Below are 221,596 nucleotides of genomic sequence, written 5' to 3'. Positions count from 1 at the left end.
TTTTATTATGTGCAAAAGATGCCCCATTCTCTGATACTCCCACTATACCTTCTTGTCTTAAGTCACTTTATAGGTAGCAGCTTTTATTACAGCCGAGGCCTATACTTTTTTCCGCGTGCTCCTCTGTGCTGGCCACCGGCCGCCTGCTCCCCCGGGCATCAATGCTAAAAATAATTTAGTACACACAAAACTAGTCACGAGTGCACAAACATAATTTCGGCTGTCTTAAAGGGGCGTCACTCTTCAATATGCTACACCAGGGTGCTAAAGTCATATGTACTATTAAGGAACATTGTTCCACAATAATATATGCGTTTTAAAACATACAATACATAAAATGTTTACTGATGTCTACATGTAGACAAGCAACAGAACTAAGACCAGAATGCTTGTAGAAACAACTTAATCTTTGTTATATAATGTGATATAGTACTCACAAGGATAAAAGCAGCTTAAAGCTTTTCTGTAACAAACAAAAAAGGACCAGAGAGCAGGTGCAGTATCATAGACACACTTGTTCCTTTTTGATCATTCCATAAGAAAGGCACCATCTCCCACACTCCTCCTAAAGTGGCTCTTTATCTGTGAGTCACAAATTACCTATAATACACAGCCAGCATGTGAAACATTTCTTTTCGTTCTCACAATACAAAATGACAAGAACAAATCTACAGTGGGTCTTCCAAGTATTTTGCATCCCATTACAATGTCCTTTTGTTGGTAAACAAAACAACTATAGCAAGAGTATCATAGGTCCCAAGTTTAGGCATTGGTTCACACTCCCCAACTCTATCCTAAGGTTCAGATATTCAGTGTGTTTTTGCCCTACTGCAATGTCCTGGTAAGAAGACAGAGATCTCTGCTTCGCTGCACTGATAACCCCTGACCATCAAGTAGGAAAATGTGGGAGCTCCATGCAGAGGTCAGGGGTTATCAGTGCACCAGCAATAAATCAGAGATCTTCTTGTCTTCGGAACATTGGGTGACTTATACACTGTAGTGTATAAGGGGTTAAGCAGAAGGTAGTCTGCTCCTGCACCTATGTATTAAACCTTAATGGCTCCTAATGGGCCCTTATAGTTAAAAACAGTGGACTGACAGAGCAAGCAGCCATTGGCTCTCTGCTCTGCCAGTAACTTTTGTAGCTGTAGGCAGGATTCTCCCACAGGCCACAAGAGATTTTAATTTTTGGCCACATAACAGAGCCTATATATTATATATTATATATTATAAATATATGCGCAGTACTTTATGTTGTGCGCAGTGCTTTTTGCTATGGGACCCCGTGAATCCTAGCTATGCCTCTGATTCAATATATTTGTCAGGAATGTGCCTTTGCGCTCCTTAGTTCGGGTTGTGTGGCGCAGAGGGCACTGAACCTGCTCTGAACAAGGTTCTGTTTTTATCTTTTCAGCCACATCCGCTTTGCCTCTCAGACTCTGGCAATGCAAGAGTTAAGGCCCTATTCCACGGAACGATTATCGTTCGTATTCGGCCGATATCGGCCGCTACGGACGATAATCGTCCCGTGGAATAGAGTGCAACGATCAGCCGACATCGTTCATGACCGCTGATCGTTGCAGTCGCTTGTTTTTCAACATGTTGAAAAACAAGCGACTGATATAGCAGCGATCTGCTGCCGTCGCTCCGTTGAATAGGAGCGTCGCCAGCAGATGCTGCTATATCTTATGGGCTGACCGGACGATCTAGCGATCCCCCGGGCAGCCCCCCCGCAGCTCCCCGCCGCCCCTCCCGCACTCACCCGCTCGCTGCAGCCGCGCTGAATAGCAGCGGCAGCGAGCGGGGAACGAGGAGCAAACGAGCGCTGAGAACGCTCGTTTGCTCCTCTGACGACCAGTGGAATTGGGGCATTAGGGCCCTATTTCACGTGCCGAGCAGGGCCCGATCAACAACGTAAACGAGCACCGATCTGCTAGATTGCCGCTCGTTTACTTGGCCTATTCCACAGCCCAATGATCATTGAGCGAGGGCTGCAGGGACATCGTTACCGCTGTCCTTGCAGCCCTTGCAGCATACGTTACCTGTCATGTCTTCTCCTCCGCTCTGTCTTCCTCCCCGGGTCTCGCGCGCTCTAGCTTCAGAATGGCCTGTCAGCTGACAGGCCACTCAGCCAATCACAGGCCGCGGCGGTCCCGGCCTGTGATTGGCTGAGCGCTCCGTCAGCTGACAGGCCACTCTGAAGCTAGAGCGCGCGGGACCCGGGGAGGAACACAGAGCGGAGGAGAAGCCCTGCAGGTAATGTATTGTGCTTCTCAAATCGTCGCGCACCGCTATTCCACCGTAGCGATGCGCGGTGGGGGAACAATGATTTTAGGTCTGGCCCTAAATGAACAATCAGCCGATGACATGATCATCGGCTGATCGTTCTCTCTATTCCACCGAACAATAATCGGCCGTATCGGGCTGATTCGGTCGATTATCGTTCCTGTGGGATAGGGCCCTTACTCTGCTAGCTTGATTCCTGCAGCTGAGTAGTGAGGTGATTCCCTTGACTAGCAAGTGTCTTTACCAGTTAGGGTCTTTGTGGATCTAAGCGCTAGTCCAATGGGGATCTGGACCGGGCCCCTGGTCCTCATAAGTGGTCAGCATGGCCAGCAGTTAGTCACTGAATGTTAGAGCAATCTAGGCTAAGCGTACCCTCTGATATCTGCTGTGTGTATCTCTGACCCTTGCCTGTTCCCTCTTTGTCCTGTTTGCCGCCTGCCCTGACTTACAGCCTGTTTTCGTTTTCCCGACTTGTCTGCCGATTTTGTACTTTTGCTACCCGCCATTACCGACCCAAATTGTTGACCTTGGACTTATTGTGTCTGTTTGTCGCTGTTCTTTGTTTCACCCTATTTAATAGGGACTGTGTCAGGACTGGCAGGCGTAGACAAGACACTAGACAGTGGGCCCTGAATCTGACCCCACCCACTGTCACCTGCCTACTTGCCTCGGTCGACCCTAGGCGGTCGCGGACAACCACGAATACAATCCCTATGCTGAATACGTGCAAAACATAAAACGCAGACAGACAGACAAACACAATGCGGGAAGGTCAACTAGCCGAGTCAGAAAACGAACGAGCAACGCAGTACCAAATCAGGAAGAAGCGGGTAGTCAGAGGGCAGGCAAAAGGTCAGAATCCAGGTAAGACAAAATAGAAGAATAGAGCAGAATACAGGGAACTGGGGAGCTGGGATCAGAACAACTAATAACCAGCAGGGAAATGAGGAGCTGACTGCTTTTTATCCAGGATCAGAGCTTAGGTCCAGCAGCTGATTGGAGCAGCCCTGATCCCAGCACCAAGCTCAGCTGAACAGACCTAGCAGTGCAGTAACCCCTGCACTGCCAGAAGTCTAACAGGCAAGGCAGGTGTGGCTGAAAAGTAAAACACAGTTCAGACACAATTCATATGCAAACACAGACAGAAATTCAGCGCTTCCTCGGCCGCCCGGCACAGACCGAGGAGGGCAAAGTCACATTCCTAACAGTACCCCCCCTCTTATGAGGGGCCTCCGGACCCTCTTTCAAAGGACTCGGCTTAGAGGGATTGCGACCCTGGAACTGGCGTATGAGACGAGGAGCATGAATATCTTTGCTCGCCACCCAAGTTCGCTCTTCTGGGCCGAACTCCTTCCAATGGATGAGGTATTGGACAGAGTTCTGCACCCGACGAGAGTCCAGAATCTTTTCCACTTCAAACTCAAGATCCCCCTGAATGACCAGAGGGGCAGAGGGAGTAGATGGCAACACCGGAGTAACATACATCTTTAATAAAGATTTGTGAAACACATTATGAATGCGCATGGTTCTTGGCAGTTATAACCTGAAACAAACAGGGTTAATGATTTCAGTAATGGCATATGGACCAATATATTTAGGTGCTTGCTTTCCGGACGGAACCCTAAGCTTCAAGTTTTTGGTGGAAAGCCACACTTTGTCACCCACACAATACTCTGGGCCAGATATGCGTCTTTTGTTGGCTTGTCTTTTAGAAGATTCTTGGGCTTTAACCAAGCTCTCAAGAGCTTGAGCCCACACTGTGCACAGTCTACTATAGGTCTTTTCAGCTGACGGGTTAACAGATTCAGAAGCATGCGCAGATGAATACCTTGGATGAAAACCATAATTACAGAAAAACGGCGACATTTTTGAGGGCAAATTCCGCCAAGGACAAATACTCCTTCCATTTGTCCTGGGCACCAGAAACAAAGCATCTGAGAAATTGTTCCAATGACTGGTTCACTCTTTCAGTCTGCCCATTGCTCTGAGGGTGAAAGGCAGATGAAAATGATAGTAAAGTGCCCAATCGACCACAGAACTCCCTCCAGAACTTAGACACAAACTGCACCCCTCTATCAGACACAATGTTCTCTGGCACCCCATGTAGCCGTAGAATATGATTGATAAACAAAGATGCTAAAGTACGTGCATTAGGGAGTTTCTTAAGGGGAATGAGATGGCACATTTTGGAGAATCTATCAACAACAACCCAGATGACAGTCTTTCCTTTTGATGGCGGCAAGTCAGTGATGAAGTCCATTGAAAGGTGGGTCCAAGGTCTCTCAGGTAAAGGTAGAGGATGTAGAAGACCTTCGGGTAATCTGCAAGGGACCTTGGACCTGGCACAGACCTCGCAGGCCTCAACAAACAGTTTAACATCTCTGGCCCAAGTAGGCCACCAATAACAACGTGAGAGCAAATACTTTGTGCCAGCAATGCCCGGGTGACCTGCTAATACAGAACAATGGGTCTCTTCAAGAACCCCGAGTCTAAGATTAGGAGGTACAAAGAGTTTCCCATCTGGAGTATTCCTGGGTGCTAGGGACTGAGTTTACCACCTGAGCTGCAAGTTCAGGTTGGAGAGTGGCAATGACCACTCCTGGTGTTAAAATAGTCTCAGGTTCTTCCCTGGGGGCACTGCTGACATCAAAGCTGTGAGACAGGGCATCTGCTCGGACATTTTTAGAACCAGGACGAAAGGTAATCTCAAAATTAAACCGAGCAAAGAATAATGCCCACCTGGCTTGCCAGGGGGTAAGGCGTTTAGCCTTGTCCAGGTATAATAGGTTCTTATGGTCAGTTAAAACCTTAATCTTCAAGAAACCTTCAAGAAAATGTCTCCATTCATCAAAGGCCCACTTAATGGCCAGTAGTTCTCTGTTGCCGATGTCATAATTACACTCTGTTTTAGAGAATTTTCTTGAAAAGTAGGCTACAGGGATTAAGTTAGTCAGTGTCACAGGACCCTGTGAGAGAACTGCTCCAACCCCTACCTCCGAAGCATCCACCTCAATGATAAATGGTTGCTCAGGATCAGGCTGAATAAGGATTGGAGCTTCAGAGAAACACCTCTTCAACTGTCCAAATGCCTGTACGGCTTCGGGGGTCCAGTTCACCAGATCTGCCCCTTTTCTGGTCAAATCAGTTAATGGTTTAGCAATGACAGAGAACCCCTTAATAAATTTTCTATAGTAATTGGCAAACCCCCAAAACCGTTGCAGGGCCTTGAGGTTAGTTGGGCGTTCCCATTTCTCAATAGCGGTCACTTTAAGGGGGTCCATACCAAAAGAGTTAGGGGTGATAATATAACCAAGAAAAGAGACTTTCTGGATCCCGAACTGGCACTTGGACAATTTAGCGTAGAGGTGATTCTGTCGGAGTAACTCCAATACCTTACGGACATGACAAACATGAGAGGACCAATCTGGTGAAAAAATTAAGATGTCGTCCAGGTATACTACCAGGGACTGACCAAGATATTTACGAAAGACATCATTTACAAAGTGCTGAAAAACTGCCGGCGCATTACTTAACCCAAAGGGCATGACTAGGTATTCAAAATGCCCTTCAGGGGTATTGAAGGCAGTTTTCCATTCATCCCCTTCTCTTATTCGAATCAGATTGTAGGCCCCACGAAGATCAATCTTGGAGAACCACTGAGCACCCACAATCTGATTAAACAGATCCGGAATAAGAGGAAGGGGGTGCTGGTTCTTAATGGTGATCTTATTAAGTTCACGGTAATCTATGCAGGGTCTAAGTCCACCATCTTTCTTCCCCACAAAAAAGAAACCAGCACCTAATGGAGAGCAAGAGGGACGAATATGACCTTTGCGAAGACTATCCTGGATGTATTCTCGCATGGCCTCCCTTTGGGGTCTGGAAAAATTAAAAATTCTCCCCTTAGGATACTTGGACCCCGGAATCAAATCAATAGCACAATCATACGGACGGTGCGGTGGCAGAACTTCCACAGATTTCTCATCAAAAACATCGGCAAAGTCAGCTACAAACTCAGGAATCTCTCCCTCCATAGCAGAGCAGTCTGTGACATTTAATGCAATACAGTGAGAAGAACACTTAGAACCCCATTTAATCAACTCCTTAGTGGACCAATCAAATACAGGATTATGTTGTTCCAACCAGGGCAAACCCAAAATTATGTCAGAAGACAAGTTATCCATGACCAGAAAATCAAGAATCTCCTTGTGTACTGACCCAACCTGCATAGAAGGAGTAATGTAACTGACTTTACCCTGGGCCAGGGGTGTAAAATCAGCACCAGTAATAGTCAGACATCTAAGCTGAAGCGGGCATATTCCCAGAGCTGACCAGAATGCAGAGTTAATGAAGTTGGCCGAGGCCCCCGAATCCACATGAGCGTAACCAGAAACAGATTTGTCTCCCAAAAACAAAGAAATAGGCAACATTAATTTGTTTTTCTTTTCAAGAGGTACCTGGGCACCTGAGTGACCCCCTCGATCGTCACTCAGGCGCTGGAGTTTTTCCGGAGGTGGTTCTGGTCTGGAGGTACATTCCCTCACCCGGTGTCCGGCCTGTCCACAGTACAAGCAGAGATTATGTTGTAGGCGGTAAGCCCGTCTAATCTTGGCATCCGCAACCCCGAGTTGCATGGATTCATCTTGCAATCGGGGAACAGAAGGACTTAACTTAGGAGTAGAAACCGTAGAGGACAGGGTTTTAGAAGATTCAGGGGTGTCTTTCTCTCTGCGTCTGTCTCTGAGTCGTCTGTCCACCCGTATGGCTAATGTCATGGTCCCCTCTAAAGTATCAGGGGTAGGGTACACTATCAATAGATCTTTAAGCTGATCCGACAACCCTATCCGGAACTGGCAACGCAGAGCTGGATCGTTCCAGCCGGATAGTACACACCACTGCCAGAACTCAGCACAATATTCTTCTACAGGTCTCTTACCCTGTCTCAGAGAAGTAAGCTGATGCTCTGCTACTGCAGCCTGGTCTGGGTCATCATATAATAGCCCTAGGGCAGCAAAAAATTGATTCACGGAGGTCAACTCCATGGATCCAGGGGACAATGCCCACTCCTGAGGAGGACCCTGCAAGAGGGACATAATAATGCCCACCCTTTGGTCCTTGCCTCCAGAGGAGCAGGGGCGCAAATGAAAAAACAACTTGCACCCCTCTCTACATGTTCAGAAACTCCTCCTGTCTCCCTTAAACTTTTCAGGGAGCTGCACAGGAGGTTCTAGAGGTAGAGGGGTGGTCATGGTCACCTGTCGCGGTGCAGTCTCTTGCTCCTGGATGCGCTCAGCAAGGTTCTGAACCAGCGTGTTCAGACCTTGCATCTGGTTAACCAGAGCCTTCATGGCTTTTTTAAGGCTGGTTATTCTGTCAGGACTGGCAGGCGTAGACAAGACACTAGACAGTGGGCCCTGAATCTGACCCCACCCACTGTCACCTGCCTACTTGCCTCGGTCGACCCTAGGCGGTCGCGGACAACCACGAAGACAATCCCTATGCTGAATACGTGCAAAACATAAAACGCAGACAGACAGACAAACACAATGCGGAAAGGTCAACTAGCCGAGTCAGAAAACGAACGAGAAACGCAGTACCAAATCAGGAAGAAGCGGGTAGTCAGGGGGCAGGCAAAAGGTCAGAATCCAGGTAAGACAAAATAGAAGAATAGAGCAGAATACAGGGAACTGGGGAGCTGGGATCAGAACAACTAATAACCAGCAGGGAAATGAGGAGCTGACTGCTTTTTATCCAGGATCAGAGCTTAGGTCCAGCAGCTGATTGGAGCAGCCCTGATCCCAGCACCAAGCTCAGCTGAACAGACCTAGCAGTGCAGTAACCCCTGCACTGCCAGAAGTCTAATAGGCAAGGCAGGTGTGGCTGAAAAGTAAAACACAGTTCAGACACAATTCATATGCAAACACAGACAGAAATTCAGTGCTTCCTCGGCCGCCCGGCACAGACCAAGGAGCGCAAAGTCACATTCCTAACAGACTGTCAACGTGGTTGTCCGCAGTGGGCGGTGTCAGCTTAGGGCTCACTGTCCGTGTCTTGTCAGACTGCCTTTTACCTTTCCCATTGCTGACAGTATTACAATATGATATATTGCATATTATAATGCAGAGTTCTAGTAGGTATTAACCAAGACTACCCTTACTGTATGCCAAGAGGATAATCTGTTCCTTATCTGGGATAGGGAATAGCTGGGCAAGTACTCTCCTGTTATTTTTTTGGTTTGGTTTGTTTTTTTGTTTATTTTTTTATGGGTTGGGGGTGTCTTCATGCCATTTGCCCCCGTGGTAAAGCTGACATGTTATCTATGTTCTTCAAGTCCGAATGAATACAACAATAGGCAATTTATATAACTTTAATGTTATTTTACTGCATTAAAAATATTAAAACCTAAAAAAATGTAAGCTAAATTTATTATGATGCTTTATAAAGCTTTAATATTTTGGTCTATGGGGCTATTTAAGATGTAATTTTTTATTTATCTTGCTTGCATATATACAACTTTTCGATTCCTTTTCATTCAATTTCTTTTCATGTAATGTGACCAAAAATCTGCTATTTTGCTCTTTGGTGGGGTTTTGCTCTGATGTTGTTTACCGTGTAGGATCAGGTATGTGATAATTTAACAGTTTGGGAAATTCCGCATAGGACGATAGTTTGTACTGGTGATTTAAACATTTAATATATGAAGGAACTTCCTATTTATCAGAGAAACTTTTTTTTTTTTGTTTTTTGGGTTGGTGGCCACTGACTGGCACGGTGTGGACTTAGTGTAGGGACCCATGTGTATCAGATACCTGCACGATGGTACATGGGGCAGTATGGCTTGATCAATTCATACACAAAATTCTGATGTGTTTTCTATTTAGCCTAGGGGCAGTAGTATCAGCCATAGGTGTGAGGTGCAGCGCTCTTTTTCTTCCGTGAACCGCAATTTTTTTTTTTTTGTGATTGCTCATAGGGATCAATACAGTACTTATGTACTGCATTGATCAATGTTTTCTCTACTTGAGTGTTTTAGGCTGCTACAGACAGCCTGAAAAAATTTCTGTGCCAGGAGTCAAAGTATGATGGATAAGCTTGCTGTGATGGCATCAAAGCAAGCCGATCCCGCCACCAGACCACTGAAGGCTTTTCCTGATTCATGAGCATCTCAGCAGTGAAACGCCAACACATCAAAAGCTCATTTAAAGCAAAAGGAACAATACATGCCATGAGCTCATAGACCAAAAAAAAAATGCCATGCATACTGTATATTGGCATTCCAGCATTAGAAAAATATACACACAATCATGTACCCATATGTACACAATGATAACACACCAGAGTAATGCAACAGAGGAACAATAGATATTTCGGAGATACAACAAGTAATGATGGAGAGCCGTAAAAAATCTTTTAGAATGAGCAGCACCCATTAAGCAACCAATCACTGCTCAGGTTTCATTTTACCAGAGCTTGTTAAATGGGTTATCCAGCACTTCAAAAACATGACTACAGTCTCCAGTTGAGATGTGGTTTGCAATTAAGCTCCACTTTCTTCAATGGAACTGAGTTTCAAACCCCACCCAATCTGGAGACAAGAGTGGTACAAAAGTGGCCATGTTTTTGTAGCTCTGGTTAACCCCATTAAGATACGAAAGCTGACCTCTGATTGGTTACTATGGGCATATTACACCAGTTTTTGTTTCACTCAAATTGATAATTGGGCCATTGTTTTGTTGACAGACCAAAATTTTTGTTTAATTGAGAAGCATTATATATGCAGAATGGAAAAAGGAAAACACTGCATTCCAGCATGAAGACCTCATGTAATCTGTAAAACATGGCAATGGGGGTACCATGGTTTACCAGAAACATTTAGGTGCAGTTATTGCACTGAAAACAATATTAGAAATATAAAATCTTGAATAATTTTCCTCAATAAATAAACAACCAAGTTTAATATTATTAATCTAATATTTTGAACTATTTATGCACAAATATAGAAACTACTGAAGGGTTCACAAACTTTCAAGCACTTCTGTACAGTCAAGTTTTGAGAAGGATACAAATATAAATTTTTGCAAAGTTTACTGCTTCAGTTTTTAAAATGGCAATTTGCATATACTCCAGAATGTTATAAAGAGTGATCAGCTTAACAGCAATTACTTGCAAAGTCAATATTTGCCTAGAAAATGAACTTTTTCCCCCTAAAACACAGTTCAACATCATTGCAGCCCTGCCTTAAAAGGACCAGCTAACATTGTTTCAGTGATTGCTCCATTAATGCAGGTGTGGGTGTTGATGAGGACAGGGCTGGAGATGAATCTGTCATGATTAAGTACGAATGACACCACTGGACACTTTAAAAGGAGGCTGGTGCTTGGCATCATTGTTTCTCTTCTGCTAACCATGGTTATCTCTAAAGAAACACATGCAGTCATTATTGCACTACACAAAAATGGCATAACAGGGAAGAGTATCGCAGCTAGAAAGATTGCACCTCAGTCAACAATCTATCCCATCATCAAGAACTTAAAGGAGAGAGGTTCCATTGTTGCCAAAAAGGCTCCGGGGCGTCCAAGAAAGACCAGCAAGTGCCAGGATCGTCTCTTAAAAGTGTTTCAGCTGCGGGATCGGGCTACCAGCAGTGCAGAGCTTGCTCAGGAATGGCAGCAGGCAGGTGTGAGTGCATCTGCACGCACTTTGAGGCAGAGACTCTTGGAGCAAGGCCTGGTCTCAAGGAGGGCAGCAAAGAAGCCACTTCTCTTAAGAAAAAACATCAGGGACAGACTGATATTCTGCAAAAGGTACAGGGAGTGGACTGCTGAGGACTGGGGTAAAGTAATTTTCTCTGATGAATCCCCTTTCCGATTGTTTGGGACATCTGGAAAACAGCTTATTCGGAGAAGACGAGGTGAGCGCTACCACCAGTCTTGTCTCATGCCAACTGTAAAGCATCCTGAAAACATTCATGTGTGGGGTTGCTTCTCAGCTAAGGGAATCGTCTCTCTCACAGTCTTGCCTAAAAACACAGCCATGAATAAAGAATGGTACCAGAATGTCCTCCAAGAGAAACTTCTCCCAACCGTCCAAGAGCAGTTTGGCAATCAACAATGCCATTTCCAGCATGATGGAGCACCTTGCCATAAAGCTAAGGTGATAACTAAATGTCTCAGGGAACAAAACATAGAGATTTTGGGTCCATGGACTGGAAACTCCCCAGATCTTAAAGGCGTTATCCAGCGCTACAAAAACATGGCCACTTTTCCCCCTACTGATGTCTCCAGTTCAGGTGTGGTTTGCAATTAAGCTCCATTTACTTTGGGTGGGGTTTGGAAATTCGGTTCCATTAAACTGGAGACAACAGTAGGGGGAAAGTGGCCATGTTTTTGTTGCGCTGGATAACGCCTTGAATCCCATTGAGAACTTGTGGTCAATCATCAAGAGACGGGAGGACAAAAAAAAAATAAAAAATTCTGGCAAAATACAAGCATTGATTGTGCAATAATGGACTGCTATCAGTCAGGATTTGGTCCAGAAGTTGATTAAGAGCATGCCAGGGAGAATTGCAGAGGTCCTGAAGAAGAAGGGTCAGCACTGCAAATATTGACTTGCTGCATTAACTCATTCTAACTGTCAATATAAGCTTTTGTTACTCATAATATGACTGCAATTATATTTCTGTATGTGATAAAAACATCTGACAAACACACATAAAAACCAGAGGGCAGCAGATCATGTGAAAATATAATATTTGTGTCATTCTCAAAACTTTTGGCCATTACTGTAGACCCCTTAGTATTTTGGTTCCATATCAGCTGCAATGCTTGCTACCTTGGTAGTTATGCCTATAAATTGGAGAAAGCGCACCATTTTTATTACAGGCACCACATGGAGTTTGCCCAGTTAGTGGGTCACTTTAAGTTTTAAATCAGTTACTCAGAATGTGCCAAATGTTGTTTTAATAGATTAAAATTCCACAAGCAAAAAGCGAAAAATCGAGGGTGGGATTGTGCTTCCGAATAATTTGTTATATGACCCACAGTTGGAGTCTCACAGTTTTTGTGTGGGCATAGTGATGCACAATTAGCAGTGCACAACATTAACTTCCATCCCACTGAACTGCTGTTACCAGGTCATTAACCATGTTAGATACCGAACAGGAATTACTAAGTAAATTCAGCTTTGCTTTTTTTCCCTAGTAAATGCAAATAGAAAATCACACAACAGCTAATGCACGCTGCTATTTAAGCTATAATTTAACCTAACAACCGAAAAAGTAACAGCAATTGGAGAGAATCAATTAATACAAGATTAGAGAGTTGCCTAAAATGTTTACAATACAAACATCATACCCGTATCTTTTGATGTTAGAGGAGGAGGTGGGGAAATCATCTTTTTCTACATAAAGACAAATTGTGTTATTTTAAAAATTAGAGATGAGCGAAACTACAGTAAGTGTGGGTTCAGGAAACTCGGAACGCACAACATTTGACTCCTGGTGGCTGGAAAAGATGGATACAGCCATAGGGCTTCCTGGAAAACATGAATAAATCTATATACTGAAAAAGATGGATACAGATCTAGAGCTGCATTCATCTTCTCCAGGAAACCACCGGGAGTCAAATGTCAAGCGCTCCGGGTTTTGTGAACCCGAACTTATTGTAGTTTCACTCATCTCTACTTAAAATACTCAACATAACAATAAAGTTTGTATTATTATGTACAAAAGACTTCTGTGTGGAAAAGGAATAATTTGAATATGTTAAAAAAATTGCAAGAAAATCCTCCCATGCACCATATTTTCCATTTTATGTCCCTGATAAGAGGCACCCAGGTTTTAAAAAGAGGGAAAATAGGGGGGAAATATTTTGAACCAAAAAGTGGGCATATTGTCGGCATTATTTCGGTAAAGGTCGTTTTACTTTTTAGGGTGTTATCTTTTACATTTTTACAGTAACAGTGGCAACAATGCGGTAGGCTAACAGGAGCAACAATTAGATACTGTAACAGGGGCAACAATTAGGTACACTAACTGGTGACAGGTCCCTGCCTAGTTGACGAGACCCGTCACCAGTTGCTGACCACAGTTTAACTCACATACATGTAGGTGGTGTTACTCTAAAGTGCAGCAACTGCATGTACATGTATGTTAAATTGCACTATTAGTTACTATATGTAAGGTTGTAAATACTTAACATGCCTTTAAAACCCCCCATTGGTGGTCATTGGCTTTCTGACTGCTTAACCCCCCTCCCATCACTGTACCTTTAAAACAGTTGGTTTCTGGCCTTTTGACAACCAGACCCAACACCAACCCGTTTTGTTACTTTTCACAAACGTTGTTCAACTATTTACATACAGAATTCCAAACAGAAAAAAGTCACAGCGCCTGCACAGATATACACCAGTGAAAAATGGAGTGGAATGGAGTGGAAGCGGGACTAGTATGGTGGATCAGGGGGTCGTGGTGCTGCTCACAATAACCACAGTTAATGTCATTACAACTTGAATGAGAGAAAAGGAGCGCACTCACCCCGTAAAATCAAATACTTCTTTATTCTTTCATCAAAGATTAAAAGCCATCCATGTAAACATCGGGTGGTAGGAACGCCAGAGCACTTGAATCACTGAAGATGTGACAGCTGCTTCGCGCCTTACTGGCGCTTCTATCAGATGTCGCTACCCCATGCACGTACACAGGTGTATTATAATCGAGCGACGTAGATGGGGGGCGTTACACAAGCAATTAAAAACAACATGTGACTTAACCCTGTGTTACAGAAACATACTGAAGTCTATTCTATCGTTCAGACCACTTGCTCCCTGCGCATTAGTGGCCAATATTAAACGTGCTTCTTTTTGTAGAAGTATCTTGTTTACATCATGCCCAGGAGTTCCAATATCTTTTCTAGACCCATTAACTTGATTTGTTTTATGTCGTTGTTATGTACGTCTTTCATGTGTTTGATGAAACGAGTCGCTCCTATGCCTGTGCGGAGTGATCGTATATGCTCACCGCAGGTTCAGTGAGCATATACGATCAATCCGCACAGGCACACAGGCGTACTGCAACCAAAGGACAGTACGCCTATGGGGCGGGAGGCAGCGCAGTGGGGATCGGGACCTCCTAACCTCCCCGGAACAGACCGGATCCGGGCGGTTTGGAGGTCTGACCAGGGGTCCGGACAGCTGGCCTCCGCGGTCCGTGTTGGGACTGCGGTCCGCCAGTTGAGGACCCCTGCTATAGAGTATTACTTGAAAACGTGTTTTCTTAGGGCCCTTTCACACTGAGCAAAACAGTAAGAAATTGCATATCCATAATTCCAAGTGAAGCAGGAATAGTCTTTAAGCCTCCACACATATTTATGACTCACTTTAGTATTAGTATTTAGTATTTAGTATTTAATATTAGTATTTAGAATTAGTATCCCTTTTGGTCCCATGACAACAGGCCTCTCAATAGCCAGCCGACATTCTGTTCTATACTGATGAGGGGCAATAACCCCGAAACAGCTGTCTGCAGATGGCTATTCTTTCATTATGGAGAGACTTTTGGCTTAGCATATATCCCTAGTTATGTTTTATCAATCCTTCTTGGAGTGAAACACTGACTTGAAGGGAAAGTCATTTTCTCAAAATGGTGTGAGACAGCAGCTTTGCATATCTTTTCTTTATTTACTTGTATAATTAAGGTTTAGGGACACATTAATAGTGACAACCCCTTTGGGGGTAGTGTTTACTTGCGTGTAGTCAGATGCTTTATTTAACAGATAACATATAGCACCAAACAAGTGAATTTAATGCAATGCTGCCTGCTGTGTCCCGACCTCGACAGATAAAAAGGTTGGGAAACTTGTCAAAAGTTATTAATCAGATCGGGTCAGGGCAGGTTTTACTACTTAACAGAAGATAAAGCCAGGGAGAGATAGCAGCAGTCCGTTCCACTCCCTATGGGGCAGCTGTAAACCTCAAAAGTTCCCATAGACTTCTATAGGGAAATTTGACAAACTGCTCTGCTTGTGGATCATCTTTCCCTGGCAGCATCTTTCCCCACTCTGACCTGCTCTGATTAATAACTTTTGACGTGTCAGATGACATGACTGCAGTGTCCTGCCCCAGTATGACATGTTGCAGGACCAGAAGCTGCAAGAGGCGGGTCTGTGAGCAGGGACACTGCACTGCAGGGGCACGGGATACAGGTAAGTATGGATTTTTTATTATGTTCCCCCCACCCCCTGCCAGCTCAGGATTTTTAGGTTCGGCTGGAGTTCTTCTTTAAGTACATGTTAAAATACCCTGACAATTGGCCGCCACTCATGGGCTACTGCTGTGTGCTTGCTCTCCAGGCAAAAATTTGCCAGCCAGTCCCATAGCGCTATATATACAAGTCACACCACTGCTTTTAGAGTGGTGGTCAGTAACCTACTAGACAACTAGCTGTCAACAATAGGAAAGGAAAGGTTTGCTAAATAAATGTATATGCAAAAATATTTAGCTTTATGTTCCCTGCAAGTTTAACTACATTAGTTTAGTCACCTACTGCTTTAGCTGGAAAACCAGACCTTGTTGCATTGCAGTTGCGTTGCGCTGTGTTTGTCCACATGCAGTAAACATTTCTGTAAATACAACCTAATTGCTAAAAAGCAATTTATAGATTGTAAGCCCTCGCGGGCAGGGTCCTCTTCCCCATGTACCAGTCTGCCATTTGCCTTCATGTAATGTGTTTTGATCTTGTATTGTTTCTGCTCGTTACCCCCTATCTATTGTATAGCGCTCTGGAATTAAGGGCACTCTATAAATTAATAATAATAAATAAAAAAGCAAAAAGTGGCAGAAGAATTTACTGCATGTGGCCAACAGCAACATAACTTCAATACAACCAGATTGTGTGTTTTCAAAAAAGTCTTCAGAAAAGTCTTCAAAACTCTTCTGAATTGTTTGAAACTAATTAGTCATCTACTTCTGTGCATTTTCATCTGCTTATGTCTTCTCACTAAAGGAATGGTCTCCAACTAGAATTTACACCACTTAATCATGCAATACATTCTAAAGTGCTGATCAATTTGTTTTGTTTTATGTTTGGCATTGGAAGCAGTGATCTCCAGGAGGAAGGAATTAAGACTGTATTCATTGCATGTCACTTTGTGTTTTATTTAAGGACGGCTTCTTGATAAATTGGAAGTGTGATACCTGGGACTTACAGAAATAAATTATATTCTCTACTTTGTTACTGTTGCCTAAATGCTTAGCTTAATTTCCAGGATATATTTTGTTTTAGCTAAACTCTCATGCCCTCTAGTGGAGAATATCTATATTTTTGTAGAAATAATTGGCTGTTTTTTTTTTAACTTTAGTTATCAATCAAGTATTCTAAAATGTTTAGTTGTATTAAGGAATAAGCACAAAAGTAGATATTGTATAACGCTAGTTATAAAATATAGACTTTTTTTAGTGTAGGTTCACTTCTGCTAAAGTTTGTCAAAAAATATTTTTAATGCTTTTTAAAAGTGCTTGTCTTTAAAAAAAACTTTTGACAAGTGATTAGGCATATCAAACGTTATTGATCACTTTGGGTCTCACTGATGAGACCCCCTGTAATCAGGAGAAATAGCAGAGGAGAGATCGTGGCAGCAGGGCCATCCACCCCCCAGCCACTCACTAATTCTAATGCTGTGGTCAATACCTTTTGACATGCCTGATGACATCAAAAGTTATTTTTGATGACAAGTACTCTTTAAAGCACATCTGTCAGCAGCTTTTTAATAGGTATTGTAGGCAATGTACAATAGGGCTTCTTAGCCTGAATCCGTGGATGTCCTAATGACTGGAGGCCCTGTTCCTATTTGCCTTTACAACTATGATTTCTTTCTGCAACATACATCTATATATAGACGAGGGCTGTTAGCGTTTCATGCTGTCGGTGGTTTAGGTAGCATGGTGCTAATGACCAGTTCCCTTTACATGTTCTCACTGCAAAAATTTTGTGCAGTAGAAAATCATTTTTTTATTATCACTTATGCCTTTACATAGATCCTTTACATTGCACAAGCTTGGAGCTGGCATAGACTTCCGTATAGACCGCGTGCAGGCATAAATTGGGATAAATACAGTGCAAGCCAAAGCCACTACCCCTCTGCATGCAGCCATGCTCTCCAGCCCACCCCTCTCCGCTTCCTTGGTGTGAGCAGTGCAAATAGCAAAAAAGTTTTGAAATTCTTTAAGCTATTGGCTAATCCCATGATTTTGACATGTAAAAAGATCCTAGCACATCAGCCAAACATTGCTCTATGTAATAGGGGGTGTGCAGCCACACGAGTAATCCATCCCTGCCCACACAATAGAGGAGCTGTGTAACAGGCTACCTAAACATCAGTCTGTGTAAAAGGTACCCATCTGGGACCTTTAAAGGGTACTCCGGGCTGGGGTTATTTTTAGTGTATGGCCGGGAAGGGGATGGATATAGAGGCCGGCGGTCACTTACCTCCCCAATACCAGCGCCAGGCCCTGGATCGCGCCGCCCCGTTCTCCCGTCCCACTGCCGCTTCCTGGTCTGAGCTGCGGCTTGAGATGTGACGTTTCAAGGCAGCTCAGCCATTCAGCGGCCGAGGCAGGACCCGCTACGACCGCTGAATGGCTGAGGTGCCTTGAGAAGTCATGTCCCAGGAAAGAGCGAGTTAGATTCATTTTCAGAAGTTTTTGGGCGAACTACTTGACAATAATCAATTATGTATAACTGTTGTGCAGATATCTAGTTGCCAAGAGAGTTGAGTGAACTTCAAGCATTCTCAAATTCATCCAAACCTAAAGCTGAAGTTGGATAAGGCGGCCTAGAAAACATGGATATAGCCTAAGGCTTTGGACAAACTCAAACATGCTCAAAGTTCGCTCATTTCTAGTGGCCAATGTGATAATGTTTTATGTTACATTTTGATAATTCCCATGCACTTAGAATAATTCACCATACTTACTACTACTATGACCTTTGTGTGGCAGTGCATATATACATGACTCAGTCATGTGTATGGAACCTAAAGATGACCATATACTCTGATATACATTCACTAGTGGAACTATTACTCTAAAATCCTCTATCCACTATATTTACAAGGGTATTTGCAATGCATGAACAAAGCTTGAAGGGGGAATACTTCCATATGAAGTGTAATGAACTGTATGCATCTGTTTGAAATTGGAGGTCTATGGAGGTACAGTAAGGTTCCATAAACTTGTATGGGTGCCCAAATACAGTTACAAACAACTAAACTGTTTCACCTAATAAATATAATATGTCGGTTTACACACGCCATAACATAAACAATATGATACCGTGATATAGATATAACCATTGTAACAGGTGGAAAGTGCTGTCATCTGCAAACTCATTGTAGTGCTGTGACTGCAGAAGATCCTATGGATGGTTCATGGAAAGCAGCGTGAGCCAATTGCTTGATATATATATACCTTCCTTAGATCAGCTAGCACAAGGGTCTGAAAACACTACCATGGTGTTGTGTAAGCCTGCAGTATCTCTACATAGCTGATAATTACTTCAGAAGGAAGTGAGAACAACAACTTAACACGGCCCTGATAAGTGTAACCATCTTAGTATAAGCATGAGGAATGGGCTCGCATCGAACTGAACAGAAAGATATAAGGAGCCTATCACCCGTTATCTAGGAGGAATATGGGGCACGGTAAGACCACGTCAACATTTTAGTGTTGCACAGATCCCTCCTTCTTAATGCTCTAATTTATTCAAAAGCCCCAAAGATTTCTAATACAGGTGAAATCCCTGGAGAGAAGACTTGGGATAATGGCCTACAAGGACTTTTCAAAGTGAATATGGCAGCCACATGGGTTAAAGAGGGGGTCTTATTCAAGCCCCCCGGCCCAGTGAAAAGAGTGCACCAAACTTAGGGTCCTATTACATGGAGTGTTTTTTAACGATTAACGACTAACAATAAACGATCGTAAACAAGATTGCTTATCGTTAACCTGAAATCGTTCACCATATTACTAAGAACGATAATCGGTAGTTACGATCGTTATTACGATTGTTACTATGATCGTTTACTGTATTTGATCCCAGTAAAACAATGAACAATGTGCAAATACACTGAACAATTAGTGGACAAATGCAGAACTATATCTAAATCAACGATCAACGACACATGAACGATTTTTCAATTGTTGCCTGGAATTAAACAGGACGATTATCGTTTGAATTCAAACGATATAAAGATTTTTCGCCCATGTAATAGGGCCCTTAGAGCAGAGGATACAGGACAATAGGGTTAAAACATCAGACTGTCCATCTGAATTTTCAAGAGTTTAGTGTCCAGTTCATGGCAATAAAACAGTGCTAACCAATTCTATGGACATGAGTACTTTAAGAATAAAAGCCTTGTCAGTACCTTTAAAAAAAAAAAAAAAAACTCTATAGTTCCGTTAGCCGGCAACTCTGTAAAATTTTTGTTTAAATCAAGTGGTACCAGAAAGTTATACATATTTTTAAATTGTTTCTATTCTAAAAACTAAAGCTGTCCAGTACTTATCAGCTACTGTATATCCTGCAAAAAGTGGTGTTTTCTTTCTGACACAGTGCTCTCTGCTGCCATCTCTGTCCATGTCAGGAACTGCTCAAAACAGTTGGTGTTTGGGCGTGTCTTTAATTGAAAAGTCCTCAGCCCTTTATTAATGCAAAAGGATTTATCAAGCATGACGTATCAAAGTAGTAAATACCAGGTAAAAATAGAAGTCACATAATGCAGTAATGCATGTCAGACACTCAGCTGACTACAGTAAATCTGAGCCAATGGAGCAGTGCAATTTTAAAAACATAAAACTATATCTATTTTTGGATAGGGTAGAATGTGAGCGGACAATTAGGTCAGCACTTCAAAGTTGTTGTTTTTTAAATTAAGTTTTTGTCTGATCAGGAAATTGCCGTAGTCATGGCTCCTTTCACTGGAACTTCTTGGTACCTAACTGCCGCTTTAAAGTTCCAAGTTGTCAGCTGTAATAATGAGTATGAATTGTATGTTATCCTGGATGCGATAAGGGGTAGGGGGGTAAGGGGATAGTTTAGAGACATACCCTTTTTTTTTTGGAATAGACTAAGGTCAAATCATAAAAATTTGCCTAACCAGTTATGCCTTTCTTGTGCTACTGTATTTGATCATTTGAACATGCTGTATAACTTATGTCCCATTGTTTTGTAAAAAAAAAAAAAAATTGGGGGGAGAAAAAAAAACATGAAACTGATACACCTGTATACATTTCTGGTTAGGATATGCCTTAAAACAAATGACATTTGTGCAGAACATCCTATTTATATAGCACCTTCAGTGCTTTCTCTAACATTTGCAACAGATTTTCTGTGTATGAAACTGTCATTTTTTTTTTATGAAACAGTCTACCATAACTTTTTATTCCATCAGTGTAGCTGTGTGACTTACCGTTTTCGGATATAAGCATAATTTTTCTATCTTTTTTTTATTTAATATGTGAAATTTGGAAATGAAATGGGTTATTGGGCTGGGAAGAGAAGATTCCACCTGTAAGGCAGTCCAGAGTTTGGGTCGTCAAATGGGAGTCATTACAGTAGGTGCCAGATGTGAGGGCTGCTTAAGAAAGTTGTGTTTACTTCAGAATCCTAAGTGTAAAGAAAAAAAAGGTATAGCAACAACCTCAATGGGATATCTGGTTCCATTTTGTCTGTTTTATGCTTGGCATAGGAAAGTAAACACCTTTTAAGACTGTCTCGCTTATGGTATGGAGAAATGTTCATTTCCAGAAGTTGGGCAGTAGATATTTTTGGGGGGGCAGCTAGGTAAGGCTGGGTTCACACTACATTTTTGCAATCTGTTGACGGATGAAAAAATGAATGGAAAAACATACGCATTTTTGTTTTGATTAGTTTTTCCATTAATTTCAATTACCAAAAAAAATGGATCAAAACGGATCCAAAAAATGAGGTCGGCTACTTTTTTGTGTACGTTAAAAAAAAAACGGATCCGTTTTGAATGATTTTTTTCTTTAAATGGAAGTCATTGGAAAAACAGATGCACACAAATGCATACATTTTCCCATCCGTTTTTTACAAAGAAAAACTAAGCTATGACGTATACTTAGCGACCAGGTAGCCTAAGATTTTTTTTTGTTCTGTTGATATGAACAGTTTTACCTGTATGAAAGTCAGATATAATTGTCTACTTCTTGGTGTGGAGAGCCAATCTAACCCAGGAGACAGAGATCCTCTGAGCTACTTTCCCCTGAAAACATACATTTTATCAATGTTAGGTGTGAACTGACCCTTAGTCACTAATAACCATGCTGTGTTGTAGGGACAATATTTATTTCACAACTTGAGGTCTTGATTTCACTTTGTAAAGTCATTACTGTCTGTAAAATCATTTATCACCATCGGTATGGATCATCACAGACTCTACAGCTAAAGGTGTCTGACAATCCAAGGCTCAATGGGATAGTTGAAGTAGAATAAACAGACCCTGAATGGACTTGACGTAAAAAGTCCCTGTCTATAGTCTTGATAACCTGGTGAGATTCCCACTGACACCAAGATTACTTGTATTGACCTGGAAAGTTGAAAGATATATGTAAGCTAATCTGAAACAACTCAGCAAGACACAGACTACTTACTCACTGACCTGAAATAATTGCAGTTTCAAGCCTTGGCAGGCTAATTAGAGAGAGACAGAGCCTTCCCCACATAGCTCTGGGGCAGGTAGAAACCTATGCTATATTGCTTTTAGAAGAACATAGCACGAAAGGGACTGGACTCCACTGAACCGGATGACACTTTAAAAGTAATATTCCAGTCTAAATATGGAATCCAATGGCATTTTGTATGCCGATTGTTACTTTAAACATAAAACCGCTGTATAGTACATCCTGTAAAGAAAAGAAAATACAGTTTTATTGAATATATCATAAAAAAAACACGTAAAGCAGTAAGAAACGCCGTCATAAATGTGGTCACAAGTGTGCTGCGCTTTGTATATACTTGTCTAGGAGTTGTGGTGTTATCCTGGGGGGGATGATTTACACATCTGGTATTGTGCATACTTACATTGATTTTTACGGAGATACATATTTAGTCCCATCCACCACATATACCCATTTACTTTTGCCATATTGATTTATCACCTGCCTATTTGGGCCAACATTTACTAATTATTGTAGCACTGGGCCAATAGCACATCATAGCTAGTATAGATTCCAATTAGTGAGATAGTTAGCCCAGTAGTGTACAGGGAGTTTGTAGGAGATAGGGTTAGGTTCCAGTGCGGGGCTGCCATTATTGGGGCGCTCACTCCGCCTAGGGCAGGATAGTTATAGGGTGGGAGTGAGGGTTTTCTAGGATTCATATACTATCCCACACATTACCTGTCTTGCCCACTCTTTATCATCCAGTTGCCCTGTGGAGTATATATTGCCCTTCATCACAGTCTCCATATCTATTACTACATCACATATAGCCAGTACACAACAACCACGAGGGAACTCCGAGAATAGGAATACCGTCTAGGGCCGAGCTGTATGAAATGTGGTGTAGATGTGAGTTATACAGGAGTTGCCATTCACCAATGGCTTGTCATTGGGACACAGTGGAGTCCACTGTCTTTTCACTGTGACACAATGGCACAGTGGACTCCATTGGCTTATCATTTGGACATGGTGGATTGACATTGTTTATTTATAGTTTTTTGGACTAGTGTTTTCTAACGAATGTCAGTAATTTTATGAGAATACATTACAAGTTATCTTTTAATTTGAATTCTGTGATATTAAATTAGGAAATGCAATTACCTTGCTTTATACCTTACCTTACCATTGCTTTATAACATACAGACATTTTTGTGAAGTACAGAGCCATGTAATGCTTTTAATAAAGAAGTTGTCCAGAGACTATTTTTTTTATAAGCAAATGTATTCAGACAGGTCTAAAAAAAAAAAAAAACTAAGAAATCTATATGTACTTTTTCCAATTCCTTGCGCCATCATTCTGATGATGTTTCCTGGTGTCAGACAAGAAAGTGCCCACCCATGTAATCAATGGCCACAGCAAGCACCTCCTTGCTGACTGAGCAGAGGGACCAGACACTGTTAGCATGGTGGTGGCAGAGAATTGGAAGAGCGAGCACATTTTTTTTCAGCTCTGCCTAAGCATATTTGCCTTAAAAAATAGTGTGGTGACCCAGGGGTGCTAAGTATTGTTTGCAAGGGCTGTTGTTGCAAAAATTAACTACCCTTGTCTCCACCAGCTACTTATAGGCTAAGGCTGGGCTAGTTTCCTATTGAAGGAGTGCAGCCTGAGTTAACTCGGTACCTCATAGGTTGGAACCTTCTAGACCGAGCCTCTGACTAAGGAGGTGGGATTCTGCTGACAATCACCCTCTCACACACTGTTATACAATAAACAGGTTAACCCCTTATAGGAATTTCAGTGTGCTGGCTGTGGAGGAAATAGCAGTTGGCGAAATCTTGTGGCCGAAAAGTAACACTACATTTTACATAGAGGAGCAAAGGAGAACCCAGCAGATACACTGTACATTTAGAAATGACTGACATACTTGCACAGAAACAATGGCACATTGGGTAATGGAAAACTACATATGGACAAACCCTTTAAGGTGAAGCACCACCTTATATTGACAGTGACCCTATTCAATACATGTAAAATATTTAGTCACAGAAGCGTTAGAGGAGAAACACTGGAGGCAATGGTAAGTGGTGGCACTGTTATAAGACAATGGCTTTCTAAGGATAATTAAGATTTGCAGACACAGTAACAGGTGTTGTATGCTGCAGCCAGCTTAGGGGAGCCTGACATGGAGAAAAATTTTGTGGCATACAGATCCTTGACCTAAGTTTAAACTCCAGAGTCTAGTGGTGTGTTGCATTGTGATGTGAAGTTATGTCCTGATTTTATCTGCATTGAAATAAAAGATTAAAATTTTACTGAAAGTGCTGGATCAATTGTTTTTCTTGGATGATTACACAGCGTATTGACTGAATGTGGATCCGGGCATCAAAGTGAATCAATGGGCGAGCTGGATATTTCTCTTGATTTAGGAAAATCCTGTGGCATTGAGAACCTTAAACCAAGTTTAGACTCTGCACTGTAGTGGAAAAACTAGAAGGGGGATGGGGTTGCATGGTGACAGATGCTGACCTTATCTGGCACTGTACATTAATAAAAGACTGTATGGAGACAATAACAAATTTACATTCATACTAATAAGGTAATATGCAAAATTATTATTTTTGCACTTTTTTTTAGTAATACTTATAAAAAAACAACTCTATAAAATATCTATAAAATCTAGGGTTAGTGCACTACATGATGACATGTTTTTGCATGTTTTGCACATAGTGGTATTATTGGGCTGTGCACGAGGGTATTATTTGACCATTGTATGTTGGTATTATCTAAGCAGATGTAGCTCTGTTACATTTGTATTAAGGTACGCAATAGTCTCACATACCAGTCTTTAAATAAGCACAATCATTGAATTTTTCATTAAAAAAATATATATCTCTGAGGTAATGCAAGTGTGTTTTAGAGGAGATAAAACTTGCTTTAGTAAGTAGAAGAGTGTTGGAAATTATGTGAATATATGTTATAACAGTGATGGGTCGAACAACCTATTATATTTTTCTTAGAGAGAAAAAAACATTAAAGTTTACATCAATGCAAATTTTCAGTGCAAAATTCCAGTTCTTACTCCATTCCAAACTAGTGCCTAACTACCACAGATGAACTTCTGTTTCAATAAAGGAAGCATTATATAACAATGAGGTCGATAGGCTTGTCAAAGTATATTTGTCACCAACATGTGGGGCATAATCAGTATTAGTATATGAGGATCATTTGTCAGCAGCATAAACAGGAACTACAGTAATACCTTGGTTCCCGAACACCTCGGTGTTAGAACAATTCGGTATTTGAACTAAATTTCCCCCTGAAGTTCTGTTCGTTACTCGAACATTGCTCAGTATCCGAGCGAAATCAGGGGGGATAGCTGTCAACTAAACTATTGTTCAGCTGACAGCTAGAGGTGTTCGGGAACAGGAGAGGTAAAAAAGTGGAAAGGGCGCCATAGGGTGATAACGTGAACAACAGATTGTAGGTCGAACAAGCTGATAATAAAACTGCTCACCTGATTGTGTTGTGCTAAGAACACAACACCTGTATGCACTATCAGTGAGGAGAGAGGTAGTAGCCGTAGCAGCCAGGCTCCAAGGGTAGATGCCGAGATCCCAAGCCAGGAGATCAGGGAATGGAGAATGGTAGATGAAGTGTCGGATCCTCGGGGTAGGCGGGGACCACAGGAGCCAGAATGACGGCGCTTCACGGCTTCAGGTTTAATGAAGTAAAACAATGAATTTTAATGGTCTCATAAACAACGCATTTCGAGGCATAAATTGCCCCTTTGTCAAGTAGGAGAGACATAGTGTATCATAGGCAGAGGGTCCTTTATATATATGCCAAAGTATCTGTTTGGCAGGAAATTGTAAAAAAGGTGCCGCCCCCTGGGGTCAGAGGTGACTGAAACAGATCAAATCACATGCTAACAATATACACTTGAATACAACATGATTACATTTGTTAAAAGTATAAAAGACTCTTATGTGCATACAATCACGATTTCTATTATTTAAAATAAAATAAAATAAAAGTGACATCACAGAGGTCCGTATCACATGTTCATTTTTTTGGTGGTGATTTTGAATAAACTTTATTGTGTGCACTTTTTTCTTTGTTGGTAGAGACATAACTTTATTTATAAGACAAATTATAAAAATTACTTGATCAGATTTTTTTTTGTTTTTTTTTTCTTTTTTATAGTGGTTTTGAATAAACTTTATTGTGTGCACTTTTTATTTGTTTGTAGTGGCATAACTTTATAAAAACATCATATGTACAAACCAATTCTCCAGTAAAATCACTAAAGAAAAATTTCCTATAAAACATCACTTAACTTGTGCAACAGATTTTGTAGTATACTTACCTGCCCCTGTGGACTTCAGTATATAGGGAGAACTATAATGCCCCTGAGAACAAGAATCAATAAACATCGTCATAATGTAAACACAGGGTTTATGAAACATAGCGTACTAAGACACGCTTCCATACACCACAGCAATGACTTCTCTGGCTTCAAAATCTGCCCAATTGATCATATACCCGCAGATGCTTCGAATCGATTCTAAAAATTAAAGAGATGCGAGATGTTTTGGATCTTTAAACTGGATACATTGTCTCCTAATGGCCTGAATGAAGCTTTCGAAATCAACCTTTAATATATTCTCTCAGCCATAATATCCTTTCACCTTCCACCACCTTCCACCCATCCATAATAAAGTTTTAACTCAGTCCTATCCAGCTCATTTAGCCTATTTAGCTTAATCTATGGTTACCCATTATCATAGGCACACATGTACCTCATGTATATGTATATTAATTAGACATGTTTTAATCCCCATTCCTTATGTCATTTTTTTTTTTATAAAGTTATGCCACTACAAACAAATAAAAAAGTGCACACAATAAAGTTTATTCAACCCCCCCCCCCAAAAAAAAGAGAAAAAAAAAAGAATGATCATGTCATTTTTATCATTTGTTTTATAAATAAAGTTATGCCCCTACAAACAAAGAAAAAAGTGCACACAATAAAGTTTATTCAAAATCACCACCAAAAAAATGAACATGTGATACGGACCTCTGTGATGTCACTTTTATTTTATTTTATTTTAAATAATAGAAATCGTGATTGTATGCACATAAGAGTCTTTTATACTTTTATACTTTGGCATATATATAAAGGACCCTCTGCCTATGATACACTATGTCTCTCCTACTTGACAAAGGGGCAATTTATGCCTCGAAATGCGTTGTTTATGAGACCATTAAAATTCATCGTTTTACTTCATTAAACCTGAAGCCGTGAAGCGCCGTCATTCTGGCTCCTGTGGTCCCTGCCTACCCCGAGGATCCGACACTTCATCTACCGGGAACAGGAGAGGGGATTCATACTGATGGGAATCCCAGCTCTGTCTTCCCTGCAACAGAGATAGAGGCAGGAGAAGGCGGCTGTATAAACTTGCCTTGCTGCTCCTGCTTCTCTCAGCTGTGGGGAACACCCTGTAAAGAAGCGGGGATTCCACTCATTATGATGGGCACAGCCACCCGTTCCTGCCTCTCTCTCTGTTGCGGGGAACACAGAACAGGGATTCTCCACTCTTTGCAGTAAGTGGTAGTGCAAGATGCACCACTACTTACAGCTAGTTATTCCGCTCTGTGGGTAGGATACTCTGCATCTGACCCATGAAGGGCCAAAACCCATTAATGAAATTTACAATGTTCCCTATGGGGAACAGCCTTCCAGATCCGATTATGTTCGAGAACTGAGGTACCACTTGTAGGTACTTTATAGAATGGCCTGGGAAGTTAGGTCTATGAGTTTGCTTAACTTGTAAGGTTAGTGGACAATCTTGTTAGCAGTAGGATGGAATAGGTAAATAGTTGAAGTTGTAGTAGAGTCCTTTTGAATTGAGGCCAAATATGCCCAACCATTTGCTAGCTTTTTGGGAAGAAACACTCGAAATGAACAGTACTGGGCCTAATAGCATCAGTAGCGAGAAATAGCCCACTGAGCCCTTAATTGGTAACTGCTCCTTTGGCCTATAATCACGCCATGTAACAGTGTTAGCAATCAGTCCAGGAGTGGGAAAACAATTATCAGCTGATCACATCTTTTGTGCAGGCGGTAAAATTAATCATTATCGGCCTTACATGCTTTAGCCTTAGCATGCTTGAGTTTGATTGCTGTATCCATCTTTTCCCAGTCTCACTAGGGCTACATCCAACTTCTTCAGCCACCGATATTCAAATGCCGAACACTCAGACTCAAACATGCTCCATGCTCCACTAACATGCTCATTCTTTGGATGATCATAATCAATACAGTTTGTTCACTGACCTCAATGAAGCACATTATTATATTTAAAATAGGACCATATTTTTAACCTCAAAATTATGGTTGTGTTTTACCTTTTTTTACTGTGCCGTATGCTTCTATACCCTTGTTGAACCATTTAAAGTCAAGAAAAAGCCAATCAAACTTGATTGCTTAAAATACATCAGTCTGCAGGGAAGCCAGCATGTGGCATGAGAGACCCTAACCCCATACTACAAGTACCTGTGCAATGATTGACAGATGGCATGTCATGGTGCCTCAACTATCTGAGGCTCTTGAGGTACTATTACATCAAATTTAATCCCAAACACATGCAACAGTATAAATATACAGCCACATATGTGTGCAGTATACCTTTTTTGTTTTCTTTTTACAACACATACACTAAACCTAGTTGTCAAACATGGTCACAATTATTTGGAAACAGTTCTCAAGTCAACATTTTCAGTTTTATAACTAAACTTTTTCTTTATTCTCAAGCAGTGTAATTTGTAAATAACTTAATGAAGAGCCCTCTAATGTATAACAGGTTCAGTGGTGGACACTGGGGGCGAGGCACCCCCTCTTAGCTCCCAGGTATTGTGAAACATATGTTTATGGGTTTGAGTGATGGTCAAAGTCATAAATGAAAATTGCAAACAAATGTGCCTAAAAATACCATACATATATAAATAATGTATGCATTCACATTAGCTTCCCCAATGCAGCACCCTAACTCTATTATAGCATGCCCCAAATAAGTGGAGTCCAACTCTGACCTGTACCTTGAATTCTGGAAATGTCCTGAATACTGTTTATTTCTGCAAAACATCAGCACTTTTTTCAAAACTTCTCTTACTGCCCTTGTAGGGTCATCTAATGTGTATGGGGAAACAGATGGAAATGGGGAAGATGTGTTACACTGAATCCCCCCATAGCATATGTAATAATTTTAAGTACGTAAAAATGTCTCTTTAAAGTGTCATTTTCATTATTAAAAAAAAAACATTAGAGAGACATGTGAAAAGTTTTGATTGTCCAGGTCCAAGTGTTAAAACCCTTACCGATCATTACAAAGAGAGGAGAGGTCCATACTGCAGCATGGTCCACTCCCTGCTTTGGGTCAGTGAAAAGAGTCAGGCTCATAGGTTTTCATTATGAGTCTGACTCATCACATGACACAGAGCTGGGAGAGGATTGGGCTGAGCATGGACTTCTCCTGGCTTGTTCTCATGATCAAGCATAAAGCGGGGATCCAATTAACATTGCAGAAGGAACTCACAGGGTGCAAGGTAGGTAATTATGAGGGGGCGATGTAGGTTAATATGTGTTATTTTTTATTTTCAGTACATTAGCAGCAAAAATCTGTAATACCCCTTCAAGTTCCATTGTGTAGGCAGACATCACAATGTATCCACCATGCTTGACTAAAAGGAAATGACATTGTGAGTATTTTTAAAGTAGTAAGTTATTTCAATAGGTATTTCCATCACAGACATTTATGACATATCTATGTGTCTACCTCTGGGACCCTTACCGATCTCTACAACAGAGGTCCTACAATCCCATCTGTCTAGTATGGTGGCCACCATTTACTACATACAGAGGAAGAATAAGTGGAGAGGAGGTCACACGTGTATTATATCATTCTAATATATTTGTAAAAAAAAATAAATAAAAAAAACATTATGATGACAGATGTTAAAATTGCTTCTTAACCTATAGTTCTGCAGAGAGTTGCATTTGTATGACAGCTTTCAGACACCGTCTATACAAAGCCAAAATCAACATCTGCTTAACACTTTTATGGCACATTCACAGCTGGATTTTGGGCAGACTCCAATCTAATGTCTCACCATTACGGTAACATGAAATATATGAGTCCAAGGCTCATCAGTTCTGAAAAATAGAGACAGATATAATATCATCAGGATACATCTTTTCATTTCCAGCTCAAGGGAAGCGACTTGTCCTCTGGTTATACATCTTCATTGTAAGGCACTCATCTCCTTAGTCTCTGTTATGAGGAAGACATTACACCATCTGTGCTTAGCCAGCCTTTTTTTCTCACAAATTTGCAGCATTTGTGTCAATAAACAGAACTAACATTGATGCATAGCACGGTTCTTCTCCTTTACATTAATGCGGATTTCAATGCTAAATTATTTTCCGGTTAAATATTTCCTGTAGTATAGATTGCTGATCCAGTGCATAAAAGGGTTAATCTGAGTAATAAAAACATTGTTCCAATCTAGTTAGATTTTTTTCTGCTTCATTACATTAGCTCCCTGCTCCCTCCTTCTGAGACCTAGAATGAGAACACACACTCCCTCACAGCCTCTCTGCTTTTAGCTATAATTTGCACATAATGGAACAGCCAGAGGGGGGTTTGATCAATGACCTCTGTCTCCGAGATGCTGTTCCAAGGGAAACACATCTGCCAACATAAAGTATTGGAGCAATCATAGCTCAGTGAGCGTCGTAATAAGCAACTGTTACACTGGAACCATCAGTCATGTTCAGTTACAGACCTGAAAGGATATGACACCTCAGGGAGCAATGTCCTTCCATAAATTTGGGCAGCAATGAAGAATGATTTGCAATCAAGTAATAAAAGACCAAAAAAGGTCCACCATGCATACTAACATTCAAGTCAGCTGACAAAGGAAATAAGGAGGCAAAAAAAAAAAAATCTTGGCATTGTTTGCTCGTTATGTAAACTACAGCTGTCCAAGCAATTAAGATATGATTTTGTTCTCTTGTAAAAATTTGCTAACAGAGCTTCCACTTGTGAAAGTGACATTCTTCTTCTATCCGTAAAGTGCATTTCATTAAGGTAATGCAATTTCATCTTGCTTAATGGTAGCAATTGCTTAACCTTATGGCGAGAATACATAAACACCATAAAATGAATGTCACTCGGAGCATTATGGGAATTGATCTGCATGAGGCTGGTGTGGTAGAAAAACAAAGAGCGTGATTACAAACCACAAAGCTCTTCTGCCATCAAACTTAGAGTCGCGCTCCCACTATTTGTCTGCGGAATAAATACACTACGGAGAAGGGGTTTAGTATATCAATGGCTGATCCGAATGATAAAGTGGGTAATTAATGAACTGTTTTTGTTCTGAAGATTGTACTGAAAAAATAGTGGGCCTATCTAATAACAACCATATTTTCCGGCGAATAAGACGACTTTTTAACCCCAAAAAATCTGTCCCCACTGTATGCAGCGACCGATATAAGAAAAAAGAATTCAACTGACCTGTCTCCCCGCATGTTCTCGGTGCAGGCAGTGTGATGCAGAGACACTGTCTGCCCCGGAGGTCGCCAAAGCTCTCCCAGGCAGGCAAGCGTCTCATCAGAGAAGCTCGGAGACACTTCGGGGACTTCCGGCGCCTCTGCCATTCTCCCAAGGTTGTCCCGGCACCCGAGCATCTCCGAGCTTCTTCGATGAGACGCTCGACTGTCCAGAAGAGCTTTGGGGACCTTTGGCAAAGGCAGTGTCTCTACATCACGCTGCCTGCGTAGGGAACATGAGGGGTGACACGCAGCTGCTGGGAGAAGTTGCCAGGAATGGGTGACAGGTGAGTTCATTGGGGTTTTTTCCAGTAGGGGAATTCTGGTGGTGGGGGGTTCCTGCCTCCCGCTTCAGTTACCCCTGACTGACTGAAGCAGGGCTCCAGCTGGTAAACCCTGCTGTGGTCAGGCAGAGGTTAAAAGTTTCCGCCGAATAATATGAACCCCTAAAAATCTCCTTAAAAGTCAGGGGTCATTCTATATGCCCAGTCATCTTATACGCCGGAAAATACGGTAAAATAATGTTGGCATTAAAAGAACTGATCCAATGTGTACAACTAGTGTTTGCTTTGTTAGCACTCTCTGGAATAAAATGACTTTTGAATAGATTTTAATAAAGAGAGAAATAAACATGCAAGGCCATCTCTATATTAACTCCCTCCTTGGATGCAGCAGCCTACTGCCATCTCACCTGGTGAAGCAAGGATCACAAAGTCCACATTATCCAAACAGGGGGGTGTTCCAAAGGTAGGATTTGCATTTATCAGATATTTATTGTTATCCTAGGGATATGTGCAGTGAGGCCTAGGGAGAGTTTGTTTTGGTGGTCTCCCTGCCGGGTCAGCTGCTGTGGTGGTGTGGTAGCTGAGTGGGTCTAGGGTCACTTGGACACTTGTCACAGTAGCGGTGTAGTGGAGTGGTGTAGGACCCACCCCAGACAGTCTGGCACCTGACTAGAACAAAATATAAATTAGCCCACGTGTACAGATAAGCCAGAGTCCAGTGCTTCAGTAAAATAGAATAGTTTACTTTGAATAACTGTAGTGCAATACAAAAGGATACTGGTGGCAACAATACAGTCCAGTGCAATATAGTAGTTACAACCTAGTAATAACTCAGGTGCTTGTAGTTGAGGTAGAGGCCAAGTGCTTGTAGTAAGAAAATGCTTTGCAGTCAAGAGAGAAGAGTTGCCAGGGGTGCCCTGCCCAATGTAAAAGTCTACTCTGCCGGAACAGTGGAGGTGTGTGGAAGAAAATAGAGAATACTCGTACTCACAGATGACTTCTACTCTTGACCACCTTATGCCCCCTAGTTGCAAGAGTACCTTTATTCCACTGGGGTTAGTTTCTATGACTCTGAAGGTAACTACCCTGTACGGTTTAGGGAGGTTCTTAGCATGTGCAAGGTGATCCCTGTTAGGCTTCTTTCCCCTTGTGAAGAGTTTAGCACTGCATAGCAGTTCTAGTGCTCATAGATACTGAGGTTTGCTTAGCTGTGCTCCTGTTAGAGGACCTGGCTAAAGCCAGGCCTTGGTTTGGCTTCTGCAAAGACTTGTTCTTTTGCTCTCTCCAACACTGAAACTGAAACTAGACAGACTACCTGCTCCCACCAGCAACTAAATCCTAACTACAGTGATCAATCCAACCTTGTCTGTGAGAGGTGGGGCTGCAAGTGTGCAGAAAAAAGAGCGAAGGAGATAGGCTAGAGAAAGGAGAGAAAGCACCTGCACCTGTGAGTGGTCACAAAAACAACACATGACACATAACGGTAAACCCGAAAGACTTCAGTTGTGCATACAGCTGTGCATAGAACAGGTTACACAGAAACGGAGTAGTCACACCTAGTGGGAAAAGCGTTAGTTACAGCAGAAACCTTATCCTACTTGTGTAAGCCCGAAAAAAAGTTACTTTACTCAGGTGCAACAGAACTTAGAGGGCCCGTACCGGGTCACTACATATCCCTATTGCATAGGGCTAACCCCTTGGACCCACTAATCCCAGAAAAAGGGATACTGGGCCAGAAGGAAGAAAACCAGTGTCATGATAACTTGGAGGGATATAGTCTGGTCTAGACTTTTTTACACCCCCAAATATAGAGTTTATCCCCCAGGTATACTGTGACCTGGGCCAGGGGCGTAACTAGAAAAAGCTAGGCCCCATGGCAAACTTCTGATTAGGGCCCCCACCTTTCTGACTGACCACTAAACTGTCAAGTCTAGTCATAACTGCAAGCACTTTCAGTAGTGCTTGCAGTTAAAGGGACATTTGCCAAACCCTGCTGGGCCACCTTGTGCTGCAAATGATGACAGCTTAGGGGGCCCAGTGTACTGCAGGAATGGGCAGTGGGGCCCCTGATGTGGTGGGCCCCATAGCAGCTGCTATGGCTGATACAGCGGTAGTTACGCCCCTTGCCTGGGCTAAACTATACCCAGGTTTATAGTCTGGCCTAGGGTACCCCCCTGTGTGTGAAATTATATGCCCTGGGGTATACTGTGGCCTTTCCGCAACAGAAATGGAAAGTGAATTCATCAGGTAACTAGACCAGCTTCGTACAGGTGAGAGACCCCTAGAGAGGCAGAGAGCCACGGTCATATCCTTTGATAAAGACAGAGGCCTAAGAGGCTTTAGAGTTATTTAAGACTCCTATACGGGCGAACACATCCAAGTTTTGCCACTAGAAGTCGCTACTGTATGTAACTGTACTTGTATATTGCACAGCTTTAGTAACTGGGGTTATTGTTTGTTGTAATCTGCTCACCAATGTGAGCCCTCTTTTTTCTTCACCTATCTCTGTGTTCCTTTTTCTTTGCACTTTCTTCTTCACCACACACAGGGGACATTACACCTCCTGTAGGAAGTACACACCCACACTTAGTGAGTCTTACCTAGGTCTTGGTTGAGAGAGGACGCAAGATAGGACGGTCCCTGCTGTAGTCCAGCTGGGCCTTGGCTTTGCCAGGTCCTCACACCTAGTCGGTGTCCAGTGTAGTCTAGCCGGTGGTAGTGGATAGACGCACATGAGAGACGAGACACCAGTTTCTTGAAAGCAGCACTTCTACTCACTATGCAGTGTTAAGCCACTAAAGGAGAGGAAAAGTCAGAGATCACCCCAACCCAGGCCGTGAACATCTTTAACAGTGCAGGACAGTATCTTGAAAACAAAAAGAAATTATCCGGATAGAGCAAAATTGCTAGAAGCCTACGTACTCCATCCCGCAGCACTGGTGTAACCAGGTAAACTTGGCCACTCTGCTCAACTCAGGAAAAAAGGTCTGGGGCTTGTGTCACCCTAATAGGACGGGTCATCTGACACTGCAGGGCAACAGGTGGTATGGCAAGAGCTAAGGTTGAAACACGGGCACAAGTATTCACTTCACGAGTACTCACAAGTATTTTACTACTAAAGTTCTGGCAGAGCACATTACTACTTGGGTTGGGATTCTCACGACCTACTCCTGTCTACTACTCTGAACCTGCAGTACAAACTTCTCTCTAGAACTCTGGACTCTCAGTACAAACTCCTCTCTACTACTCGCTCTTCTACCCTTTTCACAGTAAAGAAGATTTAATTATGGTAACAGGACTAAGTGATTATTGTTCCGGTACCTACACAGTAGATACCACATCCTTGGGTCATCTCAACCCTTTCTGTGGGTGGTGGTTCCAATAGTCCGGGTAGGTCATAACTCCACTCAAGACCATCGTGATAAGTACCCAAGGGACCCCCTCACAACCCAGCTTCTCTAAAATAAAAGCAGGTGTGCTTCCATACCTGTGTGCCCCTTTGGCACTGGCGTCACAACAGTACAATTACAGGCTGAGCTATATTCCGACCAACCACCACAGTAGTGGCGTCACACACCACCATCTGGCAAGTGACCAGTCAAACGCCCACGGGGGTGCACTCCACATGTGTTACAGGGTCCCTCATCTGGCATATGCCGTTTGAAACACTATTCTCTGTCTATATGGTAGGCGGCCATAGAGTCCAGTCATAGGGTCCACCTTTTGTAAGTGTCATCGCAATATGTCGTAATATAAAGTGCAGGATTTGGCAGTTGTGGAGGGACAGGATGATGGCTAGGAGGAGTATATGGGTGCCTAGGGCGCCAAAAGGAGAGAGGGGGGAAGATTGGGGAGGAAATGTTCAACAGTGGACAGATGGGAGGAATGGGGCACAATGTTTCTGCCCCTGCAGCAGAACACATGACTGGTCCACATCGTTCCCAACCACAGACATGATCTAGGAGTTTTATGTTCCACAGCTCTAAAACGCATTTGTCATCCTCAGTACAAGAGGAATATATATATATATATATATATAAATATGCGATCATAGCCCATAATGTTTTTCCTTTTCGCATTGTTATGTTTCTTTGGCATCACAGCCTATTTTATAGCGCCTGACTCCTACCACAAATTACAGTACAAGTGAGCAATTGTTATGGATGGCCTATAGCAAGCACTTGGAACTTGTCTGTTACTATCAATATAAATGATTGACTTCTGTCTGCCAAGTAGCTTTATCTCTGGATTCTCTTTAAGAAAACATTTTGGTTCCCCTTGCCAAAACCAAATTGATTCTGTTTCCAAGCATATTTAAATTGACTTCTTAGCATTACATAGCAGTAAACATGTGTCTCATTCATGCCTCCTAAAGTGCTTATAATGAAATTAACTAGCACATAGAAAAGGAGATGCTGCACTCCTCCGCACCAGAGCAGGATGCTGACAGTAACTGAACCCAGTTCAATTAGGATCCCGTCACCTTATCTAATGACTGTGATATATAAAGAGTACGTACAGGTAAGGAGATTGTACAGGAGTAATGGTTGTACCGAGAGCCGTTTGGTCATAACTCAACAACATAAGAACCTTGCATATAAATCTGGTGTAATCCCATCTGCCTCAACTTTTGGCTTTTAATTCCACAGATATACAGACATTTATTCTACAACACAAATATTAAAAGATTCAGCTTCTCTCTAAATAAAATCTTTCCTAGACTAAAAATAAATCAATCTCTATAAACCCACACATGTCCAAAAATACCATAATATATAGATATATAGTATATAGATTTATATAGATTTACTGTCAACACGAATCTCTAATCAGCCAAACATATGGCAGCAAGTCAAAGCATTAAAGGGGTATTCTCATCGGGGGAATTTTATCCACTATCCATAGGATAACAAACTGATCGCTGGGGGTTCGATGGCCTAGACACCCACAATCCTGAAAAAAGATTCTATAGCCCCAAAGTTATTGGAGCAATCGGTGTGCCTGCACAGCCATGGCGTCTGGCGCCCCATTCATTCTATATGGATTCGCTGAAAGCTACTTGTATGGACTTCTGATGCTGACAATGTGGCTTGAACTATAACTAGTTTTAAATCCACAAGGGTGATGCTAGAACACTATCTATCTAAGAAATTGACTTTATTTATTTTTTTGCCTGTTTTCTATATGAAATATAATGCTAGACATTTAGCCACTAGGTGTCCTATTTATTGGAAAACTGCAGCTAAGACTCTGTAGACAGTATAATATGCTACATTGCAGTTACATCCAGTGATTCACGGGGAGGGGGCATCTGTTTGGAGTAGTTCTCTTTCCTCAGAGTAGACAAGAGGGTTGGAAGGAGAAGAGTTGGGCGGGCAGGTAACTCCCCCCTTTAGGTAGATGCCCTCAGTAGGTAATCTCCCCATTAGGTAGAAGTCCCCAGTATGGGAATACCCTCTCAATTAGGTAGATGCCCCTAAAAAGTAGAACACCACCATTAAGTAGATAGCCTCAGTGAGGAGGTAATCCCTTCAATAAGTAGGTAACCCTCCTCCCCCAAAAGGTAGATGTTCCAAATTGATACAGTAGGTACAGTAGGTAATCCCCTAATTAGGCATCCCTGCAGCCAGGTCTTCTTCTTACTCCCCCTGCACTCTCAGGCCAGTCTCCTGGAGGTGCAGGCGGTGTGCAATAAAATAATGCCATTGCACATGGTCCAGAGCAGAATTCATGAGATACTCAACAGTAAATGAGCAGGAAGTCCCGTAGATTACATAGAGGAGCAGGGATTTCAAGACTATACAATCATGGTATTAGAGGTGATTCATACCTTGTATGCATTGCCATTCACTTTATATTTTTGTGCTCCTAAGAATTCTGTACCTCCCGTATAGGGGAGGAGGGCCAATGCAGTACCCCCATCCATCAGCTGGGATGATGTACCCTGTAGGATTGCACATAACTCACACCCCCAAGGCCAGCCCTGCCTGACAGTGTTTAGCAATTCTCAGCCTGCGTTTTTTCATGTTTCACCCACTTTCACCCACAGTCTGCTTTTCAACCCTCGGACATGTCCCAAGCTGACCCTACGTATGGGTGTGACCATAACACAGGCTAGCTAGAAGTAACAGGAATTTCACATTGCCCCTTTAAATGTTGCTTTTGATGCACTAGCGCACATGTACATCTTGTGGCTGCGTTCACACTACGTATATTTCAGTCAGTATATGTATATTTCAGTCAGTATATCTCAGTCAGTATTGCAACCAAAACCAGGAGTGGATTAAAAACACAGAAAGGATCTGTTCACACAATGTTGAAATTGAGTGGATGGCCGCCATTTAATGGCAAATATTTGCTGTTATTTTAGAACAACGGCTGTTATATTGAAATAATGGCAGTTATTTACTGTTATATGGCCGCCATCCACTCAATTTCACCATTGTGTGAGCAGATCCTTTCTGTGTTTTTAATCCACTCCTGGTTTTGGTTGCAATACTGAAAATATTGCAACCAACTGAAATATTGCAACTGACTGAAATATACTGACTGAAACATACGTAGTGTGAACGCAACCTGTTACTAAAGTAGAGGTAGATTTTACACAGTAAAGTTTAGCTTACACTTTGCTGATGAGGATCTACACAGATTGGCTTTACTGTGGTGCAATATTTGTACTCTTTACTTGTGAAATCTATTCTGTCACTTGGAAGGATGCAGGAAAGATTATTATAGGAAGATACTGTAACTTGTTTAGCTTTGTCCCTGTTAGAGGACCTGGCCAAAGCCAGGCCCTGGCTTGGCTTCTGCAGAGACTCGTTTTTTTTTTCTCTTCAACTCTGAAATAGAAACTAGACTAACTCCTCCCACCTGCAGGGATCTATCTAACCCTGTCTGTGATTGGTGGGGCTGTGTGTGTGTAAAAAAGAGAGTGGAGGAGAAAGGCTAGAAAAAGGATTGAAAGCACCTGCACCTGTTAGTGTTCAAAAGGCAACATATGACACATAACAGTTAACCCCTGGAAGACTTCAGCCATGCATAGAATAAGTTACACAGAAACACAGTAGTGACACCTAGTGGGAAAAACGCTAGTTACAGCGGACACCTCATCCCATCCCAACAGGACTTAGGGGCCTGTACCAGGTCACTACAATCGTGAGTGCCCGCACCAGAGCATAGGCATCCTGCTAGGTTGCTGGAGCTGCCCTTCTAGGTTGCTGGAGCTGCCTCTACCCTTAAAGACACCTTTACAGTTGAAAGAGGCAGTAAGTGGTGGTTAAAATCTTGACATTTCCCTCTTGCATATTTCCCAGCCCTTGTTGACACAATGAATACAGAAGCTGGTGAATAATAAAGTGAATAATAAACCAAGAGAGATAAACTCCAATGCTATTTTGTTTCATTACTAAAAATTACAAATTAGGTTACTTGAATTTATAAACCATGGTTATAAATCTGGGTATAACCCTCATAGCTACTGTAAAACAGAGTTTACAGGATAAAGACAGGATAAAGCCTGATTTATGTATTTACGCCTTTAGATGGTCAATTTCGCACAAGACAGCACAAGACCACACAGCAATTAGACAGAAAGATTAAAGGGACCGATAGGCAACCACAAGGAATTTCAATTACAGCAAAATCTACGTGACCCATGCCTTCTGAATGATTCAAGCAAGAAATATTGACCTAGAGAAAGGAAAAAACTAAATTAATCTTGATCAAGTGAATATTAAAATACCCAAGTCTCTCCTAATAAAGGCACCAACTTGACAATAAATCAGTAAAACAACCAATCCAACCAGTCACCATCGTATAGTGATTTAAATCTGAATAAAACAAGTGCAGAGTTAACTGCAAAGCAGATACGTCCAAATGGACACTATTGATCTGGTGGTTACACAGTTGTTAAAGATGTTTTCATGGAGGGAAATTTATTTAAAAGTGTTTTAAAAATAAAAAAAATTGTTCCTGATCCCAACCATTGCTATTCCGACAGTGCTCACTGCTTCCTGGTGATGTGCTGACACTTAGCAAAGGCCAGCTCAGCAAACCACTAGCTACAGTGCTTACCCAGTAATAAATCCTTTGCTAATAGATTTTATTATGGTCCGTAATGGAGTCCAGTCTTGAGTCTTGGGTATGACTGAGTTCAGTGTCGGACTGGCCCACTAGAGGACCGGAGGATCCTCTGGTTGGCCCCCAGCTTTAAAACCTGCACTAACACTGACTTACATGTCTTTTCTCACTGGTTTTTCATTGATAGACCGCCAGGATCATTTCCTCAGGTGGGCCCCAGATACCCCAGTCCAACACTGTCCACCACACTTCCCTTAAACCATTATCCCAACACCCACTCTGCCCCTTCATTCCCTCCTCTTACCACAATATTAAACAACACCAGTTTAGCCTTGGAGTAAATGGCCATAACAGCCTTTTATTAAAAAGCTTCATTACATCTAAATATCAAATAAATAACATGTCAACAATACTGGAAAAACACTTTCAAGTAATCTAAGAACCAGGGAGGTCTGGCAGGGCGCCATTCGGGCAGTACCAAATACCAAACTAATATCCCCCCTAGTCGCTGACTCAGGAGCTGACAATATGTCAGATGGTACTGCAAATTCACCACACTGTTCCCTGGGACCTATCCCTGTGGGAACAACACATAACTTAACACTTTTCCACCTCCAGATAAAATTGTAAAGTGGAGGGAGCCACCTCTCCGATGGGTCCCCTTCTACCAGGCCCATTTCAAGTACCCTGCAAGACCTCCCTACGCAGGCTGTCATGACAAAGAGAACAAAAAAAAAAACCTTACCAAATTACCTTCACAATTGAACATTGCTACAATGGGGGGGGAGGGGGCGGTCGTACTGCCGCTGGACCAGTGGGCGATCCGAGTGCTCCTTCTTCTTCTATTGGACCTAAACTCCTCCCTGGTAAGTGACCTGCACCAATCACCTTATTCCTTTCAAACTTTTCCTCTCTAACTGGCCTTAACCCCTTAATATTCCTGCTTATGCCCCCCCCCCCCACACACACACACACACACACACATCTTCACGCTATCTTGGCCTACATTCCCAACTGAACCCAGTCATGCTGGGCCTCCGCTATACTGCGCTCGCTCTGTGCCCTTCCTATCTTGGCCTACAGCACCAAACCATTTGACTGAGACTGTATCAGAGCAAAGGATTTGTACAAGTTCTGTGCTTTACATTATAATATTCCAGGTCCGTTCTTTATTTAAACTGTACTGTCTTAGTATTAGTGCTTCACAAGATGTTTTCCTATTTTTGCATATTATGCAGGTAGATTTCTGTGGGTATTTGATGTGCCATACTGGTTCACATTTTACTTGACCTACTAAGCAGAAAACTGTCATTGAAACTTACTCTGAGAGTAAAGTACATCATCATCTGTCTGAGCTACATAGTTAAGTCACACTACCTTTGTGTCAGACAGTAAACCTGTCTAAGCCATCTGGTGCAGCTTCAACATCTTTCATAAAGAGACAACTGAAATTACTCAGCAAATGCTAGAGTACAGAAAGTGACAGAAGACAAAAAAAAATACCTTCAAAGAGAATAGAGCTTTACTGAAAAATAATCACTAAAAATATTACATGTCAGACGTCAGGGAATTAAATGTAATCGTGCTCTTTCCTTCTTTCAAGATGAATATGGAAATATGTATATTTATGAGATAATGGTAGATGGAAGTGATTGATTAAGACTTTGTGTATTTGACAGACAGGGACAAAAGGCAAATGGGCAATTGATCGAAGTTCATAAGTGATATGCGTTGGATAGTGTCAGCTTTTTTTTATCATTTGTAATGAACTTGGAAGAGAGACCCTAATATTGTAATCAATAAAATATTTGTAGTTACTTCCACTGATGTAGCCTCAAAATTATATCAATGTAGTAGTTAAAGAGAACCAATCATGGATGAATTTTTTTTTTCTATTCCTTAATTTAATTCGTATTTTTTTATTAACATTTGTAAATATAATTAATTTTCTGGCCCCTTTTTTCATTTATTCGCGTTTTTCTTCACTGTCACGTACCGACTCTCTTGAAAAGACAGAAAGCTTCCGGCATGCAGAGCAGCGGGAAGGGCTCCCATGAGCCTTTGCCCGCCGCTCTGTCCATACACAGTGATCTCGCGCTATACAGCAAGAGATCGCTGTGTATGTCTAAGGGCCCAAAAACACGGGATGATTATCATGCGAAAAATTGTTACGTCGTTCGAATTTAAACGATAATCGTTGTGTGTAGTTGCAGGCAAAAATTGAAAAATCGTTCGTATGTCGTTGATCGTTGAATTAGATCTGAACCTAAAATTATCGTTAATCGTTCGCTAATCGTTCGCTGTAATTCCACATTTGTTCGCTTAAGCTCCACATTTGTTCACTAATCGTTCAGTGTAATTGCACATGGTTCATTGCTTTTCTGGGATCAGATGGAATACATGATCATAGTAACGATCGTAATTAACGACCATCATTCTGTGTAGTATGGTAAACGATTTCAGGTTGCGATTTTTTATTGGTAGTCGTTAATTGTTAAAAATTGCTTCATGTAATAGGACCCTAACTGTCCTAACTGACTCTATTAGTTTGTTCATGAAGATACAGACTGCCATACAGACTGCCTTTGCATCTGCCATCTTGATGACGTCACTTCGACGTCGCGTTCCAGCGGTGAGTTCCAGCGTCGAAATGGAAGTGATATCATCAAGATCGCGACCGGCCTTACTGCACCGCTACAGAGGATTAGATAATGTATAAGATACAGACTGCAAAGGCACTCTGTATCTTCATAAACCGACTTCATTTTGCGTGGAATGCAAGTGACGTCATCAAGATGGCGGTGCCCGTTCATACTACGCCTTTAACAACAATTGGGGGGGGGGATTTATCAAACTGGTGTAAAGTAGAACTGGCCCAGTTGCCCCTAGCAACCAATCAGATTCCACCTTTCATTTTTTGAAGACTCTGTGAGGAAAGAAAAGTGAAAACTGATTGCTAGGGGAAACTGGGCCAGTTCTACTTTACACCAGTTTGATAAATCTCCCCACTGTTTCTATATGCCAGTCTGTGGCCACGCATAATGCTGGAATCACACATGGCAGGTTTTTTTTGTTTGTTTTTAACTGTCACTGTACTTATTGTGCCAAAGCCTGAAGTGGATTCAGATGTGATGGAAAATATAAACGGAGGACTTATACTTCTCTTTTGTCGGATCCACTTCTGGTTTTGGCACAAAGACTGCAGTGGTGGTTATCCCAAAAAAAACGGCCATGTGTGAAACCAGCATAAAGCCTGACTTGCTTCTAGTAATTGCTGTGTATAAAAGTGTCAATATAAAATGGCTAGTGATCAGCCAATGAGCAAGAAAAGACTAGTTTGTCAGCTGTTGGCATCCTATGTGTATCCAATAGAATCATAGTTATATAAATTGGGCATTTGCAGCCAACAGTGACATAGGTAAGGGCAGCACGAACAATACAGGAATGGTTTGTGCAGTCCAGCTACACAATTACTCCAGAAATGAGCGCCAATAGGGATATCTAAAGAAAACAGAGAAAAATAGCTGCCACACCAATTGTCCATTTTATTGAAACACATACAACTGAAATAGTTTCATGCATTTCAATATGCGGGTGTGGGTAATGGTGCACCACACATCTAATGCTACAACTTCTCTTTCTGCCTTATAGACAGAAGAAACTGCATGTGTAAGCAATACAAACCTGGATGTTTACATAATAATTCAACTCCATATCATGTGCTAAGAGCAAAACATCCAAGTCAGCAGACTTTGACTGATCAAAACTTTTGACCTCTCTTTTTTAAAGTGACAGTCGCACAATTCTTGCATCACATAGCACATGATGCACTACATCCAATACTATACTAAACATAACTGGTGCATAATAGCATACATGAGGTCCTTACAATTTACATAATATTTGAGAATGTGTCTTAGCCTGGTTGTTCGTTTTCACTTGTGGCACTAGATGGTATTTGCCTGACAGCTCAACCAGAGATGGTATTGCCGTGACGCCAGTGCTTGTCCAGCACACAGGTGTGATGTTGGTACCTGCTTTGTGTTTGTGGCTGGTTGTAATCCCCAAATGGTCGGTGACCTGTCAGGTTGCACTTGGTCCCTTGGGCTCTTGTCAGGGTAGTCCTGAGAGGGAGCTGACCAGCCCGGACCATTGGTGCCACCACCCACAGAAAGGGGAACTGCAGATTGTGTTAAGTGGGCAGGGCACCGCAGCATTAGCGCCACTTAGCCCCGCCCACAAGACCACAGTTGGCCCCGCCCCCTAGCCGCCCATTGGACCAGGCTGGCTGAAAGGTCTAGACCCCACCCCCCCCCTTTACGTCGGCCAACCAATGGGCGTCAAGGGGACAGGGCCAACGCTGTGGGTGGGGCTAAGTGGCGCTAATGCCACAAGGCCATGCCCACTTAATACAAACTGCAGTTGATAAAAGGACACTTTTTACTTGAACAAACACCATGACGTATGATATAAAATAAGGTATGAAAAACGAAACTGAAATTTTTTTTAAAACTATTGTATTGCCCCTCAAAAGTTATACAAATCACCAATATACACTTATTATGGGAAATGCTTATAAAGTGCTTTTTTCCTTGCTGGAGAGGATGATTGCAGAAGGATGCTCAGTGTTCCTTCAGTGCCCTGTGTCCCTCAGTGTCCCCCTGCCATCATCCTCTCCAGCAGCCACAGCCCGCACAGCTCTGGGAGTCGCGTTGTAATATCACCATTTTATTCAGGAAGTGAAGCCTTGATGCAGTAGTAAGTGCAGGAAAAAAGCACTTTATAAGCTTTCCTATAATAAGTGTATATTGGGGATTTGTATAACTTTTGGGGGACAATACAATACTTTAATAAAAAAAATTGCCCGACTTTAGGTAGAGTAGAGGAGAAGAGATTGTCGAAGGGGCCCCGAGCCAGTGTAGCAATGTACTCTGCCGGAACTTTTGAAAAGACTTTGTAGTGAGACGTTTACTTGTACCTGTGTTTAGACTATGTCTTACCACCTTGTGCCCTACAGTGTCGAGTGACCCGCCCTAATAGGGTGATACAAGCCAGAGTCATGGTTGTCTGCACTGCGAGATAGGATACATAGACCTTCCTTGGTAGCTTTGTCCTATCCAGGCTAGTTCCTCTTGTGTTTCAGGATACTGCCCTGCATTTTTGAGACTGGTTCTTGGCATGGGTTATGGTGTTCCTGGACTCTTCTAACTTAAAGTGCTTAGCACTCCATAATAGATCTAATGGAAGTAGTGGTAGAAGAACTAGTTGCTCTCTAGCTGCATCTGAACACACTTGTGTCTTAGACTAGACTCTTCTGTCCCCGACAAGGGCCCTGGCTTGGCTACAGTGGGCACACTTGCTCTGTGTGTCTTTTTCCCACGAGAATCTGGATAAGACTGAACTGCACTGCCCCCACCAAGTAACTAACTTTCTACAGGGGCTTCTGTATGCCTCACTGTGTGTGGTGGGGATGAGTGTGTGCATACGAAAGAAGAAAGATAATAGGTCAGAAGTGGAGAGCACCTCCCACTGGTTCCTAAGAGCACATGCTACATAGAAAACATTAACCCAGGACCTTCAACTGTGCAACTCCTAGAAATACACATACATATAAAAGACACTGACATCTAGTGGTGAAACTGCAAAGTACCCTTCATCACAACTTAACCTGAAGTAAGGAGCTTTTTGGGAGTTGTGAAGGAGAGATAAAAACAACTTTGGCGGGACACCACATCTGCATCTTTACAATACACTTTACCCTATTGCCCTCAATGAAATAAGTACCACTTAACACATGTATCATTGAGTACACACAGCTCCTTAGAATATAATTTTTTGGGGTACCTCCTATTTTTCGGTTCAAATGCATGAATTGTATAATATGACAATCTTATGCCGCAAAGTTCTAAGTCTTTCACAAACAGGTAGACCTATACATTAAAAAAACAATAATACCCAAGGGCCTGGCAGCTGAGATTACCCACGGGCCCTCACGCAGACGATGTGGCACAGAAGTATACCAAGACCCCCAACCGCAGCTGTTAATGGAACAGATTACTATCCACCTCACTGACAGCCTTGATGCTGAGCCTGTTAATTGACATAAAGTGAGTGAAGCATGTAGCCCTGCCCAGGAGTCCATGGTAAGCTCAGTTTTCCTGTTTGCAGACAATACATATAAAGAATACTAATACACTGTAAATACACTGCAACCAGGAAGAAACAAGATTTTAGTCTAATATGAGAGCAAAGGTTATAACGGTATACTGCACATTGTGCTAAGTAGGCTTTATTGACTATATGTTAAAAATACATGAAGAACTTTGTAAGAAAGGTGCAATTCATGTATAAATAGAAATGGCAATGTTCCCATTCACTTAATGTAATTGAATGAAGAAAAAAAAAAACATTGATTCATCAGAAATCCCCACTAGGTGCTGGGAGCATTAGAGGAGCATAACAGGATTTTCATCTATAAAGAAACATATTGAATATTTAAAGCACAACCCATCCTTTACGGCTTCACTTGTCTACTTTTGTTTACACGCCTTTGCCATTCTTCTTTGTGAATTGAATGCTAAACCCTCTCTGGGGAGGCATTACACTGCTCACAGAATGCCTCGGCAGATGGGGCTTTCTCTTACAACAGAAGGCTGTGATTACACCTGAACTCTTCAAGAACCTAAAGTTGAGCAAAAAAACAAGATGAAGTCTTCAGAACTTCAACTTAATGTTTTATTCTTTATGGCAGGGAGAAAGTAATTTTTTATGAAACTACAAAAAAAACCCATCTCGGGGTCTTCAACCGAGATACCAATGTGATGATATAACGGCATATCGCAAATGGTATAACACTATAACAATCATACAATAACGTCATACTTGACATTTTGCATCCTTGAAATTCATGGAAAATTACATCACATACACATAATAAAATAAAAAATAGAAAAAACAGTAAATCCTTTAACCCCTTAGCGACCCATGACGTATCTGATACGTTATGGTGCCGCTCGGGGTGTTCAGAGCGGGGTCCCGCTCTGAACGGCGCTGATCCCGGCTGACACGTGCAGCCGGGCAGTGCCTTTAAAAAATTCCAAAGTGCAAAATTGCGCATTTTTGGTCGCATCAAATCCAGAAAAAATGTAATAAAAAACGATCAAAAAGTCGTATATGCGCAATCAAGGTACCGATAGAAAGAACACATCATGGCGCAAAAACTGACACCTGACACAGCCCCATAGACCAAAGGATAAAAGCGCTATAAGCCTGGGAATGGAGCAATTTTAAGGAACGTATATTTGTTAACAATGGTTTGAATTTTTTACAGGCCATCAGATACAATATAAGTTATACATGTTATATATCATAGTAATCGTAACGACTTGAGGAACATGCATAACAAGTCAGTTTTACCATAGGACGGACGGCGTAAATGCAAAACTCCCCGAAATCAAAACAAATTCGTTTTTTTTTCAATTTGACAGCGCAGATGATTTTTTTCCGGTTTCGCAGCATATGTTATGGAAAAATAATGCCTGTCATTGCAAAGTACAATTGGTTTCGCAAAAAATAAGTGCTCATATACGTCTCTAGGTGAAAAAATGCAAGTGCTATGGACTTTTAAACTTAAAATGGAATAAGCAAAAGCGCAAAAACGAAAATATTGACCTTAATTGACCTTAAGGGGTTAAACAGTTTTCAAAGACGAGGCGGAAAGTTGGGTTTACTGTAGATTTGTCACTGACCGATCTTTGTATCTGACTGCCGGAGGTCTCTTACCTTCCTCCTGGCAGTCAGATCAGCGATTACTGTCTGCAATGATCGAGATTATACTGATAAGTGTTATGCTATGGCATAGCTATGATCAGTGTAAGAAATCCAATGTAAAAATGTCCCTAAGGGGACATAAAAAGTGTAAAAAAAAAAAAAGTTTAAAAAAAAACACCATAGCCCCTCCCCCAATAAAAGTTTAAATCACCCCACTTTCCCAATTTATAAATAAAACACATTAAGAAATAAAGAAATAAATAAACATATAGGGGGAGATTTATCAAACGGTGTAAAATTTAGACTGGTGCAAACTGCCCACACCAACCAATCACAGCTCAGCTTTCCTTTCAGCACTGCCTAAAGCTGAGCTGTGATTGGTTGCTGTGGGTAGTTTGCACCAGTCTAAAATTTACACCCTTTGATAAATCTCCCCCATAATATACTGTAGCGTGTATAAATCGTCCAATATAATAAAATAAATCAAGAGTTTTCCCGCATGGTGAGCGGCTTGAACAAAAAGCGGTAAAAAAAAATAAACAGGATTGATTATTTTTATTTTTATTAAACAATCAATAAAAATTGATCAATACATCTCATCTACACAAATATGGTATTAATAAAAAATAGAGATCATGGCGCAAAAAAAGCCGCATACGTGAAAAAATAGAAACGCTATAAGAGTCAAAAAAGGGCCATTGTAATCACAGCTATTTGCAAAAAAAAAAAAGTTTCACTGTTAATAAAAATAGTAAAACATTGCAAAAGCTATATAAACAGCATATCGCTGTATTCAGACTGACCTATAGAATAAAGATAAAATGTCAGTTTTACTGTAAAAAGCATCATGTTAACAGGGACCCCCCCCACACACACACACACACACACACACACTTTGCAGAATTGTATTTTTTCCCCAATTTCACCTTATAAATGATATTTTTGGGGTTCTATCATGGTATGGGAGACCAAAAGGCACCTTTACAAAGCACACCTGTTCCTGAAAATAAACAAGCCCTTACACGGTTCAGTAGCTGGAAAAATAAAAGAGTTATGGCTCTTAGAAGACAAGAAAGAGAAAATAAAAATGCTAAATTGAAAATTTTCTGGTCCTTAAGGCCATTTTGGGCTCCGTTCTTAAGAGGTTAAGAACTGTACATTATATTCACTGGGCATCAGCTGTCTAGTCACATGACCACAACATGCACTTCCATCTCTCCACGCCTGATGTCAGATAAGGCATGGGGGGGATGCCTGGATGACCCCTTCAGTTCTATCATCATATACTAGGTAATTAATAAAACAGAACAATATCAGGGTACGTACTGTTAAAATTCAGCATGAAGAAGGAAAAGGAAAGCCACGCTCTGCTTACTGAGCAACTTAAAATATTCAATATCTTAATTCAAGACAACCATTACATTTCCATTACATTTTTAGATGTCTCAAAGAACTATGAAGCTTTCCTCAAGTAGAATTAGTATCCCTTTGGTCCCATGACAGTAGGCCTCTCACTAGCCAGTTAGTACCCTACTCTGTACTGGCGAGGGGCAATAACCCCAAAAGCTGTTTGCAAATGGGTATTCTTTTCTTTTGTAGAGATTTTTGGCTTGGGATATATCCCTAGTCAATGCTCTAAGACTCCTGGTTGGAGTAAAATAATAGGCAATACCCGCAGCACATTCCACAAAGCGATAATAGTAAAGTTCTTCACTGAGGAGTATTTGTTGTAGCATGTGACCGCTAAGGTCTGTAATTCGCCAAAGCACCAAGTGTAAGTGATGCCCCCAGGACACTTACATTGGGTGCCCACAGTTTTTTATGTCCCTTTCAATCCATACCCCCTGGCAATTATTTTCCCGAGGACTACCTGGTAAACATGGACAGCCTTTGGCTGTATCCATGTTTTCTGGGCAGTCTTCGGGGTGCATCAAACTACTTCAGGCAGCGTGATTCCAATGCCGATCATTTCGATTTGTGTGAATCTGAACTTTCGTCAAGTTTGCTCATCTCTAACACATATCATTGATTGGCAAACATGGGTACGTACGTTTTATTCAAGCTGACTGATTTATCAAAATTGGGGATAGATAGGAACGTGCTATAATCCAGAGACGGAATCTCATTATAAGTAAAGTGTGTGATTTATCACTTGTGGGAACACAGACTCTGATGAGACAGATACCGTCCTAACCTATTGACTCATTAAATATATAGTATGTGGTTACTCATTTTGTGATCACATTTTTCTGTAAATAGCTTTTTAGAACTGGAAGCATGCTAAGAGTCAGCAATGAATAATTGGCATTCTGCATCCCATTTATCTCTGTATCTCAGCAGATTCACACTGTGCTCATTATTTTGTTTTCGTGATTTTTTTTTTTACATTCTGTATTTTACACACACACATAGAAGGCTACAATGCCTGGTAAATGTATGTGTACTTAAAACCAGTATAGGCAATAACTATTCAGGATGGAAGCAAGGCGAGCTTCACCGTAATTGAGTAAAACAATCATTATGTTCAGTATAATGCCTTATTCAAAGAGTGCTTCTGACAGGGTCACCTATAAAATTACCATTATGCTACTATCATAAAGAAGTAGACAGAATCTTCAGTTCATATACTGCTGTTCCACCCACGTTCAGTACAATACATTAAACACAATCAATGTTACCTATCAGAATATTACAAAGTATCACAAGTAAAAGAGTATTGGAAACGCAAAAAAAAAATAATGATTCCATGAGAATAATAATTATAACAATGCTTAAACTCCTCGGCACTTTACAATTGGGGTACATAAACAGACATGATAGATAGATAGGAGATAGATAGATAGATAGATAGATAGATAGATAGATAGATAGATAGATAGATAGATAGATAGAGTAGCCCTTCTGAACATCACCCAACATTGGAGATACTGTCACCCAGTCATCTAACCCTCTCAATGTAATTAACTTAAAGGGAATCTCTTAGGTCCCTTCCAGGTACAGAGCTGCAGACACAGGCAGATAGGTGACATGGAGATAAAAACACATGATGCCTTTGTCTTTGTTGATGGCTATTTGCTGAGTTATAAAATTGTGGGTTTTTTGGAAGCTGAAGTGCCACAGAAGTGATGCTGAGCCACAGCATGCATGCCTCCTCCCTCCCAAAATCTTCCTGTCTTGAGTGATTGATGTACAGGGCTGATTATAACAACTTTAATCATAGATAATACATTTTTAAACACATATCTCACAAACATATAATTTCATTGATGACAAATACACAACATCCTCATAAAACAAAAAAAAACCCAGACAAAATATAACAATGGTGGACCAATCGAGTAGCAGCAAAACGGACCACAAATATTCACAGTGAATAACATTGCTAATCCATAAACTGTTATAGAGGTTAGTTGAAGACAATGTACACACAATGGTTTTTCCAAAAGGCTGGTGAAAAAATAAAAACTGCATGTGAACAACTGAAAAATAACGTCAGCTGTTTGCAAAAGACGACCAAAAAATTATTGTCATGATCATTATTTTGATGTGCGAACAGACAACGTCCATTATTTTATACACTGTGTGCATTGGACGTCTGTCATTCCACTGACTTCAATGCATTGCATTCATGTGCTCATGAATATCCAGAACTACTGAGCACACACATAATGGAGAGGACTAGTGTGCGGTGCTCAGAGTATATCTTCTGATAAGCTGCACACTCTGTCACTAGTTTATTTTACCCTTAGATAGAGAAGCATGCAACTACTGACAGAGTCTCTTTAAAACCTGCTGATAGGCAGAGAAATATAATACAAAGCTGAAGCACATAGGAAATTGTATGATCCTAAATGTTCAGTCAAAGGAGTGGTGTCACAAAGCAAAGAAGGTATAATCAGACGTCGACCACAGAAATATATGTAAAGGAAAACAAATGTGCTGTTTTTAGTTAAGAAGCTTACATCCCTGTACCAATTTTCCAATTTACCAATAATAATTTACCAATTACTTCCTGGTTTCCTCCTTAAACTGTTACTCTGCTGTTGCCATGCAACAGTGCAGACACTTTCCCACAATCCCTCTTGCTTGCATGTGAAGTGAAAATCAACTGCCAGTACTAATAGGACAGGTCATGTGACTGCAATTGAACTGAGGATGAGTGACCGAAGCTAGTTTATGCCTGGCAGGCCGTTACCATGGGCATCAGATTATAAAACAAAACAGCTCATGGGGATTGGTGAGTCTATATATCTCAAACTGTACGTTTTAATAAATGCTCGTTGATTTAAAATACAGTGGTACCTCGGTTTAAGAGTAACTTGGATTGAGAGCGTTTTGCAAGAAGAGCTCATAGTTTTTCAAAATTGTAACCTGGTTTAAGAGCATTTCTTTGGTTTGAGAGCTCCCTGTAGTGGGTGGGAGGGGGAGTGGGGGAGGGGTATGGTCTGCACAGCGTGGTCTACAGCACTGTACTCTGACCCAGGAAATCTATCTTACCTGCTATACTCTGCTTACATATGCTCTGCTCATACCTTCATGCTGCTCGCAGTCTCTGTCAGCGCATGTATTTCCCATCCTCTCCATTCCTTCTATAATGTGCCTGCACTTACACTCAGCCATTGACACTGCTGTATAGAAAGGTTTCTGTCTCTGTCCTCCTGTACAGCTCTGTGATTCTCACTTCCTGATTGGTCCATGCTGAACACACACCCCTTCCCCATTGCTGTCATGTGACCACACAGACCTCTGACAGCAGCCCTGCTTCTCTATTCTAGCCTGTCTTACTACGCTATTGCTTTATGGGGATCTGCGGCTCCATCCTGTATCTACAAACTGCTGCAGTTTTTTAAGGTTTATCCACTTACTATACAATGTAATAAAGATATTTTGTGATATATCAGTGTTTGACTATTTTCTGGATATCACAAGTTTTTTACTTCCTATCTCTCCCTCTCTCTACCTCCCTGTAAATATCTACTTGTTTGCCTATCTATCTATGTGCTTTCCCTCCCTAACTAGCACGGAGCTCCTCTCTCTCTGCAGTCTAGACACACAATGAGAAAGAGCATGGACGCTCAGGCACTTCCTGTTCCTGTAGTGACGTCACACACCTTGATATTCACATAATAAAAGGATAAAAGGGATTATAGGAGTAATAATTCCTTATATCCTCTTCCATTCTGTGAAAACAATACAGTTTTGCGACGCCGTTGCGGTTTTAACGAACTTCGTCACAAACTCTTTGAAAGTTCGTAACGGTTCGGTTCGCTCATCCCTATTTAGAACCAATTGTCAGCATGTCAATGATTTCTCATGGGAAATTTTGCTTTGGTTTCAAAGTGATTTGGATTACAAGCACAGTCCTGGAATGGATTATGCTGGTAATCCAAGGCACCACTGTATATGTTTCACTTAATATAATGCATCAGTATAGACCTAGTTTTTTTCGTGACACCACCCTTTAAGTTCTAATACCCTACTGACATTTCAACACTTCAACTCGAGGGGTTAAAGTTTAAATCACCTATGGTTCCTACATTAAATTTGTTACCCAAAGTTGACAAAAGTTTTGTGAAACCCCAGGCAGGCAGATAGTCTCAAGCAGAGATGGTCTATATAATCCAGTCTGTACATTTTTTGTATTTTTACTTTAAACCATGGCACAGATTTGCCAACCTATCTGAGACAAAAAAAAAATATGAACAGTGGAGCATTTTGTGTTTTTTATTTGTAATGTTGTGGGTGTGTTGTGTCACAGTTTTTGTCATGTATTGCTCTTAAGTCTAGTGAAGTGTAAGCTTTCTTTACTGGGATTGTAGCATCCAAAGTAATCATTTTTGTATTTTAGGGCTATTAGAGATGAGCGGACTATGGTAACTTTTGGGGGGTTCCTGTGTCTACGTAATGTACTATATGGTAAAAGCGACATGATACCATTAGGTCAGTCCGAACACAACCATATGCAGGTTTACACAGATTCTCTAATGTTATATATATTTTTTAATGAAATCCTTTTTCTTTGCAATTAATTATTAATAAAATGGTCCTATTGTGACGCTTATAACAGTCTTATTTTTTCACCTACAGGGCTGTATGGGGTGTCATTTTTTCCGCCATGATCTCTAGTTTTTATTAATGTATAGAACAAGAAAGTCCTGCAGCACTCCTCAAATGTATGATAGAGATGGGTGCCAGGCGGTCAGCACAAGGAACCAACAGTGCTTGGAGTATATAAAAGTAGAAAACCGCAGCACTCCAAGTAAAGTAAAAAAAATATGATGTTTATTCCACCCAAAACTTACAACGTTTCGCTCCCTCACTGAGAGCTTTTTCAAGCAGTGTCCCTTTTTTAATATATAATATAACAAAAAAATTGGTAACCCTAGTGCTTTTTTCACTCTTTTAGTTTACGCCGTTTGCCACTCACGATGACAATTGTTATATTTTAATAGATCAGACAATTATGCACGCTATGGTATATTATATGTTTATTTATTTTTATATGTTTTATTTAAATAATGGGAAAGGGGGGTGATTTTAACTTTTATTGGGGAGGGGCTTTGGGGTATTTATAAAAACTTTGTAACTTTTTTTATACACATTTTAAGTCCCCCTGGCGGACTTTTACATACACTTATTACATTACATACACGGTTCAATGCTATGCATTGATCAGTGTAATAGGCGTCCTGCTCAATGAGCAGAAAGCTGATCGGACTGCACAGAGGAAGGTGAGAGACCTCCGGCGGTCCGATACAGCGATCGGAACCCCCGAAGTCACACTGTGGGGTCCCGATCGGTAAGTGACAGGGGACTGCCCCTGTCACACTTAAACGCCGAGGTCGCACCACAATCACATCGTTTAAGGGGTTAATGACACGCTGCAGCGCGATCGCTGCAGCCTGTCATTAATGGTGAGGGCCGGGCTGCTCACTGCAGCCGGCCCACACCTACTAAGAAGCTTCATAGCTCATGACGTATCGGTACGCCCAGGGTCGTCTAGGGGTTAAAGACTGATTGAGACAAGGAAAGGTTTTTTATAGGTTTTTTTTTTTTTTTTTTTTTCATTTTTGCACTCCACTCACAGCTCACATACATACATTTATGCATACATTGCAATTTCAAGTAATTCTTTTTATTCTTTGAAGTAATTCTGTGTATTGTTGTAGTGCTTAGACACTTGCTTCACTGTGTGAACTGACAGGTCTTTCTGCGGCCGGAATTAACTGAATTCTGTCCGCAGAAAACTGACCTGTCAGTTTTTTCTGGCGCCGCATGGGTTCCCGGCCGGAGCACAAACGATGTGTGTACGCTCCGGCCGTGATCCCATAAAAGATAAGCTATGTTCCACAGCGTAAAACTATGGCCGTAGTTCTGCGGCGAGAACTACGGCAGTAGTTTTCCGTAGTGTGAACATAGCCTCAATATGTATTCATTCTTCAAGCATAATATTTATAATGTCATCCATGCTGCAATGGGTTAGCAGGTCAGATAAATCCCCTATAGCGCCCAGGACGGTGAGGAGGAAGCTACATCTCTTACCTTTCTCTTCGGCGCCATTCCCACACTGTTAGTCGTGCAATCTTCGGCCGGGAGCAGTGTTAGGAGCACTGACCCGCCGCCACAGTGTCATTCATCCCGTCCGTTCCATAATCACTGAGTCTTCTAACCTGCTGTTAGTCTCCCTTTAAATGGTTATGGATATAGAATACTGCTTATGATACCTTTTTTGACTGCATTTATTTTTTACATACAGATTTCTTTTTTGTTGGTTAAATGTTGTTACATTAATAGGTGATAAGTAAAATTTAGGACACATTTTTGTCAGACAAAGTGAGTAAAATTCATAATGGAAGAAGTTTGTATGTTCTCGCCGTGTTTGCATCGGGTTCCCCTGGGTACTCATACACTCCAAAAATATACAGATAGGTACATTTGGAATATAGTAAATCCCAATGGGGGCAGGGACCGCCTTGAACAATGACAAGCTATGTCAAGTGCTGCAGAATAAATTGGCACTATATAAATAAAGGAATTACTATCATTACTATTAGTAGTAGTAGTATTATACTAATTAACACTGTTTTTGTTCCCTTGTTTTTTTTAACTGCTCATGTTTAAATTTGATAAAAACACCAATATTTCTCATTAGCTTTAATTCTGTGACAATGGCCTAAGCTAGTTTTGGATTTATTGAGATGTAACATGAATTTTTGTCTCGTGTCTGTGCTTTATTATAAAAAATAAAAATCAACATTTCACTACAAACATGCAACTGTTATAAAATTTGATGAAAAAATGATTTTTTTTCTTGGATTTACGACTAAACAGCAAATCAGTGTCACAAATCAGCCGCCCAGTATAGTCTCCCATCATGTTCTCATTATACTGTCCTTGGTAACAGCTTTCAAAGTTCATTATATCCCGGTGAAAGCGCTCGCCTTGCTCCTCTGAATAAGCTCCCATGTACTCTTTGAATTTATCAAGATGGATATCAAGGATATGGACTTTAAGGGACATCCTGCAGCCCATTGCAGCATAGTTCTTAGTCTGAACCAGGTGTGCAGCCTTAGTTTTCAGCTGTGTGATTGCCGAGGAAGCCATGAACCACTGTGACAAAACTGTTCCAAGCCGCCTTCTGCTTCCTATTTAGCTTCTTGGGAGCTTGCACTCCATGATCTTCTTGTTGTGTGGTCCGACAAAGACACCAGCTCTGACCTTTTCTTCAGACCGCTTAGGGAAAAGATCTTGAAGGTACTTGAGAGCTGCTGCGGAAAAGAAACGAGTCCAGCTCCCGGCAAGGTGGAATCAAGTGCGTTGTTTATTGTATCTCCGTCACCGTACACACGTGCGGCATGCCCCCAACTGAAGCCTACGCGTTTCGGCTGCTACACCGCAGCCTTAATCATGGCTATCCTCCACTAAGTTAGATCACAATAAATAGTTACCAGCCGGCGGGGGGGCAGGGCAGTGGACCGCCCACCTCTCTGACTGCATCTGCATCACCGCACAGCTGCGAACTAAATAAGTGTGATCAGCTTGTGGAGACAAAAGACTAGTGATTCATAATAACAAAATACATCATAAAACACAGATCACACTAGTGTATGTGTAATATATACACCTTTGCCCCAAATGACATATATGCTCAACATATGAGCACAAGACCATACTTATGCTAGGGGTGAGACAGGAATTCACACTGGTATAGCAGTGCTGAAAGCTAAACAGCTGAGCAGGTAAACAGGAATCCACACTGGAAAAGCAGTGCTGAAAGCTAAACAGCTGAGCAGATAGAGAGCTGCTGACTCAGTATCTAGAGCCATGACAAATTGTTTCATGACCCATAACCTGTGTAGCGGCTGCATCAGCACCCTGTGTGGGTCCACAAGTGGTTCCCACTTTACATTGTTCTTTCCCACAGAGAACACTGTCTGCTGAGGCCAGTCCTGCCTATGATAGTGTGCCTGAGTGTCCCAGCTGTCCCAAAGGAAGGAATGCAAGGATACCTTGCAAAACCCCTTGGAGGCCCATCAAGAATGACACCTTTTTAAAATCTCCAAAATCTACTAGTTGTACTCTTTGTACTTAAAGGCACCTGGCAGCATCTTGAAACTGGTATATTCTTCTTCCAGGTGCATCAAAAAATCCTTATGCTGACCAGAAAAGATTCAGTTTATGTGGAATAATAACCTTTTTCCATTCATTTTAGGCACAAACAATTAGGAAAAAACACTTAACACCTGGGAAAATTTTTTGTAAAATTGTTACGTAGTGGGGGGTTGATAAATTGTTGTTGTGTGGATTTGATGAAATTGTTTAATGTGTTTTACTGTATTTTTGGAAATGTAAAATAAAAATTTAAAGGAAAAAATAAATTGTTACATAGTGTTGTTGTTGTTATTACTATTATTAATTAAATGACTGCGATAACTTGAAAGAAATTAAACAAAACATTTACCATAATAGAGGAGATTTCAGACAACTGCCAGAGCAAAGTAAGATGCTGCAGAGTCTGTATCACAGGCCCAATAAGCAGCTCTCACCACTATGATTGTCAGTGCATAGAACGAGGCTCCACAAATGACACCAAAATGACACACAAATGATATGGTTTACAAATTATCAGCACATATACTTATATACAAAACTATTAAATGGCAAATATAACACCTGAATATGCCTGCCCGTTCACATGCATAATAGGTGGAGTACAGAATGAGGCATATGGTTGGACTCTCGTGTTCCACATGGTTTAAATTTAAAGAGTGATTTGGCTTATATATTAGATGGGAATATACTTAAAGGGAACCTGTCACCCCCGTGCCGGGGTGACAGGCTCCCGACCCCCCGTTAGAGCCCCATATACTTACCTAATCCCGCCAGGTCCCGCTTCTGGAGGTGGTCGGGTGACGGAGATCTCAGCCGCTGCAGCCCGGCGCGCGCGCTGAGAGATGAGTCCAACACCCATAGAGAATGACAGGAGAGTCCAGCGCTCCGTCATTCTCTATGAGCGTTGGACTCATCTCTCAGCGCGCGCGCCGGGCTGCAGCGGCTGAGATCTCCGTCACCCGACCACCTCCAGAAGCGGGACCCGGCGGGATTAGGTAAGTATATGGGGCTGTAACGGGGGTCGGGAGCCTGTCACCCCGGCACGGGGGGTGACAGGTTCCCTTTAAAGTGTAACTGTCGTCATAACTTTCAAAATCTAAATCAACTGTAGGCGTGATATAAAACAAGTTTGCAATTTACATTCATTATTTTTGTTGTTGTTATCATGCTGTAAAACAAAGCTGAACTTAACAGAAATTCAGGTCCAGTCCCCTGAAGGCAGATTTTCTGACTTGTGCTCATTGTAAAAAAACAGACTAAACACAGGAATTCCGGCCAGTACAGAGAGTCACGGCTAAATGTGTCCATCAATCACATGACTGCCTTTTCTCTGTGACACAGGACTTCCTGTCAGAAAACTGGAAGTGCTGTGTCTTCCATTATAACAAAAAAAAAAATTATGTAAATTGCAAACTTGCTTTATATCACATCTGCTCTTGATTTAGAGTTTGAAAGTTAAAACGACAGGTATATTTTAAGTTTACTCTGTTATACTGTGCTATGTAATGGATCATGGATATACATGCTGCTCTACCATTCCATGAGTGGGAGGTTTTTTTTCCTTAAGGCCCTATTCCACGGAACGAATGTCGTTCATGTTGGCTGATCGTTGCAGTTGCTTGTTTTTCAATATGTTGAAAAACAAGCGACTGATCCCGCCGCCCCTCCCGCACTCACCCGCTCGCTGCAGCCGCGCTGAATAGCTCCTCTTAACGACCAGTGGAATAGGGGCATTACTCCGTCTACTATGTGTGTGAACTGCTGGGCATATTCAGGTGTTACGACTAACACCTGCCCCACAGGCTGGGAGGCCCAGGGAATAGAGCTCCCTTAGGGACCTGTCTAAAACTTCACTTTTATTTAATTACTTTAAAATGTTTGCTGTGAAATTTACCAAAAATATATTGTTACTGATTATGTATATAATATATCTGAAGCACTAAGGGTAGCAATTTAAAAAAAATAACATAGCCCCTCCAACACATTTCACTGCGTAACGCAGCATCTTCAGGAAGCATAGCTATATTCAGGTGTTCACATTTGGCATTTAATTGTTTTGTATATAAATATGTGTACTGATAATTTGTATACCAAGACTAACGAGCCATGCTCCAAAACGAGTTGGAATTTGGGCATCGATGAACATGTTTTACTTTATTTTATTTCCATTGGAGTAGGAGGCTTCCGTTCGATCCTTTGTTATCCTGCACACCGGGAATCGATATGGCCTTGCCTACCATGCTTCAGAGGAGTGCTGCTACTACCATACAAGAAAGTGGTGAGCTAATACAATATTTTGCTTGTTCACCCAAAACACATTGGCAAGAAACAGGATTTCAGAAAAAAAAGGACCCCATATACTAGAGTTAATTCTTAGGCAGTATAAACTTAAGACTAGACAGTGTAAGACTATGTTCACACATTTTTCAGCTCCGTTTTTAATGACGTCCGTCATTTAGCTGTCTTGCCGCCTGTCAGTGTAATGACGGCTGTTGGTACATTATTCTAGTTTGAGATTACTAATTGCCCTTTGGGTGTGTCTTTAATTGAAAAGTCCATTGAATTTAATAGTTAAAACGGAGAAAGGACAGTGAAAAAATGGAAAACTGTGCGTACAACTAAAAAATAACGTCCGCTGTTTGCAATAGACGTCCAAAAATAATTGTCATAATCATTATTTTGATGTCCGCACAAATAACATTCATCATTTTATACACTGTGTGCATTGGACGCCCGTCATTCCATTGACTTTAATGCACTGAATTGCAGTCATTTAAATTGCGGCAATAACGGACGTCTTTTTAAATAAAAAAAAAGTGTTCGCCTCTTCTCTTTTTATGACGTTTTGTGAACATAGCCTTAGAACGCACCACATTTATCACAGTGTGTCATATGCTGTTTGATAAACCATTTTTTGGACACTTTAGGAATCTGTGTATTTACCTGTGTACCTTCATAAGATCAGATGACAGAGGACCCTGCAACATGACAATGACCCCAATAATACCAGTGAGCCGACCAATGGCTGAAAAAAGAAATAGGGAGTTCTTGCATGTCCAGTTCTTGAAAATAAAACTTGAATTTATATCCCATTGAGATAGTGTTGGATGATCGGAGACAAAAACATTCTCCAAGGAGGAGTAGGAAGGATTCTCCTAGTCAGTGTGATGGTGTACAGCATAAAAGAACTTGGTTAACCAGTAACATGTCTGTGATTATATTATTATAGTTTTGTTGATGTCACTTCTGTTTCAATAATTTTTATTAAAGATTTTGCATAAGTTTAAACATAATATGCATATAATGTAGCAAAATACAACAGGTTAATGCAGGTATAATAGTAAAATTGTAGGCTATACAATAAAGCAAATATAAGAGCAAAATTATAAGCAAAGCAAGCTGACACAGTAGCAGCAAAACATAATAAGATGCTATGTAGATGCATTAGAGTGCTGTGTAGTTGCATTAGAAAAGCTGGAATGAAACGTGCAAGTCGCAGAAGCCTAACCTAGACATAGAAAAAGATAAACATGAGCTAAGAGAGGAGTGAAGTAATATGTTGCTAATACCAGTTGAGATGTAAACGCATTAATATTGTGTATAAAGCTAGTTATCCGACACTATAGTAGTTGCAACAAGATAGAAGCATAAACCAATACACAAGAAGTATCATTCCTCATACTATTAGGCAATAATAAACAGATAAGCAAATGTGTGTGGCACGAAGAACAAAGCGCTGCAAAAGGTCCGGTGTAATGGGATCATCGTAGCAGCGCACCAGGAGGGGAGATAGTCCAGTTTAAGCTGAAGGGAACAACTGTTGAGAAATATAGTCAAAGTTCCTCCATAAGAGATCCGTCACACGAGCCAAGTCGCAGTCCTCTGTAACCCTGAGGTCTTCAGTACGAGGCATTGTCTCTGTGAGAGGACGTTGCTGTGACTTCCTCAGTACAGTGGGTTAAGTTGAAGTCCTTTAAAAATTGGAGGCCAGCAGCCACATCTGGTATCAAGGTAGAGCCGGAGTCATGCTGAACCACGAGGCCACCCGACTTTCCCCATCTATATGGTATCCCACGCTCCCTCAAGGGGGCGGTTACCGGTGAAAATTGCCTCCGTGTAGCCAAAGTGAGAGCAGAAAGATCTGGAAAAACCGAGACATGAGCGTATTTATGAGATGTCGCAATTTGTTTTCTGGTAGTCGCTAAGAATTGATTCTTAACATGAAGGTGACATAGTCTTACAACAACATCCCTTGGAGCCTCCGGAGAAATGTAATCAGGCTTAGAAACACGATGCGCCCAGTCAATAAGTATGTCGCCTTTCTTGATAGATGGTACCATATGTTCAACAAATCCTTTTGTAAAATCGGACAGTTCAGAGGGCGAGATTGATTCAGGGACGCCCTTAAGTTTGATATTGTGCTCTCTAGTACGATTGTCAACTGCAGCTAAAGTCCGTTTGAGAGTAGCGATTTCAGATTCCAGCAGGTTATGAGAAATCAGCAATGAATTATGCTCGATTATAACGGAGGATAACAGAGTCCGAGATTGTTAAAATAGCACGGTCCAGATCTGCTCTGATAGAGTCCCGGAGGGCCAGGAACAGCTGTCTCAATGGAGGCTTAATAGAGGGGTCCGATTCACCAAACATGTCATCCAAAGGGTCATGTACCGCTGATGCAGGAGACCCTCTTATGGAGGGCATTGTAGGCATTGTTATCTGTTGATCAGTGGCTTGAAAATCAGCGTTGGGTGAGGAGGGTAATGAAGGATAGGAAGATGCATCCACAACCCCCGAGAAAAGCGCTGGCAAGCATAAGTCAGACAATGATTTATGGCAATTATCATCTCCAAGCGGTGAAAAGGGAGGCATCGGGAAGGGTACGGCATATGGTGACAAAGAAGATTGCTGCCGCTGCTGCTGTTGTGCCGACAAACCTGAGTCCGTCGAAGCACCATTGCTACCAGTACCCCTCCGCTTTCGATTCCTCCTCTTTGGACGAAAAGGGGTTGCCTGCTCACCCGAGATGTGTCTCTGATGACAGGATGGTACCTCGGGTGTCGGAAGAGCATGGCCCGTTGCTTCATCATCTAAGAAGAGTCGGTGTTGCAGCTTGCTCAAGTGAGAGCCGGCGCCATCTTGATGTGATCTGGCCGGCGGCAGGGACGAGAAAATTCTCCGTTTGGCAGCTGCTGTAGCCTTCCTCGAGGTGGTCATCTCTGCCCGTGAAGATCACGGGAGATCGGGTGTCCCCCGGAGTGAAAATAAAGTCCAAATTCGCTATAAAATCGCTGTTAGGTTGCCCGGTGTACAGGAGCTCTGGCGGTGTGCGTCTGGTCCCTTCAGCAGCAAACCACGCCCCTGTTGATGTCACTTCTGTCTTCATATACTGTTTGAATGAAGATCAAAACAGTAGGGGAGACATTTTTCTCATCATAGATATGTAGTGTCTAGTAATTGTTATATAGTCTCTGACTCAAAGATTCAGGTTTCCCTTCAGAATAGATGCCTAGGGAAAAAAAAATAAAAAAAAAATATATATATATATATTTATTTATTTATTTATTTTTTATTTTTTTTTCCCTCCCCTTTTTAGGGTCTGTAGTACAGTCACAAGACCAAGTTTTAACTGGCCATAGGAACTCAAATATTATTCTGCCAATCTCGTTACTACTTAATAGGCTTTAATGATTTCATAATATTTACTAGTCACGGATGTATAAAATATAACCTAATAATGGTAACTATTTTTTCCAATCTAGAAATACCAGGGAAAATATTACGAGATACAACACTAACATCACCTATGTAGAAGACTTAAATTTAGACTTCACAAAACCCAGCAGTTCATCTTATTCTTCCTTTCAGAAGCAGTGTTTTTCACAATGATTATTTAAGGGATAAGGAAGAGCATAAGGATGAGTGATAAATGACTTACATAGGCTGAATTCAGACAACCTTATATGTGCCCCAGTTCATATCATCTATGCATGGTTTTGAATACTTATAAAGTATTAGCAGCTGAGAGAGACATGGAGGTTAGAAGTGTCAGGCTCTGAATTGTTTAGTAATATTCATTCCAGAGGACCCAAGATATTAGATGCTAGGAAAGCTAATAGGAAAAAAAGGAACCATCAATTGTATGTAAACAAAGAGGCAATTGGTATAATGCTACTGTCTTTTATGTAGTTATTGTTGTTACTTGTTTTATGCTAATACCATTTTGGTAAAATTATGGGGGACACCCAAGAGTTTTCTAGGATTTCTAAGGTGGAGATTTATCAAACATGGTGTAAAATGAAACTGGCTCAGTTGCCCCCAGCAACCAATCAGATTCCACTTTTCATTTACCAAAGAGTCTGTGAGGAATGAAAGGTGGAATCTGATTGGTTGCTAGGGGCAACTGAGCCAGTTTCACTTTACACCATGTTTGATAAATCTCCCCCTATATGTCTATATGTAAAAATATATATATATATATATATATATATATATATATATATATATATATATATTAATAATAATAAAAAATAAATAAAATCCTGACATAGTCCATAGGTTGTGGTATAATATCTTAGTCCCAAACACATTAGCAGAGTTTACCGGCATTACCAGACACAGCCCATGGACAGGAGGATTGCAGACATAATTTTATTACTTTGGTCAGCCCTTTAATCCCCAGAAGTAAGGTCAGTAAGATGAACTCGTCACTTCTGAGACTAGAGATTGGTTTCTGCAGGACCATGTTGGGACTGGAAAAAACAAGGTTTTCTGTCACACTATGTCTACATAATATCACCACAACAAAGCCATCTCGAGACATGCAAAATGGCCATGGTGGAGGGGGGGGGGGGGGTATTAGTACAGCATAAGCCATTCTAAGATGCATATCAATTCTTGATGATCTCCATTCTTTGCAATCCCTGAGATCCTTGGCAAACCTCTAGATTACCTGGGCACCTGGTTTAAAAACTCTGCTTGGTAAGTTTGCTCCTCTTTTGGCATTAGACAACACTTTTAGCAAGTACAGCCACCCTGTACTACTTTCTGCTCTTAACCTCCTGAAACTTGGCCTCCTTACAGCTAAAACTGAGCACGTGTAAGTCAATTACACTGTCTGCATGAGGTCTACTGCTCCCAAAGATACTGTACCTGAATGGCACTATTTGGACATCCACTGTTAAGTTTTATCAAGCTCTTTGCTCTCTTACTGACTACATTCAGCAATAAAGCAGATCATTTGGAAGAACCAGGCTAGAAGCAGAAAAAGTGGCTTATTTTACTAGGTACAATCTATGGCAAATGGAACAAGGATTAATTTATTGCCGTCACAAGGCTCATGGCGGTCTAATGGCAGCTTTACACCTGCAGTATGCCCGCGTTAATAGAGACAAAGAAGATCTATTAATACTTACATGACTGCAACCCTATAAGCAAGATATAATGGGAGGCAGGTATGATGGCCATGATGTCAGTAAATAATAGCCCGGCCCTGGCATCAACCATTAGGGCTACACATGTGAGACCGGCTTTGGCCTTCATAACTGTTTCCTCTGTATTAGTTTCTTTCTGCTTTGTGTACTTCAATCCAACCTGAACCAGAATGGATTTCTCCCAGGATTTAGCTGCTTCAGAACCATAGACTCCTCTTCCGACCTGCAGGCAAATGAAGCCATCCAAATATTTGCTTATCTTGTCATCTGTTCTCATCAGACCTTGCAATTCCTGTCATGCCCCACATGTCAGTTTAAAGCATAACGTCATTAATACCTCCAGTCCTCTAATGGATGCTTCACACATGAATGCATTAATGAAATGTGTTATTGTTTCCCTTCACAGGACATTAACAATCTCACTCACGCTGAGCCCCTGCAAACCCTGCAGTGCAGCTAGAAACCGCTAGCTATCAAATGAACCCTCAGTTCCGCCTCAGTAAATTTAAGTTCAAGTTTATCACTGAATTGTCATTCATGTGAGGAGAAGATACAAGCCTCAGAGGCCTTTTGGGCCCAGCTTCAATTACCATAAAGAGGAACGAGAGGCAATCGCTGCGGGGAAAAAAACACCATGCTATAAACGAATTCCTGTCAAGATAAAAGAAGAGAGATTTCCGCGTCAATGTAATGATTTGTTTTTTTGTTTTTTTTTCCTTGTTGCCTCCTGACTTACAGCCTGAATTGCGAGGTCTCTATTGGTTTTCGCTCACAGTTTGCAAGCATGGGTGGCCTCATTTCCTGACGGTGGACACACAGGTTAAATGGGGCTTACATGTTGCCGCAGGGCCTGTGATTATATCACTTCTCAAAAATCAAAAGGTAACTAGTCACGACGTATTTTGGAAATTGTTTTTAGCCAAAAAGGAGAGAATAGAGGACGGCCTATGACTGAGTTTAGGGATGTTAGTTTCGCTTACACGTCTTGTTAAGAACTTTGATTTAATACAGCAGTTGCAGATGGAATTAATTTACTCAGTCGTTTAGAAATTAATAAAATTAGATAAACCAGTCAGAATGTGCAGGCATGATTACTTGCTAAAATGCATCTGATTAGATGTTTTCTTAGTCATACTCCATAGCACCAGAGATGAGGGCTAGAAAGCCAAATGCCTCTCTGTCAGTTCACTTAAACCGACGTCTGTGTGTTGTTCGAAGTTAACTGCGCCTCATCCCCCAAGAGTGATCCGTGAGAAATGAAGCATTGCCTCCTTAAAAAAAAATAAAGTTATTCTAAAAAATATTCCTATTAATTATCTTGAAGAACACAGTCGTAAGGAGCATTTCAAATACTTTGTACATGTACATTGATACTACTTCTTTACAGAGGGAGGTAAAGATTGCAGCACTAACTATAATGATTACAATGAAAGCAAATGTACCATTAGTACCATTTTGCACATGAATAGAACGGCGCCTGCGCGGGAAAGCCAGTGCCGCCGTCTCTTTTTTGAACAGCGACCCGGTTCCCGTGCATGGCTCCGGTTTATTACCGGCACCGGCCAGGGCTGGAGGACTCGAGACGGGCAGGCACACCCCCAGTAGGAGGAAACCCCTGCCCCTCTGTGATGTAGCTCCATTAGAATAAAAATGTACCCCATCACTGGCTTCCCACGCCGGCGCTGTTCTATTCATGTGCAAAACTTAAAGCAAATGTATTGATGGTACATTAACTTTAAACTGAATAAAAAGCCATGGTCACATATGCAGATCTCGTAGGGCTACTGCCATTTCACATCTTAACACATTTCTTCATGGCTCTCTTTGGGGGAGTGATATGTATGAACTCTATTGTATGGTTGTATGGTGAATGCTGAGCACCACCAAGGGACTGCTTGTAGAATATGGACTGGGACATTGCAAAGGGACAATTGAAATGCAGTGCATGAATGAGCAGTGCCAACATGATCTGTTGTGCTACACAATGAATGTAACATGTACATGGAGGCCTACCGATGTACTCCACTAACAAAAGGTACCTTCAGTGAGCAACATAAACAGCAAAAAAAAGTCGAATCAGGATCAGAATATGCCACCAGGATTTTCTCCCATCTTTATCTTGTACTGTCAAAGCTGAGGCAAAAGATACAAGAGAGGTAGAGGCGTATCGCCCTATCTCTTTGTTGAATACCAACTTCAAGATATTGGCTAAATGGTTAGCTACAAGACTGGAAGCCCATATTACAACCTTAGTGGGGGAGACTCAAAATGGGTTCATCCCAGGTAGAGCAACATTTAATAATATTAAGAGTCTTCTGTAATATGCAAGTTGGTCCAGGGGAGGGACTCCGCTCGATCCTGTAATTGAACGCATCTAAGGCCTTTGACAGGGTCGAGGGGACTTTCCTCTTCCAGACCTTGTAAAGATTTGGTCTAGGTGAAAACTTTATCAAGTGGATTAGAACTCTTACACCCGGCCAATAGCTAGAGTCAACGTTAATGGGGGTGTTGACCAAGTCTTTTGGCTTGAGGAGTGATACGAGGCAGGGGTGCCCCCTGTCACCATTGCTGTTTGCGCTCTTTGTAGAGCCACTTGCTTTTGCTCTAAATAGAAGAAATCTGGTCTGGTGGAGACCAGACAAGACTTCTTCTCTCTACTAGACAAAGAGACCTAATGGCCTGAGGAAGGTCCTGGTAGCATTAAATGGTCTCTATAAAAGGATTTATGGTCTTACTATCTATACTTATATACAATTCTGATTGGAATTATACTTTATATTTAAAATAAATACTGTATTGCTCTACTTCAACTGTAAACAAATATCTTAATGGTGGTCAGTGGTCATTAGCATTTATTTATGGCTATTGCCTAAGATGTGCATAGGTGGTGATTGTATGGATTGGAGCTTGTAGGAGAAGGTTATGGCTATATTGTAGTTCTCTGAATGATTCATTTCAAATTTAAAGGACCGGAAGCCAATTTAGCATAGACTGAATAATATCTGAATGTAAATCTACACCATATATCACACTACAATAACACATTTATAATATTACTAGAGCTTCACCAACATAATAAATGATTACATTAATATGCCAATTCACTGCCATAAAAAAACTTTCTCTATAAATTTAAACAATTTATATGTAAAAAAAAATAATTGTTTCAAGCAAAAAGTTTCCTGACAATTTCATTTATAAATATTTAAGTACCTAGAATAGACTGCAATATTTTGACTGTATCGTATCAGGAAATCAGTGAGGCGCAAGGGCTGTATAATCAGTGAAGCAGAAGGCCATGCTATTACATGGATAAATGCTCTGGAGTTACTGAAGCAACACAAAACAATCATATGAACATGACTTTCTAAAGCAGACTTTAAAAAACTAATTCTTTCAGAAGGACCATAAAGCAGACAAAAACATTAAGGACACTGCACTTCCCTTATCAAATCTGAACATACATGCCGCACGTATACAGTATCACGCATGAAAGCTTATTCCATAATATGGCGAAAATAACATAAATGAGCCGTTTCCTAGCAACAAATGAAATAGACGATATAGGCTTGATGCAAATGAGGCGAATGAACATAAATATCTGATTGGCTGTCACATGTATGAGCAGATTTTAATTTACGTTGAAAATGGGACCAGTATAAACTAATAACCAGTTCATCCAAGTCCCATAGACAGAATATCATGATATAATCCGGGAACAGTGTGCATTACACACATGGACATGTAATGGAGGGGATTACGGTCTTGTCATTAACAAGAAGATCCATTTAGAAGCGCACATAAGTAAATCATTCCCAAAGGAAAGTGTCAATTACGGAGGAAGATGCATATAATTACCATCCGCTGTGTAATCATTTATTTACAATTAGGATCATAGCTCACAATCTCTTGTCAGTAATAAACAAGAATCCGCTGCATCAGCAGATTAAAAAATAATTCATTATAACATATATTTAATTGGTTGATCATCCGTCTCTTCTTGGTCACTATGTCTGGAGACAGTAAAGTAATAAACCAAACCGAATGTCCAGAAGACAGGACGGTCTTCACTTGACCAAAGCTAAGCACCAGTCCCTGCAGCCAGGATGTTCTATTATCTGCATTACAAGACTCATAACATTACATGAAACTGCAAATACTGTAAAACCTTTAAGACAACTGCACAAATTTGCTCAAAGAATGCTTTTTTTATGGGGGTAGTCTTATTATTCCTAGTTCCCAGAAAGGCTCATCTCATTCCCGGACCCCCAGCACTGCTTCTCATCTTATTCTTTGTCTCCAGCATGGCTCCTCTATCATACCTAGTCTTCAGCATGTCTATTCTCTCTATCTATTTCTGGTGCCCAACATCGTCCCATCTCATTTTTGTGCTTTGCATGACTTTCCACTCATTTCTAGTCACATGCATGGATCTCCATCTAATTTCTTGTGACCATCATGGATCCTCCTACTAGTTCTCATTATGGATTCACATCTACTTTCTGATCCTATGCATGGCTTCCCTCTCCTTCCTGGTCTCCAGTATGCCCCCCCCCATCATTGCTGATCTCAAGCATGGCTATCCCCAGTGCAGCCAGACACTGGCTGCATCCAACCCTTCATCCAACTCACCCCCCCCATCTGCCTCTTTTCCTATGCTGGAAATGCTCCTGCTCTCTCTGCACCAATCATATGGGAACAATACTGAAGCCACCTTTTCTGATGGCCCTTGCAATTCTCCTTCTTATTGCCATAATGTGGATTAGAACAGTAGTTGAATAGAGCTAAACACTGTACAGAACTGTGTATCAATCCTACTTCTATAGAACACAACTGATGGTCTCAAATACATTATGGCATGATTAGGCACATTGTAATAATAATAATATCATAATTATTATTTATTTATGTGGCACCAACTGATTCCGCAGCACTTTACGTAGCTTTTTGCCAATTTGGTCTTTGTGCTCCTTTGGGCTCACAATCTACATTCACCTATCTATGTTTTTTTTGGTGTGGAAGGAACCCATGCAAATGACTGAGCCACCGTGCTAACAGTATGTTCATACATGTTGGCGTTTCATTGCGTTAACACAAAGAAGGACAGCTGGATGTCAATTAAATGGTTAACTAATGAGGTAGCTATGGCTGCTGACTGGCTGAGCGGGTTTGGAATGTCACGTCATAAGTCCCCAATCTAGACCAGGAACCAGAGTACAGTACATGGCAGCAGACCCCTGCGCTGGAGCCAGGGAGGTAAATGCATGTTGCTTTGGTCACCCACCAATTATTTTTTTTTTTTTTAAGTTCATGTCCAGACTTCTTCTTTAACTGGAAACCATTACAGGTGGCTACCTCACAAAGCAGATTCAAAGAACAAGTGTGCACACCTGTCATCAATGCAAAGGGAGCTACTTTGAAGAATATACAATATGTCCTTTTTTGTCTACTATCTAACTCTACATGTGTTCCTTATAGTTTTCATGTCTTCAATAAAAAAATATATATATATATATATATATATAAAGAAGAAACAATGGCATGCAATTGTGTGCCCAAATGTTTGATTTTTGTCAGTTTTTCCTATCTAGTAATGTACTACATTAAAGCGACTCTGTACCCACAATCTGTCCCGTTCACCCCCTCCCCACCCCACCCCCCCCCCACCCCCAAGCCGCTTGTACCTTCGGATAGCTGCTTTTAATCCAAGATCTGTCCTAGGGTCGATTTGGCAGGTGATGCAGTTATTGTCCTAAAAAACTACTTTTAAACTTGCAGCCCTGTGTCAAATTGGTGTGGCCTAGAGTGTGTGCGCCCAAGCCTTGCATCGCCTCTCCATCCCTCCTCCTCACCCTCCTTCTCATTAGGAATTCCCCAGGACTTTTCCTATTCATCACCTGTGTGAACACTGCACATATGTAGGATTGTTAAGGCACCTGTGCAGTGTTCAGACAGGTGACGAATAGGAAAAATCCTGCCCAGGGGCATCCCTAATCATAGGGAGGGTGGGGAGGAGGAACGGAGAGGTGGTGCAAGGCTTGGTCACAGACGCTCTAGGCCCCGCCAATTTGACACAGTGCTGCAAGTTTAAAAGTAGTTTTTTAGGACAATAATTGCATCACCTGCCGAACAGACCCCAGGATTAAAAGCAGCTATCCAAAGGTACAAGCGGTTTGGGAGGGGGGGTAGATTGTGGGTACAGAGTCACTTTAAAGTCTACAGAGAAATGTGTGCACAAACAGCAGTTTTTCCATAGACTTCAAAGTGTACCTGTCATCACAGTAAACTCCTGACATGTTACAGCCACATGTTTGAGGTCTATATTGGTGGGGGTTCAGATGCTGAGACCCCCGCTGATCACTAGAATGAAGGGACAGATGTGCTGAGCCGTGCGTGCTCTGTCCCTTCATCTCTGCTATCACTGCTAAAGTAGCATTAGACAGAATTATAATGGAGCCTATGGAACTTCCAGTAGACGCAACTGCCGGAAGCTCCTTAGGCTCCATTATAATTCCATCCATGGCTACTTTAGCAGTGAGAGTGTGGATAAAGGGACGAGCATAAGCTGCAAAGTGCTTCCGTCTCTTTGTTCTAGTGATCGGCATGGGTCTCAGCCCCGGAGCCCTCGGATACAAACCTCTGACATGTGGCTGTAACATGTCAGAGGTTTGTTGTAATGATAGGTACACTTTAATGTAGTCCATTATTAGTGAAGAACTACTATTTTTCCTCCCTTTTTTATGGTTGTATTTTGTTTTAAAGTATTTTTGAGCTCTTATTTGTGAAAGCAAGAATAGCAACAAGATATCACATATAGCACTTTCTGGCTCCATGCTTATTTAATGCTCCATTTATTATTATTCTTTTGTATGGGGTAGATCATATATCCCCAATCAACACTATGCAGCATAGCATTATCACTATATTATAATTGTAACAACATAGATATAACATTTTTGCTGAATCCTAGGAAAATTCTGGGCACAATTTATTATGACAAATACAGTATTCTGACATAAAAAAAAGGTTTGCACAAAGAATTTTGACTTTTCGGTACTTTTAGGCTATGTTCCCACTATGGGATTTTAGCGTGAAAAGACAGCTATCGATAATGATCATGAACATTATTTGAGGCCGTCATTATCGATAAGACGGATTATTGTGCTAAAATCCTGTAATGGGAACATAGCCTTACCTGGCACCTGCCACTTTAAAGTGGGCTTGGCATATCAGGGAGTTGGCTTGGCCTTCCAAAACAAAGCATATTTACTAGATAGTTTACCAGAAATTTACTTAAAGGGGGTTATCCAGCATTAGAAAAACACAGCCACTTTCTTCCAGAGACAGCACCACTCTTGTCTCCAGTTTGGGAGGGGTTTTGCAAATCAGTTTTATTGAAGTGAAGGGAGCTTAATTGCAAACCACACCTGAACTGGAGAAAAGAGTGGTGCTGTCTCTGGAAGAAAGTGCCCATGTTTTTCTAACCCCTTTAAATGTTATCAGAAATCTAGCTTAGTGCTTGGTGCCAATTTTCTGTTTTCCATGCTAAGGCTAGGTTCACACTGCGTTTTCAGCATCCGTTTAACTGATTTGCAAAAAACGGATGCAATTGTGTGCATCCGTTTTTCCATTGACTTCCATTATAAAAAAAAAAAAAACGGATCAAAACAGATGCGTTTTTTTTTTTACGCACAATAAAGTACTGTTGACACTACTTTTTTGACCGTTAAAAAAAAACGGATCCGTTAAACGGATTGCAAAAACGCAGTGTGAACCCACCCTTACCCTGGCATTCACAAAAATGTAGTCACCTATGTTCCAGCACCACCACCACTCTAGTGTCACCGGCCGTAAGTGTCCTAAAGATGTTCCATACATTGTGCATGTTATATTGCAGCCAATCACTGGTCTCAGGAGTCACATGCAATACATACAGGAAGACACTGCTGAGGCCAATGACAGACTGCGGTGTCATGTGTTCAGTGTACTGAGACATCATGGCAGCAATAGAGCAGGGTACACAAGAGCAGTAAAGGTACAGGAACATAGACTTAAACAAACCTAGTGAGGTAGATATAAGTGACAGCTGGGGAGGGACGCCCCCTTGCCCAACTGTATCTTGGGATCACAGCAGCTCTCAGGATTGAGACACTGTGCAATCAGTAACTTTTCAGGTATTTGAGGACATGTCAAAAGTTGGTGCAATATTAGAAAAAAAAATTAGATTAGATAGTATTAGAAAACCCCTTTAATATTTGCCAGGTCAGCACTTTTTGCTCAAACCCAGCAACTTAAACCCTCACTGGATACACTTTCATGCCTCATATATTATAAAAATAGTTTACTCTGACATATTGCTTCTTTATAGCATTGTAACAGTTCTAATATATTTTAACGTTGGGATTTCATTTACTGTCTATGCTGTCTTTCAGATTTTATCCAGAGTATATTTAATCAGCACATCTTCCTGATTGATTTGACAATGCTTCGTACACTTTATGTTCTGTCAGACAGTCACATTATAGCAGTAGAGAATAACAGGAAGAAAGCCACTTTATTTAGACATTGCTGCCCCCTGGTGTTTGTACGTGGCCTCACAGTCTATTGCCATAATATAGGGAAGTTCACTGTGACCAATTCTAAAAATAAAGATATAGTATATCAAAGTTGGTGTTGTTTTCATGTTGGGTGTTTAGCATCTGAAAAAAAAGTGTTCAGGTAATTAGATCAAATATCATCCATCCCCATGAAGAGTGAACACATTCACCCGCCATATCGTACCGCTGTGCCTCTTTACGTGCTCAAGGTCAGATGTGATTTGCAGCTTGAATGACAATGACACAAAATCATTTCCAATTGATTTGTACACAGGACAAACACTGCACAGGATGTGACCTATACTTAGGGAAAGAAAAAAAATTTTTCTCTGTAATCTGATCTAGATGTAGAAATGTAAAAAAAAGCAAACCTGGGAAAACGAATGATGAGAAGGGTAGAGGAATTTCCAGATAATTATACAGCAAGGAGACTGAAAGGTTAAAAAAAAACAAGTGAGAGACGGATTTAATAGAGTTACCATTTAAAATGCATTACCCTCACAGGCGAGTGTCCTTAGCTGCCAAACTGGCTGTTTGATTATTTCTGCTTCCATTGTGTTATTAATGGCCAGGAGTCCACTCATAAATAACAATCTGAAGCCACCTGGGCTGCGCCGCTCTCATCAGCCACAGTAAATGTGCAAACACAACCTTGTTAAAACTCAGATGGGAAAGTGAGGCACAGGATTGGAAGCAAATAGCCCTTAACCGACCATGATAAAGTGATGTTATCAGAGTATGCAATTTGAAAAATAACATGAAAAATGAGGGCCAATCCAAACTTGCTTGTTAAGGACTCCATATTCTCCAGGCAGCCTGAATAAACTATTTACTCTTGTATGGGGGTAAAAAAAACTAGCAATGCAATTTATGGACTCTACTTATTTATTCTGATTTTGCTGAAGTGTATGGTATATATCATAGATATACATTTTGTTTTCCAATTAAGAAATTTAACAGGTATTACTAGTAGATGCGATAGTGGGACGCAAGAAAGGGCAAATATAGAAGTGTCAGGTTTGCTAGACGGTTCTCACCATAGAGAGCTCGCCGCTTGCTAATATTGCATGGATATTGGCACAGTCGATCACTCCTGTCATGATCTGCTTTGATGGACATATAGCGGACTGTGACATTGTGATCATTTATCTCTATGAGGAGATCTATTATCTAGCTACAGGGATAAAAGTGGTCCTATGCCATCCATATTTTATACAGCTGACACAGATCTTCAATCTTACACACAAATAAATGATGTCTGCTCTGATTTCTGGTTCCATTCTGGGCCTAAGCAACCTCTCATAGAAAAGACCTTGTCTTCCTTCATACATTTATGTATCTGTAGTGGGTAGTCTATTACCCACATGGGTTGCTGAATTTTATGCAACTAAGTAATATGTGATGTGCATCCAACAGCTGACTGAAGCAAAGGGCTGCATGGACATTGCCAACAATGTCTGCGCAGCTCTGCCCGCATGACTATGAAGCTAATAAACTCTTTAAGCAAGCACTGATCTATCAAGCCCTCTAATTGGGCCTTAGAGTACAACTCCGGCCAAAAGTATTTTTTAATATGTTATTACAAATTCTTAATGTATATTAATTATGGGAAATACACATATATGGCTATTTCCCTTAATTTAGTAGATCATGGAGTGTTGAAATTCTTATATGTAGAAGTCTATGGACTGTACTGAAGTATATAGAAGAGTATGTAATGTAAAGTAAAAACTGCACCTTATTAATGGACTATGTGTATGGAATAATTTAGGGAGCAAGGGCACTTGCTCCCGAAATGGAGGGCAACAAGCAGAGATGCCAGTGCATCTAACTACCTCCCCCCTCCCTCCCACCTTGGTGCTGTGGGACAGATAGACAGTACTACTACTCCCATAATCTGCTCATAGTATGAGCAGATGATGGAGGAGTAGTACTAGGGAGATCCCCAGCAGCAAGCCCCCCCCCCCCAGCCGACAGTGTCCTTGCTCCCCAAATTATTCCATACACATAGTCAATTAATAAAGGGTTGTTTTTACATTACATTACATACTCTTCTATATACTTCAATACAGTCCATAGACTTCTACATATACTGCGCCCCCTGCTGGACACTCCATAGGAATTACACCTGATTCGTGACGTCACAGTTTTTGAGAGAATTTCAACACTCCATGATCTACTAAATTAAGGGAAATAGCATTATATGTGCATTTCCCATAATTAATGTACATTAGGAATTTGTCTAACTTTCCATAAGTAATAACATATTAAAAAATACTTTTAGCCGAACTTCTCCTTTAAGAAAATTGTCTTCATTCTCATTCTTTTAAGCTGGAAACGTAATAGTGGTTAGAGTCTTCTAACTTACTGTTAGTTTCCCCTTAAAAAAACATTTTGCCATATTCTAACAAATTAAATATAAGGAGCTGGTCAGTAATCTTATACAACTTCTGTTTTGCTATGTCATCAGGACAGCCAAGTCTATACTGTATGTTGTTATCAGGAGGATATATGGCAAGTACAGAGTGGCAAAATAGGGCTATATGATGGAAATCCAAGTCTATAAAATGGCACTGCCTATGGAGTAAAGGAAAAATCATGTTCTGCATTTTCATTCATGTTTAATTTTCCATCTGTCGTGGCAGTGGACCATACCAAAATCTCACATTTTACAACACATTCTACAACACACCTGCTCAGAATGAAATATTAAAAAGACAATAGAACTACATTCTTGGCATGGAATTTTTTAATAAATTATGAATAAAAGCAAAAGTGTAATTTAGGACAAATACAGGACATTCACATAGTACCTAAGAGGTGGTTTTCAGAAAACCAAAAATGCATACAAAGTCACATTTATAAATAAATGTACAAAAACAGACCAATAACAATGCATTCTAAAAATCTTCAATATGCAGACAGAACAACGCATGTTTACTGGTGACGGGGCGGTTGCGTTATAATCTTCTCTATAGTTATTCATATTGGAATCTGTACATGTACTGATGCATAAATAACAATATATCAGTTGCCAAGTGCAATGTGCATTACAGGAGGAAGCAATTGGGAACAATAGACAGGCCGCATAGTGTCACTTATGTACAATCCTTTGTCCAAAACAACTTATAAAAAGTAGCATTGTATGATTGGAAAGGGGCTTGTTAGAAAAGTTTAGACATTACAGCAGTTTTTCATTTGTGTTGGCTTTTTGGTAATGGCTCCCGAAAGATTAGTCACAGATCCTCGGTCATCTTCATTATCGCTGCGCTTTCTCACTTCCCTAAACAAGTAAAGACAATAGAAAATAAATCTCAATGTAAACAGTGATTTCCTGCTTTGCACACAGTCCCCAATGGTCAGAGCACAACAGTGGCCTTGCTCAACACAGTCCGCACATTATTTCAAATCAAGTTCACACAGACAGCATCATGAGTGATGTTATTGCTTTATATGTGGTGTGAACAATAATCTAGTGTCCATATTTTGGTTCATTGAAGATCCTGATCTATTCTTTACACACTGTGGAAATATACATACCGTGCAAGATGAAGGACGGCCTCCACGATATTTGATCCCTCTTTGGCACTAGTTTCACAGAACAAAGCCCCATATGTCTATACGAGAAAACGAAAGGTTAATTTGCTTTATGAATCCTAAATTACAATTCAATGTATGAAGGAGAACTGTAGTTATATCTTGTGTGTTGTATCTCAAAAAGGGTTTCCCATCAGAATGGAGCAGCAGTCGCAAGTAAGCACGGCTGCTCCATTCACTGGCTAGACCTGGCAGACCACTGTGGGTTCCTGCTTAATGATGGGAAAATGTATTAAAGTGTACCTGTCATTATAAAAAAAACTTTTGACATGTCTCAGAGACATGTCACAAGTTTTGATCAGTCCCAGTCTGAGTGCTCAGATCTGTACCGATCGGCAGATAGAACGGGGAGAGGACCACAGCTGCAGCGTATCCTCTCCCTGCTCTCAGTTAAAAAAAAAAAAAAAGTCCAACTCTTTTTTAATTCATAGCAGAGAGGACTGCAGTGCGTCCTCTCCCCGTTCTATCTCCCGATCAGTTCAAATCTGAGCACTCCTGCACCTTGTCTGTGACATGTCAAAAGTTTTTTTATAAAGACAGGTACACTTTAAGGCTGGGTTCACACTATGTATAGTTGAGGCTGTATTTGGTCCTCATGTCAGGTCCTCATAGCAACCAAAACCAGGAGTGGATTGAAAACACAGAAAGGCTCTGTCCACACAATGTTGAAATTGAGTGGATGGCCGCCATATAACGGTAAATAACTGCCATTATTTTAATACAACAGCCGTTGTTTTAAAATAACAGCACATATTTGCCATTAAATGACGGCCATCCACTCAATTACAACATTATGTGAACAGAGCCTTTCTGTGTTTTCAATCCACTCCTTGTTTTGGTTGCTATACAGCCTCAGACATACAGCCTCAAATATACGAAGTGTGAACATAGCCTTACAGTATCAATGACTTTAAGAGTATAAAAAAAAAACGCTTGAACCCTGACCAGTTTCTTGTACAGAGATGACCATGCAAAGCAGACCGATATGAACATGATTGGTTGCATTAGTTGAATGTCAGATGGACCTTATATCTTCATCAGGTTTGCCCAGCCATCTATGTGTGGTCACCAAACCTACATCAGGTAAGGAAGGATCAGGCATTTGAGTTTCAATATCCTTTTTTTCGGTGGGAGATAGACCATTGTTTAAAGGTTTCTGGCAGCAGCTTATTTCCTACTCCTGAAGGAAAACACATCCACCCCAGCCTAGTGTGCATGTGTATGGGGGGCATACAAAGGGATGGCTGTGACCTTAAGTATATGGGCAACTTAGTTGTTTTTTTAAAAGCTTTCCATGACAACACTAAATGTGAAAAGTATTAGAACAGGAACTGTCAGAAGATCACCAAGCTACTACAACCTGAGAATTTGGGCCTCAACTTTAAAAGGGACTCTGTCACCTCCAAACACCCGCTAAACTTAAGTTATCAATAGATTATACATAAGTAGAGTATACAACGCTGATTCTATATGTACAGTTTTTATCTTTCTATGTTCTTGCATTGCTTTGGTATAAGCCCACAAATGAAGGCGTGTAAGTAGTCCTCTCCATTGTATTCTTGAGCTAAGTAGTCCTCTCTATGAATCAACATGCCCAGTTTGTAGACAGCGAAGAAATACAAGGGAGTAGAAAGCTACAAATTACAGATTTGGAATCGGCATCCTTTATCCTACTTACAGATGGCTTTAGTTTAGGGTTTTGAGGAGGGTGGGTTGGAGGTGAGAGTCCCTTTAAGCAATGATTGGTCTTTTAGCATTTACTCAAAATACCAGAAACAACGTCCCATATTTGCATGGATTTCAGTTACTACCTCTTCCATGACGTTGTACAGGCTGTGGTTAAAACCCCTTCTTTTATGTATGTTACTAAACTGTAATTTATAATAACATACAGATCATAGTAATAAAATAAATTATAAACCTAAAGATGCAAAAGGGATGTTTTCACCACAACTACTATAAAAGAAAGTGGGAAAATATTCCTATATCATTATACACATCTTTGCATAAACCCAATTCTTTGGTTTTATCAATAGCCTTTGCAGTATTACATTTGAAATGATCACAGAATAGCTTTTTTGCTTTTGACACTTGCCATGGATAACTTCTCTCCATAACTGGTTGGTACACATTTATGACCTTGTTCTGAGAGTGTTTGTCGGAGATCAGCTTTATTTCCCACCATCATAATAGGTATACTGTCATTTGTAGAATCCTGCAAATGAAATGACAATTTAAAGATCTTTCAGAGCTATAATGGAAAGTACATTCACTATGTGTTTAGGTCTATTTACATTTATGGAAGAGCTAATCAGTTTCTATACTTTTAATGTGACGGTGCCTAAATGCCTTCAACCCCATTTGGCTGGCAGTAATCTCTCCTGTACTCCCCAAATACATGAACTTGTGTCATTGCTCAATGTTCATGTGTTCCATATGGGGAGGTTTAAGCTGCCGCCAGTTCTGGCACAGACTTATCCCTCCAAAAACATTGATCATTCTTGTTATTCTTTTAGGCTTAAGGGAAATCTGCTTTTTTACTCCTGCATACCGTAAATACTGTATATAAAGTGTATGGAGGCCTTAAGTATACTGTATGTACTTTACGTAAGTTACACACAGTATACTTAAAGCTTCCATACACTTTATAATAAAGTCAGCTGATGTGTGTATGGGGGTCTCCTAACTTTCCACTGATAGCTGATGTTGTGGGGTCGTGTATTTGGGTTTTAAACCCAAACATTTTGAAATGAGGGGGGGAAAGGTAATAAAAATTTTCATTTTTCATATTCATTTCATTAAAGGATGGGGTGAATTTACCTCAATCATATCTATCCATTCTCTCACATTTAGGAAGCTCTTCTCACAAGTCACATCATAGAGAAGCAAAACTCCATCTGCTCTTCTGAAGTAAGACTTTGCAATGCTCCTAAATCTGAAACAAAGTTAGTGAAATTTTTTTAAACCTTATAAATCTATAATTTTTTACATATAAACTCGTCAATCACAAAATAATACAGCAGTACTATATATCAGTGCTGGGTGATACGGACAAAAATAAAAATCTCATTTTTTTAAAGGGAATCTATCATGGGCATCATCATTAATTAACTGCTAAAAACTAGCATTCTAATCTGTATGCTCATTAGTTTGTTAGGTGCGCTGAGGATGTGGCTTAAGTCACCGAACACTGTCCATCCCACCCACACCTGTACTCTAACATCACTCTCAGGCCATAGCGAATTCTCGCGCAGGCACAGTACCTCATCTTGAACACAAGTACTGTGTTTGCGCAAGATTTCATTCTGTCCTGAGAGTGATGTCAGAGCACAGGAGCGGCACAGGGCACAGGCTACAGGACCTGATGGATGGGATCGACAGGAATGACGCCATGCCCCAGAGCGCCTAACAGACTAATTAGCATATTTATTAAAATGCTAATTTCTACTAAATGCCAGCTTGGACAGCTTCAAGAGATGTAGCACTGTGTTCATTGTCATGTCTCCTATTAGTCAATACTACCAGTTTATTAATGATGATGCCTGCGATAAACTCCTTTCAAGACAATTTTTTATTTTAATCTTTTTTAACAAGGTAAACAAATTCCCTAAACTTTTGTGTGCATAAAGGAATTGTACGCACAGTAATTTCTTAATATATACTGATTATGAGAGATATCATATCATAAGAAATGGCCATAAGGCAATGGGGCTCAAACATCATAATTTGGTGTTCAATAAATTCCCAGTATATAGGTAGTGTGACTGCAATGTACACATATATAAATGGGTCACTCATTAGCTATTGGGGTGAGCTGGACACTCCAAGTTAGTGTATTGTAACAGTCTATTGTAAATGCTGCCCCGGATCACTGCAAAAAACAGTTTAACTGCTGCCCCAGGTGAGCGCTTAAGGCCCTATTCCACCAACAGATCTGACGACAGATTACCTGTCAAAGATTTGAAGCCAAACCCAGGAAAGACTATAAACAGAGAACAGGTCATAATAAACAGAGAACAGGTCATAAAGGAAAGACTGGATTTCTCCTTTTTTCAAATCCACTCCTGGGTTTGGCTTCAAATCTTTGGCAGATAATCTGTCGTCAGATCTGTTGGTGAAATAGGGCCTTTAGTCTATTGTAAATCATGGCTTTGGTTAGTACACAGTCTAGTGTAAATGATGCCCCAGGTCCGTGCATAATCTACAGCAAAGGGTCCAGACCCTGGGGGAGCACACTTAAGGCCCTATTCCACCAACAGATCTGACGACAGATTATCTGCCAAAGATATGAAGCCAAATCCAGGAGTGGATTTGAAAAGAGGAGAAATCCAGTCTTTTCTTTATGACCTGTTCTCTGATTATAGTCTGTTCCTGGGTTTGGCTTCAAATCTTTGGCAGATAATCTGTCGTCAGATCTGTTGGTGGAATAGGGCCTTTAGACAGATAGTGGGGAGAGAAGTGCTCAGCCACACATTTCTCTCCCCACACGTTCTAGCAAACAGTCGGACACACGGACCCTGACCAGGGGTCAACCCTTTTGAAATGTTTCCAGGACATGTCAAGAGTTTCTCAAAACAGGTACACATTAATTGCTATAGCTTTAGTATAAAAGCGTAGGAGCTGAAATACATGCTTCTCAATTACCAGTCTTATTTTTATCTTTTCATGATTACTTTTACAGTTGCAAAATAGGATTATTATGGCTACATTCACAAATTCAGTAGTTTTTCAGGACCATACTGTATATGATGTCTGCAAGTCATCTACAAACCTTTCTCTGTAATGCATCCATAATCCATATTTTTCGTGATAGGTAATGGAATGGAAATGGTTTAATGGAGTGGAAATGGTTTAAAAACTTATTACCCAACCGTATTTTTGACAGATTTACAGATGTTATGGATGTTTTTTGCAAAAATTATGGCTCAGATTACAGATGCTCCCTTTGGCTTGTTTGGGACAATCTGTGTTGCAATTGCTTACTAGAGCTTGTCAGTATTTTTTGCAGCAGCAATTTTTGCAATGGCAATCTGCAATTACAGACAAAACTACGTAATGTGTGAATGTAGCCTAAGTCTTCTTCAAACTTCTGTTTTCGGGTTCGACAGGTACCCTATTGAAGTCAATGGAGACCCGAATTCTTAGACCATAAAAAAGGCTATAAAATGGTGGCACAGTTCGAATGTGTCTGTGCACCCGAACACATGGATTTGGGCACTATATATATATATATATATATATATATATATATATATATATATATATATATATATATATATATACACACATATATACACACACATATATATATATATATGTGTGTGGTTTTATCAATTAAATAATTAGATGTTTTATAACTGTGTTTGTGAGAGTCTTCACATTCTCCCCCAATGAGAACATGATGCTGAGCTACACTTGCCCAAAGTACAGGGGGCTAAGGGCTTGGCTGGAGTGTTGGTCATCCTTAGTGTATAAATGCATGACACTCAGGGGACTATCAAAGCTGATGCACACAAGCAGAGGGGGGGCCATTTTGGTGGAACAGTAGAAGAAGATGGTGTGTACGGTCATCTCTCCCAGGTGCCCAGAAGAACGGGCGGGGACCTCCCTTGGAATAGCTAAGTATATTGTACTGTATTTGACTTAGCTTTGTATTTGTATCTTCTGTATCTGACTTAGCTTTGTATCTTATATTTGTATTATATTTTTCTCGCTTTTATCACTTCAGTAAACTTTATTCACTTCTTATTGTGTGTGGACATATTTATTCCCGCATCTTAGAACCTACTATAAAACAGGCACGGACCCAAATTTTACAGTCTGGATCACAATTTTTAATATATTTCTATTAAAAAATAAGAATTTCTCTCTATTTCGCTACAAAATAAATGTCGTGGATTAGTTAACCCCTAGACGACCCAGGACGTAGAGTTACGTCTTGGAAGTCTGTCCCTCAAAGGGATTTCAAATGTGTAAAAAAAAAAGTTAAAAACACTATTACACTACCCCAAAACCCCTCCCCCAATAAAAGTTGAAATCACCCCCCTTTCCCATTATATAAATAAAACATATAAAAATAAATAAACATTTAATATACCGTAGCGTGCGTAATTGTCCGATCTATTAAAGTATAACAAGCGTCATTGCGAACGCCGTACACGAAAATAGGGGAAAAAGTGCGCGGATTACCGATTTTATGTTACATTATATATATATAAAAAATCATAAAAAGTGATCAAAACGTCCGATCTTCACAAATAAGGTATTAATAAAAACTAGAGATCAAGGCGGAAAAAATGACGCCCCATACAGCCCCATAGGGGAAAAAATAAAACCGTTATAAGCGTCACAATAGGGCCATTATATTATAAACTACCAATTACCAAAAAAAAAAGGATTTAATAAAAAAATATATATATAACATTAGAGAATCTGTGTAACCTGCATATGGTTGTGTTCGGACTGACCTATAGAATAATGGTATCATGTCGCTTTTACCGTATAGTGCATTACGTAGACACAGGAACCCCCCAAACGTTACCATATTGCATTCTTTTTTACGATTTCACCTATTTATATCTTCATTAATAATATATTTGGGATTCCATCATACATGTTATGGTAAAATGAATGACGCCATTACACAGTACAACTATTCCTGTAACAAACAAGCCCCTACATGGCCTGTAGATAAAAAACTGAAAGTGCTAGAGCTCTTAGAAGGGGAGGAGGGAAAAACTAAAGCGCAATGATCAAAATTTGCGCGGTCCACTGGGTCATTTTGGGCCTGGTCCTCAAAGGGTTAAACAGAAGGATATTGGGCACAGATTGGTAATTGTATAAGAAACCATCGAACAATTGATGTTTTACCTTTCTTGACCAGCTGTATCCCACAGCTGTAATAGTGCTGGTTCCCCATCCACCACCAATGTCTTCATCTGAAAGTCCACTCCTATTTTTTAGATGGAAATTAAATAAGATTAGACTGACTCTTCAGCTATAGTGCAGACAAAACTAAGACAGAAGGCGAAGAGGGTAACATTAAAGGGGTTGCTCAACATTGTAATATGGCACTTACTGATGATCAGTTACTAATCACTGGAGAAACGTTCATTAAAAGGACGGGGGCGGATTGGTGCACTAAGGATGGTAGTCCCACTCCCAACCAGTGCCCCAAACCACCTTATTAGCATATGTATTAAACTACACAAAAAAAACACATGAAGATAAAAGTAAGAACATTTTCTTCTTTCTCAGCACCCCGTATAGGGATGTATCAGCTTTAATCTCAGTGTGAGAACATACCCAATGTTGCACTTGTGTTGCCACGAAACTCATTTTTGCAAAGTCTCATGAGAAAACTGGACTTCCCGACAGCAGCATCCCCAGCAAGAACTATCTTGTATGCTTTCTCTGTGCTCGGAAATTTGCTGACACGATTTGCAGCAGTCTCTGCCTAAAAGGTGAGATAATATTATTATTTATTTATTAATAGTATTCATAGAAATATTGTAGATAGATGCACTGCTTCAATTACTCCATTACAAAAATGTGGTGTTAAATGCACCTAAAAACTATATGTTAAACTTATAATTACAGCTGGTTACAATGTAATTTCATATACACTTTGTAACAAGTTTACACACAGGAACACATCCTATACCTGTCAGTTAAAGGGGTTATCAATGAGTTGAAAAGAACAGAGCGGATTCCTCAATTTGTGTGTAGTAGTGCAGCTCAGTTAGACTGAAGTGAATGGAGCCAAGCTGTAATACCACACACAACTGGATAACAGGTGTGGCACTGTTTTTAAAAGAAATTGGCTGTTATTCTGTTCCATATTCTGTTCTGTAAATCCCGCTGTAAGTATGTATCCTCACTGAAAGTCATCGGCATAGGATCCGCAACGGATTTCGCTGCAAATTCGCAGCGTAAAATCCACTGTGGATGCGCCCGTGTGAATTTACCCTAAGGGTGCATTCACACGTACAAGATCCGCAGTAGATTTGATGCCACTGCGATACGGTGTGTGTGAAGCAACCCTAAAAGTAAGAGATAGACTATAGCTACCATTGATGCCATGCATACTAATTATGACGGGGTCCGCAGGGTCAGGGGGGCCTGGCCACCTGATCTAATGTAGTAACATAAAAGAATGGTGGACATGCAGCATTACACTGTATCCTTTACATGCTCAGTTCCTTGTCTCCAGTGTCATAGGGATTCCTTAAGCCGTTGGGTCTGACAGTAGGGAGACTGGATATGGAAGCCTACACAAATCAAACTGCAGGTCATTACTAGAAAGCTATATCTGCTTCCTGCCTCTGCCATAGTTTCATGCCCCCTCCACTTTGCTACCTTCCTGCCCCTGCTCCTGACCCCTACACGGCCAACCCAGGATGGAAGAAGAGTAACAGGAAGGCCAGCCTGTCAGATACAATACAGAGGTCAATGTATAAGCGTAAATGGGGTGTGCACGCATGTATGTGTTTATCTGTTTTTGTCCATGTTCTTTACTGTAACAAGGAAAACAATTAGTTTGAAGACCAGTAGCAGTCCCAGAAGCTCTGCTTACATTTGTCACATGGGCAGGCAATGCTGAAATACACTTTCTTGACGATGCACCTGAGCTGCTCCTGCTGACTGGTCGTGATGGTTTCCAATCTAGATATGAGCCACCAGATTCAGGAGCATAAGATTCTTCATCCCGAATTTCAGGAACCTGCAGATGACACACTGCATTAGTACTCATTTGTGCTGAATGTATTTAAAGTATTTTGTCTCTAAAAAAGATGGTAAGGGTGCGTTTCCACATATGCTCTCTGAATGCGTTGTGGACATGACCCCCCCCCCCATTTCTCCTCCAATAGTTGTGCAATATTGTCAGGATTATCTGCAACATCACACGACTACTGGGAGAGAGATGGGGGGGGGGGTTCCATCACATCCAGAGCGCATTCTAAACGCAAATGTGGAAACACAGCCTTAAAGGAGAAGTCCGGTGAAAATTTTTATTAAAGTATTGTATTGCCCCAAAAAGTTATACAAATCACCAATATACATTTATTACGGGAAATGCTTATAAAGTGCCTTTTCCCTGCACTTACTACTGCATCAAGGCTTTACTTCCAGAGCTGTGCGGGCTGTGGCTGCTGGAGAGGATGATGGCATGGGGATGCTCAGTGTCCCCCCAGTGCCCTGTGTCCCTCAGTGTCCCCCTGCCATCATCCTCTCCAGCAGCCACAGCCCGCACAGCTCTGGGAGTCGGGTCATGACATCACCATTTTATCCAGGAAGTGAAGCCTTGATGCAGCGTTAAGTGCAGGGGAAAAAGCACTTTATAAGCATTTCCCGTAATAAGTGTATATTGGTAATTTGTATAACTTTTGGGGGGCAATACTTAGTGTTATAATCTTGTATAGGCAGGGTCACCTCTCTGCATAGTGCACTCGGCTCAAAAGTAGATCTTAGAATTCACATACTCAATGGAAAGGCCTGGCACTTACTTACAGTAAATTTGTGCAATTTTATTTTAGGATTGCAGATACATAAGATGCATTTTGGCCAAAACTCAAGGCAAATAACGGCAATTGTGAAATAAAATGCCACAAAGTAACTGAGTATGAGTATGAGTTTCATAAATCTTACAAATTAACAAATGTGTCACAGTGTTGATGTTGAAACTATGCAAGCAGGTAAGGATTAAAATATCATAGATATAAAGAATGCCTCTTTATCATTTTACTTTTTATGACATAAAGAGCTAAGTAACAGCTACCTACTTAAACCATGGTGACACCTACGGAAAAGTCCTAACGTGGATACTAGAAGGCCCTATTACAGAACAATTTTTTCTAACGAAGAACAGTTTTTCCTAATGAAGTTACTCACATCTGTATCTGAAGCATCACCGCCATAACCTTCATGAGCAAATCGTGACCTCTTTAAGCTTCTTGGAGGCCTGTATTCCACCTCTGAATCATATTCATTGGAGTCTCTCAAGGTGGACAGTCCACTGTCTATACAACTTTCAGGAAGGCTGTCAACCTCATAGTTCATTCTCTGCATTGGATCACATACTGCCAAAGAATCATAGTCCTCATCTAAGAAGGACGATCGAGGAGACCTTAGGAAAAAAAAACAATTAACATATCAAGTCAACAACACATTTCATATTATTATTCTGCATACCTGTAGATTATCTAAACAGATCTTTGCTGACTAATATGATGACATGATGAGTACTGATTACTCAAGCCATCTTGCTGTTTCCCTGCCTCATCGCTCTTCTCTCCATCACACCTCTCTCCCTGATCATCCAAGTTCTGTTCCCGATCTCCTCGCTCAGTCCTCTTGGAGTCTTCTTTCTGCTGGAACATCTAATGCTCTATAGCACGGATGGGGATCCTTTGACCCTCCAGTTGTTGCAAAACTACAAATCCCATCATTCCTGGACAGCCAAAGCTGGTTAGAGCTATGTTTTTAACTATAGAAAGTTAAAAATTCCAGGTTTACCCTCACACAGACATGACGGTAAAATCATAACATTTACTCTGCAAATGATACTACTATATAGTACCCATATATTGGTCACACACCACCGCCATTCAATGGCTAAAAAAACTACCATAGGCTATGTTTAAACACTGTACAAAAGGCAGTTTTTATTATACAGCTGTCATTAAATTGCAAATAACAGCTATTATTTTCTAAGAAAAGACAGTATTCATGTAAAAATGGTCGTTGTTCTAAAATAAAATAATTTGCAGCTAAATGATGTCTGTGTGTGAACACAGCCATACAGTGATGTTTAATACTGTCATACAATATCCTAATAATGCTCTTATACAAAGTCCACATATTACTGCATATAACTCTACATATTATCACCATATACTTGAGCACACAATGAGAAAAGAAGAACCGTGCTTTAAAAGCTGATAGTTCTCTCCACTGTTAGCCACCTTGTTAACCGGCTACTGAAACTAAAGCTGAATTGTTGTTTTTTTGTTATTCCATTCTCAGGATACTCTTGGGGGTTCCATCCTTGGGGACCCTTGGTAGCAGGAACACATAACATAGCAGAGTTAAACAAGACACATACCGGTCATAGGGGGAATTACTTCTGTTCAGCTTGGGGCTTTGTCTGGAAATTGTGTTTCCTGGCGAAGTATTGACGCGCTAAAAAGACAAATCACAAAGGCCCAGGTTTATCAGTGCTGTCTCCTACCTAAACAGCGTAAACTAAACAATATTTGTGATTTATTTTGGTTAGTATTTTAGCCAAAACCAGCAGTGGGTCCAAAGTAGGGCTGGGTGATGTAGCTAAAAAATAAAAGCTCCATAAAAAAAAATATCTTGATTTAAATCTAAATCAATCTAAATTAGCCATCGTAATGGGAGTAATAGTAGTTTCAGGAGTGGGGTCGGTAGAAGCCATAGTAATGGGAGTAATAGTAGTATCAGGAGTGGGGACGGTAGAAGCCATAGTAATGGGAGTAGTAGTAATAGTATCAGAAGTGGGGGTGGCAGTAGCCATAGTAATGGGGGGAGTAGTATTAGTATCAGGAGTGGGGGTGGTAGTAGCCATCGTAATGGGAGTAGTTGTAGTACCAGGAGTGGGGGTGGTAGTAGCCATAGTAATCTGATTAGTATTTTTTGTTAGGTAGACATGGTGGGGAGGGGCGGGGCACCAGGCCGAATCCTCACCTGTGATTCAGTCCTCTCCACTAATTCTTAAGGGCTGCTCAGTGCCCAGTTAATGCTGCTGGTTCTGTTGCAGGCGGGGCAGGCCGGCAGCTAACTTGTGGGTGCAAGTGGGCATACGGGTGTGGGTGGGCAAAGGGCTGCCAGCGGGCACCTTGTGGGTGTGGGCGGGCGCTCCAGTTCTGACCTGCAGGAGGAGCAGCTCTCCCAGAGAGCCACTGCTCCCCCTGCAGGTCAGAGCGCATATATATATATATATATATATATATATATATATATATATATATATATATATATATAATTATTTTTTAATTTTTTTTAATCTACTTCACGATTTTCCCAAAAAATAAATCGATTCACAAATTCTAGGCAAATTAATCAAATTAATTCGAATAATCGCCCAGCCTTAGACCAAAGTACTGAAAGAGTTGCAAACCATAACATTATAGCTTTCATGTTAGATCAACTCCTGGGTTTAGCCTAACAATACAGACCAAAACACTACTTCTGAACCCAGCTTAAGAACGCGCCAGATTCATGCCAGTGGTTCAAACCGTTTAACAGTTTAATGGTTCAATGTGGTCAATTAACTTGACACATCCTAAAGATGCCCATATACCCTAGATTAAAGCTGATGAACAATCGTTCCTCGGCTGAAATGTATCAACAATCAATCATTTTCGCCAACCAATGACAATGATTGTTATTGCTTCAAAAAAGTTGCCTGTGTGGAGACTTTCTGATAAAAAAAATCCCGCTTATCACTCAAGATCTTTCATTCACAAACTTCTTCCCCTGACAGTATATAAATTCCTAAGCACCAGAATCGGGTTCCCGTTTTGGCAGTTCTTTTTGCCTTTTTAAACCTGCTGGTCTACTATGTCTGTCATATACTTTCTAGTATCTGATGGAGGGGGTCATTTTTACATGCTTTTTACAATAAATTCACCTGTTTCCTGGACATTAAGTATTTCTGGAGCACATCATTTTGGATAGCGATGACCTCGTGTGCCACATTCTGTTTTTCACTGTCTACCGTTGCACTATTTATCTGCGTCTTCCCTTACAAGTGTTTTGTTTTTTTCTATTGCCCCTACCAAATAAAAGCTGCTAGGTTTCCATAATTCTTTGTATGTTTCTATATTCTAATTTGCAATACAAATGATAAATCACCATGTAAAAACTGCTAGGCAAACCTGTGCAGCAAAGGTCCTGTATATAATGGCTTTTATTAAAGACAAGTTTGATTTTAATATAATGATATTTTTCTTGCTGCTGAGAGAACCCAGGAGAAAAGATTAAACTTCGATAGAGATGATACTGCCCTAAACCATGCTCTTACTGACACTGCGGTGCTGTTATTCCAGCAGGGAGCGTATCATTACACACTTGAGTAGCAGAAACAGCAACGTACCAGTGATCTGTTATACTTGATCAGACTGTTCTCCAGCACCGTCCGCAGTCCATCATTACTGTCATGCAGCTTTCTATTAGCTGTTCTGTAATCAAAAGATATAAAATGGGAACTAAAGAACTACTCAATTCACACAGTTTAAAAAAAAAAACATTTCAACCTAAATCAAACAGTTAAGAGTAATGCGGCAAAGTTTTATCAACTAGGGGGCAGATTTTTCTTCTTATTAATTTGCCAAGAGATTAAAGTGACACTGTCACCTCCTTTTTGCATTCTGACATCTCTACATAGGTGTAAAGGGTAAATTTTGCGTTTTTCATACCTTATTTCATATCATACGTCATGGTGTTTGTTCAAGTAAAAAGTGTCCTTTTATCAACTGCAGATTGTATTAAGTGGGTGTGGCCTCGCGGCATTAGCGCCACTTAGCCCCACCCACAACGGCTCTGTTGGTCCCTCCCCCTCGTCTGCCAGTGAAACAGGCTGGCCGAAAGGTCTAGACCCCACCCCCTTTATGTCAACCAACCAATAGGTGTCAAAGGGGCGGGGCCAACTTTGCCGTTGTGAGTGGGGCTAAGTGGCTCTAATGCCGCGAGGCCACACCCACTTAATACAATCTGCAGTTGATAAAAGGACACTTTTTACTTGAACAAACACCATGACGCATGATATGAAATAAGGTATGGAAAACGCTAAATTTACCCTTTACACCTTTGTAGAGAAGTCAGAATGCACAAAAGGGGGTGACTGTGTCACTTTAATATATGAATGTTTTGCTTACAGAATGATTACTATTTATATTTATATGTGCTTATACACACACACACATATATATATATCCTTGTTAAAATAGACAGCACATAAATAAAAAAAAATCAGCTGTCAGTTCTGATTATCAGATCGGTGGTCGGACGGCAACTTGCATCAGTAATACAGATGCAAAAATGCATCTACACAGTCTATTGTCCATGCATAGTGGCATACAGAGTGGTTATGGGTCTGCATCACTGGCCAGGTGCCATGTGTCTACAATGCATTTAGAGGAGAACATCTCTATAATATGATATGCAAAGAAGCAGGACTCCATTGTTTTTTTTACGTAAATGTTTTTTTTCTTGTTTTTTATGGAGGCTGTCAAGAGCATGAACCTGATTAAATTTGAAAACACTCGGACATACAGTAAAACCTGACATACTGCTTAATTTAACACATATTCACAATATGGCAGGGTGCATGAGCCTCTTCATAGGTTTTATAAAATATTTTTCTGGTTTATGAACAACACATTAGGTGAAAGTAAAGGAAAATGTGCAGATAGGGAGAGACTGATCAATGAATGCCAGCAGGATAGGGAAAAGCTGACACAGAGCCCCTTTCCTAGAGGCTGTTCTATATATGATTACTCTGAAACGTCAAAGCATTTTACAATAAACCATATATGACTGTACAGTGGGAGCTTGTCCTCATTTCATGCTTCTGCTGTTCGGGCAGCATGAAACTGATAAGTTCCCTTTAATATATGTCCAGCCCAAGAGCTGTGATTGTGCCTTTGCTTATGGTATACTTTGAGGCTAGGTTCACAAGCTGTATTTGTTAGTAAAACAAAAGCAGTTGTTGCAGCTTGCAACAACAGCCGTTGTTAACTAACAATACTCGATTGCATTGAAGTGTATACAACCAATGCTGTGATGAATACACACTGTATTCACTACGGCCGTACAAAATAACTGACAGGTCTATTTTGTGCAGCCGCTTTTCAGTGAACAGCGGCCGTACAAGACAGCCTGTGCTCACAGTAGGCTCCCGGACGTACTTTATACTGTGGTCTATGGCTAATTGGAGTGTGGGCACCCCCGAATGTGCCCGCATTCCAACTGAAATCAAATGATGTTCATCCGGCTGGGTGAACATGTGAGACGGCGGCCGTTGTTCGACACACCCATGTCACACAACAGCCGCTGTTCTTGCTATGTGTGAACATGGCCCTTAGTGTGTAAAAAAAAAAAAAAAAAATTGCAAAAGTAACAGCTTCAAGGCGGAATTAAAGTGCAAAAAAGTGCTATTTATTACCTCATGGTACAAACAATACAGCGACGTTTCGACCTATGCGGTCTTTTTCAAGCTGGAAAAAGACCGCATAGGTCGAAACGTCGCTGTATTGTTTGTACCATGAGGTAATAAATAGCACTTTTTTGCACTTTAATTCCGCCTTGAAGCTGTTACTTTTGCAATTTTTTATGGACTATTGGTTCTCTTTTGTGGATTACAGAACCTGTAACTTTGCTTCATTTCACTATTAAGTATTTTTTAAGCTGTGGAAGTCCTTTTTTGGACTAACAGGAGTGCTTTGGTTTCTTTTTACTATTTTAAAAAAAAAAAAAAATACATACTGCAGTATTTCGATTTGCCGTGCCAAATTCTCCCGTTCATCTGTATATTCCCTAATAATTTCCATGTCTCTAAGAGAGAAAACAAATAAGTATTACATATCATTCAACAACTCTATTAGAACCTTTCCCAGGAGGTAACACTTGTTATATACCTTTCGGAAGTCAGGCTTTGATCTGCATAGTCACTTTTCAGAGCATCCAGTTCGCTCTGGAGGAAAGAGATGCTGGTCTGGGCCTCTAGTAGATCTTTTTTAAGTTTCTGATTTTCCTGGTAGAAAGATATAGAGACATTTTTTAATGCTCTGTGAGAAACCTGAAGATACCATACATTGCTGTGGACTATGAAGGTTCTGTTAATATCTTACGCGTAGTCACCCTGTTGATTTGATGCCTGATCTGACTACCTCAAAGAGACAAATAACAGAAAAAACAGTGGCTTTGGATAGTGCTCGTGTCCATCAGGATATGCCTTTTTAAGAGTCTAATAGTGCCCTCTTTCCTTTAGTCCTGGCCACACTGATCTATGAGTAAGGTTGGACTAAGATATGAGTTCGCTCCCCATGTTTCCGGAGAGTGAAGCGAGCCTGACCAAGTCTCTTTTCTATGATTACGGGCGTTGTGCTGATAGTAAGTGGTGAAGTATCGCCACTCACCAATTGTAAGTAGTTGTTTTCTAAAAAAAAGTTTTTTTAGTTTTTGTTCACCTTATCACAAGGACAATACCGCTCCCAGAGTACGTTTTTTGGATTTTGTCTTACTGTTTTTCGGGATGTGATAACTCACCATGGTCAGTTCATGCAGACGTTTTTTCAGAGCAGCCACATCTTCCTTTAAGCTTATGTTCTTTGACTGTTCTTCCAGCTAGGCATAAGGCACAAAATAACACCATACTTAATTCAGACTTACATTATAGACCTTTAGATTAATAAGTCTATTACTATGTAACACAAATGGTAGTGGTAATATTACTTAGGATTCTCCCAAATCTCCTTCAAGATTTCTGTTCTTCTGCCCGGACACTGAAAAATGACACCTCCAACAGCCGAAGAAACCCACCAATATCAGCATCTGATCAAAAGAGCCAGTGCCAATATGTCTGAGATTCTTGCCAGAATCTGCCGGAATCTGCTACAGAACTCCACCACAGATATCAACAAGAACTTAGGGCCCTAGTACATGGGACGATTATCATGCGAAAATCATTAAATCGTTCGAACTTGTTTGTGTGTCATTGATCGTTAGTTTTGTGCTGACACCACGATCATTGTTAGTCGTTCACTAATTGTTCAATGTAATTCCACATTGTTTGTTCTTTTGCTAGGATCAGATGAAATAAATAATCGTAGTAAGGTGCAGCTGAGGAAGAGGCCATAGTAATCGTAGTAAGGTGCACCTGAGGAAGAGGCCGGTCAGGCCTGGAAACACGTTGTACTTTTACCTTCTCATATATTTTATTGTTTTGCTAATTCAATTTTATATTCCATATGATCTGGCCCTTGTGGTGGATGACCTGAGGCTATTCACCTGTGTTTTGGATCAAGTGGATTGGAGTTGTGATTGCTTTGTCTAATAGGACCCTTAGTAATACAAATACCATTAATACTGGGTAGCAAACCTATTAAACCTATTGTATCAAATAATATCTGTATGAAATAGGTCCATTGGATGAAGGCTTTTAAGACATAATGTAAGCTAGTGGCATATTTATGTTACACAACTATACACATAACACAACTTTATATTAAATGGAAAATAACTGGGGGACTGGTATAGCATGCCGAGGATTAAGAAATCCACAGCATGTCAACATAGGTTTTATCTACATCCTTTTCACAAGCACTGTACTGTACTCTAGTGGAGAAATCTGCATCAAAAATCTGTAACTAATCCACAGCTAATCTGCTGCAGCCCAATTGATATTCATGGGTAATAAAGTTCAGTTGTAGAAACCAGTGCCAAGCAGCTGCTGCCAAGCAAATCAGATCACAGGATCGTAGATTGCCGTGACATGAACATAAGATGCAGATGGCATGCTGGGTACACTTTTGGGATCCAACATACAGGAGAGCAGGAGTTACATAACACCGTAAAAACATTAGAATCTACAAGTAGATGGAATACATGTTGCTGTACTATGGAGTAATCTCTAGAAATGTCTGCAGCAATAATCATTATGGTTCCTTTATCCAAACATTTGGCAGCAAACTGCATTCCCAAAAGATGAATTATCTAGAAGGAAGGTTGTGTCCACCTTGTACCCTGCTAAGAAATGACCCCATCTCACTTCTCCCCACACTGCTTCCTCTCCCCACACTGCTTCCTCGTGCTGACGTTACCTTTTTTAGCTTTTTAATTGCGACCTGCAGTTCAGCAACCTCAGTTTCATGCTGGCGCTTCAGGTCATTGAGAGCTTCCTCCGCCTTTCTCTTCTCCTGGAACAGCAAAAAATAATAATAATGTGGTCATGTTCTTAGTAAAAGTTTTCTCCACTAAATGAGACAAATGAGGAAATATTTGCAGATGACATATATTCAATGACAATAAAGTGACTGCAGCATATGATGGATAAGCACCTACATACTATTACTGCCATCCTACCTGATGAAGAATAGAGAGTGCTTCAATTGCAAGATCAATTATATATGATCACTCAAAATATTGGGCAAAATAGTCATTGTATGTATTGTTTTATACCATATATAGTTTCTCATACCCTTATTATAAAGTATATGTATAACACAATATAAAACCAAAGACTAAAAAATTGAGTTCAATACTTCTACAGCAGTTTTGATGTGTATTAGACACCAGCTACAGCAACTTGCAAACAGTATTAGCCTCACTGCCTTCCATATCAAAGGTATCCTTATTGCCCTACCAGAACAGTGTTATCCACAGTACTTTCTATAAGGCTATGTTCACACTGCGTATGAGTCCGGCCGCATTTCGTATGCCGCCGTACATGTGCGGCTGAAACTACGGGCATGGGAAAAATAGACATGCGGCTGGATGCGTACGAACCGCGAACATACGCCCGTAGTACAGTTATGCTTCCCTAGCTTGTTGCGAAGCGATCGGAAACAGGTAATTTACTTGGAAATCTTCGCCCAGCCCCATAAACCACACAGAACCTTTTGGATCGAAAAATTAAGTTCAATTTGGCTGAAATATGTACTCCGTACGGGACCGCATGGAAATCCACGACCGTGAGTTTTTAACATTTCCGTCCTCAAACAATGGTCTTGTTCATTTTTCACGGCGCCGTATACGATCCGGCCGTAAGCTTATACGTAGTGTGCACTGTGCGGGCGTATATTGTATACTTTCAAGTGAACGCATCAACCTCAAAACTACGTGCGTATATTCGCGGATAACACTACGGCCGGAAACATACGCAGTGTGAACATAGCCTAACAATGCTATCCACATTGCTCTACCATAGCAGTGTTATCCACAGTGCCTCCTATAACAATGCTATCCTTATTGCTCTACCATAGCAGTGTTATTCACATTGCCTCTGTCAGGCTGTGACTCAGAAACACAGGACAAGTGTGGCTCTTTAGCAGGCCGGCCCTAAAGTGAAGACTGGTCGCTGTTCTAATATAAGTGAAACACGAAGACAAGGACAGGACAAAACACACATAATATTAGCAGGGTCAGTTAGCCAGGTGAGAACCTATCAGAACCAAAATCAGAAGTCAGGGGGAATAGTTGGAAAGTCAAGCCAGAATCGGGAAACCATGGAATAAACAACAAGGATACAACGCTAGCTTAGTCACACTTAGTCAAAGAGGCTCTATCGAAGGCAAAGAGGGATGGACAAGCAGGACCTTTAAGGGAGGTGAAGTACCAGCCCCAGACTCAGGGCTGACTGGCTGCTGGACTGCAAGTCATCCAACATCAAGGGAAGCCGTTGGCGCATCCCTCAGGCCGGCCGCGCAATGCCTACTGACAGCCTCCTACAACAATGCTATCCACAGCACCTCCCATAATAGTGTTATCCACAGTGCCTTCTATAATATTACTATCCACACTGCCCATCATAGCAATGTTTTCCACAGTGCCTCCTACATCAATGCTATCCACAATGCCTCCCATAACAGTGTTATCCACAGTGTCTTCTATAACAACACTATCCACATTGCCCCACCAAAGCAGTGTTATCCACAGTGTCTCCTATAACAACACTATCCACATTGCCCCACCAAAGCAGTGTTATCCACAGTGTCTTCTATAACAACACTATCCACATTGACCCACCAAAGCAGTGTTATCCACAGTGTCTCCTATAACAATACTATCCACATTGCCCCACCAAAGCAGTGTTATCCACAGTGTCTTCTATAACAACACTATCCACATTGCCCCACCAAAGCAGTGTTATCCACAGTGTCTTCTATAACAACACTATCCACATTGCCCCACCAAAGCAGTGTTATCCACAGTGTCTTCTATAACAATACTATCCACATTGCCCCACCAAAGCAGTGTTATCCACAGTGTCTTCTATAACAATACTATCCACATTGCCCCACCAAAGCAGTGTTATCCACAGTGTCTCCTATAACAATACTATCCACATTGCCCCACCAAAGCAGTGTTATCCACAGTGTCTCCTATAACAATACTATCCACATTGCCCCACCAAAGCAGTGTTATCCACAGTGTCTTCTATAACAATACTATCCACATTGCCCCACCAAAGCAGTGTTATCCACAGTGTCTTCTATAACAACACTATCCACATTGCCCCACCAAAGCAGTGTTATCCACAGTGTCTTCTATAACAATACTATCCACATTGCCCCACCAAAGCAGTGTTATCCACAGTGTCTTCTATAACAATACTATCCACATTGCCCCACCAAAGCAGTGTTATCCACAGTGTCTCCCATAACTGTGTTATCCACAGTGTCTCCCATAACTGTTATCCACAGTGTCTCCCATAACAGTGTTATCCACAGTACCGCCTATAACAGTGTTATCCACAGTACCGCCTATAACAATACTATCCACATTGCCTGACCAGAGTAGTGTTATCAACAGTGTCTCCCATAACAGTGTTATCCACAGTGCCTCCCATAACAGTGTTATCCACAGCGTCTGCTAAACCAATGCTGTCCACAGTGCCCCACCATAACAGTGTTATCCACTGTTTTATCTACGGTGTCTGTTATAACAGAGTTATCCACATTTCCTCTTATAATAGTGTTCTCCACAGTGTCTACCATAGCAATGCTATCCAGTTCCTTCTATAACAGCACTATTAGGAGTGCTTCCTATAAAGGTTTTATCTATGGTGATTGTGTTATACACATTCCCTCCTATAATAGTGTTATCCATAGTGCCTCCTATAACAGTGTTTTCCAAATTTTCTCCTTTAGTACTGTTATCCATAGTGCCTCCTACAAGGTCCCAATTACACAGATCAAAAGTGGAAGAATTTCAATGGCAGCCGCGGACACCTCTTGAAATTCCGTAAGTCCCATTGTTTCAACAGGATTTCTCGTGTGCCTCTGCTATCCGCTCCAAAAATTGACATGTCAATTCTTCAGGCGGAAAGCAGAGGCAAGTGAGAAATCCAATTGAATCAATGGGACAGGCGGAATATCAAGCGGTGTCAGAACTCCCCACAGCACACTACGGAGCATGCGGCCGAAGCCGCCCGCTAAACAGCATGCACTGACATTGTTTTCTATGGCCGCTATTCACTGAATAAAAACAAGACTTAGAGACAGGGCCGCTTTAACCAGAGGGCAAATGGTGCATCTGTACCGGGCCCACTGGTTAAAGGCACCCCCCTGCCCGCTATTGCTCTCTGCACTGTAACGAGCTCCCATAGTTACTTGCAGCAGCACTGGCAGTGAGGGAGCCACTGCCCCCCCCCCCCCCCCGTCAGTCACTCTTGTGGCCACAGCAGTAACAAGAGGCCTTTTGTGACCTCTGCAGTGAGGCCAGAAGAGGGGAAGAGAAGAGGAGAAGCCCAGACCCAGGTGAGTATAAGTGTTTGGTTTTTTATGTTATATACTATATGGGAGGAGGAGCACAGGGGGGCTATATACTACTGAGAAGCACATAGCAGGGTCTATATAGTACTGTGGGAGCGCACAGGGGGGCTATATTCTACTGGGGGAGCGGACAGGGGGCTATATACTACTGGGGGAGCACACAGGGGGCTGTCTATAAATGTGGAGCACACAGGGGGCTGTCTATAAATGGGGGAGCACACAAGGGGTCTATATATAACTGGGGGAGAACAGGGGGCTGTATATAAATGGGGGAGCACACAGGGGGTCTATTTATAACTGGGGGAGTACAATGGGGTCTATATACAACTAGGAGCAGCACACAGATGTCTATACTACATTGTGGCTGCACACAGTGGCTTGATACTATATGGGGACTGCACAAAGGTGCCTATATTATATAGGGACCTTACTACTATACTGGGGCACAGAGCATACCTAATTATTAAGTGGGGGCACAGGGACACTTTAAAACTATGGTGGCACAGAGGGGTATAACTACTATATAGAGGTACAGGGGACCTAACTACTCTATATGTTGGAGCCTAAAATGTTTCTCTGGCAGATGCTGGAGAGAGGATCCACAGCCGGGGGAAGACTTCAAAATGGCCCACGCTGGATGGGGGGAGAAAAAAAGTGAAAGACTCTGATCAGAGACAACACCACCTGTGAGTCACTGGATGTAACTGCATTCTGTTATAGGGTTGTAGTGATAGTGGCCATGGTGTGGCAGTATTATGTAATGGTATCTATGGTGCTATCTTTCTGTTTTGTTCAGAGCAGTTGTGAGGCAATTTGTAATCACTGTATGGTGGTAATAGTGTTATAAGACAACTACCTTATGTATTAGGGCTCTTAATACAGTGTGGGCACCCAAAAGGGAGGGGAGGCCCACTCTTGAGGGCTTTGCACCGGGCCCACCAGTGTATTAAAACAGCTCTGCTTGGGGAGGCAGGAGGCCATGCTACTGGGACTTTGCCCTGTTAATTTAAAGTGCTAGTGCATCATACAAGAAAACCAATTCACTCCAAATATTGCAAATATTGCCTACAGATCAAAATATTAAGCAATATGATGAAATGTGCACTAGTTTTCCTTTTAGTGCAAATCCTGTACCGAAATGGCTGTATTTGCTTTTTGGCGTATTCAGAGCACTGTACTTCATATTACTTCAGAAATCCTTGAGTTTATGCTACATACAATATTCACCACTAGGGGGAGTAAAAGGTGCATCATAGATTTAGAAGACACATACAGTACACGTTACCTCTGTGAAAAACCTCAGGATAATTATCACATCTTCACAATTATTTATGCTACAACATCAATAAAAGAAAACCTCAATATGATGAAGGGTGGGGTGGGAAAGGGGAAAAAACTTACATCAAACAGTGTGAAAAGTATTTTTATAAAAATGTGGTGGCACAACAAACAGCAAGTGACAAGGTATCTTACATTATAACAAGACCAAAGTAGAGCGCAGGGTACCTCATCCAAATAAGAGGTACACTATACAGCTTGGTATTACAAAGACTATGACATTCTACATTCGAGTTAACTTTAATCCAGGAGGAGAAGGATCCATTGATGACCGGGAATTCAGGTATATTTGGCACTTAGCTTTTTACCTAAACAAATAGGAAGCTAGGCATCCCACATGGCTAAGGGGTCATAGGGACTAGTGATATTAGATCATTATAATATCATAGGGGCTACCTATTGGACACATTATCGTTGCACCTGCACTTTATTCATTGCTCCTAACTGATGTTTTTTGGGGTATTTTCTGTGGTCTATCCATACCATTTCTGCATATCTGTGATTATAGGAATGTGTTTTTTAATATTTGTTATTGTCTAAATTCTTTCAATAAAGTAATCTTTGCTTATTATTTGAGTATATAATTTTCTTTGGTGGATACCATTTTTGTAGGATTTTTTATAGTAACTTTTATCCACTAAATCCACTGGGAATCAAGTAAGGGTTAATGTATAAAGTGGGAGTAGAGGTGCATCTTATTTCATGAGAACTTTTCTTTTGAAAAAAACTTTACTTGTGCTCTTTAAATAGGTAACTTGATACTTTCTGTTGAACTAAGCTATCGACACTTTCATACACTTTAATAAACCAAGCTGACAAACAGAAGCATAACCGTAATATAGACACAGAAGATGAATGCTCCTATGCTCAACATGCACCTTGTGAAGTATGCTTTTATCATGGATATAATATGTCTTTGTACCATATGTATATTTCTTGGATGAGAGTAAAACCAACATTACAATTGTAGCATAAACCACAAATATACAAGAACAAAAATAAATGCTGCAGATATCCACCATACTGTTACTGAATAAAATCCTATACTAACACCAATATACAAGGACCATACTTTGGTTCCCTCTGTCCCCCCCATATAGTAGTTAGCCCTCACAGTGCAAGCAGGCCCCCAGTACGTAGTATCCCCATGCAGCTATCCCTCTTGTAGGTAGCTCCCAACAAAAACACCCATACTTACCTGGCTGCAGCACAGTCCACTGGTATCCCCTCTTCCTCCTCGCTCTGCAAATGGTACTAGAGTTATGTCACTCTAGCACCACAACACTGTGGGAAAGAGTTGCCTCTTGTGATTGCAGGCATAACACTGCCTGCAGCCACAAGAGTGAATGGTAGGTCGGGGAGCCAATGACTTCTCCCCCTGTCAATCAATGCAATGCACTTAAATTGAAGTGCTCATCACTGATGTGCCCCCCCCCCCAGGAGTAGTGGGCTCCTGCACTTGCCCGTGTTTTACTGGTGCTGAAGCCGGCCCTTAGATGGCTCACTGACCAAAGCTGCAGAAAACTCAATGTACCCAATCATGGCCTGGTGTTCCCCTACTCTAGAAGGATTACAACTTTGACAGCTTCGACCCAACCCCAGGGCTTTAGAGGTGACAATAAAATCTCTGTATCCAAACAAATGTTTTTACAAGTCCAATTTTTTGCATCCATCATCTGGACTTCTCACCTCCCACTCCAGGAGCATTTCACCTGTCGCAATAGAGCTCCTATACAACAGTGTTCAATACTAAACCGGACCTGATGTTGAAGCAGTCAGGCTACTGGGCTTGCCAGCTCTGTATGAGGCACTTGCTGAGCTAAGGTAGGCCTGCACTCCTATTTTTTGTAAATGGAAAATACAGTAAAGATTATTTGCTAGGGATTGGATGATGAGGACATGTGACAAAATATCCCTGATGACACAGACCAAAACCTAGTCATAGCACTGACAAGATGATAACAAATGTCTAAAGACAACAAGACTATAATAGTACTGTATTCTAAACTTATTTACTGTTTTTGGAAATTGTGAGGGGGGGGGGGAAGCAAGTTAGGCTGGGACTGCCATCAGAAATATTGGCGCCCACTGCAAATTAATATTCATGGCCCCAATGGTCTTTTTTTTAACTGGGGCTAGTTGGCTGGTATCAGCTGCTTGGTATAAATTGGCACATTTGATGGCAACTGTCTAGAAAAAAAAAGGCTTGTTTGTTTAACATAAGGTACATGTTAAAGATCCTACAGGATGACTACTGTACAGCAGGTGAGAACACATGCGCCAACAGAAGTACAACCTGTACTGTCTCAATGGTGGCCTTATCCAAATTCATACAAAAACAATGGGATCTTCTACAACCATAACTATAATTGTATAAAATTGGTGTAAAATTGGTACATTTTTTCTGTCCTCAGTATGTGTTGAATTGTACTGGCTGCTTTTGCCCTTTAGCCACCCTGTAAGCAGAATCAGAGCAAACGTAAAAAGATATGATTATTCCTCAGCATTGTGCTTTATTATATACTGGTTACGGAAATATTACACTGTTTTACGTAGTTTAGCAACTGTTCCTGTTTTTCTGTGTCAGAGGAGTTTACTAGGCTCACACAGATGTGCATCGTACTACCAACCCACAAAGTAAAGACTACGAAGGCACGCAGAATTTGCCTTTTAGGTGTATTTGTTGACTTTCAATAAGAACTAGAAAAACCCACCTTATCAAACAAAGCCTGTGATATGTTTTCACTTACTCATCACAGGTCATAATAGTTGAAAGTGAGAGACTTCTTGAGTCCTAGGTAAGTATCACTTTTTTCCAACTTTTTCCCCTGCCCCAACAACTACAGGAGGTGGGTGCCCCCTCTGCAAGCCCACTACCCCCTGATGGGCTGGGATGGCATCTAAGGGCCTAATGAAGGATCACAGATTTGCCACTAAAGTATATCTTCTAGAGAGACAGGACATAATAAAATACCAGCTACTGCACGCATAATGACGTGATTGTAGGTGTTCAGAAGTTATACAGCAACAAAATACTCAATTCTGCAAAAGAAGCCAGGCAGCAAATCCACCTTGAGAAATGTTTACCTTCTAGCTAGATATCTGTATGCTTGTTGTCCCTGGATACATAAGTCGTTACTCACCTGGGGGAAGTTGCCCTATTACTGTGCCATGTGACGTAACCTGTCAGATGGAATGCTCGATGTATACAAGCACAGATAGGCACAGGCCCTATTAACTTCATCTACTGACTCCATCTGAGTAATTTCCTAGGACCCATACAAGGGTCAGTATCACAGGAAAACAACCTACTGGGACGGAGCTGCTAAACAAGTGCAGTTCCCTGAGGAAGCCAAAGTCAATGAAGATGCTGCTTTGGTCTGCTGTGATATGAGTATTGTCATTTTGCATGTGATATTATTTTATAACAACCAGACCCCTAGGCACAAGGCCTGGGGGTGAAATACCCCTTTAAGTCACAGCACCCCTAAAATGTAACTTTTATTCTTATGCGTTAAAGTAAATTATAGAACTAAAAACACAGACCCCCCTTTGTTTATCCTCAGTCTCTGACCAAACTTAGTTATATTTAGGGTACAAACTGCGGATCCTTGCCCTGTACAGTCTATGGGCAGACAAACTCGTAGCAGAATGCACATCCCACTGTGAGTTTGTCCGCAGCCCGCCCGTTAACCCCCCGCCGGCTGGAGCCTGTACATCACCGACTCCCCGCTCCGGCTTGCTTCAGGGGTTCCTGGCATTCTCCCTCAGCCAATCAGTGCGCTGCCCCGCCGCAGCACAATGATTGGCTGAGCGGGACGTGAAGACACTGGGAGCCTCGAAGTAAGCCAGTGCAGGGACCTGGTGATGTATAGGCTCCAGCCGGCAGGGGGGTTAATGGGGCGGGCTGTGGACAAACTCGCAGCGGATCCAGCCAGTGAGTTTGTACCCTTAGAGAGAACCCGAACCCAAATTAGGCAACATAAAAGGCACAAAGGGAGAGGGCTGCTTAAAATTACTAATGCCCCTTTAACAAGTTTTTCCCCCTCCCTTTAATAAGTTTTGTGCCCCTCCCTCCTGATAGATGCAGACAGGTATCTGTTTGCTGAAAAGGTTGTGAAAACTTACTGATCCCTGAAAGATATTAAATTGGGAAACAACTCGCTGTAATTCACTGTTGTGATTTACAGAGCAGATTCCCACTGAAAAATATGGAATGCAAATTTCACGTGAGTCAGAATACCTTTATCTTTACACACTGTAAGGCTATGTTCACACTACGTAAAACTACGGACATAGTTCTCGACGCAGAACTACGGCTGTAGTTTTCAGGGGTGGAACATAGCCGGCCGGCCGGGATCCCATGAATTCAGTGAATTCCGGATGCAGAAAGACCTGTCAGTTCACACAGTTAAGCAAGCGGCTCCGGCTAGGGTCACGGAACGGCCGGATGTTCACAGCGAGTGAACATAGCCTAAATATGAATTTAAAATAACAGTCATTGTTCTAATTCTTTAAAGGGGTTGGCCACTTTATAGAAAAATTGCTTCATGTATAGTATAAGTAAGTGTACTCACTGTATATACTGACTGCAGCTCCCTGTGTACCTCATAGAGCTAAAATCAGACACCCTTCCTCCAGGCTGTGCTGCCCTGCTCTTTGGTGATTCTGTCCATAAGATGGCAAACATGGAGGAGCATGTGACCATGCCCCGCCCTTCAGTGTCCACCACTGAGCCAGTATATGTAGGACATGGGGTTGGGGCATGGTCACATGCTCCTCCATGTCAGCCATCTTATGGACAGACCCACCACAGAGCAGGGTAGCCCAGCCTGGAGGAGGGGTGTGTGATTTTAGCTTTATAAGGTACACAGGGAGCTGCTGTCAGTATATAAACTTATATAGTACACTTACTAATACTGTACACTGACTTATTTTATTATAAAGTGGCCAACCTTTAATGATATCCATTGAAGTCTATGGAAAAAAACGCCGTTGATTCACACAGAATGTATAAAATAACAAATGTCAAATTAAAGTTCATGTCGTTAATTTGCGTCTGTTATTGCACGAACAGCGGCCAGTATTTTAAGTTGTTCACACACAGCTTATTAAATTTACCATCCTTTCACAATCTTTTGCATTAAATTTACTGGGCCTTTTATTAAAGAACACAACCAAAAGGGCCATCGTTCTATTTGTATTAGAATGATGTACCAACCACCCTCACTGCAATGACGGCCGCCCAATCATGCTAAACCACGGCCATAATTTTAATTATGAAATAAAGGCCGTTAAAAACCGGTGTGTGAACATAGCCTTATAGTGAAATGTGTGTGTTCAAGGGTCTTTGGCACAGAGAAAAAAAAACACACAATAAATATCTATGGCATACACTGGAGCAAGATAAAACAAACAGACTGCTAACCTCTTTCTTTATTCTGTTCTCAGCCGCCTGGATCCGATGATCCATCTCCTCTTCTAGCTCGCTCAGCTGCATAGCTGCTTTGTCCTGGGCTCTACAATTGAAAATGAAAATAATCAGCTAACAAAAACATTAAAATTCTTCCCTTACCCCCATTCCATCCACATAAAGGAGGATGCTTTCTGGCCGTGTAACAGGATATTACTGTTATACTGCACTTCTCAGTATGATGTTATTGATAGCACAGTAACAGATTTCACCAAAATGACGGGCCTAAATACTCCAAGGTACAAAAGACCATAACACCACCATCCTCCTAGAGTAAACCCAAAGATTTGTATCGTGTTTACTTCTGGCTCTGTGGACCTTATTTTGGACAGATATAATAGAGCTTGTAATACTGTAAGAACGTCATGTGCCCGTAGCCTGGATTTACGCATAGTGTTTTGGAGTCATTTTATTGCACGGAACGGCCGTTGTTTGTACAGCAAGTGAACATAGCCTTACAATGCCACCACAGAACTATGCCACCACAGAACTATAGAAAGATAGATCAAATCTGTGAAAGCCAATGCTGAGTAAGGGCAGCTTCACACATAGCAAATTGCGGCTACTGGGAGTTTGAATAGGGTTATATACTTGCAGCGGAATTATCCTCCCGCTTCGAATGTGTAAATGCCGGCCCCCTTAACCCGCCGCCCAGAGCATACTTTACCTTGTCTGCACTCCGGATGCATCTGAGGCTCCTGGTTCCTGTAAGTCCCGCTCAGCCAATCAGTGCACAGACCTGCCGCAGTCACTGATTGGCTGGCCAGGACCTACGGGAGCCTCATATGCAGCCAGAGCACGGACCAGGTAAAGTATGTTCCGTGCGGTGGGTTAAGGGGGCTGGCATTTACATACTTGCAGCGGGATGACAATTCCTCTGTGAGTATGTAACACCATTCAAACTCACAGTAGCGAGTATCAAAGTGGATTTCGCTGCGAAACTCAAAGTGTGAAATCCGCTGCTATTTGCTACGTGTGAAGTTCCCCTAAGGGTGCCTTTACATAGGCTGAATATCGGCAATGAGTGTTCCTAAGAACGCTCATTTATTCAATAATTGGCCCATGTAAAAAAGCCAGCAATCAGCCAATGAAAAAGCAAATGCTCATTCTTTGGATGATTGAATCTTTTGAGCGGCCCTACAAATTATGGTTAATCGGCCACATATGTTCCTATCTACACAAGGGATATGTGGCCAATAACAATGCATTTAACCCCTTAACAACCAGCGGGTGTGGGGGGGAGCGCTATGAAGCGAGCCCGCCATTAACCCCTTGAATTTTTTTTAATTAAATTTTATGTATAAAAAACGAGTTATGGGTCTTAGAAGGCGAGGAGGAAAAACGAAAATGCAAAAGTGACAATTGGTCCAGTCCTTAAGGCCATTTCAGGCTCCGTCCTTCAGGGGTTAAATGGCCGCACAAATGGTCCATCTAAGTGAAGGCTCAGTAAGCAAGCACCAGTCTAGCAGAGTGGCGCAACAGATGTCTGACAGATTATCTGAAAGATTTTTGCAACCAAAGCCAGGAACAGATGAAGGAATAAGAAAAAAAATTACCTCTTCACTGCAATAGCCAAATTTTCCATTTCCGTGCTCTGAAGCCTGATCTCTCGAACAAAGTTTCTGATAACATGTTCATATTGCTGGATTAAGAGGGGTTCCACTATAGTGATGTTCTGATACAGTATGCTGGCTTGTTCTTTCCTGCAGGGTTTAAAAAAAAAAAGAGCAAAAATAAACAAAACAAAAAATGAATAATAGAGATATATATATATATACACACACACACACACACACACACATGTATACAGAGATTTATTCTGATTGCCATATTTAACATTGGGGTGGAATTTTACCCCCTGGTATGGGGCAACTGGTATCTGCCTCAAACGTTTTTTTGCTTTCCTCTGGGGCAGCACAGAAGGGTTGTACGTTGGACTCTTGTTTCTTTAACCTTATTAACAATGTACATATGGAGCTCTTCTTTATTTTTATTGTTTTTTTGCCTTTAAATCAACAGGTATCAGAAGGTTACATTGTAACCTTCACCCCTCTGATCACTGACATGGCACTTCGAAGACCCTGAGATGTCACGTCGATCAAAATACTTACCTCCTTCATGTACTTTGATTGATGCAAACAATTATTTAATTAAAAAATTAATGATGAATATGTTATGTATTTATAGGAGATAGAGGGTCATGCTATATACAGGTAAATAGATGTTTGTCCAAAGTGAGAGGGATGAGGGTTACAAGCAGATCAGCAAATCCTTCTTCCTGGTTTGTAAATGCTCCAGCCCATTATCAATGCTTTCTTCCAGTAACACCTCTATATAATCTACACATATGGGAAGAGACATCATAGGTGGAGGATGGAAACAGCTCCTTTAGCCCATATCTCTGGGCAGTCTCCCCTCATTTCCCTGGTCCATCACTACAGGCAATCCACAGCAAAGCTTCTGAAGCTATCACACCTACATAAGCCTATACAGGTCCACTCAGTGTAGTTACCGAAAGGATATAATTTCATACTTATTTTCATGTTCCCCTTACATGGTGTCTACATGGCAGACAAGTAAGTTTTGACCTTACATGTTTCAGTCAGTCCCTCTGGTATTAGAAAGTTCATTTGGTATATTTGCGTCTATCCAGATGGGCCACCTATCTGCAGCCGAATCTGGCACCTGTTTAATGAAGAGAATCCAAATACTTTCAAAGTTCCCACCATGCTCACTCGTCACACGCCTTGAAACACTGTTTTAAAAAACTTTAATATAAAAATACAGTCTATGCGTATTTATTCTCAACAGTTGTGTGGTTCTACCAATATACTGTAACTAGCATTCACAGTTAAGCAGGTATATGGTGAGTGCATTCCAGGTGTTTTATGGGGGGAAAAAACACCTCTCTGTAACGTTGGACCTAAAGTGATCAGGTATATTTTTTCAACATGGGCAGGGTTTTTTTTTTTTTTTGCCACATTTGAAAATTTTGTTTTTCTGCTTTTCAGCCCCTTTACCCCTTTTCATACTAATCCTACTGGGGGCTATCAAATTTCTTATTGTTTAAAAGTAATTTAGTTTTTTTCACTATAGGGTCTGACTTTAATATGGGCCAGTATTTGTTTATAATCCTTCTAATTTCTTGGTTACTATCATTAAGTTATATGATTATGTTTGTGAAGACACAGAGGATCATCACCCAGAAGAAAATGTGTACTCGGGGTCAAGGGGGCATTATTTAAAGAATGTTGCTTGTGATTATGGTATGCTCGAGAAAAGCTCTATATCAAAGTTGAGCCAAAACGCATTGCAATCAAACAATTTTTTATTTTTCTATTTGCAGGTGTCCAGTTAATGCGACAGTATCATAACTAGTGCAAGCCCTCAATAGAGTTGTGCCTATCTTTTTGTATAACCCTTAAAAGGTGAAGGCGTGTGTGTGTGTTGGATGGTCATATAACTCTGTTATATACTACACCAGAAGGTTCCCTTTGTTTCCTTATTTCCACCTTGTGTATCGGACACATACACTAATAGAAAAAATAAAGCACCAAGAAGAGGTTGTTGGTATCGAAACTCCATTCAATAGGTGGGCTTTCCAGCGGTCATATTCCTACTGATCAGATACTTATCCTCTGTCCTGTGCATAACTTTTAATCTTAGGATATCCTAAGCGGCGCTTGTTGGCAGAGTTTCAGTATCATTGCAGTCCCCACTACACAAGGTAGCACCATCTGATTCATTACAATGTGGCTATTCTAGAAGGATGTGTTTTGGCTCCTGTGCAAGAACTACACTGCACTTACGTCACGTAGTATTATCAAGTACTAAACATGATTGTGTGCTATCAGGTTACCGTAACTGCTCCGCAACTACCAGGTTGCTGCTAAGTGCTTATTGTAATGACATGTGAAGAACAGGAAGCATACTCCTGTTATATAGGACATATTCCCCTCCTCCTCTCCTACAGACAAACCTTAGGATAGAATAATAGTGGCGCTCACTGCTTCTTTTTCGGTCTTTATTCGAATAACATCAGATTAAAGCAGCGCTCCTGAGCGGGGAGGTGTCACTGAATCCCCAATGGCTGTTTTGCATACCTACACACTTCCTGCTGCAGTGTGTGCAGTGCTTTAGTGTGTGTGAATGTAGCCTTATATTTAGCCTTCTTTTTAGCTATTGGTGGCACAAGGCTATATTCCCGCACAACCTAAAGGGGTTATCCAGCCGCAACAAAAACATGGCCACTTTCTTCCAGAGACAGCCCACTCTTGTCTCCAGCTTGGGCGGGGTTTTGCTGCTCAGTTCCATTGAAGTGAATGGAGCTTAATTGCAAACCGCACCTGAACTGGAAACAAGAGTCGAGTTGTCTCTGAAAGAAAGCGGCCATGTTTTTGTTGCACTGGATAAGTTCTTTTAAAAATGTACTGTGTGAACATAACCTAAATCCACACTGATTATTCACCTTTTTAGCATGTCCTATGAACAAGCCCTAAACATATGTCCTGACCTAGCAGAAATGCTGCAGATTTACTATTCATATTTAAAATTCTACCAGCAAATTGTAGTTTTTGGGGGGATTTACAGTGGATTTTGATGCAGGTTGTGTAAAAAGAAAAACTTTGTTTAACCCCTCTCCACTGCACAGTAAATCAACGTTGCTGCAGCCTATGCCTGATTCTGCCTGACTGCAGCATCTATAGGGCTCCTGACAGAGAATTCTCCCTCTACAGAGGGAGAATTCTCTATCCGATGTCCATCGGGGCTCTGCAAAGTGATCGCAGAACCCTGATGGTAGCCATGAAAACCGGAAGCCTCAGGCTTCCAGTTTCCTGGCTACGGAGGCCGGCGGGTGGAGGGAGAGAAGGCACGCGCCGGGGGCAAGGTGGGAAGGCAGGGCGTGCGCTCTGCCCCCTCCCCTCCCTCCCCTGCCACAAGATTGTGACAGCGGCAGGGGACAGAGGAGACGTAGCAGACCTAACGACCTGGGCAATGAGGAACAATGACCCATGGTCATGAAAGGGTTAAAATATCCTGTTTCAAAAAATCCACATCAATTCCTAAATTTATTTTATCACAACATATCCACACTATAAATTTACAGTGGAGGAATTAAGTATCTGATATGCTGCCAACTTTGTAAGTTCTCCCACCTACAAAGAATGGAAAGGTCCGTAATTTTTGTCATAGGTACATTTCAAGTGTGAAAGACAGAATCAATAAAAATATTCCAGAGAATCCCATTGTATGATTTTAAAACAATTATTTTGCATTTTATTGCATGAAATAAATATTTGATTCATTAGATGAACAGGACTTAATGTTTGGTACAGAAACCTTTGTTTGCCATTACAGAGGTCAGATGTTTCCTGTAGTTCTTCGCCAAGTTTGCACACTCCAAATCCCACTCCTCCATACATCTTCTCCAGATCTTTCAGCTTTCGGATGTGTTGCTGAGCAACATTAAGTTTCAACTCTCGCTAAAAATTTTCTATAGGTTTCAGGTCTGAAGACCAGCTAAGCCACTCCAGGACCTTGAAATGCTTCTTACGGAGCAACTCCTTAGTTGCCCTGGCTGTGTGTTTTGGGTCATTGATAAGCCGAAAGGCCCAGCCACAATCCATCTTCAATGCTCCTACTAAAAGGAAAGAGGTTGTTGTCCACAATCTTGTGATACATGGCCCCTATCCATCCTCCCTTCAATATGGTGCCGTCGTCCTGTCTTATTTGCAGAAAAGCACCCCCAAAGTTTGATGTTTCCACCCGATACTTCAAGGTTGGGATTCTGTTCTTGGGGCTGTACTCATCCTTCTTCTACCTCCAAACACAGCGAGAGGAGTTGATACCAAAAAGTTCTATTTTGGTCTCATTTGATCAAGATGGTCACTGGCGAACTTCAAACAGGCTAGGACATGTGCTGGCATGAGCAGGGGGACCTTGCATACCCTGCATGATTTTAATCCATGACGGCCCAGTGTGTTACTAACGGTAATCTTTGAGACTGTGGTCCCAGCTCTCTTAAGGTAATTGACCAGTTCCTCCACTGTAGTTCTGGGCTGATTTTTGAGCTTTTTCAGAATCATTCTTACCCTACGAAGCAAGAACTTGCACAGATCTTGTTTTTTTTTTCCATTTTCTAATAATTGCAACAACAATTGTTGCCTTCTCCCCAAGCTGCTTGCCTATTGTCCTGTAGCCCATCCCAGCCATGTGCAGGTCTACAATTTTGTCCCTGATGTCCTTAGACAGTTCTTTGGTCTTGGTCATGGTGAAGAGGTTGGAGTGTGATTGAGTGTGGACATTTGTTTTTATACAGGTAACAAGTTCAAACAGGTGCAATTATTCCAGCAAATGAGTGCAGAGTAGGATGAGCTTGAAAAACGAACAGGACTGTAACAGTCAGAATTCTTGCTGGTTGGTACGTAATCAAATATAATCATACAATAAAATTCAAATTAATTATTTACAAATAATACAATGTGATTTTCGGGATTTTTTTTTTATAGAATATGTCTCTACCGTGTATCTACCATAAAAATTACAGACCTCTCCATTCGTTGTAGGTGGGAAAATTTGCAGTGTAGAAAATCGCATTTTTCCCCCTATACATGCTGTGAATGTAAAATATGCATTGCATGTCAATATCTGAGCACATTGTTTCCACAATACATCCTGAACACAAAATAAGGGTACTCTTCCCTACTACAAACGGATGGGGGGGGGGCTCCATCTGCAGCTATTTGTAATACACACAATCAGGATTGTGAGGAGGAGGAGAAGAATTAGTAAAGCTGGATATAAAAATTGGTGCATGGTAGGTATTGGAGAAGAGATGGGGGCCTGGTTTTCACCGCATTTGGAACCCACTTTAAAGGCATACATATGGAAACACAGCCATAGTTGAAACACATTTTGTCAATTAGCTCTTGGAGGTCTAATAAAAGGGGTTATCCAGGATTAGTAGAACAAATCTGCTTTCTTTCAGAAGTAGCGCCACTCTTATCTTCAGTTTGTATATGATATTGCAGCTCAGTTCCATTGAATTGAGTAGAGCCAAAACCTAATACACAAGTTAGATTATGTGTATCTATAATTGTGACTTAGAAAATATTAGACCATGTTTATTTGGGGTTTATATTTAGGGTTCACCTATTTTTTCTGCACTACTATATCTGTGGACTGTAAAAGGTTATTAGGTGCACATATACTCAGAGGTTGTGCCTTGATGTCTGTTCTTAGAAAACAATGCAGCTCGAGCTTTGTTTTCTTCCGCTCTATATTATTAGGTAAAGATTGCATCAGCCAACAGAAATGCTGGGAGGGAAACCTTAGAAGTTTTATCACACACAGATAAGTTAATATTTGCATGCAATAAGACTTGTGGAAAAACAGCCCAAAATAAAGATTACCTTCAGTGGCCTGATAAGTCACCACCAGTTTCTAAGGGACCTTCATGATAACCACTGCGATTATTACCAGGAATTCACCCTCCTAGGCACTTGATCTATGCTTACCTGCTAGAATGCTGGAATGAATAGGGTACAAATAAGAGACAAATCCTCCCAGAAGTCTCATTGACACAGGAAATAAAGAAAACTACATCTTGTCTGCCATGTGTGACAAACATACCTGCTGGTTTCATATTTTCCCAATATGGAGAAAGAGAAATAATTAAATCGCTAAAACTTGTCCAACATGTTTCTATGCTGATTCCAGACCTTCGTTTTTATTTCTGATGAAGATCCCGGATGGGGATAGAAACGTGTTGCACTCTTTTATTGCTTTTAATAAATTATTTTATTTTCTCCATTTTAGAGCATGTGGAATCAGCAATTTCATCTATGGTCATATATAGCAGCATCCAGAACAAAAAAAAGAGCATTTTTGGCTTTCTTCAATGTCAAAATGCACCTGTTACCCTGCGAAGGGGGCAAGTTTTCCAAGAAGTGACACATTACTGGCCAGTGATACTCCTGAACAAGTAAGGATGTTTGCCAGTGACAGATGGATAAACCTATGATTGGCCTCCTGCATACGTCTGAGTGTCATCTGATGGCCACCCGCAATAACAGACCATTGGGCCATTTAAAAAAATCTGTCCAGACTGCAAATATGGTTTGTATAAGTGCAGGTCTTATGTTTTTGTGGTCCACACTTTTGGCAAATGCATGGACTATGGAACCCACGGACATTTGGACCCATTGACTACCATGGGTTTGACACCGTCCGAAATTGTGGGAAGTATGTGGGCCAGAAATCATAGTAGTACGCAAGTAGCCTTACATTCAGGTCACTGTGTCACAGTCATTATTGGATAAAAGCACAAAGTAGAATATTCCTAACTAATGTTGAGTGAACAAAAACTTGGTGGCCATTGATTGCTAAAGCAACTGAGGGCTGAGCTGTTAGGTTCAGGTTCAGTTGCATTTACTGGAAGTTAACAGAAAAGTTAGTCAGAAAACTGTCAATTAGCAGCCAATGAGAGGGTGGAGGGGGTTAAATCGGCAGATGACGACTATCCAGGACTACAGGATCGTCTACATGCAATGCTAAAAATCATTGTTTCTGTCACTACCTTATGCTACGTTTACACGGAACGATTATCGGGCGAATTTTCACGATAACAATCGCATTGAGCGATCAAGCGATTAGCTAAAGATCGTTCATTTTGATCTTTGAACATGTTAATAAATCGTCGTTGATCGTTCGCAAAAAATTCGCAGATCGTTCCTTGTAAACAGTCGTTCACTGATTTTACCTATGTGCGAGATAGGCGTAAGCGATCGCAAAACCAATTTTCTGAACGATATGTCGTTCCATCTAAACGTTGATCGTTATATAAAAAAAATCGTTACTTCAAAATCGTTAATCGTACGATCGGGCGAATTATCGCTCCGTGTAAACTTAGCATTAGGGTCCATTTACACAGAAAGATTATCTGCCAAAGATCTGAAGCCAAAGCCAGGAATGGATTTGAAAAGAGGAGAAATCTCAGGCTTTCCTTTATGACCTGATCTCTGTTTATAGTCTGTTCCTGGCTTTGGCTTCAAATCTTTGGGAGATAATCTGTCAGATAATCTTTCTGTGTAAATGGACCCTTATGCTGCCCTATCTAATGACACGTTTCATTTAATATAAAAGGTGAGTGATTTGCACCTGCTGTAACATGCTAATATATATTTTCTCATTCTGAGACATGCTCTGATGTGCTCAACACATCTTCAAGTTACAGCAGTCCAACAAAGACCACACTGTGTGGAAAAATACTGAAAAAAAAGCCATTGGGACCACTGGGGACCACTGTTGTACCAATTTGAAACCAAATTTTGCAAAGCCATAATATTACTATATTACTAATATTAGAAGGTGTCATCATAAAATATGATATTTTGTTTAAATGAAATATTTATTGTTAAAATATCTTATAAAGATTTGTTTATTTCCAAATTTTCCATTTTGCTATCTACAGTATATTATGAAACAATCCTAAAATCTTACTATCCATTCTGAAAAATAAGCCCAAAACTAAGCTAAAACTTCCTGTTTTCTTTGTGATGATAAGGAGGAGGCTGGAAAGTGATCTGTACCGGAAAAGGTGACACCATAAGATAAGTCAATAGGAGCTCAGCCTCGCCTCCCCTGTAGAATAAAGTCTGCACAGGCCACAGAGGACACAGAGCATGCTTACAAATGTGTCCCATACAATAGGGTCTGAAGATGTTTACTGTGTCTTTGTGTCTAAACGCTGTAAAAAGCAACTCAAGCAAGATGTCTGCCCCTAAAATAATGTACTAAAAATAAAATACTAAAAATGATAGCTAGAAAATAGAAACAGATTAGAAAAAAAAGAACGTTTTGGTATCTGGAATTACTGAGTGAGTAAAAAAAAAAATCTAGGCAACATTCACTTTAAGTGCAAAGGTGTGACTTATGGCAGCTTTTCTTTTATAGAACATTGTAAAAGAAGTCATACTCATTCTGATCACTCAGGCCCACAGCTATTCTCTACTTTCTTGACCCTCTTGACACTGGATATCTGACCGCTGCAGTCAGTGACTGGCTATAGGACATTGTATGTGCCATGTTGAAACCCAAGTAAAGTTTGAAGGGGGCCTTGGGACACATAGAAGCAGTACTGGCAGGGGATTAGTAAGGAGTATTAAGAGTATTTCCTCTTTTTTATTCTACCATGTTTTGAGCTGATGCCTCTCTATGCTAGACAATACACCCATAATGGAGATTTTCCCCTTACTGAGACACCTTCAGTAACTAAAAGCTGGGATGCATGAATGGAAATTGGCTCTGGAGGACCGGAGGTATCCTTTCAAAAATTGTGGTTTCTATGCTAATAGCAAGTGAATGAAGTTGTTTTAGACACTTTCAGTGAGGACCAATAATCTAACATGTTGTAATAGAGTCACCAAATGAATAAGGGGACCAGTTAGTTGGTGGGTAGATAAAGAAAAATCCACAATGTGAGGCTACGTTCACACACAGTACTTTGTAGTATATACAACTTACATCTAAAGCCATACAAGAGCTATTTGGCTGACAGCACATGCCCGCTCAGCTCGGCAGAGGATATACATGTTCTCAGTAGAGAGGCAGGAATAAATCTGGCGACACCTTATCACCATATCTCCCTTTAGGGTAGCTTCACACGGGCGGGCTCGCAGCGAGATTCTCGCTGCGAGCCCGGCAGGTCCTGGCAGTTCCCATAAACTACATACTTGCTGCGGACCGCAGCGAGTATGTAATTGTACCGCGCTTAACTCCTTCTACTCCCGCCCGGCTCCCCCGCTGTAAGCAGCATACATTACCTCTCCTTGCTGCACGGGTCCGGCGTCCTGCTCTCCCGCCCGGCCAATCAGTGGCTGCGGCTGGGCAACACACTAATTGGCCGGACGGGAGAGCAGGACGCCGGACCCGAGCAGCAAGGACAGGTAATGTATGCTGCTTACAGCGGGGGAGCCGGGCGGGAGTAGAAGGAGTTAAGCGCGGTAGAATTACATACTCGCTGCGGTCCGCAGCAAGTATGTAGTTTATGGGAACTGCCAGGACCTGCCGGGCTCGCAGCGAGAATCTCGCTGCGAGCCCGCCCGTGTGAAGCTACCCTAAGGGTATAAACCCACACACCGTATAAGCAGCGTATTTACTGCTGCGATACGCAGCAAATACGCAGCAAACACGCAGCAAATACGCAGCAAAAACGCAGCAGATTATATCTAAATAACTGAACACAGCATCAAATCTGTACCAACAAATCTGCTGCGTATTTGCTGCGTATTTGTTGCGTATCTGCTGTGTATACGGTGTGTGGGTTTGTACCCTTAAGAACAAAATGACCATGTGTGTTGAAATCCAAGAGCCTAATCCTGCTGCTTTCCCCGACATCCTTTTTACCTACAGATAACATCCATTGATCCAATAATATAAATTCCTTCTATCTCCAATTCATTTAAAGCTTAACTCTTACTAGGTCCTTCAAAAGTTGTGTTTAATGTAAAGTACATTCATGCCTTAACAGAGAAGAATAAGAGTTAGGCCACCCCCTGTATATACAGCGGTCCTAAAAGTAGATAAAGAAAACCAAATCCAATTGGTTATTATTATTATTATTTTTTTTTTATTTATTGAAGAAAATGATTAAACCTCTCATATCAATGAGTGGCAGAAGTATGAGAACCTTTGCTCTGAGTATCTGGTATGACCTTGTGCAGCAATAACTACATCTATAAGTTTCTGGTAGTAGTTTATTATGGTGCATTTACACGGACAGATTTATCTGACAGATCTTTGAAGCCAAAACCAGGAACAGACTATAAACAGGGATCAGGTCATAAAGAAAAGACTGGGATTTATCTCCTTTTCAAATCCATTCCTGGTTTTGGCTTCAAAGATCTGTCAGATAAATCTGTTTGTGTAAACGCACCATTAGCCACACATTGGCTCCCACACATGCAAACAGCTTCAACTTATGTTGGTGGGTTTCCATAAACTACTGTATTTTCCGGCATATAAGACGACCCCCAACTTTTCCAGTTAAAATATACTTCTAAAAATACTTCTAGAATGTGGGAAGATCTATGATCTGACAAATCATGTGCAAATTGTTCTGGTAGGAAGTAAAGACTGTACAGCTTTTTTAGGTAGGTTTTTGTTTTGCTACATCTAGAATACAAATAAGAATTACAACTAAATGATTGTCTATGCACCTATGAGAATCTTCGGAAGGTTTTGGGAGTCCACTCCATGCAAGAATACTCTATCCACATGGATCTTTCTTCCTACTGACATCTTTAGTGGTATTTAACCATGTCCTGATGAAATGTCTTCTAACAAGAGGCTTTTTTTGCCGTACAAACTTCATCTTACATGTTTGTATATGTATACAAAGGCTTATGTCATCCAGTAAGTTCCAAACCTAATGTCTACCGAGCCTAAGGAAGTCCACTACCAACTATATGATTCCATATGGCTGACTCCCTAAGAAAATCTAACAAACTTTGTGTCATCATTACTGACCATGGATGGTCAAAAAAGATGGAAAAACTGAGCGCTACCCGTTAATAAAGATGCACATTTACTCTCTAGTCCCTGTATCCAGTGCTATGAGGTCACTAGGGATAATACTGGGACTAGACATATAGCAGTAAAAGAAGTTAAAGGGGTATTCCAGGAAAAAACAACTTTTCCCCAATCCACAAGATAGGAGATGGGCCCTTGCTTCTGTGTAAGGAATAGAGCTGCGGGTACGGCACGTGACCCGTGGCTCTATTCATTCCTACAGAGCTGGAGAAAAGGGCTGAGTACAGCGCTCTTCCGGTGTACTCGACTCTTTCCGTCGCTTAATAGGAATGAATAGAGCCATGGGTCACTTGCTGTACATGCAGCTCTATTCCTTACACAGAAGCCGGGGCCTGGATACAGAGATTAGCGAGGGGTACAGAGGTCGGACCCCCCTGCACAATCTTCTACTTTTCCTCTATCCGGTGGATAGAGAAAAATTAGTTTTTCCCTGTAATACCTCTTTAATACAGTACCGTCACTGTATCATGTAGGTAGTGAACATCCCAGTTCTAACAGTTCCCTGGCCCCCACCCTGTCAGAGTGCAGCACATTATATTAGAGGGATTTGGAGCAGTAATCTCCCTGCGTGAGCTGTGGTTCCCAGCAACAATGTGGACAGTTCTCACTACAAAAGCCAGATCTCCTGTTACCAGAGTATTACTTAACCCTTAAGGTAACAGATTTATGGACCTAACAAAAAGGTCTCCAGTAGAGAGGAGTAAATTTACAATAATAAAGAAGCGAAGCACTTCTCCCAGTTTCCCAGGACTGGATCCAGCTTTTTCCAGCACCCTGGGGGGAGCGTCACAGAGCGGCAGTCAGTTATAAGGCAGCAGGTGAATGAGCAGATTGCAGAGATAAAAAAGCGCTTCGTTTCCTCAATACTATAAATTTGCTCATCTCTAGTCCCCAGTTCAATCCAAATAAAGTGAGTACTCACTATGAGAAATAGTTATTTCCAACATATGTTGTGTCCCTTTTAAAGATCACCTTACTGCCAGTGACTGGAAACATTCGAGTTTACATTCAGAGGCTGAAAACCAGGCCTGACCATGCTTCAATGACTCACTACAAGGCAGAGGTACACTTCTACCACGGGCAGGTTTTTCACCTCCATTTCCATTCACTGACAGGGATGTTAAAATGCTGACAACAATGTCTTTTACTCTACGACTCCCTGCTCTGACTTATTGCACAGGCTCTATTGTAAGTCGGAGTGGGGAGTGAAGTGCGCAGCCACACATTTCTCCCAGCTTTTTCAGTGGAGGGTCTTAGTACCGAGAACCCTATTGATGAAAATGTTTGACATGTCTGTGTGACACATCAAATGTAACACACCGAAACAGCTGTCTGTGGATGGTTACCTGGCCTTAGTTTTTCCCTTGTCATTACATTGACTTATAGGGCCACTTAATATGGTGGCTTTGGTGGTTTCCCTACAGGAGCCACCCCTAGGGTCCTTCCCGGAGGGATATCTGGCTAGGTGACCCTTGGCTGGGTCCTTCCCAGAGGGATATCTGGCTAGGTGACCCATGGCTGGGTCCTTCCCGGAGGGATATCTGGCTAGGTGACCCATGGCTGGGTCCTTCCCGGAGGGATATCTGGCTAGGTGACCCATGGCTGGGTCCTTCCCGGAGGGATATCTGGCTAGGTGACCCATGGCTGGGTCCTTCCTGGAGGGATATCTGGCTAGGTGACCCATGGCTGGGTCCTTCCTGGAGGGATATCTGGCTAGTCCTGTGTTTTGCGACTCTTCAATGAGGCTCCACGGGCTCTTCTTTTGCATATTCATGTTTCCCAGGGAGCAGTGCACCGACGATTTCACTGCATTGAGCGCTTTAACCAGCAGCTGGCAGTGTTATCTTTGGTCGGTCTCCCTGAGATCAGTGATCTGTTTCTCTTACATCAAATGTAACACCTTAAAAGGAGTCTGAAAGCAGATTTATAAGAGCCGAACCATGGGTAGCATCAAATCCTGACATGCTACCTAATCACAGACAAGTATGTTTTTTTCTTTTTGAGAATCCCAATTTTAAACCTAGCAGTGTCATCAGAAAAGTGTCCAGGAGGCATCTCTGTGGCTTCTTCTGACTCAGCTCAACCTGATTGACAGGTCTCTGTCAAGGACAATGGCACCTTTATACCAATATAGGGGTAGCCACAAGGCAGTCAAAGGTTGCCGCACAAAAAAGGTAAGTGGTTGTTATGTAATATAACAGCTAGTTTGTGGGATGTTTGTCATTTGGCTCTTAGGTCTGTTAGGGAGTGCCAATGTCTCAGGTAGACTGTAATCCCTCCACAATTATGATGAGCCATAGCCAAGCCTCAGCAGTCCTTTACGTACTATCTGGAAGACAGAAGGGAGCGCTGTGACGGAAGCAGACCCTTGTGCGGGAGCGCTGTGCATATGATATCAGGGTCAGCATTAGTACAGCTGCTATAAAATTCCTTAAGGTAAAGAGGTCGGTCTGATTACAGGCCCCCAATTACCAGCCCAATAGGGTGATATAGTTCTGTATAATAAGCTCATTCAATGGCTCATCAGGCTATTCTGAACTGCTGAAAAATCATCCGCCATTGGTGGCACATCTACCTGTGTAATGGGGCATGTGTGGTTGGCGGCTGATTGCAGGATAGAGGCCCACGACTGCTCGACTCTTGTGAAGGGTCTCTGAATAAGTGCCGATCCCCACCTAATACAGCCCCTTCAGCCAGATTTAGGTAAGTGTCATACAGATACAAGCCTGGGCTCACAGGCATCTATGATGTTCGCAGCCTGGGCAATTACACCCATGCTCAGGCTGGGACTGGGGTGTCCGCAATATGGATGCAGAAATGCACTTGTATCATGCTCATCTGTAACAGGCCATAAGATACCATATTGGACTGGCAGGAATTACTTCCCTGAACCTGCACATCCAGGTCAGTAATCCAATGGGGGACCAACATTCTTGCCAACTCCACAAATCACAGGTGGATATGGACAAGTGGAAATCTCAGGAAGACAACAGAAACAATGTCAGGAAAGGACTGAAACAACACAAGAAAATATTACTAAAAGAGTAGTAGATGCTTGAAACAAACCTCCAGCATATGTGGTAGGTTAATCTACCATACATGAATGTAAACCTGCCTGGGATAAACATATAGGGCAGAGGAGCAGACTAGATGGACCCGATGGTCTTTTTCTGCCGACAATCTTCTATGTTTCTGTCAGCTCTGACAATGCCATGGTAACCAGACTGAAAAGAAAGACCGCTGTTCTGTAAAGTGCACATTAGGGGTAGGGGTCTTAGGGGTCGACGCTGCTGTGAATTGCTGCCCTTACATGACTGCTGCCGTCCATCGCTCTGAATATCAGCGCTCAGTCATGCATGTGCCAGCACAAAGAGCCTTGTTGTGCTGCTTCCCTGGGAGTGGGTGACGTGTGTTTAATGGATCAAAATACAGGATCTGCAACTTAGAAACTTTCCTTCAGGTTCACAGCTGGAAATGCACAGGTCACCTCTATACGCTGTCAGGTATTAGTGAGACTGTGATAAAGCTCATGTTATTACAGCTACCATTGTATCCAAAGAAGACCAATGATCCAGCACATAGCGAAGAAGGTTGCCTTCAATTTTCAGTTGCAGATAATAACAAAAGATACACCAAAGTGCAGGGACCTCACAGAGATATTACACCTACCATACCCACTGACTGCCTTCCCTCAAACTGTGGGAGAGATCTGTGTACCCTAAAGTGTGTGTTGTCACTGGCTGGTGCCATATGGATGGTCATGTGATCTCTCCTGGCCAATCAGCCATGGGTATGCACCAAATGTCTATTACATGTGGATCCTAGCTGGAGACATTTGCATGGGCTGTTTTAAACAATTCATATAACTTTCAGAGGTTAATAGCAGCTGCATTCAGATGATTGTTTTCTATGCCATGGCAGCAAGAACAACACAAAGAAATCGATCATCTGAAAGTGGGCATATCAACTTGGTGTAATGGAAACAGAGTAGAAGTGACATAGGTGCAGCCACCGCTACTTTCAAGATGAGTTTGTCTCAGGAGACAGCCCACTTGGCCAATCACTGGAGAGGCACTGTCCCATCTCAGTCAGTGATTGGCTGAGCGGGATATCACTCCTGAGACGAATTCACCTAAGAAGTGGCGGCGGCAGCGACCACCAGAGGACAACGGTGACACTGCAGAATAGGGAGGGAGAGGGAGAGAGAGAGAGTATATGTATAGGGATAAGAGGGGAGATTTATCAAACTCAGTGAATCTGGCTCAGTTGCCCCTAGCGACCAATCAGATTCCACCTTTCATTCCTCACAGACTCTTTGGAAAATGAAAGGTGGAATCTGATTGGTTGCTAGGAGCAGCTGAGCCAGTTTCACTTTACACCATGTTTGATCTCCCCTATAGTGTGTGTGTGTGTGTGTGTATATATATATATATATATATATATATATATATATATATATATATATATATATTAGCGCTCTTGAATTAAGGACACTTTATAAAAAAATATTATATATTTCTGCCAGACCACTGCTTTTAGAGCGGAGTTATGGTGGGTAACCTAGACATTAAGCTGTCAACAATGGGAGCGAAATAGCAGAATATCAAGGGGAAACAAGTTTGCTGAATTACTGTATTTGCAAAAAATATTTCACTTGACAATTCCTACATGATTAAAGCGAATCTGTGACCTAAAAACCGCCCAGTCAACCGCAGCCACCTGTGCAAGGTATGGATGGAATTTTTTATTATTTCCGTGCACTGGTCATGGCGGTTGACAGGGCATTTTAAGGTGACAGATTAAAAAACAGGGCGTCCTCTGGATGAGTTAGTAACAGCAGCTGCTCTGACCACCCTCTGTACTGACCCGATTTGTTTATTCAGATACCTGGATATGAAGACGTTCCACAACTGTGCATGAACATGGCAATAGCTCAATTGTGATCATTGGGAATCCCAGGTGTGCAATAACATGACCCCGTATTATGGTGCGTTTACACGAAATGATTATCGTTTGAATTTTTACAATATCGATTGTATTTGAGCGATAATGGGCTTGTGTAAACACAGCGAACAATCAAGCAACAAGTGAGAAATCATTAATCGTGATTTTTCAACATGTTTTCAAATTGTTGTTGGTTGTTCGCTAACAATTCGCAGATCGCTTCGTGTAAACAGTCTTTCACCCTATGTGTGAGATGGGCTTAAGCAATCTTAAAAAAGATCGCAATAACGATTTCTTTAACAATTTTTCTAACAATTTATTCGTGTAAACACTGATCATTATAAAAAACAAATCATTGCTTCAAATTCATTAAACAATGGATTGGGCGAATTATCGCTTCATATAAACGGGCCATTAGGCGCGTCCATACATACTCATTGCAGAAACAACTCCTCCACTCCAAATCACAGGTATTGGGCGCAGAGCCTACAAAAGGTGCCAGATTAAAAAGTAGAAAGTGTGTACTGAGGACAAGATGCATTGTGAAGCTGCTCTGGCTTCTTTCTCTAGTGTCACCTCACACACACTCATTGGGTGGATGTAACAATTTCTATGGAAGCAGCCAGCCATCTATTGCGTCTAGGGAACTCTGGACACCCCTGATAATAGATAATAATTGGGAGAGAAGGCCTAATGCTGGATTATAACTGCCCAAATCTCTTGTTCTTGGGGAGATAAACCACCATTAGGCCAGCAACTATCCCCCCTCTCCCCATTCAGAATAGGGCACGCTGGGCTGAGTTAGGTGATACAAGTTCTGAAGGCAATTTAACAGATGCTACAAGCAATGACTGGTAATCCTGGTCTGGCATGGATGGTACCCCTGTGTATTAGCTGTCCATCAGGAGTGTAGGAAAGCTGGGATGCAGCTGGAGGTAACAGCTGGCACTTTACAGATACTGGCACTCCACAGATACTGGCCCCTGTATACTGGCACTTTACAGATACTGGCATCTACAGATACTGGCCTCCTGTATGCTGGCCCTCTACAGATACAGGCACTAGTCTTCTGATACTGGCCCTCTGTATACTGGCACTTTACAGATACTGGCCTCCTGTGTACTGGCACTCTACAGATACTGGCCCCCTGTATACTGGCACTAGTCTCCAGATCCTGGCCCCCTGTATACTGGCACTAGTCTCCAGATACTGGCCCCCTGTATACTGGCACTAGTCTCCAGACACTGGCCCCCTGTATACTGGCACTAGTCTCCAGACACTGGTCCCCTGTATACTGGCACTAGTCTCCAGATACTGGCCCCCTGTATACTGGCACTAGTCTCCAGATACTGGCCCCCTGTATACTGGCACTAGTCTCCAGATAATGGCCCCCTGTATACTGGCACTAGTCTCCAGATACTGGCCCCCTGTATACTGGCACTAGTCTCCAGATAATGGCCCCTTGTATACTGGCACTAATCTCCAGATAATGGCCCCCTGTATACTGGCCCCCTGTATACTGGCACTAGTCTCCAGATCCTGTCCCCCTGTATACTGGCACTACTCTCCAGATACTGCCTCCCTGTATACTGGCCCCCTGTATACTGGCACTAGTCTCCAGATAATGGCCCCCTGTATACTGGCACTAGTCTCCAGATACTGCCCCCCCCCCCTCTATACTGGCACTAGTCTCCAGATACTGCGCCCCCCCCCCCCCCCTGTATACTGGCACTAGTCTCCAGATAATGGCCCCCTGTATACTGGCCCCCTGTATACTGGCACTAGTCTCCAGATACTGGCCCCCTGTATACTGGCACTAGTCTCCAGACAGATACTGCCTCCCTGTATACTGGCCCCCTGTAAACTGGCACTGGTCTCCAGACACTGGCCCCCTGTATACTGGCACTAGTCTCCAGATACTGCCCCCCTGTATACTGGCACTAGTCTCCAGATACTGGCCCCCTGTATACTGGCACTAGTCTCCAGATACTGGCCCCCTGTATACTGGCACTAGTCTCCAGATACTGGCCCCCTGTATACTGGCACTAGTCTCCAGACCCTGGCCCCCTGTATACTGGCACTAGTCTCCAGACACTGGCCCCCTATATACTGGCACTAGTCTTCTGATACTGCCCCCCTGTATACTGGCACTAGTCTCCAGACACTGGCCCCCTGTATACTGGCACTAGTCTCCGGACACTGGCCCCCTGTATACTGGCACTAGTCTCCGGACACTGGCCCCCTGTATACTGGCACTAGTCTCCAGACACTGGCCCCCTGTATACTGGCACTAGTCTCCAGATACTGCCCCCCTGTATACTGGCACTAGTCTCCAGACCCTGGCCCCCTGTATACTGGCACTAGTCTCCAGATCCTGGCCCCCTTTATACTGGCACTAGTCTCCAGATACTGCCCCCCTGTATACTGGCACTAGTCTCCAGATACTGCCCCCCTGTATACTGGCACTAGTCTCCAGATACTGCCCCCCTGTATACTGGCACTAGTCTCCAGATACTGCCCCCCTGTATACTGGCACTAGTCTCCAGATACTGCCCCCCTGTATACTGGCACTAGTCTCCAGATACTGGCCCCCTGTATACTGGCACTAGTCTCCAGACCCTGGACCCCTGTATACTGGCACTAGTCTCCAGATACTGGCCCCCTGTATACTGGCCCTAGTCTCCAGACACTGGCCCCCTGTATACTGGCACTAGTCTCCAGATCCTGGCCCCCTGTATACTAGCACTAGTCTCCAGATCCTGGCCCCCTGTATACTGGCACTTGTCTCCACATACTGGCCCCCTGTATTCTGGCACTAGTCTCCAGATACTGGCCCCCTGTATACTAGCACTAGTCTCCAGACACTGGCCCCCCTGTATACTGGCACTAGTCTCCACATACTGCCCCCCCTGTATACTGGCACTAGTCTCCAGACACTGGCCCCCTGTATACTGGCACTAGTCTCCACATACTGGCCCCCCTGTATACTGGCACTAGTCTCCAGATCCTGGCCCCCTGTATACTGGCACTTGTCTCCACATACTGCCCCCCCCCCCCCCCCCTGTATACTGGCACTAGTCTCCAGACACTGGCCCCCTGTATACTGGCACTAGTCTCCAGATACTGCCCCCCTGTATACTGGCACTAGTCTCTAGATCCTGGCCCCCTGTATACTGGCACTAGTCTCCAGATCCTGGCCCCCTGTATACTGGCACTAGTCTCCAGATCCTGGCCCCCTGTATACTAGCACTAGTCTCTAGACCCTGGCCCCCTGTATACTGGCACTTGTCTCCACATACTGGCCCCCCTGTATACTGGCACTAGTCTCCACATACTGCCCCCCCTGTATACTGGCACTAGTCTCCAGATCCTGGCCCCCTGTATACTGGCACTAGTCTCCAGATCCTGGCCCCCTGGCCTGGCACTGACCTTGGCATGTAGTTGGCCTCCTCTCCCAGCCGCAGGGTGAAGTCCTTCCAGGCCGGGCTGCAGTTCTCCTCCTCCAGGACTTCCCCCTCAGAGAGCCGGGGGCTCCTCCTGGCCTCCCCGCCGGGCAGCTCCCGGGTCTCCTCCGCCACCTGTAGCCCCTGAGTCCCGCGGAAGCCCATGACAAAGTCCTCAAAAGTGATGGAGCCGTCGCGGTCCCTGTCCAGGCGCCTGAAGATGTTCTCCACCTCGGCCGGGCTGACCCGGAGCTCGGTGCACAGGGATGTGAAGTCGTCCCTCCCCAGGCGGCCGGAGCGCTCGGCGGCATAGGAGAGGAAGCGGGCGCGGAGCCGGGACACGTCTTCCTTCTCTTCCATCCAGAGTCCGGGGCAGCCGCCGGCGGACACTTCTTATACCAGGGAGTCCTGGTACCGCTCCGCACCCAGCACTCCTCCCTGTGCCAGTCTGGCCCGGTGCCCGGCAGCCGCCGCCTCCTCCCCCGGCCGGTGGGTCAGGTGCGCTCTGCCCCGTCCCCTCCTGCGTCTTCTCCTGCGCTGCTGAGCGGGCTGGACTGGAGACGCTGCGGTACCGCCCTCCGCTCCTACCCTGCTGCGTGTATTACCTGTGTGCTGCCAGAATGTAACATACCTATACATTGTATGGGAATCTGAGTATATACCTGCCATAGCAATGATAGGGGCGCCTGCCATCTGCTAGGACCAAGCTCCCCCAACAGTCAGACAACTACAACTCCCATCGTAGCCTATAGCTGAAGGCCACAGGTTGGGGAGAAGTGAGTTAGGGCATGTTCACACAGGACAGAATATGTGCCCGTTTTGTAGGTGTTCCTATACTACCAGAGCCAGTGATGTCTCATCCAATTGCTGGGAATACATAGGGGGGCATCTGCCATGACATTGACCTGTGGTGCAGGTCTCCCCCACTGACTATGGAAGATGTCACAGTGCACAATAAGATCATGTTCACACCTGATGAATACATTGCAGATTTGCTGCAGATTTTTGCAATCGCTTTTTATAGCTATGTCTGCATGTAACCCACAGCATTTCAGTCCTGCGTGGATTTTGATGCAGAGTTTATAAAGTATTGCCTTTTTCCCCTTATTATAGCCCGCGCCCTCCTGTGCACTTTGGTGTGGATTTGTCACTGTGGATTTCCCTGCAGAAACTGCTGATTTTCTACCTGCAAATCTGGATGGAAAAATCAATAGGATTTCTATTCCACATAGTAAGTAGTACGACTCCCACCAGGGACATCTATGAGCAGGTTAGATCTCCCCCTATAGCACCCGGGGGCTTCACCCTCAGTGTTGTGTCCGTGATATTAGTAGTTTATTCCATATGCTAATGAGGCACTTTTGTGCACTGGGGGGGGGGGTCTGCCACCAAAGATTCACATAGCATCCTCTAGTATCCACTTGCCATACGCACCGAAGGTGCAGACAAGATCATAAGTCCCCATTCCCCTGGTGGAGACCAAAGCAGTGTCCTGGCCCCCATCGGGACAGTATATGTCAGTATACCTTATTAAATAATGCAGCAGAGTGCAGTATTCTTTACAGGGACATCTAGTAAATATCATATTCCTTAGACAATACGGCGAAAAACACAGAGTGATAAAACTCAAACAATCACAAATAGTTGGCTGAGCAAACACAGCAGTCCTTGTGGGGTCTGTACAGGGCCATATTTACCACTAGGCACCTGTGGTCCGGTGCCTGGGGCAGCACCAGGGAGCAGGGGGAAAGAAACTACTTTTTTTTTTTTTAAGTTTCCCATCTCCCATTCAGACTTGCCAGTAAATCTGTTTGTGTTTTTTTCAAGGGGGGGGGGGGGGGGTATGGTGGAATTGTTCAGGTCTGGTATGGCGGTGTTATCCAGTCACAGTATGGCAGTATTGGTCAGGTCTACTATGGTGGTGTTAACCAGTCACAGTATGGTGTTATTGGTCAGGTCTGGTATGGCAGTGCTATCCAGTCACAGTATGGTGGTATTGGTCAGGTCTGGTATGGCAGTATTGTTCAGGTCTGGTGTGGCGGTGTTATCCAGTCACAGTATGGTGGTATTGATCAGGTCTGGTGTGGCAGTGTTATCCAGTCACAGTATGACGGTGGTGTTCAGGTCTGGTGTGGCGGTGTTATCCAGTCACAGTATGGTGGTATTGGTCAGGTCTGGTATGGCAGTGTTATTCAGTCACCCTATGGCAGTAATGGACAGGTCTGCTATGGCGGTGTTATCCTGTCACAGTATGGTGGTATTGGTCAGGTCTGGTATGGCAGTGTTATCCAGTCACAGTATGGCGGTATTGGTCAGGTCTGGTATGGGGGTGTAATCCAGTCACAGTATGGTGGTATTGATCAGGTCTGGTGTGGCAGTGTTATCCAGTCACAGTATGGCGGTGGTGTTCAGGTCTGGTGTGGCGGTGTTATCCAGTCACAGTATGGTGGTATTGGTCAGGTCTGGTATGGCAGTGTTATTCAGTCACACTATGGCAGTAATGGTCAGGTCTGCTATGGCGGTGTTATCCAGTCACAGTATGGTGGTATTGGTCAGGTCTGGTATGGCAGTGTTATCCAGTCACAGTATGGCGGTATTGGTCAGGTCTGGTATGGGGGTGTTATCCAGTCACAGTATGGTGGTATTGGTCAGGTCTGGGGGTGTTATCCAGTCACAGTATGGTGGTATTGTTCAGGTCTAGTAAGGCGGTGTTATCCAGTCACAGTATGGCGGTATTGGTCAGGTCTGGTATGGTATGGAGGTGTTATCCAGTCACAGCATGGTGGTATTGGTCAGGTCTGGTGTGGCGGTGTTACCCAGTCACAGTATGGCGGTATTGGTCAGGTCTGGTATGGAGGTGTTATCCAGTCACACTATGGCAGTAATGGTCAGGTCTGGTATGACAGTGTTATCCAGTCACAGTATGGTGGTATTGGTCAGGTCTGGTGTGGCAGTGTTATCCAGTCACAGTATGGTGGTATTGGTCAGGTCTGGTGTGGCGGTGTTATCCAGTCACAGTGTGGCGGTAATGGTCAGGTCTGGTATGGCGGTGTTATCCAGTCACAGTATGGTGGTATTGGTCAGGTCTAGTGTTATCTAGCCATAGTATAGCGGTATTGTTTGGGTCTGATGTGGCGGTGGTAAATGTGACGCCTGGAGCTATTACCTACCAATCTACCAATCCTGTGGTGAGAATTCCCTCAGACAATATACAGACTGCTCATATCATAAATTCAATGTGGAAATTTGTTTATGTTTTAAGCAGTTAAAAACCATGAAAAACGCGATTCAGACAATGTTTCTACATGTAGAGAAATGCATGTGGCTGTCCCCCACGCTTCCCAAGATGGGGCGTCTTCAGGTTTAGTGCCTAGGGCAGCAGCAGCTGGTAATACGGCCCTGGGTCTATACAGTGGTTAGTACATCCAGTGATCCAGTGAAGGACAACTGGTGACAAGTAGTATTCCCATCTCAGCTAATATAGTTAGACTTGTAGGCGCTGCAAATTGCTGGATATTATACAAATGTGTCAGAACACACAGTGCATTACAGCTCCCTATGTTAGGGGCTACCATCAAACAGCACCCCAGATCTTAGCATCTTGGAACATTGTACTTCCTAGGAGGTGTCAGAGCAAACCTGAAACTTTTGCTTCATCTCACTTTGTCCTGATGAAATATTTTCCATCCTATAGGTTGTTGACAAACAGGAGCACGTCCTGACATTAGACAATGCCTTGGGGAGTCACTAAATTATATCCATAATGTAATGTATCCCTAGCTAATTGATTTCCTCTCTTATTAAGCTAATTTATAGCACTCTGAAGACCTCATTTTAGCAAGCTGCTGTGTTAGACATTAACCCTGTCTTGAATTCGGTGCAGAAAATCTGCAGCATTTACAATTAAAGTGAACCAGTCAGAGTAGTAAAAATTACCTAGATAGGACTTCTCATCAGTATTCTGGATATACCTTTGTACCTCCAGTGCAGAATCCTGATATATAATTTATATGTAAATGAGTCTCAAGGTTTTTTTTAACCAGAACATTACTGAATCCTAGTGTTGGTAGCATTCAGCAAGGTCGCAAAGTATTAGTTATAAACCTTTACTAAATAAGGCCAAGCTGCCATTGCAGCCAAAGGCTATGTTCACACAACGTCAAAAGTAGAGAAAAGGCCGCCAATTTTGATAGTTAAAAAAAGGTTTTTTTGCTATGGGCCCCCATGAATCCTAGCTACGCCCCTGAGTGTGTGTGATTCCTAGCCTGCCAGGCTTGGAGATCCCCATTTACCACCTGCAGCACTGTTATCACAGACATATAAAACGAAATGTATAGTATTCATTACATTCTTTTATTACCCGTATAAATAGTAAACAATACAGTATGTGAAATGGAAAATTGGTTCCATTTATTCCCCTAGTATGTTTGCCGTTGGTATAGACAAATCATGAAGAATTTGTAAAGGTCTGCCTAACTTTTTGATGTCCCCGAGGTCAGACGACAGGCGGCAACCATAGAGGTGAAGTACCTTCAGTCTGAAAAACATAACATATCATTTTAATCAATAACATGAGGCAAAATCGACACCCTGGTAAGTCTGTGATCGATTTCTCTTTAAATTGTTTTTTATTCAAGACTTCAGCATAACCAGAACTTACATGTAGTCAGGTATATAAGAAGCACAAGAAGTCATATAGGTGATACACGAACAGAATACTATGATTATGAACAATTGCATCAGTTAAGCTCAACATGGAAAAGTCTTTTGCGGTTGCTGAAGCTTGTTAATACAATAACATTAAGGTATTAGGAAAGACAAGGGAAGAAGGGGGGGAGAGAAATAAGGGGGGGGGAGAGGAGGGAAGGGGAGTGCCCGTGGATCTCCGTATGCTCCTGAAGATGCCCTTGAAAGTGGTTAGGCTTCCAGTGCAGTCCCACAAAATTGTATTAAATCGGCGGGTCGTCTGCTAGTTGTCTGGTAAGATACCACGTTGTGTTTTGGAAGGTATGTCTAATTTTGTCCTAAATTCGGAGAGGCAATGTAGGAATGAAAGTTTCCCAAACTTTAAAGAATTTTTCCACCCTACGTTCTTTGAGGATGGATGCCTCCATCCAATCCATTTTAAACGGAAATAGTAGTTTATCCAAGAATAATCTACGAGAGGGAGGGTGTGGGGACTTCCAAACTTGTAAGATGGCTTTGCCTGCCGCTGCAGCCAAGAGATGTAGGAGCTTACTCGCTCCCCAGTCACAGTTATATTTAACTGGATCTATCCAGCCAAAAATCCCCCACAGGGCCTCATAGGGTACAAAGGATACAAGGTGTGACCCCGCGAATCTCTCCACTGTTTTCCAAAAGGTTTGTATAACTGGGCAGTGCCAGAGACAATGAGCTATGTCAGCCCCTGGTGCTCCACATTTGAAACAAGCATCAGACTGCAAAATGCCCATTCTAAAGCCTCTTGTGGGGGTAATATAAGTTCTGTGAAAGATCCGCAGGGTCATCTCCATGTAACGGGCAGAAGGTAACACTTTGACTGAATAGTCCAGCATGGACAGCAGGTCTGGGATATCTAAGTTCAGACCCGCTTGTGTCCAACGAGACAAACCAGTTGTCTCATTTCTGTAGTCTATGGAAGAGTTAAGATAGCGATAAGACAGGGAAATTTGATGTCTAGTGGAGGTAGGAAGATTTAAAGCCTTATGAAATGTAGCATCCCATTCCACAGGCGGTAAGGTGCGGAGTAGCTTGGTGATGTAACTACGGGCTTGCAAATAGGCAAAGAGAGGGAAGTGAAGTGTAGGATAAGCTTCCTTCAGGGACTGTAAGGTAAGTGGTTGCTTAGTGGTCATGTCGACAAAATGCTTTATGAGTCTGAGACCCCCCGCGTGCCAGACAGTGAATATGCGATCTGGGCGACCCTGCTGAAAGTTTGGATTCCCTATCAGGGTGGTAAAGAGTGATGAGCAGGGGTTAAGGTGCAGAGTTTTACGGATTGTGGTCCATGCCTTCCATGTGGAGATGAGGAGAAGGTTTTCCTTTACCCAGGGAGGTAGTTCAGGGTAAGGGGTGTGTAAGAGGTTAGGAAGAGACAAGGTGAATGCCATGTGACATTCTAAGGAAGTATCTAAGTGTATATCAGTATGTTGTGTCCAGTCTCTTATGATACGGAACTGTGTGGCCAAGTTTAGGGAGCGAATGTCTGGGAAGTTAACACCTCCATGTTGTTTCGTCTGTTGTAAAATTCTATAAGAGATCTTGGATTTCTTATTTCCCCAAATGAAAGATCTATAGAGGAAATTAATTTTTCGTTCATCTTTTGGGCGTAGGTAAATGGGGAGTGTCTGCAGTAGATACAAAAGTTTTGGCACCTCAACCATTTTCAAAAGGCTCGCTCTTCCCATGAAAGTCAAAGGGAAATTTTTCCAAAGCGTGAGGGTATGTTCAAGTGTCCTAATATAATGGTCTATGTTCTGTGATCGATTTCTATTCATACAGAACAGCCAATGTAAGCAGTAGTATAAAGCATGGAGGGAGGACTAGAAGGAACCCCTAGGCACAGATCAGAGAGAAGAAGCATGCTTAAATAGAGATGAGCGAACCAAGTCGATCCGAACCCGAACGTTCGGTATTTGATTAGCTGGGGCTGCTGAACTTGGATAAAGCTCTAAGGTTGTCTGGAAAACATGGATACAGCCAATGACTATATCCATGATTTCCACATAGCCTTAGGGCTTTATCCAACTTCAGCAGCCACCGAGAATCAAATGCCGAAAGTTTGGGTTCGGATCGACTCGAGCATGCTGGAGGTTCGCTCATCTCTATTCTTAAACCTCCATTATAGATGGGAGGCAGTAACTGGTCAATAATAGATGAAAACAAATAGCAGGTAGGAAGTGCCGAAAGGTGGTGACTTACACTTCATTTTAAGGCCGAGCTGGACATCCATTTGTGTGGATATAAGAGGTGTTATCTAATAATGAGTGTCTCCCTCAGAATGACTATACTGGATTTCCTCCTTGGTAGATGTATGATATTATATGCAAATAATTATGTATACAATGCTTGTTTTGGATGAACTGCTTACCATATGGAGCTTATTGGGGGTACTGGAACTATCTAATCACAGTTATTATGTAGTATTATGCAGTTAAAGGCCATGTTTACACAACGTAAGTAAATTTTTAATCACGGCCATTATTGTCGATTTGCAACACGGCCGTGATTAATCCTTTACCTACATTGTGCTGCAGGCTAAGGGAATCCTGGCTGGAGCATATACACATAGTATACACTCCGGCCAGGATCCATAGCGGCGTCGCAAAAAACTGACATGTCAGTTTTCAGTGGCCGCTATTCATTGAATAGCTGGCGTAGAGAAGCTGCTGTCAGTGCACACAATGGAGCATGTGGCTCCGGCCGCACGCTTCATTGTGTGCAGCAGGGAATTCAGTACCAGCCGGGATGATCTTCTCTGACACTGGCGGTTTTGTGACCCGGCCGCGTCACAGAACGGTCGGTGCTTTACGCCATGTGAGCGTAGCCAAATACTGAGGCATGGTTTTGGAATGTCGACTCCTGGCACATATGTCAAGTTTAAAGGGAATCTGTCACCTAGACAATGCTATCTAATCTATCACCATCATATTATAGAGCAGGAAGAGCTGAGCAGATTGATACATATCTTTGTGGGAAAAGATTAAGTATAACTAGGAACTTACGGACAAAAAGAGAAAGTAGCGCTGCACCTCACACCTATGGCTGACGCTAATGCCTCTCGGCTATATTTAAAAACCAACGCCAGGATGTTGGTATATAATTTGATCAAACCATATTGCCCAATGTACCACGTGAAGGTCCCTTGGTTCACATGAGTCCCTACACTAACTCTACACCGTGTCGGTCAGCAACCGCAAACCCCTCAAAGCGAGCACAAGCAGGGAAGGGAGGCCATGGAATGGCCCCGCAACCCCAATGTCACAGGACCAACCCCTTGGTGGGCCCCTGGCAGGAGGTGGGCCTCCCTGTCTGAATCTTTCTACCAGAGAATAAAAACAATTTCTATGCTATAGAAGCACAGACAAATTTATACAAAGTACCATGTGTCTTCTTGACCTAACAGCATCTAACAGTGTCAGCAGTTTGGAACGCAAATTACAGCTGACAGAAGTCTCCTAACAAATGATAGTCAGGCAGTGGAGTGTGGGAAGTTAATAAAAAACTATACTCACCAGTCCCTGTGCCCCTGGACCGCGCTCTCCCACAGCTGCTGGAAGTTTTTCAGTCATTTTCGAACAGATTCTGTGTACGTCACGGCCCCAGCTCAATGTCACATACCTGATGGATTGCCTGCTCAGCCAGTCAATAACTGCAGCGGTGTCCATCCCCAGTCAGTGATTGGCTGAGCGGGCACATTAAGGAAGAGCTTCGGGGGCACAGGGATGGGTAAGTATACTTTCTTTATTATGTGCCTGCACCTCCCTGCCTACCTGAGATTTGTTAGTTTCATGGGACTTAAGATACTTAAGTGGCACGTTATGCAGTTCGCATAGACTGACTGAAGAGTTACTAGTAGTGATCCAGCATCGCTGGTCACATACACAGCTCTGTGCAAGGTCACTATAGTAATGTGAAAGGTTTGGTGCTTATTATATCTGGTGTAAGGTATGGTGGGCCCCAGGAAGCAAATTCCCAGGTGAGCCCAAGGTGGTGCTCCGCCTAAAATCCATAGGATAAGGGATGTCAAGCTAAGAAAAAAATCTTTCAAATCAACTGGTGTCACAAAGTTATATAGATTTTTTATTTATTTCTACTAAAACCCCTCAAGCCTTCCAGTACTTATCATCTGCTGTACGTCCTGCAGGAAGTGGTATATTCTTTACAGTCTGACACATTGCTCTCTGCTTCCACCTTTGTCCATGCCAGGAACTTACTTTGGACAGTTACTTACTTTAGCAGCAGATATTAATGTGTCAGACTGGAAAGAATAACCACTTCCTGCTGAACATACAGCAGCTAATAAGTACTGGAAGACTGGTGATTTTTTTTTATAGAAGTAAAGTACAAATTTCTGGCACCAGTTTATTTGAAATAATTTTTTTGCTGGAGTACCCCTTTAACCCCTAGACGACCCTGGACGTAGGGTTACGTCATGGAAGTCTGTCCCCAGATGACCCATGACGTAACCCTACGTCCTGGGTGTTTCTCCGGCTATGAAGCGCGCTCCGGAGCGGAGCGCGCTTCATAGGAGGTGGGGGCCGGCTGCAGTGAGCAGCCGGGACCTCACCGGTAATGACACGCTGCAGCGATCGCGCTGCCGCGTGTCATTAACCCCTTAAACAAGTCCCCTGTCACTTACCGATCGGGACTCCCGCAGTGTGACTGCGGGGGTCCCGATCGTTGAAACGGACAGCCGGAGGTCTCTTACCTGCCTCCATGCGGTCCGATCGGCGATCTGCTGCACTGAGCCTGCACTGAGCCTATGGCATAGCAATGGTCAGTGTAAAAATCCAAGTAGTGAATGTAGAAGTCCCCCAAAGGGACAAAAAAAAAGTTCAAATCACTATTACACTACCCCAAAGCCCCTCCCCCAATAAAAGTTGAAATCACCCCCCTTTCCCATAATATAAATAAAACATATAAAAATAAATAAATAGATAAACATATAATATACCGTAGCGTGCGTAATTGTCCGATCTATTAAAATATAACAAGCGTCATTGCGAACGGCGAACGGCGTACACGAAAAGAGGGGAAAAAGTGCGCAGATTACCGATTTTATGTTACATTATATATTTAAAAAAATCAATAAAAAGTGATCAAAACGTCCGATCTTCACAAATATGGTATTAATAAAAACTAGAGATCATGGCGGAAAAAATTACACCCCATACAGCCCCGTAGGTGAAAAAATAAAACTGTTATAAGCGTCACAATAGGTCCATTTTATTAATATTTAATTGCCAAAAAAAAGGATTTCATTAAAAAAAAATATATATAACATTAGAGAATCTGTGTAACCTGCATATGGTTGTGTTCAGACTGACCTATAGAATAATGGTATCATGTTGCTTTTACCGTATAGTGCATTACGTAGACACAGGAACCCCCCAAACGTTACCATATTGCATTCTTTTTTACGATTTCACCTATTTATATCTTCATAAATAATATATTTGGGATTCCATCATACATGTTATGGTAAAATGAATGACGCCATTACATAGGACAACTATTCCTGTATAAAACAAGCACTTACATGGCCTGTAGATAGAAAACTGAGAATGCTAGAGCTCTTAGAAAGGGGGGAGGGGAAAACGAAAACACTAAGATCAAAATTTGCGCGGTCCACTGGGTCATTTTGGGCCTGGTCCTCAAAGGGTTAATACTGTGGACTATTTTACTGTTAGACAACTTGACAGCCCCTTTTGTACAGTCAGTGCAGTTTCTCCATTGATCAACTAATCAGGTGATTACCGATTTCCTATGACAGCCTGGGAAATGTAGTAATACTCTTTGGCTGCCCTTTCCACATACAACAAAATCGGATTGTCAGCTGTCTCATTCATGTTAACAAATCTGCCGTATATAACTGTATACCAGTGGTTTTCTAAACTGTGTATAGAAATGTCTGTGAACCACAAGTGTCCCTCCAAAAATTTGGGAGGTATGGAGGAAGGGCTGGCTGCAAAGCATTATGGGGAAGCTTGATGTCATGTGTTTTCAGTCATCATCATCATCATCAGCATAAGATTTTACAGCAATGGAGCAGCTATATCAACCTGCCAGAGACAAAACACAATCTGATTTGCCTATAGCAACCAATCACAGATCACCTTTCATATATTAACAAGCTCTTATAAAATTAAAGCTGAGCTCTGATTGGTTGCTATGGGCAGATTAGACTGTCTAAATTGTGCATGGCAACCAATCACAGTTCAGCTTTTATTTTACCAGAGTAATTTGAGAAACGAAAGCTGAGCTGTGATTGGTTGCTATGGGCCACATCAAACTATATTATTTAGTGTTCTTAGTGTGGCCTAACCATAAGCTCTTTGCTTGGTCACAAGTGTGTTTAGTGACCTCTGCAGTAAAGTGCATCACCAGTCATTAATGGGTTAATGCTTCAGATGTGTTTACCTGCGGTAACCATGGCAACCATGCACTAACCATGGCAACCATGCACTGTGATGACAAGCGCTTATGTCATAAAGAAGGTTCCATAAAGCAATGCACCGCGCCCTGATCAGTGCCATCTTGGATGCGCCAGAGGACCTTGAGCTTGACTAATTTACTCCCCCCCTACTCTTGATGAAATTTGGAGGTTCTAGCAGGGGACCTGGATCTGTGAAGGAGAATAGATACAGCCGCCTAGCCATCAATAAGGTGACAGATATTGCAGCCTCATCTCTCTCACATCCAGTTTATTATACTTATAGTATGGTATTACCCTCTAAGCCCAAGGGAGGGGCAGCTCTCCAGACATGGCTCCCTTGAGGTTTCCCCCACAGGGGGTTTTTCCTCGCCTGAGTGCTGGAGGGTGACTCTTTGTGAGTCGGGGGTCCATTTTCAGTGTCATGTAATTTTAAATAAAATTGGGCCCCTTTGACACCTGATTACAATGTGTTGTGTCTTTATTTTGAGTTCTTTGGTTTAACTTGGGGGAGTTGGGGAACACTTAAATCTTGAAGAAAAAACTACATCACAAGGTTTATACCCACATCTACAAGGCTTGGCAAAAGGTTTTATCAAGTGCCAGGGTCACACCAATCATAGCAACATGGATACAACCGTACATATACATTATATATACATAACCCAGTGGCTCTTGTGTGTGTGGGCAGGATCAGGGGCAAGGCAGAGTATTGTGCCCCCACACATATACATGCAGGTGTGGGCTAGGTAGCTGCCCCCCCCCCCCCCTGCAAAATCCACAGGATAGGGGATATCAAGCTGATTGGTTGGGGTCCCAGTGGTTATGGGAATGTGGGAAACATAGTCCCCTCAAATAAACAGTGGGGACAGTGCTCCATTAATTCTCTTTAGGTCTTGTTATCCCTTATCCTGTGAATAACTAGGAGAGGGGTATGTTCTCATGTACTATATGGCTGGACTCAGACTAGGCGTTTTTCAGAAATATGTCATATGGCATTTTTGGGGTTCAAAAACGCAGAGACCAGATGTTAGTCAGTGGGGGAAATCGAAACACAACACCCATAGGGCATTTTTCTGCGTTTTGCCCCAAGCTTCTATAGGGGGGAATATTGTCATGTCTATATGGAAATTACATGATAAAAAATCACATGATTTGTACCGAAAAAGCCCCACAGGGGATAAAATGAGAACTAAACTTTACACTAAAATGAGAACATGGCAGAAAAAGTGCCAGAAAAACACACCAAAAAGCAGGAAGATGTGCAACAGTCTTAATCTTGGTTCACATTTGTAGTGAATTCAGTAGAATTAAATTGGTACTTTTTTTCTTTCAAATCAACTGGTGTATAAAGATTTGTATTTAACTTTTATTTAAAAAAAACAAAAAAAAAACTATTTATCAGCTGCTGTATGTCCTGCAGGAAGTGGTTTATTCTCTCCAGTCTGACTCAGTGTTCTCTGCTGCCACCTCTGTTCATGACACAAACTGTCCAGAGTAGAAGAGCTTTTCTATGGGGATTTGCTACTGCTCTGAACAGTTCCTGTCATGGACAGAGGTGGCAGCAGAGAGCACTGTGTCAGACTGGAGAGAATACACCACTTCCCGCAGGACATACAGCAGCTGATAAGTACTGGAAGACTTTTAAATAGAAGTAATTTACAAATCTATATAACTTTCAGACACCAGTTGGTTTGAGAAGAAAAAAGTTTTTGCCAGAGTACCTCTTTAAATTAAATAAAAAAGTCAATTGGCTTGACAGTGGAAACTTAAACTAGACGGAGTAAAAATGCACCATATTACGGTCTCGTTCACACCACGTTTTTATTCTTTTTGCTCCATGACCTCCATACCTTCCCATATAGTTATGATGGAGGCCACTTTATACCATCTGTTCTACATAGACTCCCAAAATTCATACTGAAATACCTCCTATTCTTGCTTTTTTTTAAATCACCCCCCTTTTCCTATTTTATGAATACAAATAAATAAATAAACATATTTGGTATCGCCGCTTGCATATTCTCCCCAACTATTAAACGATCACATTCCTGATCATGCACAGTAAACAGTGTAAGTGCAAAAAAATAGAATTGCATTCTGGAACCTGTAGTACTGTGTACAACTGATGAACCAGGAAGTGCAGAAACACAAAACAGAGCAAACCCCCCCCCAAACAAATGGATTTTTGGTAGTTTCAAAAATGGAATAGATAGGTAAGTAATGCTTTATGCTTCTGCAGAAGTTTCATTTTTTTTAACCTCTACCTGGAGTTCCCCTTTAATGGGACTTCTCCTTTCAAGATACTTATGTGGCATCTATCCTGTTTGCATAGAGTGACTGACAAGTTACCAGCAGCATTGCTGGTCACATACACAGCGCTGTGCAAAGGTTTGGTTATATCTGGTATATGTAGGGTGGGCCCCTAGAATTAAATTCCCTGGTGGGCCCAAGGTACCCCAGTCCGACACTGCTTGCGCTCACTTTGCGGGGTTTGCGATCACTGACCGACTCGGTGTTGAGTTAGTGTAGGGACTCGTGTGAACCAGGGGACATGCACGTGGTACACGAGGCAATATGGTTTGATCAAATTATATACCAACATCCTGGCGTTGGTTTTTAAATGTAGCCGAGAGGCATTAGTGTCAGCCATAGGTGTGAGGTGAAATGCTCCTTTCTCTCCATGTCCGTATATAACTTGTAACTTGTTGATTAAAATCTCATTCTGTGGTAAGGAGTCCAGTGGGCGGTGTCACTCAATGGACTGGACTCTTTAGCATGGAAAAGTCAGATATTTCAATCAATAAATTACAATTTATACTGAATCGTTTCCCATAAAGATATATATCAATCTGCTCAGTTCTTTTTGCTCTATAACATGATGTGAAAAGATTAGATAGCATTTAATGGTGATGGGTTTCCTTTTGCCATAAGCCTCTATTCACCCGAAGAGGGACACAAAATGACTTTTAGGCCTATGTTGATGAGATATACATTAGTATACCTTTCTTTTTAGCTGTATGGAACATAGTAGTCTTATATTCCACATGGGCCATTATTGTATAACTATACTGTGGCACCAGTCAGAAGTATACATAGAAAGTATAGAAAGTAAGGGCAATCTCTGTCTGAAAGTACTAAAGGAGCCTACACAATGTGAGACAGGTAGGTTATTGTTTACTATTAATGTTGTGTATGAACAATAGCTAATGAAAGATAAATACACAAGACCTGTTTTCTTTCCTCTATAAAACTGTTCCTGCAGCAAATCTAGGGCCGTTCTTTGTCTGCTTTTTTAAAGTTGGGCAAAGCATTAGATAGATGATAAACTGAACCACTTAGACACAGTGCTTGTAGTTATATAGTGACTGACACATGGTCACATATTGCAGATGTTGTCCGAATTGTTGTCATCTAAAAAGTGTTGTTTTTCCGCCAAGGACTCATGACACTTACAAATCCAATACTTTGTGCGTTATATAGAGCGGTGGTCATTCTACACTGTATCTATACTTGACATCATTTTCCAACTCTGGGCATAACTGTAAGGGTGTGGGTGCTGGTAAAGATATAGGCACAATGATCTCATAATACTGGGGAAGTCATATGCATAATTAAATAAAAGAGAGGGGAGGAAGAGGGAGCAAGTCCAAGATACACATAGACACAGTGTAGTCAGACATCATGCAGCCTACTGTCCTCCTTTGTATGGATAACGCACAAAAAGCAGAATGCTGGAACTAAACCATTATTCCTGTCAAATACTGAGTTTCTATCTCCAACCCCCTGAAGATAATACAGATAGTGGTGTAACTTTCCTATGTAGCCTAAATATCTAATTACTAACATATTTGATGAGCCAGCTTGTTGCTTTCCCCTTTGCCTTATGACATTACCTTTTACAAGTTTTGCAAAGCTTTTCAATGGCGTCTGCTGTAACTTCTTTGCAGAAACTGAGTTTCAAGCACTCCAGGGAAGCATAGCAGTAACTAGCTAGCAAGCATATCCTGCAACAAATGAATCCAACATATCAATTTACTATCAAACATATTATACCACTTACTCTGTACCCACAATCTGACCCCCCCAAACCGCTTGTACCTTCGAAAAGCTGCTTTTAAATTCAAGATCTATCCTATCTAGCACAGACGATTTTAAGAAACTTTGTAATTTGGTTTATTGGCCGAAAAATGCATTTTTATCATGAAAAAGCAGTTTGAAGCTCTCCCCCCTGTCTTCATTGTTCTCTATGGAGAGGGGAGGGGTGGAGGGAGATGAGGCACCAAAACAGGACAACAAAGAATTAATTTACAGCTACATCACCAGGCTATTTCCTCTGAGATCAGCACTGACCTCTCTGACCTCTGAATGGGGCTTTCACACAGGTCCCACTGTGAAATCCTTTGTTCTCTGCGGACTAATCTCCCTCCTTCCTCCTCCCCCCTCCCCTCTCCATAGGTTACACAGGGCCCGACTGATGTAAACCAATCAAGATTTCCTGATAATGAGCAGTGAATGAGAGAAAGGAGAGGAGGGGGGGACTTGGGGAAAGTCTTTTTGAATGCAGATAATGTAATATTTGCCTAATAAACCCAATTACAAAGTTTCTTAAAATCGCCTGTACTATTGATTTCTGCAAAAAAATAAAATAAAACGACAGTGACAGTAATGTTTTTTTTTTTTATTTAGTTATTATCTTTATTCCAGTTGTACCTTTAATTTTTTGCAAATTAAGTTAAGTTGCCCAGTTTCATCTACCAGCACAGGTATCTTTCGCTGATCATGTGTATATACAGATTGGTCCATCTCCAATCATTCATTCAATCATGAATGAAACATTCATAGTTATTTCTTTATTATTGTTATATACTCCTTTACTTGAATTGCTTTATTGTAATGGGCTTTCCATAGCGGCACAGATGGGCCATAAATACCATAGCAACCAATGTCCACAGTCTTTGCACTAAGAATACACTGAGAATTGAATATACAGTGCATCATACATTCTAAAAGGGAATCTCTATATTATCCATACAATGAGGGAAAGAGCCAAAAGACATCTGTTGCCATAGTAGCTCTTCAGTGACTGCCCGGAATCTTAGTATTCTCCAGTTCATGAAAGAAAATTGAAAAGGTTCTGAACAGCACTTAGGTCGTCTCCTTATCCCTGTGTATTAATTAGGATCCGAGGAGGGCACCCTTATTGTGCTGCTCCCACTTCCTGGATTGTAGTGACGTACATCTCCTGTCCATCATCCAGTCCACCGCTAATAAGAAGCAAAAATATTCCTGCCATTAAATATAACAATGCCATTTCATTTTCCCTGATGTTACGGGGAATCAGTCAGTGGTTTTCAGCCATCATTCCTGTAAAGAGGTCAGAGAGTCGTGCAGCCTGGTATCTTAGTCGTACAAATTGTTAATCTCCCGGGCACTGCCAGGGCAAGAGTCCAGAGATGCACGCTGTTCCCTTTATTGAGTTTCTGGGCCCCTCCTCTCAGGAATTATGAAAAGATATCAAAACATTTAGAATTATCAAAAGCTAGAGCTGTCAATCATACCCGAGAGGAAGGGTCAGGGACAACACAGAGAGTTTAGTGTACCTAACATGAAAATCCACCTCTCAGACTCTAGACATGGCGGCAGACAAGACATTGTTATCCAGCGGTAAAAAACATGGAGACAGCCCCTCTCTTGTCTACAGTTCAGGTGTGGTTTGGAATTAAGCTCTATTCACTTCAATAGAACAGAGTTACAAAATCCCAACCAAACTGGTGACAAGAGTTGCTGTCTCTGAAAGAAAGTGGCCATATTTTTCTATCGCTGCATAACCCCTTTAAACAACATTTTTCCAGGTCATATAAGTTGCATATCTGAGATGCCAGGTTACATTACACTCCCCATCCCAATCTCAGTATACAGGACAGACTCCTTTAAATACTGGGCATATTAGTAGTAGTTACTAATGAACATCTTATAGATGAGTCCAAGGCCTGGGCATGCAGTTGTAGGCTATGTTCACACTATGTATGTGTGCGGCTGTATTTTTTATGCGGCTGTAAATGTGCGGCTGAAACTACGGCCGTGGGAAAAAACAGACATGCGGCTGAAAACATACGGTCATTTACTTGGAAATCTGGTTCAACTAAAAATAACAAATAAAATCTTTAGAAAGTGATGCAAACACCTCTGGATGCATCTGGGAAAGCAGGGAAACAGTTTACATGAATTGCTATTACCGGGGTTTGCGATCCTCTGCAGTATGCCGATGCCGATGCCTCTCATGGTTAATATATTTAATTAATAAAACACATTTTCGTTGTAATAAAGTCCCTTTCGTTGTTCAATAATTAAATTTAAACAAATCCATCATTTTGCAATTAAATATACTGTTAAAATAAATATATATATATAAATAAATAAAAAGGAAAAGTCCAGCACCAAAATGGCAAATCCCAAAGCTTAGTCTTTATTGTAATTCTTCACATCAGGTACAGTGAATTCACTGTACCTGGTGCGAAGAATTACAATAAAGACTAAGCTTTGGGATTTGCCATTTTGGTGCTGGACTTTTCCTTTTTGTATGCTGTGACCCTGGCTCCGGGTCTTACCGTGCACCAAGGGCAATACCACGGCAGGTGAGCTGGCCTACAACAGACTGTTTGCATATATAAATAAATGTATATTTATATATATATTTATTTTTTGACAGTATATTTAATTGAACAATAATGGATTTGTTTAAATTAAATAATTGAACAACGAAACTGATTTTATTACAACGAAAATGTGTTTTATTAACAAATATTAATTAGTACAGGAAGCTCTATAAGCCGTTAATTCATATTGCCGGCAATAGAGCATTCTGTACTAATCATCACTTTACTTTAATTAAAACATCAAATGTTTCTTCTAATTATGTTATCACAACAGCATTATTAGAAGAAACATTTAGAATTATATGTGCGCTCAGCTGATTGGCTGATCGGCTGAGCGCACATATAAAGAGCCGGTCCGCAGTACAGTGACTTCATTGTGCTGCGGATCAGCGAAGAGACAACATCGGGGTGAGTATACAGATCTCCCCACCCCCTCCCCTGCACTGCACCCCTCCCAGCAAGGAAGGGGGGTCACTTAACCCCTTCCTTGCTGGGATGGGTGCAGTCTGACATCAGTCTGGCCCCCAAGGGGTTAAGGGGGATGCAATATATCCTCCCTTAACCCCTTGTGGGCCAGACTGTAAGCAGCGATCTGTAAAGATGCTGCATACTGTAAGGAGCACAACACCGCTCACAATGATGGGTGTTGTGCTCCTGTTGTGTGTTTTTGGTGTGTTTCTCCCTTTTTGTTTTTTAGATATCGGTATCCTGTGGATTACGTCGGATTCCGTGGACTACGTCGATGACCAGCGGTTGTTTGGTGTTTTTTTTTTATAAAATTGCCAATGAGGGGTGTGGGGGTGTTTTTATTTGAATTAAAAAAAAATTTCACTTGTGTGTTGTCTTTATTTCTTTACTTTATAGACTTAGTATTATATGTGCGCTCAGCTGATTGGCTGATCGGCTGAGCGCACATATAATGAGCCGGTCCGCAGCACAGTGACTTCATTGTGCTGCGGACCAGCGAAGAGGACACATCGGGGTGAGTATAGAGCTCTCCCCACCCCCTCCCCAGCACTGCACCCCTCCCAGCAAGGAAGGAGGGGTCAGTTAACCCCTTCCTTGCTGGGATGGGTGCAGTCTGACATCAGTCTGGCCCCCAAGGGGTTAAGGGGGATGCAATACATCCTCCCTTAACCCCTTGGGGGCCAGACTGTAAGCAGCGATCTGTAAAGATGCTGCATACTGTAAGGTGCACAACAGCGCTCACAATGATGGGTGTTGTGCTCCTGTTTGTGTGTTTTTTGTGTGTTTCTCCCTTTTTGTTTTTCAGATATCGGTATCCTGGGGATTACGTCGGATTCCGTGGACTACGTCGATGACCAGCGTTTTTTTAATGTTTTTTTTTTTAATAAAATGGTCAATGAGGGGTGTGGGGGTGTTTTTATTTAAATAAAAAATTTTTTTTACTTGTGTCTTGTCTTTATTTCTTTACTTTATAGACTTAGTAGTGGAAGCCGTCTAATAGACGGAATCCATTACTAAGTCGGGGCCTAGTGTTAGCCGGTATAAAATGGCTAACACTAACCCCCCATTATTACCCCAGTACCCAATGCCACCAGGGGTACTGGGAAGAGCCGGGTGCCAGTGGTCCCGGAGCGTCAAAATTGGCGCTCCTGGACCGGGCGGCAGCAGGCTGGTAAGATTTAGGCTGGGGAGGGCCTAAACCAATGGCTCTTCCCACCCTGGTGTTACCAGGTTGCTGTCGTTTGGTTTTTAACCCGGCTGGTTATAAAAATAGGGGGGACCCTATGCGTTTTTTTTTAAATAAATAAATAAAAAAAAAACATTGACCATTTTATAAAAAAAAAACACCAAACAACCGCTGGTCATCGACGTAGTCCACGGAATCCGACGTAATCCACAGGATACCGATATCTGAAAAACAAAAAGGGAGAAAAACACAAAAAACACACAAACAGGAGCACAACACCCATCATTGTGAGCGGTGTTGTGCACCTTACAGTATGCAGCATCTTTACAGATCGCTGCTTACAGTCTGGCCCCCTAAGGGTTAAGGGAGGATGTATTGCATCCCCCTTAACCTCCTGGGGGCCAGACTGATGTCAGACTGCACCCATCCCAGCAAGGAAGGGGTTAAGTGACCCCCCTTCCTTGCTGGGAGGGGTGCAGTGTAGGGGAGGGGGTGGGGAGAGCTCTATACTCACCCCGATGTGTCCTTTTCGCTGGTCCGTAGCACAATTGTTAGGAACTCACCTGCCAGCGCTCCTGCGGCGTCCTCCTCGGTCCCGGCTGCTTCTGTCGGCGCTAGGATCCTGCGCCGAGGCAGCCGGCCGAGCCGGGTGACGTCACGGAGACCCGACGGCGTCCCTGGTAACCAGGGACGCTGCGGCTCCGCGTCACTCCTGCCGGCCGTCCAGCCTCTGCAGCTGAACTGCATCAGGCTCAGGCTGAGGGGCGGATTGCTCCGCCACTCGGTCTGGAGCAGACCAGCTGCTAAGTATCAGGAATCAGGGGGTCGGACCAATGGTGTACTGGTCCGGCCTCCTGACCCAGTATAAAGTGTCATCACTACCAGCTCTCTTTGCTGGTTATTAGTTGTCCTGATCCCAGCTCTCCAGTTCCCTGTTCCCTGCGTTGTTCTACTATTCTGTCTTGCCTGGATTCTGACCTTTTGCCTGTTCCCTAACTATCCTCTTCTCCCTGATTTTGGTACTGCGTTTGCTCGTCTGGTTCTGACTCGGCTAGTTGACTTTTCTGCATTGTGTTTGTCTGTCTGTCTGCGTTTGATGTTTTGCATGTATTTAGCGTAGGGATTGTCTTCGTGGTTGTCCGCGACCGCCTAGGGTCGGCCGAGGCAAGTAGGCAGGTGACAGCGGGTGGGGTCTAATTCAGGGCCCACTGTCTTGTGTCTCCTGTCTCAACCATAGCCCGTGACAGAATAACCAGCCTTAAAATTATATATATACATCTCCCGAGAGTTGTCATGGATCCCAAAGCCTGAACACGTTGGTCCAAGGACTTGCGGAACGTGTTCAGGAACAGGAGGCTGCTCCCCGTCAAGTGACTATGACGACTCCTTCCCCGCCCGAACCACCTGTACAGCTCCTGGAGAAGTTTAAAGGGGATAGAAAGGAGTTTCGGACCTTCAGGGAGGGATGTAAATTATTTTTTCGGTTACGTCCACGCTCCTCTGGGGACGAGAATCAAAGGGTGGGAATTATCATGTCCCTTCTGCAAGGACCACCACAGGAATGGGCTTTTTCTCTACCTCCCAACGCCATTGAGCTAAGTTCTGTTGATTATTTTTTTTCAGCTCTTGGCTTGCTATATGACGACCCTGACAGGACCGCAGTGGCCGAGCGCCAATTAACCTCACTACAACAGGGAAAAAGACCAGTGGAGGACTATTGTGCAGAATTTCGCCAGTGGTGTATTCCCTCCGGTTGGAATGACTCTGCACTACGGTACCAATTTCGTGTAGGTCTCTCTGACCAATTAAAAGATTTATTAGTGGCTTATCCGCCTCCTGAGTCTTTAGAAGAGACCATGACCTTAGCTATAAGGGTAGATAGGCGCATGCGAGAGAGACGTAGAGAGAAATTAACCACTGGTCCCTGTAAATCCTCTTCCTCTGTCTTTTCTCCCCCTAAACCTACTCCTTCTCTGTCCTTGTCCCAAGAAGAACCCATGCAGATTGGAGCCACGGATGCTAGAACAAGGCGAGCCTATCGTTTACAGCACAATCTGTGCCTATACTGTGGCAAAGCTGGACACCGTGTTCGGGAGTGTACCTCCAGGCCTGGATCACCGCCGGAAAACTCCAGCGCCTGAATGACTATCGAGGGGGTCATTCAGGCACACAGGTACCGCTCGATAGTAAAAATAAGTTGATGGTGCCTATTACTCTTTCCTTAGGGGAAAAGAGTATTTCAGGATCGGCTCATATCGATTCTGGGGCATCTGCTAATTTTATTAATTCTGGTTTTTGGTCCAGTCTGGGGGTATGTCATCTTCAGCTTAAGTGCCCGCTGAGTATTACTGGAGCAGATTTTACACCACTGGCGCAGGGTAAGGTGAGATATATCACCCCCCATCTGGAGGTAAAAGTAGGGTCTATCCATTCGGAGTTCCTTGATTTTTTGGTTATGGATAATTTGTCCTCAGATATTATTTTGGGGTTACCCTGGTTGACTCAGCATAACCCGGTGTTTGACTGGTCAAGCCGGGAACTCATTCAATGGGGTCCGGGATGTGCTTCCCATTGTATTTCTTTGCATCAAACGGAATGTTCTTTGTTGGAAGGGGAGATCCCCGAATTCTTATCTGATTTTGTTGATGTGTTTGATGAAAAATCAGTGGACGAATTGCCGCCGCACCGTCCATATGATTGTGCCATTGATCTGATTCCTGAGTCTAGATATCCTAAAGGTCGAATGTTTAATTTATCTAGGACAGAAAGGGAGGCTATGCGTGAATATATCAAGGATAGTTTACGCAAAGGTCACATCCGTCCTTCCTGCTCTCCACTAGGAGCAGGATTTTTCTTTGTTGGTAAAAAAGATGGCGGTCTACGTCCCTGCATTGATTATAGGGAACTGAATAAAATTACCATTAACCCCTTTGTGCTGCAGCTAGTTTGGGCCTTAATGACCAGGCTAATTTTTCAAAATATGACCTGTCTCACTTTATGCTCTCATAGCTCAGTGATGCTTTAACGTATGCTAGCGATTCTGAGACTGTTTTTTCGTGACATATGGCACTTTATGTTAGTGGCAAAATTTGGTCACTACTTTGTGTGTTTTTTGTGAAAAACATCAAAATATCATGAAAAATTTAAAAAATTTGCATTTTATGAACTTTGAAATTCTCTGCTTCTAAAAAAAGAAAGTCGTAGCACATAAATTAGTTACTAAGTCACATTACCAATATGTCTTCTTTATTCTGGCATAATTTGGTAAACATATTTTACTTTTTTAGGGTGTTATGGGGCTTAGAAATTTATCAGCAAATTATCACATTTTCGTGAAACTGATTTTTTTAGGGACCAGTTCTTTTTTTAAATGGATTTAGAAGTCTGGTATCCTGAAAACCCCCATAAGTGACCCCATTTTGGAAACTACACACCTTAAAGAATTAATCTAGGGGTATAATGAGCATTTTAACCCTACAGGGGCTGGAGGAAAGTATTCACAATTAGGCCGTAAAAAAATTGAAAATTTAAATTTTCCAATAATATATACGTTTAGATTAAAGTTTCTCATTTTCAAAAGGAATATGAGACAAAAAGCACCCCAAAATTTGTAATGCAGGTTCTCTTGAGTACAACAGTACCCCATATGTGGGCGTAAACCACTGTATGGGCACACAGCAGGGCTCAGAAGGAAGGGAGCGCCAATTAGCTTTTCCAATGCAGATTTTGCTGAAGAAGTTTCTGAGCACCAGGTGCGTTTGTAGTGCCCCTGTAGTGTCAGCAGAGAGAAAACCCCCCATAAGTCACCCCATTTTGGAAAGTACACCCCTCAAAGAATTCATCTTGGTGTGTGGTGACCATTTTGACCCCACAGGTATTAGAGGAAAGTATTCAAAAGTAGACAGTAAAAATGAAAAACTCAAATTTTTCCAATATTATGTTCTTTTAGTTTGAAATTTCTCAATTTCACGAGGAACAAGAGGAAAAAAGTACCACAAAATTTGTAACGCAGGTTCTCCTGAGTACAATGGTACCCCATATGTGGGCGTAAACCACTGCATGGGCACACAGGAGGGCTCAAAAGGGAAGGAGCGCCAATTAGCTTTTTCAATGCAGATTTTGCTGAAGAAGTTTCTGAGCGCCAGGTGCGTTTGCAGCGCCCCTGTAGTGCTAGCGGAGTAAAATCTCGCCATAAGTCACTCCATTTTGGAAAGTGCACCCCTCATAGAATTTATTTTGGGGTGTGGTGAGCATTTTGACCCCACAGGTATTTGAGGAAAGTATTCAAAAGTAGACAGTAAAAATGAAAAACTCGAATTTTTCCAATAATATGTTCCTTTAGTTTGAAATTTCTCAATTTCACGAGGAACAGGAGAGAAATGTCACCCCAATATATGTAAAGCAGGTTCTCCTGAGTAGAACGGTACCCCATATGTGGGCATAAACCACTGCATGGGCACACAGCCGGGCTCAGAAGGGAAGGAGCGCCAATTAGCATTTTCAGTGCAGATTTTTCTGAAGAAGTTTCTGAGCGCCAGGTGCGTTTGCTGAGCCCCTGTAGTGTCAGCAGAATAGATTCCCCCCAAAAGTCACCCCATTTTGGAAAATGCACCCCTCAAAGAATTCATCTTGGGGTGTGGTGAGCATTTTTACCCCACAGGTATTAGAGGAAAGTATTCAAAATTGGCCAGTAAAAATGAAAAACTCGAATTTTTCCAATAATATGTTGGTTTAGTTAGAAATTTCTCAATTTGACGAGGAACAGGAGAGAAAACGTACCCCAAAATCTGTAACGCAGGTTCTCCTGAGTACAACGGTACCCCATATGTGGGCATAAACCACTGTATGGGCACACAGCAGGGCTCAGAAGGGAAGGAGCGCCGATTTACAGGAGCAAAACCGCAGCTAGTAATGGTTATTAGAATAGCGCAGTTACTAAAATAAGATAAAAAAAATTAGATTACAGGTAATGTGGGGTGGTTACGGGCAACCAGGGGTGGTTATGGGCAACCTGAGGTGGTTACAGGTAATCTGGGGTGGTTACGGACAACATGGGGTGGTCACGGGCAACCTGCTGTGGTTACAGGCAACGTGGGGTGGTTACAGGCAACGCGGGGTGATTACGGGCAATGTGTGGTGGTTATGGGCAACGTGTGGTGGTCACGGGCAACCTGCTGTGGTTACGGCAACGTGGGGTGGTTACAGGCAACGTGGGCTGGTTACAGGCAACGTGGGCTGGTTACAGGCAACGTGGGCTGGTTACAGGCAACGTGGGCTGGTAACGGGCAACGTGGGCTGGTTACGGGCAACCTGCTGTGCTTACAGACAATCTGGGATGGTTACGGGAAACGTGGGGTGGTTACGGGCAACCTGCAGTGCTTACAGACAATCTGGGGTGGATACGGGCAACGTGGGGTGGTTACGGGCAACCTGCAATGCTTACAGACAATCTGGGGTGGTTACAGGCAACGTTGGCTGGTTACGGGCAATGTGGGGTGGTTACGGATAAACTGAAGTTCTTATAGGCAATCTGGGGTGGGTACCTGTAATCTGACATGGGCACCGCAATCTGGAGGGGGTCATTGGCAATTTGGGGTGGTCAGAGGCAAGGTGCGGTGGTCAGAGGCAAGGTGCGGTGGTCAGAGGCGACGTGCGGTGGTCAGAGGCGACGTGCGGTGGTCAGAGGCGACGTGCGGTGGTCAGAGGCATCGTGGCGTGGTCAGAGGCATCGTGGCGTGGTCAGAGGCATCGTGGCGTGGTCAGAGGCAACGCGCAGTGGTTACGTGCAATCTGGGGGGGTTACATGTAATCTGGCATGATTACGGGGAACCTGGGGGGGTTATGTGCAACCTGGAAGGGTTACAGACAATCTGGGATTGTTACTGATAAACTGAAGTGCTTATAGGTAATCTGGGGTGGGTACATGTAATTTGGGGTGGTTACGGGCAATCTGGAGGGGGTCACTGGCAATTTGCGGTGGTTACGGGCAACGTGCGGTGGTTACGGGCAACGTGCGGTGGTTACGGACAACGTGCGGTGGTTACGGGCAACGTGCGGTGGTTACGGGCAACGTGCGGTGGTTACGGACAACGTGCGGTGGTTACGGGCAACGTGCGGTGGTTACGGGCAACGTGCGGTGGTTACGGGCAACGTGCGGTGGTTACGGGTAATCTGGGGAGGGGTTAGGGGTAATTTGGGAGTAAACTGCAATTATTACTATAATAAAAAGTGTGTGTTTTATTTTTTTGTATGTTTGTCACTTTTTGTACTTTACATATTCATTTTCACTGTATTACTATGATTACTGTGATATTTTCTATCTCAGTAATCATAGTTCAGTGACAGAGACCAAATTGGTCTCTGTCACTTTAAATTTTCAGAGTTGGCTGGTTGTGAAGCGCATGCGCACTTCATAACCAGCCAGGACGTCGAGGAGGAAGGAGCTCCGTCGATCCGGTGAGTATATGGGGAAGGGGGGGGGGTGACTGGGGGACGGGGGTGACAGGGGGGGTGGGGGGCGACTTGGGGGGTGGGGGGACATCACTTTTTATCCCCTGTCACCAATCATTCATGGTGACAGGGGATAAAAAGTGCCGGGAGCACATGGCACAAGCGATCAGCGGTATATAGTATATACCGCTGATCGCTTGTACCGGGACCCCACAGGGGGGTCCCCGATGACTGCCCCATGCTCTCCGCTACCTCCGGTGGCGGAGAGCATGGGGCTTTCATTCATTTTAACCTTTTAATCGCTGTGAACCGACGTTAGTCGGTTCACAGCGATAGCGGCGGCCATCTTGGAAATGATGGCCGCCGGGGGAGGGGGGTTAGTTATCGGGGCACTAGGGGGGGCTGATCTGAGGTCTGGGGGATACTTATTTCATCTCCCCCCGCCGTAGATTCACGGCGGGGGGAGATGAAAGGTGGCGGCGGCACCGGTAATCTCCATTACCGACGGTCGCCGCTATAACGTTAATAGCGGCGATCGTCGGTAAGGGGGGGGGCCGGGACGGACCTCACACACTGCCCCAACCCCTCAGCTACCTCCGGTAGCCGGGGGGATGGGGTGGGGGCCGTCCTGGCCCCGCAGCCTTATTCTCTGCCATCGCCGTAAAAAGCTGATGGCAGCAGAATAAGGCCCATTAGTGACCGCCGTAGAAAGCCGTATCGGCGGTCACTAAGGGGTTAAAAACCAACATCCTCTTCCATTGATTCCAGAGTTGTTCAATCAGATTGTAGGGGCTCAATGGTTTTCTAAGATTGATCTGCGTGGAGCCTATAATCTGATTAGGATAAAGGAAGGGGATGAGTGGAAAACCGCATTTAATACCCCTGAGGGCCACTTCGAATATCTAGTGATGCCCTTTGGGTTATGCAATGCCCCGGCCGTGTTCCAACACTTTGTAAATGACGTGTTTCGTGAGTACTTAGGTCGTTTCTTGGTGGTGTATTTAGACGATATACTTATTTACTCTCCTGATTGGTCGTCCCACATATATCATGTGCGTAAAGTTATGGAGCTACTGAGACTAAACAATTTGTTCGCTAAGTTGTCGAAGTGCCAATTCAGTGTTCAGGAGATATCATTTTTGGGATATAAAATCAACCCCAGTTCTTTTGAAATGGACCCCCTTAAAATAGATGCTATCAAGAGGTGGGAGCGTCCCAACAGTCTCAAGGCGTTACAGAGATTTTTGGGGTTCGCTAACTATTATAGGAAATTCATCCAGGATTTTTCCATAATTGCTAAACCTTTAACTGATATTACTAGGAAGGGAGCGGATTTGGAAAACTGGACTCCTGAAGCTGTTTTGGCATTCGACAAACTTAAAGAGTGTTTTTCTGTGGCTCCAGTATTGATTCAACCAGACTTCGAGCAACCCTTCATTGTTGAAGTAGATGCCTCAGAGGTAGGGGTGGGAGCTGTGCTCTCACAAGGTTCTCACACGCTCACCAATCTCAAACCCATAGCGTATTTCTCTAGAAAGTTCTCTAGCGCAGAAACCAATTATGATATAGGCAATAGAGAACTTCTTGCCATAAAATGGGCCTTCGAGGAATGGAGGCATTTTTTAGAAGGGGCTAAACATAAGATTAAGGTATTGACTGATCACAAGAATCTTGTTTATTTAGATAAAGCCAAACGTCTTACCCCTCGACAGGCCAGATGGGCACTTTTTTTCACACGATTTGATTTTGAGGTAACTTTCAGACCCGGCTCCAAAAATGTAAAGGCTGACGCCTTATCACGTAGTTTTGAGATCAGTAATGCTCCCACAGAGAATCCGGCAACTATTTTGTCTCCTGGAGTGGTAGTGGCCATTTTACAGCCCGATCTGGCTGCCCAAGTGATAGACTCACAAGCCATGGCCCCTAGGAACACTCCAGAAGATAAACTTTTCGTTCCCCCTAATCTCCGTCTCAGAGTCCTTGAAGAGATTCACTGCTCTGTACTAGCAGGTCATCCAGGCATTGCCGGAACGAAATATCTCCTAGCTCGTCATTATTGGTGGCCATCTTGGGCCAGAGATACGAAATTGTTTGTAGAGGCATGTGAGATCTGTGCTAGGTCAAAAGTATCTCGTAGGTTGCCAGAGGGACTTCTTCAACCTTTACCTGTACCTACCAAACCCTGGACACACATCTCTATGGACTTCATAACTGATCTACCAATCTCCAAGGGTAAAACGGTGATTTGGGTGGTCATTGATAGATTTTCGAAGATGTGTCATCTTATTCCTCTTAGTAAACTCCCTACTGCTCGTAGTTTGGCCTCTCTATTTATTAATCATATTCTCCGCCTACATGGGGTTCCCGAAAACATTGTCTCGGATAGGGGGGTACAATTTGTATCCAAGTTCTGGAGAGAGTTCTGTGGGCGTCTGGGTATATCCTTGTCCTTTTCCTCAGCGTTCCATCCTCAATCTAATGGTCAAACGGAGAGAGTAAACCAGTCATTAGAGCAGTTTTTAAGATGTTTTGTTGCTAGTTCTCAGGACAAATGGAAGGAATACTTACCCTTGGCTGAGTTTGCACTAAATAACCGTGAAAATCAGTCTCTCAAAATGTCACCTTTCTTTTGCAATTTTGGGTTTAATCCCAGGTACTCTTCCGTTCATGCTGCTGAGTCGGTCAAACAATAAATAACCAACACCGCACTTCCCAAGCAGTATATAAGTCCATACACATCTAACGGATTCCACTAAATCCGCTATATAACAGCAATACTTTTTAGAGAGATGTGTCTAGTGTGCGAGAAATACCTTAAAGTTGCAGCTTTACCGTGTTCACTCCGCGAAATCAAGGAGAGTACTCACACAGATGCAGACTTTGCGTTCATTTATTTTTCTTGAATCGGTATCTCGTACAGGACAAATTCAAATGCTCACAGGCTGGCGTGTTCCACTCTCAGTCCAAACCATCCAACCTCGCGGCGGACGTTTCGGAGGACAGGCTCCTCCTTCCTCATGCGCGACGTTTCGGAGGACAGGCTCCTCCTTCCTCATGCGCGAGGACGTACAGGTGAGGAACGCCTATAAACTTGAACAAAGATCACATGATCCAACATTACCTGGATCATCTAAGGTGATTTACCAAATTTCTATATACAAAACTATTTATAATGCACATAGTCAAGACGCATGATGCATGATGGAAGAGAATGCTAGAATGTGTTAGATCCACGCATACATATTAAAGAAACGCTCTGAAGCTGCATACTTCATTCAGTCCAATAGGACTGAGAGTCTCCAGCTTCAGAATCCACCATGTTTCCCTCCGGAGTAATCGCTTGCGATTCTCCTCCACATCGCTACATAACTCAAGTTGTTCCAATATTTGCCATCTGAGATCACATACATTGTGACGATTTTCAAAAAAATGGCGTGCCACTGTGGTTTCTCCGAATTCCTTTGTGTCCTTCTTATCCTTACTGTCACTGAACTTCCTAATTGCTGACTTGTGTTCATTCAGACGTATTTTAATTTGTCTGCTTGTTTGGCCAACATAGCCTAGCCCACATGGGCATTTCAGCAGATAGATTAAATTTCTGTCATTACATGTGAAAAATCCTCTTACATCTATTTTTATCCCCTTGCTTGGGTGGTAGATCGTGTCACCTTTAATTATGTTATGGCAGTGCTGACAATTCATGCACGCAAATGTGCCTTTTCTGCTAGATGCCAGAAAGGTCTGTCTATTTTGTTTCTTTTTCTGTATGTCACTTTTAACCAATAGATTCCCTATTGCCGTATTTTTCTTATACCCGAAAATGGGACGTTCTTTAAAAATTCTACCATACTGGGGGTCGCTAGCCAGCAAGCCCCAGTGTTTTAATATGGAACTTTTAATCAAATTCGCATGTCTATCATATGTCGAGCTAAATAATAGCCTATTCTCCATCCTATTTTCCTTCTTCTTTTGTTTTCTCACGTCACTTCTTTTCATTTTTCTAACTTCTCTTTCTACTGGTTTTAATTCTCGTTCTCTATACCCTCTCCGTGTGAATTTGTGTTTAAGTGTTTTTGCGTTTTTTTGATATTCACTTTCTGTACTCGAAATCCTTTTAGCACGGATAAATTGCGATTTAGGAAGACTTTTAAACACATGTGGAGCATGATGACTGCTACGGAACAGAGTATTGTTCCTATCCGTGGGTTTCGAGTATAAAGTGGTATCAAAACCATTCTCATTTTTCTGCACTTCAACGTCTAAAAAATGAATCACACTACAATGATATTCAAGTGTGAATTGTATAGAAGGATGACAGGCATTCAGCCTAGAGACAAATTGTACCAAAGCACTCTCACTTTCTGTCCAGAACAGGCACACATCGTCCACATAACGAACCCATGTGGACGATGCGGGCATGCGCATGAGCACACATGCGCATGAGGAAGGAGGAGCCTGTCCTCCGAAACGTCCGCCGCGAGGTTGGATGGTTTGGACTGAGAGTGGAACACGCCAGCCTGTGAGCATCTGAATTTGTCCTGTACGAGATACCGATTCAAGAAAAATAAATGAACGCAAAGTCTGCATCTGTGTGAGTACTCTCCTTGATTTCGCGGAGTGAACACGGTAAAGCTGCAACTTTAAGGTATTTCTCGCACACTAGACACATCTCTCTAAAAAGTATTGCTGAGTCGGTCAACCCATCCGCTGAAAAGATCTATAAAAGACTGTGCACAGTCTGGGCCCAGGCTCTGCAGAACCTGGTTAAAGCCCAAGAAAGTTCTAAAAGACAATCTGATAAAAGACGCATATCTGGTCCAGAGTACAAGGTGGGAGATAAGGTATGGCTCTCGACCAGAAATTTGAAATTAAGAACGCCATCCAGTAAACTATCACCCAAATTTATCGGTCCCTATGTTATTCTTAAGGTCATCAATCCTGTTTCTTTTAAGCTGCAATTGCCTAAAAGTATGAAGATCTATGATGTATTCCACAAATCACTGTTGAAGAAATATGTTAACCCGGTGTTGCCTTCGGTCCTCCCTGCTCCCTTGGTTGTTCAAGGAGAGCTGGAATACGAAGTAGAGAGAATTCTGGATTCTCGTTGGGTCCAGAGTTCTTTGCAGTACCTGGTTCATTGGAGGGGATTTGGTCCTGAAGAGCGCACTTGGGTCGCAAGTAGGGACATGCATGCGCCGCGTCTGGTTCGACAATTTCATTTATGTAACCCTCTCAAGCCTGGTCCTTTGATTAAGGGTCCTGAGGCCCCTCATAAAAGGGGGGGTAATGTTAGGAACTCACCTGCCAGCGCTCCTGCGGCGTCCTCCTCGGTCCCGGCTGCTTCTGTCGGCGCTAGGATCCTGCGCCGAGGCAGCCGGCCGAGCCGGGTGACGTCACGGAGACCCGACGGCGTCCCTGGTAACCAGGGACGCTGCGGCTCCGCGTCACTCCTGCCGGCCGTCCAGCCTCTGCAGCTGAACTGCATCAGGCTCAGGCTGAGGGGCGGATTGCTCCGCCACTCGGTCTGGCGCAGACCAGCTGCTAAGTATCAGGAATCAGGGGGTCGGACCAATGGTGTACTGGTCCGGCCTCCTGACCCAGTATAAAGTGTCATCACTACCAGCTCTCTTTGCTGGTTATTAGTTGTCCTGATCCCAGCTCTCCAGTTCCCTGTTCCCTGCGTTGTTCTACTATTCTGTCTTGCCTGGATTCTGACCTTTTGCCTGTTCCCTGACTATCTTCTTCTCCCTGATTTTGGTACTGCGTTTGCTCGTCTGGTTCTGACTCGGCTAGTTGACTTTTCTGCATTGTGTTTGTCTGTCTGTCTGCGTTTGATGTTTTGCACGTATTTAGCGTAGGGATTGTCTTCGTGGTTGTCTGCGACCGCCTAGGGTCGGCCGAGGCAAGTAGGCAGGTGACAGCGGGTGGGGTCTAATTCAGGGCCCACTGTCTTGTGTCTCCTGTCTCAACCATAGCCCGTGACAACAATGAAGTCACTGTACTGCGGACCGGCTCTTTATATGTGCGCTCAGCCGATCAGCCAATCAGCTGAGCGCACATATAATTCTAAATGTTTCTTCTAATAATGCTATTGTGATAACATAATTAGAAGAAACATTTGATGTTTTAATTAAAGTAAAGTGATGATTAGTACAGAAAGCTCTATTGCCGGCAATATGAATTAACGGCTTACTGGAGCTTCCTGTACTAATTAATATTTAATTAATAAAACACATTTTCGTTGTAATAAAATCAGTTTCGTTGTTCAATAATTTAATTTAAACGAATCCATCATTGTGCAATTAAATATACTGTCAAAAAATAAATATATATATAAATATACATTTATTTATATATATATTTATTTTAACAGTATATTTAATTGCACAATGATGGATTCGTTAGAATTAAATTATTGAACAACGAAAGGGACTTTATTACAAAGAAAATGTGTTTTATTAATTTAATATATTAACTATTAGAGGCATCGGCATTCGGCATCATTGCCGGCTATTTTTGAAGTACTCCGTACGGACCGCCTGTCAATCCACGGCCGTCAATTTTCACATTTCCAGCCGCAAAAAATGGTCTTGTTCATTTTTTACGGGTCCGTTTACGATAGATTCATACATAGTGTGCACTGTGCAGCTGTATATCTTATACTTTCCAGCGTACGCATGAACCGGAAAAATCCGGCCGATGATTTACCGCCCGCAATACAGCCGCACAGATACATAGTGTGAACCTAGCCTAAGGGTAGCCATAGACTGCAGATCTGTATGTGATCCGTATAACAGCTAGCTTGTTGAAATATCATCACAGAAGATCATAAAGACCTTTAGTATATTCGCCTGCATTACGTTTCATGCAGTAGACAGTAGTAGGCACAGACTGCCCCTTGCCTTCAGAACCCCTTTGCAGCAGCAGAGGTTGCACGTTACTTCAGCACCTGTGCACATTACAGCCAGGCAGTCTGTTTACCGCTGGCTACACAATATACACTGGCTATACAACAATACTTTCTGACATTCTGCTGACACCCAGGAATATGGTTTACTAATGTTACAGCTCCCATAAAAAAAAAAAAATGATGGCCCCTGGGAAAGAAAGAAAACTGATTTGGATTTACAGGAACTTCTGGCCATGGCTCCACAGATGTACTTTGATGGCTGTCTGAGTTCCTGTACCGCGTATATATATGTAAACACAGATAAGCTGGTATAAAAACCTTACCCGCGTTTTCCTGTACCAGTTGAGCTAAGATCAAGATACTGGAGCTGTTGGCAGCTTCTTGCTATTGCTTGAATACCGATATCTGACACCTTTTTACATCCACTTAAGTCCAGATACCTGAATTGAAAGATGAAAAATAAGCAAGTCTTGCTTCATAACATTCAGGGGAATTCATCAAGTGTTTACCAATGGTGCAAAAATGGGTCACAAATATTTGCACAATCGTTTCACTGTGAGTGCCCCACATGTAAGCATTTTTGTGGCTGGTAAATATCATTTACTTAGGAACGTCACCAAATGTTGCACTTTTTTACTTCAACACACTGTGGTAATGATGGGCACCAAAAGCCTAGTTAAAGGGGTATTCTCATCTCAGCTAATAGATACTGGTTATACTTGTGGGGCTCATAAAGTTAATACATTCATTTAGAAAACTTGCCTCCTTCTCCCAATATGCCGCTCTTTACCTCTCATTGTTACATCTACATTATAGCTACATATACATCAGCCAGACCACTGTTTTTAGAGCAGAGTGGTGGTCTGTAACCTAGGCAAAGCGCTGTCAACAAGGAGAAGGAGACACGTTTGCTAAATGAATGTACAGTGGTGCCTTGGATTACCAGCATAATTCGTTCTGGGACTGTGCTTGTAATCCAAATCCACTCTTAAACCGAAGACAATTTTCCCATAAGAAATCATTGAAATCCAAATAATTGGTTCCACACCCCAAAAATAATGATTTTTTTATTCTGAATAACATGTAGAACAGATGAAACAAACATTTATAAACAGCTGAATATGTTATATTATAAGTTACTGTACAGTATAGCAAACAGCATGTGGAGTATAATGTACAGTAAGTCAACCTCTCAAAGAAAAAAAGCATATGCACAAAAAATGGTAGCACATCACAAAAATCTTTATTATAACACTGACATAGATACAAAAATACCACATAAATATATCAATATACAGGAGTAGTAAAATGAGGGAGACAACACCCCAAATACTGCTCTACATTAAAAACACTGAAATGTCACCATAAGTCCTGCTAGCGTTCCAGCAGGGACTAATCTACCACTCTGACTCTGGACTGTATGTACAATAACAGAAATCCAACATCTCTACCCAGACAGAGACCCAGTAAAACAAAATATAACCACAAATGATTGACATCCCTGAGGAAGCCGCTAGACGGCGGAGCGTGTGGGGTGATTTCTTATCCCATCTGACTCTCATTCTGTTGGACTGTATATGGTGATCTTTTCCTATTTTTTTCTATTCTCCATCATTTGTGGTTTTATTTTGTTTTACCGGGTCTCCCATCCTCTCCATTCCTGCCATAATGTGCCTGCACTTACACTCAGCCATTTACACTGCTGTACATAAAGTTTCTGTCCTCCTGCACAGCTCTGTGATTCTCACTTCCTGATTGGTCCATGCTGCCCCCCCCTTCCCCATTGCTGTCATGTGACCAGCCCTGACAGCAGCCCTGTTTCTTTGTTCTAGCTTGTTGTACTACACTACTGTATTATGAGGATCTGCAGTTCCATCCCGTATCTACAAACTGCTGCTGTTTTTTTAGGTTTATGCACTTACTATACATTATATTCCACATTCTGATTGTTATACTGTACCAGGGGCGTAACTAGAAATGGCTGGGCCCCATAGCAAACTTTTGATTGGGGCCCCCCTTACCTGTATGTAAGGAGCAAAAATCATTACCAAAATTATCATACATTATTAACATATATATCACCGTCACATAAATCAAATCCTGTATACAGAGACCAATATAACTAATAATACCAGTATACAAGGAGCAACTATTACCACCACACCATGACCACTAACATCACCACCATACTGTTACCACCAAATCCAGTATAGTAAGATGAATAGTACAAACAGTACCAGTTTACAAGGGACAAATATTACCACCATATACTGACTAATACCACCACTCTACTACTGAATAAGATCCACTGTACAAAGACCAATATTACCTTATACAGTGACCATATAGAGAAGTACCAGCTCTACCCAGGCTCTGCCCACCATAAGTGACCACAGTGCAGTTAGAGCCAATGACTCACAGGAGACGTCTTCTTTGAGTGAATCACAGGGGGCTTCTACTCCGATCGTCAATGCCCACTTTTCCTCTTCTTCTCCATCCGGCCCGGGCCATCATGAGGACTTCTCTCAATAACGAGTCCTCCATGTAGGATCTGCCAGACAAACATTTTAGGCTCCTCACTCTTGCACCATCATCATCCTCCATATCTATAATGCTTTGACTGTGCCCTCATATAGTGGTAAGTCCCCTCTGTATCCATAGAGTAGTTAGACCCCTCTATGCCCCTATATAGTGGTCAGGCCCCTCTCTGTGCATCTGTATAGTAGTTAGGCCTCCCTGTGCAGGTAACCCTCCTAGTAGCTGGATGTGACACTGTCGGCTACAGCTACTCGCAGGCCACAGGCCTAATGCAGCTACAAGAGAGAGTGACAGCGGCTATCTACTCTATGGGTACTTTCACACATACAGTATTGCAATGGATTTCATGCTGTGAGTTCTGCAGTGAAATCTGCTGCGATACTCTGTAGTGTCATTCGTTATGGCTATACAGTCTCGCAGCGGATTTTCATTCTGCTGCGAGAATGTGGCCCCTTCCCACCTAACCCATCAGCTGTCCGGCTAATACATTACCTGTCCCTGTCCGCACTCCCACCTGCTTCTCTGGCGTCCTGCTCAGCCAATCCGTGGCTGCGACCGGTCACCACACTAACTGACTCAGCAGGACGCCAGGGAGCCAGAGAAGGGAAATCTGCTACGATGCGATACATGTGAAGGCAGCTACCGCTGCAAAACAGCGACTCTCTGGGAATCGGGATTGTACAGTGGGGGCTGCAACTGAATATGGACCATGTGAGTGGCTATGGGCCCCCTGGGAGTCTTGGATGACCACCTATACCGCCCATATTACAGTATAATCCACCAATATATACACATACCCACACACAACACACTTTACATATATTGTACTATCACACAGAAAGACACATGACATAAATATATAATATATGCACAAATCCATACTGTACAAACAGGCAGATATACACAAGTATGCACACACACACACACACACACAGATACAAACACATGCAGATTACACATAGATCCAAAATACATGTATACACACAGATATGCACATGACAGGATAAACAAATATGCCAAATATATATGTAATCTGCATGTGCTTGTATCTGTACCTCCACTAACACACAAACACATAACATAGATGCAGAAACACACACATTATACAGATACAAACACAGTCACACATACATACACTTATTATACACTTATACCCAGTCATACATACACTTATACACATACACAGTCATGCATACACTTATCATACACACATACATACAATCATACATACTGTATGTATGACTGTATGTGTGTATGATAACGGTATGTATGACTGTGACTGTGTATGTATGTAACATACACTTATACACACATACACAGTCACACATACACTTATTATACACACATTACACATATAGACCAATGTGAACACAGTCACACATACACTTACTTTTTATACATGAGGCTGGGGGGTCCAACTTATGAAGTGTCTGCTCCAGGCCCGGTCTGTGCAGCCTGCAGCCCCTCCCCCTCAGCACCGACTGCAGAGATAGGCACCGGAGGGAACAGACCTCATTGCTGGACGGGAGGGGGAGGCAGGAGAGGGGGCCACAGCCTCTTCCTGTCACCTGTGAGAGGGCACACCCGGTGACAGCTGCTGAGGAGGGAGACGATTCATGGGGGTGAGGGGGTTCTGCAGCCTGTCCACAGAGAGTGCAGGGGGAGCGGGTGTGTCCTGCTGATGCAAGAGCCCAAAAGAATCATCAGCAACTCTCATCCCCTTCCCCTGCACTCTCTGTATACCAGGCTCTACCAAGTTCACTGAAGTGTGTGGGAGGCAGCGCCGGGCCCCTGATGGTGTCCCCTGCAGGAGTGATTGGCAGGGTCCGGAGCCACTGGCTCCTGACCCTGTCAGATACAGCCGTACATTGGAACTGTGACCGCTCATCAAGAGCGCTCACAGAGAAAGCCCCATATCCTTTGAAAGCATTTGCAGCACCTGGAACGCCCGCTCGCCGGCCGGGTGCTGCAAATGACAGCTCAGGGGGCCTGGTCCATTACAGGATCGGACGCCGGGCCCCCTGATGCGCCGGGCCCCATAGCAACGGCTACGGCTGCTATGGCGGTAGTTCCGCCACTGTACTGTACTGTAACTGATAATATCATGTATTAAACTGTTTCTCATTGTTTATTTCATCTGTTCTACATGTTATTCAGAATAAAAAATCATTATTTTGGTGGTGTGCAACCAATTGTCGGCATATAAGTGATTTCTTAAAGTGTCAAGCTAGGTTTACACTGCGTTTTTGCAATCCGTTTTTGCAATCCGTTTTTTGCAAAAAAAAAAAATGGGTGCATTTTTGTGCATCCGCTTTAATCCGTTTTTCTATTGACTTCCATTGTAAAAAAAAAAAAAAACGGATCAAAACAGATCTGTTTTTTTTATTTACGGACACAAAAACGTAGCTGACACTACTTTTGATCCTTTTTTCTTACAATGGAAGTTAATGGAAAAACGGATCAAAACGGATGCACAAAAATGCATCTGTCTTTTTCATCCGTTTTTTGCAAAAAAACGGATGAAAAAAACGGATTAAAAAAAAACGCAGTGTGAACCTAGCCTTACTGTTGTTATAACTCTCAAAATCTTAATCAACAGTAAATGTGATTTAACGCAAGTTTGCAATTTACATTCATTATTTATTTTTTAGTTATGGAAAACACGGCACTTCCTGTTTTCTGACTATTTTGTTCTAAAAAAACAGGAAACAGTCAGAAAACAGGAAGTCCAGTGTTTCCCAGGCCATCTGAGTGCTCACAGAGAGAAGGCAGTCATGTGATTGATGGACACATTGAGCCGTGACTCTCTGTTCTGGCCAGGATTCCTGTCTTTAGTCCATTTTTTTCAACCAGCACATGTCAGAACATCTGCCGTCAGGAGACTGGACCTGGATTTCTGGTAAGTTCAGCTTTGTTTTACAGCAACAACAACAAAAATAATGTATGTATATTGCAAACTTTCTTCATTTCACATCTACTGTTGGTTTACACTTCTGCTGGATTCACACTACGTATATTTCAGTCAGTATTGTGATCCTCATATTGCAACCAAAACCAGGAGTGGATTAAAAACACAGAAAGGCTCTGTTCACATAATGTTGAAATCGAGTGGATGGGCCGCCATTTAATGGCAAATATTTGCTGTTGTTTTAAAACAACGGCTGTTATATTGAAATAATGGCAGTTATTTACTGTTATATGGCGGCCATCCACTCAATTTCAACAGTGTGTGAACAGATCCTTTCTGTGTTTTTAATCCACTCCTGGTTTTGGTTGCAATATGAGGACCACAATACTGACTGAAATATACGTAGTGTGAACGCAGCCTTAAAGTGTCACTGTCATTATAACTTTCAAAATCTAAATCAACAGGAGATGTGAAAAAAGATGTGAAATAAAGCAAGTTTGCAATATACATTCATTTGTTTTTTTGTTGTTATCATGCCGTAAAACAAAGCTGAACTTACCAGAAATCCAGGTCCAGTCTTCTGAAGGCAGATTTTCTGACTTGTGCTGGTTGAAAAAAAACAGACTAAACACAGGAATTCCGGCCAGTACAGAGAGACAGGGCTCAATATGTCTATCAGTCACATGACTGCCTTCTCTCTGTAAACGCTTAGATGACCTGGGATACACAGGACTTCCTGTTTTCTGAGAAAAAAAAGAGTCAGAAAAATGAATGTAAGTTGCAAACTTGCTTTATAGGAGTTTGGAGACTGGACCCGGATTTCTGGTAAGTTCGGCTTTGTTTTACAGCATGATAACAACAAAAAACTAATGAATGTATATTGCAAACTTGCTTTATATCACATCTACTGTTGATTTAGATTTAGATTTTGAAAGTTATAACGACAGGCACACTTTAAGTATTAAATAATGTTGTTAAACACTGTGCAAGCCCTTGTCAGATATGCCATTTGTATACTGTGTACTGTACTATTTCCTTCTTTAAGTAGTAAGCATATTCTAGAGCAAACATTCTGTTCCTGTAGATCCAGAAACATTTTTAAATAAAATCTTAAATATTCTGAATGCGCAGTACACGAATACATTGTTCTCCTTACTTGATTGTAGTGCGGTAAGTGCTGATTTCTACCAGGCTGACATCTGTCACTTGTAGGCAGCAACTAAGAGTCAGATTCTCCAGCTTTGAGCATTGTTTTACAATATGATGTACTGCACGATCCCTTACCTACAAAGCAAAGCAGAGTAATGGGGAAGGTGAACAACATCTTCTAACCGATAGTTATATTTTATTAATAGGGATCATGCACATTTCTCAAGAAGTATTCCAATAAGATAGAACTAAAAGCACAGTAAATGCTTCAACAAGTCAGTTTCTGAAAACTGAACGGGCAGACACAACTTAAAGTGTACCTGTCGTTTTGAAAAACTTTTGACATGTCATAGTGTATAGATCTGTACCGATTGTGAGAAACAGCCAGGAGAGGACCTTGCTAAGTAGGATCCTCTCACGGCTCTGTGTCATGCAATCAGTTGGGCTCCGTCTGATTGCCTATGTAAGTCTATGGAGCCCGAATGATATGACATGACACAAAGAGGGGAGCGGACGTGCTGCACCAATGGAGTCGCGTCCCAGAGGGGAGGGGAGACCGTCACACTGGGGGCTGACGGGCCCGCCTCCAGTACTTTATGCCCAGCCAGTGCTCGGTAATAGACTGGCGGTGGCGGTTAACAAAAAGGACCACAGCGTTAGCATCCTCGCGCCAGAGCCAGTCTGTTCATGGTAAAAACAAAAAAATGTACCTAGTAGTACATTCACTTTAAGGGTGGGTTCACACGTTACGGACCCCCAGAAGATTTCATGCTGCGAGTTTGCAGCGAAATCCACTGCAGATCCCTTCACTGTCACTTTCAATACGGAATTGTCATCCCGCTGCGAGTATGTAAAAGGCAGACCCCTTAATCCCCCACAGCGCGATGCATACATTACCGGGTCTACACTCCTGCTTTCTTCGGGGGCTCCTGGTGTCTGGACGTCCCGCTCAGCCAATCAGTATGCTACCCTACTGCAGCCTCTGATTGGCTGAGCGGGCCATCCAGACGCCAGAAGCCCCCAAAGCAAGCAGGAGCACGGACCGGGTAATGTATGCACCGGGCCATGGGGGGGTTAAGGGATCTGCCTTCTACATACTCGCAGCGGGATGACATTTATCGTAATCATATTGAAAGTGACAGTGAAGGGATCTGCAGCGGATTTCACTACAAACTCGCAGTGTGAAATCTGCTGGGGATCCGTTACTTGTGAACCCACCCTAAGACTATGTTCACTCATAAAAAACATAACAGAAAAATATGGCTGTATGCTCCATTGAAATCAATTGGAAATTGTACGTCAGTGCACACCGTATAGAATAACAGTTGTAATTATTTATGACATCACAATAATGAAAATACTCATTATTTTTGAAAGTGGTGGAAAAGTGTCTAAAATGCAGAATAAGGCTATGTTCACAAAACGTAAAACTATGGCCGTAGTTCTCGCCGCAGAACTACGGCCGTAGTTTTACGTTGTGTGACATAGCCTTATGTTGAATGGGATCCCGGCCGGAGCGTACACACATCGTACACGCTCCGGCTGGGAGCCCATGCGTCGCCGGAACAAAACTGACAGGTCAGTTTTCTGCAGCCGGAATTCAGTGAATTCCGGCTTCGGCCGCTCGCTTCACTGTGAGCTATGGTAAGCTCTGATGCGGGCGTGCGCTGTTGCGCCCGCATCAGAGCTCTGCGGCCGGAACGATCATCCGGCCGGTACTTAAGTACCCGCCGAGATGATCCTGCTAGAGACCGGCCGTTGCGTGACCCAGACGGGGTCACGGAACGGCCGGTCTCATACATAGTGTGATTATAGCCTAAATGTGGAGAAAAGTCCTGTGTGCCATTTTTTTCAGCAGAGACACATTAGTAAATTTGGGCCATTGTTTTAGTTTCACTCAAATTGATAGCACTATTTTGATATTTGTTACTGCGTGTGAGCATAGACTAATGCTATGGATATGGAAATAAATACTACATGGAATGAAAGAGAAATCTTACCACACTGAGGCCTGTCAAATTCAGTGTGGTGATCTTGTGTAAATTAGATCCAATTTTTGCCAGGAACACATCATTTGCTTTTGGAATTTTACCAATATTCAGGTTCTCCAGGTGTACACATTCTGTGGCCACAGAGATCAAGCATTTAGCTGTAAGGGCATGGCAGCCAAATATTTCTAATTTGATAAGACTGCAAAACACAAAAACAGAGATTAATCCCAAGCTTTTCAGAAATACTTTTTTTCATGTTTTATTGATTTCGAATATCTCTTATCTGCAGCTTATTCACCTCATTGCTTCTGTATTATTTTATATTTGCAAATTGTATATAACTACAATTGTATCTGAATTCACAAGCACTACTTTCACCAGGTAGGCACTAGTAAGGCTCCATGAGTAAAAATGGCGGAATTCCGACAGCCTCCATGTCATACTGGCAGTCTATGAAAGGCTCGCGTGCCTCCTCTTTCCGTGCGGAAGAATGGACATGTCAATTCTTCCGCATAGAGAGAGGAGGAGCGTGAGCCTCCCATAGACTGCCAGTACGACAGGGAGTCTGGCAGGATTCCACGGCAGAATTCAGTTTTACTCTGTGTTAACAGAGCCTCTTATAGAAAGAACTATTGATCACTCCAGTAAACATTTAAAGGGTTTAAATGTTTAAATTTATCTGAATTCATCTAAATGTGTTTTTTTATGACATCCACTTATACTGAAATGTAACATTACTAAGATATAACACAGAGGATACCCTACTGGAATAAAAAGATTTATACTGTGCACAAAGTATATTGCTTTATCAATACTAAAATACATTTCATCTGTAGCCTTTGATGTAGTTTTACTATTTGGTTGACTATCTGAACTATTCACTAATCCCTAGGTGAGTGACAGGCAGAGAGGCCTGTTACTGGCACCTCGACCTGTCAATCAACCTGTCTAGCGCGCTGACAGTGAGAGTGTGGTGACTAGACACAAACGGGGGGGGGGAGGCGCTCAAATGACTACCTGCTGCCCCTCTCCCTGCTGTGCGACGTGGGATTAAACTTAATTTTCTCCGGTATAAAGCAGATGCTGCAGCCGCGGCCGGTGCGTGCCGGGAGCAGCACAGGAGCCTTATACAGTGCTCTAGCGAAAAAAATCTGTTGGGCTGATAGTTCCCTTCAATGCATTAATAAACAATGTCTGTGATAAAGTTAACATAAATGTACAATAAATGATTTATCTAATAACAATCAGTATATGATTGCCCATCATGCAAAAATATCTTCTGAGTAACAGAATAAGTTCATTCTAAGGACCCAGAGAAACGACATGTCTTACTCGTGTACTCTGTGTAGAAAACTATTCACTGAAAGAACATGAAGCACCGAAGAGATAGACACCAAGTGAAGAGCACTTGTCTTCAAAAAGAATGAAGAGCAGTACAAGTACATTGAAGACGAAATGTAAAAACAAATCAAGTAATCAATGTGCCCTTTATATAAGAGGCAGTCTGAATCTTTGGTAAAGAGACTTATCTTGTAGAACTGACAACTAGTATAAATGTCCTGAATTTTTGGTTAAAGGGGAACTCCATTGCTTACCTATCTAACCCAATTTTGAAACTACCAAAAATTGATTTGTGTTTGGGGCTTTTGTTCTGTATTGTGTTTCTGTATTTCCTGGTTGAGCAGTTGAACACAGTACTACAGGTTCCAGAATGCAATGCTTTCCCTCAACTGTTCACCACAGTCCCCCTCCCTGCCCATTCCCCTCCCAAATCTGTTGCAGAACATCTAGGCTGTGTTCACACATGGCAGTTTCATTGTGTTGCTGAATTATTTGCAGTACTTTATCATTTCATTGTCGTCCCACCCACACAGCACACTGTTACTACCTACAACCGATACCGATATTGGAATAAAGTAAGGAACTTTTTAAATTAAATTTCTTTTTTCTTTTCATCTCCGAACACATATATTTTATCTTTAAAGGTTGAGCCCCACAATAAGGACTTTATCCCATATTATCTTACATGGGATATAATGTTTATGCCTCATTTTTTGTCCAGCTGGGATTGGCAATGACGGCTCTAATCCTCTCTGCCATTTAGCATCATTCAATTGTGTTACTGCATTCATTTTTGTGAAGACACAGTGAAGAGGCAGAAAAGTTGCAGCAACTTCTTCTGGCCGGTCAGAGATGGTGAATCACTCAGGGGATTGGGGGATCCAGCCGAGCCTCCTGGGACATCACGCCCTGCCCCCTGCCTGCATCATTAGCCTGTGCCCAGCAAACACACACAATGTGAGACAGAGGCATGGAATATTTGTCTCCTAAGGGGGAATAACAGAAGGAGCAGGAGACAATGTGAATTGGCACAGAGGCCAGTTTTTTTTCATTCCTGGATGTCAGTCAGCTACCAGTGTGGCAGAACCGCACAGATATGGTAATACATTGTATAGACACATCTATATAACTTTTAATGTACTATTAGTAGAAAAAAATGTTTTCCTTATGTGGAGTTCCCTTTTAAAGGGGTTATCCAGTGCTTATCCATGTAAAAAAAAACATGTAAAAACATGGCCACTTTCCCCCTACTGTTGTCTCCAGTTTGGGTGGGGTTTTGAAACTCAGTTCCATGGAAGTAAATGGAGCTTAATTGCAAACTGCACCTGAACTGGAGACAAGAGTAGGGAGAAAAGTGGCCATGTTTTTGTAGCGCTGGATAACCCCTTTAAGGGTATGTTCACACACACATTGGAGTTTCATTGCATTGATGCAATAAAGGGTGGCTGGACAACAATTAAATGATTAATTACTGCAATAATATGATCAATTACTGCAATTAAATGATGCATTTACACTACATTCTCATTGCATCACTACATATGTAAACATGGCCTCCATTGTGAAAGTTTATAAGTAAATGAACATTAAAGATTGAATATTTACTGTTTTAGTGCATGTAGTTGGCATATACAACACAAACCTCACCAGAAGAAGCCTCTTTAAGAGGATTACCCACAATAAAGGCAAAATATTTATATTACTGATTTGCACTTTTTATATGATTATAGTCACTTTTTATATTATTTTATTTTTTTCATGCCCCCAGTGAAATATAAGACATTCTCAACTGTTGTGGCTCATGCTTTATCCAAAGTTATCCACATTCAACAATTGCTCTATCTTATACCTGAATGCTTAGGGCTCTATTACACGGAGCGCTAATCGGCTGAATCAGGCCGATTCTGCTGATTATCGCTCCCTGTAATGGGGACAATGATAGAGACAATGATTTTTTCTTTAGGTCCAGACCTAAATTCATTGGGCAACAGGCACGCATCGCTACGTGTAATGGTGATGCACGGCTGATGGATGGTGACTGTTTAAAAAAAAAAAAAAAATCCTACATACCTGTCCATGCTCCCTGACATCCTGTTAGCTTTCTACGCTCCTGACACTGAAGTGACAGGCCATTCAGCCAATCACGGAGAGAGCGCCACAGCACTGTCCGAGTGATTGGCTGAGCGGCCTGTGACTTGACACAGTGCCAGGAGCCGGCTGAAGTTAGCAGGACATTAGGGAACATAGACAGGTATGTAGGAGTTTATCTTTTTAAAAGGGCTACACGGACATCGTTAACAATGTCCGGCCAGCCCTTGCTGCCTCATTATCGGGCTGTGTATGAGCTCAGAAACCGAACGCTGATCTAGGAGATCTGCACTTGCATACAGAGAGTCATTGGGCCCTGTAATAGGACCTTTATACAGGTACGTTCATGAGCATGTGATTGACAAAGCATTGTGAAGGCTTATCAAATAAACCTTGATCTCACTCAGCTCAGGGCCCTATCTCACCTCACCTTCCAGCAAGGTGAACCCCTTTTAGGACCAAAAACTCTTTTAGTTTATTCTTACCTTTTTGAATGCTTTTTCAGAAGAGCAGTGACGGCATTATCTGTGATATTACAGCCATTCATCGACAGACTCTGGAGGCTAAATGAACAAAAAATAAAAGAAACAAATTTATGCATAGCTATAATAATAATAATAATAATAATAATAATAATAATGGTATATATTTACAAGCATAGGCTATGTTCACACAACGTTTTTTTCTGCTCCTTTTAAAGTGACATCCGTTATTTTGAGTCTAAAATAACGGACTTCATTTAACTGTCTGGCCTCCCCTTAGGACAATAACGGCTGTTGGTACATTATTTTAGTTTGGGGTTACTAGTTGGCCTTTGGATGCGGCTTAATTGAAAAGTCCATTGATTTTAATAGCAAAAACGGAGAAAGAATGGTGGAAAAACAAAAACTGTGTGTGAACTACTAATAAAAAATGTCCGCTGTTTGCAAAGACATAAAAAAAAAAATGATCATGTTCATTATTTTGACGTCCGCGGTAAAAACGTCCGTTACTCAATGCATTGTGTGCATTGGACGTCCGTCTTTCCATTGACTTCAATGCATTGCCATAGCAGTCGGTTAAATCGTGGCAAAAACTGACGTTATTTTAAATATCAAAATCTTCCACCTTTTCTCTATTTTTGACATTGTGTGAACATAGCCATATACTGTAAGTAATATACAGGAAATGAATACAACATACGTTGTTAAGAATGCAAAGTATCATTGTACAATTGCTAGATATGAATAATTTTTTTAATTTATTTAGGGAAGCCGGTGCCACGGTCCGTTTTTCGCACCGCGGCCGGTTCCCGTGCACATCGCCGTTCTATGCACCGGAACCAGCCGTTGCTCAAGCACTGGAGGTAGGCCGGGCCGCCCCCAGTGGGAGGGAATTCCCTCCCCTCTATGAGGCGGCTCCATTAGAATGAATGGGAATTCCCTCCCACTGTGGGGGGCCCGGCCTACCTCTAGTGCTTGAGCACCAGCCGGTTCCGGTGCATAGAACGGTGCCATACACAGGAACCGGGCCGCAGTCTGAAAAACGGACCGCGGCACCGGCTTCCCATTGACGGCGCCGTTCGATCCGTCAGTTCAGATTAAAGAGGATGTACCTGGTGGTACATCCTCTTTAATAATCGTACCCAGAGAGTGGTAGTCAATGATTCCTACTTCGAATGGTCCCCGGTAAAAAGTGGTGTACCCCAAGGGTCAGTACTGGGCCCTCTTCTGTTTAACTTATTTATTAATGATATTGAGAATGGAATTAACAGCAATGTTTCTATCTTTGCAGATGACACCAAGCTTTGTAGTACAGTACAGTCTATGGAGGATGTGCAGATGTTACAGGTTGACTTAGACACACTGAGTGTTTGGGCGTCCACTTGGCAAATGAGGTTCAATGTGGATAAATGTAAAGTTATGCACCTGGGTATTAATAACCCGCATGCATCATATGTCCTGGGGGGAGTTACTCTGGGAGAGTCGCTGATAGAGAAGGATCTGGGTGTACTTGTAGATAATAGACTACAGAACAGCACACAATGTCAATCAGCTGCTTCTAAGGCCAGCAGGATATTGTCATGCATTAAAACAGGCATGGACTCTCGGGACAGGGATATAATATTACCGTTTTATAAAGCTTTGGTGCGGCCTCATCTGGAGTATGCTGTCCAGTTTTGGAACCCGATTCATAAAAAGGATGTTCTAGAGCTGGAAAGGGTACAAAGACGGGCAACTAAACTAATAAGGGGAATGGAGCATCTTAGTTATGAGGAGAGATTAAAAGAATTACATTTGTTTAGTCTGGAGAAGAGACGTTTAAGGGGAGATATGATTAATTTATTTGAATATATATAAATGGCCCCTACAAGAAATATGGGGAAAAGATGTTCCAGGTAAAACCCCCTCAAAGGACAAGGGGGCACTGCCTCCTCCACGAGAAAAAAAGTTTCAATCTCCGGAGGCGACAAGCCTTCTTTACCATGAGAACTGTGAATCTGTGGAACAGTCTACCACAGGATCTGGTCACAGCAACAACAGTAGAGGGCTTCAAAACAGGCCTAGACAAGTTCTTAGAGCAAAATAATATAAATGCACATGTATAGAACCTATCACCCCTCCCCCTTCCCTGTATCCATCCCCTCCTTGGTTGAACTTGATGGACATGTGTCTTTTTTCAACCGTATTAACTATGTACTGTAACTATGTTAACTATGAAATACCTCTCCCTGTGCCCACGGTAAGCAGCGGGACTGGCCGCAGGACACCCACCGCAAGGCATTTCCGCCTGGCCTGTCCCGGCTGATGGACTGGGTGCTCAGCCAACAAGTGACTGGGTGAGCGTCCTGCCCCAGTCACTGACTGGCTGAGCGGCCAGTCCATCAGCCTGGTTGTGACATTTAGAGACCCCGAAGCCCAGCCGGGGTCCGGCGACCAGTTCTGCCACTCAGCACGGGCACAGGGAGAGGTAAGTTAGTACGTGTAATCAATTTCTTTCATGCCCCTGTCGGCTGCAGGATTTTATTGTCGGCCGGACTTCTCATTTAACTAAGATACTAACATTACATTTCTATATCCTTTTCTATATCTTCTTAATGGTTACTACTGTATTTGATGTTGCAGAGTTACGTACCATGCACAGGCCTGTACAAGAGTAATGATGCCATTATCCGTGGCCCCAGTCCAGCTTATATCCACTGATGTTAGTCGAGGGCAGTGGTTACTGGCATACAACAAAACGGTGTCCCCTTTAAATATCTCTCCACTGCAGTTTGTAATATTCAGCCTCTGTGTGAAGAGAATGTAACCATTAATACTCATATATTTCATGATATAATATAATGATTATTAACCCACCTACATAAGGCATTATATAAGCTGTAATCTTATAAACATTCTAGTCCGTGTTCATACAAGTACTTTGCCATCTTGGAGGACTTTTTATAAGTGTGAAATCTAGGAGTAGATGTTTTGGTTAAAATTACTAGGAAACTACATACAAGAACTGAAGAGATAAAATAATAGCACAAAACTATTTGGGGAGTTAACAGTGTGAACTTGCAGGAGCTGTATTCCTAAAATCGTTACCTGTCATCTAAGTGATGTAGATGCTCGGTAATACTTTTTTTTATCTTAACTTTGCTTTTATGCATTTGTAAAAACCATGCTGTATGTGTACTGAAAATATATGTATATAACTCTGTATCATTGCAGGACTACTGACAGTGATATCTACAAGAGTAGTTAGGCTTCAAAGAGATCTTGTCCATCATTTTGGGATGCTAAACCACCAGCATATCTTTATGGAGCTGGGGTTTAGGGTCCCAAAACTGTCTCTATTTAGCCCATTTGGTTCTGCTATCTCAAAGTATTTTTCTTTCACGTCAACTTGTTTTAGAAAGTTACATAGATTTTTAATTTACTTTTATTTAAAAATCTCAAGTCTTCCCAGACTTATCAGCTGCTGTATGTCCTGCAGGAAATGGTGTTTTCTTTTCAGTCTGACACAGTGCTCTCTGCTGACATCTCTGGCTGAGACAGAAACTGTCCAGACCAGTAGCAAATCCCCATAGAAAACCTTTCCTGCTTTGGACAGGTCCTGTCTCGACACAGAGTGCTGACAGAACACTTGGAAAAAATGTGTCTTATTTTGATCTCAGACGATAGCAACTAGGGATGGTCCGAACCTGCCGAGGTTCAGGTTCGTACGAACCCGGACTCTCGGCAATGATTCCCGCTGCCTTAAACCTCCGTGCAGCGGGTGGATACAGCGGGAAGACCGCCAGGAAAACTGGGATACAGCCTATGGCTGTGACTGTATCCCAGTTTTCCAGGTGGTCCTCTCACTGTATCCACCCTCTGCACGGAGGTTTAAGACAGCGGGAATCATTGCCGAGTGTCCGGGTTCGTACGAACCTGAACCTTGGCAGGTTCGGACCATCCCTAATAGCAACCAATCACAGCATAGCAATATGAGGTCTTTCACCCCGAAGAAGGTTGAGACACCATTAGAATCCATTAGAATCAATGAAGCCGCATCATAGAGGGGTTGGGATTCCTCCCATTGGGGGCGGGCCGGCCCCCCTCCAGTGCTTTAGCCTCAATGGGTGCCCGGGAATAGAACAGCGCCATACGCGGGAACCGGACAGCGGTTCAAAAAAAGGACTGCGGCACCGTCTTGTCGACACTGTTCTATCCATGTGAAAAACTTAAAGCAAATGTATTGCTGGTACATTTACTTTCATAAAATAATACATTGATTGTTGAAATGAGACCCGGGTGTTTTTTGGTCTAAATCAAAATGAGATTGTGTCTCATTTTGTCTCCGATATTGATAAATCTGGTTTAATCTCTTTGAATTACATTGGTTTGCAATATTATTTTTAAAGGGGGAACCTTTAAATACAGGTCCACGTGTAACTCTCTCATGAATTACCTAAAGTGGAGGGCAGGTACAATAAATCTGTCTATTACGCGTATCATCTGGGATCCTTGTAACAAAACGGAATCTTCCAAAGAAGACCATCCCTCTAATCATATTTATTATCTCTATCAAAGTGCCCATCACTAGTGCTTCAATCTATACAGCAGTATAACCCTATTACTATATCAATCAGTTACAGGATTAGAAGTAGCAAAGCTGAATAGTAGAAGGAGTTGAATAGGGCCCATCAGATACACAGCTTCCTCTATCCAGCAGTTACTTATTGAATCTATGGAGAAGTGATGTTCACTTCAGACTACAATGAGCTCTGAGTATGTTATTTGAACTTTTGATAAGTAATAATTTAATTCTTTATTGGAACATTATGTCCATTGTACCAAGTAAATCCATTTTATAAATGTGAGATTTCATTTAAAGTGTCAGTGTCGTTTAGATTTTTTTCTGCAGAAATCAATATTACAGGTGATTTTACGAAACTTTGTAATTGGGTTTATTAGCCAAAAAATGCATTTTATCATGAAAAAGCACTTCAAAGCTCTACCCCCTGTCTTAATGGTTGTCTATGGAGGGGGGAGGGAGATGATTCACAAAAACAGGACAAGAAAGAGTTAATTTACAGCTACATCACGGAGCTATCTCCTCTGAAGTCAGCACTGACCTCTCTGACCTCTGAATACCGGCTTCCACACAGGTCCCGCTGTGTAATCCTTTGTTCTCTGCTCTCTGTTGGTGACTAATCTCCCTCCTCCACCCTTCCCTCTCCATAGGTTACACAGGGCTCGACTGATGTAAAAGTGTCAAGATTTCCTGATAATGAGCAGTGAATAAGAGAGGGGGGGAATGATAATTGGAGAACTGGCCCATAGGAGTCGCAGCAAATCCATGACAATGATCATTGTGACTAGGTGCTGGCGCTTCAGTAAGGTCTGCTCACTGTTCCAGTTTATAGTCAGGCCAGTCCTCAGTTTAGAGTATTAACCTATCAAACAACTCATGGACATTGTGCAGCTTTGGATTTAGGAGAAAAATGGTCTATTTCTAGAAGCAGGCAGATTTAACAGATACTGGATTGTGTCTGAGGCAATTTTTACCCATCCATCTAGAAAAGCATTGGGGAGGTCAGACACTGTAACTAATCAAGAGGACCTGGCTTGAAACCTCCATTCTAGTTCATTCCAGTTCTACTTTATTAATTGGGTTTACGAGTTGCTGTGGTTTCCACTAAATGCTTCGACTTTTCAATAATATCACCCACAGCTGATCGTGAAAAATCTAGGTGGGAAGAAGCGTCATGATTAGAGATAAGCGAACCTCGAGCATGCTCGAGTTGATCCGAACCCGAACGTTCGGCATTTGATGTGGTGGCTGCTGAACTTGGATAAAGCCCTAAGGCTATGTGGAAAACTTGGATATAGCCATTGGCTGTATCCATGTTTTCCAGACAACCTTACAGCTTTATCCAAGTTCAGCAGCCCCAGCTAATCAAATACTGAACGTTCGGGTTCGGATCGACTCGAACCCGAACCCGGTTCGCTCATCTCTAGTCGTGATTGGAGACATTTGTATTCAAGCAAGCTCCGGTGGCTGAAGAAAAAGGATGCAGCCATAGGCCATAGGTTGTATCCATGTTTTCCAAGACTCCCTAGGGCTGCAGCCACCGGTATTTAAATGCTGAAGGACTGGATTGGAGCATGCTCTCTAATCGTGATCTGACTTGTTGCAGAAGTGGCATCCTAATAAAGTACCCTACTGGAGTGCAGAGTTCTTTAGAACGACCCATTCTGTCAGAAATGTTTGTAAAGGCTGCATTGGTACGTGCTGGATTGTATATGCCTGTGGCAATGGGACTAAATACAGAGGATAAAAGGTGTGTCCCAACACTTTAGGCCATATGGTGGGTATTAGGACTCTATTCATGACATTATATACAGACTCTTCCGTTTACTCTACACAAAAACCTAAGAACAAAGAAATTCTAGAAAGGCAGCAACAAGTAATAAGAGCTGAGTACAGTTGTTTAGGAGACATTTCATACATTTCTGTGAGTGAATGGTGACGTCTTCTGTCCCTCAGTGCTGGCTACATAATCTCACACTCTTGCCTGCCAGCTCTGGTTCCAGGATGTGGTTTTCTTTTGTAAACAAACACGTGAAAGCTCTTCAGACTTCACTGGATATGTCATGGGTGAGGCCACAATTACTGTACAGCGAGCGCCTGAAACATTCCCTAACAGCCCAGTCCAGCACACTGGTGACGTCTGTTGTGCACTTAACATCCTGACTGCACGGTAATGACAGGAGGAGTAAACACGCACTAGTGCCAAAGCCCCTCGCAGGTGACAGCAGGTGACCTGCTCATCTGCACAATGTGCCAAACCTTTAAGGAACATACATAAAGTTTTCCAGTCAGACTTTATGCAGAAGATACATGAGACTTTAAGATATCTAATGTGAGGTCGAGCAAATAAACATCAGATGTGCAAGTCGTTTACACAAAGAAAAGATGCAGACGTACGTTACGATGTATCCATAGCCTAACCTTAGATGTAAACATTGCTTCTTATGAAGTTCCTGATGGAGTAGGCTTCTGCTTTGTCGGCAAAGACAGACACAGCAATGGGTCCCTTTGCAAAGACAGTCAGTGTGGTAGCTACCATAGAGGCAGGGCAGGCAGCTGCTAAGGGGCCCGTGGGGGAGGGGGGCCCGGGGATGCACAGGGAAGATAAGAGCAGTCTTGTGTCCTTCTGCTTAACCCCTTGTGTATTACAGTGTGTAAGTGACCCAGTTTTAACTTACATGCTGCTACACAAAAAAGGGTTAAAAGGCAGAAGACAAGGAGATTTTTGCTTTACTGCTCTGATAAGCCCTGACCTCTGTTCTCAGGCTGCTGCAATCAAGTAGGAAAATGTGCAGAGCACAGATCTCCTTGTCTTCTGCTTTTTTGTGTTGCAGCATGTAAGTGAAACATTGGGTCACTTACACACAGCAGTAAATAAGGGGTTAAGCAGAAGGTAGTCTGCTTCTGCACCTATGTATTTAATCAGAAGGGATCCTAATGGGCCCCTTATAGTTAAATAAAGTGGACTGAAAGAGCAAGATTGGCTCTATGCTCTCCCAGTCACTTTTGTAGCTTCTGTCTCTGTCCACAAGAGATTTTTATTTTTGGTCATATCACCGAGCCTATATACATATATATATGCATATCTATATATGTCTGCATATCTTACTATGGGGCCCCGTGAATCCTAGCTACGCCCCTGAGGACAGTATATAGCATCCCTTTATGACTTTCCCAAACCGGTGATCAGATCAACGAAGATTATTGTTGCGTCACAAAATTGGACTTTTATACTAGTGCAGCTAGGTAGGGAGGACACTTCCTTACTGGATATACATGGTACTAGAGATATGAATAACACCTGTCCAGGATACGTGACCTTTCCTTTCATGCAGTTACACATAGCCTGTTGCACTGGTTTAACCAGTGGACCATAATTTCCAGCAATTCTTGCCCTTTAGAAAAACAGCTGACTGTTTATTAGAATAAAGTCTCTGGTGTGACTGACACATCCATGGTGGTCAATGTTTTGTCTCAGTTACCAAATCATGTTGTGCGTTACACACGTGTTCAATCAAGCATGTCTGTGGACAGTGAGAGCAATGGGGGAGCAGGAGGAAGGTACAGGCACTATGGCTGAATGGCAGCATAATGTTAAATACCAGCATAATGTACAATAAATTAATTGCAACGTGAAATATATCATTGCAATGTTCCAGCTTACCTTGAGAGAATCTTTGCAGTGCTGAAAAAGTTGTCTAAAGCCTACATCCGTGATGTTCTGAGTGTCATCGTGACAGCGATATAGTGATAGTGACTCTGGGTGATGACGTCCTATACTAAGCAGACAGGAATCCTTTAAGGAATGGCAGTTTGTTACCTTTATCACTTTCCCTAAAGGAAGGAAAATAAGAATACATAGAAATTCATTTCCTGAGGAAGTATAACTTATCAAGTGTAATAACCTTTAGGGTGGTATTACACGGGCCGATGGGGGCCCGATAATACCTGTAAACGAGCAGTGATCTGCTAGATCGTCGCTCGTTTACTGGGCCTATTACACGGCCCGATAATCGTTTAACAAGGGCTGCATGGACATTGTTACAGATGTCCTTGCAGCCCTTGTTTAAACTACATACATTACCTATCCACACTCCAGGGCTGCTTCTGCGTTCCGCTTCTCCACAGGTCCCGCGTGTTCTAGCTTCAGAGTAGCCTGTCAGCTGACAGGCCACTCAGCCAATCACAGGCCGGGGCTACCGTGGGCCGATTCGGCCGATTATCATTTAGTGTAATAGTACCCTTACATTATTATTATTGTTATTATTCTGTTGTTGATATATTTGTGCCTTCCCTGCTGCTTTCTAGCAGTCACAGCAGAAGCCGGCAGTCTTTAGAGCTCCCCAGGGGAGCTGCGGTTACCTAGGCTTTCCAATGCTATATCAGCCTGTTGTCACTTTTATAATACAGAGGGGGGGGGGGTGTTTTTTAAACAACTTGAGACTAAGGCTGCATTCACACGTTCCGGGAAGTTGTCCGTGCTCACGGATCCGTGCGCACTGACAATTTTACAGCCCACTGCTTTCTATGGGGCTATTCAGATGTTCCGTGATTTCACGGATCCGTGATCCGTTCCGTTAAAAAATAGGACATGTCATTACTCGGAACGGATGCCCGGAAAGGATTCCCCTTAGAAATCAATGAGATCCGTGTTTTTCACGGATGTGACATCCGTGTTCATCCGTGAAAAACACGGATGTGATGTAATCAATGTCATTTAAAATGCTGTAAGACAGATCTGTGAAAAAAACGGACACGGATACAAAACGGATGCAAAACGGACTGTTTTGCACGGATCACGGAGGTTGCTGCCGGAACACAATCACGGACCGGGAAAATCACTGAACGTGTGAATGCAGCCTAAGTCTTACATACTTATTTTCATTATAAGTGCTTTACAAAAGAAGGAAATAAAAAAGCAAGGCGAAAAAAGTTGCCCCTCCCTGACACCTATTTATAAGTAGTAACAGTTTCCCAGTAACTTTATTATAATGGTGGAAATTGATAAATGTATCTGTGCCAAGAATCCAACTTTTTCAGCCATCGGTAATCAAATGTTGAGACTTCTAGTTTGGGCAGACTTGAGCATGCTTGAGTTGTGCTAATTCCTAGTTGCTATATATCTGAATAATAAGATACATTTTCTTATGTCTCAGAATTGATAAATCTGGACCATTGAGTATTTGCCGGAGCTGTGGCCTGCCTGGTCAGACTGAGGATCGGCCATCAATGTATAATGCCAGGAAAACCCTTAGAAAGATGCGCCAGACTGAGACACTGTTATAAATCTAGATGCATTCTTAAGCTGGCCATACACCTCAGACTAAAGTTAGCCAAATCTGTTGTCTGTATATGGCAGCCTCCGCAGAGCACCAGGCCGATTTGGGCAGATATCACGCCATGTAATAAAGAGAACATACAGCAACTGAGTGAGCAATCTTTCGCTGATCAGCTGATTGATGCTTTTCAACATGTTTAAAATTCATTGGCTCTGTGTAATAGCTGATGCACCTCAGATGAAAGGGGTACTCATTGTTTAGAAAATAATACAGATGATTCTTACTTCTCCATGTTCCCCTGGTGTCCTCCTGTCATGTCTCTGCGTCCCCGCTGACTGCGACACCACTGACACTTCCAAACCAGTCTCTTCAAGGACAGCCCACTCAGCCAATCACTGGCCTTGACACTGTCCTGTCTCAGTCAGTGTTTGGCTGTCATGTAGGGACAGGATCAGAAATGTCAGTGGCGGCAGCAGTCAATGGGGGACGCAGAGACATGGCACTACAGTTTTTATGCAAAAACAGCTGAAAAAAATATTTCCCCCCTCTCTTGTCTCCAGTTCAGATGTGGTTTGCATTTAAGCTCCATTTACTTCAATGGAACTGAGTTTCAAACCCCAGGAATCCACCTGAACCTAGAATGAAACCAATGGGACGGCCAGATGTTCAAGCGGGAGCGCGGAATCCGCGGCAAGTTATCCGCGTGATTTCCGTATTGTGCAAGGGCCCTATAACTAGTGTAAATTGCCTCCAGCAACCAGTCACGGCTCAGCTTTCAGCTCTGGTGAAATGCAAACTGAGTTGTGATTGGTTGTCATGAGCAGTTAACGAACGATAATCGTACGTGTAAACGCAGCGAACGATCAAACGACGAATGAGAAATCGTTCATTTTGATCTTTCAACATGTTATCAAATCGTCGTTCGTCGTTTACAAAAAAATTTGCAGATAGTTCCGTGTAAACAGTCGTTCGCCGATTTAACCAATGTGTGAGATAGGCTTAAGCAACCCCAAATGATCGCAAAACGATTTTCCGTACGATATAATGTACCGTCTAAACGCTGATCGTTATGAAAAGAAAATCGTTACTCCAACATCGTTAATCGTACGATCGGGCCAATTATCGTTACGTGTAAACGCACCTTAACACTAGTTTCTTGATAAATCTGAACCATCGTGCCTCTGTATTATGTCCCCTATTAGCCTTTATTAGCATATCAGGATAATCTAACCGTCTGACAGATTCCCTTTAAGGATGCATTCACACGTACAGGATCCGCAGAAGATTTGATGCTGGGTTCAGTGATTCAGATCAAATCTGCTGTGGATCTGCTGCGGATCCGCACAATCAAGTCCGCTACGATATGGTGTGTGTTAGGCTACCCCTACTCTTCAAAAAAAAGTCTTACTGGCATTTTCCGACAAAAAAAACCCCCAAACAACTATTTTACTGTGTGTGATTAGGATTTTTATCTATTCTCTCCGATTTTATAATAATCAGAAATGGCACTTGCTGCTTCTAGGTCTTATCCCATTCATTGATTTCTTTCATTAAATCTTAGAGGTTTTCCATCGGCTCTTTGGTCTGCATTCCAAGGACGTGTTATAGAAGAGCTAGCTGCAGAAATCCCATGCATCACACTGTAGACTTACCGCACACTGTTTGTCCTGTGACACTTTGTTCTTTTGTCTACGTTTCAGTTTAGGAAGAAATATTTGTCGTTTTTATTGCTAAGCAACCAGTCTAAACATTACGAGCATGTCTACCTGACGGGCACCAGGAATTCTAGCACTAAGACTGCATGTCACAGACATTTTATTCGGAAAGCAGGTGATCAGTGACAGACTAATATTTGTACTGGACTTTGCAATAGGAGTAACTCAGTGTAAGGTGATATCTCTAAGAATATACAAGTTGAATACAACCTTAGCCCATGTTCACACATGGAAAATCAGCGTCCGTTCTGTGACACCGCAGTGCTGCTGTCAATTAGCCATAGCAGATAATGTAAAGTACGGCCAGGAGCCGTACTTTACATTATCTGCACAGTCTATTTCGTTCTATTCATTGAACAGTGACATGGAATACATAGGGGTTAATGCGATCAGCTTGCAACTTGCAACAACGCCCATTGCTTAATTAAAAAGTACATTGTGTGAATGTGGCCTTACGGGAAATTTAATGTACACAGCTTCGGCAATCACTGACCTACATAGCTGCCGATCTTTGGACAGTCTTTTCTAGGTTTGTACCATTCATTAAATGGCTTAGTTTTATGTGCATTAGGCTACAAGCCATTTAATGATGATATACCCTCTTTCTGTTAAGCCAAACCCCCTTGCTGAATGAAGCACAAAACTGTTTTAAAGTCCAATGTGGGGCACCGTTGTATGTGGTGATGTCACAGAGTGTATGGCACCCTAAGAGTGGTGATAAGAATAGTTAGTGTCAGTATCAGCAGCTGCCAGTCACCTACAGAAAATGCACCAGATGCAAAGGTAACCCCTGCCATTGGTGTTTTGTTCACTTTAAAGCTCTGTAGCGGATGACATTACCTGGGTAATATCAAAGTCAAGATATGTTAATGAACTGGTAAGTCTCCTATGGCCCTAGCTCATGCAATGATGTTATTGGAGTGATGAAGCCATAGAGGATATGGGGAATGTCAATAATATTTACTAATTTTACCCCTTTTAGAAACCCGAAAATAGTAGTAATGTCATAGGTAGTGACACGGTTGGTTGCTATACAGCTTCACCAACTGCATCCAGAAGTAGAGGTCGGCCAAACAAAGATGTAACTTTGTCGTGGTCATATAGCTGTTGACATCATTGAGGGATTTTGAAGGTCCACACGCTGGGGGGGTCCTGTATCTCGGCCCTTTTTGGGAGAGAAGTGTTTCATACAATAAGCAAATTTAATCTCGCCTTGTGTGTAAATGTGGCTGACAAAGGCAACAAAGATTCCTCACACCTTGTGCAGAGGAGCAGTGGATCTGTTGCCCATCGCAACCAATCAGATTGCTTCTTTCATTTTTGAAAAGATATTTGAAAAAAAAATAACGCTGGATTCTGATTGGTTGCTATGAACAACATATCCATTGCCCTTTAATGTCTTGGTATTTCAGGGCTATGGAATGCTGCTAATATCAGCTACTACATCGATAAAAATAACCACACCATGTACTAATATCACTAAGCAATGGCCTTAAATCAGACATGGTTAAGAATGTTTACTTTAGAGCTTGTACGGAAGACATGATCATTGATTATTAATCTATTAGCTAGATTAGAGTTTGTTTTCCAAATGAACGGACTAAATATAACCATGTAAACATCTCTCGGGCTGAGAATTAGTCAGCTGCGCTCAGATGACGGTTGTTTTCATTCTCTAACCAAACTCTTAAAAAAGAAACCTGATTTCTCATCCAACATTGGTAATTACCCCTTAATACAAAAAAATTAATGTTTCCCACTAATATAGACACGAATACACATCCACAATAAGGCTGGGGCAATGTCTGACAGCTAGAACTACAATCAATATTACTTACATAAACTGTCATCGTTGGCGATGTATCTGAATCTCTGGCACACTTGAGCAACCTTCGAGAGATCTCCATGGGATAGTAGGTTGAAAATATAAATCCACAGTTCATCTGGGAGAAGAAGCCATATAGAACCATTTTCTTCTTTCCACATCTGCCCAGGAAAACCCAAATTAATGGTCATTATAATATTAAACAAGGCCACAAATAGCATGTAGGGATATGTTTACATAATACTTCTTTGAAGCATAAAACAGCCATAAACGGCATGGATATAATTTGCTCCATAACCACTCTCATTGCTGGGAGCCAAAGCAGTAGGCTGCCAGTTATTGGGGGCCAAGGAACATGGCAGACTTGGGTGTCTCTCAGTTCTAGTTAACAATAGGACATCTATACTACGACATCTATACTACATGGGTCTAAAATAGAGATGATCAAACCTCGAAGGCACTTGGGTTTGTCTGAACCTGAGCGTGCAGCATACGATAACCAGTGGCTGAAGAATTTGGATGCAACATATGCCACCCAACCAAGTTCAGGTGAACCCAAGGGTGCTTGAGGTTCGCTCATCTCTAGTCTGGGCCCAGATTCACAAGATTATTAATGTGGCAACCGAAAAAAAAGAAAATCAGCAGTAGTTATAGAAGTAAAATTTCTATACTTCCAATATGTAAGAGCAGCAATAAAAGTAGGTACTATCACACAAGAAACTATAAATTACAATATAGTCAAATGTATATAATTTTTATTTATATTCTATTTAAAGATACCGTACATCAATTTTATTAATCCACTTACCCTTTGCTGATTTTGCTGGGATCTCTCCCATTTATCTTTGCAAAGTTGTTCACTGACTGCCCCTGAAAAATATATAAAGCAGAATTTGTGTTGTTCAATCATATATTATAACTAGCAAGTGCCAAGTGAATCTCCCAGGGCATAGCGATGATATGGAATGCCAGAATGCAATCCCACTGCTCCTTGCTACTCAAGGTGCTCAGTCTGGAGAACACCAAGAACAAAGTATATACATCACAATACTGCATATAAACATGCTACTAATAAAATGTATTTAAAGGGAAACTATCAGCAGGTTCGTATGCACGGTAGCCGCTTACCTCCTTTAACTCCCATGGCTCTTCTCATCCTGATAAGTCCCACCGTGTTTTGAGAAACTAAATATGCAAATTAGCTCCACTGGAGCACTGGGGGCAGTCTTGGCCCCCAAAATCACCGTTCGGCCTGCCTGCCACCTCTGATGCTTACGCCTACTAATGCATACTCCAGCCTGCCTGATTATGCATACAAATAAGTAGGAGTGAGTATCAGGAGGAGGGCTTAACAGTGCTCTGGCGGACCGAGGAATGCCCCCAGTGTTCCAATTGAGCTAATTTGCATATTTTGTACAATTTCATTTCTCAAAAAAAGCTGAACTTATGAGGATCAGAAGAGCTGCACTGGTAGGAGAAGGTAAGCGGCTACCGGGAACTATCAGCAGGTTTGTATGCTTGTTTCCCTTTAACAGTTCATCTAAAGGGGACATAATATATTTTTTTACATAATGTTTACCTTACTTACAAGGTACTATGCAGTGTCCTAGAACCCTATTTTCTACTGCTATATGTGTATATATGTTGGGCAGCAATTCCTTTGTCTTTATTACAGATCTAAGGGGTTAACCTGTGGATAAAGGATGTAAACTACATTCCCTAATCGTCTGGCCTACTTCGGATGTCCTGCTGGTCCAATTTTCAGTGTTTCTGAGAGCCAGGTTATAGCTTGCACAACCACTAGTGGTGTGACTACCTCATGAGGGATCCAAGCCTGTCCACGCTGAGGGAGTCATCTTCAAGAATTTCAAGTTCTGCAATTCTGCAGTACTTCAGTCTCAAGTTAGCAGTTCGAGAACCTTCCTTTTTGCTGATGTGTTTCCCTACAAGTCGCCAAGTTTTAAGGCTAAAACTAATGGTTGGCTCCTCACAGTGATTCACCTAGGGCCTGTACTCCTGCTCGATGGATTTCTTCTCACCGTAAGGGTTTTTTCTTTCTCAAGTCTTCTAAGTAAACACAACTGAATCCAAGGTTTTTAGAACGGGCTTACTACCCTCTATGTAGTCCGTCCTCTCTCTAAAGTCAAGTCTATCTAAAGTCACCCACCTAAGAGATCTTTCAAGCCCTAATTCAGTAAAACCTTAGTATACCTGCTTGGCGTGCTTTTAATTACAGTTATTTTATATATGTTCCAATACATTTTTACGTTTTGCTGGAGATGTGGATTGCACATTTGTTCTTCTGATTGATTGCACCGGGTAACGGCCCGGGTACTTTCCATGTGCTCCATCCCAGGATTCTACTGGTGTGTATAGGACAAGGGTGAGCTGACTGACACGCTCTTCATGTAGGAACTATACCTGCTTGCGCTGTGATTTTATGTATTCTTAAGGGAAATACTGACAGACCTATTCTCAAGCTAAGAACACACGTTATGAACAGTGACTTTGTATTTCTACTGAACAGTTACTTTAAGACACTGTCTCAAGCTCTACATTCTACAATTGTCCCTGAATCTCCATGTTAAAAGGAGAACTATCAGCAGGTTCATGCAGACAAACGTGCTGATAGCTCCCTTTCCTCCTCTTCCTGTCGCTGCTCCTACAATGCGTTCCTCGTGCTCCTAGCATACTTATTTACATATATCTTAAGGATTACAGTTCTTGAAAATGGCGGGACTTACAAGAATGGGAGGAGCGACGATGGGAAGAGGAGGTAAAGGGCTACTGGGAGCTGTTAGCAGGTTCAATTGCACAGCCTACTAATAGTTTCCCTTTAAGTTATACCATAGGAGGAGGTATTAGGAACACTTAAACAGGTGTGTTTGGGAACCTAGGTATAGCTAACATACCACCAGGGGCGGAACTACCGCCGTAGCCCCGTGGCCTGGGCCCCCAGAGCTTACTGCCTACAACACCCGGTGGCCGAGCGGGCCTCCCGGGTGTTCAGTGTTCTGATTGACAGCGCAAGAAGCCATAGGCTTCCCGCCCTGTCAATCACTCTTGTGACCGCAAGCAGCATTTGCTTGCGATCACAAGAGTGTTGCCCCCGCCCCCGACAGATCAGCAGCTTCCAGGCGAAGTCCCGGGCAGCGACATCACTGAGGTTAGTGTGCGTTGCGGCGGCTGGGACTTCCGGTACAGGAAGTGACGCGCACCCTGTACCGGAAGTCCAAGCCGCTGCGGCGCACACTGAGCTCAGTGGTGGCGCTGCCCGGGACTTCGCCTGGAAGCTGCTGATCTGTCGGGTGCAGATGAAGATAGAAGAAGAGACCTGCGACTGACGGGGGATCGTGTGGTTAGGTGAGTTGTGAGTTTTTTTATTTTTATCAGAGGGGAACACTGGGGGCTGTATATATATGGGGGATGCACAGCACTAGGGGCTGTATATATATATATATATATATATATATATATATATGGGGGATGCACAATACTGGGGGCTGTATATATATATGGGAGAGGCACAGCACTGTGGGCTGTATATATGGGGGAGGGACAGCACTGGGGGCTATATATATGGGGGAGGGACAACACTGGGGGCTATATGGGGGAGGCTCAACACTGGGGGCTATATATATGGGGAGGGACAACACTTGGGGCTATATATATATATGGGGGAGGGACAACACTTGGGGCTATATATATGGGGAGGGACAACACTGGGGGCCATTTGTAAGGGGAACAACACAGGGGGCAATCTATAAGGAGGACGTCACAGAGGAGGCATCTATAAGGGTAACTACATTACGGGATGTATATAATAGGGCATGCGCAGAGGGGGGGTATTTATTTTAGTGGACTAAACAGGGGGGTCATCTATGAGGGGACTACACAGAGGGAGCCATATACTACAGGGCAGGGATAGGGAACCTTGGCTCTCCAGCTGTTTAAACACTACAGCTTTAGCTTTGACTGTCTACACATGATGGGAGTTGTAGTTTTGCAACAGCTGGAGAGCCGAGGTTCCCTACCCCTGGTATAGGGGATGCACAGAGGTTGTCATCTACTATAAACACAGAGGGGCTCTCTACTATAGTAGATGCACACAGGGCCATCTATGTGGAAGACTGAACAAGGGACTATCTATAAGGAGCCAGGGCTACCCACTGAAAGAGGGCTTAAAGGGGCCAAAACAGATGTGCAGTGTGTATAGAGATGAGGATGGTGCCAGAGTGAGGAGCCTAATATGTCTGTCTGGCAGATTCTGTGGATTTGTGGCTCGAAGAAGTTCTCATAAGGGCCCAGGACAGATGGAGAAGAAGATGAAAAGGGAAGAACTCCGATCAGAGGAGAAGTCCCCTGTGAGTCACTAAATATATTTGCACTGTAATTTATATGTAGTACAGACCCTGTGTAGAGGTGTGTGTAGAGGTGGGTGTGTTGACGGCATAGTGGTCGGTTGAGGGGGGGGGGCATAATTAAAAGTTTGCTATGGGGCCCAGCCATTTCTAGTTACGCCCCTGCATACCACACAAGACTGCAGCGCCAATAGCTCCTGCATATAATACCTGCAGCCCCGGCTTACCACAACTACTTATCTTATTACAGAGGGAAATGCTATGGTTTAAGCAATGGTGAACACTTACAAGCATTACATGTCTTCATATATGCCACAGCTTCATTCTTGTATTCCTTAAAATTTTTATTGCAATCATTTTCTCCAGAGATTAATCTTTTCGTTTCATTGGCTGCATTGATTTCTGTAAGAAATGTTATTTACATATATTACTAAAACTGATTATTATTACATTATACATATGGCAGAGTATATTCCATAATAAAGATGCACCTACCTACATAGATGTGCGTATATATATTTACTATTAATAATTATTTCATAGTGATGCTATGGGGCCCAGGAATATGATGGACCATTATAACTTGATTCCACATTCAATTTACAAAGCCAGGTAGTGTTGATGTGCTGTGTATGCAATGGGCTGGGCGATCTAACCAGAGTGGGCATAAAAAAGGTGTTTCTAAATTACCATAAGGCAGCTGCTGTATTAGCGATGGGCATGCACTGACTGGCTGCTAGTCAGAAAAAGGAGGGCACATTACAAGTGAGAGTGCATGCACAACCCAGAAAATATATAATAACTAGGGATGTGAATGACCCGTGCATGTTTGAGTCGAATTGTTCAGCATTTGAATGCGGAATCAAATGCAAAGGGATCCGAATCAAGCATGCTCGGGTTGTGCTGATCTCTAATAATAACTATGCAAAAGAAAACAAGCCTGGACAGAAAATAAAAACCTGCACATCAATGATACCTTAAAATAAAAAAAATCTTTATTAATGACTAACACAATTAAAAACAAAAAAAAGCTCTATATAGAAAAACAAACAAAAGAGGGTGATCCGATAGCAACCCCCCTAATGTGAGATCTGACTGTCCGACCCCTGGGAAGCCCTCAATCCTGGTCACCTACTCTGAAGGGAATTGCAGCACTGCTCCATTCAAGTAAACTGAGACAGTGGCATTTCCCTTCACTATCGGAGACCAGGGTACTGCTGTGCAGGGAAAAATGTGAAGGAGCTAAAGTGCGCACCCTTAGGGTCCATTTACACAGAAAGATTACCTGACACCATGAACTTTCCAGGAGCAAGGTGAGCTGATCCACCCTGTTTTGTTTTCTAATTATCTGACAGATTATCTGCCAAAGATTTGAAGCCAAAGCCAGGAATGGATTTGAAAAGAAGAGAAATCTCAGGCTTTCCTTTATGAGCTGATCTCTGTTTATAGTCTGTTTCTGGCTTTGGCTTCAAATCTTTGGCAGATAATCTTTCTGTGTAAATGGTACCTTAATCTCAGAATTTATAGGATACAAATATTTCCTTTTAATACCGTAAACTGAACTACCACCGTATCCATATAATGAACATATTTTTTTATACAAACCTGTGGGTTTTCCATCCTGTAGCTCATCTTTATTGTTTCGGAGGTCAGCTGAAGATGGTCTTTGAATATTATGCTTAGACCTGTAGAGAAGAGTAATAAAATTGAGTATACTATAGTACAGTCATGGCCAAAAATTTGAGAATGGCACAAATATTATATTTTCACATGATCTGCTGCCCTCTGGTTTTTATGTGTGTTTGTCAGATGTTTTTATCACATACAGAAATATAATTGCAATCATATTATGAGTAACAAAAGCTTATATTGACAGTTAGAATGAGTTAATGCAGCAAGTCAATATTTGCAGTGTTGACCCTTCTTCTTCAGGACCTCTACAATTCTCCCTGGCATGCTCTCAATCAACTTCTGGACCAAATCCTGACTGATAGCAGTCCATTCTTGCACAATCAATGCTTGCATTATGTCAGAATTTGTTGGTTTTTGTTTGTCCACCCGTCTCTTGATGATTGACCACAAGTTCTCAATGGGATTAAGATCTGGGGAGTTTCCAGGCCATGGACCCAAAATCTCTATGTTTTGTTCCGTGAGCCATTTAGTTATCACCTTTGCTTTATGGCAAGGTGCTCCATCATGCTGGAAAAGGCATTGTTAATCGCCAAACTGTTCTTGGACGGTTGGGAGAAGTTGCTCTTGGAGGACATTCTGGTACCATTCTTTATTCATGGCTGTGTTTTTAGGCAAGACTGTGAGAGCCAATTCCCTTGGCTGAGAAGCAACCCCACACATGAATGGTTTCAGGATGCTTTACAGTTGGCATGAGACAAGACTGGTGGTAGCGCTCACCTCGTCTTCTCCGAATAAGCTGTTTTCCAGATGTCCCAAACAATCGGAAAGGGGATTCATCAGAGAAAATGACTTTACCCCAGTCCTCAGCAGTCCACTCCCTGTACCTTTTGCAGAATATCAGTCTGTTCCTGATGTTTTTTCTGGGGAGAAATGGCTTCTTTGCTGCCCTCCTTGAGACCAGGCCTTGCTCCAAGAGTCTCTGCCTCACAGTGCATGCAGATGCACTCACACCTGCCTGCTGCCATTCCTGAGCAAGCTCTGCACTGCTGGTAGCCCGATCCCGCAGCTGAAACACTTTTAAGAGACGGTCCTAGCGCTTGCTGGTCTTTCTTGAATGCCCTGGAGCCTTTTTGGCAACAATGGAACCTCTCTCCTTGAAGTTCTTGATGATACGATAGATTGTTGACTGAGGTGCAATCTTTCTAGCTGCCATACTCTTCCCTGTTATGCCATTTTTGTGCAGTGCAATGATGACTGCACGTGTTTCTTTAGGGATAACCATGGTTAACAGAAGAGAAACAATGATGCCAAGCACCAGCCTCCTTTTAAAGTGTCCAGTGGTGTCATTCTTACTTAATCATGACAAATAGATCTCCAGCCCTGTCCTCATCAACACCCACACATGTGCTAATGGAGCAATCACTGAAACGATGTTAGCTGGTCCTTTTAAGGCAGGGCTGCAATGATGTTGAAATGCGTTTTGGGGGATAAAATTCATATTCTAGGCAAATATTGACTTTGCAAGTAATTGCTGTTAAGTTGATCACTCTTTATAACATTGTGGAGTATATGCAAATTGCCATTTTAAAAACTGAAGCAGTAGACTTTGTAAAAATTAATATTTGTATGATTCTCAAAACTTTTGGCCATGATAGTATACCCCAGCCACTTTGTCATTTATGCAGACCCCCCGGCTGTCTGCCTTCACATGTATCTCTGTACAAAAATGTATTTATTTATATACTATAGTTACCATTATGTGCAGGAAGAACTTGCTGTTGGTGTGGGTTGTACAATGTGTACTGTACATATTGTGGTGATGTACAGATTTGAAGGCATGCTCTGTGACCTTTGTGCCTGTGCAGAGCTCATCCTACAGGGAGGGGAAGGCTGAGCCTGTCTAATTGGTAAGGGCCTTATTGCACACAGAGATATGTGACAGAATTTTGAGCCAAAGCCAGGAAATTACTATAAACAGAGAACAGATCATGAAGAGATTTCTCCTCCTTTCAAATCCATTCCTGGCTTTGGCTTAAAAAATCTGTCTGCTAAGCGGTCAGATATCTGTGTGTGTAAAAAGACCCTTAAATCTGTCTAATTTGTCTTTCCAGCAGATTCCTTCTTAGCACAGACAGGAAGTCTCAGCTTAGTTTTAGGCCTATAGACAACTACCAAATCTCCCTCACAATCCATTTTCCAATAATTCCATAATGTGGTAAAAAAGGGAACATAGGGAGACATTTACATTCACAGGGAGAAGGCACAGATTCGATGGGTGGCTAAGGCGCAGCAAGGCGGGAAGAAGGTGTGACTTCCCTCCGTGCCTCATTTATCGCTCGCAGGTGTAAATCATGATCCAAATCTACATCTGCTGGTATGCTGGGTGCATGCTCCTCTTGAATTTAGTCGGGGGAAAGGGTGCGGGGGTGTATGAGCAGGGGCGTAGCTAGGATTCACGAGGCCCCATAGCAAAAAAAATTGTGAGGGCCCCCCTCTCCTACACACAACACAAAGCACTGGAGAGCACAAGGAGCGCTCTGCTTTACTGCTAGTGCACTGATAACCCTTGACCTCTGCACAGAGCTCTGCAAGTTTTTCTTCTTGATTGTGGCAGCACCAACAGAGGTCAGATAGGTCAAGGGTTATCAGTGCAATGCAGCAGAGATCTCATTGTCTTTTGCTTGTTAACCCTTTTTTGTGTTGCAGCATGTAAGTAGACATTGTGTAAATGGATCCTAAGGCAGGCTGATAAAAAAAGCTGGAATACTGATTTGTATGTCTAACACTGAAGGCCACATGAGTGACCATTACAGTTATCATTATCATTCCTTTTTTAATTTGGATTCATTGTCTCAGTTGCCCCTAGCAACCAATCAGATTCCACCTTTCATTTTCCAAAGAGTCTATGAGGAATGAAAGGTGGAATCTGATTGGTTTACACCATGTTTGATAAATCTCCCCCATTGAATTTAATGCATTGATGGTAAAGCAGTCCATGTGCATGAATGGCTATATTAGTAATCTGCTGCATTTATTATATGCTCCCATACAGATGGAGGGATTGTGTTGTTTCAGCCTAATACATATGAATATATAATTTGGCTATAGTATATATAAGAATGAGGTTTTCTCTTTTGTCTATGATGTGCTATTCATGTTTAAACCAACATTATCTCCAAGGCATTGCTAATTGTAATATGTTGAAATTTGGCCAAGGACAGACCATTAAGATGGCTGGGGTTTTCTTTTTACCAGTGGAACTGGTACATTTTATATAACCTATTATTTGCTACTATAACTGTATGTGTCTTACCAAAAAAAGAGAGAGGGGCCTAAATAGTGCGGTCTAAGCGCACTCAAAACTATCCAACACCAAAAACAAAAAACAGAATGCAAGACCAATGTAAATATAGATATTTTTTATTTTTATTTGTATATCAAAAAGAGAAATCATTTAAAAAATACATAATGGGGGGGCAGAAGCTAATACAAATCCCCATATCAACGGTGGATCAAAGAGTTGTATATATAAGACGCTATATCAAAAGGTAAGAAAGAATGAACAACCTACATATACAAACATATATACTGGGCACTGGGTTGATACTGCATATAGCAAATAAATAACTCCCACAGTGGGTATAAGGCAGAGAAACATATAAAGAAACCATAAACACATAGTAAATGTTACCCATACATGTCCTTAGTATATATGTCCACCGTGGGTGTACGGTGAGGTGGACATATATACTAAGGACATGTATGGGTAACATTTACTATGTGTTTATGGTTTCTTTATATGTTTCTCTGCCTTATACCCACTGTGGGAGTTATTTATTTGCTATATGCAGTATCAACCCAGTGCCCAGTATATATGTTTGTATATGTAGGTTGTTCATTCTTTCTTACCTTTTGATATAGCGTCTTATATATACAACTCTTTGATCCACCGTTGATATGGGGATTTGTATTAGCTTCTGCCCCCCCATTATGTATTTTTAAATGATTTCTCTTTTTGATATACAAATAAAAATAAAAAATATCTATATTTACATTGGTCTTGCATTCTGTTTTTTGTTTTTGGTATAACTGTATGTGTGTAAACAGCGAGCCATCTGCTAGACACCACTGAGGACCAGACAACAATGTCGCCAATGATACAAATATGGGATGGAATGGTATGACCCTTATTTGTAGGTTAGCTTTGCATTTCATGCTTTGTTAGCATATTTAATCAATGTTATCATAGTGGTTCTAGTGGTAGTATACGTAATTTCCAGTATTTGCCATATCCAGATGTCCCCATAATTACATACTTGTCACACTAAAAGGATTCTGATTATGTAAATAAAATATTACACAAGGTAATATAATGAAACATAAGACACGCTTTTTGGATTATCACTGGTTTTATTTACTTGTGTCACAAAGTAAGTGACCACATTTACCTAATAAATGGTTGCAGATGAGCACAACCCCCAGAGGGGCAGAAAGCAGATGCTGTAAAGCCTGACAGCCATAACTATGGAAGGAGGATAGAAACGCACTGGAGCTCTACATCAAGTTTTCAGTGGACCCTATTGGTTACTCACTTTAGTCCTGCTCTCTGAATTATCTCTGTTCTGTGTATTATTACTGTGGTGTCACATTTGTGTTAAGACATCATTTTGTGCATGTTGATATCTACCCCTGTGCTTTGATGTCACTGTGTGCATTATATTATGACACTGATGCGTGCAAGGATGCTGTAACATCCCTGTTACAGCACAAAAGAAATCACAATGCATCCGAAAATAGATCTGTTGTTGCATACATATATTACATAAAAAGTCTACATAAAAAGCACATAAAAAGTATTTAAAATCATGTAAAATTCATTGATATACAGTGTACAATATAGAGCCAATGTTGTAATGCCTTGACAATTTAGAAAAAGATGTATGGCCCAGAGTGGAGACCACAATAAATATAGGCTTTCATGCTTTGAACTCTGATGGCTGTCAGGGTTGACAGGGGCCCTTTTCCAGGTTTTGATATGAGGTCCTGTCTGTGATCATAGAGCTATGGACATGTAAGGGCGGTATTGCAGAGCACAATGCACTGGGGAAGTGAGCGCCACCCTGACTGCTCAGAGCTTACTTCCTCCTCATTACCCACATGCACAGACAGCGAGTAAGAAGCAGCAGGGGGACTCCCAAACGATCCTTAGATCGTTCAGGTGGCCCATTGAAGTCAGTGGAGGTCTCCTGCCACCACTCCTACTACACGGAGGGATGCACAACAGACCACCGCTTTCAACCTTGTGTTCTTTTGACATGTTAAAAGATCACGATCAGTTGACATAGTCCATGTCTTGCCTTTCAACATGTGCTTTTACACTGAATAATTATGGGCCTGAACGGTACGTAATTGGCCAAGTAAGGCCAATAATTATTCAGTGTAATAGGGCCTTAAGTATTGCTTCAGTTGTTACGCCACATGCATTTTTGGCATTACAAACAACATTCTACAAGGTGGAATATTTTTACAGCAACTTGATACATTTGCTAATGCAGCGATCTCACATTTCACAGCTATAATAATGGGCTATTGTGATCAGTGGTAATACTTTTTTACACTGTATGGGGGCACAGACATTCATACTTGTAACCAGGGGCGTAACTAGAAATGTCTGGGCCCCATGGAAAACTTTGACTGACCACTTAGCTGTCAAATCTAGTCATAACTGCAAATGCTCATCAGTAATGCTTACAGTAAAAGGGACATTTGCAGAACCCCAGAGGCCCCCTTGGCCACCTGGTGCTCCAAATGATGACAGCTCAGGGGGCTCAGCGTATTGCAGGAGCAGGCACTGGGGCCCCCTGATGTGGTAGGCCACATAGCAGCCTCTATGGCTGCTACAATGGTAGTTACGCCCCTGCTTGTAACAGTCAGAAAAAGCTGCATGGAGCCAAAAGCAGTGGCCTAACCTTACATAGTGTCATGTCTATTGATTCCAGCAATTGCCAGAGATCACAGTAGTCAGAGCTATGTTGAATTGACCAAAATCAGCTGATAAGTCCATTATGTAAAATATCTTATTACTATCGGAAATATTGCTACAACAGGGGCTCAAATCTATGGAAGTCTCTTCAAAATGATCACTCATTATCATGTTCCTGACATGTCAGCAGATGTCTGTCTCATTCACTTAAACACTAAAGAAACTTTGGTGCTCACACAAGTGCCGCAGCCTCTTCAAACAGCTGGTCAGCAGGGGTGCCAGTCTGATATTCATGGCCCATCTGGACACAGGTCATCAATTAAAAAAAAAACGTACAACTTACTTGCCATGACAAGTGACAGTGACTCACATTACATAAAATGGCATCCAGACTTACTACCTTCAAACGAAACTCTAGAAAGCATTAAACATGGAATGCTAATTTGTTTTAGATGTTTTAGGATATAAATTTAGTAATTATTCCTAAACAAATGCTGCATAAGGCCCCTTTAACACGTCCGTGGCCGTTTTTGTGGTCAGGAAACTCTGATCAGGGAGCCTTACAGGAGGCTATAGGAAACCATCAGTGTTTCCTGACCGTAAAAATGGAGGAGAGAAAAAACAACATACTCACCTGCTGCATGGCTCCCTTCCAGCTTCTTCCTCTGTCTCCCAGCTTTGCGAGCGCACAAGTGACATCACTTGTGTACCACTGTTGGGGACAGAGTGGCTGCTTGTGGCAGGAGGTATAATGCTGCCTCTGGCTAGGAGAGTGATTGACTGGGCCGCATTTACCTGTATGCACTCCTGATTTGGAGCTGTGTGGAATTTTTTTATGCCCCCACACGGTTCTATGGGGCATCTATGCCGGAATTCCAAACAAATTTAGTACATGTACTATCATTTCTGGGCCTATATTCCGGCACACAGACCTTTCAGGAAAAATCAAGAAGGGTGCCTGTGCACAATAGAACCCTTTGGGTCAGGAAGGCTGCTCATATGTCCCGATAAGAAATACTGAAAAGATAGATTTTCCTGACATGTGAAGGGGGCCTAAAGCTTTTGTCCAAGTGACATTGAAAATAAAGGAGTATTACATAAAAAGCTGCCAGGAATGTTTAGTGTTTGCTCGAGAATACTCTGTTCTACTTGACTCTGTGATTGCTCTGTACTTACAAAGGACTTGTAGCTCTTCGGTAATTGTAACTATAGGGATGGTCTTCAGAGTCAATCATAGTACTGTGAGGCAGCTAAACTCGGTTTTATATCAGCATTATACAAGTGTTCTTCTTCACCTCCAGATTATGCTTCTTTCTTATACAAACACCAATCTAATCTGCACAAGTATTACAAAGATGATTTATGAGCAGTCTCATAGAAACATAGAAAAATACCACCTGGTCCATCTAGTCAGCCCCCATATTATTTTTTCTTAGGATAGATTTATTTTGTTGTTGATTTTATATGCAGTATGCCCTCGGCTTTCAGGCTGTCGCTTTTGCACTCCGCTCCAGGTGCCTTGAAAAGCTGGATGCAGTCCTGGGAAACCCGCCAAATTTACTAAGGGCAATAGGACACATTAATAAATCTGTAGTAAATCTGCCCACTTCAAAAGTGCTGTAGACTGGGGCATTCAGAGGATTGTCTCTGTTCTCAGAACCGGCAGGAGTCCCTGTGGTCCGACCCTCAGCAATCAACTTTATATCCCCAATCCATAGTCCAAAGGTGTTTGTGACTAAAAAGTCATACATGTACTGTATGTGTCAGCAAATACTTGATAACAAATGGTTCTCCCTTTATCTTCATTCTCTGGATCATGCTGCTGTGTAGCATTGCATCAGACATAGTGTGTCCCTACCCAATTTCTAACATAATGACTATGAGTCCTTCCTTATTGTAACACAAAGAGGGCTTTCCATAAAAAAATTTATAAGGAGGCACTCACCATAAAAACTTTTCTTTATTTATTCATCTTCATTAAAATAGTTCAGAGTGTGTAGCAGTTGGCGGGGACGCCGCTTAGTAGCTGACAGTGTAACAGCCGTTTCCCACGCACATGCGCGCTTCTTTAGACACCCTCCTCACACAGGGTGTCTGAGGAAGCACGCATGCACGCGGGAAACGGCTGTTTCCCCGCCGACTGCTACACGCTCGGTTTTAATGAAGATGAATAAATAAAGAAAAGCTTTAACGGTGAGTGTCTCCTTACACTCTTTTTTTATGGAATGTTACACCCCCAAACAACTTCTGCTACATTACCGGTTTACACAGGATGCAATATATGGTTAATTAGAGCCAGTCCGCTGCTCCTATATTGGTAGACAAACAGGGCTTTGCTCCCTAGATCACCACATAATGTAGTCAATCAGTAGATGGAGCTTAGGGGGCGCAAGACCTTACAAAATCTGTAAGCCAAAAGAAGGAAGTCTGATACTGGATATCCACCAATCAGCCATAACACTAAAAGGTGAATGGGGAGCTATTTTGGGTAGCAAGTGCACAGTTCTTGAAGTTGATTGTTGGATGTAGGATAAGTAGAGAAGTCTAAAACAGCAGATCTTGTGGTGTGTACATCTTATGCAGTGATTAGTACCTACCAGCAATAGGGTCATGGTCACTTATGGCTTATTAATGCATAGGACGAGCAATGGCTAGTCTTTCAGGTCTGATTCCACAGACAAGCTATAGCTGACAAAGCTTTATATGGGGCTGTATAGCTGCAAACAAGTCACAGTACCCATGCCCCTGTTCACTGCCAAAAGACCCTATAATGAGCGTGGGAGCATTTGGAGTGGAAGATGGAGCAATGAAAGAAAGTGGCGGCCTGATCTGATGAACCACATTTTGTTTAGTTCATGTGGATGGCCAGGTGGGCGTACATTGTTTCTTCTTTATGGACGAATTGGCACTAAATGGGAAGACAAGACGAAGTGGTGCTCTGGACAATGTTCTCCTAGGCAACGTTAGCTCCTTGTATTTATCTTATGTGACCTATCTAAACATTGCTGGAGACTAAGTATACCCCTTCGCGACAACAGTATTTACTAATGACGGTGGCCTTATTCAGTAACTGATATGTCCTACTGCCATACTGCAAAACATGTTCAGGAATGGCTTGAGGAACATAACAAAGAGTCAAAAGCGCTAACTTGGTCTCCAAATTTCCAGGACCTTAATCAGTTTATGTGCAGTGCTGGAAAACAAGGCTTATCCATGGGGGCCCTCCTTATGTTAAAGATCTGCTTATGTCTTGTAACCAATATCACAGGATACCTTCAGACATCTTGTGAAGTCCATGCCTTGACAGGTCAGAGCTGTTCTGGTGGCATATGGGGGTCCTACACAATTTTAGCATGTGATTTTTAGTTTTATTGTTATGGCTGACCAGTGTGTAGCAGATGCTTATAGCAGACTAATATTATCCAGCACAGTTGAGGAATGTTGTCATGCCCAAAACTGTACCAAAACATTTTAAACTAACCTTAAAAATTGACAAGTTGTTGTGTAAAATTAGTTTACATGGTGGCTAAGCTGAACAATGACTCATTGGGGACATCTAGTGTTTTTTTTCTGACCTACATAAAAGTCATCATAAAAACATCAAGCTACTATCAAAAAAAACAAACTACTATACAAGTATGCAGCATTGGGTAAAGAATACACACTCATAGACGCTGCCAGTAAATTCTCCAAGGATTCCAGAAGAATCTCCAGAATACAGTAGGTAGGCTTATATAGTATTACACAATATAAATAATAAAAGCAATAACGCATTTTGGGGGGCTGCACCCTCTTCTTTAGCTTGAGTGCCTCCTTTGCTTATTTTTGAATGTTTCCATTGATGGGTGTCAGAACTGGTAGTCCCTGGTTGGTTCCTCTACAGCATAGCAGCCTTCTCCGTTCCAATGCTACTGTAACTCAGTAGGGGATGCATACATTCATCAAAATAGGTTATTTAATTGACTTCAATGCAATGCACGGACGTCTAAATGGACGTTTTTTGCAAGCAGTGGGCGTTATTTTTCAGATGTTCACACACAATTTTACTATTAAATTCCATGGACTTTTCAATTAAAGGAACACTCAAACGCCAATCAGTCCACCTGAACTAGAATAATGTACCAACAGCTGTCATTGCACTGGCGGCCAAACAGTGAAATGACGGACGTCATGTTTTCAAAAACAGAGAGAAAAAATGTAGTGGGAACATAGCTTCTAAGTAATCCCCATAGGAATCATCTATTTGGGCAGACACCACTCCAATGTTCCAATGGTATTACATGAGGTGCTGTCCTCCTGTTGTTTTTTTCTTTACCTTTCTCACTATGCACATATGGAACCTATTTGATTGCATGTTCTGAACTAGTATTCTTTAACGGGGGGCTCTCAGGTGCCCTATATATGATATTTTACCTATTGGTAGCTACTGATCAAACATGGCATTAGGTCATGCCATAGCACTGTTACAGTTTAACATTTAAAGTGACTCTGTACCCACAATCCGCCCCCCCCCCCCAAAAAAAAAAACAGCTGTTAAACTTGCAGCTGAGTGTCTATGCCCTAGCCTCTCTGTCCTTCCTCACCATCCTCTTAACCATTAGGAATGCCCTAGGCAGGATTTCTCCTATTCATCACTTGTGTGAACACTGCACATGGGCCTTAATGATCCAGCACATGTGCAGTGTTCAGACAAGTGATGAATAGGAAAAATCCTTCTAGGGGCATTCCTAATGGTCAGGAGATCATGGAGGAGGAAGGAGAGGCGTTGCAGGCCTAGGGCACACACACGCTAGGCCACGCCAATTTGACACAGGGATGTAAGTTTAAAGGTTGTTTTTTTAGGACAATAACTGCATCACTTGCTGGACTGAACCCTTGGATTAAAAGCAGCTATTCGATGGAACAAGCAATTTGGGGGGGGGGGGATTGTGGGTACAGAGTCGCTTTAAGTCAGAAGCAAAACGCTTGATTGTAAAATGAGCAAAATGACTATGGGCAACTAAAACCAAATGCAGCACCAGTCTGAACCAGATGTCCAAATGCAGTGTACCTGTGTACATTATACAAAAGCCATGGCCTCTACTAGCCCAGAGGTCCAGAGGTGAAAGACCTCAGTGACTAAACATTGATGATTTGATGACGATGCAGTATAACCTTGAATTACAACACAATACTCTACAAGATGCCACATGACTGAATGCCAAGCGCTGAAAGGCTCATAATACTGACCCATGGAAACTCTGCAGCCATACAGGGTCTGTAGTGTGCATTAGGAGAACGCTTTAAAGTACAGTATCTTTACCACTACCATTGTTGTGTAGAACACACAATAGCTATGACACCCCTCCGTTTTTAACACAAGCTCCTATTAGTTATACTATGAAAATATAAAATATTTGCATTGCGGTTCTAATGAAACTAATAGTCTAGATCTCAAGGCTGCCTGGGAGATTGTGAGCTGAAAATCACAGGGCTGTAATTACAGAGCAGTCCTCTCTGGGTGAATGGGAGGCTGGCAACAAAGGAACCAGGTAGGCTGCAGGGAACTTGTACTACTGAATGGAAGATTGCGCTGCTGACCTTGCTGCAATGACGAGAGTTCAATAAAATATTAAAGTATTTTTTATCATAATATCCACTGCAGAGCGCACCTCGCAAGGAAGCTTTGTGCTCAGCTCCAGCAAGGAAACATAATCCATCTCATTTAAAGGACAGGTATGTTGTTAAGGATAACCTACTTCTTGATCACAATATAAGCAAGTTAAAAGAGAAAACAGTATATAGCTAAGGATAGAAAATAACATGCAGGGCCATGTTCACATGTTGTATGAGATTGGCCGTTCCGTGACCTGGCCGGGTCACGGAACGGACGGTCTCACAAAAGATCATCCCAGCCGGTACTGCAGTACTAGCCGGATGATCTTTAGTGCCGCTGAATTCAGATGTGGGCGCATCAGTGTGTGCCCGCATCTAAACTCCCTGCTGTTAACAATGTAGCGTGTGGCCGGAGCCGTACGCTCCATTGTGTGAGCTGACAGGTTTTCTGCGGCCGCTATTCAATGAATAGCAGCCGCAGAAAACTTACATGTCAGTTTCTTGCGGCGCCACTAGGGATCCCGGCCAGAGTGTAGAACACCCGATAGCTATGTAACCCCTCTAGGGATTCCGGACGGAGTGTATACTATGTGTATACACTCTGGCCGGGATTCCTTCAGCCTTCAGCACAATGTAAGTTCCGTACTAATCAAGGGCGTTGTTGCAACGGCTGTGATTAGTACGGAATTTACGTTGTGTGAACATAGCCTAACAGTGTAATTGTTACAGGAAAGGGGGTCAATGTTTTTGGACTATAAAGGTAGGAAGCCACTAATGACTATTTACCCCAAGTAATCTGCTCTGTGTATCTTATGCTTGTTAATAGAAGCCAGCCTGATGATCAGCTGATCGCAGAGGGTCTGACTTCCCTAATATAGTGGCCTCTCTCCTTTTCTAGCTTATGTTTACTTGCAGTGAATTTTTTTTAACCCGTAATTTAAAAAAAGCACAAACACAAACAAAATGAGGAAGAAAGTGACAAAACGCAACTGGTTCCATTATTTGGTGTATACTGTGTAGGGTAGATGTACACCTGAAGCCTGCCCTGCTAACAGACAACCACAAAATCTAGGGTGCAATCTACTTAAACAAAATCTCTTTCTAGACTTTTTAGGTTATGCTCAGTTTGGTAAAACAGGAGAAAAGAGCAGCTGTGCAAATCACTCGCCCCTTTAGGGTTACTCGTACACGGGCATCAAGGTGTCAACTCTATGGCATTCTCATGGGTACAAAGTTGCAGTTTCGTGGCAAGACCTTTTATGATAAGCCATCTACTACAATGCCACAACTAAAAACATTGCGCATCGGGTGCAGAGGATGAAGGTACATCTCTGTGCCGTTTCCGTGCAGTTTGTTGTTTAATCCCTAGGCTAGTAAGGCAATTTGGTGCACTTGCAGTTGTACACCTAACCGTCTTACTAGCCTAGGAATTTAACTACAAACTGCACAAAAACGGCACCGGGGATAAAGGTAAGAAACTTACATATCATCAGGTTGGATTTGTCTAACCTGCTGATAGGTTCCCTTTAATAAAGCTGTGGCCTCTTTTGGTTGTTTGTGCCCCAAAAAGCTAATGTATGCTTTATTTGTGCCCCATAAAAAAAAATGCCTGGCGTACAATATAGTAAATCTGTTAGTCTTCATGAGGTTTTACCCCTCCTACCAAACCACATTCTTAAGGGTCCATTCATACTACGGAAAACAGGCAGAAATTCAGAGCGGAACCTCCACTCTTCTTTAAACAGAGAGGCACCGAGAGCGGAGGCGCGCGAGGTATCCCATTGAAACAGATAGCAGGCGGGATTCTGAGTGGAATCCGCTGGTTTTCCGTAGTGAAAAAAGCCCTTATTGTGTCACTTTGAAAAAAAAATGTGATCAGCTTAAAAACACACATACTGTATATGTCATAGCTACCAAATACATCAAACTATGCTAATTTCCTACAACAGGAAACAAGTGCAAAGCCATTAATAAAGTCACTTCGTGTTCTCTAAGTAACTGGACAGGAATATTAGATTGAGATTAGGAAGGAGGGCATGGGAAAGAGGTAAGGATGATGGCAAGACAGGTGGTGAGCTAATATTCTAGTGGCTTGTTATTCTGCAGATATTAGTGAAGTCTAGTAATGAATGTTCCTTACTCTCCAAAAATGACACTTAAAATCCATGAATGAGGTACAAAATGACAGGGTAAGCAAACCTTGGTTTCAGCTCTCCGTGTGTGTATGAGGACCAAGCAATACTGGACTTCTCCCAATACCTCTTAGGACCAGTCAGTTGTGGTGAAACATTTGTGGCTTTCTGCAGCTTTCTATCTAAAATATGTAATAATAGGTATGAATCAGTTTAATTGATAATAACTATGTTGTGTAAAATAACATTATTTGGTAAGGATGATATCTAAAGAATAAGATGTGGTAGCATTATATATAGAACCCACTATTACAACTACAAAAACACATTACAGCTTAGTTATGAAATGATTGTGTTACTTTATTACATATAAAATAAGCTGCACACATAAACATTGACAACACCCAAGGCTATATACCATGCATACAATCATAAGATGACATTACGAAAATGTCAGCCAGTCCATCTAGGTTAAAAGGTATCACGATCAACAACAAATGCTTTACCTAAAAGACCCTTGAGAGAGGACCCTTCGGTCCCAATAATGTGGTCACTGGATTCTTTAACATTTTTCTCTTCCATGGCTTGATGATCAAGATACGTCTCAGGAGTCTTGGTTTCACCCCAAAGTTTGGCTTGACCACTTACACAGGACATGGAGTAATCTTCAGAAGACTCCTCACCACTTGACGTTTCACTTGCGTATTTGTATTGAGAAGGTTTGGTTTGCTTCTCTATTTCTTGACTTCGTAGCATATCCAGCTGTTTCACATAAAAGAAATACTTATCCAACACACTCCCTTCACTTTCAGAGGCCACATCTGAGCTGTCCTCCCAGCACACTGTTCTTCCTAACTCTTTTGCATTCTGCTTTGACATATGGTTATTATCATAACTCTTTCTTTGGTTGTTTGCACTAAAAAATTCCTCTACGGCATTGTCATCTAATATCTGTGGGTTTAGTAATTCCAAATTTTCCTTATTTCCAATCGGTTGGCCCTTTGCTCCCTTTAAAGCTGAACCACACTCTGCACACCAGTTACAGCTAGAGGCATTGAAGAAACTGCATGCAGGGCACTCTTGGTATATTTTTCTTGTGTCATCTCCAGAAAGACTCTTGGTAGAGTCAACCCTGTGTAAAGCTGGTGTCCCTTTGTTGGAAAATTTCCCGGACACTGAAACGTAAGTGCTGTCAGGGAAATCAGACTTTGCACTATTTTTCACTAAAAAGGTTCTATCTGTTCTTGCACCATTGTTTTCTCCAAAACCTTTCTCTATCAATTCAAGGTCTCCCAACAAAGAGTTAAGTCTTTCAGTATTAAGACAGGACTCTGGTGAGCTTGAGTCAACTTCTCGATTTATATACTCGTCCTTTATGGACACATCTGATTTAGTATCTTCACATATAGATCTGTTATAATGCTGTTGATCCGGCCTGGGCCTATATCCAAAGATATTGTCACTATCAATATAATCTTGTTTTATGTTGGCAAAATATTGTTCTCCCGAGTCGGCATAGTCCTTAATGTGGTAAATGTCCTTTACATCTCTGTTCTTCACTAAACTAGACGTTGGTTCAGCTGAGAAAGAATCTAGGCTTGTTGTCTTATGTTTTAATTTTGGTTTATACAATTGGGACTGGCCTGCAACAGGTTCTTGGGATTCCTCACCAAGACAATGGTGTTTTTTTGAGTCATACTCATCAAAACTCACATTATTTCGCTCCAAATATTTATTGGTGACTCCCAAACTTCCAATGGATTCAAAAGAGGTATCTTTCTTCTTGTTTCTTAATGATGTATCACCAGTAGAAGATACCAATTCTCCTCCATTGCATTTGTCAAGGAATTTTTTAGCCCAGGTCATAACATGATGAAGTTTTTCTGTTTCTGGTACAGACAAATCTTCCAAAAGGTCTTGGTCCAAATCACTAACAAAGCTACTCCTTAAAAGACTTCGGTGAGTAGAAAGTACATCCACTTCATCTGATTCTGGTTTCATTCGGCTGAGAGGTAAATACGTTTTATCCTTGACTTGTTGTACCATTGACAGTAGGTCATGGTCCATGGAAGATTCTTTACCCTTGTTTTCTTTGTGACATGACTGTGACACGGGATCTTGTGGACCATGCTGTATAAGTATATCCTCAGTAATGTCCTTTTTCCCTGGTGGCAGGGTATGGTGTACAGAGAGAACCGGAGGATTGGATATTTTGGGTTGTAAACTCTTAGGAATAGATCTATTAGGTCCCCAGGATGGTTCTGTTTCTGTCTCTTCCTTTGTTTCCCCTTCTGTCGTTGGTAAGTGCTGAATATGATGAGAAGGAATATCTGTAAGGTTTTCTTTCCCTTGGTTTGCTTGTATATATTGGGGAGAACTTGATGCTCTATTTAAAGGGGTAATTTTTCTTTCAGCATTGATTCTTTTGGGCCTATCACTATCTCCAGTAATATGTTTTGAGGTTGGTGCTGAAAGGCATCTCCGTGGTGTTGCAGTCCTTGGGGTTTGCCCTTTATTTTGTATCTGTTCTGAATTCTGGGATTTTGTTCCACAAAAATAGCTTAGCCTTTTAGCTCGTAGAAACTTTAGATTACTTGTACATGGAGTATCCATTATATTAATATTATTGTTAGGCATCGGGGGTGACAGAGTTGTATCGTCAGGTGACAGCTCCATCTGTAAGAAAATATAGGAATGTAAGTAACATAGACAATAGAAGAAATCACTTGTAAACCACACCAACACACATTGTATGATAGTTTTGGCACAACTCATGACATGTTAGACAATCTTCCTTTCTTTACCCTACGCCTAATGGCTGGCGTACTTTACATCAATATTTTTACTCCAACAAATGAATTTGCATGACTCAAAAGTGTTTTGCTAAGTACAAGGTATATATTTCGGAGACAGACATGTTATTTGCAGACTATGTTAATTCTATTAAAGTGGGTATACAGCGGTATTGTTGGAATATCATTTAGCAGTATTCCAATTCAGATTCAGCCCCAAAACATATTGTAAATAGGGTCCTTCATGGCATTTCCTCTAATATCACACACCATTTTGGCATTTTTCCACTAACTTTAACTAATTAGGAGGATTTAGATGTATGTACGGCAGGGCGATATGGCCAAAAGAAAAATCTCGATTTTTTTTTTTTAAACATTATTATGATAAAATTGCTCAGTGTACAGTATTAGCAAGTGTATTTACTTTATATACTGACAGCAGCTCCCTGTGTACCTAATAAAGCTAAAATCAGGCTCCCCTCCTCCAGACTGGGCTGTCCTGCTCTATGGTGAGCCTATCCATAAGATGGCGGACATGGAGGAGCATGTGACCATGCCCCACCTCCAAGTGTCAAACACTGAGCCTGTATACGCCTATGGTGGACACTAGGGGTGGAGCATGGTCACATCTTATGGACAGACTCACCACAGAGCAGGACAGGCCAGCCTGAGGGAGAGGAGTCTAATTTTAGCTCTATGAGGTACATAGGGAGCTGCTGTCAGTATATACAGTGAGTACAGCCACTAATACTGTATGCTGAAATATTTTACTATAACGTGGCCAACCCCTTTAAACAGAACATTTTATCCTTGAAGGTGCCTCAGATGCTATTTTATTTGGGCAGCAACTGTATTGCTTCACACAGTAACAGTGCCCCCATATAAGCATATATGCCCAATATGAGCCTCTAAACAGTATTCATGCCACTCTGTTCCTTCCAACTCTAACACTAAGACAGTAACCAATCACAGCTTAGCTTCCACATCTTAATGTGCTTTGGAAAAGTAAAACCTGAGCTGTGATTGGTTACTATGGGGAAATTACACCTGTTTTTGATTGATAAATGTGGGCCTATATGTCTCATTTAACATTCGCAGTGCATATGTTGGCCCATCCAGAGATTAGCAGCAATGCTGTATCCATCGTTGCCTAGAATCTCTATGATGACTATGCATCCAGCCCAGCAAATATTGACTTGAGTGGCAGACATACAATGTCCCTGCTCCTGTACAAATCCTACTTGGCCATTGAATCCACATTGAACCTAATTATTGCAAATCCTCAGAAAATAAATTTGAAGATTCTCATCTTTCATTGTAATATAGAATTAAACACAACAGCAGCAACATCTGGTGTATAAGAACATTATATGGAGCTTTCAAATCCTATCAGCATGCAAACATACTATATAAGGCCAGGAATTACTGTAACTTCCGTTCTAAGCCTGACCTATGTGTTTTATTAAATAGCATCTATATGTTTTTGGTCAGAAAACCTATTAAAATAATCACTGTCGTTTCAACAAACGTTAAAGTGTCACTATCGTTATTACTTTCAAAATCTAAATCAACAGTAGATGTGATATAAAGCAAGTTTGCAATTTACATTCATTGTTTATTAAAAAAAAAAAACAGGAAACAGTCAGAAAACAGGAAGTCCTGTGTATCCCAGGCCATCTGAGCGCTCAAAGAGAGGAGGCAGTCATGTGATTGATGGACACATTGAGCTGTCACTTTCTACACTGGTTGGAATTCTCGTGTTTAGTCTGTTTTTTTTTCAACCTGCACAAGTCAGAAAATCTGCCTTCAGGAGACTGGACCTGGATTTCTGGTAAGTTCAGCTTTGTTTTACAGCATGATAACAACAAAAAAATAATAAATGTATATTGCAAACTTGCTTTATATCATATCTACTGTCAATTTAGATTTTGAAAGTTATAATAACAGTGACACTTTAAGAAACTTGTGATTTTAGACATAAATTCTTCCTTGTCATATCATGGATTTTGGCTAAAGTTTCATTTTTCCATCTATAGAGCCAAATGAGGGGCTAACCTGAGCAATTATCAGATTGCTTAGAATAAATCAATCAGAATGGTGCTCTGATAGTAGAGTCTGCTTCAAAAAGGCTCTATTATCAGATCGCCCAGTGAGCAGCATGGAGGCCTTCAGCAGTGCCAGTCGTTCAGAGAAAGGAGCCGCTCATGTCACTGAAACACCTAAATTCTGCAAATGTAGCACTTAAAGGGTTAATGGCTGACATCGAAGCAATCGCTGATGGCAGCTGTCACTTTACGTGCATGTACAGCATCCTTCCATAAAGCTAAGGCGACCATAATATACATGTATGGTGTGTATTGCCAAAGGGGTTAAATAGATTAGGGTGCCCCAGTTACACCCTCCGACTGCATAATCCAGTTCATTACTAGATATTAAAGAAGAAGTCTAGCGATCTGAAAAAACTGACAGCCAACAGGGGCAGGGGGCAACATAATAAACAATCATTACTTACCTCTCCCCATGCCTCTCCAGCACTGGATTGCTGCCACTGGACCCCCAGTGCTACAAGATCTCTTGCTGCTGGAACGTCATGACCCGGTTGATGGACTGCCTGTTCAGCCAGTCAGTGACTGGGGCGGGACACTGCTTCAGTCACTGATTGGCTGATGGAGCAATCCATAAGCTGGGTCAGATATTTTCCCTTGAGTTGTGATGTCATCAGAACCAGGGGAAAATGCCTTCTAGTGGGAGTTCCAACCTGTGGCTCTGCACTTCAGGGGCACAGGGAGAGGTAAGTAATGGTTCTTCATTTTGTTCCCCCTGCTCCTGACGGCTGTCAACTGTAATAATGGGAGTTAAACAATAAGACCAGCAATTAAAAAAAATTCACCATTCACCAAGAGTTCCCCATTAATTATATAAGCCCAGACACAGGAGAGCGCACCATGAAGCTGCAGAACGGTGTGTGTGCTCAGGGCACCCTAGGCTACTCATTGATAGGAACTTCTCATGTTTTGGGGATGTTGGCTACAGGTCCTGTTTAAAAGTAATAAAGATCATATGGAATTGTATCTGCTGCTGTCTTATATGACAGGCGTATGATATCATATCATGTTTCAGGAAACATGAACCAACCTTAACCCCCTATGGGTAAATCTCTCTTCCTTTAACACTAAGATGAAGTGGTCCACATCCATGGCAGACATCAGTGTTTCCCAACTTGTGGTGGTCTCTTCAGCTGTTAAAAAACTACAACTCCCACCATGCCCGCATAGCCAACAAATGGGAAATTGCCTACATAAGGTCTATTTTCTTAAACTACAGTTTGCTTATACATAACAAATGCCCTCTGCCAAGATAGTATTTGCCACTAGGCACTGATAGACCATTGCCTAGGGGGGCATCCGAGGTGGGTTAGTGGGATCGGGCACCTCAACAGTAATGTCCCTCTCTTCTCTGCAGTGTGAACTGAACACTAATAGTGAAATAGCGGACTGCAAAGCATGTCTGTATTCTGCTGTTTCACCAATCACTGCTTGCTGCTATGGAGTAACAGGGCGCACTGCAAGTAACATGACAGGCACAGTCACAGCCACTGCTGGGATGGCACCATGGAGGGCACAGCCTTTAGTGGCGGGGATGGCACCATGGCAGGCACAGTCCTAATCTTTCTGCGGGGATGGCACCAAGACAGGCACAGTCCTATTCCTTCTGCGGGGATGGCACCTTGACAGGCACAGTCCTATTCCTTCTGTGGGGATGGCACCATGGCAGGCACAGTCCTATTCCTTCTGTGGGGATGGCACCATGACAGGCACAGTCCTATTCCTTCTTCGGGGATGGCACCATGGCAGGCACAGTCCTATTCCTTCTGCTGGGATGGCACCATGGCAGGCACAGTCCTATTTCTTCTATGGGGATGGCACCATGACAGGCACAGTCCTATTCTTTCTGTGGGGATGGCACCATGACAGGCACAGTCCTATTCCTTCTGCAGGGATGGCACCATGACAGGCACAGTCCTATTCCTTCTGCGGGGTGGCACCTTGACAGGCACAGTCCTATTCCTTCTGCGGGGATGGCACCATGGCAGACACAGTCCTATTCCTTCTGCGGGGATGGCACCATGGCAGGCACAGTCCCACAGTCCTATTCCTTCTGCAGGGATGGCACCATGGCAGGCACAGTCCTACAGTCCTATTCTTTCTGCGGGGATGGCACCATGGCAGGCACAGTCCTATTCCTTCTGCGGGGATGGCACCATGGCAGGCACAGTCCTATTCCTTCTGCAGGGATAGCAGCATGGCAGGCATAGTCCTACAGTCCTATTCCTTCTGCTGGGATGGCACCATGGCAGGCACAGTCCTATTCCTTCTGCTGGGATGGCACCATGGCAGGCACAGTCCTATTCCTTCTGTGGGGATGGCACCATGACAGGCACAGTCCTATTCCTTCTGCTGGGATGGCACCATGGCAGACACAGTCCTATTCCTTCTGCTGGGATGGCACCATGGCAGACACAGTCCTATTCCTTCTGCGGGGATGGCACCATGGCAGGCACAGTCCCACAGTCCTATTCCTTCTGCAGGGATGGCACCATGGCAGGCACAGTCCTACAGTCCTATTCTTTCTGCGGGGATGGCACCATGGCAGGCACAGTCCTATTCCTTCTGCGGGGATGGCACCATGGCAGGCACAGTCCTATTCCTTCTGCAGGGATAGCAGCATGGCAGGCACAGTCCTACAGTCCTATTCCTTCTGCTGGGATGGCACCATGGCAGGCACAGTCCTATTCCTTCTGCTGGGATGGCAGCATGGCAGGCACAGTCCTATTCCTTCTGCTGGGATGGCACCATGGCAGGCACAGTCCTATTCCTTCTGCTGGGATGGCACCATGGCAGGCACAGTCCTATTCCTTCTGCTGGGATGGCACCATGACAGGCACAGCCTTTAGTGGCGGGGACCATCATGGCCACATGGCAGGCACATTTCTCCAGGAAGGGGGACAGGACAACAGTGAGGCACACAGTGGGGGCTTGAGCCTGCAGACATACTTAGGGGGGTCACTAAGGGGCGCCGGGGGCACCATCACTATTACTCAGGGGGGCATCAAAGTGGGCGCCATTACTGAATGACTGAGATGGGATAATTTTAGGGGGGGCGCTATTAATGTAGGAAGAACTAAATAGACACAATTACTTTATAGGGGGTGACACACAGGGGTACCATTGGTTTGTAGGGGCGGGATTACTACATGGAACAACATAGGGAACACTACCTATGGTGTACCTGTGGCGTACTACAGGGCCCAGCAATCTGCAGACACCCATAGGAGCCAAGCGTGTTGATGGAGATATAACCTGCCAGTCACTGTATGTGGCTGTTATCCTGTCTCTGACTGAGGAGTGATACTCTGCAGACCAGCTGTGTGAGTGATCTCTGTGCCATCACATAGGACAATGCGGCATCTGGCTATGAGACTTGCAGAGAAGTTCCCATGTTAGAGATATGATGACCAGCAGCGTCTATAGCCTAGCAGTGTCACTACCACGTATACATAGGGAGGTCTCTATACAACGAGCACAGCTCTTACCTGAATGTAATGTCAGTGTCCAGGGAGAGGAAGAGCTCGCAGGACGGACAGCAGAGACCGGAGCTCAGTCACCATAGCAACGGGGACGCCAAACATTCCCTCCCATTCTCCTGTCCCTGCGGATGTCTCCCCCTAGTGGAGAGTGAAGCGCGCAGCACGCCGAGGAATCACGTGGTGCGGCCGGCTGCATAGACGTGGTTGTCATGGCGGCCTCGGTGTACTATCAGGGAGGGATGCAAGTCATGTAAAACAGGGATGACAATATGGGCAGTTATATACGTTATTATATATATCTTGTTGGCTGACATAATAAAACAGCCTCCCTGTCATGCCTCCCTGGTGCAAGATCTTTACATAGGCTCAGCTGGGGGTCCTGGATGTATTAGAGGGGGGTCTCACTGATGACTGCGGGCACTGGGGCCTGTGATATGTCTGGGGGTGGATATGAATATGGATTTCCCACATATTAGCTGGGTTGGCCATGCATGTAAATAGGCTCAGTCTCTATACAGTGGACATGCTGAGCTGTGCCCTGGCCTTTATGGTGCCCTCTATATACAGGAAGACAGACTTTTCATTCAGGCTGCTGGGAAAGCTGAGTGAGGACACTGGAGCCACAATGGTGACCACAGACCTGATACTGCATGATAGATACACACAGTATATCCCTGATGCATCTTGGGTGTGTTTGTGCAGTAACCAGGGGTTGCCAGGTGTTGGGATTAGCAGTGGGCTAGGTGCTGGTGTACCAACTAGTCACTTGTCACGTGGCCAGTAGGGGTATGACCACCCCACACCCCCCCTGTACTAACACTAGGCTTGGAATAAAGTAAAACCAGGTGTGTGTGTGGTTGCAGGTGCAGAATAAGAGCAGAGTCCAGCACTTAACCAGGATAACAAGGCCCTGAAGTGGCAATCCAGTGCCAGAGAGGCACGGGAAAAGGTGAGTTAAGATTGTTTTTTATGTTTCCCCGCCATTTAAAAAAAAATCCCCTCACCTGACTTTAACTAACAGTTGCACTAATACTATATAGCATATAGACACATACAGATAAAGGGGTGATGTGTCCTAAATGGACTGGTCGTTGGTATAGTGACTAGGCTCTATCCCCCAGTTCTTTTTCTTGAATTTTAAGTTTTGATGGTGAGCACATAGTGAGGGATCAGCTGATGCCCTGCTGATGGAATAAAGGAGGAATTTCTGTGGTGGGCATATATATGGGCATATATCTGGCTTTATGACTCTGCAAAATGTGATGGACCCCCAACTCCCAAGCAAAATGAATCAAACCAAAGAACACAAAATAAGGACACAACACTTTGTAATCAGGCGTCAAATGGTCACAATTTTATTTTAAATCACAAAACTCTTTCCCGAAGAGTCACTCTCCAGAACTTAGGCAAGGAACAAAACCCTGTGGAGGAAAGGAAGCCTTGGATGGAGAAATGCCCCTCCCTTGGGCCACTCGCTTCATTGTGTGAACTGACAGGTCTTTCTGACAGGTCAGAAAACTGACACGTCAGTTCTTTGCGGCGCCGTATGGGCTCCTGGCCAGAGCGTATACTATGTGTATACGTTCCAGCCGGGATCCCATAGCAGTAAAGGCAGTGTTCCACACCGTACAAAGTACTGCCATTGTTGCAGATGGCAACAACGGTTGTACTTTTATGTAGTGTGAACGTAGCCTTAGGGTCCTATTCCACCAGACGATTATCTTTCAGATTATCATTAAATCGTTCAAATCTAAACGATAATCGTTCGGTTGGAATGCAGTTAACGATTAACGACCGAACGAGAAATCGTTGATCACGTTATAAGACCTGGACCTATTTTTATCGTTGTTTGTTCTCAAAACGTTCCCAAATCGTTCGCATTGAATAAGACATCATTCGGTCGTTCGCAGTAGATACGAACACAATAGCGAAGAAAAAACTATCACAAATACGATCATAAGTAACGATTATTGTTCCATGGAAATGAGTGAACGTTTTAAGGTCTTTCGAGATCGTTAATCGTTAACAATTATGCGAACGATAATCGTCCGGTGGAATAGGGCCCTAACTATTTATAGATGTTGTTGGTTTTTGCCCACTTTGGCCACTAGATGGTGCAGTTGTTCAAGAACTGAATCCCAACTTCCACTGTTTGTACATGGACCCGTACAAAACCAGTCCAGAAAGGAGACATTTAAATAGTTGTTCTAACAGGAACTTTAGCACAGTACTTAGGATTACCAAAAGTTTCCATATAAGACTTCCTGGGATGTTCATACTCTTAACTAGGGATGCACGATGCACCGAAATATCGATACTACTATCGATATTTCGGGCCAAAAAACGATTCGGTACCAGGATTTCCTGGTATCGATACTTTATATTAAGCTGCCTAATAACGCAGCTTAATATAAAGTATAGAGCAGAGAACACGGCCGGCGGCTAGCTAAGCGCCGGCCATGTTCTCTGTGTGCTGCCCTCTGCCCCCTGGCGTCACTTCCTCCTCCTCCGCCCGCCCCTTCCTCCGCTCACTGCAGGGAGAAGTTATAGCCGGCACACAGCGATCTCTAGTGCCGGCTATATAACTGTGCAGATGCGGCTGTCACACTGACAGCGGCCTCTGACCCATCCTGAGCCTCTCCAGAAGCAGTGGGGGTCGGCTACTATGTGTAACAGACCCCCGCTGCTAATCACCCGCAGCCTGTCACATCTCAGCCTCCTGTTCCCCCCTGTCATGCAGCCGTCCATCTGCAGAGCTGTTCCTATGCATATTCATGTGTGCACACTCTCGGTGGCTGCGCTTCCTGACCGGCCTGAGTGTGCACACATGAATATGCACGGAGGAACGGAGGTCCGACAGCTGGGAGCTTCCCGGAGCTGAGGGGAGGGGGGATTTGTAAAGGGAGCTAATTTAAGGTGGAACAGACAGCCTGAATCTTGGCCAGCATCAAAGGTTAATCTTCCTGCTGGCCGAGGTTCAGGCTGTCTGTTCCACCTTAAACTCCCTTTACAAATCCCCCCTCCCCTCTGCTTTGACAAGCCTCATGCTTTGAGTGGTACCGCAGTAAGTGAGAGCAGGGGATGTGTGCAGACATTGCAAACATCCCTGCCCTCTGGTGTGTCCCCCCCCCACATCCCTGCCCTCTGGTGTGCCCCCCCCAGCCACATCCCTGCCCTCTGGTGTGCCCCCCACATCCCTGCCCTCTGGTGTGCCCCCCACATCCCTGCCCTCTAGTGTGCCCCCCCCCCCCATCCCTGCCCTCTGGTGTGCCCCCCCCCACACATCCCTGCCCTCTGGTGTGCCCCCCCCCACATCCCTGCCCTCTAGTGTGCCCCCCCCACACACCCCTGCCCTCTAGTGTGCCCCCCCCACACATCCCTGCCCTCTGGTGTGCCCCCCCCCCCACATCCCTGCCCTCTAGTGTGCCCCCCCCCACATCCCTGCCCTCTGGTGTGCCCCCCCCCCCACATCCCTGCCCTCTGGTGTGCCCCCCCCCACATCCCTGCCCTCTGGTGTGCCCCCCCCACATCCCTGCCCTCTAGTGTGCCCCCCCCACATCCCTGCCCTCTAGTGTGCCCCTAACATTCCTGCCCTTAAACCCCTGCCCTCTGGTGTGCCCCCCCCCACATCCCTGCCCTCTAGTGTGCCCCCCCCCCACATCCCTGCCCTCTGGTGTGCCCCCCCCACATCCCTGCCCTCTGGTGTGCCCCCCCCCCCACCACATCCCAGCCCTCTAGTGTGCCCCTAACATTCCTGCCCTTAAACCCCTGCCCTCTGGTGTGGCGCCCCCCCCACATCCCTGCCCTCTAGTGTGCCCCCCCCCACATCCCTGCCCTCTGGTGTGCCCCCCCCCCACATCCCTGCCCTCTGGTGTGCCCCCCCCACCACCACATCCCAGCCCTCTAGTGTGCCCCTAACATTCCTGCCCTTAAACCCCTGCCCTCTGACAGGAACTGACCTGCCAGGCAGAGTAACCCTCTCTTGTCTGTCCAGACCTGGCAGCCTTCACCAGCTCCCTGCAGTGTGGGGGTTGTAGTCTGTACCCAGTGGCAGATTAAATGTACCCTGGACTGTTCACCCAACCTGGATCCCCCCCCGTCAATCCACCCACTACTGCCCCCCCCCCCATGCTGTCCCCAATAAACACAATGTTTGGTCCCTTGCTGCACAGAGGATGTCAGGAGAGGAGGGGGCTGATCTTATAGGGGAGGTCACAGCAGCACAGAGGATGTCAGGAGAGGAGGGGGGTGATCTATAGGGGAGGTCACAGCAGCACAGAGGATGTCAGGAGAGGAAGGAGTGTGCTGATCTTATGAGAGGTCACAGCAGCACAGAGGATGTCAGGAGAGGAGGGGGCTGATCTTATAGGGGAGGTCACAGCAGCACAGAGGATGTCAGGAGAGGAGGGGGGTGATCTATAGGGGAGGTCACAGCAGCACAGAGGATGTCAGGAGAGGAAGGAGTGTGCTGATCTTATGAGAGGTCACAGCAGCACAGAGGATGTCAGGAGAGGAGGGGGCTGATCTTATAGGGGAGGTCACAGCAGCACAGAGGATGTCAGGAGAGGAGGGGGCTGATCTTATAGGGGAGGTCACAGCAGCACAGAGAATGTCAGGAGAGGAGGGTGCTGATCTTATAGGGAGGTCACAGCAGCACAGAGGATGTCAGGAGAGGAGGGTGCTGATCTTATAGGGAGGTCACAGCAGCACAGAGGATGTCAAGAGAGGAGGGGGCTGATCTTATAGGAGAGGTCGCAGGGTCCCAGCAGCTCAGAGGATGTCAGGAAAGGAGGGGGCTGATCTTATAGGAGAGGTCACAGCAGCACAGAGGATGTCAGGAGAGGAGTGTGCTGATCGATAGGGGAGGTCACAGCAGCACAGAGGATGTCAGGAGAGGAGTGTGCTGATCGATAGAGGAGGTCACAGCAGCACAGAGGATGTCAGGAGAGGAGGGGTCTGATCTTATAGGGGAGGTCACAGCGTCCCAGCAGCACAGAGGATGTCAGGAGAGGAGGGGGGTGATCTATAGGGGAGGTCACAGCAGCACAGAGGATGTCAGGAGAGGAAGGAGTGTGCTGATCTTATGAGAGGTCACAGCAGCACAGAGGATGTCAGGAAAGGAGTGTGCTGATCTATAGAGGAGGTCACAGCAGCACAGAGGATGTCAGGAGAGGAGGGGGCTGATCCTATAGGGGAGGTCACAGCAGCACAGAGGATGTCAAGAGAGGAGGGGGCTGATCTTATAGGAGAGGTCGCAGGGTCCCAGCAGCTCAGAGGATGTCAGGAAAGGAGGGGGCTGATCTTATAGGAGAGGTCACAGCAGCACAAAGGATGTCAGGAGATGAGGGTGCTGATCTTATAGGGGAGGTCACAGCAGCACAGAGGATGTCAGGAGATGAGGGTGCTGATCTTATAGGGGAGGTCACAGCAGCACAGAGGATGTCAGGAGATGAGGGTGCTGATCTTATAGGGGAGGTCACAGCAGCACAGAGGATGTCAGGAGAGGAGTGTGCTGATCGATAGGGGAGGTCACAGCAGCACAGAGGATGTCAGGAGAGGAGTGTGCTGATCGATAGAGGAGGTCACAGCAGCACAGAGGATGTCAGGAGAGGAGGGGTCTGATCTTATAGGGGAGGTCACAGCGTCCCAGCAGCACAGAGGATGTCAGGAGAGGAGGGTGGTGATCTATAGGGGAGGTCACAGCAGCACAGAGGATGTCAGGAAAGGAGTGTGCTGATCTATAGAGGAGGTCACAGCAGCACAGAGGATGTCAGGAGAGGAGTGTGCTGATCTATGGGGAGGTCACAGCAGCACAGAGGATGTCAGGAGAGGAGTGTGCTGATCTATAGGGGACGTCACAACAGCACAGAGGATGTCAGGAGAGGAGGGTGCTGATCTTATAAGGGGGGGGGTTGTATTTTTTTTCGAGGTATCGAACTGGTATTGAGTATCGAACTAAAAAATCAAGTATTGGTATCGAACTCAAAATTCTGGTATCGTGACATCACTACTCTTAACACTACAATGAAAGAAAAGTGGTCTTCTATGGTAGTAGTCTTCTCAGATAAAATGGACATTATGCATTAGGGACCTATTACATGAAACAGTTACCTGGCATTTCAGGTAATAGCTCATGTTGATAAGCAACGATCAGCTGACATGCACAATGTTAGATGATCGTTGTATTTCAGCATGTTTTAACATCCCAATCATGATAGCGATGGTCTGCTGCCCATCACTTCATGTATTAGGAGCTCTCTTCTATGGGCCACCACTCGCAGCTCCTCACTCCTCCTTACTCGATGTCTGTGTTTGTAATAGCGCAGACAGCGAGCGGGAAATGACCTGACAGGTCGGTGCTCACTTCCTCCTCAATATGGGGCTGTGTAATAGGACCCTAAGGGTAGTGAACTGAAAACTTAGTCTGGATAAGGAGAAGGTCTTTGCACAGAGGTGGTCTTTTGGAGAGGGTTCAATGTATTTTTCAAGATAAAATGGAAAGTGCTGAAACTATATAATAAAGCAGTGATATTGCCACTTAGATGTAACAGAGGGCAGATGAGTTCTTCCTGAGGCTATGCTCCCACAATGTCTTCTTTTGTCCACCTTTATGGAGGGCCATCGATTTGTCGACAAAACACAAGTGTATTATGCAAATGATGGTCGTAATTTGCATAATACGACTGTGACTTGGTGGCAAAATGAAGGTCATCCAAAAAGACAGCCATAAAATGGAGGGAAGCATGCGACTGAAACCATGCCCCCAGCGTGTTCAGCAATAGTGGCCCGCTATTGCCAGTATTATTAGCAACATTGCACAGCTATGAGTGGACAAATGTGGGCATGGTTTCAGTTGTATGTGTCCCTCGGCATGTGGAAACTTGATTATACAATTTAACTATTAAAACCCTGAGCATCTAGGAAAATTTTAAATTTTTTTATTTTTGATTCATCCTCCTTGCCTTCTAGAAACCATAACTTATACATTTTTCTATCTGCAGAGCCATGAGAGGGCTTTTTTTGTGGGGGACAAAGTGGACATTGTAAAGACACTAGAGATGAGTGAACCTCGATCATGCTTGGGTCCAATCCTGAGCATGTGGCATTTGATTAACGGTGGCTGAAGAAGTTGAATGCAGCCCTAGAGAGTCCTGGAAACATGGACATGAATCAAGAGCTGCATGCTTGGGTACAGAACCCAACATGCTCAAAGTTTGCGCATCTCTAAAAAACACTCTTAATTTTATCATAAAATATAATGCAAAACAAAAAAAGGATGCAAATCTGAACGGTTTCATTTTTATTTTGTTCACTGTGCACTTAAGTTATGAGTATTCTTCAGGTATGTACTATTCCAACTATACCCAATTTGTACCTATTTGTTAATTTTTGTTTGCTACTGTAAATATAAAAAAAACACCTTCTTCTGACCCCTATAATGTTTCTATACAAGTGAGGGCTCACTTGTGCTGTCATCTGAAGTTTATCTTGGCATCATTTTTGCTTAGATCTGATTCATTGATTTGTTTTCTATTCACCTTTTTTGCGGGGCGTGATGTGACCGAAAAAGTCAAAGTTTGGCATTTGTTGTTTTTTTCCCAGTTTACGTTGTTCATCATGCTGTTTTAATAACATTATACCGTATTTATTATTTTGGACATTTCCATACTTAACAATGCCATATGTGTGCTTTTCTGTTAACATTTTTTTTATTTGAAAAGTGTGGAAGGGGGTGATTTTAATTTTTATTATAATAATTGATCCAAGCTTAAACTAGTCAACCTTTAGATATGCCGTATTCATCAAACAGCCTGATACAATTTAGGCTACGTTTACACAACGTCAAAATGACATACACTACCGTTCAAAAGTTTGGGGTCACATTGAAATGTCCTTATTTTTGAAGGAAAAGCACTGTACTTTTCAATGAAGATAACTTTAAACTAGTCCTAACTTTAAACAAATACACTCTATACATTGCTAATGTGGTAAATGACTATTCTAGCTGCAAATGTCTGGTTTTTGGTGCAATATCTACATAGGTGTATAGAGGCCCATTCCAGTGTTCTAATGGTACAATGTGTTTGCTCATTGGCTCAGAAGGCTAATTGATGATTAGAAAACCCTTGTGCAATCATGTTCACACATCTGAAAACAGTCTAGCTCGTTACAGAAGCTACAAAACTGACCTTTCTTTGAGCAGATTGTGTTTCTGGAGCATCACATTTGTGTGGTCAATTAAACGCTCAAAATGGCCAGAAAAAGAGAACTTTCATCTGAAACTCGACAGTCTATTCTTGTTCTTAAAAATGAAGGCTATTCCATTGCTAAGAAATTTAAGATTTCCTACAACAGTGTGTACTACTCCCTTCAGAGGAAAGCACAAACAGGCTCTAACCAGAGTAGAAAAAGAAGTGGGAGGCCGCGTTGCACAACTAAGCAAGAAGATAAGCACATTAGAGTCTCTAGTTTGAGAAACAGACGCCTCACAGGTCCCCAACTGGCATCTTCATTAAATAGTACCCGCAAAACACCAGAGTCAACATCTACAGTGAAGAG

At 42.6% G+C, this 221,596-nt stretch overlaps 2 protein-coding genes across 4 annotated transcripts; both read right to left on the bottom strand.

The window, feature by feature from the left end:
• Positions 1-76,077: 76,077 nt before the first annotated feature.
• On the bottom strand, positions 76,078-126,774 carry RASEF (RAS and EF-hand domain containing). Its single transcript, XM_069961793.1, has 17 exons — positions 126,237-126,774; positions 106,829-106,975; positions 105,228-105,318; positions 94,790-94,885; positions 93,237-93,314; positions 92,606-92,721; positions 92,454-92,522; positions 90,064-90,148; positions 88,048-88,124; positions 86,835-87,069; positions 85,519-85,665; positions 84,249-84,399; positions 83,814-83,895; positions 79,764-79,878; positions 79,039-79,158; positions 76,887-76,963; positions 76,078-76,629 (listed from the first exon to the last, which is right to left on the bottom strand). The coding sequence occupies exons 1-17, from the start codon at positions 126,608-126,610 to the stop codon at positions 76,521-76,523; spliced, it is 2,169 nt and encodes a 722-aa protein (XP_069817894.1). The 5' UTR covers positions 126,611-126,774; the 3' UTR covers positions 76,078-76,520.
• A 3,819-nt stretch (positions 126,775-130,593) lies between these two features.
• On the bottom strand, positions 130,594-213,221 carry LOC138787106 (uncharacterized). Of its 3 annotated transcripts, XM_069964245.1 has the most exons (15): positions 213,044-213,217; positions 205,165-207,334; positions 204,726-204,840; positions 190,922-191,001; positions 189,605-189,718; positions 185,764-185,825; positions 184,969-185,116; positions 179,801-179,970; positions 174,208-174,362; positions 171,579-171,656; positions 167,674-167,863; positions 165,681-165,808; positions 159,402-159,518; positions 141,302-141,412; positions 130,594-130,787 (listed from the first exon to the last, which is right to left on the bottom strand). In XM_069964245.1, the coding sequence occupies exons 2-15, from the start codon at positions 207,332-207,334 to the stop codon at positions 130,661-130,663; spliced, it is 3,765 nt and encodes a 1,254-aa protein (XP_069820346.1). In that variant the 5' UTR covers positions 213,044-213,217; the 3' UTR covers positions 130,594-130,660. The 3 variants fall into 3 exon arrangements, with proteins under 3 accessions (XP_069820346.1, XP_069820347.1, XP_069820348.1); XM_069964246.1 differs by lacking the exon at positions 141,302-141,412 and having other exon boundaries at positions 213,044-213,220; XM_069964247.1 differs by lacking the exons at positions 130,594-130,787; positions 141,302-141,412 and adding an exon at positions 142,153-142,672 and having other exon boundaries at positions 213,044-213,221.
• Between the last annotated feature and the right edge of the window lie 8,375 nt (positions 213,222-221,596).

The sequence above is a fragment of the Dendropsophus ebraccatus genome, chromosome 3 (genome assembly GCF_027789765.1).
Source record: "Dendropsophus ebraccatus isolate aDenEbr1 chromosome 3, aDenEbr1.pat, whole genome shotgun sequence".
NCBI classification, from domain to species: Eukaryota; Metazoa; Chordata; class Amphibia; order Anura; family Hylidae; genus Dendropsophus; species Dendropsophus ebraccatus.
This window is presented reverse-complemented; position numbering and strand designations above follow the sequence as displayed.

What these genes read in the sequence shown, in the direction of transcription:
- LOC138787106 (XM_069964245.1), bottom strand. Translation starts at nt 207,334, where the DNA reads ATGGAGCTGTCACCTGACGATACAACTCTGTCACCCCCGATGCCTAAC. An exon ending in ACAGGATGGAAAACCCACAG is followed by an intron (nt 189,719 to 190,921) that starts GTTTGTATAAAA and finishes CATTTCTTACAG; the next exon opens with AAATCAATGCAGCCAATGAA. An exon ending in ATTTGACAGGCCTCAGTGTG is followed by an intron (nt 165,809 to 167,673) that starts GTAAGATTTCTC and finishes TTTGCTTTGTAG; the next exon opens with GTAAGGGATCGTGCAGTACA.
- RASEF (XM_069961793.1), bottom strand. Translation starts at nt 126,610, where the DNA reads ATGGAAGAGAAGGAAGACGTGTCCCGGCTCCGCGCCCGCTTCCTCTCC. An exon ending in TTGGCTATTGCAGTGAAGAG is followed by an intron (nt 105,319 to 106,828) that starts GTAATTTTTTTT and finishes TTTCAATTGTAG; the next exon opens with AGCCCAGGACAAAGCAGCTA. An exon ending in CGGCAAATCGAAATACTGCA is followed by an intron (nt 90,149 to 92,453) that starts GTATGTATTTTT and finishes TTTTGATTACAG; the next exon opens with AACAGCTAATAGAAAGCTGC.